Source organism: Microcaecilia unicolor, chromosome 6 (assembly GCF_901765095.1).
Source record: "Microcaecilia unicolor chromosome 6, aMicUni1.1, whole genome shotgun sequence".
NCBI classification, from domain to species: Eukaryota; Metazoa; Chordata; class Amphibia; order Gymnophiona; family Siphonopidae; genus Microcaecilia; species Microcaecilia unicolor.
This window is the reverse complement of record NC_044036.1, coordinates 247,751,579-248,039,936: the sequence shown is the minus strand read 5'-3', so window position 1 is coordinate 248,039,936 and position 288,358 is coordinate 247,751,579. Positions and strand designations below refer to the sequence as shown.

The 288,358-nt window shown below is 44.6% G+C and overlaps 2 protein-coding genes across 5 annotated transcripts in view; both read right to left on the bottom strand.

Annotated features, from left to right (window-relative positions):
- NELFB (negative elongation factor complex member B) overlaps nucleotides 1-15,340 on the bottom strand; it is a 200,497-nt gene extending 185,157 nt beyond the window's left edge. For both annotated transcript variants that reach the window (XR_003942541.1, XM_030207069.1), the window contains exon 1: nucleotides 15,161-15,340. Coding sequence is in view for 1 of the 2 variants with exons in the window: in XM_030207069.1 (XP_030062929.1) it covers nucleotides 15,161-15,262 (102 nt within the window). In the remaining variant the exon portion in view is untranslated. The remainder of the gene's footprint in view (nucleotides 1-15,160) is intronic.
- A 30,675-nt stretch (nucleotides 15,341-46,015) lies between these two features.
- LOC115472830 (dual specificity testis-specific protein kinase 1-like) lies at nucleotides 46,016-267,269 on the bottom strand. 3 transcript variants are annotated; one of them, XM_030207280.1, is made up of 10 exons: nucleotides 144,240-144,510; nucleotides 141,443-141,526; nucleotides 138,966-139,165; nucleotides 98,249-98,370; nucleotides 91,260-91,308; nucleotides 73,822-73,971; nucleotides 52,721-52,894; nucleotides 51,263-51,346; nucleotides 49,659-49,745; nucleotides 46,016-47,021 (listed from the first exon to the last, which is right to left on the bottom strand). In XM_030207280.1, exons 3-10 carry the CDS (start codon nucleotides 139,149-139,151, stop codon nucleotides 46,920-46,922), a joined length of 954 nt encoding a protein of 317 aa, XP_030063140.1. In that variant the 5' UTR covers nucleotides 139,152-139,165; nucleotides 141,443-141,526; nucleotides 144,240-144,510; the 3' UTR covers nucleotides 46,016-46,919. The 3 variants fall into 3 exon arrangements, with proteins under 3 accessions (XP_030063140.1, XP_030063138.1, XP_030063139.1); XM_030207278.1 differs by lacking the exons at nucleotides 141,443-141,526; nucleotides 144,240-144,510 and adding an exon at nucleotides 267,040-267,269; XM_030207279.1 differs by lacking the exon at nucleotides 141,443-141,526.
- Between the last annotated feature and the right edge of the window lie 21,089 nt (nucleotides 267,270-288,358).

The window sequence follows — 288,358 nt, the reverse complement described above, 5'->3', positions numbered from 1 at the left end:
TTGTTAACTACAGATCTGGCATTTATATAGCCCATTTGTATTAGTCGATGGGGTTCAATTGGAGTCAGGGATGTGATGATTTTTATTAGTTGTCTGTTTTCTTGGTCTTTGAGTTTGTTTTATCCCTTCTTTCCTTTCTGTTGGTTGTTTTTGTAGATGGTAGGTTGTCCATTCCATTTTTTAAACTTTTGGTTAGATATACTGTATTTGGGTTGTGTGCATGGTTTGTGTGCTGTGGGTAGATTATTGTCTGCGAGAGGGGTTGTCAATGCGTGGTGAATTAGGTAGAGACAATAGATGATTAGGAGTAGTTTGTTAGTGTTCTTGTTGACCTTCATGCATTTAGTGTTCAGCCGTGTAAAACAGAGGTGATTAGTTGGGTTTATAGTCTTGTCATTCAGCGAGTGTGTATACAGTCCATAGTGTTGTTCAGGGTAATTCAGGATGGAGCTAGGGAAGTATACTGTTGTGTGATGTATATAGATCAAAGCAATCCCTAGATAGGGTGGGAACAAGCCACACCACGCGCCAGCACTTGTGCTCCAAAATGCGCGTCTCTCCTGGCAGCCACACCCAGCCTGTAATGTCAGGCAAAAGAGAGCTTAGAAACCCATGTCGCTGCACTGCATATCTCTTGAAGAGAGAGTGCTCCAGTTTCAGCCCAAGAAGAGGAAATCGCTCTTCTGGAATGTGCTTTGAAGGCTCCATGCGGAGGCTGGCAAGACAGCAGATAGGCTGAAAAAATAGCTTCCTTGAGCCAACGGGCTATAGTGGCTTTAGACGCTGGAGACCCTCTGCGTGGACCTGATAACAGGACAAAAAGATGATCAGAGATCCTAAAGGCATTTGACATGCGCAGATACTGCAACAGAGCCCTTCGCACATCTAGGAGGTGTAATTGCCCAAATGCTTCCGGAAACTCCTCTCTGGAAAAGGAAGGCAGGAAAATAGGCTGGTTTAGGTGAAACGCTGAAACCACCTTAGGCAGGAAGGAAGGCACCGTAAGTACCATAACTACAGACTCTGAGAATTGCAGAAAAGGGTCTCGACAGGACAGCGTCTGGAGTTCAGACACCCGTCTCGCCAAAGTAATGGCCACCAAAAAGACCATCTTTAGGGTCACATCTTTCTCTGAAGCTCGCCTTAGCGGCTCGAAGGGCAAACACTGAAGGGCCTTTAAAACTAACCCCAGGTTCCAGGCCGGACACGGAGCCCGCACGGGAGGACGGAGCCGAAGCACCCCTGTAAGAAACTGTGCCACATCCGGATAAGCAGCCAGGGAGAGGCCAGCGACCTTCCCTCGAAAACATGCTAAGGCTGCCACTTGAACACGCAGGGAATTATAGGCAAGGCCTTTATGTAAACCATCGGCGAGACAGAAGCCCGCATAGGTGTAATCGCTTTAGCTGCACACCAAGCCTCAAACTGGCGCCAAATCCTGGCATAAGCCACTGAAGTGGAACGCTTGCGGGCCTGTAGGAGAGTGGAAATGACTTTACTGGAATAACCCTTGTCTCTCAATTGCGCCCTCTCAATAGCCATGCCGTAAGACCAAAGCGGCAGGCGTCCTCCATGGTCACCGGTCCCTGTGACAACAGATTCGGTACCAGAAGCAAAGGAAGGGGAGCCTCTACCAGCATCCGCCGGAAGTCCGCATACCACGGCCTCCTGGGCCAATCCGGGGCAATGAGAACTACCTCTCCTTGATGTAGCCGAATCCGCAGGAGAACTCGCCCTATCAAGGGCCACAGAGGGAACACATACAGGAGGCCCTGAGGCCAGGGTTGAGCCAAGGCATCCAACCCCGCCGAGTGAGGATCTCTCCGTCTGCTGTAAAAGCACGGGACTTTGGCATTTGAGCTTGACGCCATAAGATCTGCTACGGGCGTCCCCCACTTGGCACAGATCTGAAGAAACACTTCGTCTGCCAGTTCCCACTCTGCTGGGTCGATTTGATGCCTGCTTAATCGGCTTGCACGTTGCTCTGACCTGCAATGTGAGCTGCTGACAGAAACTGCAGATGAAGCTCGGCCCAGTGGAAAATCTGCGCAGCCTGCGCGGCCAGTGCTCTGCACTGAGTGCCGCCTTGTCGATTTATGTAGGCCACTGCTGTCGTGTTATCCAACAGAACTCTGAGAGCCAATCCTTCCAGGGTCGAATGAAAAGCCAAAAGAGCCTGGAAAATCACTTTCAACTCCAAGCGATTGATGGACCACTCCGACTCCTCAGGTGTCCAGAGACCCTGGGCATGCCTTCCCCGGCAATGTGCACCCCAGCCCTTCAGGCTGGCATCTGTTACCACCAGGCACCAATCGGGGAGCGCTAGCGGCATTCCTTGCCGCAGCATGCTGTCTGAGAGCCACCACTCCATACTGAGCTGAGCCGCAGGGAGCCACGCGAGTCTGCACTGGTAATCTTGAGAAATTGGAGACCATCGTTGAAGCAGGGAGCACTGCAGAGGTCTCAGGTGTGCTCTTGCCCAGGGCACCACTTCCAAGGTGGCCGTCATCGACCCTAACAGCTGGACAATGTCCCAAGCATGGGGGGCGAGGCATCCTCAGGAGCAGACGGGCCTGGTTCTGAAGCTTGCACCGCCTTTGCTCGGGAAGAAAAACAAACCCCGAAGCTGTGTCAAACTGGACCCCCAAATATTCTAGAGATTGAGAGGGGATCAGGTGACTTTTGGCTATATTTTATTTTCATTTTTGTTACATTTGTACCCCGCGCTTTCCCACTCAGGCAGGCTCAATGCGGCTTACATGGGGCAATGGAGGGTTAAGTGACTTGCCCAGAGTCACAAGGAGCTGCCTGTGCCTGAAGTGGGAATTGAACTCAGTTCCTCAGTTCCCCAGGACCAAAGTCCACCACCCTAACCACTAGGCCACTGACGACCCAGCCCAGAGATTGCTGTACTGAGACCACTCTGGCTGTTACATGACGACTCTCTTCTGCAGAGCCTGCTCTGATGAGCCAGTCATCTAGGTAAGGGTGAACCCGAAGACCCTCTCGCCTGAGAAAGGCAGCTACTACCACCATTACCTTGGAAAAGGTTCGGGGAGCTGTGGTGAGGCCAAAAGGCAAGGCCCGAAACTGGAAATGTTTTCCCATCACCGCAGAAACCTTTGGTGCGGGGGCCAAATAGGAATGTGCAAGTAAGCTTCTTTCAGGTCCAGAGACGTGAGAAACTCTCCTGGCTGTACCGCCGCAATGACGGAGCGCAGGGTTTCCATGTGGAAATGCTGCACTCTTAGAGACTTGTTGACTTCTTTTAAGTCGAGGATGGGCCGAAAAGAACCGCCTTTTTGCGGCACCACAAAGTAAATGGAGTAACGGCCGGAACCGTGTTCAGTGGGAGGCACCGGGGACACCACCCCTAGGTGAATCAAGCCTTGCAAGGTCTCCTCTACCGCCGCCTGTTTGACGGCAGAACTGCATCGGGACTCCACAAACACGTCTCTCACCGGGGCATTGAATTCTATTCTGTAGCTATCTCTGATCAGGTCCAAAACCCACTGATCTGAGGAAATCTTGACCCACTCCTCAAGAGGGAAAGCTGTCCTCCTATTGCAGGAATTGAGGAGAGGGCCGGCGCACCATCATTGAGAGGGTCGCCCTTGAACTTCAGGCCTTGAGCCGGTCGCTGTGGAACGCTTGTCCGAACAAAAGGAGTTCCTCTACTGAAAGCGGGCACGAGAAGTGAACCCAGCAGAACGCCCCGGGCGGTACCTTCTAGCTTCACGGAACCAAGGCCTGTAAGAGGAGTGAACCACCTGACCCTTGGAGAGAGGCCTCGGCCTATCCTCGGGTAAGCGCTGGGGTTTAGCATCCCCCAGGCCTTTAACAATTTTCTCCAACTCCTCACCAAATAGAAGGCCTTGGAAGAGCAACTTCACCAATCTTTGCTTAGAGGCCATGTCAGCCGCCCAATATCTTAGCCATAGAAGGCGGCGAGCCGCCAGCGCCATCTGTTTAGCCGAAGCTCTGACCAGATCATAAAGGGCGTCAGCCAAGAAAGACAAGGCTGACTCCATCCACAGTGCCACCTCAGAAAGGGACTCTGCTCCATCTCTGGGCTGTTCCACTGCCTGTTGCAACCAAGCAAGGCAGGCTCGGGCAGCATAGCAGCTGCATGCAGATGCCCGTAAGGATAGGCCTAAAATTTCAAAGGACCGTTTCATAGCTGATTCCAGGCGTCGGTCCTGCATGTCCTTCAGGGCAACTCCTCCTTCAACGGGGAGGGTCGTTCTCTTTGTCACAGCCGTGTCTAGGGCATCCACTTTAGGCACTGCTCCTCACTTAGAGGGTATAATTGCCCCATTGCCCTGGCAACTTTCAAAGGCCCCTCGGGGTCAGCCCATTGAGCCGAAATAAGCTCTTGGATGGAGTAATGCAAAGGAAAGGCTCGAGCAGGCTTCTTAGTACTTGCCATCCTCGGATTACCAGAGGAGGCTTCGCCACTCCCAGGATCTTCAATAGAGAGGACCTGCAAGGCATCAGAAATAAGCGCTGACAGCTCGTCGCGGTGGAAAATCCTCACCGCGGAAGGATCATCTGGATCCGGTGGCAATCCTGCACCTTCCTCTGGCTCTTCAGACCACGAGGGCCTGCCAGACCCCTCAGAATCCTGACATCCCGACCACGGGGGGAGGGGGGGAGAGAAGGGGGGTGCACCACTCTCTGAAGGGGAATTAACCCTTCTGCGCTTCTCTTGCGGCCAGCCGTCAGGGGAAAAAACGCCTGACGGCAATCTGAGGCCAGGCTCCACTGGAGGGCGAACAGTTAGCAGGGCCAAATGAGACCCCTGCGGGAGAGCTCTTTTTAACATGAATGCTTTATGCAGCAACAACACAAACTCAGGGGAGAAGGGCTCACCCTGACCTCCCGGTTCCAGTCCGGGGATAGAAGCTCCCCTGTTAGCCTCCACACGAGGCTCCCCTCCAGTTTCAAACCCCTCCGCTTCTGCGGGGGTCGTGCCATGCGGCGCGTCCAAAATGGCACCCGCTGCCAGCTCCACTGAGCGGGAAGAAACATCGCTCGCCATGCTGATGCCGGCCCTGACGTCTGAAGAGCACGATTTACAGAGCCCTGCTGCTGATCTGTGCTTGCCACAACGGGAACGGCGCTTAACAACCTCCACAGCCATCAGCGAAAAACAGCGGAAATTCAAAATAGCAGATTCACGCCAAAAACGTCCCGATCACAGGCCCTCCCCGGAGGAGCTACAAAATGCTCTTATCTCACCAGACCGAGTCCCAGAGCTCCTGTCACGCTGCACAATCAGATGAAAACCTCTTTTCTGGAATCGCAGCACCAAAGCGCAACACAACTTTTTTTTTTTTTTTTAACGCTGTGAGGAAAGTTAGAGGCAACAGCAATAGAGGCAAAATTTCCAACTCCGGAGGATCAGTAGAGTGGGAAAGGCAGGGAGAGGACGAATCAATGTGCCTGCATCCACAAAAGAGAGTGTGGGAAAAGACAGGGACAGGGCAAACCTATGTGCCTTTAAAGTGGGCACCAACAGCCACAACACCCAGGGCTGCTACAACTGGCCAAAGCACAGGAGCCACCCCAGGCAGATTTCTGAAGAAGCTGAATAAGCTGCATCCACCCTGCTGGGGAAATAGAGAATACTGGAGCTAGCTGGCCAAGAGGCACTATGGTTTTTCAGTGCTCTCTATCTCCCCCTGCTGGTTGATGGACACAACCCATTCGTAATGGATTCATCTGCTTGATGACAAGGAAGCATACCATAACGATCCATCCTAAATACTAAACAATTAGACTTTACATGAAGAAAAACCGAATTCTCTTACTTGACTGTTTAAACTCATTGCTACTAAAAGTTACGCAATACCACTTTATTTCTCATGTCGGAATTGAACTCTCTATAGTTGATTATCTAACTTATGTTATAATTTACTCTATCACTCAGGAACCTCTATGCAATACCATACTGTATTCTACTTTACCATGTATGTATGCATGCGCCTTAATGCAGTACCATTTGTAATTCTCTTCCCAGAAATGGCAATCATCATTACGGCATAATGTTAGCCACATTGAGCCTGCAAATTGGTGGGAAAATGTGGGATACAAATGCTACAAATAATAATAATAAGGATGGGGCCAGATACACTTCTATGGCCTATGTCCCAGAAACACCAAAGAAAGACCATAATCAAGTAGATATCACACTCGTTGACTTAATCGTGAATTGATAATGAGCGTGACTATTGGGCAGACTGGATAGATCGTTCAGGTCTTTACTTGCCATCACTTACTATGTTACTATTAATCTCTTTGCTCCCAGGCTGATGCGCAGACCTCGGCTCTGACACAGGCACAAGCATCAGATGTCACCTGACATACTGGCGCGTGCATGTGGTGAACTCTCAGCACAAAGTGAATCAGAGACATATCTTGCATGTGCACACTAGTGTTCCAAGTTCCAATGTCCGTTCCCTCCTTGCCTGCAGTGCTGTAGCTCACATCCAGAGAGAGCCAGAGAGCTGACCAGAATTTTCTTTTATGTACCATTAAATTCTTGCAGGGATGGGTTAAATTCTTGTGGGGATGGGTAAGATTTCTGTCCCCACGCAACTCTCTAGTCCACATCCCTATACTGCTCATCTGTAGCACCCCCTACCTTCTCAGGTCTAAAGTTTTATAATCTAAACAGTTGTACATATTAATACAATTGATGCCCAAACATTTAACTTCCTAGGATCCTGTAGCCTCCGATATTCCACTTTCACCAACCTGGTGAACATAAGCAGTGTGTACCTGTAACCTGTTTGACAGACCCAACTATATAAGTACCCGTCTTTCTGCTAAGACTGAGAAGGAAGAACAGTGGGAAGTAGACCATACACTCAAGAGACAAGGTCAACAATCTGATACTTCTCAAAGTTTTATTGGTTGAAACAACACAGTACTGGGTTTTGGTCACAGGTCAGCTTCAGGAGTCTTCTGAACCATATTCGATATGCAAAACTCTGGTGTACACTGTGCTGGAGTGACAATAAAAATGCTTGGTCTTTCTTGGATGCATGTATAAGCGACACCACTGTAAGTCGTACTGGTGCCTTAGAGTAGCATGAACACTGAGAATAGAACCAATAAAGACTTTCTGAGAAGTATCAGACTGTTGTCCTTGTCTCAAGTCCATGGTCTCTTTCTGCTAAGACTTCCAGTAATTACAATACTTACAATGTGAGAAAAAGCTATTTAATTCTATCATTCAAACAGACCCTATTGCAGACTTACCTACATTTTCCTTTGTGACTTTGGGCCAGATGCACTAAACTTAACGAGCCATTAACGAGCATGTAGTAAACCCTGGCATGCACTAAAGACTTTTTTCCGACAACGGTAGCAGCTAACGAAAACGGAATGCAGATGAGCAAATTGTGTAGAAACCCTATTGTAATGAGATGCACTAACCTTTTCCGATTGCCTTAACGCTGGAAAATCTAACGAGATTGGGGCTGCGCAGGATTGAAAAACTACTACAAAAGTAACAAAAAAAAAAAAATAGCGCTCCACTTTTAAAAAGAAAAAAAAAAGACTTCTATTTTGGACGTCACCCCCCCCCCCACACACACACACAGAACGCAGCGCCGCTCACCCCCTCCGATGCGGCTCAACAGTGCACTTGAGGATGCCCACTCAAAAAAAAAAAAGTCCATTTTAGCCGTCATTCCCCCCCCCCCCCCCCCCCCCCCCGCAAAATGAAGATACATACCTGTAGCAGGTATTCTCCGAGGACAGCAGGCTGATTGTTCTCACAAATGGGTGACATCCACAGCAGCCCCGAGACCGGAATTTACCTAGCAATAAAAGTTTGCTAGAACCTTCGATCACACGCAGGCACGCACACCGCGCATGCGCGGCCATCAGGTTCCCGCCCCTCGCGCGAGAGTCCAGTCAGTTTGATAACAAGCAAAGAAAAGGAAAGACAACTCCAAAGGGGAGGCGGGCGGGTATGTGAGAACAATCAGCCTGCTGTCCTCGGAGAATACCTGCTACATGTATGTATCTTCATTTTCTCCGAGGACAAGCAGGCTGCTGGTTTTCACGAATGGGGTATCCCTAGCCCCCAGGCTCACTCAAAACAACAAAGAGAGGTCAATTGGGCCTCGCAACGGCGAGGACATAACAAGGATTGACCTACGAAGAAAACAACTAACTGAGAGTGCAGCCTGGAACAGAACAAAAATGGGCCTAGGGGGGTGGAGTTGGATTCTAAACCCCAAACAGATTCTGCAGCATCGACTGCCCAAACTGACTGTCACATCAGGTATCCTGCTGGAGGCAGTAGTGAGATGTTAATGTGTGGACTGAAGACCACGTCGCAGCCTTGCAAATCTCTTCTATAGTGGCTGGCTTCAAGTTGGCCCCTGACGCTGCCATGGCTCTAACACTATGAGGCGTGACATGACCCTCCAGAGTCAGCCCAGCTTGGGCTTAAATGACGGATATGCAATCTGCTAGCCAATTAGAAATGGTGCATTTCCCGACAGCCACTCCCCTTCTGTTGGGGTCAAAAGAAACAAACATTTGGGCGGACTGTCTGAAGGGGCTTGACTGCTCCACACAGAAGGCCAATGCTCTCTTGTAATCCAATGTATGCAACTGACGTTCAGCAGGGCGGGTATGAGGACGGGGAAGGAATGTTGGCAAGACAATTGACTGGTTCAGATGGAACTCTGACACTACCTTTGGCAAGAACTTAGGGTGAGTGCAGAGGACTACTCTGATGAAATTCAGTAAAAGGAGCATGACCTTCCAGGAATTCAGTGGCTCAAAAGGAGGCTTCATCAGCTGGGTGACAACGACATTGAGATCCCATCACACTGGCGGAGGTTTCAGAAAACAACAAGGCAACCGATCTGCAAAATCCAACGTGGAAAACAAACTAGCAGATCAGTATAATATTAAAAAAAAAAACAACTTTATTGAAGATATCGTGTATGAGACAAATGCCCGACACAGGCCTCTGACAGCAGACTATTTATCGACTATCTGGGGTCACGCAGGATATGCTATTTTGAGCTGCTCATGCTGGTTTTTTATGAAGAAAATTTCTTATATCCTTATCCTGATAGATTATTTGATACCCCTCTAATTCAAGAAAGATACAGACTAGCCCCTGACGCAGCCCTATCGTTGGGCGAAACACGGCCTGTTTTGGGCATTTGTCTCATACACGGTATCTTCAATAAAGTTTTTTTTGGATCTGCTAGTTTGTTTTCCACACTGGCGGAGGTTTGACAGGGGGCTTTAACAAAAGCAAACCTCTCATGAAGCGAACAACTAAAGGCTGTCCTGAGATAGGCTTACCCTCTACACGTTGATGATAAGCACTAATTGCACTAAGGTGAACCCTTATGGACTTGGTCTTTAGACCAGACTCTGACAAATGTAGAAGGTATTCAAGCAGGGTCTGTGTAGGACAAGAACGAGGATCTAAGGCCTTGCTGTCACACCAGACAGCAAACCTCCTCCATTTGAAAGAATAACTCTTCTTAGTGGAATCTTTCCTGGAAGCAAGCAAGATTCAGGAGACTCCCTCAGAAAGACCCAAGGAAGAGAACTCTATGCCCTCAACATCCAGGCCATGACAGCCAGAGACTGGAGGTTGGGATGCAGAAGCGCCCCCTCGTTCTGAGTGATGAGGGTTGCAAAACACTCCAATCACCACGGTTCTTTGGAGGACAACTCCAGAAGAAGAGGGAACCAGATCTGACGCAGCCAGAAAGGAGCTATCAGAATCATGGTTTCGCAGTCTTGCTTGAGTTTCAGCATAGTCTTCCCCAACAGAGGTATGGGAGGATATGCATACAGGAGGTCTCTCCCCCAATGAAGGAGAAAAGCATCCGCTGCTAGCCTGCCGTGAGCCTGAAGTCTGGAACAGAACTGAGGGACCTTGTGATTGATCTGAGTGGCAAAAAGATCCACCGAGGGGGTACCCCATGCTCGGAAGATCTTATGTACCACGCCCGAGTTGAGCGACCACTCGTGAGGTTGCATTATCCTGCTCAACCTGTCGGCCAGACTGTTGTTTTCGCCTGCCAGATACGTGGCTTGGAGAAGCATACCGTGAACATGAGCCCAGAGCCACATCTGGACGGCTTCCGGACACAGGGGGCGAGATCCGGTGCCCCCCCTGCTTGTTGACGTAATACATGGCAACCTGATTGTCTGTCTGAATTTGAATAATTTGATTGGACAGCCGATCTCTGAAAGCCCTTAGAGCGTTCCAGATCGCTCGCAACTCCAGGAGAGACGCATCCGTGGTCAGTACTTTTTGCAGCTGAGGAATTTGGAAGGGACGTCCCAAAGTCAAATTGGATCGAACTGTCCACCACTGAAGGGAATTGGGAAATTCGGTGGGTAGCTGGATTACATCTTCTAGATCCCCTGCGGCCTAAAACCACTGGGAAGCTAGGGTCTATTGAGCTGATATTGCATGTGAAACCGGGCCATGGGAGTCACATGGACTGTGGAGGCCATATGGCCTAGGAGTCTCAACATCTGCCAAGCTGTGACCTGCTGAGACGCTCTGGCCAAGGAAACAAGAGACAGAAAATTGTCCGCTCTCACCTCTGGAAGATAGGCATGAGCCGTCTGTAAATCCAGCAGAGCTCTGATTAATTCTAGTTTCTGAACTGGAAGAAGATGGGACTTTGGGTAATTTATGACAAACCCCAGTAGCTCCAGGAGCTGAATAGTCAGTCATCTGCATGGACTGTAGAGCTCCTGCCTCTGAAGTGTTCTTCACCAGCCAATCGTCGAGATATGGGAACACATGCACTCCCAGTCTGTGTAGCGACGCTGCAACTACCGCCAGGCATTTGGTAAACACCCTGGGCGCAGACGCGAGCCCAAAAGGGCAGCACACAATACTGAAAATGCTGTGTTCCCAGACGGGATCGAAGATACTGCCTGTGAGCTGGCAGTATCGGGATGTGTGTATAAGCATCCTTTAAGTCCAGAGAGCATAGCCAGTCGTTTTTCTGAATCATGGGAAGAAGGGTGCCCACGGAAAGCATCCTGAACTTTTCTAGGACCAGGTATTTGTTCAGGCCCCTTAGGTCTAGGATGGGACGCATCCTCCCCCCTGTTTTCTTTTGCACAAGGAAGTATAGAATAGAATCCCAGCCCTTCTTGCCCTGGTGGAATGGGCTTGACCGCATTGGCGCTGAGAAGGGCGGAGAGTTCCTCTGCAAGTACCTGCCTGTGCTGGAAGCTGAAGGACTGAGCTTCTGGTGGGCAATTTGGAGGTCTGGAGATCAAATTGAGGGAGTATCCTAGCCGGACTATTTGAAGAACCCACCGATCGGAGGTTTTGAAAGGCCACCTATTGTGAAAAAATTTTAACCTCCTCCGACCAGCAGATCGTCCAGCACAAACACTTTGATAGTGGCTATGCTCAACTGGAGCCAGCCAAAAGCCTGTCCCTTGCTTTTGCTGGAGAGCTACAGGGGCCTGTTTGGGCGTAAGCTGTTGACAAGAACGAGCGCGCTGGGATTGAGCCTGAGAAGCATAGGGAGCATTCCGCCTTCCCCTGAAAAAAACGTCTACCTGATGAGGTGGATGCTGAAGGCGCCCGGTGGGAGAGATTGTCCATATAGCGGTTTACCGCTGGTTGAGCTGTTCAACCACTTGCTCGACTTTCTCACCAAAATATTATCCCCCCGGCAGGGGACATCCGCCAGCCGCTGCTGGACCCTATTGTCCAGGTCAGAGGCACGCAGCAATGAGAGTCTGCGCATCACTATACCTTGTGCAGTGGCCTTGGATGCAACATCAAAAGAGTCATAAGCACCCCTGGACAGGAATTTACGACACGCCTTCAGCTGCCTGACCACCTCCTGAAAAGGCCTGGGGTGCTCCGGAGGGAGCTTATCCACCAAGTCCGCCAGTTGCTTGACATTGTTCCATATGTGGATGCTTGTGTAGAGCTGGTATGACTGAATCTTGGACACGAGCATGGAGGACTGACAGGCCTTCCTCCCAAAAGAGTCCAGAGTTCTAGATTCTCGTCCCGGGGGCGCCGAGGCAAAATCCCTAGAACTCTTGGCCCTCTTGAGAGCAGAATCCACAACCATAGAGTCGTGAGGTAACTGCGACTTCATCAACTCAGGCTCCCTATGGATTCAATACTGGGATTCAGTTTTTTGGGAATGGTGGGATTAGATAGTGGTTTCGCCCAGTTCTTCTGTCTGCTTAAGGACATTATGCAGAGGAACAGTGGACGACTCCTTAGGTGGTGAAGGATAGTCAAGGACCTCGAACATCTCGGCCCTGGGCTCATCCTCAGAAACCACCGGGAAGGGAACAGCACAGACATTTCTCGCACAAAGGAGGAGAAAGAAAGGCTCTCCGGGGGGGGGGGGGGGGGGGGGGGGGGGAGTTTCCTTTCAGGCGAAGGAGTGGGATCAGAAGGAAGACCACGAGACTCCTCAGAAGAGAAATACCTGGGATCCTCCTCTTCTCCCCACGAGGCATCCTCCTCGGTGTCGGACAAGAGTTCACAAACTGCAGTCCGAAACCGGGCCCGTCTCGACTCGGAGGAACCATGTCCTTGATGGCGACATCGAGAAGTCGACTCCCGCGTCGGCGGCGATGTCGATGGGGAGTCGACCTGGGTGCCCACCGAAGCCGAAGGCGGCATTGACATCGGGGACCGCACCACAGGCACAGAGCTCGCTGCCGCTTCCATCAATGGTAATGAAGGCGCAAGCACCCCCGGTACCGGAACAGACTGACGCAGCAGCCTGGAAGAATGGCTCTGAGACGTTCGTCAAGAGTGTCTGCCGGGAAAGAGTGTGGGGCCGGTGCAGGAACCGGAGGCAGAACCTGTGCAGAGGAAGGAGGCGGTACCGGACTGTCCGAAGACCGACACACCGACACCTCTTGGATGGAGGGTGAGCGGTCCTCTCGGCGTCGACGCTTCTCAGGTGCTGAGTCCCTCGACGCCCTGGAGCTCCCGGTACCGTGTGTAGAAGGCGATCGATGCCGATGCTTCTTAGCCTTCGCTTGATGCACGGCATTGGTACTCCTCGGTACCGACGAGGAAGACGTGGAATCCACACGCCTCCTCGGGGTCGGGTCCAAAAGTGGTCGGTCCCGATGGGCCTTTGCAGCAGGAGCCTTCGAGACAGGTGGAGACCCACTCGATGGCTCACTGTTCCCAGCATGCGGTGGTCTCCGGACAGGTGTTACCTGCTCTCCCGATGTCGATGCCATCTCCGGTGCCGATGCCGCCGACCTCGGTACTGCTGTCGACATCGAAGTGCCAGGCAAGGCTCCAAACAGACGATCCCGCTGAGCCCGTCTCAACGCCTGTGTCCGCTTTTTAAGGCCAAGACACAACTTACACGCATCTGGGCGATGGTCGGGCTCAAGGCACTGGTTACACCACGAATGGGGATCAGTACCTGAGATTGCCCGGCTGCACCGACTGCACTTCTTGAACGCGCTGGGAATCCTCGATGTCATGGACGGAAAAATAGCGGCGGCAAAGTCAAAATTCACGATGGTGCCAAGAAAAAAGGGCACAAAAAGAGAAACGTGCTGGCCAAAAGGGCCGCGACGGCAGCGAAATAAAACTTAGGAGTGCCCAACTAAGAAGTAAGGGACTACTAGAATTTTTTTTTTAATGAACTGTCTCCAAAAGGAGACCGAAGAAAGAAAAAGGCGCGAACGCGCAATGAAAAAACGAAGGCTTTTCTTGGGCACAGAGAGAGACGGCTATTCTTACACAACCGCTCTCTACCGCGGAAAAGAAAAACCTGCTTGCCGTGCTCACGCGCAATCGAAGGCTCTAGCAAACTTTTATTGCTAGGTAAATTCCGGTCTCAGGGCTGCCATGGATGTCACCCATTCGTGAGAACAAGCAGTCTGCTTGTCTTCGGAGAATAATAAAAATGTCTTTTTTGGCAGTGCTTCACTCAGCTGAGAGACCTGGAAGTCCCTGAGCTAAACGCTGTGTGATTGGCTCAGGGGCTTCCAGGTCTCTCAGCTGAATGAAGCACTGCCAAAAAAGACGTTTTTATTATTGCGGGGGCAATGACGGCCAAAATGGACGTTTTTTTTTGGATGGGCATCCTCAACTGCACTGTCCTCTGGATCGAGCCGCATCGAAGGGGGTGAGCAGCGCAGCGTCTTCGGGCGGCGCAGGGAGGCGTATTTGGCATGCGAAGAGCAGCCAGCATAATGCTCAGCTGCTCTACGCATGCTCGACCGGCCCGATGGAATAGAGAATGCAAGGAGCTCCAACGAGCAGCTCATTTGCATTCCCTTTCCTTAATGCATGCCCGTTCCTTATCGATTCGCTAAGGGAATCGGTAAGGGAAGGGCTCTAACGATTGTTTAGTGCATCTGGCCCTTAATGCATACATCGCTCTGACCTGTTTGTCAGATAGGCAGTATAGCAAGTTAATAAACATTTTATATTACTCACTTTGGAATGTATTCAGAAGGCCTACGGCTTGTTAAAGCATTTGAAAAAAGTATTTCAAAATGCATGCCACCATTATTAACCCATGCCTTTTTGAAGTCTGCTACCAGTTTAGCCTTCTAGAGGCTGCTCCCAAGCCTATTTCCATTAAATCATGATTCTTGCTTTAAGTAGAAATAAAGTTCAACACCAGAACATTTCTTTAGCATCATTAATACCTGAAATGTATTTGAATACCTCTATAACGCCTCAGTCCTAGGACTGCTTTCGCCTCTGTTAACTGAACGAATTTTTTTTTACATATTTTAAAGCACATATATGTACTTTTATAATAGCCCACCACAAGTTTAAAAACTTGCACTTCCCAAGTACAATCCTCAGCCATTTGTAGTACATTCACCCTTTGTAACTAGACACCTGCATATCATATTCATAGCAGCGAGCACAGGATAGCTCATAACAGTCATCACGGTTAACTAAAAACAACGGTCATGTCTCCTCAGGAATTAACGAGAACGAAAAACAGAGAGCTTAGATTGTCTGTTAACTGCCTTAAGTTAAAAAACTTGCGGGACTTTGCAACTAAAGAGTTTAATCCTCCTTGCACTGGACAGTGAATCTTACAGCGGTGCGCTTATAGTTCTCAGATAAAAGGGAAACTCGGCGGCTCTTGGTCTTTCCCGACCGTAGTACCTGAAATTGTTCGATAGCTTTCAGTGGTTCCGTGCAGTTGGTCAAAGTCTCCTTCAGGTCTTCGCCGTTGGCGACGCCCAGCTCCGGTAGCCCTGCGAACATCCCCGCACTTCTACACCGTCTCTCTCCTTCCCGGTTCCCGCCGCCGCGGCCCGTCACGGCGTTCTACGCAGACGCACGCAACTGTCATCGGTCCGTTCTACTAAGTGCTCCCCCAGGCAAAGCTCTCCCTGGCCGAGAGGTTCCGAGGGATGGAGGAAGAATGGGATGTCAAACCGATTGTATAGCAACGGAAGTAGGAAATCTTGGGTTTAGAGCTCATCAAGAAATCCGGTTTTTTGCACGAGAATTAATAGGGGAAAGGGAAATGGGACTAGTTGATATACCACCTTTCTGAGGTTTTTGCAACTACATTCAAAGCATATTCAGGTACTCAGGGTCGGTCTTAGCAAGTGCGGGGCCCTGTGCAGACCAATTTGGTGGTGGGGCCCCATCCCATCCCATCCTAGCCCCGCCCCCACCCCAGCTCCACCCCATTGATGATAATATTCAATTTTTAGAAAACTTTTTATTTATGAAATTTCAAATAAAGACAAATGAAGCTAAAGTTGTACAGAAAAACTGATTGAAATAATAAGCACAATGCTATAATGAAACCCCCCTCCCCAGAAATTATTCTGTTCAAGTCCACTACAATTAGCAGGGTTGCCAGGTAGAAATTTTTTTTCCAGCCCAATCCGGGCCAGAAACCAGCCCAAAACCCGCCCAAACACAAACCCGCCCCTGACACCCCCACCCCCGCGTCACCGGCCCCGCCCCCGCCGTCACCGGCCCCGCCTCCCACGTCATCGGGCCCGCCTCCCCGTCATCAGCCCCGCCTCCCACGTCATCGGGCCCGCCTCCCCGTCATCAGCCCCGCCTCCCCGTCATCGGCCCCGCCTCCCACGTCATCGGCCCCGCCTCCCACGTCATCGGCCCCGCCTCCCACGTCACTAACCCCGCCCAAAAACGTCACTAACCCCGCCCCCCGCGGCCGAAAAAAATCAAAAAGCCGCCCAAAAAGCCGCCCGGAAGCCTAAAAAACCGCCCAAAAAACCGCAACCCGCCGCGGGCAAAAATTTCCCGCGGCGGGGCGCGGAAAACCGCCCAATTGGGCGGTAAAACCGCCCACCTGGCAACACTGACAATTAGTAGTTCCAATTCTCATAACCCCGGGTGGGGGGAGGCGGGGGGTCAGAGGTGCGGACACACAATCTCTCCGCTGCAAAACACTATACACAAACTTGTGCAAAAACACATTCATAACCTTACCAAACCATAACAGCACTAATTCCAAGGACAGGACGAGCTACAACCTTATGCGTGGAAAGGCAGAACTGTAATTACACCAGGCTCTAAGACACCAATACACTACCTCGTGAAAACAAAACAAAACAAAAAGGGCTGCAAATGCTACACGCTGGCAGGATACTGCACCTTGAGCACACATGACACAACAGATATGAAGGCAAAATACTGAACTGGAAAGTTACATCAAGAAGTCAGACTCAGCATGCAGCAATACTAGAAAAATTGAAACTTGCATGCAAAATATCACAGATGCACATTTCCAAAAGCTGACATATTCCAATTAATAAATTCTGAATAAAATACTTTTTTCTACCTTTGTTGTCTGATCATTTGGTTTTTCTATTCGCTTTGGTCTCAGTGTCTTCTGTTTTATGCAGTGTCTTCTTTCCATTTGATTTTTTTTCTCTCACCATGTCCACCATCCTCCTGTGTCCTTATGTGTCCTGTCTACCATCTGTAGCCCTGTCCCTATCGTTTCTCCAGTTTCAGCATCTGCCTTCAAAGTGTTCCGATCCAGCCCTTAAATTCAGCAATTTCCCCTCCATGCATATCCAGCATTTCTCCTCCCTCCCCTCCATGTCCAGCAATTCCCCTCTCTCCCTGAGCCCTGACCTCCCATCCATGCTCCTCTGTCCCCTGCCCCCTCCATTCTTCCCTATCCAGCAATTCCTCTCTCTCCCTGAGCCCTGCCCTGCAATCCATATCCATCCATGCCCATCTGTCCCCTGCCCCCTCCATTCATCCCTATCAGGCCTGTGCCAACACGGTAAGCGGGGTAAGCAGTGCACGGGGGCGCCTGCCTTCAAGGGCGCCACGCTTACCCTGCTTACCGTGTTGTACCAGACTCCCGACAAACAAGACCTACGCTGAACCTCTGCTGCCACCGGCGCCTCTTCTTTCCACAGCCAGCATAACAAGAAAAAGAAGCGCGGAGCCGCCCGCAGCAGCCTTCAGACATGCGCTGTCGGCTCTGCCGGTTCTCTGCCCCCTGACGTCAATTTCCCGTTCCGGGGGCAGAGGACCAACAGAGCCGACAGCGCATGTCTGAAGGCTGCTGCAGGTGGCCCCGCGCTTCTTTTTCTTCTTATGTCTGCGCCTTCCTCTGCCAGGTACTGCCACATGACTTCCTGTTTTTTGGGGGGGCAGAATCGGAGACCCCCCCCCCCCCCGGGTGAAGTGCTGCTACCGCCATTAATCTAAAGCAAGCTTTGAGTGGGGGAGGGAGTGAGATGACTGGATCAGTGCACAGCAGAGAGAGTGAGAGATTATTGGACTGGGGGGGCAATGATGCTGGGACCTGCAGGGGACATACGAGACCCACAGAAGAAGGGGAAGTGGGAACAGGAGAGAGAGAAGAGATATGGATATTTATTGGCTCCCAGGAGGAAGAGAGGAAAGACAAATAGTTGCTGAACTCCCAAAGAGAGGGATGGGAGCTGGGAGGGAAGGAAGAGAGAAGAAGACATGCTGGTCCCAGGGTTGGGATTGGGAAGACAGGGGAGAGCCAGAGAGAGATAGGGAGAGAAAGAGGGGACATGGAAAAGAGCAGGGGAGAGCCAGAAAGAGATGGGGAGAGAAAGAGGGGCCATGGGAAAGAACAGGGGAGAGCCAGGGACATGGAAAAGAGCAGGGGAGAGCTAGAGAGAGATGGTGAGAGAAAGGGGGGACATGGAAAAGAGCAGGGGAGAGCCAGAAAGAGATGGGGAGTGAAAGAGGGGCCATGGAAAAGAACAGGGTAGAGCCAGGGACATGGAAAAGAGCAGGGGACAGCTAGAGAGAGATGGTGAGAGAAAGAGGGGACATGGAAAAGAGCAGGGAAGAGCCAGAAAGAGATGGGGAGAGAAAGAGGGGCCATGGAAAAGAACAGGGGAGAGCTAGAGAGAGATGGTGAGAGAAAGAGGGTACATGGAAAAGAGCAGGTGAGAGCCAGAGAGAAGATGCTGGATGGAAGAGGGGTACAGAGAGAGATGAGTTTAAAGATGGAGAGAGAAAGAGGGGACATGGGCAGGACAGAGAGCGAAGCTGCTGGGGAGAAACTGGGGGAGAACCTAGCAGCCAGACTGAGAAATGCTGGATGAAAGAAGGAAGAAAGAGGAAAAATGCTGGAAGGAGGGGGCAGAATGAGGGAAGATGCTGGTAGGTAGGGAAAGAGGAAAGACACTGGAAGGATGGGGTGAGAGAGGACATGCTGAATGGAAAAGGGTCGAGATAGAGAGAGACAATGGATGGAAGGATTGGGAGAGGGTAATGGGTGGAAGGATGGAGAGAGAAAGAGGGATGACACTGGATGGAAGGATAGGAGAGAAAGAGGGATGGTGCTGGACATGGATGGAGGGGAGGGAAGTATATGCACATGGATGGAGGGGAGTGAGGAGAAATGCTGGATATGGATGGAGGAAAAATTGCTGAATTTAAGAGCTGGATCGGGACACTGAAGGATAGGGACAGGGCTACAGATGGTAGGCAGTACGCATAAGGACACAGGAGGATGATGGACATGGTGAGAGAAAAAATATCAAATGGAAAGAAGAGACTGCATAAAACAGAAGACACTGGGACCAAAGCGAATAGAAAAATTAAATGATCAGACAACAAAGGTAGAAAAAAGTATTTTATTCAGAATTTATTAACTGGAATATGTCAGCTTTTGGAAATGTGCATCTGTGATATTTTGCATGTAAGTTTCAATTTTTCTAGTATTGCTGCATGCTGAGTCTGACTTCTTGAGGTAACTAGTGTGTAGTATTTTCAGCCCTTTTTGGTGTTTTTTTTTTTCACTAGGTTGTGTACTGGTGTTTTAGAGCCCGGTGTAATTACAGTGCTGCCTTTCCATGCATAAGGTTGTACCTCATTCTGTCCATGGAATTAGTGCTGTTATGGTTTGGTGAGGTTATGAGTGTGTTTTTGCACAAGTTTGTGTATAGTGTTTTGCAGTTGAGCAATTGTGGTTAGTATATGCTTTGAGCAGCCACTTTATTCTTTGACATCCACACGCCTTGGAGCCTCACTAGGGGATGCGGAGCACATTGCCAGGCAGGTCCGGGGGGGGGGGGGCGCCAACTGATAGTCTGCAGGAGTGCGCCATAGACCCTAGGCACGGCCCTGATCCCTATCCAGCAATTCCCCTCTCTCCCTGAGCCCTGCCCTGCAATCCATATCCATCCATGCTCCTCTGTCCCCTGCCCCCTCCATTCATCCCTATCCAGCAATTCCCTTCTCTCTCTCTCTCTCTGAGCCCTGCCCTCCCATCCATGCTCCTCTGTCCCCTGCCCCCTCCATTCATCCCTATCCAGCAATTCCCCTCTTTCCCTGAGCCCTGCCCTGCAATCCATATCCATCCATGCTCCTCTGTCCCCTGCCCCCTCCATTCATCCCCATCCAGCAATTCCCCTCTCTCCCATCCATGTTCCTCTGTCCCCTGCCCCCTCCATTCATCCCCATCCAGCAATTCCCCTCTCTCCCTGAGCCCTGCCCTGCAATCCATATCCATCCATGCTCCTCTGTCCCCTGCCCCCTCCATTCATCCCCATCCAGCAATTCCCCTCTCTCCCTGAGCCCTGCCCTCCCATCCATGCTCCTCTGTCCCTTGCACCCTCCATTCATCCCTAACCAGCAATTCCCCTCTCTCCCTGAGCCCTGCCCTGCAATCCATATCCATCCATGCTCCTCAGTCCCCTGCCCCCTCCATTCATCCCCATCCAGCAATTCCCCTCTCCCCCTGAGCCCTGCCCTGCAATCCATATCCATCCATGCCCATCTATCCCCTGCCCCCTCCATTCATCCCTATCCAGCAATTCCCCTCTCTCCCTGAGCCCTGCCCTGCAATCCATATCCATCCATGCTCCTCTGTCCCCTGCCCCCTCCATTCATCCCTAACCAGCAATTCTCCTCTCTCCCTGAGCCCTGCCCTGCAATCCATATCCATCCATGCTCCTCTGTCTCCTGCCCCCTCCATTCATCCCTATCCAGCAATTCCCCTCTCTCTCTCTCTCTGAGCCCTGCCCTCCTATCCATGCTCCTCTGTCCCCTGCCCCCTCCATTCATCCCTATCCAGCAATTCCCCTCTCTCCCTGAGCCCTGCCCTGCAATCCATATCCATCCATGCTCCTCTGTCCCCTGCCCCCTCCATTCATCCCCATCCAGCAATTCCCCTCTCTCCCATCCATGCCCATCTGTCCCCTGCCCCCTCCATTCATCCCTATCCAGCAATTCCCCTCTCTCCCTGAGCCCTGCCCTCCCATCCATGCTCCTCTGTCCCCTGCCCCCTCCATTCATCCCTATCCAGCAATTCCCCTCTCTCCCTGAGCCCTGCCCTGCAATCCATATCCATCCATGCCCATCTGTCCCCTGCCCCCTCCATTCATCCCTATCCAGCAATTCCCCTCTCTCCCCGAGCCCTGCCCTCCCATCCATGCTCCTCTGTCCCCTGCTCCCTCCATTTATCCCTATCCAGCAATTCCCCTCTCTCCCTGAGCCCTGCCCTGCAATCCATATCCATCCATGCTCCTCTGTCCCCTGCCCCCTCCATTCATCCCCATCCAGCAATTCCCCTCTCTCCCTGAGCCCTGCCCTCCCATCTATGCTCCTCTGTCCCCTGCCCCCTCCATTCCCTATCCAGCAATTCCCCTCTCTCCCTGAGCCCTGTCCTGCAATCCATATCCATCCATGCTCCTCTGTCCCCTGCCCCCTCCATTCATCCCCATTCAGCAATTCCCCTCTCTCCCTTAGCCCTGCCCTCCCATCCATGCTCCTCTGTCCCCTGCCCCCTCCATTCATCCCTATCCAGCAATTTCCCTCTCTCCCTGAGCCCTGCCCTGCAATCCATATCCATCCATGCTCCTCTGTCCCCTGCCCCCTCCATTCATCCCCATTCAGCAATTCCCCTCTCTCCCTTAGCCCTGCCCTCCCATCCATGCTCCTCTGTCCCCTGCCCCTCCATTCTTCCCTATCCAGCAATTCCCCTCTCTCCCTGAGCCCTGCCCTGCAATCCATATCCATCCATGCTCCTCTGTCCCCTGCCCCCTCCATTCATCCCTATCCAGCAATTCCCCTCTCTCTCTGAGCCCTGCCCTCCCATCCATGCTCCTCTGTCCCCTGCCCCCTCCATTCATCCCTATCCAGCAATTCCCCTCTCTCCCTGAGCCCTGTCCTGCAATCCATATCCATCCATGCTCCTCTGTCCTCTGTCCGCTGCCCCCTCCATTCATCCCTATCCAGCAATTCCCCTCTCTCTCTGAGCCCTGCCCTCCCATCCATGCTCCTCTGTCCCCTGCCCCCTCCATTCATCCCTATCCAGCAATTCCCCTCTCTCCCTGAGCCCTGCCCTGCAATCCATATCCATCCATGCTCCTCTGTCCCCTGCCCCTTCCATTCATCCCCATTCAGCAATTCCCCTCTCTCCCTTAGCCCTGCCCTCCCATCCATGCTCCTCTGTCCCCTGCCCCTCCATTCTTCCCTATCCAGCAATTCCCCTCTCTCCCTGAGCCCTGCCCTGCAATCCATATCCATCCATGCTCCTCTGTCCCCTGCCCCCTCCATTCATCCTCATTCAGCAATTCCCCTCTCTCCCTTAGCCCTGCCCTCCCATCCATGCTCCTCTGTCCCCTGCCCCTCCACTCTTCCCTATCCAGCAATTCCCCTCTCTCTCTGAGCCCTGCCCTCCCATCCATGCTCCTGTCCCCTGCCCCCTCCATTCATCCCTATCCAGCAATTCCCCTCTCTCCCTGAGCCCTGCCCTGCAATCCATATCCATCCATGCTCCTCTGTCCCCTGCCCCCTCCATTCATCCCCATCCAGCAATTCCCCTCTCTCCCTTAGCCCTGCCCTGCAATCCATATCCATCCATGCCCATCTGTCCCCTGCCCCCTCCATTCATCCCTATCCAGCAATTCCCCTCTCTCCCTGAGCACTGCCATCCATGTCCAGGTCCTCTCTCCCTTGCCCTCCCACCCATGTCCAACTGCCTGCCCGTCCTGACGCCCTCTTCTCCCCCCAACCAAGGATCCTTTTTCTTTTAAATTTACCTGACCGCCGAGTCCGCATGGACAGCAGCGTCACTGAAAGCGCTCCTCCCCTCCCGAGCCCCGACGTCTCTAGCAGAAGCTTCCTGATTTGTTCGAGGGCGGGACACTGAGAATGAACGAATCAGGAAGCTTCTGCTAGAGACCTCGGGGGGACTCGGGAGGAGAGAAGCGCTTTCAGTGACGCTGCTGTCCATGCAGTCGGATTCTGGCGACGGAGGTTAGGTAAATTTAAAAAGAAAAAGGATCCTTGGTTGGGGGGAGAAGAGGGGCGCCAGGGCGGGCAGACAAGTGGCGGTAAGCATGGCGCGGCCCTGCCATGCTTACCTTGCTTGTTGCTTACCCGGCTCTGAGAGGAGGCTGACTGAGGTGCACCGTGCGGGGCTTCCCTAAGCACGGGGCCCAATGCGGCCGCCTCGGTTGCCTCGGCCTAAGACCGGCCCTGCAGGTACTTTATTTTGTACCAGGGGCAATGGAGGGTTTAGTGACTTGCCCAGAGTCACAATACCTTAATACATTTGCACTATTCTCTCTTCATTAATCGAAGGGTTTGCTAAAAAGAGCATTAGTCAAGAAATTAGAGATGCCATCTCTAACTCATTAAGAGAGGGTCACAGCCATTTGAAGGTTCTCTCACATTCTCTGAGCCCCTTACAAGGAGGTTTAATAAGACAGCAGACGACATGAGCCTATTTGGACCATTTTGTGGACGTAAGCCAGTGGGCGGAGCTTGCCATCATATTGAGTGACCTCAACATTCGCAGACGCTGTTGAAAATAATAGCAAACTTGTGAGGTTTACATGGGACCTTCCGGATCTAAGTACAACCTTAAGACTGGAGTGCGTCTTTGTTTTGACGGCTGCTGCTTACAATATGCAGTGATCACCAGCCATAACCAAGTGCTGCGATTTTCTATTTCCCTCTTTCCGTGGCGAATCTTCAAGGAGGTTAAACCAAGGTGGTGTAATAGACTGGAGTGGAAGTGAGCCTCAGGGCCGCCGAGAGTCTGGGTTGGGCCCAGGGCAAGGCCGCCCACGGGGCCCCCCCCCCCCGAGGTCATCACCGCCACAGTCCCCACCCCCTCTGTCCGCCACCGGGCCAGGCCCCCTACATTGAAATCATCACAGCGCCTCACCTGTCACCTCACTCCGTGACTGAAAGAGCAGCCAGCAGCGGCATATCGGATTAGCCTCCCTTCAGGCCTTCCCGCCCTTGCGGAAGTTACATCAGATGAGGGCGGGACACAGGAAGGGAAGGCCCGAAGGGAGGCGAATCTCAGTTGCTGCTCCTGGCTGCGCTTTCAGTCATGGAGCGAGGTGACAGGTGAGGTGCTGTGATGATTTCACTGTGGGGTCCTGGCCTGGTGACGAACGGTCGACGAAGCCGAGGGCGGGTGAGATTGGGGACTGCAGCGCCGGGCCACCCTTGGAGGCCCAGGCCCGGAGAATTTTGTCCCCCCTGCCCCCCCCCCCCCCCCCCCCCCCCCCCCCCCCCCCCCCGGCAGCCCTGGTGAGCCTATCTAGTCCACTGTAAGTAAGGAAGACATTTGATTAATTTCTGTTTCCACTCCCCGCGCAGCCGTCATTGCTGTTCACTCGAAACACAGCAAGCAAACCTGTGAGCTGCTGCATCCACGTTGTCGTTGTTTATTGTCGGTCCATCTGTAACAAGTACTGTCTAACAGTGTTTTTGTTGGATAGGCAGTGCCTTACAGGGTGAAGGAGAAAAGACATAATTGAATATCACTAAAATAACTTCAAAAATTATTGTAGCTAGTAGAAACAGCCATTATAAATTCTGTAGTTTGTAGTCATTTTTCTTCATTGTGCTTCTATACAATTCAGATGGCCAGATTTCAGTGAGAATATTCTGTTTCCTGATGGGTTCATCTTAACTGGTTGTAATCTGCCTTGGGAAGCCTGGTATTTATAAAGACGATGGAATATATTGAAATTAAATGGAAGTAGAATTAAACTCTCCTTTCATTGAGGCATATGAAATCACATTTTCATCTGTTTTGTAGACGTTTGCCTTTTAGATACACAAATGAATTATTCTGTTTTGGAACATGTTTCAGGGGCAAGTGGTTTTATAACTCCAAATAAAAATAAATATTTTGTTTCATGTAGATCTCTTTTGTTTAAACATAACTAAATGGGCTAATAGCCCCTAATGCAGTCCAGTGGTTTTCTTATATTTTGTTCTTGTGATGTCTTATACTGTGCCAAAACTGAAAACTCTTATCTCCTTGAGGTTAAATGAGGGGATATGGGATGAGCTTATCTGGTCCACAGGAGACAGTATGACTATAAAGTTGAAGCCGGTCCCCCTACAGCAGCCATCTCCGTTTGTCAAAAACAAAAGCAAAGTAGATTTGCATTCTCTCTTGTTAGGGGATGTGGGGAGGGAGAAGACTAGGAGGAGTTGTGGGGGCTTAGCTGGTGGAATTTTCAAGGGTCTGTGAAGGGGGAGAGGGTTATTTTCAAAATATATTTGTCATTACTGCAGAAGCTGCTTTGTTATTTCCAGTGCTGTATTGTGGTTTTCATTGGAGCGCTAGATGCCTACTTTTTTCTTCATGATGACAATAAAGATAGTCCTCTATAAAAATACTTGCAAACGTTTTAATGCCGCTGGGGCTCATTTTCAAAGCACTTAGCCTCCCAAAGTTCCATAGAAACCTATGGAACTTAGCCTCCCAAAGTGCTTTGAAAATATGCCTCTATGTGTGTCATTTATTTAAATGTCATTTATTTTAAAGCTTCCCCTATGAACTTATAACATAAAATTTTAAATCAGCAAAACAGCATTACAAATTACTGTTCCTGCTAGACACAGCAGAAACTCTCTTTGCATATGTCCAAAACTTTCTGGAAGGGCTGCTCACACCTAAATCCAGCTGTATTCATTGTCTGAGGGGCAGCATCCACCTAGATTCAGCTCTGTTTCTCATCAGAAGGGCCACATAGTAACATAGTAGATGACGGCAGAAAAAGACCTGCATGGTCCATCCAGTCTGCCCAACAAGATAAACTCATATGTGCTACTTTTTGTGTATACCTTACCTTGATTTGTACCCGTCCTTTTCAAGGCACAGACCGTGTAAGTCTGCCCAGCACTATCCCCGCCTCCCAACCACCAGCCCCGCCTCCCACCACCAGCTCTGACACTGACCGTATAAGTCTGGCCAGCACTGTCCCCGCCTCCCACCACCGGCTGTGCCACCCAATCTCGGCTAAGCTCCTTAGGATCTATTCCTTCTGAACAGGATTCCTTTATGTTTATCCCACGCGTGCTTGAATTCTGTTACCGTTTTCATTTCCACCACCTCCCGCGGGAGGGCATTCCAAGCATCCACTACTCTCTCCGTGAAAAAATACTTCCTGACATTTTTCTTGAGTCTGCCCCCCTTCAATCTCATTTCATGTCCTCTCGTTCTACCTCCTTCGCATCTCCGGAAAAAGTTTGTTTGTGGATTAATACTTTTCAAATATTTGAACATCTGTATCATATCACCCCTGTTTCTCCTTTCTTCCAGAGTATACATGTTCAGGTCATCAAGTCTCTCCTCATACGTCTTGTAACGCAAATCCCTTACCATTCTCGTAGCTTTTCTTTGCACCGCTTCAATTCTTTTGACATCGTTCGCAAGGTACGGCCTCCAAAACTGAACACAATACTCCAGGTGGGGCCTCACCAACGACTTATACAGGGGCATCAACACCCCCTTTCTTCTGCTTGTCACACCTCTCTCTATACAGCCTAACAACCTTCTAGCTACGGCCACTGCCTTGTCACACTGTTTCGTCACCTTCAGATCCTCAGATACTATCACCCCCAAGATCCCTCTCCCCGTCCGTTCCTATCAGACTCTCCCCGCCTAACACATACGTCTCCTGAGGATTTCTATTCCCTAAGTGCATCACTTTGCATTTCTTCGCGTTCAATTTTAATTGCCAAACCTTAGACCATTCTTCTAGCTTCCTCAGATCCTTTTTCATGTTTTCCACTCCCTCCCGGGTGTCCACTCTATTACAGATTTTAGTATCAACCGCAAATAGGCAAACTTTACCTTCTAACCCTTCGGCAATGTCACTCACAAATATATTGAACAGAATCGGTCCCAGCACCGATCCTTGAGGCACACCACTACTCACCTTTCCCTCCTCTGAGCGAATTCCATTCACCACCACCCTCTGGCTTCTGTCCGTCAACCAGTTCCTAATCCAGTTCACCACTTCGTGTCCTATCTTCAGCCCATCCAGTTTATTTAAGAGCCTCCTGTGGGGAACCGTGTCAAAAGCTTTGCTGAAATCTAAGTAGATTACGTCCATAGCTCGTCCCTGATTCAATTCTCCTGTCACCCAATCAAAGAATTCAATGAGATTCGTTTGGCACGATTTCCCTTTGGTACGATTTCCCTTTGGTAAAACCATGTTGTCTCGGATCTTGCAACTTATTGGCTTCCAGGAAATTCACTATCCTTTCCTTCAGCATTGCTTCCATTACTTTTCCAATAACTGAAGTGAGGCTTACCGGCCTGTAGTTTCCAGCTTCTTCCCTATCACCACTTTTGTGAAGAGGGACCACCTCCGCCGTTCTCCAATCCTTCGGAACCTCTCCCGTCTGCAAGGATATATTAAACAAATCTTTAAGAGGACTCGCCAGAACCTCTCTGAGCTCCCTCAATATCCTGGGGTGGATCCCATCCGGTCCCATGGCTTTGTCCACCTTTAGCTTTTCAAGTTGTTCATACACACTCTCTTCCGTGAACGGTGCTCTATCCACTTCAATCTCATTTGTACTTTTTGCACTCCATCGCGGTCCTTCTCCAGGATTTTCATCTGTGAAAACAGAACAAAAGTATCTATTTAGCAAATTTGCTTTTTCTTCATCGTTATCCACATACACCAGGATCGTGGTATATTTGGGATCAGAAGGGCCGCATACACCAGGATCCTGCTGTATTTTCGATCAGAAGGGCCGAATACACCAGAATCCTGGTGTATTTTCGATCAGAAGGGCCGAATACACCAGCATCCTGGTGTATTTAAGATCAGAAGGGCCGAATACACCAGGATCCTGGTGTATTTTCGATCAGAAGGGAAGAATACACCAGGATCCTGGTGTATTTTCAATCAGAAGGGCCGCATTCACCAGTATCCTGGTGTATTTTCGATCAGAAGGGATGAATACACCAGGATCCTGGTCTATTTTCAATCAGAAGGGATGAATGCGGCCCTTCTGATCCCAATTACACCAGGATCCTGGTGTATGCGGCCCTTCTGATTCGATATATACCAGGATCCTGGTGTATGCTGCCCTTCTGATGAGAAACAGAGCTGAATCTAGGTGTATGCTGCCCCTCAGACAATGAATATAGCTGGATCTAGATGTAAGCAGCCGTTCCGGAAAGATTTGGACATATGCAAAGAGAGTTTCTGCTGTCTAGCAGGTACAATAATTTTTAATGCTGTTTTGCTGATTTAAAATTTTATGTAATATGTTTATTTATTTGTTACATGTGTATCCCACATTTTCCCACCTATTTGCAGGCTCAATGTGGCTTACATAGTACCGTAAAGGAGATCGCCCATACCGGTATGAACAAATACAGAGTGATGTTGTGGAAGATTAAAGTCCATGTGTGACAGACACATTGGAGAATCGTAAGGAGGAAGAGTTATGTCCAGTATGAGCTTTGGTTTCATTGTGTTGCAGGGTTATGGCATTTAAGTTGGATCGTTAGAGTATGCCTTTTTGAACAGGTTAGTTTTTAGTAATTTCCGGAAGTTTAGGTGGTTGTATGTTGTTTTCACAGTTGTGTGCTTATATAGGAGAAGCTGGATGCATAGGTTGATTTGTATTTGAGTCCTTTACAGCTTGGGTGGTGGAGATTTAGGTATGTTCATATTGATCTTGATGTGTTTCTGGTTGGTATGTCTATGAGGTCTGTTATGTATCCTGGGGCTTCACCGTAGATGATTTTATGAACCAGGGTGCAGATTTTGAACGCAATACGTTCTTTGATTGGGAGCCAGTGCAGTTTTTCTCGTAGGGGTTTGGCGCTTTCGAATCTCGTTTTTCCAAATATAATCCCGACTGCTGTGTTTTGAGCAGTTTGGAGTTTATGAGTTGTTCTTGGCATCCCGCATAGATTCCATTGCAGTAGTCTAGATGGCTTAGTTCCATAGATTGTACCAAGTTACGAAATATTTCCCTGGGGGAATAAAGGTTTAATTCATTTGAGCTTCCACATTGAGTGGAACATTTTATTTGTTGTAGCTTTCACTTGGCTCTCTAGCGTGAGATTTCGGTCGATTGTAACTCCGAGAATTTTCAGGCTGTCTGAGATAGGGAGGGTGTAGTCTGGGGTGGTTATGTTTTATTTATTTATTTATTTGTTGCATTTGTATCCCACATTTTCCCACCTATTTGCGGGCTCAGTGTGGCTTACAATAAGACTTGAATAATAGAAATACATTTGTTACAACTAAGTTATGGATTACATTGAACAGAGTTGTGCGAGGCATTCGAATATCATTGGTAGTATAACAATGGGACAACAACATAGAAACATTAGAAAGAGACAATGGGAAAAAAGGGCATTATTAGGCGCCTAGACATATAGTGTACATAGTTCCGTGGACGAATGTATGGTTGACTGGATAAAGGAATGATGGATCAGAATTGGATGTGTATTGCATTGTGAACAGTGAGTGGTCTCTATGTGTTTTGGCTCTTTCCATAAGTTTGTTCGAACAGGTGTGTCTTCAGTAGTTTACGGAAGGAGGCTTGTTCGTTGATCATTCTTAAGTTACGTGGTAATGTATTCCAAGACTTCGTGCTCTTGTAGGAAAAGGTTGACGCGTGTATCGTCTTGTACTTCAAGCCCCTGCAGGTTGGTGGGTTTGTTCATGTTGTATTGGGATGAGAAGATGAGGCAGTGTGTTTTTTCTGTGTTAAGTTTTAGTTGAAATGCATTCGCCCATGAGTTCATGATATTCAAGCTGAGTTTGATTTCATTGGTGATTTCTGTTAGATCATGTTTGTATGAGATGTATATTGTGACATTGTCTGCGGAAAGGGTTAAGGCCTTGATTGGATAAGGACTTGGCTGGTGGGGTCATCATTAGGTTGAAAAGGAGCAGTGATAGTGGTGATCCTTGAGGTACTCCACAGTCTGCTTGATATGTTCTAGTAGTTCATAGGGGAAACTTTAAAATAAATGTCATTTTTGTAAAATGTTAAAAAATGACACACATAGGTATTAAAACTTTTGCAAGTATTTTTATAGAGGGCTATCGTTATTGTCATCATGAAGGAAAAAGCAGGCATCTAGCGCTCCATTGAAAACCACAATACAGCACTGGAAATAACAAAGCAGCGTTTGCAGTAATGACAAATATATTTTGAAAATAACCCTCTCCCCCTTCACAGACCCTTGAAAATTCCACCAGCCGAGCCCCCACAACTCCTCCTAGATCTTCTCCCTCCCCACATCCCCTAACAAGAGAGAATGCAAATCTACTTTGCTATTGTTTTTGACAAACGGAGATGGCTGCTGTAGGGGGACCGGCTTCAACTTTATAGTCATACTGTCTCCTGTGGACCAGATAAGCTCATCCCATATCCCCTCATTTAACCTCAAGGAGATAAGAATTTTCAGTTTTGGCACAGTATAAGACATCACAAGAACAAAATATAAGAAAACCACTGGACTGCATTAGGGGCTATTAGCCCATTTAGTTATGTTTAAACAAAAGAGATCTGCATGAAACAAAATATTTATTTTTATTTGGAATTATATAACCACTTGCCCCTGAAACATAATAATCCATTTGTTTATCTAAAAGTCAAACTTCTACAAAACAGATGAAAATGTGATTCCATGTGCCCCAATGAAAGGAGAGTTTAATTCTACTTCCATTTAATTTCAATATATCCCATCATCTTTAGAAACACCAGGCTTCCCAAGGCAGACTACAACAGTTAAGATGAACCCATTAGGAAAAAAGATATTCTCACTGAAATCTGGTCATCTATATTGCACAGAACAGTGAAGAAAAATGACTACAAACTACCATTTACAATAAAATTTGAAGCTTTATTTTAAATTATATTCATAGTAACATATAGTAAATGATGGCAGATAAAGACCTGAACGGTCCATCCAGTCTGGCCAAGAAGATAACTCATTTTACATGGTATGTAATACTTTATATGTATATCCGAGTTTGATTTGTCCCTGCCTTTCTCAGGGCACAGACCATAGAAGTCCGCCCTGCACCAGTTTTATTCTCCAAATGCCGGTGTTGCCACCCATGTCCGCTAAGATTCCATAGATCTATTCCTTCTAAACAGGATTCCTTTGTGTTTATCCCACGCATGTTTGAATTCCATTACCGTTTTCATCTCCACCACCTCCCGTGGAAGGGCATCCACGTATCCACCACCCTCTCCATGAAAAAATACTTCCTGACATTACTCCTGAGTCTGCCCCCCTGCAACCTCAATTCATGTCCTCTAGTTCTACCACCTTTCCGTCTCCGGAAAAGGTTTGAATGCGGATTAACACCTTTCAAATATTTGAATGTCTGTATCATGTCACCCCAATTATGTCTTTTATCCTCCACCTTGTAAGACTTGCCAATCCAACTGAAACAGCTTTAGGCTTGTAACAGATGGATCAACAATAAAGAACTACAACGCAGATGCAGCAGCTAATAGGTTTGCTTGCTTTGTTTTGAGTGAATGGCAATGACGGCTGCGCAGTGGGGGGGAAAGGAAATAGAGATTAACCAAATTGGCTTCCTTGCTTACAGTGGACTAGATAGGCTCACTTCCACTCCAGTCTATTGCACCTCTTTGTTTAACTTTCTAAAAGATTTGTCCAGCGCTGGGTTATGGCTGGTGATCGCTGCATACTGTAAGCAGTAGCGGCCGTGAAAGCAAAGAAGCGCTCCTTCTGTCTAAACCTTATTTTAAGCTTGAGAACGCCCGATCCGCTAAGTTACACTCCCTGTGACGTAATGTTACCGTCGCATGGAGGATCGCAACTTTTAAGGAGGACAAGATTGGTAAGGAAATAGCAGGATCCAGGGAGAATAATCCTCAGCGTTAAATACATCAGCTGTCTTCTTCTAAAAACATTTATTTTGGAGGATATATGTAAAATGTCCATATGTAAACGACTAGGCAAAGAAAAAAAATTAACTTTTAAAGGTTTTTAAATCGAATCCGGGAGGATCACGCTGTATCCATTTTTTACCTTTTGCCTCAGGTGAACGATCTTAATTTTTTTTTTAACCCTGTCACAGGATCATCAACAATTTACATGATTCTACCAGCATCATTATGATAACAGCCCTCTTTGTATACATTTAAAATCATTTGATAATCTCACAAGGAACTCCCAGGAATCTCTTCCGGCACAGCACTGTTAAGATTCAAGGGAAAGTATTTGTGCCTACAAAGGCAGAAAATACCCAAGTTTCACCAATTTTGTCTCTATAATTATTATTAATATTTAATATTAATGATCTTAATATTAATAATAACAATACATTTATTTTTGTTACATTTGTACCCTGCGCTTTCCCACTCATGGCAGGTTCAATGCGGCTTATCATCATCATCAAAAACCAAACACATGAACAGAGGGCACTAGAAATTTGGAAGCAAACAACATTTAAAATATTTTTAGGAATGTTTTATTTATTTTGAAAAATGTTAACATATCAGTGAGCTGCATCTGGTTTAAGAACCCTGGTAGAGACCCAGCAAACCAAATCTAGCTTTTTGGCTACACTAAGAGGCTCTTTTACTAATCCACAGTAGCGCTTTTAGCTCACAGTAGAAATCAGCTGGTGGTAAACTCCAAGATGCCCATTATATTCCTATGGGCATCTTGGCATTTACAGCCAGCTGATTTCTAACGTGAGCTACAAATGCTACTGTGGCTTAGTAAAAGACCCCCTAAACGTGTTGAAAAATAGAATTTTTTCTTAAAGAGTTCAGTGCTCAAAAGCTCTGTATAAAGGAACCAATGCTGAAATGTTTGCATTGACCTGTGAAAAAAAGCCTTAAAAATGCAGTTTGTTTATCTTTATGATTCATTGTTAAAAACAAGAACTTCTGTGTGCATAGACATTTTGTTTTGTTGTGTAAATGCTAATCTGCACAGAGGAGCTGAATGTTTCTCTGTTGGAATTGACAAAGCACAAAGCAAGGCAGCCAGGAAAAACACACCCTTCTCCAACTTTGAAAGCAAACAATTCACACTCACAGAACCAACGGACTAAACATTTGTGTTCAAAATGCATGGATAGTAAGAAAAACAGATTTATGTAACATGTTCCACACAAAGAAATTCAACAAATACAGATTAAATATGTAAACAATGATATGCATATATACACATGGTATACACAGTGGAGGGAGGTGCAGCTAGAGGGCAGATACAGAGCTTCTAAAAGAAAGATTAAGTGCAAAGAGGTTACAAAACACAATCAGGGGCATAGCTACAGTAGAGGAAACCTGGCAAAACGCCTAGGGCCACAATAGAACATACCTGGCAAAAAGCCCAGGGCCAATCACTGTCTCGCTTCCAGATATTGCTGCAATAATTGCTGCTGCAGTGTTGGCACTTGGTTAGGTGGTTGGGCGGGAGAATCTTTAGTCTCTGGCCGAGGCCCATCCATTCCTAGGTACATCTTCAATATGATCAATATAAATTCAGGGGATAAGTGTACCTCAGAGCTTGTAGCCAGCTCAAACTGCAGCCCCTTTTCTCCCTTCCCCAGTTCACTTAATTCCATGTACAATCTTAAGATCTCAGAGTACTAACCAGCTTCAGAAGCATATCAAAATGTACAGCTTTTGCTAACACTCCTCTGGCATGGCAGAGGTTGTTGCATGTCAGAGCAGAAGTTCAGAGCTTTTCTTATTTTGTAGCTTACTTTATTATTAAACATTGCTCATTTACCAGAAAGATTGTACAACCTGCTCTACAGGGCTGACCAAAGAAAGAATTCATGTAAATTTTCTACTATGGCCTTGTCCTTCTCACGAGCTCTATTTACCTCATAGTCATCTAGTGATTCAACTGACTTCCTCAAAGGATTCTTGCTTAAAATGTTCTTGAAAATAGTTTTTGCATCAGTGATAAGCTTCTTTTCACATTTTTTTCTTATAATGCTTTATATTAGATGCCAATTGAAACAATCTGTGGCTGAAGCCACCTGATAATTTTCAGCTGAAACTGAATCTGCGGCCAAAATGTGCTGCTTGGTTTTCACTAACGCCAGAAACTGAAACCACATGAGGTCTAATCTGTGCTCTGCTCTCTCTCCTTTCCTCCCCCTCCCCCCCCCCAGCCCCTCCATGTGCCTCCTTACCACCCACCCACAGGCCCTCCTAGGCCTACCTTACAATTCCTGGTGGTCTAAGGTTGTAGTCAGGGCAGGAGTGATCCCTAGTTACTCCTGCCCATGTAAGTTTTGCTCTCAAAATGGCTGCCATAACGTCTACTTTACAATTACAAAATGGCTGCCTTGACTTCTAGAGGCAGTCTCAAGAGATATTATGGCCGCCATTTTGAAAGCCGAGCCAGCATAGGCAAGAGTGACTAGGGATCGCTCCAACCCTGACTATACTCCTAGACCACCAGGAATTTAAGTTAGGCCTGGGGGGGGGGGGGGGGCTGTATCTACTTAGAGGATGAAGGGAGGGAGACTGAGGCTGGCTGGCTTCTCCTCTTCAGGGATAGGGAGAAAGAAAGGAGGCTTGCTACTTCTGTTCAGGAATGGTGTTTCAGCCATGCCTGAAAACAAGCAGCGGGTTTTAGCTGAAAATGAAAACAATTCAAAAGGCATTTTTCAGTGAGACTGATAACATGCCAAAAATGGGATTTGGGTAAGTTTCAGTACCAAAACTGAAATTTGGTCAACCTCTATTTTACATCTATCTTGCCAGTGCTTATTCTCCTTCATATTTTTCTTTATTTTGGATCTTTTTTTCCATCTTTTAAAGATGCTCTTCTGGCTTTAATTGCCTCATTCACTCCATTTAAGCACGCTGGCAATCATTTAACCTTCCTTTAGCATTAAAAAATATATATCACACATTTTATTTCTCAAGATTGCATATTTAGCAGTGTTGAAACCTCATGAAAACTTTTAACTTCTGGAAAGGTTTGATTCCAGGGTCAGATATTCTGCCATCCAGGCAGCACTTACAGCTCTGGAGAAGGGAGACCCAGCCATTGGGCAATGGTGACACATAGTTGATGGACTTATTGCCTGAAAGGAATCATGCTTAGTGATATGCAGTTGATGACAAGTTAGACTAAGTTATGTATGTATGTGTGGAGGGAGGAAGAATGATAGGGAGATAGTAAATAGGGAGAAAAGGCTGGGTAGATGCAAAGGAAATGCATTGTCCATTGCCCAACAGTGGCTGTTTTGGTGGAGCTAGAGGCCCAAGATGAGCAAGCAGAAACTGCTGGGCTAAAAAAGGCTTACATAAACACAACATTATAACACTTAGTAACATTGCAGCTGTTGGTATGCAGGGACCATTTTGCCCACACTATGTTCCTAGTTGAACATATATCACCGTTGACCATATTCAATCTCTGGTCAGTTCTTTCTCTTGCCCTTTCCAATATCCAATGTATCTGTCTCAAGTACTGGAATCATTTTTTTTTTCGTTTAGATGATGGACCCCTGATGAAGACAAAGCCAAAACTTGGCCAAGTTAGGTCCCTCCTCAATAAAACCTGTTTTGGTGAACTCTCATCTGTTCTTCATTCCCTGGATCACCTTTGCTGTCTGTGTTACTTCTGCAGAGGTTCTTTTGTTTTCTCCCAGGATCCCTAGACCTCCAGAGCTATTAAAGGTAGGCCTGGGGGGAGGGGGAAAGCGACTAAAAGGATTGGAGATAGGGGTAGGGTTCTTGTTGGGCCTATTTATACTCTTTGGTTAGTGGGAGCTGCCAGGTAGTGAATTTTAGCTGCAGTGCCTCTTACTGCATTATAACTGGATCTCCTGTATTTCCTTATACAGACCTTTTCCTTGAAACCTGACATTGCAAACAATGGCTCTCAGCTATAGTCTTCAGGAGTATATGAATCTAATAAACCAATCAACATGATATATCTGATTCATTATTTGTTCTTCTTTGTGCAATGTCCCATTATTTTTTTTCAGGACTACTTCAGCATAGTAGAGGAAAATCTTCAGATCCTGGAGTTGTCAGGGCAGCTCCATATCCATATCAATTTCTTAAAAAAAAAAACACAAATTCTATGAACAAGATACCATTCCATCGCCAATACAAAATGCATTCCTTCTGATTCTTTGGGGGAGTGGGAGGCAAAATTAAATGCTTTTAAACAGGTTAACATAGATTTACTTGCTAAAAATTGTTTTTGATTGTTGCTCCACGAACACAACTAATACTGTGTACAGTGGAATAATTAAACAAACATAGAGGCCCTTTCACTAATTAATTAATGTGTGGGTTACTGTATGGTAACTGCTAGTGCACAACCATGTGTAGAAGTTACCAAGCGGTAACAGTGCTTTTTATGTTATGAGGTATGGATTAGGTGTGGAGGTGTTAGGAGGCACTAAGGCCCAGATGCACAAAACCTAACGAGCCCACAACTTGCGTTTTAAACTGGTTCCAGCCAGTTTAAAACGCAAGTAGTTCACCCCGGGCATGCACTAAGGGCATTTTCCCTGACACGGTAGCAGGCAACGAAAACGGAATGCAAATGATTGGAAAGTTATTATAACGAGCTGCACTACCGTTGCAGCCCATTATAATGAGATGCACTACCGTTTTTCCGATTCCATTACCGTAGGAACCCTAACGAGATGTCTGACCTCTTGTTAGGGCTCCTGTGAGGGAATCGGAAAAGGGCCCCCAAAAAAGGTAAAAAAGAAAAAAAAAAAAGCAGGGAGCGCATGTGAGGGGTGTCCTTTAAGGACGTACTCTCCCTGCGCTTCTGAGAGACGTATTTTTTTTCGCATTTTTTTTTTTAGCTCTGCCGGCGCTGGTGTTTTTTCCCCCTTCTATTTTGTCTTCGCCGCCCCTCCACAGCAAAACTTTTATGTTTTCCTGGTTGCTGGAGAATCGGGATGTCCCTTTAGATTAGGCTCCACTTCCTGGTCTCTTCAGCCAATCAGAGCTCGTTTCGCTGACAACAGCCAGCTAAGCCCGCTTTGATTGGCTGAAGAGACCAGGAAGAGGAGCCTAATCTAAAGGGACGTCCCGATTCTCCGACTCAGGTACCGAAGGACTAGAGAATGCAAGTGAGCTACAACGAGTAGCTCATTTGCATTCCCTATCGTTGATGCATTCCCGTTCCCTACCGATTCGCTATGGAATCGGTAGGGAAAGCGAATGCTACATACCTGTAGAAGGTATTCTTCGAGGACAGCAGGCTGATTGTTCTCACTGATGGGTGACGTCCACGGCAGACCCTCCAATCGGAAACTTCACTAGCAAAGGCCTTTGCTAGTCCTCGCGCACCCATGCGCACCGCGCATGCGCGGCCATCTTCCCGCCCGAACCGGCTCGTGTTCGTCAGTCCCATATGTAGCAAGACAAAGACAAGGGAAGACACAACTCCAAAGGGGAGGCGGGCGTGTTTGTGAGAACAATCAGCCTGCTGTCCTCGGAGAATACCTTCTACAGGTATGTAGCATTCGCTTTCTCCGAGGACAAGCAGGCTGCTTGTTCTCACTGATGGGGTATCCCTAGCCCCCAGGCTCACTCAAAACAACAAACATGGTCAATTGGGCCTCGCAATGGTGAGGACATAACTGAGATTGACCTAACAACTTATCCAAGTAACTGAGAGTGTAGCCTGGAACAGAAAAAACATGGGCCTAGGGGGGTGGAGTTGGATCCTAAACCCCGAACAGATTCTGAAGCACTGACTGCCCGAACCGACTGTCGCGTCGGGTATCCTGCTGCAGGCAGTAATGAGATGTGAATGTGTGGACAGATGACCACGTCGCAGCTTTGCAGATCTCTTCAATAGTGGCTGACTTCAAGTGGGCCACTGACGCTGCCATGGCTCTAACATTATGAGCCGTGACATGACCCTCAAGAGCCAGCCCAGCCTGGGCGTAAGTGAAGGAAATGCAATCTGCTAGCCAATTGGATATGGTGCGTTTTCCCACAGCCACTCCCCTCCTGTTGGGATCAAAAGAAACAAACAATTAGGCGGACTGTCTGTTGGGCTGTGTCCGCTCCAGATAGAAGGCCAATGCTCTTTTGCAGTCCAATGTGTGCAGCTGACGTTCAGCAGGGCAGGAATGAGGACGGGGAAAGAATGTTGGCAAGACAATTGACTGGTTCAGATGGAACTCCGACACAACCTTTGGCAAGAACTTAGGGTGAGTGCGGAGGACTACTCTGTTATGATGAAATTTGGTGTAAGGGGCCTGGGCTACCAGGGCCTGAAGCTCACTAACTCTACGAGCTGAAGTAACTGCCACCAAGAAAATGACCTTCCAGGTCAAGTACTTCAGATGGCAGGAGTTCAGTGGCTCAAAAGGAGGTTTCATCAGCTGGGTGAGAACGACATTGAGATCCCATGACACTGTAGGAGGTTTGACGGGGGGCTTTGACAAAAGCAAACCTCTCATGAAGTGAACAACTAAAGGCTGTCCTGAGATCGGCTTACCTTCCACACGGTAACGGTATGCACTGATTGCGCTAAGGTGAACCCTTACAGAGTTGGTCTTGAGACCAGACTCAGACAAGTGCAGAAGGTATTCAAGCAGGGTCTGTGTAGGACAAGAGCGAGGATCTAGGGCCTTGCTGTCACACCAGACGGCAAACCTCCTCCATAGAAAGAAGTAACTCCTCTTAGTGGAATCTTTCCTGGAAGCAAGCAAGATGCGGGAGACACCCTCTGACAGACCCAAAGAGGCAAAGTCTACCCTCTCAACATCCAGGCCGTGAGAGCCAGAGACTGGAGGTTGGGATGCAGAAGCGCCCCTTCGTCCTGTGTGATGTGGGAGGGAAAACACTCCAATCTCCACGGTTCTTCGGAGGACAACTCCAGAAGAAGAGGAAACCAGATCTGACACGGCCAAAAAGGAGCAATCAGAATCATGGTGCCTCGGTCTTGCTTGAGTTTCAACAAAGTCTTCCCGACCAGAGGTATGGGAGGATAAGCATACAGCAGACCTTCCCCCCAGTCCAGGAGGAAGGCATCCGATGCCAGTCTGCCGTGGGCCTGCAGCCTGGAACAGAAATGAGGGACTTTGTGGTTGGCTCGAGATGCAAAGAGATCTACCAAGGGGGTGCCCCACACCTGGAAGATCTGGCGCACTACTCTGGAGTTGAGCGACCACTCGTGAGGTTGCATAATCCTGCTCAACCTGTCGGCCAGACTGTTGTTTACGCCTGCCAGTTATGTGGCTTGGAGCACCATGCCGTGACGGCGAGCCCAGAGCCACATGCTGATGGCTTCCTGACACAGGGGGCGAGATCCGGTGCCCCCCTGCTTGTTGATGTAATACATGGCAACCTGGTTGTCTGTCTGAATTTGGATAATTAGGTGGGACAGCCGATCTCTGAAAGCCTTCAGAGTGTTCCAGACCGCTCGTAACTCCAGAAGATTGATCTGCAGATCGCGTTCCTGGAGGGACCAGCTTCCCTGGGTGTGAAGCCCATCGACATGAGCTCCCCACCCCAGGAGAGACGCATCCATAGTCAGCACTTTTTGTGGCTGAGGAATTTGGAAAGGACGTCCCAGAGTCAAATTGGACCAAATCGTCTACCAATACAGGGATTTGAGAAAACTCGTGGACAGGTGGATCACGTCTTCTAGATCCCCAGCAGCCTGAAACCACTGGGAAGCTAGGGTCCATTGAGCAGATCTCATGTGAAGGCGGGCCATGGGAGTCACATGAACTGTGGAGGCCATGTGGCCCAGCAATCTCAACATCTGCCGAGCTGTGATCTGCTGGGACGCTCGCACCCGCGAGACGAGGGACAACAAGTTGTTGGCTCTCGTCTCTGGGAGATAGGCACGAGCCGTCCGAGAATCCAGCAGAGCTCCTATGAATTCGAGCCTCTGTACTGGGAGAAGATGGGACTTTGGATAATTTATCACAAACCCCAGTAGCTCCAGGAGGCGAATAGTCATCTGCATGGACTGTAGAGCTCCTGCCTCGGATGTGTTCTTCACCAGCCAATCGTCGAGATATGGGAACACGTGCACCCCCAGCCTGCGAAGCACCGCTGCTACTACAGCCAAGCACTTCGTGAACACTCTGGGCGCAGAGGCGAGCCCAAAGGGTAGCACACAGTACTGGAAGTGACGTGTGCCCAGCTGAAATCGCAGATACTGTCTGTGAGCTGGCAGTATCGGGATGTGCGTGTAGGCGTCCTTCAAGTCCAGAGAGCATAGCCAATCGTTTTCCTGAATCATGGGGAGACGGGGTGCCCAGGGAAAGCATCCTGAACTTTTCCTTGACCAGATATTTGTTCAGGGCCCTTAGGTCTAGGATGGGACGCATCCCCCCTGTTTTCTTTTCCACAAGGAAGTACCTGGAATAGAATCCCAGTCCTTCTTGCCCGGATGGCACGGGCTCGACCGCATTGGCGCTGAGAAGGGCGGAGAGTTCCTCTGCAAGTACCTGCTTGTGCTGGAAGCTGTAAGACTGAGCTCCCGGTGGACAATTTGGAGGTTTGGAGGCCAAATTGAGGGTGTATCCTTGCCGGACTATTTGAAGAACCCACTGATCGGAGGTTATGAGAGGCCACCTTTGGTGAAAAACTTCAACCTCCCTCCGACCGGCAGATCGCCCGGCACTGACACGTGGATGTCGGCTATGCTCTGCTGGAGCCAGTCAAAAGCTCGTCCCTTGCTTTTGCTGGGGAGCCGAGGGGCCTTGCTGAGGCGCACGCTGCTGACGAGAGCGCGCGCGCTGGGGTTTAGCCTGGGCCGCAGGCTGTCGAGAAGGAGGATTGTACCTACGCTTACCAGAAGAGTAGGGAACAGTCTTCCTTCCCCCATAAAAACGTCTACCTGTGGAGGTAGAAGCTGAAGGCTGCCGGCGGGAGAACTTGTCGAAAGCGGTATCCCGCTGGTGGAGCTGCTCTACCACCTGTTCGACCTTCTCTCCAAAAATATTGTCCGCACGGCAAGGCGAGTCTGCAATCCGCTGCTGGATCTTATTCTCCAGGTCGGAGGCACGCAGCCATGAGAGTCTGCGCATCACCACACCTTGAGCAGCGGCCCTGGACGCAACATCAAAAGTGTCATACACCCCTCTGGCCAGGAATTTTCTGCACGCCTTCAGCTGCCTGACCACCTCCTGAAATGGCTTGGCTTGCTCAGGAGGGAGCTTGTCCACCAAACCCGCCAACTGCCGCACATTGTTCCGCATGTGTATGCTCGTGTAGAGCTGGTAAGACTGAATTTTGGCCACGAGCATAGAGGAATGGTAGGCCTTCCTCCCAAAGGAGTCTAAGGTTCTAGAGTCTTTGCCCGGGGGCGCCGAAGCATGCTCTCTAGAACTCTTAGCCTTCTTTAGGGCCAAATCCACAACTCCAGAGTCGTGAGGCAACTGAGTGCGCACCAGCTCTGGGTCCCCATGGATCCGGTACTGGGACTCGATCTTCTTGGGAATGTGGGGATTACTTAAAGGCTTGGTCCAGTTCGCCAGCAATGTCTTTTTTAGGACATGATGCATGGGTACTGTGGACACTTCCTTAGGTGGAGAAGGATAGTCCAGGAGCTCAAACATTTCAGCCCTGGGCTTGTCCTCCACAACCACCGGGAAGGGGATGGCCGCAGACATCTCCCAGACAAAGGCCGCAAAAGACAGACTCTCGGGAGGAGAAAGCTGCCTTTCAGGGGAGGGAGTGGGATCAGAAGGAAGGCCATCAGACTCCTCGTCAGAGAAATAGCTGATGTCCTCCTCCTCCTCCCATGAGGCCTCACCATCGGTATCAGACACAAGTTCACGAACCTGTGTCTGAAGCTGTGCCCGGCTCGACTCCGTGGAACCACGGCCACGGTGGGAGCGTCGAGAGGTAGACTCCCTCGCCCGCACCGGCGAAGCTCCCTCCGCCAACGTCGTCGGGGAGCCTTCCTGGGAGGGGACCGCAGTCAGTACCGCAAGCGGCACCGATGTCGGAGACCTCACCCCGGGCAAGGGGCCAGCCGGCGCCTCACTCGACGGTACCGGAGACGCAAGCACCCCCGGTACCGGAGGGGAAGGGCGCAACAGCTCTCCCAGGATCTCTGGGAGAACGGCCCGGAGACTCTCGTGCAGGGCGGCTGTGGAGAAAGACATGGAAGCCGATGCAGGAGTCGAAGTCAGAGTCTGTTCCGGGCGTGGAGGCTGTTCCGGGCTGTCCAAGGTGGAGCACATCGACACCTCCTGAACAGAGGGTGAGTGGTCCTCCCGGTGCCGATGCCTACTGGGTGCTGACTCCCTCGGCGACCCAGAGCTCTCGGTAACGACGCGGGAAGGAGACCAGTGTCGATGCTTCTTTGACTTTTTCAAACGAAGCATGTCACCGGAGCTTCCCGGTACCGACGAGGAGGACGTAGAATCCAGCCGTCGCTTCCTCGGGGCCGAGGCCGAAGGAGGTCGGTCTCGGGGGGGGGGAGGGCTGTAACGCAGGAGCCCTCAGGGTAGGGGGAGACCCACCCGAAGGCTCACCGCCACCAGCAGGGGAATGGACAGCCCTCACCTGCACTCCAGATGAAGCACCACCGTCCTACGACATCAGCACTAGTGGAGGTCCCGGTACCACCGACGCCGACGCAGCCTTCCAATGTCTCGGCCCCGACGATGCAGAGGGTCGATGCCTCGATGCAATCGATACAGTCGTGGCCGAGGGCAGAGGTCTTGACCCTGTCGACGTCGACGCACTCGATACTCCCGGTGCCGATGCCGACAAAGAGCCCGAGAACAAAACGTTCCACTGGGCCAATCTCGCTACCTGAGTCTTTTTCTGTAAAAGGGCGCAAAGACTACAGGCCTGCGGGCGGTGCCCAGCCCCCAGACACTGAAGACACGACGCGTGCCTATCAGTGAGCGAGATTACCCGGGCGCACTGGGTGCACTTCTTGAAGCCGCTGGGAGACTTCAATGACATGGGCGGAAAAATCACGCTCGTAATTGTGGTAAGGCACCAAAAAGAGGGGGAGAAAAAAACTCGACCCGAGGCCTCAAAGGGGCCTACCCCGAAAACGAAATAAAACTTATCGGGGCCAAAAACTAGAAATACGGGGAAGGGAAAAAGACCGAAAGGCCCTTCTCCGAAATCCCTTTTTTTTTTTTTTTTTTTGAAAGCGAAAAAGTCAAAAGACGCGCGAGGGTCAACTTAAGGGGCGTGAACGGTGCAAACACGACCGTACCGAGCGCGGACAAAAGAAGACTGACGAACACGAGCCGATTCGGGCGGGAAGACGGCCACGCATGCGCGGTGCGCATGGGCGCGCGAGGACTAGCAAAGGCCTTTGCTAGTGAAGTTTCCGATTGGAGGGGCTGCCGTGGACGTCACCCATCAGTGAGAACAAGCAGCCTGCTTGTCCTCGGAGAACGGGAATTACCAATGTCTTTAATGCATCTGGGCCTCAGTGCTCCCAGATTAACTTCAGTCAAGTACTGTGTGGTAATTGGCACCTGCATGTGAAAATGCTGGTTCCACCCCCACTGGCTGTGTTGCCTCTAGGGGTCATCATAGTGCCTATTCTCTGGTCTCACCAGGCCATCCTGGCAGAGATGGCTTGCCTCAAGTGATTACAACCTAGTTAGGTGCCCTTATGGAGAGAATTCTACTTGCTGCACGCAGCCTACCAAATCTCTAAGTGAGGCCTCCTCAAGCAAACCTCCACTGCACAGTGTTCATAAAGGTTTATCTTTTATTAAGGTTCTGATAAATTCATAAGCGAACATAACTCCACCCCTTTTCATTCAAGGAAGCAAATATAACCAAAGAACATCAAACACAGTAACATACCCAGAGGTGTAGCCAGGCTTTCATATCAGAGGGCGCAGACTTTTGTAAAATAGGCACTGGTGCGAGGCTGAAGAACTGGGAGAGGGGGGAGGGTGACTCAGATTTTTGAGGAGGCTAAAGTGGGGCGGAACTGGGGTGGGGCTAGGGTTGGATGGGATGGAGTGTAGCAGGTCAAGTTTAAATCCTTAGGGTGGTGACACCTATGTCAGCTGTAAAAGAACAGTGAGTGGCACTTTTGAACACAGCATAGGGGTGGTAAAGCCTCATGCTGTTCCAGCGCTATTTTTAGAGCGCTGTTTGGAACAGTGCAGGGCTTTCGCTCATCTGGGCATTAGAGCACCTGGGATGTCAGGGCCGGTACTAGAGTCTGTGGCGCCCCCTTGCAAACTATCAGTCATCCCCCCTTCCCCCCCCCCCCCCCCCCCCCTGGCCAACATCTCCTTTTTCTCTTCCTCCTCCCTGCCCTCTTTTTCAGCCCAGTGCCTTAAAAGGTGGAGAAAAAAAGTTTTTTTACTAATATGACAGCTTCCCATATGTAGATATAAATATAATGAAATAAAAATGAATATCAATAAAACTGCTTAAAAAATTATTGTAGCTGGTAAAAACAGCACTAATGAAGTCTGTTTTTTTCTGCTAATTTTTTTACACTATTCTATACAATACAGTAATGCATGGCCAAATTTCAGTGAGGATATCCTGTTTACTGATGGGTTCATCTTAACTGTTGTAATCTGCCTTGGGAAGAAATATACTGTGAAATTAAATTCAATTAAAATTAAACTCTCCTTTCATTGGGGCACATGGAATCACATCTTTACCTCATCTCTTTTGTACAAATGCATTATTCTGTTTTGAACATGTTTCAGGAACAAGTGGTTTTCATAAGTCAAAATGATAAAAATAAATATTTTCTTTAATACAGATCTCTCATTTGTTTAAACATAACTAAATGGGCTATAAACCCCTAATGCAGGCCATTGGTTTTCTTATATTTTGCCCATGTGATGAGTGTGACTTCTACTGTGCCAAAACCTGCCCTCCGCAACCTCCCGCACACTACAATCCCCCACCACCACCGCAGTTGCTGCCGCTGACCCCTCCCAAATACTGCAACCCCCCCCCCCCCCCCCTCCACCACCACCACAGCAGCCATCCTCTCCCACATACTAAAGCCCTTCCCGGTCCTACCTTGAAGGGCCCTGGTGGTGTAGTGGCTTCTTTGGGGTCAGGAAAGACCCCCCACTCTTTTCTGCATGTTGTCGCTACTGCGCCCAGCGCCGCTCGTGTTTTCAAAATGGCTGCCAAGCCTGAAGCCTTGGCAGCCATTTTTAAAACATGGTGGCGGCGCAGAAGAGCAGAGCAGAGACATATTAGCAACAGAAGAAGGGGTCCTGTAAAGAATACCTTACCACAGGGCAGGCTCGGGCATCCCACAATAATTTTTACATGTATGTGCTACCCACATGCTAAAAAATATTTCCGCCAGCATGGGAAATGGTGCGCTGGGGTTGGAACTACCACCGGCACCCGCACTGGGTTTACCGCCATTTTGTAAAAGAGCCCCTAAGTCCTCATGGCTTCATAACTACATATTGGGAGTGATGTCTGCAAACAAAACCTCTGCCCTGTCTGAAGATAAAAGAAATACTAATCCTGCTACTAGTAAAATAATCACTGCATATTCACATCTGTATATTTCTTTAGACAAAGGCACTACAAAAGAGCAGCATTTTTATTATTTTAAACTGCTGCTCACCAGTGCAGAAACCTTTGCAAAGATCAGAACACCTTTAACAAAATGGGACTCCCAGGAAGGAGTGCTGCTCTTCCTAAAATGCTGGCCATTCATTTTTTGACAAAGAGCCTACGTAAAAAACCTAGACATATTTGGCCAGATTCTGTAAATTACGACTAAAAAATAGGTGCATCCAAAAATAGCGCTTAGTGCTATTCTATAAATCGTGCCTATAGTTAGGCACGGTTTATAGAATAGTGCATAGGGCCAGGGAACACACTACATTAGGTGTAGCCATTTACGCCACTGAAAACCTGGTGTAAATACCCGAGCCTAAATTAGACACAATTCCCCCGAATTTTATAACCATACACACAAATTTGAGGAATGCTTGCAACATGCCTATAATCCTTCCATGGCCATGGCCCCTTTTCAGCTACAAGCGATAGAATTTACATGCGCCTCTTTTTAAAATGTGTCTAAAAAGACGCATGTGCAAATTCCAATGATTTCTAATTAGTGCTGATTAGTTGCTTTTCCTCCACGTCTTTCCCAATTAATAGTCTTGAGGTTTGAGAATCTTCCCCTGGTGAGTACCCTCTTTCCTCTGCCTCATGTAGCTACAGGATAATCAGGATCATATTGTTGTGGGAAAAGAACGATATACCTTAATTCCAACTTGAAATGCATTGGACAACATGAACAATTTTGAGGGACAAATTAAATACCACATAACGTTTTAAAAAATTATATTTAACTCAAAATGAAGAAACTTCCTTACTAAACACAAAAGCATCTTCTAAATGTTATTTGCTAACACTCTGAATACAGCACACCAGAGGGTCTCACCCAAACCACCAAAGTGTTACAGCATCTGATCCTCCATCACCCCAAGGTTCCTCTTTTAGTCTATTTTGTGATATCTCTTTAAAAAAAAAAAGTCCTAATGTCCATAGGTGCCAACATGTCAGAACGATTTGGGGTACAAAATATAATACAAAATACCCCTTGCTGTACACAATGAAAAAGTTTGTTTAATATTGGGGGTGCACAGCACCCAAGGAGCTGGCTATGCCAGTATCCACAGGTTAAGTGTGCCAGGTTGATAGGCATGTAGTACGCAGTCATCAGAAGACTCCATTCAGAGGGACACCTCTGGTTTACCTTGATTCTCAATAGTTCTGCTTAAAGTTAGTGATAAACAGCCCCTTTAAGCCCAAACAAGTCCCTTGTAATCAGAAGTAGCCACATGGAAGGAGGAACTGGAAGGAAACCTTTTTCTGAAGGAATGCTTTGTAAGCAGCTGTTTCCATCTGTAAATGTTACATTCTTCTCTAGAATCAATTTTAGATAACAATAATTTGTTGTTGCCATTTGCATAATTATATTGGTCTGGAAACTTAAAACATTGCCCTTTACGGTCCAGGTTCATTCTGTATGAAGGCTCTGCTAAGAAAATTTTCCTTACAAATGTTTTCTTTGAAAATAATCTTCTGTACAATAAATTAATGTAGACAAATGAAACATGGTTCGATAAACACCAGTTAGGCTGCTGTGAGCTTTTCAGTGCAATTTGAGGTGTACAAATCATTTAAACCTGGAATGTAACTCTGATCCTTCAGGACTCTTTGAGATATTTTATCCAGATTTTTGATTGTCTTTTGGGGATTCAAGGGTTTCTGCTAAATCCTCCAGCTCGTCCAGCAACTCTGTGAAAGATGGCCTCTTAAATGCCTCTATCTGGAAAGTAAAGATTCATTTTAAGAACAATAATATGAAAGTTCATTTATTTATGTAACAACATTGATAGACCACCATTCCTACGAGAAGATCATGTTGGTTTACAAAATTAAGCAGCAACAAAACAGATCCGTTCCATGTAATGATCAAACAATGGTATAACTGAGAGGGCAATTTTCAAAGACATTTGCTCAGGTGAACCAGTACTGTACCCGAGGAAATGTGCTTGTACAGGACCACCTAGCCAATGTGTGGGTAAATGTATTCATGTCGTGTATGTACATACAAATGTTTGCCTACATTTTAAAGAAATATTTCCAGAAGTGGTGTTGGGGAGAAGTACTTCCCTGGGGTCAATTTCATAGTGAAAGTATGCACATACTGTGAAAATCTGATACTTTTCACTCATGAGGGGAATTATAGTCCTCTGAGTGAATAAATGGAGGCGTTCAGATTAAAGTGCTGGAAACTACACCTCTTGGCCAAGGCCCAGTGACAAGACTGCTATGCACAGGAGCTAAATGTCAGTACCCAATACTAACCAAAAAGAGAGATGCACACAGATCTATCTGCTTGATACACTATTAGACACAAAAAGATTTGTTCACCAGTAAACTGGAAACGTAATATACAAAAATGGAGGAAAAAGACCTCAGAAACCTTTTTAAATCAAACAGACCATTGTCTATTTTCTATTGGTTCAAGTTTCAATCACTGGTCTAAAAAAACCTCCAAGAAAAATTGCATTTTTTTTTTAAGTGAATGCTTGTGTTCATACTAATGTGATGATTTAAAATACTGCTCAAACCCGCTGCTCAAACCAAATTCTAATGAGAAAAATTGCAAAAATAATTCTGTGCCACCATGAAAGACATCAAACATTCTAAAACACTTGGTTCTCAGCTCTAAAGGCACTTAGCTTCAATATCCCAATGAAGCTTGTTTCACCATTAATTATGGCTTCCCGGGGGGGGGGGGGGGGGGGGGGTGTTAATAGCTTGCTGGGTCAGCTTCAATGAATTGGTTTCACTGGTTCTCTCCAAAGACCCTGTGTTTTCTGAGGTATTTTCCCTCCATTTTTGTATATTAAATTTTCCAGTTTACTGGTGAACACATCTTTTTGTGGCTGATATTAAATCTCAGTACATCAAAATACCCTTAGCACCAGCACCCAACTGGGGCAATTCTGTAAGATGGCTGTTCACATTTACACACATAAATGTTTACAATACTGGAATTTACATGTGTATGTGCTAGCATGGCACCTAAGTTAAGCTGCGGTAGCATTTTTAGCTTCCAGTAGAAATCAGCTGGTGGTAAACGCCAAGACGCCAATAAGGATATAATGGGTGTCTCAGTGTTTACCGGCAGCTAATTGCTACTGCAAGCTAAAATGCTACCACGGCTTAGTAAAAGACCCCCACAGCGCATATTTGTAAGGGGTCATATACAGGGGTAGAGCATGGGTAGGGCTCCCTCTTAAGCATGTAACTTACAGAATATGTACATCATTACCACACTTATGTGCCTGCACTTACGCCAGCTCTATGGCTGTTGTAAGTGTGAATGCCTAAATATTAGGTGAATTAATACCCGATTACACTAGTATTGTATGAAGGAAAGTAGGCTCCTTCCTCATGTGCTCCCCCCCCCCCCCCCACCCCACTGGATGCCTAATTGGAGGCACACAGTTATGGAATTACCCCTATCAGTATAAACATTAGCACTACATTGTCAGTCTTTGTAGTGATGCTGTATAAGTATGAACATCCACATGGATTGCCAGTAGTCTGTATTCAATAGGCACCATAATATCTATCTAACAGGGGCAGACTGGAAAGTCTTTCTAGCCCAACATTCTGTATCTGATGGTGCTAAGCAGTGAAGTGCACATCTCGAGATCTTCAACAACTATCATTGTCTTGCAGTTTTTCAGGGCGGGGGTGGGGTGGGAAACAATGACAGAGGACATTATTATCAAAGACATGGGGACCAATGACAACTCCAAGCTGTTAATATTTCTGTTATACTGTGGCTGCAGCATCATAATTATTAACAAAATCATAGCAACCTCAATGCCATTGTAATTTATGTGTTAACAGTGTGGACTCTTCATGTCAGGGCAGCTCTAGTGTGTATAAAAGAATATTCTTCCAAAATACGAGTGATATCTATCATACCCTTCCAGATACTAGCAGTTCTGGTACAAGGATGCACTGAATACGGGGGTGGGGTGGGGGTACCCTTTTGACTGGTCGATCAACCTTCCATATATTTGTCTAATCCTTTATAAAGTTAATTATACTACGTGCCTGCACAGTGCCTCATGGCAATGAATTCCACAGGTTAACCACATTGTGTGAAGAAGTGTTTCCTTTTCTCTTGATGCACTGTCATTTGGCACAACAGCATTGCAAAATCAACAAAGCCGCAGAAGTTCCCTTTCTAGAGATTACTTATTAAAGCTTGTTTTCAAATGCAGGCTTAGATGCCATGTCTCATCTTTGCTCAAAGAAATGCCAACGGTAGCTGTGAGAGTACTAGGACTAAACAAAACATTAATTTTTAAGGCTTTGGACAGGTACACGCAAGCTATCTCGACAGAGAGAGACTGGGAGAGATCAAAGCAAATCTTACCCGACAGCAGCTAGCAGTTAAATCCAAAACCCTCTTGGGGCACTCCCCAATAATTTCCTGGAAAGCGGTTATATCTAGGCCATAATCCTAGAAGATAAAAATGCACAATTATTTTACAGCCTAAAGGTAATACAAACCACCAAGATTAATCCAGTTCTGTTATAAAACAGGGTTGTACTGTATAGGAGAGGTCAAGATCACAACTGTCCCTCCATCAAAATAAAGAAGTGCAGAACTCACCTAGGGGCCCTTTTACTGAGGTGCATTGGCGCCTACGCATGTCCAATGTGTGTAAATTTGGAACTACCCCCTGGCTACCGTGTGCCTCGGGCAGTAATTCCATTTTTTATGCGCGTCCGAGAATATTTTTTATTTTCTACCGCGTGGCGCAAATCGGCAGTGTATGGACACTGATGATTACCGCCCGGTTAACCCACGAGACCTTACTGCTATGTCAATGGGTGGCGGTAAGGTCTCAGGCCCAAAATGGACACGCACTGATTTTTATTTTGCCGAACGTCCATTTTCGGCAAAAAAGGCCTTTTTTGCAAGTGTGCTGAAAAATGGACCTGCACGCATCCGATACAAGCATCTACACCAGCGTAGGCCATTTTTCAGCGCACCTTAGTAAAAGGACCCCTTAGTGGTTAGAACAGCAACTGAGAACCAGAGAGACCAGGGTTCAAATCCCACTACTGAGGCTTGTGATTTTGAACAAGCCAATTAATCCCCAGGTACAAATTATAAGCCCCATGGGAACAGGAAAATACCTACTGTACCTGAACATAGCTCACCTTGAACTACTATTGAAAAGGGATAAACTAAAAATTCTCTTCTCATTTCAGTTTTAAATTGTATTGTTACATCTAACTGGTAATACGGGAACATGTGGACCAAGGGAAATTAAGTTTGAAAGAAAAAGAATCTCAATATGGTACAACAAGGAGCAGTGTAATTCTCTGCACTGTTTATCAGATATAAGCAGGAACTGTCCATTTAACACACAAGTGGCATAAGAACATAAGAATAGCCATACTGGGGCAGACCAACAGTCCCTCTACCCAGTATACTGCTCCAACAGTGGGTAATCCAGGTCACAAAACCTGGCAGAATCCCAAATAGTAGCAAGATTCCATGCTACTGATCCCATGGTAAGTAGTGGCTTACCCCATGTCTATCTCAATAGCAGACTATGGACTTTTCCTCCAGGAACTTGTCCAAACCTTTTTTAAACCCAGTTATGTTAACCGCTGTAACCACATCCTCCAGCAAGGAGTTTCAGAGCTTAACTATTTGTTGAGTGAAAAAAGAAATATTCCTTCCTATTAATTTTAAAAGTATTACCATGTAACATTGAGTGTCCCCTAGTCTTTCTACTTTTTGAAAGAAAAAAAAGACAATTCACTTTTACTCATTCTTCACCATTTAGGAGTTTGTAGACCTATATCATATCCTCCCTGAGTTGTCTCTTTTCCAAGCTGAAGAGCATTAACCTCTTTAGCCTTTCCTCATATGAGAAAGCACATAAGGTCCAGCTTATGAAACAATTTCTCCTAAGGTGTAGTCAAGTCAGACTCACTCTTTTCCTTGACAATTAGAGTTACCTGAGTCCTAGGCAGAACTTCAGGGTCTGCAGTGATTCGGCCCAGTATTTCACACAGAACTATTCCAAAAGAAAACACATCAACCTATAGGAAAAAAAAGAAAGTAAATAAGGGAGAGACTAACAGCTCCAGGGACTTGAGAGAAGATGGGCCACATTGGTCTTAATCGGTTGTCATTTACTATGTTACTATGCTGAGAAGGTGAGCAAACTCTGGGCCAGAGAGAGAAAAGAAAGGAACAAAACCCAGCACCTTTCTGAGGGGCCAATTCTCAAAGCCAGGCACTAACCCCACAGCGCAACAACAATGTGGAAAAATAGCTAAGCTTTGCTCTAAAGAAAAGTTAAGCAAATGATAATTGGTGATAACAAACCAAAAGCAAAGGAAGGACCATGTCTGGCACATGCGCATAAAGCATTTGCGGTAAGCACAGCTCTTGTGCGTATGCCCAGAGAAACCCAAGAGTGCAAGTAGACATCAGCACTATTCTTCTGTGCTTTTAAATATGAACCTTTCAAAAATTGTTTGCACTTTCAATTTTTGACAGGCTCATATTTAAGCACAGAAAATAGGCACCAATGTGTGCTTTAAATTTTGGTTTTGCTCGGATTCGTGCATTTGTTTCTCATTATCAGTGCTTACAGTTGCATGGGCTTCCTTCCACTTGCAAAAGAAGACAGTTTATTGTGAGAAATTGACAAGAAATCTTCTCCTGAACACCTTCTAGGCTGTCCCTGATCTGGCAGTACATTTTCGGTGTTATGGGTCATCATTTTCTTTTGTGCACTGCAGTACTTTTGTTTGCGCATTGGGAATGAATACTTTTGACCCTGTTAACATGCATTTAAATATATTTAAATAGAATTTGTGGTCATCTTTAGCACACATGTTAACACTGGAACTCAAGCCCTCTGAGCACATGGTGCTGTATAATGTGTGTACAAACTTGGGGTTAACCGCATGTTAATGCTGGCGGTAGTTTTGACCATTAGCTCCTGAGTGCATTACAAAATGGCAAATAGATAGTAGCCTCTATCAGCCTTGCACTCCGCCCCCTCCCCAATTAACTGTCAGGTTCTTCAGGCCTCTTAATGATCATTATCACCCCAACACCACCCCTTCCTGCTGTTTGTTTTACTTTGTGCTATTGCCAGGATGTATTTTTTGCTTTGACTGCAGCTGCTTTTGGGTGCCCTCTCCAGCCCCCCCCCCCCTTTCCCCGAAGCTGCTACCCTAGGAGACTGTGCAGTCCTAATGGATGAGCTGACCCTGAAAGTGATTAGTCTCAGGTCCTGCTTGCCACAGTAGGCCACATGTGGATTTGTATTCCCTGATGTTATCAGGTTCCTTCAGTACATTTACAACCTTGTAACACATGTCATGGGCCAAAATGGCAATTCATCATCTATTTCTTTTGGTTACAAAGTACGTTACAAAGAAGGTTGATGTAAGGAATACCTTTCGATCATATGGTTCTCCTCGCAACATTTCTGGAGCCATCCAGAACGCTGAGCCCACAAGGGATAGCTTCCTATCAGAGTTCTTTGTTGGCATCTCCACCACTTCCCTGGCTAGGCCAAAATCCGTTACTAAGGCCTCTCGTCCTCGCTGCGTCACTCGAATGAGGCAGTTCTGAAACAAGGTCAGACAGTCACAAGGTAAGGTTACCAGTGCAGGAAAAGAATAATATCCTGGGGTGGACCAGCTAACATGTTCTGCAAGGTCATATGGAGGGATCTGTTGCCAATTCCCAGTTCAGGCTTTCAGCTCCACAGGGCAGCCAGGGCTTGGGATGCTACAAAGGTAGCATTTACAACCCCTGGGGAATGGAGTCAATAACTTCATTCAATGGTGACACTCAGTGGCTGGATTTAGGATACCTCACGGTAGAGTCATAGAAGGAGTCCAGGACTATATGGCACTTGGTCAAGGCAACAACTGTGATGATGGGATTATATAAATGGGAAGGACACAAAAAAATGGGGAAAAATATCTGGGCAGTTGCAAAGGAAAGCTTTGTTTCCCTATTACTGGTGTAGCTACCCAGTGGTGTAGGTACGTGGGGCCACAGGGGCTTTGGCCCCCCCAAAATTTGCTCTTGGCTCCTGGTTTGGCTGGCGGGGGCCCCAAGCCCCACTAGCTGAAGCCTTCATCTACTGCTGGTCTCCAGTGCCGCCGCATTGCCTGCCATGCTTTCTCTTCCCCTCACGTCCAGCACGCTCCTTTTAATGAAATTCTCAGTTTCACTAAAAGCAGTATGCTGGACGTGATGGGAAGAGAGAGCAGGACAGGCAATGTGGTGGCGCCGGACAAAGGCTTCAGCTGGCGGGGTCGGAATATCGGGCCCTAATAACTAAAACCTATCAACAGCTCCGGAGCTGTCAGTAGGATTTAGTTGTTAGAGCAGGGTGATTTTTACAGCCCTCTCTGCCCAGGATTTCTGCTGGAGCATGAAAGTGAGGACACAGAAAGGCAGAAGGCTGCACTGCTGCACCTGTCAGAGGCACCTTCAGTGACTGCTGGAGTGAAGGCGAGAGTTATAGCTGCTTCTTTTTTGCATCTTCCTAAAGATCAGGCCTGGCTTAGCATTCTGATGGGTCTGGTAGAGGAGGCTGCTGATTTTCTGCTTCTGGAGAGCAAAAAGTCCTGTTCTTAAGTGCATCAGGAGCCTCCTCTTCCCCGCACATGCACACAAAAGCTGTGCCTACTGCACAATTCTTGTGGGCATCCACCAGGAACGTTCCGACCCTTTCACCGACCAATGTTAAACACTAACAGAATGCCTATAATTTGAATGCTATTAGTGCTGAGCATTGGTCACTATTTGTTTCTCGTTGTGAGAACCTATATTTTCCAGTGATGCAATGTAAAGCTGCTCCAGCCCCCAAGGTGATTTCAGCTGGCAGGGGATGGGGCTTACCCAGTTGCACTTCCCCAGGAAGTCCCAGCTCTCAACTCCTGTGCCCAATCAGAGGGACTGCTGCTGATATCACTGTGGGAGCTGTCTCTGCTGTCTGCAATGCTTCCAGTGCTTGGGTGGGCTGGGCTGGGATCCCCCCCTTCCCTGTCATTGATTCTGCCAGACTTTTTTTTAAACAAAGAGGCTGGGTTGAACAGGTAATCCCCTTGGCTGTGGTTGAGCAGTTGAGTAGGAAGGAACTAAAAGGGTTTCGTGATGTGTGGCAGGAGGGACAGTATGCACAGTACAGCCCTAGATTATTTGTAATCAAATTTAAATCACTATTTGGCTGAATACGAACTGGGCCATAGCAAGCTATGTGTGGGCGGTGTGGTCACGCAGGACGCAAGGGATACTGGGGCATGAAAACTGCGCCCCTTCCATTGGCTTCCCTTGCAAAGTGGGTGGGGCAGGGGCGCATCAGCAGCATTTGGGGTCAGGTTGCATAGGGCATGCACCAGGCTTACTACACTGCTGAATATGAATAATGTATTTGGGGTCAGGGCCACCAAGAGGGGGGGCAGGGGGACAAAATTCTCCGGACCTGGGCCTCCAAGGGGGGCCCAGAGCCAGGGTCTCTCTCTCTTCCTCCTGCTCCTGACGGGACCTGGGTGATCGCATCCCGACAGGAGCAGAAGAGAGAAAATACCCGGAGAAGACACAGCAGGACCTGCTGCTGCTCTTCACTCTGCTGGATTGCCTGCCAAGCCGCTGCTTTTCCCCTCAGGCAGCGCATGCTTGGTTTTGAAACTGTCATTTGAGAAAAGAATCATGGCACGGCTTTCACACACGCAAAGAAGCTGCATGTAAGTCGGTGTACTTTTTTTTTGTGCTCCATCTTCCCTGCCTTGTTTCTCCTCTTCTCCTACTTGTGATAATGAAGAACCGGCAGGTCCAGAACTCCCGTTCAAATTTCCACAGTAAAGGTAGGGACTGCTTTTGTGCATGGGGTCGGAAACGGTAGTGCATCACATTGCATGCACATTATAATAGTAATTAGCTCATTATAATAGCTTTGCGTTCCGTTTTTGTTAGCTGCTACCATGATAGGAAAATGGCTCGGAGAACCCTTTTGTGCATGTCCCGGTTTACTACTTGCGCGCTAAACTGGTTAGAACCCAAAATCTGCTTCCAAAATCTGTTCACTGCCATACAAGTCCAAAAGTTATGCCCTAGAGTTGCAGGAATGGTCTGGCATCTAGGGCAAGCCCCCTCAGATACAAGATCAGCTCTCGCCCCCGATGAGGCGATACGCAACTGGAGAGCAAATTTGTACAATAGTTCACGGTGAGGCACTGATTCAACCTGTTTTTGAACTGCAAGAATAAACGTTTGTAATAATGAGGAAGAAATCTCCATCTGTAAATCTGCACTCCATACTCTGGCCAACATCACATAAACTACTTCCGCAGTGGTGTCCTGTAAAAATCGATGATGAAATGTAAGGGACCCCCTGATAAGTCCCTTTATTACTTTCTTACTGACTTTAACTCCTGGCTTTCCTTCTTTCATGAACCTTCACCTCCTTCCCTCATTCTTGGGGATTTTAACATTCATGCTAATGATCCCTCTGACTCTTATGCTTCTCAGTTTCTCGCTTTAACATCCTCTTTCAATCTTCAACTGTGCTCCACTACCCCTACACACCAGAATGGCCATTGTCTGGTCTTACCTTCTTCTCCAACTGCCCACTCTCCAGTTTCTGTACCTCAGCTCTTCCCCTCTCCGACCATCATACTTAAACACCCTCCCCTCCAGTCCCATCCAATCTCCACCAATAAATTTAGGAATCTTTAGGCTATTGACTCTTCTGCTCTGTCCTCCAGTGTTTCAAACCTCTTCTCAACCACTATGTTATCCAAGTCTGTCAATGAGGCTGTCTCTTCCTTGTTATTACCGATACCTTTATATCTCCAAATGTATTTCTGTATCCTGTAATGGTGATGCCATGACAGTTTTTTTTGTAAGCCACATTGAGCCTGCAAAGAGGTGAGAAAATGTGGGATACAAGAGCAATAAATAAATAAATACTATTCTCTGCTCTGCTCTGGATACTCTCACTCCTCCTATTCCTCCAAACCTCAGCCTTGGCTGACCTCTAGAACCTGCTAGCTATGTTCCTGTGCCCGATCTGTCAAACGCCTTTGGCTGAAATCCTGTGCCCAGGCTGACTTCATACATTTCAAATTCTTGCTGACCTCCTTCCAGTCTGCTCTTTCACTTGCCAAACAGGACTACTACATCCAGTCGACAAACTCTCTTGGCTCAAACCCTCAACACCTCTTTACCACACTGAACTTTCCCTTCAAAGTGCCTTCACCTCCAACTCCCCCTTCACTTTTTTCCCAGACTCTGGCTAAGTACTTTCATGATAAGGTTCACGAGATTAACCTTGAATTCTCAACCAAGTCACCTCCACCTCTCCTTCCCTCAGTCCATTCTCTCAACCCTCCTTCAACCCCTGCCTCCTTTTCTTCCTTTTCTGAAATAACTGAAGAGGAAACTGCACATTTTCTTTCCTTATCAAAACTACCTGTTCATCTGATCCTATTCCCACCCATCTACTTAGCACTATCTCTCCTACTGTCATCCCTTCTATCTGTCATATCTTCAATCTTTCACTTTCCACTGCGACTGTTCCTGATGCCTTCAAACTTGCTGTAGTTACACCACTCCTCAAAAAACCTTCATTGGACCCTACCTGTCCTTCCAACTATCACTCCATCTCCCTCCTCCCTTTCCTATTCAAGATACTTGAACGTGCTGTTCACTGCCATTGTCTTGACTTTCTTTCATTTCAAACTATTCTTGATCCACTTGAATCTGGCTTTTGTCCTCTTCATTTAACTGAAACAGTGCTTGCTAAAGTCTCCAATGAGCTGTTCCTGGCCAGATCCAAAGGCCTGTATCCTCATCTTTCTCGATCTATCTGCTGCTTTTGACACTGTTGATCACCGCCTACTCCTTGATATGCTGTCCTCACTTGGATTTCAGGGCTTTGTTTGTTCTTTCCTGGATTTCTTCTTATCTCTTCCATCACACTTTTAGTATATACTGTGGTGGATCCTCCTCCACTTCTATCCCACCATCAGTTGGTGTACCTCAGGGCTCTGTCTTGGGACCTCTTCTTTTCTCCATCTATACTTTTTCCCTTAGTGCTCTGATCTCATCCTATGGTTTTCAGTATCACCTTTATGCTGGACTCCCAGATCTACCTCTCCACTCCAGAAAGTTCAGCAGGAACTAGGCCCAAGTATCAGCCTGCCTGTCTGACATTGCTGCCTGGATGTCTCACCGCCATCTGGAACTAAACATGACCAAGACTGAGCTTCTTATCTATCCCCTAAACCAACCTTTCCTCTTCCCTCATTCTCTATCTCTGTGGATAACACTCTCATCCTTCCTGTCTCATCAGCTTGTAACCTTGGGGTCATGTTTGACTCCCTCTCTTTTTCTCTGCACATATTCAACAGACTGCTAAAACCTGTCATTTCTTTCTCTATAATATCACCAAAATTCATCCTTTCCTTTCTGAGCACTCTATCAAAACCCTTATCCACATCTTATCACCTCTTGCTTAGACTATTGTAACTTGCTTCTCACAGGTCTCCCGCTGAGCCATCTCTCTCCACTTTGATCTGTTCAAAATTCTACTGCATGACTTATATTCCGCCAGTGTCATTATGCTCATAATAGTCCTCTCCTCAAGTCACTTAATTAGCTCCCTATCTGTTTCCGCATACAGTTCAATCTCTTCTTATTGACTTACAAGTGCATTCACTCTGCAGCTTCTCAGTACCTCTCCACTCTTATCTCTCCCTACACTCTTCCCCAGGAACTCCGTTCACTAGGTAAATCTCTCTTATCTGTACGCTTCTCCTCCACTGCTAACTCCAGACTCTATTTCTTTTACCTTGTTGCACCATATGCCTGTAATACACTTCCTGAGCCAGTACGTCAAGCTCCATCTCTGGCCATCTTCAAATGTAGGCTAAAAGCCCACCTTTTTGATGCTGCTTTTAACTCCTAACCCCTATTCCCACCTTAGTAATTCCCTTATCCCTTATTTGTCCAGTTTGTCTGTCCTGATTAGATTGTAAGCTCTGTCAAGCAGGGACTGTCTCTTCATGTTCAAGTGTACAGTGCTGCATACGTCTAGCAGCGCTATAGAATGATAAGTAGTAGTAGTAGTAGTAAGGGGCACACGTTGGAACCTAGAGTATAAGCATCCAAGATGGTTTCTTGAACATCTGTCAGGTCCTCCCAGGGTAAAGAGTGAACATAATGTCTTAACTGTAAATATGCAAAAACGTCTCTACCAGGGAGGTGATATGTTTGTTGTACTTCAGCAAATGGGTGCATCTTTCCCTCCTCTGTCACCACCTGAAAAATACTTAACACCTCTCTGTGCCCATGTTAAAAAACTGTGGAACACCCACCTGGAGAAAAATCTGAATTATTACACATGGAAAGGAAGGGAGTAACATTGGGGGGGGGGGGGGGGGGGGGGGGAATAAATTATATTGTTTACATACCCAGTGTAAAATTGCTCTCCATGCTTTCAAAATAGGATATTTCTTAAAGATACCCAAAGGAGAGCTGTGCTTGGTGTGAAGCAGATAACTAAATGTACCTTAGGGATCAAGGCTGTTTCCAGCTCTGTAAATTAAAAATCTAGGATGCCTCAAATACCAATCATTAAGGTGCCTCATGCCACTGGCTATGGTCAATTGACAAAGGATGAGCAAGCCCATGAGCCTTAGGAATCTGCAACTTCTCTGTTCGTAATCGGGGCTTTTTGCTTTGCCAAAGAAAAATTTGCAGGGCTCTGTTCAAATGCTGCTCAAACTGGTGGTACAAAAACAGTGACAGTTTCTGAAACATATTCAATCACTTTGGGAGTATGAGCATGTTAAACAGCGCTATTTGGCCCCACAGCGAAAGAGGATAAGACCTCCAAACCTGAAGTTTCAGACGGGTTTCCTCCAATAATGGAGGCACATTAATAGAATAGAAATAGAATTAAATAAAACATAGGAAAAAAAATAAGATGTTACCTTTTTTATTGGACTAACAATACATTTTTGATTAGCTTTCGAAGGTAGCCCTTCTTCGTCTTCGAAAGCTAATCAAAAAATGTATTAAATTAGTCCAATAAAAACGGTATCATCTTATTTTCTTTTCTACATTTTATTTTATTTCTATTGATTACCTTTGGAAGTGGACTAAACATGGCTACCAAATCTCTCTACATTAATAGAATAAAAAGAACCAACATCACTAGGGTTGAGAACACCCAGATAACGAAGGGTGTGGTCCTCCCACTGGAGTGCTAATATATATTAATCTTTTGCATTAATTCATATATTTAAGGCACATTGATACATAGACTTCTAAGTGGCTGAATGTAGAAGGGCTCTCTTTGTGTCTCAATGTGGTTAAGCAGTGTGAGCAGCAATATTCCCACTAACCTGAAGGGGGACTTCCAACTCTCTCTACCAGGGTGGCATCATTTCTGTCATCTCAGAGTTGGAGCTGCCAAAGTCTGACAGGTCTCAGATACCACACTACCTCAGGTAGTTGACATTTAAGTGGCTGGAGCAGTGCCAGGTGAGTAAAAAGATCTACTGCACAGGTTAAGAACATTGCTGAGTAGGTCTTGCTCCTGAATCATCTGTATTAATAGTATTGCTCTGCCACTCATCATTCAGATGATATAACAGGGTCAGCTCAGTTTTTCCAAGTTCTTCATCTGGCAGGAGAAGAGAGTCAAAATGCGAACAGTTTTTAAAAGCGTTTCTTAGATTTTCTTTGCTTTTTAATTTTGCAGGTGAAAGAGGTCATTTAAAGTAGACAGATGCTTTAATTGCATTTCTGAAAGTGAGACAAATGGTTGAGGAAAGTAAACCATTTAATGACCCAGCACTGAGAATCTAGCTAATAGCAAAGCAGCTTTAACAATGACTAATGTCACCATAATGAATTCTAGCCCTATAGCTATTTCAACTAAGAGCATTATTAATATCATATAAGAGTGGTTACAAAGTGGGTATGATTTTCTTTGAAAAGCTAAACACCCATTTTTGATCCTCAGATATCTTCTAAGGGTAGCACTACAAGTACTTAAGGTTGTATATTTTCAAAGATCTGTGCTGTACTTGCAAACACTTCTGAGTTGTGAAGCAAGTATTGCGTTCAATTCTGGTTGCCATATCTCAAAGAAGATATAGCGGAATTAGAAAAGTTCAAGGAAGAGGGACCCTATGCTTGGAATAAACTTCCTGAGCCCTTACGCCAAGCCCCCTCCCTACCCATCTTCAAAACCTTACTCAAAGTCCACCTCTTCAATGTTGCTTTCGGCACCTAACCTTTATACCTTTTCAGGAAATCTTGACTGTCCCAATTTGACGACCCCTACTTGACTGACTGTACATTTGTCCTTTAGATTGTAAGCTCTTCGAGCAGGGACTGTCCTTCTATGTTAAATTGTACAGCGCTGCGTAACCCTAGTAGCGCTTTAGAAATGTTAAATAGTAGTAGTAGTAATGATTGAGGGGATGGAACTGCTCTCATTTGAGGAAAAGCTAAAGAGGTTAGGGCTCTTCAGTTTGGAAAATAGATGGCTGAGGGGAGATATGACTGAGGTCTACAAAATCCTGAATGGTGTAGAATGAGTAAAAGTTAATCGATTTTTTACTCTTTCAAAAAATACAAAGACTAGGGGATACACAATGAAGTTAAATGGAAATATTTTTATAACAAATAGGAAGAAATATTTTTTCACTTGAACAATAGTTAAGCTCTGGAACTCATCAGCTTCCTGTCCCAAAGTGCTTATCATCCAAGTGTGAAGAGAGAGAGATGCAGAGACATAAGGATAGAAACAGCTGCAGGGGTGCCAGGGTATTGAAGCCTACAGGAGATCCAGAGCTTTGTGATTAATGGGAGGTTTCTGACCTAGTAAGTCTTAAAGCATGACTGCAAGGTGTCTGGTATTACTGAAGAGTCAGAGTTTTCATCAAGAGAACCTCTGATGCTATTGATTGTTGCAGACAAAACTTGCCTATTTACCCAGACCTCTTCTTATGCCATCTAGATTTCTGTCCTGCTGTGATGCACTCTGAGGTGTTTTAATGGAAAAGTGTGCTGGTGGTTGGGAGGCGGGGCTAGTACTGGGCAGACTTCTACGGTCTATGCCATGAAAATGGCAGATACTAATCAAGGTCAGGTACACACAAAAAGTAACACATATGAGTTATCTTGTTGGGCAGACTGGATGGACCATGCAGGTCTTTCTCTGCTGTCATCTACTATGTTACTATGTAGATGGCAACACCAGTAATTGAGAAGCAAAGCCAGGGCAGGGCAGACTTCTGTGCCCTGATTGTGGCTGGACAGATTTGGATGGGCTGGAGTGGAACTTCAATAACAGCTTCAGAAGTTTTAGAACAAGGACAGTGCCAGGTAGACTTCTACAATATGCCCTGAAAATGGCAAGGACAAATTAAGATCAGGTATACATATGAAGTATTACATCATACCTTATGTATGAGATTATCTTGTTGGACAGACTGGATGGACCATACAGGTCTTTATCTGCTGTCATCTACTATGTTATTCCTGCGTGCTAAGGCCATTTTTACCACTAAGGTAAAATGGACGATTTTTGTATTTTCACTATTAATGGCTATGCGCTAAGGAGACCCTACTGTCACCCATTATGTAAGCAGTAAGGGCTCACATGCTAAACACATGCTAATCAGTTAGCATGCAGCAATGTAGCTGCATTAACTGATTTGCACAGGACGCGTTCACTCTCCACCCCCAGATCTGCTCCCAGTGCTAAAAAGTAAATTTTATTTTTTTAGTGCATGGATAGTGTGCGCACATCTAAAAATTACCATGCGATGCCTCAGCACACCCTGTGGTAAGCCTTTTTTGGGTGCAGTAAGCATGTGTTAATGCTTACTGCAGCTTAGGAAAAGGACCCCTTAGATGGGGTTAGAGAGCAGTCGAAAGAGGAGGTCTGTCCTCCAGAGATCAGAGAATATGACTCTATTGGGCCAGTTATTTGGTACCTCTCCAGTTTGATACCCTAGGCAGTAGTCTATGTCTCAATCCAGTCTAAGCCTATTCTTTGCATATTAATTGATTGATTGTTTTTATGTTTGAATCTGTTTATTGAAGTTTTACAAATAATGAACAGGTACAGAACAAAAGGCAACAACATGAGACATAGAGGCATGTTATACAAAACGGAGCACCACGGGCTTTGACTCTTATAGCCCTCAGCATACCTATCACACCTCTACCTTGTACTCATTTGAAACCAACAAAACGCCCCCCTTACCCCTCCCCCCCATCCCACATGCTCCATGATATACCCTTACAAATTCAAGATTCAAGTCTTTTGAATTGTGCATGATTGTGCTATGTTATGCTTTTATTGCAACCTGCTCTGGGCTTTCTTGAAAGAACATGTAATCAAATTGAAATTAATAAATAAAAGAAACCAGACAGCCACTTATTATGTCCCTAGATCCGCAGCATATGGAAAAACAATCCTAAGTAATGCACAGGAAATTCAGAAGACATCAGCAGCTCCATGGCAACCCACGGGATGCTGTTCAGTCTCAAGATATGTAGAAGATGAGCAAATTCTGTGCTGAAATATTTCCTCTCCTGCAAGGGCCGGCAGGAATCAATCGTCTGCTTCAAGCTTAATCTGTTAAAAATCTGATGGCACAGAAAATCTTCTTTTTGTAAGGCATCTCTTCTGTCTTTCCTATTATTCTCTCAATAGGGATCCATCATGCCTAGTTATCAATGTTTTCTCATTTTTATCCTACAGCTCTTCTCATATAGAGGTTAGATACTTAAGTAGCCTGGTAGAAAGGGGTTTTGGTTGCTGTTCTAAGTGTCGCTATAAGAATATTTAGCTGTCCACTTCCTCTCTACACCTACCCCTTAATTCTATAAACTCATGCACACAACTTTACCCTTAGCACGCAAAGTTACAGTGCACAAGTTATAGAATACTGTCAGTTAAATACATAAGTTAATTAATCGAGCTGCTAATTGATATTAACAACTAGTTATTGGCTACAACTGGTGCTAATTGGCACTGATTAGCAGTTACATGCATAACTGCCTTAAGTCAGGATTCCATAAACTGCTCGTGCAAAATTCAAAGTGTGTAAAGGCAAGGGGGCTTGGACCTGGGAGGGGCATGGGTGGGTCAAGGACATACTTGGAACTTGCACGCACTGTATTGTCTGCAAAGGCTCATGGAGTCTGTCCAAATCCTTTGCTTATTGACTTGAATGTAAGCTCTACAATTCTCAGTTTGTTCAAACAGACCAGACTCTCACTTAAATTCACACTGTAATGTTGCAAGTCATACAATTGGAGGTGATGGAGATGCAAACAGTAATGGAATTAAAAAATGTGTGGCATAAAAACAAAGGAATCCTGTTTAGAAGGAATAGGAATAGATCCAAAGAAGCTTAGCGGAGATTAGGTAGCAACACCTGTAGTTGGGAAACAAAACCAGTACTGGGAAGACTTCTATGGTCTGTGCCCTGATAGTGACTGAATAGACTTAGATGGGCTGGAGTGGAGCTTTTCAGGGGCTTCAATGACAACTTCAGAAATTGTACAACAAGGACAATACTGGGCAAACTTATATGGCCTATGTCCTGAAACAAATCAAGATCAGGTATACATATGAAGTATCATATGCCATATGTAATGAGTTTATCTTGTTGGGCAGAATGGTTGAACTGCACAGGTCTTTATCTGCCATCATCTACTATGTTACTATGTTCAGAAACAGTGTTTCCATGAGTGCACCAAAACTGCCTTCTATATAACTCTCCAGCAGCATTATCAGGTTTTTTTTTACTTTAACAGTCCAAACTTCCCCTCCAATTGACACCACAATGGAACTCTGTTACTTTGACAAACTTTTCACTTTTGTATTAAAGCTGAGACTTGCTTTATATTTAATTTCATATGCATCCTACACTGATACATTTGCGCGTTACCAAGAGCTGCATCAGAGGCTTTTCTTGAAGGAGTTGAGATAAACATTGCATGATTCTCTTTTCACTTGGTTTCCCACAGTAGAAGTTTTAAGGCAATGTATGTAACTTGGAATATATTCTATTATCCACACATGTGATACTTAGAGAATTTCCACTATAATCTTTATCAGTAAAATCCACTGAGTGACCAGGATTTTTCACTCCCCCTGAGATTTTTACTTTAGTGTCCAAGACTTGTCACTGTACTGTTCTAGGCAAAGTATAGAGTAGCTTCAACAGCCAGCTTAAACCATCCCCATGTAGAAGCTTTATCAGTAGACTCTTGATTCTTAAGCAAATCTTCTTTATTGTAGCACTTAGAACAAAGAAAATCCAACTTACAGTTCAGTTGCTTAGAAGAGAATTGTTGCCTTCTGCATATAGAGTCTGTATCTAGCCACCCCAGAGGCAAGGAGATAACAAGAACTTCAGCATAGCTAAGAGGAAAAGCTGTAACACTCAAAGGGGAATAAGGGGGAGAAACTGAGGGAAAATGAATGGGGGTGACTTGGGGAGATGGTAAAAAATCTTGATGGAATTACAGTAAATTAAGGAGGGATTAGCCTCCTACAACAGCAGCTGATCACCAAGACATGCCAGGAAGAGTGGACTCTATCACACTGCCCACAGATGCAGAGAGGGAGGGCTGGCCTTAGCTCAGAGCTTACAGCCAATAGGGAAAACTCACAATGAGTCAATCACAGGATACTGCAAACTATCAGAAAAGCAGTCCTAAAACACAGTGCTTATTATATACAACAATGCAACTGAATATAGATAATACTCATATTAAATATACATAACAATGCACCCTGCCGCCCTCCATGAATATGGGGACAGAACATATGTTCTTATGGTAACATTTAGGCATCTGAACTTACATCAGCCATAGAGCTGGCATATAAGTATATAAGCATCGCCATGCTGGGACAGACCAAGGGTCCATCGAGCCCAGCACCCTGTCACCGACAGCGGCCAAAAGAACAAGCAATTTGTCCCACCCATCCTAGAAATACTGTATTCCCTCGTCCATTCAATAACATTCTATGGCTTTTTCCTCCGGGAAGCCGTCCAACCCTTTTTTGAAGTCCACTAAGTTAACCGCCTTAACCACCTTTTCCGGCAGCGAATTCCAGAGTTTAACTATGCGTTGAATGAAGAAAAATTTTATCCGATTCGTTTTAAATTTACCACACTGCAGCTTCATCGCATGCCCCCTTGTCCTAGTATTTTTGGAAAGCGTAAACAGACGCTCCACATTGACCCGTTCCATTCCACTCATTATCTTATAGACCTCTATCATATCTCCCCTCAGCCGCCTTTTCTCCAAGCTGAAGAGCCCCAGCCTCTTCAGCCTATCCTGATACGGAAGCCGTCCCATCCCCTGTATCATCTTTGTTGCCCTTCTCTGCACCTTTTCCAATTCCACTATGGCTTTTTTGAGGGGGGGCGACCAGAATTGAACACAATACTCGAGGTGCGGTCGCACCATGGAGCGATACAACGGCAGAATAATATCCTTATTTTTGTTTTCCATCCCTTTCCTAATGATAACCAACATTCTATTTGCTTTCCTAGCTGCAGCAGCACATTGAGCAGAAGTTTTCAACATATCATCAATGATGACACCTAGATCCCTTTCTCAGTCCGTGACTCCCAATGCTGAACCTTGCATGATGTAGTTATAGTTTGGGTTACTCTTTCCCACATGCATCACTTTGCACTTGTTCACATTAAACTTCATCTGCCATTTAGACGCCCAGTCTCCCAGTCTCGTAAGGTCCTCTTGTAGTTTTTCACAATCTTCCCGCGATTTGACTACTTTGAATAACTTTGTGTCATCGGCAAATTTGATTACTTCACTAGTTACCCCCATCTCTAGGTCATTTATGAATGTGTTAAAAAGCAGAGGTCCCAGCACTGATCCTTGAGGGACCCCGCTAACTACCCTTCTCCATTGCGAATATTGACCTTTTAGTCCTACTCTCTGTTTCCTATCGTTCAACATTTATATGTGTTGTTATAGGATGAGGGGGGCGGGGGTATGTGCTTAATTTAGGTGCATACATTTGCACCATGTTTCAGTTAGTGCAAATGGCCATGCCTAAAATTAGGTGCAATTCCTGGGCATAAATGCTATTCTATAAACTGTGCCTAACTTTAAGCACGGCTTACAAAATAAGCGTTTTTTCAGCACCATATATAGAATTCACCCCTGTAAATATAGCTAGGTGGGACAGCCTTACTTTGCTCCAGCACCATCCGAATAGTACTGGAACATTAAGAGGGAACGTTTGGTTGCACTATCTGCAGTGTTTCTGAAAATTCACAGATAGGGGACTTACATATTTAGTGGCAGCTGCTAAAAGCATAAATCTCTCTGATTATTGGCTTGTGCAGATTTAATCAAAATGAAAAAGAGAAATTTTTTTTTTTTTTTGGGGGGGGGGGGCAGTTAGGGCTGTCACTGTGAAGACAGCTGGCACATTTTGCAGCCAGGACTGTCATCTTAAGCTCACAATGGCCAAGAATTTGCCCATCCAGGGGGGGATGCACTAAAGTCGTCGTTAGAGCCGTTCCGTACCAAATTCCATAGCGAATTGGTAGGGAACGGCTATGCATCAAGCCAATCACAGCATGTTTAGCTGAGCTAAACGCACTGTGATTGGCCGTGCTTCACTCAGCTGAGAGACCTGGAAGTCTCTGAGCCAATCACAGCTTGTTTAGCTCAGCTAAACACGCTGTGATTGCCTCAGAGACTTCCAGGTCTCTCAGCTGAGTGAAGCATGGCCAAAAAGGATGTTTTTATTATTGCGGGGTTGAATGTCGAAAAAGAGCCTGCAGCATCGGAGCCTGTTTGATTTTTTTTTAATAAAGCGTCGCTTAAAAAAAAAAAAACGTCCATTTTGTGCGGCCCCCCCATGCAATAATAAAAATGTCCTTTTTGGCCGTGCTTCACTCAGCTCAGAGACCTGGAAGTAAGGGAGGGACATCCAAGTAAGTACAGTTGTGGCCGAGTAGTTAGAGCAGCGGTCTTGTAATCCAGAGGTGGCAGGTTCAAATCCTAATAGTTTTGTTAAAAAAAAAAAAAGGACGAGCACTTGGATTTTTTTCCCCACTTTTTTAAGTTGTATGAAGTCTTTATTGAACATTTATCAATAAAGTGACGCGCACTTGGGCGGTTTTTCGGGTGTAGAACGGCCATAATGGCCGTCCATGACGAGCACTTGGCCGTTTTAGCCCCCCCAATTTTTTTTTTACATTTTAATAATTTTTCCAATCCCACGCAGCCCCAACAAGAGGTACAGACCTTTCGTTAGATTTTCCACCGTTTTCCAGCGTAAAGGCAATTGGAAAAGGTTAGTGTATCTCATTACAATAGGATTTCTACACGATTTGCTCATCTGCATTCCATTTTCGTTAGCTGCTACCATCGTCGGAAAAAAGTGTTTAGTGCATGCCAGGGTTTACTACTTGCTCGTTAATGGCTTGTTAAGTTTAGTGCATCTGGCCCTCAGTCCTGGAAGAAAGAGGAGTAGAGAGAAGTCACAGCTGGTCTGCAATCTTATTCCCAGGGCCCAGAGAAAAGGGGAAGTGATGGCATGTGCAACTCACCTGCAAAAACTTATAGGCTGCTACTTGAATTATACTTATAAAGGATTCTTCAAGCATTCTTAGAGTGGAATCTCCATCTCTGTGGGTGTTCTCTATGATAAAAAGCACTATCCTTACAAATATCTCTTCATGCCAAGAATAAAAGGTCAAACTGGCTTGGTCTCCCAGTCTGCTTATTGAGGTTGCAGATAGCCAAAAAGCTGTGGATCTTTTCTCAATCTATGGTCACCCACCAGTGACCTGAGGCAACTTGAAGCTCTACATGGAGCCACCCACAGACTGCCTGCAGATGTGCACAAAGTACTGTGGCTCTCTTTGTTTTCTGCTCTGTAAATCCTTGGCAAAGATAAGATAATTTTGTAAGTTGTGCTCATTGCAGAATGTTTTCATGAACATGGTACATTTCAGAACAAGAGAACACACACAGATGTCCTGCCTATTGATGTCACATAAAATCTCAATACACTGTAAAAAGCATTCTGAATATGTTTTTGGGAGCTCCTGTCCGTCCTTGTGATGTGAATTTTGAACATTTGTAGAAGGTGAAGAACAGAAATTATGTTTTTACTCCCAGCTCAGCCCAATCCATTCAGTTTTAGAACAATAAAAATTTCCATGTTTCTATTTAGAAATAGAGAGGTGTGGTAGCCATGTTAGTCCACTTTTAAAGGTAATCAATAGAAATAAAACAAAATAAAACATGGAAAAGAAAATAAGATGATACCTTTTTTATTGGACATAACTCAATACATTTCTTGATTAGCTTTCGAAGGTTGCCCTTCTTCATCAGATCAGAAATAAGCAAAAGTTGGTAGATGTTTCACTCATATATACTGTCATCTACCAACTTTTGCTTATTTCTGATCTGATGAAGAAGGGCAACCTTCGAAAGCTAATCAAGAAATGTATTATGTCCAATAAAAAAGGTATCATCTTATTTTCTTTTCCATGTTTTATTTTATTCTTATTTAGAAATAAAAATAGTAGCAATGGACAACATGTTATACCAATGTTTCCCAACCTGGTGCTAGAGGAACACCTACCCAGTACAGGTTTCAAGATAACCACAATGAAAATGCACAGATAGATTTACATATATTGGAGATCCAGTTTATGCAAATCTCTCTCATGCATATTTGATTACAGGTATCTTGAAAACAATATATAGAAACAAAGAAAATTACGTCAGATAAAGACTATATGGCAAAGATTCCCAATCTTTTTCAGTTTGTGGCACCCCCCCCCCCCCCCCCCGGTCACATGGGTCTCCACCCCCCCTCCCCCCCGGCCACATGGGTCTCTGCAACCCCCCTGGCCACATAGGTCTCCACACTCCCATGCCACATAGGTCTCCCTTTCCTTTTCCTTGCAGCCCCCTCCTCTCACACCAGCACACCTTCCCCAAATCCAGCATTACTCTTACCTTCCTTCCTGCAGGTTCAGAATCGCTGCTGCTTCCTTCTCCTTCCCCCGCTGCTGCTGCATTGCTTGCAGCTTACATTTTCGGGGCATCTGCAATTCACACAGGCACTCCGAGGCCTTCCCAGTCTGCCGTGTACAGCCCTCTATGATGCAACTTCCTCTTGCAAGGGCTGGACACGGCAGAAGTAAGTCCCCACAGTGCCTGTGTGAATCACTGACGGCCCGAAAATGTGAGCTGCAAGCATGCAGCAGGGGAAGAAGCAGGAAGCGGCAGATGCTGGACCTGCGGGAGGGGAAAGTAGGGAGCGATGCGCTGCGGCACCCCTGAGAGTTCGCTGCGGCGCATAGTTTGGGAACTGCTGCTATATGGCCTACCCAGTCTGCCTATCGATACCAACTACCAAGCAGTACAATCCCTTCCTCTCCCTTAGAGATCGTCTGTGCTTGTCCCATGCTTACTTAAATTCAGATACAGTCTTGTCTCTACCAGCTCAGTTAGGTGTGCCTCAAGAAGGGATGCACAACCATATCTAATAGCAAGTAGTTGTAAAATTTCTATAATCCTCCTGTGAGAGAGTGGGTGATACAAGAAAGGGTTTCCTTAGGAACACTCTCTCACTGGAGTGGAGCCACCTTAAGAATAGGTAAGTTAGCCTGTAAGGCCAGGAGGATGGGGCTCAAGCAGAGAGTTGGAAGTTAAAAGTCCGCTGGCAGAACAGGAGGCCCTGAGCAAGGATCTTCCCAGGGTGTTTCGGCTTAGCTGCAGTGCTTGAGGGAAGTTCCAGGGAAGAGGAGTGGCCCTAGCTCAGACGATTGCACCCTGTGTTGAAAGAAGCCTCAAGTCAATACTTCAGGAATTCCAGAGTATGTGAGGTAACTGAAGACTGCCAAGGTAGACCAATTATCCTTTGGCTGTTTGAACTATGTAGCCATGTCTGTGACAGGCTAATGAAGCTGTGATTATGTTAGAGAAGATTTTTGCATATTGAAGCCTGTAACCATGTTAGGGACAGGCTACTGAAACTGGGGCTGTGCTTGAAAAGACTTTATTAGAAGCACCAAGCCTGTGAGGAAATAGGGCTGATTATTTCCCTTGTGTACATACATAAAATGCTTTGACTTTTATCTGCAACCCGTGTGTGCCACATTTTATGAGATCCTGCAGCCAGCCACTAATTCACGTTACCACACCTCCTAGCTGACAAAATATCTGTGCACTTTCACATCCTGCAGAAACCACAAGAATTTTGCATCTTTGCTCCTTTTGGGGGCAGTTCTATAAAGTGGTGCCTAAATATAGGCACCATAAAGAGGTATGCTTAAGGCCAATTTTACAATGGGATTAGGGTGTGCCCATCCCGTTAAAGAATAGAACCACAAAGCTGCTTTGGTGTGCCAAAACCTAGGTGTAACCACTTACATTAGGTCAATGGCTGGCATAAGTTAGTGTGCCTAAGTGTGTCATGTAGCGTGAGCAACTGATAGTATTCTTTAAGTTGTACATGTCACATGGCGCCAAACTCATGATACGCTCATGCTCCTCACATGGTTACAGCCCACTTTCAGGTACGTGCCAATTCCACACACAAGTGCCTCTATACTGTAAAATTTGGTGCACAATTAGCACATTATAGACTTTCTCTTTTTGTCATTTCCTTTTTGTAGCAGTTGTGCCACAACTGTCATTCAGTTTGCATTTGGTGCACACACACAAGGATTGACTTGGGCTGCACATACTGCAGCGGGACATGTTTATCCACTCCTACCCTAGCTGAGATGATATCTAACCATCTCTCTGATCTCATGTGCAACTTTCTTCAAATCAGTCACCTTACTTTCTAATTCTTCCTACTTTCTTACTCATCTATATGTTACAACTTTGCCTTACCCTTCACTACCAATTATAATGTTCTATTATGTATTGTGTAGTCATTGCAAGTAGTATACCATGCCATACTTCATATTGTTACTTGAATATTTTTACTGCTGTAATTGCCTATTGCTCATGTTTGATCTATTCTTACTGTACACCGCCTTGAGTGAATTCCTTCAAAAAGGCAGTAAATAAATCCTAATAAATAAATAAATAGTTTACTCTTTGTATTGATCAGTACTATTTATCCTACCAATTATGTACCTCACCATAATGATACCTGAAAGTGTAGGCAATAAATTTTGCAAATTAATGAATATGTTACTATGTAAAGTGTATGCGGGTACCATAAGATGCATGTACACCTATGAAATTTCAATGCACCTGCATAGATTTGTCTTTTGACCAAATTACGCCCCTGAGAACATCCCCTTCATATGAGTACTCTGAGCCAACTGAAAATTCACTCTGGCAGAAATCAGCTGTATAGTTCCCAACTAGTCATTTGAAAATTTATCCCTTAACTACTTATCCAGCAGAGAAGGAAGATACCCAGGGCCGGTCTTAGGCCTAGGCGACTAAGGCGGCCGCATAGGGCCTCGCGCTTAAGGGGGCCCCGCGCGGCGTGCCTCAGTCAGCCTCCTTCGCTCCCGATTCCTGGCGCTCCGGCGGTATTTAAATTTACCTCCGTTGCAGGCAGCTTGGCAGTGTCAGTGAAAATGCTGTCTGACATCCCACCAGCCTTCCCTTCGCTCGTTCTTTCCCTCTCAGTGTCCCGCCCTCAAGGAAATGACGTCAGAAGAAGGCAGGGCACTGAGGGAACGAACGAGCGAAGGGAAGGCTGGTGGGACATTAGACAGCGTTTTCACTGACTCTGCCAAGCTGCCTGCAACGAAGGTAAATTTAAATACTTGAAGATCTGAAGAGAAGATGGTGGGCAGGTGGACATGGGAGCGGGAGGGATGGGGAGAGAGGAGAGCATTGATCGATGGACATGGATGGGAGGTCAGGGCCCAGGGAGAGAGGATTAATTGCTGTACATGGAGGGGAGGGAGGAAAATTGCTGGATTTGGATAGATGGAGGAGGGAAGGGGAGAGAGGAGCATCGATGGACATGGATGGGAGGGCAGGGCCCAGGGAGAGAAGAAAATTGCTGGATCTGGATAGATGGAGGAGGGAAGGGGAGAGAGGAGCATCGATGGACATGGATGGGATGGGAGGGCAGGGCCCAGGGAGAGGAGGGGAGGGCAGGGGAGGAGGGGAATTGCTGGATATGGAATGGAGGGAAGGAAAGACAAAGGAAGGAGATGCACATGGATGGAGGGGAAATTGCTGAATTTAAGGGCTGGATCGGAACACTTTGAAGGCAGATGCTGAAACTGGAGAAAGGATAGGGACAGGGCTACAGATGGTAGACAGGACACAGGAGGATGGTGGACATGGTGAGAGAAAAAAATATCAAATGGAAAGAAGACACTGCATAAAACAGAAGACACTGGGACCAAAGCGAATAGAAAAACTGAATGATCAGACAACAAAGGTAGAAAAAAGTATTTTATTCAGAATTTATTAATTGGAATATGTCAGCTTTTGGAAATGTGCATCTGTGATATTTTGCATGTAAGTTTCAATTTTTCTAGTATTGATGAATGCTGAGTCTGACTTCTTGAGGTAACTTTCCAGTTCAGTATTTTGCCTTCATATCTGTTGTGTCATATGTTTTTCATGTGTGATCAAGGTGCAGTATCCTGCTAGCGTGTAGTATTTGCAGCCCTTTTTGTTTTGTTTTTTTCATGAGGTAGTGTACTGGTGTTTTAGAGCCTGGTGTAATTACAGTGGTGCCTTTCCACGCATAAGGTTGTAGCTCATCCTGTCCTTGGAATTAGTGCTGTTATGGTTTGGTAAGGTTATGAGTGTGTTTTTGCACAAGTTTGTGTATAATGTTTTGCAGTGGAGAGATTGTGTGTCCGCACCTCTGACCCCCCGGGGTTATGAGAATTGGAACTACTAATTGTAGTGGACTTGAACTGAATAATTTCTGGGGAGGGGGGGTTTCATGATAGCATTGTGCTTATTATTTCAATCAGTTTTTCTGTACAAATTTAGCTTCATTTGTCTTTATTTGAAATTTCATAAATAAAAAATGTTCTAAAAATGTAATAATCAATGGGGTGGAGCGGGGGCAGGGCTAGGGCAGGCGGGGCTAGAATGGGGCCCCACCAAATTGGTCTGCACAGGGCCCCGCACTTGCTAAGACCGGCCCTGAAGATACCAAAATTTGCCTGAGATTTGCAAACTGGTCTATTCCTAGTGGATGCAGTGAGAGGTCAAATCACGGAGAAAATTTTGATTTGTATTCACGCACTCTTCTGCTTTGTTTTTATTGGTAATATACATGCGCTCTGAGAAAAAGACAAGTCATGACAACTCCTAAAACAAGGAAGATCCACTGCCATCCAGACCTCCAGAAATCTTGGCCTTGTGACTGACACCCTGCAGAAAAATCTATTCAACTGCTCAGGATTCACTACACTGAGATCTGAGATGGCATTAAGACTTACTGTACCAACTACCAGATCTTTAAGCATCTGCTTCTAAAACATACCTTGGAGTTGAGATCCCGATGGTAAATGTTCTTTGAGTGGAGGTATATCATTCCTCTTGTGATATCAGAAGCCAAGTCAATTTTCTCTTTCCAGCTGAGAGTAATGTCTTTGCTGGCTAGAAGCTCTTCCAGACACCCACCATTAACATACTGGAAAGTGTGACAAATTGGAGAGGTTAAAAAGAGTAACACATACAGACATTGCCCATTCAGTCACTTCATGTCTTGTGGAGACTTATGGACCTAAATATGTAGGGCAAACATAAGGTTTTCAGGCACCCTAGGCAAACCTTCAGTCTTGCATCTTCTTCCTCCCTCCAACTACCTTTTAGCCTCCTAGTCCCATTCCTCTCCAAAAGTCTGGTAATTAAGCTCAACAATTATGATAATCCCAGCACAATTTCTCCTACAACAATTCTGTTAAATATATAACTTTTAAATATTAAAATTTGTTTTGTGTATACAAGCATAATTAAAGTAACGTGGATGGGCATTTTCGATGGTGCATCTAAACCAAACTTTGGACATTTGCGTTAAATGTACCAAATCCGAATAGGAAATATAACCATTTTCAAAAAAAGAAAAATGTCAATCTTTTTTTTTTTTAAATACCATTTCGAACAAGGTTTTGTGCATTGATCTTTTTAGGCCATTAAAAAAACCGCACAAGTTAAAAACACACAAAATCAAACCATTGGGATGTAGGAGGGGTCAGCATTTTTAGCAGCCTGGTCACTCAGACATCCCAGGAGAGGAATGGGGCACCCTAGGGGCACTGCTGTGGACTTCATATAAATACTCCCAGGTACACATCTCACCATTGTTCCCTTATCTTGTCTGCTGAGCCCTCCAAAACCCACTACCCCTAACTGTATACCACTACAATAGCCCTTATGGGTGAAGGGGGCACCTATATGTGGGTACAGTGAGTTTCTGGTTAGTTCTGGAAGGCTCAAAGTTTCCAACACAAGTGTAATAGGTAGGAGGGGGTATGGGCCTAGGTCCACCTGTCTACAGTGCACTGCACCCACCACTACACTACTCCAGGAACCTGCATGCTGCTCTAATAGACCTGCCTATAACAGCTAAGGCTGTCATAGAGGCTGGTGAGTACTATCTTTATTCATTTTTTGGGGGGTGGAAGGGGATCAGTGTCTACTGGGGGAGTAAGGGGGGTCATCCCTGAATCCCTCCAGTGGTCATCTAGTCATTTAGGGCACCTTTTAATGTCTTATTTGTTAGAAAAACAGGTCTAGTCCAAAACATTTAAGATTTCACCCTAGACATTTTGGTTTTGTTCCATTATGGCTGTAAAACGTACAAGGCGGGGAGAGTCTGATAGGTACGGGCGGAGAAAGGGATCTTGGGGTGATAGTATCTGAGGATTTGAAGGCGATGAAACAGTGTGACAAGGCGGTGGCCGTAGCTAGAAGGTTGTTAGGCTGTATAGAGAGAGGTGTGACCAGCAGAAGAAAGGGGGTTTTGATGCCCCTGTATAAGTCGTTGGTGAGGCCCCACCTGGAGTATTGTGTTCAGTTTTGGAGGCCGTATCTTGTTAAGGATGTAAAAAGAATTGAAGCGGTGCAAAGAAAAGCTACGAGAATGGTATGGGATTTGCGTTACAAGACGTATGAGGAGAGACTTGCTGAACTAAACATGTATACTCTGGAGGAAAGGAGAAACAGGGGTGATATGATACAGACGTTCAAATATTTGAAAGGTATTAATCCGCAAACGAACCTTTTCCGGAGATGGGAAGGTGGTAGAACGAGAGGACATGAAATGAGATTGAAGGGGGGCAGACTCAAGAAAAATGTCAGGAAGTATTTTTTCACAGAGAAAGTAGTGGATGCTTGGAATGCCCTCCCGCGGGAGGTGGTGGAAATGAAAATGGTAACGGAATTCAAACATGCGTGGGATAAGCATAAAGGAATCCTGTGCCGAAGGAATGGATCCTCAGGAGCTTAGTCAGGATCGGGAGGCGGGGCTGGTGGTTGGGAGGCGGGGATAGTGCTGGACAGACTTGTACGGTCTGTGCCGGAGCCGGTGGTTGGGAGGAGGGGCGGGTGGTTGGGAGGCGGGGATAGTGCTGGGCAGACTTATACGGTCTGTGCCCTGAAGAGCACAGGTACAAATCAAAGTAGGGTATACACAAAAAGCAGCAAATATGAGTTATCTTGTTGGGCAGACTGGATGGACTGTGCAGGTCTTTTTCTGCCGTCATCTACTATGTTACTATGTTACTATGTAAGTGTTAGGTACACCATAATCCCACCTTCAGAATGCCCCCGACATGCCCCCTTGCGATTTGGACACACTGCAGATGAAACACACAGATAGATAGATGTCTGCAAAACAGATTTTGAAAATACCGATTTGGACGTTTTGAGAAAAAAATCTGTTCAAATAGTGCTTTATGACGTGTGAAAAGACTAAATAAATTCTAAATTTAGAATTTATTTAGTCTTTTCACAATTCATCAGGTATTTACATGTTTCTATAAGAACAGTTCAATTATCTTTTCTGAACGTGTCATCAGAGACAATTTTTCATCATCTCTTATGGTTTATAAAGCGCATTTTAATAATTTATATATAATTAGCCTCAATGGATGCAGTCTCGGTTTTCTTTTTCTAGTTTACCATCATTCTTTAGTGTTGACGTATCTCTAACGTGTCACTAATTCTAGTAGTGAAATCTGTTTATAGTATAAAATGGCTAGTTTTCATTCTTAACTCTTTTACCAGTTTGTACTCTAGAGAGTCCAAGTGTTCTATGAGGTGTTTAGAAGATGGATAGTAAGGTACTGTACTATGTTTCTTTTCCCTCCTCCTCTGGACCTGAGTGTTCTTTTCCATTTCCATACATTTTCCCACGTTTTTTTTTCTAGCACATATTTTTTTTCAGCTTTTATTCTCTTGTGTCCAGTTTTAGGTGCGATGTTCTTTACCCGCTTTCCTTTTTAGCTGCCGTGTCCTGCTCCCTGGTGCCGATTTAGTATTGTTTTATTTCCAAGTTTTTCTAGTGTATTTCCAACGTTTTTCACTGTGGTACATGTCTTTTTTGTTTTTTGTTTTCGTTAGCTATGTTTATTTAGATAGGAAGGATAAACCGTAAAAAATAATCTACTTTTGTTTTGAGTTAGTGGTGATATATGTCTCACAATCCTTGATGTACGTTCCCTTTTTTCCCCAGTCTCGTTTGGTTTCAACGCACAAGTTCCTTCATTTACACATTTTCACTGCATCTTAGGTTTCACTGTCATTTTTTGGTTATATCACCTCTATGTTGTTACACTAATAGTAGGTAGGTGCCATATACATCAATTGCCTCTCCATTTTCCCACTGACAGTAGATGATACATATATTGGCTGGCTTTAGTTTAAAAATATTTTTTGACCTGACAAACACTAAAACAAGATGATACTTTTATATACATTGTTTACATATGTTTTCTTTGCTTTATCTTTTACATAGTTGTCAGTAAATACTTATAGTAGGTTGTTATATATTCAATAGAAATATATTACATTTCTATGTATTTAGCTTTTTCAAAATACATGATTCCCCCTTGTTTCAGACATTGAATATTACCTGCATCATTTTGGGTTCACTCATTATCAGCATACATTCAATCATAGGTATGGTTTTGAACTATCATGTTCATCCTCTATATTAGGACCATTATATTCATTTTGTATGTTTACAATTTGCTGATACATTATTAGGTTATTTTTGTACCATGTTTTACACTTAAATTTGTTGTGATATTTCAAATCTAATTGGCATTTGTTTACATATGCTTTAATCATACTTACCAATCTTTATTGTCCAAAGACATATTTATATATATAATTATTATGTTTTTACTCTTATGTTGAAACATAGTTATTTTAAAATTTTGAAGGCATTTATTTCAGTTTACATTTAGATGTTTTCATATATTTATACTGTGTCAATGTAACATTGTTTCATTTAATCTTAATTCCTAATTCATATATGTTTTTAGAGACTCCCGAGGAAGGCCCCTGTGGGCCGAAACACGACTCGTGCTGAGCCCTGGATGTTTAATAAAGGTGCAAATTTGCACATCGTCTGCTGCCTCCTCCTTTTTTTAGTTGCTCTTGTTGTGACTGATTTGTCTGTGTGCCTACAAGGATTCCTGTTCTTCTGTTTTCTTGCTATACAAATACCAACCACCATCGATGCTACATAGGCTCAGAATATTTCAGCAGTATATGAGAAACTATCATCGCAAACTGGCTACATTCTCACAAACTAAAACTGAAGCCTGAATAAAGCTACAGATCTAAGTTTCAACTAGAAAGAAGATACTAAGATACCATGCGTATTGTGCACTTATTATGGCTGGTGTCAACAATCAAACAGTCAATTCACTGTGGAGTTATCACAGATAACAGACTAAGCTTCTAATCTCACATGTCCTTTCTTATGCGGAAATGTTAAAGCTGAAAATGATCTGCTCATTCTTCAATCAGATCCCCCCCCCCCCCCCTCCAGACCTGACTCCATGCCCTAATCTTAAATCACTTGGACTACTGTATTCTTTTATTTATTTAATTTCTTATATACCATCTGCAAGCCCGAGTGCTATTGAAGCAGTGTACATTCAGGCACAGTAGGTGTTTTTTTCCCTCTAGAGAGCCTACAATTTCAGTTTGTACCTGATGCAATGGAGGGTTCAGTGACTTGTCCAAGGTCGCAAAGAGATGCAATGGGATTTGAGCCAAGCTTCCCTGGTTTTCAGCCCACTGCTTTAGCCATTAAGCCACTCCTACTGTAAACCCCCTTTTCAGGCCCTGCATTTAAGCTGAAACAACTACAGTTTATCTAGAACACAATGTTTAAGCTAATCACAAGTGCTAAACATTGGGAATATGTGACCCTGCTCTTTAAAAATGTGCACTAGCTACAAATCTCATTCCATATCTCCTAGAAATTGCTAATACTGGTCCACCAGATACAAAACACAGGTCCCATTTTATACACGATCACGAGCCCTTCAATCCAAACAAAAATGAGTTCTGGCTATTTCCTGTTATAACTATAGAAGGATAGCTATAGGACCTGCCCTGACATGACCTCACCACCAGGGGGAGATTTTTCAGGGAGGCGCGAGGTAGTGGCATGGAAAAAGCCACTAGAGGGCAATTAGACATTGAAGTGACCTGAGCAGATGGGAAGAGGCCACTAGAGGGTGCTTGGGCATTGGAGGGGCCTGTATTGTCCTGTAGAAGCCACGGGAGGGAGCCCTACCTCACTGATAAGCCTGATCCCAGGATAGCTAGGAAGGGGGAGGGGTGAATGTTATCCTTTACTATGTAAGAAGGGGAGGGCATGTAGCAGTAGGAAGGAGCTATGTCCCTTTAGGAGGTCTGCCCCTGGAGAAGGTTCTGGACTTCTCCAGAACCTATGGGAAGAGCCCAGGAAGGGATTGGTAATGAGCCACCCTTTAAATAAAAGGCACTTCCACGGAGAGGAAGAAGGAGGGGAAAGGAACCATGCAGCAGAAAGGAAAGATACTGAGTGACTGGTGAGCAGACTCCTGGGAAATGGACCAAGGTGGGCTGAAAACCCCGAGGATCAGACCTCAAAGAAAAGGTCCATAAAGAATGAACAGATAAGGCACTTAACTGAATACCAGAATAATGTGAAAAATATAAAAGGTGGACTCTTTGTTATGGCTGACAATGTGAAGTGAACACTCTACCAGACTGAACTCGGTAATATATGAACTAACAGCTGGGGGTGGAGGACAGGACTGTCAGAGTGAAGTTAATTCTGTCTGAGGGGAGGTGGCTGTTCTAAACTGAGACCCAGGTCGCCAATAAAAAGGGCTCAGTTGAAGAGTGTTTTGATGAACTGTTTGGTGAAAGAAGAATTCCCTGACTGCATGATTAATAAATGTTAATGGGAATGTTTTTTGCATAAAAAGTGGCCAATTTGCATATTTGGTGAAGCCTGCTAGTCCAGTGTTGTATTCCCCAGAAATGGTACCCAGAGGGGATACACCACAAATGTATGAGAATTGCAACCTGTTCTCAAGGGAAACCTATAAAGAAGGGGATCTAGAATAGGATGGCTGATAATTGAGGAGAAGTTACCCTGAGTGGAAGAGGACCCCCCTATCCCTAAGACTGAAGGTAGGAGCAGCTATAGTTGTTAGCGGTTTCTGAGATCTCTCTTAGAAAAGAAGCTTTTCAGATGCTTTTTTTTTTTTTTACTATCCTGAGTGAGTCCTGAGGCTCTCAATAAGGGCTGGAGGCCCAAGTTGAATGGGGCCTCCTCAAAAGTTTGTTTTGAGAACTCTCCTGCTAACTTGCTGGAAAGGAGAGAGTTCCTGATCTACAGTGCCCCCTATCTAAAGGGAGGAAGCAGCAACAGTGTGCCTTCTTTTAGAGAAGAGGAACATCCAGTGGTGTACCAAGGGGGGGCGGTCCGCCCCGGGTGTCAGTGGGTGGGGGGTGCTCCGTTGCTGACTGCAGTCAGCCCTCGTCTCCTCTCCATCCTGTGCCTTTAAAAAAAATCTGAAAAGCAGCATGGCAGGCAGCGCTTCGTGTCTGCCCTGCTTGCTTGTAAAAGAAAGCGCCGGCAAACCTCCTCGTCGACGTCACGACGTCGCGTCGGGTCTTCCCTCACTGGGTCCCGCCCTTGCGGGGGGCGGGACCCAGTGAAGGAATACCCGATGCGACATCGACGAGGAGATTTGCTGCTTTCTTTTACAAGCAGGCAGGGCAGACACGAAGTGCTGCCTGCCATGCTGCTTTTCAGATTTTTTTTTAAAGCCCCGGATGGAGGCAGGAGATGAGGGCTGTCGTCGAAGGTGGTAGGTGGGTCGAGTTGGGGGGCAGCCTAGATGGGCGAGGAGGACTGGGGAGGAGGGTTTCAGATGGGAGAAGGGGACTGGAGAGGGGGGCCTCAGATGGGAGAAGGGGACGTGGGGAGGGGGGTCTCAGATGGGAGAAGGGGACGTGGGGAGGGGGGTCTCAGATGGGAGAAGAGGGGAGAAGGGGACTGGGCTGGGGAGAAGGGGTGTGGGGGTCTCAGATGGGAGAAGGGGATGTGGGGAGGGGGGTCTCAGATGGGAGAAGGGGACTGGGCTGGGGAGAAGGGGGTGGGGTCTCAGATGGGAGAAGGGGACGTGGGGAGGGGGGTCTCAGATGGGAGAAGGGGATGTGGGGATGGGGGTCTCGATGGGAGAAGGGGACTGGGGTGGGGAGGGGGTCTCAGATGAGAGAAGGGGACGGGTGGGGAGGGGGATCTCAGATGGGAGAAGAGGGGAGAAGGGGACGGGTGGGGAGAAGGGGGGTGGGGAAGGGGCCATGCGAGAAAATGGGAGCCATGCCTGGGGCTGGTGGGAAAATGGGTCTGGGGCTGAAAAGGGGTCACTAATGCAAGGCATGTGGATGAAGGGGGCTGGAACTGGGGGCTGAAAAGGAGGGTTGGTGGAATAAGGGGGCTAGTACTGGAACTGGGGGCCGAAAAGGGGACAGGGAGAAGTGGCTGGGGCTGAAGCTCGGGACTGGTGAGAGAAAAGGGCTGGGGCTGAAACTGCGGACTGGTGGAATAGTGGGGCTGAAAAGGGGAAGCAAGTGGGAGATGTGGGCTGGGGCTAGAACTAGGGGCAGGTGGGATAAGAGGGCTGGAACTGGGGACTGAAAAAAGGGGCAGAGAGAGAGAGAGAGGGGACAGACGATGGATGGATGAATGGATGGGGGGGGAGGGAGGGCAGACCCTGGATGGATAGGGGGAGAGGGGAGGGCAGACCCTTAATGGATGGGGGGGTGAGGGAGGGCAGACCTTGGATGGATGGGGGGGGGGAAAGAGGGAGGGCAGAAAGTGAATGGAAGGGGCAGGGAGAGAGGGCAGACATTGGATGGAGGGGACAGCAGAGAGGGCAGACACTGGATGGCAGAGAAAGAACGAAGACAGATGCTGGATGAAAGGAAGACAGTGAAAAGAAGATGAGGAAAGCAGAAACCAGAGACAACAAACTGTAAATAAAATATATATTTTTGTTTTTTTTTTGCTTTAGGATAAAGTAGTATTATAGCTGTGTTAATAAATGTTTATAATAGAACATGTAAATAAGGTAATCTTTTTATTGGACTAATTTTAATACATTTTGACTAACTTTCGGAGAACAAAACCCCCCTCCTCAGGTCAGGTTAGGACACTGTAACACACTATACTGTATTGACCTGAGGAAGAAGGTTTTGGCCTCTGACAATTAAATGTATTAGTCCAATAAAATGGTATTTTATTTTCTATATTTGTTTTATTTCTATTTGTTAATTTGTAAAGTGGTGATTGGTATTTGTTAGTTTTTTTCCAAATTTACATCTGCTGTCTTTATATTTTGCACAGTACTAGGGGACATTTTCTGTTTCTGTGGTGTTGCATTGTATGCAGAGTCTGGCATCGGGGGTTCAGTTTAATTTTTGTCTAAATAGAAAGTTTATGATTACTTATTCTATAGTGGATTAGGGTGTGAAAAAGACATGACTTTCAGTTGGCATTGACTGCAGGATTGACGATCTGTACTATCTGTCTGGTTTCGTTTTACAATAGGTGAATTGATGTTCTAGTGCTCACTGTAGTGTTTAAGATGCTTTCCTTTTCCTTGTGTGACTCGTAGAAATGACTGCTTATGGTATGGTAGAATTGCTCTATAGGTCCTGAGTGTTTTGTATTCTCGGTATGCCTAGTACTGGATTTTGGAGGGGGGTGTTAAAAAATGACCGGCCCCGGGTGTCAACTACCCTAGGTACGCCACTGGGAACATCACATTTCTCACTTAGATATATAAGGTTCAGGAAACCTATTGGGTATCTCTTTTGATTTTCTTTTTTTGAATTGCAACTTTCCTTTTATCTCTTCCCTTTAGCTTTTCTTTACACAATCTCAGTTTTCTATATGGATGACATCCTCAATAAACAGTATAATAAGAAATAAATAAACTTGAAACTTAGGCGCATAATGTTGCTCCTCCTCTGTGAACATCCTGTTTACATTTACATGCTAAGCAAGTTGTGCACATCATTTATAGAATAGTGCTGAGTGCTCAGCTAGCATTCACCTGTGTAAATGCTAGTATTCTACAAATTTACATGCATAATTGGCTTGTAATTTAGGTGCCATGTTATAGAATGAGGGAGCAGTGACGTAGCCGGGAATTTTTAACAGGGGGTGCATCTCCTGCACCTCCCTCCGGTATCTTAAAATTACCTCCGCTCCAGTATTCACCAGGGCAGTGGCAGAGGGACTCATAGGCTGCCTGCACCAGGACTTTCTCTCTGAACCATTCCGTCCTTTACAAAACAGGAAGTTGCATCAGAAGGGGTGGGACAGTTCAGATAGAAAGTCCCGGTGCAGGCCACAGGCAGCCTATGACTGTCGTTGCTGCTGCCCAGGCAAAGACTGGAGTGGAGATGATATTAAGGCATGGGCAGGGAACTGGGTCTGACAGGAGGTACACCACTGTGAGGGAGCTAATGCACAGAGCACTGTCTGGTGGGGATAAGTATGCAGGTACAATACATCTCTATTTCAAAGAGCTTACAATCTAAGTGGATACCTCACGTAAAAGGAGACTTGTCCAAGAACATCAGTGGGATCTGTCCTCCCTGTTCTAAGCCCAATGCTCCAGCCATTAGGCTATGATTTCTGAATCAAGATGAAACATGGGGGATTACTAAAGTCATCATGATAGAGCTCTTCAGAGTCTCTGAGGGGAGGGCTCTGAGTTGTGGGTGGACTGAGATCCAGCCCCAGAGGGTGTGTATAAGGGATATGTTGCAGAGAGAAATGTTGCTAGTTAATGATTGACAGTAGAGGTGGAGTTTGAAGATAATAAAAGTTCTTGCTTGTTTGTGCACATAGTCTTTGGTTGCTTTCACCCCTGCCAGGACCCTTGGAGTACAGGAGGTATCCTGGAAAGGTCAGATAACCTATAGCTGAGTTAAAGGGGGGGGGGGGGGGGGGGAGAGGAGGTTAGTGTCAGCAAAAGAAAGTAACTGTTTGAAAGGAATGCTCTGGGTGGGCAAGAGGAGCCCAGCTTGAGAGCAGGAACAGGGAAGAGCCTGTTCAAGGCCAGAAGGTGCAGCTCGTTAAGATGCAGCCCTGGAGGAGAGGACAGACAAAGTGATTGCTGGTGACTTCCAACGCTATCAGCACAGCCTTGGATTATATAGCCCAAAGGGATGGGTGATGAACTTGGATGGACAGAAAACCTCTAAACCAAATACTAACTGGTCATAAGGATTTATGGAGTTTGGGTTTACTGCCTGTTGCAGAAGGTAAGTAAAGTTTTGCATAAAAGATAATTCCTTGGCGTGGTGAGTATTCTTTGAGTGAAAGGGTGAACAGCCTGCTCAGGTACTGTTAAAGATAATCAAGATAAAGCCCAGCTTAACATCCTATGGTCTTCTGGCCCCAGTTTGTGCCCAAGTTCAAGTGAGAAAGACCGAATTGTGAGTGAAAAGTGAGGTGGTAAAAGGAAGGTCAATCTCTCTTTGGTGGCCTGGTCCATGAGACCTGGGTTAGACATTAATGACATAATTTGCTTCTTTTTTTTTCAATTGCCTGAAAGGTAAGACAATTGCAATTACAGTATGTCTAAAAGCATGGACAGAAAGTGACATAATGGATTATAATACATTACAAAATTGTTCTGAGAATAAATGGGAAAAAACCCATAGACATCTTATAATATAAATTTTACTGATTTAAAAGTGATTTAAAGAAGATTCCTGCAAGCTTGCTCTTTTTGTTGTCAAAATCATAAAAACAAAAAAATCTCTTTAGGTACAAGGTTTCCAGATTTTTGGTGGGTGAACCTGGGAAACTTTCAGGCTTATTTTCAAAAGAGAAGGGCGCCCATCTTTCGACACAAATAGGGAGATGGGCGTCCTTCTCTCAGGGTCGCCCAAATCGGCATAATCGAAAGCCAATTTTGGATGCCCTCAACTGCTTTCCGTTGCGGGGACAACCAAAGTTCACGGAGGCGTGTTGGCAGCATAGCGAAGGCGGGACTGGGGTGTGCTTAAGAGCTGGGTGTCTTCAGCCAATAATGGAAAAAGAAGGGCGTCCCTGACGAGCACTTGGCCGACTTTACTTGGTCCATTTTTTCTTGCGACCAAGCCTCAAAAAGGTGCCCGAACTGACCAGATGACCACCAGAGGGATACGGGAATGACCTCCCCTTACTCCCCCAGTGGTCACCAACCCCCTCCCACCCTAAAAAAAACTTTTAAAACATTTTTTGCAAACCTCTATGCCAGCCTCAAATGTCATACCCAGCTCCATGACAGCAGTATGCAAGTCCCTGGAGTAGTTTTAGTGGGTGCAGTGCACTTCAGGCAGGCAGACCCAGGCTCATCCCCCCCCCCCCCTACCTGTTACACTTGTGGTGGTAAATGTGAGCCCTTCAAAACCCACCACAAACCCACTGTACCCACATCTAGGTGCCCCCCTTCACCCCTTAGGGCTATTGTAGTGATGTACAGTTCTGGGGAGTGGGTTTTTGGTGGGGTTTGGGGGTCTCAGCACACAAGGTAAGGGAGCTTGCACCTGGGAGCAATTTCTGAAGTCCACTGCAGTGCCCCCTAGGGTGCTCGGTTGGTGTCCTGGCATGTGAGGGGGACCAGTGCACTATGAATGCTGGCTCCTCCCACGACCAAATGGCTTGGAGTTGGTCGTTTCTGAGATGGGCGTCCCTCGGTTTCCATTATCGCTGAAAACTGGAGATGACCATCTCTAAGGATGACTATCTCTAAGGTTGACCTAAATGTTGAGATTAGGGTCCTGACCGTATTATCGAAACGAAAGATGGGCGCCCATCTTGTTTCAATAATACAGGTTTCCCCGCCCCTTCACGGAGCTATCCTGCGAGGACGGCCCCAGGAAAACTTGTGTGCCCCGTTCGATTATGCCCCTCCACATCTCCTTGGTAACACTAGTGAATGGGAAGCTGATTTGTGGACTGTTTCTTGAAAAATTGCAGTAATGTTAGCCAAATCACCCCAAGTCTCAGTGCACTCCATAAGTTGGTACCTTTGCTTTAAATTTCTTGAACTGGTTTTGAAGGCTATGTGGTGCACTGTCCCTTCACAGTTTGTTGAAGTTCTGGTCTTTCCCCATACGATTGCTCTTCAATCTTCACATCATGCTTCTTGTTATGCCTACATTTAAATAGGCCCCCAGGGTTAATGTACACAGTCACCATTTTTCCCAAGGCTGGTCCCCAGGCTTGGAATGCTACTCCTTTGGGGTTGTGTTCTGAATCAGATTTGCTTAAATTTAGGAAATCTTTAAAGATGCTATTGCTCTTTGAGGATGTTGGTGTAGTTGGCTAATGGAGGATGCTACACAAACAGCAGAGGTGATCCAAGGAATGAAGAACACATAGAGCTTACCAAAATAAATGTTATTGAAGAGAGACCCAATTTGGCCATGTTTTGGCTTTGCCTTCATCAGGGGTCACCAGATTCCTCAAAACTGCATCATACAGTTAGCTGATGCAGTGAGAGGAGACACTTCTACATTTGGCTGATGATGAGTGTTTCTGCCAAAGCAAACCTTTTAACTTTTGTTTTGAAGAATCTAGTGCCTCCTGATGAAGCCACTGCTGCATCTTCTTCATCCCTTTGATCACCTCTGCTGTTCATGTTGCTTTGGGTGTTATTGCAGAGTTTTTCTCTTGGGTTTTTTTTTATAATGGAAATTGCTTACAAGAACATTTATGCATAATGTTTGTCTCAGGTTTTAGTATGTTGCATGTCTTTTGTGTTCTTTAATATTTTGTATAACATGTCATACTCTTAGAATTGGAAGACAGGCAGACCACAAGTCAAATAAATTAATATATACTCAAAAATATGTAACTTCCTAATAAAGTACATGCTTTGAGTTTTATCATCACTAAATATTCAGGCTGCAATAAAAAAATATCGAGGTCTACAAATATCTCCTGCATAACAGAGAATTAATTATTCACTATTGTGGCCTACTCAAGGGGGCGTATTATAGGGGAAACTCTGACATACAAATGACAGGATTATACACAGGTGGACAATGCAGCTTTGGGTCACTGTAAGTGTGAACATTGTCAATGGTGCAACTCTACTATAGAGGGTCCCAGTTGGGATCCCCCTGGATACTATTGAAAAGTACATTTGAGAACATCTACTACATGCAGTGTTGTGCTGGAGCCGGCTCACACGAGCCGGTTGTTAAATTTATTGGCATCTTGCGAGCCGGTTGTTTACCGAGTGCGAGCCGGCTTGCCTCTCCTCCCCCACCCCGTGAGCTGCAGGCTCCCCCGCTCCGCAGGTCGTCCATCATCTCCTGTCTGCCCTCAGCTCCCCGATAGCCCTCGTTTCCTTCCTGTCGCCGCCCTACCTTTAAATATTGTATTTTTCCTCGCGTCGCAGCACCGGCATTGAAAGCAGCAGGCTCGGCTTGGTTCCAGCCTTCCCTTGCATGGTTCTGCCCTCGCGGAAAGAGGAAATACATCAGAAGAGGGTGGAACCATGCAAGGGAAGGCTGGAGCCAAGGTTGCTGCTTTCAATGCTGGCGCCACGACTTGAGGAAAAATACAATATTTAAAGGCAGGGCGGTGGCAGGAAGGAAACGAGGGCTATCGGGGAGCTGAGGGCAGACAGGAGATGATGAACGACCTGGGGAGCAGGGGAGCGGGAATCGGGGGGGGGCTGGAAGAAGGCAGGAAATGTCTGGCGTTGAGTAGGGGAGGGGCTAGAAGGGAGATGGGTGACATGGGCTGCTGGGGGGAGGCTGGAAGGAGATGGTTAACATGGGTGGATGGTGGGGAGGGCAGGGGGGAGAAGAGGGTTGCTGAACATGGGTGGATGGAGGGGATGGCAGGGGGGAGAGAGGGTTGCTGGACATGGGTGGAAGGTGGGGAGGGGACAAGAGGGTTGCTGGACATGGGTGGGTGGATGGAGGGGAGGACAGGGCGGAGAAGAGGGTTGCTGGACATGGGTGGGTGGATGGAGGGGAGGGCAGGGGAGAGGAGGGTTGCTGGATATGGATGGAGGAGAGGGAAGGGAGAGAGAAGAAATGCTGGACATGGATGGAGGGGATGGCAGGGGAGAGGAGGGTTGCTGGACATGGATGGAGGAGAAGGAAGGGAGAGAGAAGAAATGCTGAACATGGATGGAGGGGAGGGAAGAGTGAGGAAGGAGATGAGGTGAGGGAAAAGGAAGAGAGGAGAAAAACTGCACATGGATGAAGAAAATAGGCAGAAGCTGAATCCACTGGACAGTCAAGTCTGCGGAGGACCCAGCTTTTAATTACGGATGTAGGGCAAGAAATGAAGAAGAAAGGCGGAAAGTAAAGAAATAAATGGAAAGGAAGCCCTGGAAACGGAGTTAAGAGGACAGATAGCAGCAGAATCGGATACTGGGCCAGCATGATCAGAAAAACAAAGTCACCAGACAACAAAGGTAGAAAAAAATCATTTTATTTTCATTATAGTGTTTGCAATATGTCCACTTTGAGAAGCAGGTGGAGGAGTGGCCTAGTGGTTAGGGTGGTGGACTTTGGTCCTGGGGAACTGAGGAACTGAGTTCGATTCCCACTTCAGGCACAGGCAGCTCCTTGTGACTCTGGGCAAATCACTTAACCCTCCATTGCCCCATGTAAGCCGCATTGAGCCTGCCATGAGTGGGAAAGCATGGGGTACAAATGTAACAAAAAAAAACATTAAAAGTTTATATTTATTTACTTATTTATGGCATTTTATCCCACTTTAAACATGAATTAGATTGGAACCTGGGATCATTTAATTTTTTTTTCCTGGAGTAATGCATTGCCCCCCCCCCCCAGGCTCACTCCCCGGCTATAGCCAGCTCTGCAATTTGGGGGGGGGGGGGTGCAGAGGTGGATGGGAGGGGTGCAGAGATGGACAAGGGGGGGCGCAGAGGTGGACCAGGGAGAGAGCCTGTTGTTAAACATTTACCAGCACACCACTGACTACATGTAATTCTTCCAACATAGTTTGTCATACAGTGTCCCTGTGATTTGCTGTATGTGGAGGGGCATAATTGAACGGGGACACCCATCTCTAAGGGCACCCATCTCTATGGATGTCCTGGCAAAGGGGCAGGGAAACGTGTATTATCGAAACAAGATGGGCGTCCATCTTTTTTTTCGATAATACGGTCGGGGATGTCCAAATCCCAACATTTAGGTCGACCTTAGAGATGGTCATCCTTAGGCCGTCCTTAGAGAGATGGTCGTCCCCGGTTTTCGGCGATAATGGAAACCGAGGACACCCATCTCAAAAACGACCAAATCCAAGCCCTTTGGTTATGGGAGGAGCCAGCATTTGTAGTGCATTGGACCCCCTGACATGCCAGGACACCAACCAGGCACCCTAGGCGGCACTGCACTAGACTTCAGAAATTGCTCCCAGGTACATAGCTCCCTTACCTTTGTGCTAAGCCCCCCAGAACCCACTCCCCACAACTGTACACCAGTACCATAGCCCTAAGGGGTGAAGGGTGGCACCTACATGTGGGCACAGTGGGTTTGTGGTGGGTTTTGAAGGGCTCACATTTACCACCACAAGTGTAACAGGTGGGGGGGGGGATGGGCCTGGGTCCGCCTGCCTGAAGTGCACTGCACCCACTAAAAACTGCTCCAGGGACCTGCATACTGCTGTCACAGAGCTGGGTATGACATTTGAGGCTGGCATAAAGGCTGGCAAAAAATGTTTTTACATTTGTTTGGGGGTGGGAGGGGGTTGGTGACCACTGGGGGAGTAAGGGGAGGTCATCTGGTCAGTTCGGGCACCTTTTCAAGGCTTAGTCTTGAAAAAAATGGACCAAGTAAAGTCGGCCAAATGCTCATCAGGGACGCCTTTCTTTTTTCCATTATCGGTCGAGGACGCCCATGTGTTAGGCATGCCCCAGTCCCGCCTTCGCTACACTTTTGACATGCCCCTGTGAACTTTGGTCATCCCTGTGACAGAAAGCAGTTGAGGACGCCCAAAATTGGCTTTCGATTATGCCGATTTGGGCGACCCTGAGAGAAGGACGCCCATCTCCCGATTTGTGTCGGAAGATGGGCACCCTTCTCTTTCAAAAATTCCCCTGATAGGGTGCACTTCAAAACCAGTTAAACTGAGATTATCTGAACATAAATCAAGAATTTTTGAACAAGTTCTGATAGCTCCTTTGGTGTTCCATTGGATTGAGAAAAGTCATCAAATTACTGATATGAGATGGAGAATTTTTGATAAGATTGTGTTGGGGTGGGAAGGTGGCAATTTTGAATGGCTGCTTAATTATAAAAAACAAAAGTGGATTTTTGAACTCAATACTATTTCCACCAGAGGACTTAATCTTGAGATTAATTGTACTTCCTTAATTTGAAGATTCTTGTGATTGGAGGGGGTTGGGTCAGTTGACGCATGATACAACTTTATAAGTAAGTCTCAAAAAGGAAAATATACACATACTTTTTGTTTAGAAAGTGCCCAAGAGAAAAAGAACTCACACAAATTTTGCACCTGCTTATTCAGTGGCTATTTTTCCATAAAAATACTGAAGGTGGATTTGAAAATGTGAATATATAAGCACATTATTTCTCAAGCATGCCCTGGAAATGTCTCTTGTATGGGCTTTGCGGAACAACAAGTGGAATTTTAGCTACATAGAGGGCAATTTTCAGACTGCTGTTCTGCACAAGTGAATGGGTATTTTACCCTGGTCAATGGCTTTTGAAAAATGCCTTCTAAAATAGTCTCATGTACAGGTGATGAACGCATGCAATTAAACACTTCAAGAAGAATCACAACAGAATAGCAGAACCATTTACCTCCAGCTCACAAGTTCAACTCCAGATTGGTGGTGGTGATTTTCTGCCACTGCATGGACTTGGAACTTTCTGTCACTAATCTGAAATGTTTTTGAACTTGTTTCCTTTCCCTGATTGCAGCTGGATTGGAAGGCATAAGCCAACATTGGCTCCAACCTTATACCTTCTTTAAAGAAAGTTACTGTGCAGGTTGGTAGGGACATATAAAAGTAGTTAATGAAATGAGATGGTGGTTCTCACACCATTTCAAAAGGACATAGTAGAATGTTCACTTTACAGCTCCTGTAAGATTTCTGGGGATCTGTGAATTCTACTGAACAACTTGTTGCTCATTCTTGAGAAGAAGGACAGAGAGAGAGCTGATACCTCACAGTTAATAATGCACTTTAACATAATGATTGGATAACTGAGCATGCATTCCCCCACTTAGTCCACCCCCAGCACCCCTTCCTCCCCATGTCAAACCACAACGCTTTGTAATCATGGAAATAGCCATCAATACTAGTGTGACCATGGCTTGTAAAGGACATAGGGCATTTCAGTATGCATGACGGTTTCACAGTAAAAGGTCTTTACCTCTAGGATTGGATAGAGTTTGTCATCTTTCACGCATATTCCAAGATACCTAAAATAAAAAATAATCAAGGTTGATTTTGTGGACTTTGTCGACTCTCTATAGGCTGTAACCATACGGAAGGGTGTCTGACTCTGCAAGTGTAAACACTAATTTTCAAAATGAAACTGCCATGCAGAAATCCTGTTGCATCACCAGTCCATGAGGTTGGAGATGCAGCGGGGCTTAAGGGTCATGCAGCATGTACTAAGCCTCATGGTGACCCAGATGCAGGGCATAAGGGCAGAGCTGAATGCCCTAACAGATGCTTTCAGGCCCCTTGGGGCATGCAGCTCTGTCTCTCCTGACCCCATGCCATAAGGACCACATTGTTTGGGTGGAAATGGATGTTGAACATCTCAATGTACCACCAGGATCATACTGTGTGGCAGTGGCATAGCCACGGGTGGGCCTGGGTGGGCCGGGGCCCACCCACTTAGGGCTCAGGCCCACCCAACATTAGCACACGTTTAGTGGTAGCCGGTGGGGATCCCAAGCTCCGCCAGCTGAAGACTTCCCCCTGATGGTAACAAAAACACTACTGTCCACAATACCAGCACCTGCGCATGCTCAGCTTTTAGCGCATGCCTGCTACAGACTGCCAAGGTGGAAAGGAGCATTTTTTTCACCAGCTGAGATCATTTTTTTTTTGGGGGGGGGTGAAGGGAACACTTGGTGCCCACCCACTTATTGCCTAGGCCCACCCAAAATCTGTTGTCTGGCTACGCCTCTGCTGTGTGGCCAAGGAAGGGTGGTAAATATTTTTTGGGGAGGGGGCAAAGTCTTTTGTTCTAGTTAATGGCATGGACAGAATACTTTTGTATAGTAAATAATTTTCATGCATATTTCTGACTCCACATACAATATTTCCTTACATTAATCACCTTTATTTTTATTACCTCCTGTTACTCAATCTTATCTGTGTATGTGTTCCATTTCTGCTTACAGCCTATACTGTTATTAAGGTGTTTTAAAGTGTATTGTGCTGACACTGTAAATAGCATATTTTGCTAAAATGTGTGCTGTTATTTGAATATATTTCCTGCTGCAATTGTTTATTGCCTATGTCCAGCTTATTTGTGCTGTACACTGCTTTGGGTGAATTTCTTCAAAAATGCGGTAAATAAATCCTAATAGCTAAATAACTAAGGGCTCCTTTTACAAAGCAGCGCTACCAATTAGCGGTGTGCTGAATGTGAAGAATTCTATTCTATTTCCATGGGCTTCTTCACACTCAGTGCGCTGAGGTAAAAGAAACCCTTAGTTATTTAGCTATTAGGATTTTATTTACTGCAGTGCTCCTGGGATTTTCTATTTCTTAACTTGGAGGCATTTCAAAGTGAAATAAAAGCCCACACTTGACCCGGCCCACCCCAGCCCCAACCTCATCCCTTTTCACTGCAAAGAAGGGAAGGTAATTTTCAGAAAGGGGGGTTTCCACAGAACTTGTGGTTAACATACATAAGAACATAAGAATAGCCATACTAGGTCAGACCAATAGTCCATCTAGCCCAGTATCCAGTTTCCAACAGTGGCCAGTCCAGGATACAAGTACCTGGCAGAAACTCATAGTAGCAACATTTCATGCTACCAATTCCAGGGCAATTACAGACTATAGCTTTTTCCTCCAGGAACTTGTCCAAACCTTTTTTAAACCCAGATATGCTAACCAATGTTATTATATCATCTGGCAGCAAGTTCCAGAGCTTAACTATTCTTTGAGTGAAAAAAATATTTCCTCCTATTTGTTTTAAAAGTATTTCCATGTAATTTAATTGAGTGTCCCCTGGTCTTTGTACTTTTTGAAAGAGTGAAAAATCGATTCACTTTACCTGTTCTACACCTCTCAGGATTTTGTAGACATCAATCATATCCCTACTCAGCCCTCTCTTTTCCAAGCTGAAGAGCCCTAATCTCTTTAGCCTTTCCTCATATGAGAGGCTAAAGAGGTAAAGAAATGTTTCTTCCTCATGCACAACCTTAGATGAATAAGAAAATACTTTACCCAAGACTACTCATGGTTCAGGCCCTAATACTAACCAGACTCGACTACTGTAACATCATCTACCTAGGCTGCACAAAGAACTTGCTATGTAAACTACAAACAGTTCAAAACACAGCCATAAAGACTCATTGGTGGCTTGAAATCGTTTGACAAGGTCTCCCATCTCTACGTCTTTTCCACTGGCTACCCATAGAGGATAACTGTCAGATACACCAACACTGCAATGCCCAACGATATGATCTGGGCCAGATTCTATGCCATTAAACAAGAAAACAGACTAACTAATTCAGAAATTCTCAAAATCCCACTCAGGATTGGATGCCTGCCCAACCAGTCCTATGAGGTGCATATCTACCAATTTCAAATCCATGATCCACACTTGGCTAACAAACACTCCATCTACTGGTCTCTTTCCACCTTCACTTGGGAGAATTATTCTCACTCCTTCACTAAAAAAATAAGCTAGAATCCTGAGCCAATGTAAACAACTATCACCCAGTAGCCTCCATACCATTCCTGACAGAGCTAATGGAAGGCCTAGTTACCATACAGCTGACTGAGCACCTGGAGAAGTTTGATATACTATACCACTCTCAGTCAGGATTTCAGGACAACTTTAGCTCATGAACCATTTTGTGCACCTTAATAAATTATATTAACACACTACTGGTGGAAGGAAAGAAGGCACACATCATGCAATTTGACCTATTGAGCGCCTTCGATGTAGTTGACCATGAGTTACTAATAATTCTGAACAACATTGGCCTTACAGGTCCAGTCCTAAAATGGTTTCTAGGTTTCCTTACACATAGATCTTATCTGGTAAAAATGAACAGATCACACTATGAGAGACGGAATGCAGACAGTGGATTCCCGCAGGACTCACCACTGTCACCCATTTTGGTCAATGTTCTCATGGCCTCGCTAGGGTATGTTCTGGAAGCTGTCAGATTCCATGTTTATACCTATACAGATGATATTACAGTCCTAATCCCAACACCTGACAATATCCATACAATAATACCCCATATAGAGATCTATATTTCTCAGATCACTGACTGGATGGCTAACAATCACTTCAAACTAACCTGTGAAAAAAATAAATTTCTCTTATCAGGTCATCATATTACTACCAGTCAGAATTGTGTGTTCACAAAACATGGCCTATCCTACACCTTAGAACCCTTTCTGAAAATTCTGGGAATTACAATATATCAGAATCTATCCTGGGAGGCACAGGAAAATGGGATGGTAAAGAAATGTATCTTCCTCATGCACAACCTTAGACAAATAAAAAAATTACCCGAGAACACTTTAGACTCATGGTTCAGACCCTAATACTAACCAGACTGGACTACTGTAACCTCATCTACCTAGGCTGCCCAAAGACCCTACTACATAAATTACAAACAATTCAAAGCACAGCTATAAGACTCATCGGTGACTTGAAAAAGTCTGACAGGGTCTCCCATCTCTATGTCCAGTTCCACTAGCTACCCATAGAACCTAGAATTGCTTTTATTTTCAAAATTATCCAGGGCTTTGCCCCATTATATATGTTTCCTCTTACGGCAACTTTAAACTTGGGATATGGCACAAGAAATGCCCTTAAACCGTCCTTCCCATCCTACAAGAGATTCTGTTTCTAGAGACTCTTCTCCAGCCTATTCCTGTACCAAGCTGCCAAAACCTGGAACAGTCTGCCAACATCAGTACTGCATATGACCTGCTATACATGGTTTTGCAAGGCTATAAAAACTGCGTTATTTAAGAAGCATGTCCTGGCACAAACTCCCTAATAATTGCTTACCCACTACTAGATCAACACCAGAGTGTTATGCTGAATGAAACCTAAACCTCTGTATTATCTCATTAGCCTTATGTAATAGTCTCTGTTTTATTATGTACATTATCCCAGTTGTAATTATTACTGGTTCTTTCTACTGTAATCTGCTCCAAACGTTCAGGCGTGAGCAGAATATAAGCCCCAAGTAAAGTAAATCATTTGGGTGCTCTTCTTTGAACTTTTTCTAATTCTGCTATATCTTTTTTGAGATACAGCAACCATGCAATACTCAAGGTGAGGTTGCACTAAGGCAGTGGTTCCCAAACTGTGAGCCGTGGCACCCTGGTGCGCCACAGCGAACTTTCTGGGGTGCTGTGGCAAATCCCGACCTCCTTCCCACCACCACCCAAACCGCTACTGCAGACAGCGGCTGCAAAACAACAACAACAAAAAAGCGAGGGCAGGGCTGCAGCAGCCTTCAAGCATGTGCTGACAGTTCTTCCTGTCCTCTGCCCCCGGAACTGGAAGTTGATGTGGGCAGGGGCAAAGGACCAGCAGAGCTGAAAGCGCATGTCTGAAGACTGCTGCAGCCCCGCGCTTGTTTTTTTGGATTTTTTGTACGACCACTGGGGACACAGAGCAGATGGCCTTCGGGACTGCTTTTGCTGCCAAAGAGATTGATGAAAACAGGAGACAGGATGAAGTCAAAAAGTTGAAGCCAATAGGTCGGTCTCTGTTTCCCCTTCCCATTCAAAACAAAGCAAGCAAACCTATGAGCTGTTGCATGCACGTTGTCATTCTTTATTGTTGGTAGCATTTTTTATTTAATCTCACTTATATTTTCAAACATGCTGGCTTGTGCAGCACACAGATGTACACAGAAGACGTATAATAACGGAATAACTTTTCATAGGTAGAGTAGTAATTTGTTATAAATCGTAATTAGTGTTTGATTTGGAGGAGCTGGTTATAGGGACACTCTAGCACTGTTATATTTGTGCAGAGAAAAAGATGGAGACCTATGTGGCTGGGGGGGAGGGGGTGGGGTTGGAAACCTGTGTGGCCAGGGGGCGGATGCACATCAAAAATGAAATTACCGCATGGGCCATGCGGTAGCCTGGCGGTAACTCTGAATTGGAGCCCGTTGGGTGCGCGTAGACGCCTACGGGGCTTAGTAAAAGGGCCTCTTAGTTTCTTACACCAGTAAACTATACTCATCATGTGAGCAGCAGGAATGCAACCCCTGTATCAATTCAGAGAGCAGCCATGTTTGAAACTCTGATTGGCACATATTGGCTAAGTTGTCATATACACTGCACCAACGCAGTGACATTATCCCACAATAGATATATCCAGTTGCAGCAACTGGACAGGACTGGGAATTAATGAATTTTTTTGTCTGCTTGGAGGTGAAACACTTAAATATGAATATCCAACTGAAGATAAGACAAAATAGTTTATAGTTTATTGAACTTGCTTAACCACCCTAGCTGCCTGGGCATAGCAGAGCAGTGTACAAAACCAAAAACATACAGAAAAGGAAAGGAACTACAAATAATGATAGAACAGATAAACAAGCACATAGAAAAGGGAAAAAAAAAAGAGGTACAGACACACAGAAGAAGGCAATAAAACATATAATAAAAGCAGGGGTAATTTGACCTGACCGAATGACTCAAATCCCTGGGTCACCCTAATCCCCAAAGGCTTGTCTGAAAAGCCAAGCTTTCAGGTTTGCCTTAAAAGTTTTTGAAAGACAGATCACTATGCAGAGAATGGGGCAGAAAACTCCAGATCTGGGGAGAGAGGAAGAAGAAAGCACGGGTGTCTAGTTGTTTCTAAATGGGCAAATTTGGGACTTGGTAGAACAAGGTGGTGGTAATTTAAGGAACGGAGGTCCCTTGCAGGAGAATAGGAGATAGTAAGGAGGGAGACATAATCAGGGGTACCTAAATTGAAAGCCTTAAATGTCAGAAGGGCAACTTTGTAAACTATTCAGTATTAAACGGGAAGCTAGTGATGCTGTTTTCGTAAGGGAGATGTGTGATCAAAGCGGTGGGCATGGCATAGTAGTCTGATGGCTGTGTTCTATAAAGTTTGTAGCTTCTTAAGAGCAGAACGAGGTAAGCTTGAATAAATAATATTACAGTAGTCAAGATGGGAAATAAAGAAAGAAGGAGAAGTACGTGGAAATTATCATGGCGGATAGTCCGCAATTGTCAAAACGTGAAAAAGCAAAGCTTGGACAGGAGTGAGATATGTGGCAAAAATGAGAGTGGAGAATCAAGAATTACCCACAGATAGTGAAAATGTGAGACTGGGGAAATTATTGTTCCAAAGAGGGAAATGGGAGGGGGGGGGGGTAACAACTAGAGAATCAACAAGCTACAGTCAGCACTGGGGACTAATTGGTGGTAGCAACGGAATCTAAACAGGTTTGGAGGAGGGAAATTGAGAAAGAAAGGGTGTCGGTTGGACAGATCATCAAGATATCATCTGCATAGAAATAAGTGGATATACCGGAGAACGATTGGATGATATATATTTCTTTACATCTCTGGATAAGTGGATGCAGACTACCAAATGAAGTGGTGAGAGCAAAAGTTAGTATTGGAATTCATAGACAGAGGAATGAGGTGGGCCATGACCTTACCAATATTTTGTCCAACAGCATCAGCAACTAGAGAGCTTGGGGAGGGGGCCAGAGATTGGCCTATTTAGCCCCTGCAGCCAAAAAGATATTCTTTTGCCCCTGCTGGAATTGAATAAAGCACAAGACAGGTACAATAGAGCTGCAGTGGTGGGAAAGTGAGGGTAAACCTGGAGATGAAATACGACAGGTTTATCACCTGTTTAGAAGAGAAACAGGGCAGACTGGATGAACCTCATGGCCTTTATCTCTCATTATAATCTCTGGGCCAAATATTCAAAAGCACTTACCTATCTGGCAGCAGCTGCTATGCAGATAAGTTCCCTATCTGCACTACCCTGATAATGCTGCTGAATATTCTTACAGTTTGCATTGATGGATAAAGTTAGGCCTCAGCTTGCAGTGGTCACTGCTGAATATATATATTCAATGGCTGGCCTTTAAAAAAAGCATGCTGACCATGTGTTCAAACATTTCTTTCATGTTTACTATCAGTCAATAAGTGACCTACCTGACTATGTTGGGGTGTGACAGCTTCTGCAAAAGACTAATCTCCCGTACAATCACCTCCTGGTCCTCGACATTCTTGTAGATTTTCACTACCATCATCTTGGAGGATGAACTGGAAGTTACCTAGGAAAGAAGGAGCTTACACTGTGAAAGTCTCCATGCAAAGCTTTAACCCAAAGAAGCTATTTCTGTAAAATACTCTACATTTTTAGGTCAATGAAGAGCTTTGTATACACGAAGGATTAACAAAGGAAAAGCCACAGATGAAAGAAAAGAATCATATGCCCTCCAAGTCAGATTTTCTTTTCTCAAAATTTGTTACTTAAAGAGGCGTGTACTTTCTTTTTGAGACAGATGTTTCTTTCTGCTCTTTTGAATTTCCATTTTACTCAGTTTCTGAGCTACTCCACCACAAGCCTTCTGCTGCAGCTTCTGAAGGAATTTTCCACAATTTTTGTTTTTCCACCATTTTAACTCAACCATTACAGTTATACTCCCAGACCTCAAACTAGAGTACAATATGCTTGCACCATGAATATAGCCACTATGAGGGGCAGGTGTATAAAGTATGCGCATACATGATTAACATAATGGCATAGACACAGGTATGAGTGCACATACACATGTAAATGCCAAAATATAGTTTAAGCACAATCCTATAAATACATGCATACTTAGTGCGCATTTTACAGGTAGGCATATGCAAAGCATAGGCAGAGTATGAGCAGGCCCCATACTTAAACACATAATAACATATAAGTTACGCACATATCACTGGCAGGGCCAGTGGTAAACATGATGGGGTCCAGGGCAGATGCTAGAGAGGGGGGTCCCAAAGCTTGCTTGCAGGCTGTTTCAACTTCAGGCAGGTTTGGGGCCCCCTTTAACATGGGGACCCAGAACAATTGCCTTGTTTGCCCACTCCTAACGCTGGTCCTGATCACTGGAACTTAGCTGCACATATTTACACCATTCTGGCATGTGTCATGCCTAAATTACAAGTACATATTTTGCTGGTATGCTAGTATTCTATAAAGGAAAGCAGGTGCCTATGTTCCTTATTAGAATAGGCTCGTACCAGGCAGGCACCCAGTTATAGAATCGCCTCCTAGGTGTTGCCATTGTGCAATGGTTGAGATCCCCTCCTCTCATCTCTTTTCCCCAAAGGACCACAGCAAAACATAGTGAACAGGTGCAGAGTTTGCAAGCAATATGCATACAGTCAAGAGCAGCATGTGGAAAAAATGCTAGGGCTTGATAATGCCAACCAGTTAAAACAAACTGTAGGACAGAGAGTAATCTTTTGGGTTTTGCTAACCCTGAGATGAATAGGGGCGGGAAGTTTGCAAGAAGGAAATAACAGAATTCATTCAGTTCTTTCTGCTGCACTTGATGGTGTCAGAAACTGGCAGGTAGAATTGGCACACTCAATAACTGTTTTTTCACATTGTCATATACGGCAGAAAACATTCATGCCATTTCTTCTCTCATCTAGATTATTTGTCCCCTTCTCCCTTTCTGATTTAGTCCTCATTTTCCTTTATCCTTTTAGCAGTGAATCCCATGTTGAACATCTCATGGATCTCCCTATTTTGGATCTGCCATATAATTCCAAGGGACTCAGCTTGGCCACTCTTAATGACAGGATGTGGAGCTCAATGGACCGCTGGTCTATCTCAGCAGCCAGTTTGGGTCTCTTGGAAGTACCTAACAGATTCAAAATAGGGAGTCATTCCCAGCTGCAATTTTTATATTTGTCTGGCTAATAATTGAATTTATCTCCCAGAAATTTGTCCAACCCTTTTTAAACTCAACTACACTATCAGCCATGACCACATTATCCAGAAACAAATTTCATGATTTAACTGGAAACTGACTGAAAAAAAGCACTCTGCTAAATTTCCTAGATTTAGCACAATCTAAAAGGGTAAATACCTGTTCTCCATCATTTAAGATTTTATAAAGCTATATTATATGCCTTGACTTTCCCTCGATGAGCTCCTATGCCAACTTCTGTGACTCTACTACTGTTACTGCTTATCATTTCTATAGCGCTATTAGACGTACACAGCGCTGTACACTTGAACATGAAGAGACAGTTCCTGCTCGACAGAGCTTACAATCTAATTAGGACAGACAGTACAGGACTCCTTGTACTGCTCTTTCATTTCCACCCACTCCTCTTCCCTCAGTGTCTGACTTTCCCTACTCTCCCCTCTGCAAATTGGTCATTTTTTTAACATATTGGGTCCAAGATGGCCACTGTGTGCTGGAGCAGTGCAGCATGTTAATTTTTACCTTTTTTTCTTCCTCTGACTTTTCGATAGCAATGGAGAAGCAAAAATGGGGCCAAAAGCATAAGATCTGCAGGCCCAATCGATTCTTTTGTTCGGAGAGCAGGGAATCATGTATCTCATTTGGAGCAAGGTCTGCTGGAAGCATCTGCCACAGAGAGAGAGAAAGGCAGGGGCTGCTCCCTTGGGCCAGAAGACACACTAAGCCTGGATGCCAGGACCCCGCCTATGCAGCTGAGAGTGGCAAGTTCCCCTGTGCTGGATGTTGGTGAACTGCTGAGGATTCAACAGGGGCCACTTTGTCAGCAGGGGACAAGTCTAGGGCAAGAAAGAGCTCCAGTGAATAATGCTGTGGGACATCAAATTGGCAGGATGGAGTTGAATGGAGGCTCAAGGGCCCTGGAACAAATGGAGGCCAAAAAGCATGTCCTGAAGTACATAACTTAACTATACTTGTGAGCTCCCTGAAACTTTGCTGCAAAAACTTTCTGTAATGTCATTAGAATCCATATGGTTGTTTATCTCAGATCTGGCCAAGACTATTCTTCCTGTTATAAGTTACTTGACTCCTCTTATAAAGACTTTGGAAAATAAGATACATCTTAATGAGGCTGATATTTTGAAGATTAATGCAGTGGAAGAAAAAGCTGATTCATTACATCAAGTAGTGCATCAAGTACAAACCACTCAAAATTCCTTTCTTAAGGATTTATCTGCAATTTGATTTAAAATGGAGTCAATTGAAGATAGCATTTGTAGTGCATACTTAAGATGGTGCATATTTCACCTATGGAACAAGTTAGAGAAGATATATACTGGAAGTGTTGCAGATAATGCAGGATCATCCTCCTCCAATAAAGCAAGCATATTTTCTGTTAAATGCTAAATATTCAGCTACTTTGGAGGAAGGAAATATGTTAGATTCATTAGAAAAAAAGAGAAGAGATTGAAGCTACAAGTATGGACCCTAGGACATTGGTAGTATCATTACTACATACTGTGCAAAGAGATTTTTTTGTTGAGCTTGTACTTTAAATCTAGAGATGTTCCCCCCCCCCCCCAATATTTAGTGCTATTTAACTGGTCAGAACGGATGCTGACCGGTTAAATAGTGCTTAACCAGCTATCCTTCGTTGAATATCTGCAGTTAGCAGCTGGCAGATAAGCAGTTATATCTCGCGATATTACTGGCTATTTGCTGATTTTTAAACCAGGTTTGGCGGTCATGATTTTCTACATCATATCCTGGTATATCTTTGCCTGGTTATCTTCAAACCAGCCAAAACCCCCCTGGATATTCAATGCCAGTCATCCGGGTTCAGCGTGGACTGCAGGAGACAGCCCGGCTATCTTCCGTGGTCTGAATATCAGGGTCGTTATGTTTATAGGAAATAAGATTTTGGTGTTTCCAGACATCTCAAGTGAAACCCAAAGGAACCTAAACCAATTTCTTGTACTCTGTCATAGAGTGCTCCAAATTAGAGGAACTTTTTTCCTTAAATATCCCTGTAAATGCATTGCATGCTACAACTCTCATAAACATATTTTTTGAGAACCTGCCCATTTGTCCTCCTTTTTAGCTGCCAAGCAGGTCTCAGTAGGGTCTTCACCATTAGGGGTCATGGGGATGGGAAATGTTTGATTGATCCCTTCACAGCTCACACTACTTTGGCCTTTTCCTTTTCTATTTTCTTTTCTTGAATATTTAAATATCTTTCACATTGTACTGGATCCCTTCAATTTGAGGACTTGAGCTAGGGTTGTAAATTAGTTACCTTATTTTTCCTTTTATTTTATATTGAGGGTAATTTTATTTTAACCTTTGCCTATTAGCTATCTGTACAAGTTGACTGTACATTTTGAAAACCTATAAATAAATGTTAACATATTGTACCCCTGTTTCCTCTGTTCTCTGCTGTTGGTCTGGCTTCCCTCCCCTATGTTCTTCTGTCCTTTTCACTGCCCCATAATCCCTCTCATCTTCACTATGCCATTCTGTTGTTCTTTCCTCTCTCCCTGTCCAACTCCTTCCCTTTCCATGTCCCCTTCCTTCCCTTTCCCTGCTCCCTCCCAGATCCCTATATTTGAATTGTTAGAATTTGTATCACAATGTTGTTTTCATGAGTACTCTGTCAGTCTTTCATAACAGATGTTGTTCTTGCCTTTGGGGTGGACTCTCTTATTCTTCTGCCTTTTTTGTGGTGGTGATTTGTAAACAGCTCAGCTTCTCTGCAGGTAAAAGTGCCTCTTTTTGTTTCTATAGTACATAAGTACATAAGTAATGCCACACTGGGAAAAGACCAAGGCCCATTGAGCCCAGCATCCTGTCCACGACAGCGGCCAATCCAGGCCAAGGGCACCTGGCAAGCTTTCCAAACGTACAAACATTCTGTACATAAGTTTATATTTGTTAGGATCTATTGTTTTGCTTTCACTATAGCCCCCAAGAAGCTGATGCCCAGTCCTGCCTAGACAGCAACTGAAACCATTTTTTTTTTTTTTAGACTGTTGCGAGGGGTCTCAGCAGCCATTTTGTCAAAGGAGCTGGCATGGGCAGGAGCAAGTGGGAATCACTCCTGCCTCCTGTAGACCACCAATGATACGGTAGGCCTGGTGGGGAGGCCTATGCGATTTGGGAAGGGGCTCAGGCCTATGTGTAGTTCCAGGAGAGGGGCTCTTTGTGTCAGTGGGGGAGGGGGGATAAGGAGGAGGAGGGAGTAGGGGCTGTGGTCTGCACAGCACAGCTTTGTTTTCAGCACTGGCATTTTCAAATGAAACTAAAACAAGACCGAATCCAAATTTTGGGCCAGTTTCAGCACTGAAGTCAAAACCTAAACTGAAATTCGGTTGGCCTCTAGTCCTGCCTAATAGTTGGCTAACTACTGCTACAGAGAGTAATTTTATCACAGGCTGCCTAGCCTTGCAGGAAGTATGTCAAAATTACTTAATTTTTCACAGAGAAAGTATGTGCATACTTTCTCTTTGAAATGAACCTACAGAAAGTACACACACAGTCATACTTGCTATTTAGCTTGCACAAATTTCCCAGCTTTTGGGAAATGCTAGGCAATATCTGTGTGTAAAACACTGCTTTACCTGCACCCAGAAATGTCTTTTAATTACACTATAAAGGTTTAATAATGATGCTTGAAGAGTTGAAAATTAACTGGTATTGTCCAGGTCACTTGGCCTACATCAATGCTTTTGTGTCAGGGTAAATCTTGGGTTACTATTCATAGGTCTTATCTCCCTCCACGTTATTGTTTGTAAGAACAAAGCAGATGAAATATAATCTCCTGCAGACACAACAGCTCTATTGAACTGATTAAACACACCACAAAATGGGTTGCAATGGTCTTTATATGCAAGGTTGCTACTAGTCAACAAAAAGTGCAACCAGTCTGAGATACCAGTGTGAAACCTGAGAAAATGAAATAGCAAGAACACCATTATATTAATTCAGATGATCCCTAACAAAAATGTAAACAGACATGGCTACTTTTACCAATGGATAAAGGGGCAGCTACCCCAAGCCCAGCTTAACAGGAGTTAAAAGCAGCCATGAGCACAGGGCCCACGCCAATCCAGCATCTTCCTTCCCTCTCTTCCTCTCCTCCGGTGCAGCTGCTTCTTGGAATAAAAAGTGGCATAAAGGCATCGAGCCACTGTTAGTCTCAAGGAGATTTGATTGAGAACAGGAGATGGCATGACATTAAAAAGTTGAAGCCACTTAGGTTAGTCTGTGTTTCCCCTTCCCACGCAGCTGTCGTTCTGCATACACTCACACCAAAGCAAACCTATGAGCCGCTGCATCCACATTGTCATTCTTTATTGTAATCTTTATTGTTGGTAGCATTTTTATTTAATCTCACTTTACATGCTAGCTTGTGCAGCATACGGATGTACACAGAGGAAGTATAATAATGGAATAACTTTTCATAGGTACAGTAGTAATTTGTTATAAATCATAATCAGTGTGTCATTTGGAGGGACTGGTTATAGCACGAATTTAACCTTAGCATGTGTTATATTCGTGCAGAGATTTTTTTCTTCTGGTAAAGGACCACTAAAACAGACATTATGATATGAGAATGAGGTGCTCAGCATTCTGAGTTTCTATTTATTTATGACATTTATATCCTACATTAAACATGCATTAGGTTGAAACCTGGGAGCATTTAAAATCATTTTTTCCTGTAACTAGATCAAAAGAGAAGATGGTTTGCGGGAACTTGCTCCTTTTGTTTTGGGAATGCAGTAATATATTATAAAAATGCACTTAATATTTTTATTACTATTATTTAACAGAGAGATATTCAATAATGAGGGCAGAGCTACCTTCATGCAAAAGTCCAGAGTCAATCTAAATGTGCCAATATTTTCCAGTTCTGTGATATTTATATTTATTTCTTCTTCAAGTCATTTTTCAACAGCATTTTCTCAGTTATTACCCAAATGCGAACATAATTATAATGTTAATTAATATGTTTTGGATGTTACTGAATTCTATTATTTTGTCTCACTGTATTTCCAATTTTGACACAGTATAAGTCATCACAAGGACTAAATATAAGAAAACCAATGGACTGTATTAGGGGCTTATAGAACAAATAGAGAGGGTAATACAGCATTCACAGCAAGCATACAGACAAAAAAGCAACACTGGGCCTTCAAGACTGAGACAATTGTAATTCTTTATTTAGCAACTGACCCAGAAATCCGCCAACAATAAATTTTAATAGTGCCCAGCTAGCTTAATTTTAAAAAATTACACAATGTTAAAAATTATGCTAAAAAACAAAATAAGTATTTAAAATTTTATTACCTGCAGTGCTGGCAGCTGCTTGCAGTAAAGCATGTTTGTTTCAAAGAAGAACCTTTCCTCGTTGCACTAGCTCAATGCAGCTCAACCCCTGTGGCCTGGCAGTAAGCATGCGTGCGCGATGAGTGGAGCGAGAACGAGGCTGAGGCTGAGCTCGCTGCCACGCACAGCCGCAGCATACCACGTAGGATGGAACATCATCGTCAGCAGCAGCACGCAGCAGCCTCCCAGTGCAGAAGAGGACGTCACAGGTCAAGAGCACTGCGACCTGCTGCACTGAAATTCAGTCACAGTGCCGACTGTGACTGCGTGCCGCCGAGTCAGTCTGCGCTGTGCCTCAAGCCGGAAAGCCAGTAAGTGGTGGGATGGGAGGAGTAGATCAGCTGAGCGGGCGCCGGGCAGTACGCGATAGAAACGCATGTTGCAGTCAGTGTGCGCTTTTCAACCGCGCTTGGGTGGGCGGGCCTGGGCCCATCCAGGCCCACCCATAGCTACGCCCCTGTTTTAAGGCACTGCTTATCCAACTGGAACAGCTTTTGACTTTTTACAGATGGGCCATGCATAGACTGTCCATTATTTCTAATCTTTTACTATTGTTTTCAATAGCAGTTGCTATTGTTTTGGGTGAACCAGTGTGGTGGCAATCTCCGCTTTCTGGCTTCAACCCTTATAATGAGCTAGATAGCCTTGTACTATCATCTCCTGTTCTCAATCTAACTTTCTTGGTTAGTCTGCACCACTGATGACTTTGTGGACCTGTCCCTTCTGACATCACTTTCTTCCTATTTCAGAGCCTTTATGTTTATTTATTTATTTTTCTATTTCTGCATTTATACCCCACATTTTCCAACTAGTGTTGGTTCAATAAGGCTTACATATATTTTAGGTCATGGGAGAGACTAACATTATGCTGCTTTTTATCCCTGAGAAGCAAGGTAAGCTGCACTGCAGGAACAGGGGAGGTGAGGAAGGGCACGGTTGGCCTAGGAGGGGAGCTCTGGGCCATGGGGGGGGGGGGGGGGGGGGGAGCCCATCCACATAAATTTGCCCAGGACTTCATGGATTGAAAAGAAAGAATCACTGGGACATCTGGACTTCGTCCAATCAGGTACTGTGCTTCCTCCAATTAACTCTCTGGATCAGGATGCAAGATGTGTAGTTGGTGCACTTAGTTCTAGCAGAGAAAACGTGGAAGGGAGGTTGCTGCTACCGTGGCAGTCCCTGTCAACTGAGGGTATACTTCCGATAAGCTACCTCTCCAGCCCTCCTGCTCAGAAAGGGTCCTACAGCTGGCCAGTCATGCTATCTGGGGTGGTAGTGGAAAGAGATATAAAGTAAAGAGAAATTAGATTAAAGGAGAGAAAACGTTTTAAAATCCTATTAATTTTAAAAGATTCTCTCAGATGGTAAAAGTACAACCTTGAATTGTCCACGAGGCCACATTCTCTGCATGTTAGAAATGGAGTCCAAAGCTCAGGCTGCACACTAGATGGTTGTTGCCACATAAAAACAAGACCTTCTCTTCTCTTCCATCACTAACTGCCATTATTTTAACCAAACTTGGTAGACTGTAGGGCGACAACTAAACATTAGCTTAATAATCAAAAACATATATATATATAAATGAGTGAAGTCTTCTGATTTGAACAGACACAGTTAAAAAACAATTAAAGGAGTTGTGACATAATCAAGTTAAACAATATCTTTTAGCTGTGTAAATGAAAATAAGATACAGTGATATAACAGGAATAACCATTCCCATAGTGTGGACATTTTGGGAAAAGGGTTTATATTGGTCTTATTGTTTAGACCACAAAAGCTATATTACCAAAATGGGTCTATCTGCTGAATAAAGTGTGAATAGTTGGTAACCTGCATTGTTACAACTCACCAATTATGATTAAATGTAATGTGAATGGAGTAATTGCCATTATAACAACTCACCAATTTTGCTCTAACAGGAAACAAATGTTTTGTGTAGCAATCAATAGGAAGAAATTTTGATTGCTACACAAAACATCAGATAGGAAGATGTCCTGAAAAATAATAATCAAAACTTAAACAGATATACATAATTGTTTGTCCAATAATATACTGGTTAAGTTAATAAGGAAACATATCCAACATCGGGTGAAGATGAGTGAATATGAATGATTTGTGGCTGACATTTTTATTTACACTTGATTTACATTGCCATTTAAGTTTTATATTTATTATGTTCAACTAATTTTTATTCTTCTCTTACTTGTACTGTTATTTATATTTATTGCAGACCCCTGACATAGGCGTTGCGCGCCAAACCATGGCCCCTGTCGGGACCATATTGGAATTTTTAAATAAATAGAATTGTGTCCCGTTTCTGGAGGCTCCTGGTGCTTTTTTTCTGTACTCATCAGTTTATCTCAGCGCATATTTTCCACCATATTATTTCAAGTACCATATCAAATGTGAATTTATTGTACTCTGTTCTACGCCTAATCATCCCTACTCCCTGTCACCGAGAGTGGAGGAGAGGGGAGTGGAGCTGATGCCTCAGGTTCATTCCATCATGGTAGTTAGTGTTCTCCCCTTTGGTTTTGCCTATCACCTTTTTATCACATGGCATGACAAACCATAGATTCCACCTGAAAACCAATAAGAGTGTTCCCTTTGGTTAGCCTGGAAGTGTAACTGATGAAGTATGATGAACATGATTTTCTCCTCTGCACCTGCATGCCCAGCCCAAGCCAGCCAGGTCATTTTATTTTCAACAATTTCAGCACTTTAAATACCTGGCATAAAATTTACCAGCCTAATGTGAGCCATTTGATCACTGGACTCCCTGGTGTTTAGCTCTGAGGACTCTAGCCTCCAACTTCTGCTGCCATTTCAATAAGATTAATTTTTAATTCCCTCTCCCATGTGAAGCCGAGAGCATGCTGGCACCATAATGAATGGCAAAAAAGCAGTCCGATGGTTTTATTAGCTGGGCTGTAGTGGCTTGTATATGAAACTTTCTATTGCTGAATATCCTCTATTGGTTACTTATCTTCAAGCAAAAGCTCAACATAGCCAATGAAAAAGAAAAACATGCAGGAGTATGCCTTTAGAAATACTTTCCAAGACATATTTCTAAAAAGTGTGGCTGGTGGGAGGGGCGGAGAGACTTGTAACGGAAAAGTGTTTTAAGGAACAGAGGTTGTGGATGTACTTAGAAGATATAGTTGAAGTGGATAGGGTGTGTGGTGGAGAGTTTGTATGTATGGGTGTGTCAGGGTGTATACATAAATGAGGAGGTGTATATAGTTGTGTGTTTTTAGTATTGTGTAAGTATGTTTGTGGGTAACAGATTTGTAGGGGTTTGTAGAGTCATAGGACACTCACACCTGTTGTTTTTAGCATATTCATAAATGATCTGGGGATAGGAGTAACAAATAGTGATCAGATTTACAGATAATGTAAAATTATTCAAAGTTATTAAAAAGGCAGAGGATTGTGAGGATTTGTAAAGGGGATCGTGTGAGATGAGAAGACTGGGAATTTAAATGGAAAATGAAACTTAAAAGGCAATTCTATAAACTAGGGGCTAATATTTAGCATGCGTTATGCACTTAGATGTTCAGAATGTTAGTTTATTCATGTATATGCACAAACGCAGGTATATGCCAATATTCCACCTAAGTGCTATTCTGTAAATACGTGCCTATCTTGGGCAGGTGTATACTTGCAAGGGAGGCATACACATGGCTGGAGTATGGTCAGGACTCCCATACTCTAAGTTATGCATGTTGTTGCCACATTTAGGTGCTCACTCTTACACTAGTTCTACTGGTGGCCTAACTGCGAACTGTGCCTAGATGTTAGGTATGCTGATACCAGGTTACGCTAGTATTTCTAAAACAGAACCTAGGCACTTTGGTTCTATTTCCGAATAGGCTTCTATTGCACACCTTTGGGCTACCTAAATGGTGGAGCCCAGTTATAATTACCTCCAATATGGACAAATGCAAAGCGATACAAATATGGAACAATAATCCCAATTACAGGCACAAAGTACTGGGTTCTGAGTTAGGAGAACTAAGAATATCATTATTCCATCCTCTATAGGTCCAGGGTGCAACTGCAACGAGTGTATAATGTGCTGTTCTGGTCACCCTATCTCAAAAAGGAAACAGTGGAAATAAAAAAAGGTTCAGAGAAGGTTGACAAAATGATAAAGGGATAGAACACCTTATGAACAGAGGTTAAAGAGTTTAGGGCTTTAACCACTGGATTTGGCACCAATTTATCTCTGCTACCCAATTCCCACACCCTCCTTCTCCCTCAGTTCCCACAATCCCCTAAGTTGAACAACTTGCACACAAAAATGACTGTGACATTATACCAAGTTAGAATTAACAAATTAATATATTTGTATATTAATAACGTTGTCATAACTTGTGGCAACAAAACCAGTTCAGCAACCCAAGCTACAAACTACGAATTATTACATAACCCTCCCAGCCACTTGCCTTGGCAGCTGAGCAGCCAACTCCGCCAATTAACTTAATCGCATGCATAATCTTCATTCCCTCCTCCTATTTGTTTTAAAAGTATTTCCACGTAACTTCCTTGAGTGTCTCCTAGTCTTGTACTTTTGGAACGAGTAAAAAATCGATTTACTTCTACTCGTTCTACACCACTCAGGATTTTGTAGACCTCAATCATATCTCCCCTCATTCATCTCTTTTCCAAGCTGAAGAGCCCTAACCTCTTTAGCCTTAGTGTAGTTGGGTTTAAAAAGATTTGGACAAATTCCTGGAGGAAAAAAAAGCCATAAATCATTATTAAAGAAGGCTTGGGGAAAGCCATTCCTTATACCTTGGGAGTTAAGGAAACAATCTGTTTTTGGGATCCTGCCGGTACTTGTGGCTTTGATCTGACCCAGTATGGCAACTCCTATGATCGTATGTGAGAACTATAGGGCTATATTTGAAGGATGGATTTGCGTGAGGTGATTTTTTTTGTATGGCTAGGAGGTTTATAGGTGGGAGGGATTTGTATAGCAGTCGAGATTAAGTTGGATGTGGATTGTGTGTTATTTAGGGATATGGCTCTAACAGGTAGGGGGGTGTATGGGGCTGGGTCCGCCTGCCTGAAGTGCACTACACCCACTAAAATTGCTCCAGGTACCTGCATACTGCTGTGATGGACCTGAGTATGACATCTGAGGCTGGCATACAGGCTGGCAATCAATATCTTTAAAGATATTTTTTGAGGCTGAAAGGAGGTTAGTGACCACTATGGGAGTAAGGGGAGGTCATCCCTGATTCTCTCCGGTGGTCATCTGGTCAGTTCAGGCACCTTTTTGTGCTTTGGTGGTAAGAAAAACACAACCAGGTAAAGCTGTCCAAGTGTTTGTCAGGGACGTCCTTGTTTCTTTCGATTATGGGTTGAGACTGTCCTAGTGTTAGGCACGCCCAAGTCCAACCTTCGCTACGCCTCTGATACACCCCCTTGAACCAGGGGCGTATCTAGACCTGACATTTTGAGGGGGCCAGAGTTAAAATGGGGGGGGGGGCACTGCATACAGGTTGAGTAGTGCTTGGTATACTGCTAAATAATGCTTTACAGTGTTGTTGATGATGGGTTACTAAGTACACAGTCAGTCCTGCATCAATATAAACTACATACATATTTATATAAACCTTGGAAACACTGACATTTTTAAAAGTTGCATTATCCCATTATAGTAGACTTCAGTCTGGTCAACCTCTAAGCACACATCATAGTGTCCTGCAAAATAATTACTGCAGTGGCATATCCTTCAACTTTGTTTAACAAATATAAATGACTTATAAAGTTGATTTAATAAAATAAATAATAAAATAAATAACCTTTGAAGAGGCTCCTTTTCCATTCCTCTGCCCTTCATACCCCAACCCCTTCATATAAAGCCCAGCTTCTCTCCTGACCTTCCATACCCCCCCCCCCCCCCACAGCCCCCTCATATAAATCCTGGAATATCCCCTGCCCTTCTAGACCCCACCCCCATAGACCTGCATCACCCCTGCTGTTCTCTATATACTTCACCCTCTCATAGCTCCCCCCTGCCCATCTCTACTCCACCATCCCCACAGTTCAACATCAATTCTGCTTTTCTAACTCCAACTCACCCAGTATGGAGTTAACTCTGCCCAGTTCCCACACTACCACCACAGTCCAACCCAACCCAGCATCACCTACTGTCCCCCAAAAGTTGTGTTTTTTTTTTTTTACCTGGAGTCTCTGGATTGGACAGCAGACAGTTACAGTGGTGGAGGTAGAGCCTGGACAACTGGTCTGGTGGAGCCGACACCCAAGTTCAGTACAGCAGCAGTTAGGCAGGCTGCAGAACAGGGCACAGGCAAGGCAGAGGCTTCAGCAGCAGCTGTGCTGCTGCACTGACTGACACTCAAGCGGCAGATGGTGGCTCCTGGTGGGCTCTTCTTCGCAGCTCCGGCTCTCAGTCAGATGATGATCTAGGAGTCTGATTTGGCGCGAAGTGTGAGGCCGAGGCGGGAAGAGTGAGGCACGAGGCGTGAGGCGGACGGGCAGCAGTGGAATTGTGGACGGGGATGAGGCTGCTGACGCTGACTATTGGAGACGGGAGTAGATCTGTGAGATGAGATCTTCAGGGTGACGGGGTCCCACTCCCTTCAGACAACACAGCAGCACGCACCGGAAGTCAGTCCTGCTTCTTCAGATCATCAGATTTTTTAAAATTATTATTTAAGTTACATTTGTACCCCGCGCTTTCCCACTCATGGCAGGCTCTCTCTCTCATTGCCGTGCTGACTGAAAAAACGATGATATGAATGCCTGCACCGCACGGGAGAGGCTTGCTTGGCTAGCAGCTGGCTGCTGCTGCTGCACAGCAGTGTGCGGTGTGCGCTAATGTGGCTGTGTTGGCTCAACAAGTTCAATTCTGATCAGAATTAATGCCGGATGGCGGGCTCACTGCTCATTCAGCCTCTGCAGCTCCAGCACCTGAGTCGTGAGCGATACTCTCTGCTCTTCGTGCCGTCCGTCGATCATGCTGTGGGCGGGGCTCCGCTCCTCGCGGCTCAATCAAGGAGCTTGGAAATTTAGGGCTCACCACAGCAGTGCCTGTGATGCTCTGTGTCACATGGGCAGGAGCCAGTGGGGGGGGGGGGGGGGGGGGGGGGGAGGGCACAAAGGTAGGTGCCAGTGCTGCTGGGAAGCTGGAACAGAAAAATTACTCATGTCGTTTAAAACTGCAGCAAACTGTGTTTGCTTGAAGTGGTGCCTAAAATCAGGCACCTGACTGGCCACTAGTGTAGAGGGGGCCTGAGAGAGGAATGCGGGGGCCTGGGCCCCCGAGGCCCCACGCAGCTACGCCCCTGCCTTGAACGTTGCCCATCCCTGTGACGGAAAGCAGTTGAGGACATCCAAAATCGACTTTCGATTATACCGATTTGGACTACCCTGTGAGAAGGATGCCCATCTTCCGATTTATGTCGAAAGATGGGGGTCCTTCTCTTTCGAAAATGAGCCCAACAGGCTCCTTCAGAACCACAACAGCATGGGCTGTTGTGGGAGTTTGGCGATGTGGTTGGGGTGGGTCTAATAATTGGTCTGTGTGCATGAGATGTTTGGGGGGGGAGTGAATTGAGAAGCTGTTTCAATTATTTTCCCAATCTCTGGATTTTGTTGGGGGAGGTATAGCTGTGAGTTTGCTAGGGACAAATGTGTATGTATTTAGGCATGTAGGAATGTGTACAGTATTGGGGGGGTGCCTGGGAGGAGTATGTGTGTCAGTGTGTGGAGGTGTACAGGGTATACATGTCAGGTTTTGGGGGTACGTAGTGGAGATGATAGGGAGTGTGAGGATTTTGAATTCGATATTTTGTACCATCCTTCACTAGTTGCACCCCTGTTTTGTTTTGTTTTCATTTTTCTGTCTACTTCTGTTGCTGGGGAAGGCTTTTGGAATAGAGTAGTCAGCATTCTACAGCTTTAATCAGTTCCCCATAAAAAGCAATGAGCATTTTTTCCAGGAGGGCCAGTTCTCTGAAAATACTCATCTGATGTTTCAGATTTTCAAACCTGTCTGAAATCTTCATATCCTCTTCTTGTATAACAAATATGGTGAATTTGCATCTTTTTATGGAGAATTATTGTACCTATAGATGGACAGACTTCCATCCTGTCACATACCTCTGATACTGAAAATCTCTGTGGTTTGTGTTGCTTTAAAATGATGACTGCAGCAATGCTGTACCCAGATATTCATTGTTGGGCTATAACTATACAGAGGCAGGAAGTTGTACTAGAGAGATGGCTCTGGTGTGAAATGCTGCCATCAACCTTCAGAAGTGAAGACAAGATCTAAGGTGCACCAGGGAGAGAAGGGCTAAGAGACTGGGAAAATACTGGATTGAAAGTGGGGTGGGGAGGGGAGAGAAGGAGAGATGATGGACAATCGGACGGGGAGGGAGGCTGAGAATAGAGAGGGAGAGATGTTGGACCATGGGAGGGGGGAAGCAGGGAAGAGAGAGTGAGAAAAGATGGGGAGAGAGGAGAACAGCAGGGAAGAGAGAGGGGGGTATGCTGGATGGACCATGGAAGGGGGAGAACAACAGGGAGGAGAGAGGAAGAGCTGTTGGATGGACCATGGGGGGGTGCAGCAGGGAAGAGAGAGGGAGAAATGCTGGACATGAGTGATAGGGGAAGATGAAGATAAGGGAAGGGAAGAGACTGAGGGATTCTGGACATGAAGTTGGACAGAGAGGGGAAATTCTGACTATAGGGGAAGGGGAGGAGAAGCAGGGAAAAAAGAGAGGAAGATGCTGACTCTAGGGGAGAAAGGTGACCATGGCAGGGAATGAGAAGGACTGGAAAGAGAGGGGGAGATCAAGGCCGTGCCGACACGGTAACGGACCTCTAGAGGGCGCCACTCACTTGCAAAATCTTTTACCTGAAGTTGTGATTCTCCTCTCTCCCCTGCCCTTCCCACATCAGGAAGTGAAGGTAGCCCAGCAGTGCTGAGACAGACACCCTGCTTTGCTAAAGCTGCTTCAAAGAGTACAACCAGCAGCTATTTATGGCTTTGGTGTGGGAACAACTTTCATTCAGGGTGAGCTGGAACAACATTCAAATTAAAGAGAACAGGTTTGGAGGCAGGTGTGCAAGTGAGACTGGGGAGAAATAAAAAATAAATAGTGTAATTGTTATCTGTAAGTGGTTCAAAGTTTTTGTTTTTTGAGCATGTACACTGAGAGGAGGGCATGACTGCAATGATGTGTACATAATTATCATAGCTACACCTAAAATCCATTTAATTGGCTGAGGTTCAAAGAGGAAGTTTAGCTGACGTATAGTGTAGAATAGCTGGTAAGTAAAAATCTGATTGCTTTTTTTGTGTGTTTGTTTTTATATAAAACATTCTGCTTGGATGCTAAAGTTTAGCAATTTCATTAAAGCAAAATGTATTTTCAAATATCACAGAGTCAGAGACTTATCAATGAGGGATACATATAGTGGAAAGGAAGTCCTGGAAACAGAGTTAAGAGGACAGATACCAGCAACAGAATCAGATACTGGGCCAGCATGATCAGAAAAAGAAAGTCACCAGCCAACAAAGGTAGAAAAAAACGTTTTATTTTCATTTTAGTGTTTGGAATATGTCCACTTTGAGAATTTACATCTGCTATCTTATTTTGCAATGTATAGCAGTCTCCAAGAGACTGGGCTCCCAGTGAGCCAGGGAGGTCAGACTGTGTAAAATGAGATGAAGAGACCCCCCCCCCCCCACACTGTAACAAAGACAGGAACATGCATAATCAAAGCTTAGGTCTCTGCAGTTACAAGGGCTGGTCATTCCTAATTATGCTAATAGTTTTTAATAGGCTAAGTCCCACTGAAAAGCCTCTTTATAAAGGCAGTGCTTTCTCTGGAGAGCAGTGTTAAGAAACAGCAGGAATTGTGTTTATTTTTTTAAACTGCTTTCCTGTGTAAGCTAATTTACAGTTTTCTAGTATATGCTTGACATTGAAGGGTGTGGTAGACCCTTTTGTCAGGTCTGGCTGGGCCTGTAGTTTTCAGTCTAAAGGAAAGACAGGTAGCAATGGAGAAACATCTAATGAAGAAGCGAGACGGGGGGGGGGGGGGGGCACCAACTGATAGTCTGCAGGGGGGCACCAGAGACCCTTGGCAGGGCCCTGGGGGAGATGCTGACTACAGGGGGCATGAAAAGGAGTGGAAAGAGAGGGGGAGATGCTGACCATAATGGGAATGAGAAGGAGTGGAGAGAGAGAGAGGAAGATGCGATTACATAAGTACATAAGTACCGCCATACTGGAAAAAGACCAAGGGCCCATCAAGCCCAGCATCCTGTCTCTGACAGCAGCCAATCCAGGCTTCAAGAACCCAGCAACCCCCCCCCCCCCCCCCCCCAAAAAAAAAAAAAAAAAATTAATAATGTTCAATGGACTTTTCCCTCAGGAATCTGTCCAAACCCCCTTTAAATTCCGTAAGGCCAGCTGCTGTCACTACATTCTCCGGCAACGAGTTCCAGAGTCTAACTACATGCTGAGTAAAGAAAAACTCTCTCTTATTTGTTTTAAATCTACCATATTCTAACTTCATCTTGTGTCCCCTGGTTTTGTTGTTGTGTGAAAGTGTAAACAAACGCTTCACATCTGTCTGCTCTAATCCGCTCATTATCTTGTAGCCTTCTATCATATCACCCCTCAGCCGCCTTTTCTCCAAGCTAAAGAGCCCTAACCTTCTCAGCCTTTCCTCATAGGGAAGTCATTCCATTTCCTTTATCATTTTCGTCGCCCTTCTCTGCACCTTCTCTAATTCCTTTATATCTTTTTTGAGATGCGGCGACCAGAATTGGACACAATACTCGAGGTGCGGTCGCACCATGGAGCGATACAACAGCATTATAACATCATTGTGTTTGTTTTCCATCCCTTTCCTAATAATACTCAACATTCTGTGCGCTTTCTTAGCCGCCGCAGCACACTGAGCAGAAGTTTTTAACGTCTTATCCACGATGACTCCCAGATCCCTTTCTAGGTCCGTGACTCCTAACATGGAACCTTGCATGACATAGCTGTAATTAGGGTTCCTCTTACCCACATGCATCACTTTGCATTTGTCAACACTGAACTTCATCTGCCACTTGGATGCCCAATCTCCCAGTCTCGTGAGGTCCTCCTGTAATCTTTCACACTCCTCCTGCGACTTGGTGACCCTGAATAACTTTGTGTCATCTGCGAATTTAATTACCTCACTAGTTACTCCCATCTCTAGGTCATTTATAAATATGTTAAAAAGCAGCGGTCCCAGCACAGACCCCTGCGGGACCCCACTAACTACCCTTCTCCAATGAGAATACTGACTATTCAACCCTACTCTTTGCTTCCTATCTTTCAACCAGTTCTTAATCCATAGTAATACCCTACCTCCGATCCCATGACTCTCCAGTTTCCTCAGGAATCTTTCATGAGGCACTTTGTCAAACGCCTTTTGAAAATCCAGATACACAATATCCACCAGCTCCCCATTGTCCACATGTTTGTTCACCCCCTCAAAAAAATGCAGTAGATTGGTGTGGAAAGACTTCCCTTCACTAAATCCGTGCTGACTTTTTTTTTTTGTTACATTTGTACCCCGCGCTTTCCCACTCATGGCAGGCTCAATGCGGCTTACATGGGGCAATGGAGGGTTAAGTGACTTGCCCAGAGTCACAAGGAGCTGCTTGTGCCTGAAGTGGGAATCGAACTCAGGCCCAGATGCATCAACCAAACGTAAAAAAAAGCAAAAATGTAAAAGCCATTACCGAATTTTAAAAAAACGAACAATGCTCCACAAAAACAAGTCGCACATGTTCGGTGAGGTATTGTAAAGAACAATGCATCAATCCCCGTCGGTAATTGGCTCCTAAAGCATGCGCAGAGCAGCCAAGCGTTATGCTGGCTGCTCTGTGCATGCCAGAAACGTCAAAAGACAAAAAAAACACACCCCAAAACACAAACACGTGGATCGGGAGGGGGCAAAGGCGCTCGTCAGAAGCGTCCTGTATGGACGGCCTTGCCACCCCCCCCCCCCTCGGTCCCCGCTGCTGCTCCCCGCTTCCTCCGCCAGCTTTAAATAAAAGAAAACAAAAATCAAAGCTTCGGCCCCACTCCCTTCCTGTCTCTCAACGCTTTCTTTCCCCACACAGCTCTGCCTTCCGCCATCCTCCGCCCCTGTGCCCTGCCCCCGCCGGCCCCCCTGACATCGTCGCCGCCGCTCCCCCCTCCTCCGGGCCCCCCCCCCCGCATTACCGGGCCCGTGCAGCGCCTCTCACCTCTTATGAAGGCGCTGCACGGGCAAGAAGACCAGATCGCTGCAGTCTTCAGGACGTCACTCTCCTTCGTCTTCCCTGACCTGGCCCCGCCCCCGTCTGATGTCAGACGGGGGCGGGGCCAGGTCAGGGAAGACGAAGGAGAGAGACGTCCTGAAGACTGCAGCGATCTGGTCTTCTTGCCCGTGCAGCGCCTTCATACAGAGGTGAGAGGCGCTGCAGGGGCCCGGTAATGCGGGGGGGGGGCCAAGAGGAGGGGGAGTGGTGGCAACGATCTCAGGGGGGGGCCGGCGGGGGCGGGGCACGGGGGCGGAGGATAGCAGGAGGCGGAGCTGTGTGGGGAAAGAAAGCGTTGAGAGACAGGAAGGGAGTGGGGCCGAAGCTTTGATTTTTGTTTTCTTTTATTTAAAGCTGGCGGAGGAAGCGGGGAGCAGCAGCGGGGACCGAGGGGGGGGGGGGTGGCAAGGCCGTCCATACAGGAGGCTTCTGACGAGCGCCTTTGCCCCCTCCTGATCCACGTGTTTGTGTTTTTGGGGTGTTTTTTTTTTTTGTCTTTTGACGTTTCTGGCATGCGCAGAGCAGCCAGCATAACGCTTGGCTGCTCTGCGCATGCTTTAGGAGCCAATTACCGACGGGGATTGATGCATTGTTCTGTTTCACAGAGATATAAAACTTCCTTCTCCTCCCACTTGAAGGACTGGTGACGGGGGCATGACTGGGGTGGGTACCTGAAGGCTCACCAACATCAAAACAATTGCAGACAGAGGGTCTGGGAAGGTTAACTCTAGCTATTGACAACAAAGGACATTTGCCTGTCATCAGAGGTATACCTGCCCCCTTCCATCAGCTATCAGACATGAAGATGCCAAGACATGTGCAGAAAGGAAAGACTTATAATGTGATCATGTGAACAAACTAAAATAACCATAATGCCTTGCAAAATATCCAGTGCAAACCAGGAAGCAAATGATCCAGGACATGCACCCACCATGCTTCTCTGCTAACTATAAAAAGCCTGGAAATAGCCCACCCACTTTCTTGGGACCTGACCTGCAGCTCACCTGCCTGCTATGAGGACCTCTCCTAACCATGTGCTTACCTCAAGCTGCTCATACTTTGTAACCAGGACTTGTAAGTAACATAACTTTTGATCTAGACCTACTACCTGGCTTTAAGTGCAGATTCTCTGTAAGACCCTTACCTCTTGCTGCCACATTAATCGCTGCAATTGTATTATAATTGTATCTTTAAATAAACCTTTTGAATCTAAATATATAGTGCTCTTGTTCTTTAAACCTGGTAATGCAGGTTAATGTAATCCAATATATATTTAATTTGTGGCAATTGTGACTATTGTTGCTTTAATCGGCAACTGGTGGAGAATTATTCAATATAAATATATATTTTAAAAATTATAAACAAAGCATTGGCGGCATCTTGGAGTGAGGAGCTGGCAGTGTCAGTGTCAAGGCCAACTCTTCAAGATTTTGTTCTCAGTATCAAGAATTCCTCAAAGTTGGTGTTGCATGAAGAGATGGATTATAAGTTTGCAATGAGGATACATATGTCGCCTCGAAGGGCATTCTATGCAGGAGTGTCTCCGGACGGTGCGTGTCCTAAGTGTCTAGCCCAGGGCGCCATTTTGAGCCATATGTTTTGGTCCTGTCCCAAGATAACAGCCTTTTGGACTAATCTATTACAGTATACTTCGACATTGTGGCACACTACATGGAAGCGCACTCCCCTTTTATTGTTTGGAAAACCATTATTGATCACCCCTATACCAGCAGGATACAAAGGATTTGTACGCAGAGCAACAACAGCAGCTAAAGCAGTCATCTTGAAAGAATGGATCTCCTCCAAAAGTCCTACAATCCAACAAAGTGGCGCAGCAAAATGATTGACTACATGAAGTTTGAGTGGAGAGTGGCTAGGTCTGATTTGAGGTTTTCAGAATCTGCCTTCTTTCGTGTTTGGACACCTTTTTGGCAAACGCTCACTCCAGCCGGGAAAGGACACCTTATGAACATGTGAACCCCTGTGAGAGACTTATATGTTTGCTACCATGTATCTTACCAATAAGGGAGGGAGGGGGGAGTTAGGGAGGGAGAAAAGTGTGAGCATAATTTTCTTTACATTTGGTAGAGTTGGTAGACATGTGAGAGTTTAAAGTATTCCCAGCGTAAGTTGCATTAGTTGTTGAAGTAAGTTCAAATTTTGTATACTATTTTGATTTCTATCTTATGTTTACTATGCTGTGATTGACTACACGACTCACAATAAACAGAAATTGAAAAAAAATTATAAACAATAATGAGTGCTCTAGCTATCCCCAAGTATAAATTAATTTCTTGTAACATCTACACAATTTGTTCATCTGCATTCCGTTTTCGTTTTCTGCTACCGTGGTCGGAAAATGGCCTTTAATGCATGCCACGGTTCGAAAATTCTTCGTTAGAGGGTCGTTAAAGGGTCATTAAAGTTTAGTGCATCTGGGCCTCAGCTCCTCAGTTCCCCAGGACCAAAGTCCACCACCCTAACCACTAGGCCACTCCTTTGTCTCATCAGCCCATGTTTTTGTATGTGCTCTGTAATTTTATTCTTAATAATAGCCTCTACCATTTTGCTCGGTACCAACGTCAGACTCACAGGTCTATAATTTCCCGGATCTCCTCTGGAACCTTTTTAAAAAAATCGGCGTAACATTGGCTACCCTCCAGTCTTCCGGTACCACACTCGATTTTAGGGATAGATTGTATATTACTAACAGTAGCTCTACAAATTCATTTTTCATTTCTATTAATACTCTGGGATGAATACCATCAGGTCCTGGTGATTTACTACTCTTCAGTTTGCAGAACTGACCCATTAAACATCCTCCAAGTTTACAGAGAATTCGTTTAGTTTCTCCGACTCGCCTGCTTCAAATACGCTTTCCGGCACCGGTGTCCCTCCCAAATTCTCCTTGGTGAAGACCAAAGCAAAGAATTCATTTAATTTCTCTGCTACGGCTTGGTCTTCCCTGATCGCCCCTTTAACACCATTTTCGTCCAGTGGCCCAACCGATTCTTTAGCCAGCTTCCTGCTTTTAATGTATCTAAAAAATATTTTACTATGTATTTTTGCTTCTAATGCTAACTTTTTTTCAAAGTCCTTTTTTGCTCTCCTTATCTCCGTTTTGCATTTGGCTTGGCATTCCTTATGCTTCATCTTGTTACTTTCAGTCGGTTCTCTTCTCCACTTTCTGAAGGATTGCTTTTTGGTTCTAATGACTTCCTTTACCTTACTGTTTAGCCACGCTGGCTGACGTTTGGTCTTTTTTTCCCCTTTTTCTAATACGCGGAATATATTTGTCCTGTACCTCCAGGATGGTGTTTTTAAACAGCATCAACGCCTGATGCAAGTTTTTTACCCTGCAAGCTGCTCTTTTCAGTCTTTTTTTTCACCGTTTTTCTCATTTTGTCGTAATCACCTTTTCTAAAGTTAAACGCTAGTGTATTTGATTTCCTAAGTTCACTTACTTCAATGCCAATATCAAAACTGATCATATTATGATCACTGTTATCAAGCGGCCCTCGCACCGTTACCCCCCGCACCAGATCATGAGCTCCAGTAATGACTAAGTCTAGTATTTTTCCTTTTCTTGTGGGCTCCTGAACCAGCTGTTCCATGAAGCTGTCCTTGATTTCAAGAAATTTCACCTCCCTAGCGTGTACCGATGTTACATTAACCCAGTCTATATGTGGATAATTGAAATCACCCATTAATATTACATTGCCCAATTTATGGGAAAAGAAACCAAAAAAGGAAATATTGAACAGACTGGACAGACTTACAGAGCACAAATATTGTCATACACCCCTTCCATTGTCCAGGCTTCAAGAGAATCATTGTCTTATTGCACAATGTTTCTTGATTGTGACATTTTGTGAATGAGCAGATCACATGGGCCAAACTGTAATCCAACAATATCTAAATTCTAATAGTCCTGCAAGGGAAAGAGCCTGCAGGCTTTCCCACAGCTGGCAGCAGTTCTGTCAGTGTACGTCAGTTGCAGAGCTGAGTTACGTTGTTTCTAATGCAACTTGGGTTTTCATAAACACTTTCTGCGGAAAATGACCAACCCTAGAGAAACTGTTCAAAATGTCATCCATTAAAGGGACTGGAACAGGAGGTAATGGTGCATCATTCTCCAGAAATTCATAGGTTTATATCAAAGATAGGATAAAAACATAGAAACATGATGCAGATAAGGGCCAAGTGTCCCATCCAATCTGCCCATCCTCCGTAACCACTAACTCCTCTTTTTCTTAAGAGATCCCACATGCCTGTCCCATGCTTTCTTAAATTCTGACACAGTCCTCGTCTCCACAACCTCCACTGGGAGGCCATTCCATGCATCAACCACCCTTTCCATGAAAGAGTATTTTCTCAGATTCCTCCTAAGCTTATTTCCTTTTAACTTCATCCTATGACCTCTCATTCCAGAATTTTCCTTCATTTGAAAACGGCTCATCTCCTGTACATTAATGCCACTGAGGTATTTAAACATCTTTATCATATACCCTCTCTCCCGCCTCTCTTCCAGTGTATACATGTTGAGGTTCATAAGCCTGTCCTTATATGTTTTATAAAACAACAAGGCAGACCTTGCAAGAAAGTCTTTATTAATAGATTAAAAGCTCCCAGAATTTCAACATAAAATGCCCGACATGGCCATGTTTCACAAGTACAAATGACTGCGTCAGGAGCAGTACGTCACTGTAAATGAAAATAAACTAATTCAGTATCTAATAAAAGAATCCTTCCAAAAGAATAATTATAAACAAATAAACTTTAAAAACAAAAGAGGAACTTTCACAAGAACTCTTAACAATAGCACCATACTAAAAAACCTAATGTCTGGGTGCTAAAACAATGTACAAGGGTAAAATAAAAAGAACCAGAGAGGCTTACCCAGCTGATATATAAAATTCCAAAATCAACCTGGCTGCTGCAGCTGTTAAAACTTAGCAAGCTCTAAAAAGGAAACAAAAGCACCACAGATGATAAAAACAGCTTCACTAGGCTAAAATGACGATAAATCCATTAAAAGTGCTCAATATACTTACAGATTCTGGGATCAGTCTCTCATGGTGGAACACATGAGCTTAATTATCAATGCGTTCCAACAAAGGAAGAAATCTCAGTGTCAGAGAGTCTTTAAAACACATGAAGAACATCTTAAAAGCCTCTTAAAGAGTGTTTTGAAGACTGTCTGACACACAGATTTCTTTTGTAGTTGGAATGCATTGATGATGTCACTGAAATGCGTTGACATAATTGAAATACATAATTAAGCTCTCTATATTTATTTTTTATTTATTTATTTGTGGCATTTATACCCCGCTCTTTCCCACTCAATAGCAGGTTCAGTGTGGCTTACAAAGTATGGTACATAGTCTCACAGAGATAATACAAAGTATGGTACAAAGTATCATGGAGATAACACAGTTATAAAGAGTGGGAGTAAAGTATGCGATGTGGGGAAAGGATTGGAGTGTGGGTATTGTTTGTGGTGTGGGTTAGGTTCGAGACTTTGTAGGGTCATTTGGGTAGGCTTGTTTGAATAGGTAAGTCTTCAGCACCTTTCGGAAGGGTAGGTGTTCGTTGGTTTTTCGGATATGTTGAGGTATGACATTCCAGAGTTGGCTGCCTATAACAGAGAAGTTGGATGCGTAGCAGGTTTTGTATTTGAGGCCTTTACAGTTGGGAAGTCGTGTACACACAATTAGTGCATCTTGCTGTGGTTTTTTTACATCATTTTTTTTTGTTTAACGGACTTTTTAAGAAATTTTTTGCAGCGATCTTAGTTGTTATGGATCCTAGAACATCTCAGGATGTTCATTTTAATGATTTTCCACGCATATAAACACTGCCATTTTTTGGGTTTAATGACACTCTCACACTGCTCTTAGTGGTTCAGCATTTCAGGCACATATTTTTACTAGTTTCTGAACCAAGTGTTGCTTGTTTTGAACTGGTTTTTAAGGTTATTTTTTGCACTGTGTGTACATGACTTAAGCATACATATATGCTTGGTTGATACAGGAAGTTTGCTTTCACTGCAATCACAGCGTCTTTATGAGAGACTGATCCCAGAATCTGTAAGTATATTGAGCACTTTTAATGGATTTATCTTCTTTTTAGCCTAGTGAGGCTGTTTTTATAATCTGTGGTGTTTTTGTTTCCTTTTTAGAGCTTGCTATGTTTTAACAACTGCACCAGCCAGACTGATTTTGGAGTTTTATACCAGCTGAGTAAGCCTCACTGGTTGTTTTTACTGTTTAACTCTTGCACATTGTTTTAGCACTCGGACATTAGGTTTTTATTTAGTATGGTGCTATTGTTGAGTTCTTTTGAGAGTTCCTCTTGTGGTTTTAAAGTTTATTATTTATGTATAATTATTCTTTTAGATTTTATTTTCATTTATAGTGACCTACTGCCCCTGACACAGCCATCTGTAATGGCAAAACATGGTCATGTTGAGCATTTTATGTTGGAATTCTGGGAGCTTTAAATCTATTAATAAAGACTGTGTTTCTTACAGGGTCTGCCTTGTTGTTTTATCTTCCATATTGGATTTGGCAGACCACCTGCCTTGGCTTTTTGACTTATATGTTTTATGACTCTCAATAGACTCTACATTATATTGCCTCAAAGGACCATTTTATTCCTTATTATTTTGTACCTTATTTTACACATGTACCCCTCCCTTACCTGACCCTATTTCTTATTGACTTGTAAGCCACATTGAGCCTGCTTGTGTGGGGGAAAATGTGGGATACAAATGCTGCAAATAAATAAATAAATAAATGGCTTACCAATTTTGTAGCTGCCCTCTGGACTGACTCCATCCTGTTTATATCTTTCTGTAGGTGCAGTCTTCAGAATTGTACACAGTACTCTAAATGGGGCATCACCAGAGACTTATACAAGGGCACTATCACCTCTTTTTTTCTGGCTGCTCATCCTTCTTCTTATGCACCCGAGCATCTTTCTGGCTTTGACTGTCACCTTTTCTACCTGTTTGTCCTCCTTAAGGTCATCAGACACAATCACCCCCAAGTCCCGCTCTTCTTTCGTATACAGAAGCACCTCTATTGTACCGTTCTCTTGGATTTTAGTAACCCAAGTGCATGACCCTGCATTTCTTATCATTAAATCTTAGTTGCCAATTATTGGACCTTCAAGCTTCACTAGATCCTTCCTCATGCCATGCACATCCTCCTGGGTGTCCACCCTATTACAGAGTTTTGTAAACCTTACCAGACGGTCCTTTCACTCACAAAGATGTTAAAAAGAGCTGGCCCAAGGACCGATCCCTGCAGTGCACCACTGATAACATCCCTTTCCTTAGAGCAAGCTCCATTTACCATTACCCTCTGTATGTGTTTTGAACTGTAGCAAGGTTCTCATATGGATTCTGGAGCAATTCAGTCATGACCTACAATACCTCATGGCTCTTCCTTTTTTTTTTTTTTTTAACCTGGCAATGTCCTCCTGCTTCTTTGGGCTTCCAGTTTGGTTAGATTCAAGACTGAGATCCAGTGCCAAGTGCTTTCATTCACAACCCCCAGTTATTTTTCCCATTTCACTTTGCAGCATTGACAGTCCTCAGCTCGAAGCCATGGAACAGGTCTCCGTTAGGAACCTGGCAGTTCTGGGACCCAAATCCAGACACTGCCATTACTACTGAAATTACTGTTAACTCCCTGCCCTGATCGGACTGTGAACACTACCTCTGCAGCATTCCTGCGAAAATCCTCCATATAGAAGCAATGGAAGAAAGGTGGGAGAGGGGAGATGATAGAGACACTTAAATACCTCTGGGGTATAAATGCACAGAAGAGAAGTCTTTCAATTGAAACTACACTCTGGAATGAGGGGGCATAGGATGAAGATGAAAGAAGATAAAGTCAGGAGTAATCTAAAGAAATATGTGTACTTCTTTAAAGAAAGGGTGGCAGATGCATGGAACAGTCTCCCAGTGGAGGTGGTGGAGTCAAGGTTGTATCTGAATTCAGGAAAGTGTGGGACAAGCAAAAAAGATCTCTAAGGGAGAGGAAGGGATAGTAGATATTAGTAGTTGGCAATCCTGCCTTACAACACTCCCCTCTTAGTTCAGTACTAAGACCCACATATTATAGCTCTGTTGGTGCATTTCAGTCTGGTCCTGCAACTCTGCCTGATATTCTACCACAGAGGTTAAGGAGGTTTAACGACCTCCTCACTTAAGGAGGTTTAACGACATGAGATGGCATGAGCTGGCTCATTATCTGGGCTGAAGCCAGTGGGAAGCTTGCCACCTTATTGGTTCGTCCAAAACAATAAGAAACGCTATTGAAAATAATAGCAACCTTGTGAGGTTTATATTGTTTTTATTAAACCTCCTAGGTTTGCATTCTCTCTGTTAGGAGGGAATCAGGGGAGGGGGATGTAAGGAGAGTTGGGGGGAGGGTTGAGGAGGTTTTGAGGTGTCTGTGAAGGGGTGGGTGAGGGAGGGAGGGTTAATGTTTTTGTCAGTTCTCTAGAGCAGCAAAAGGTAAATGAAGGATACTGCAGGATCCTTGGGCTTCTCCCAGATCCTCTTAGTAAACCTTTAAAAGTTTAATTTTTTGTTCCACAATTGTTGATATGAGACATTTTACATATATTCCCCTTTTGGGTTAAAAAAAAAAAAACCTTTAGATGTTTATAACACGGTGGACTATTCTCCTGGACTCTCCTGCTATACTATAGCGTTCTTGTACTCCTTAAAAGTTGACTGTGGTGCGCCCCCTTTCTTATTTGCAGTGCTGTATTTGGATTTCAGTGCTGCTCTATATGCCTTTTTTTTTCATCTCAAAAAGACAGCGACAGCAGCACAACTGTATTCTCTTCATTCATATCTTATTGTAAGCCACACTGAGCCCGCAAAGAGGTGGGGAAATGTGGGATACAAATGCAAACAATAAATAAATAAATAAAACCCATGGCCCGGGTGCCTCCTACTCAGTTAAATAGCTTGTGGTGCGGGCTGAATATTGACCGGCAAGTTTCTGTCTTCCTCTCTCTCTTTCAGTACTCCATGTGCTTCCTGACAGCTTTTTTATTTATTTGAAAGCTTCCCATATGTAGTTCCCCTGTGTACACCCCTATGCTGCACAAGCTCACTGCTTCTAAATATAATGACAATGTGGATGCAGCAGTTACTAGTTTGTTTTGGATATACCAAGATGGTGGCTGCTGGGGGAATAGGCTTCAGTTTTTTAACATCATGTCATTTCCTATCACTAAACTTCCTTATGCTACTTACATCTTTTGTTATTTCATCCTAATTATGAGCTATAGATCTTCTTGCGTATAAATACAATTAAAAAAAAATACAATATAGCAGGACAAAAATGAAAGCAGACACATCCATGAGAGAAAGCAACACAGTCAAAGAGCAGCCAAGCTGATATTCTGAATAAGCTGGATAATACTGTCATGATTAATTTTCATTTGAACTTGAGCCTCCATAGCTAGAGCTCACAAAAGGCTCCAGTGTTGAGCTAGAAGACCCTGACATCTTTTGTATGCTTGCTTTCAAACCAATGAACCTCACTGTTCCCTTTTTTTTTTTTTTTGTTCTTTGTTGGGCAGCGTTATTTCCATAATCCATTCATCTACTGCAGCCCTGCCTACTGCTGGAATCCAATTCACTAGAGACAAAATGAAAATGTCAAGCTGAATGTAGCAACTGTTACTAGCGCAGTGCATAAAAAAAGAAAAAGAAAAAAATATTGAAAAGAAGAAGGTAGCAGTCAAGATGCGTAGGAGTGCTGGGGAGGAGAGGAGCAGTGAAAAGCCTTAGAAGGCAATAACTATCTGTCAAGCTTCAAATTTTCAAAGCATCCCTGTGCATATTTTTCTGTCTCAGTGCATGTGTGGGCTTCTTCCTGTGTCAAGTCATAACTACAATGTGCATGCATCACCCTGGTCCCTGGACAGAGTGACATGGATAGTCAAGCTCTGTGATTTAGTACAGCTGATCTGTGTTTACTTTGAAATGTGAATGGGTTTGGGAGAAAGAGTGTGAGTGGGAGACTGCATATACACACATAGAGGAAAGGTGTTCACACAGTGGCTGATATTCAGATCGTGGGAGGGAGCCCGGCTAACTCGTGTGGTCAGCAGTCAGCCCGATAATCATGGGCTGGGTTTCCTCCCACCCAGGGCCTCTTTTAATAATTCCCAATCTAACATGCAAAGTTAAAGTGAGGTGGCAGGAAGGGGCAAATCTAGGAGAAAAGCCCCGGGACACTGGGGGCAGGTACTGGCAGAAATAAACCAATGTTTGGGGTAGTAAGTCATATTTTTAGGGTGGCACTTGCTCCCCCCCCAGTAGCGATACCTATGCTTAGCCTTCTCCCCCCTTTGTTAATTATGCTCGTTATGGAAACCAGGAAAAAGTTGCAGGTTTTATATACTCATAGTAGAGAGAAAAACCACGCATGAAATACTAACTCTGACCACAGAAGACCAAGCTAAATTTTTACTCCTCAGATTTTGCATTAAAGTCCCAGTACTTTGCTCAGCCTTTTGGTGTTCTGCACACTTCTCAGCATCTGTGCTGAATAGCTAATAGCTTCATTAGCATGGACTTAAATGTACCCTGTGCTAAGGCCAACATAAGGTGTTCAGTCCTTTCACTGGCTGTGATAGACTGCAGCTTAAACCAGAGTATAGAACATCACTGTGAAGACTCAGAGCTCTTGAACCAAAATCTATTTAATGCAAAATGAAACTAAGGAAATGACTTACAAGAGGAACTGAGAGATCTCAGCACCAAGTTGAGGGGCCCTTTTACTAAGGTCCGTTGAAAAATGGCTTGCGGTAGTGTAGGGGCGGGTTTTGGGTGTGCGCCGATCCATTGGCGTTCCTACGGGGGCTGACACCTGGGGCGGATCGCCAATGCGCCCCGCCCCCCGGGTGCAGCGCCCCCCCCCGGCAAAAATCCCCCCGATCCACCGGCGAACCCCCCCCGGGTGCACGCCACAGGGGGGGGTGCCGCGCGCCTGCCGGCTCTTCGTTTTCATGCTCCCTCTGCCCCGGAACAGGAAGTAACCTGTTCCGGGGCAGAGGGAGCATGAAATCGAAGAGCCGACAGGCGCGCGGCACCCCCCCCCCCCCCAGCGGCATGCACCCGGGGCGGACCGCCCCACCCCCCCCTTGGTATGCCACTGCGCCGATCCATTTTTCAGTCCGCCTGTAAAAAAGGCCTTTAAAATTTTTTTGCTGCAAATGGATGTGTGGCAAAATCAAAATTGCGCATTCATTTTGGGTCTGCAACCTTACCACCAGCCATTGACCTAGTGGTAAAGTGTCATGTGGTAACAGGGTGGTAATGACCTAAGCGCATCAAATGCCACTTGGTGTGCGTCCGAAAATAAAAATTATTTTTCGGCCGCGCATATCAGAAGCACGCCAAAAATGAAATTACCACAAGAGCCACATGGTAACCAAGTGGTAACTCCATTTTGACACACGTTGGGCGCACATAGATGCTTATGCGGCTTAGTAAAAAGGCCCCTGAGAAAGTAGATGCTGTATATACTTTTAAACTGGAAAAAACTTGGTGAAATTACAGTAGCTTGACAGAGTGGGGGGGGGGGGGGGGCAACAAGGTACAGCAAGTCAGCTTAAAGTTGTTAGAAAAGCATGCATGCAGACAGATTCCCTCCATCTCACTGGAGAGCGAAGAGGGCCAGCCCCAGCATACACAGGGACAATGGAGACAGCTGGGGCTGAAAAGGGGGGCAGATGAGAGAATGGGGCTGGGGTTGAAAAGGAGGGGGTCGTAATGCAAGGCAGGTGAATGAAGGGGACTGGAACTGGGGGGCTGAAAAGGGACAGGGGCTGAAACTGTGGGGACTGAGGGCTGAAAAAGGGACAGTGAGAAATCTCGGGACTGGTGGTAGGAGAAAAGGGCTGGGGCTGAAACTAGGGACTGGTGGGATAATGGGGCTGGAACTTGGGCTGAAAAGAGGGGGCAGAGAGAGAGAAAGGGTGGGGGGGACAGATCCTGGATGGAAGGGAGAGAGAGGGAGGGTAATGGTGGATGGAAGGAGCAGAGAGAGAGGGTAAACATCTTCAAATCCTTGCTCAAAGCCCACCTCTTCAATGTTGCCTTGGGCACCTAACCACTACACCTCTATTCAGGAAATCTTGACTGCCCCAACTTGACATTTCGTCCTTTAGATTGTAAGCTCCTTTGAGCAGGGACTGTCCTTCTCTGTTAAACTGTACAGTGCTGCGTAACCCTAGTAGCGCTTTAGAAATGTTAAGTAGTAGTAGTAAGGTTGTCAGGACAGTTCATTTCTAAGTGAAAAGTTAAGAATTTGCAGATCTTTTTAATTAAATATGTATGCATATATACAAACCTTCAGCTTATGGCCCCCTCCTCTCAATTTAGGCCCCTAATCTAACTCCCAAGACATCAAGCTTTTAAATATTAAACTTTACTGCATGAGTGTATTTATTTATTTTTTTATTTACGTCAATTTATGTACCATATCTTATTGCTACTGCAAGACAGAACGGTTTACAATTTATAAAATAAAAGAAACAATACAATATGTACAAGTTGGACAAACATTAGAACTCCAGTCATTACACACATAAAAACAATGAAGGCAATTTGCAAAAGTCATTTATCCAGTTAAGGGGGGAAGTTATCACCATGAGCTACTGTTATGACAGGTTATTTTACCACAAGTTGTGCTATTTTAACACAAGGTCTCATTGCATAAAATGGGACCCTGTGCTAAAACAGCACAACTTGTGGTAAAATAACCCGTCTTAACAGCAGCCCATATTGATAACTTCCCCTCTATAGCCTAGATTCTATATATCATGCCTAAAAAATGGTCACCAAAATTAAATATGCCTAGGTTTATTTATAAAGTACACCTAAATTTAGGTGTAGATGCTGTATATATGCTGTATACCTAAATTTAGGTGTACTTTATAGAATAAGTCTAAATTTCTGCATGGTTTATAGAATACGCCGAGCACCCATCCATGTGACTAAATTTAGTCGCGGGCAGTTATGCCAAGTAAAAGTTGGTGTAAATGCTGACGCCTAAATTACACATGGACCAGGTATATTCTATAATGAGCACAGATTGTAGAAATGCCCTTTCCATGCCCCCTTTTCAACTATGTGACTTAGAATTAACGCACATCACGTTATAGAGTACACTTATACAGTTCTGCGTGAAAATTCTACTTAATGCCAATTAGTCAATAATTGCTTAAGTGCCAATTATCAGTGCTAATTGGCTTAAGTAATTAAGTTGCATGCACAAATCCAGAATACGGCTGGATTTGCACGCACAACTTAGGTTGTGCTATATAGAATCCAGGGGTATATGGGCTATTTGAAAACTGCCTAACGTTTTTGCATGTAAAAGCACACACTGATGGTTCTTTGAGTTTGTGTAGTTGCCAGCATAGGCGCCCCGTATAAGAGGCTTGGGGAGGCTAAGCCTCCCCAGCCCAATCGTGGACTTCCCTTGGCTGCTCTTTAAAAGAGATGGCGCCTAAGCGCCAAAATGCTGCAGTGACCGGCGGTGTCTGCCTCCTCCCCCCTCCCGCGCGAGTCTTGCACCTCCACACACCCCCTCCCGCTCTCACTCACCCATCCATTCGCCTGGCGTGGTCACTCCATCTCCGGTCGGCCTGAGGCGTTCTCCCTCTGATGCCGGCGATGCACATAGCCAGCCTGATTCTGCTGCCTGCGTCGGAGCCTCTCTTTCTCAGACGCGTCCCGCCTCCTCGAATTCAACTTCCTGTCGTACGCAGAGGCGGGACGCGTCTGAGAGAGAGAGGCTCCGACGCAGGCAGAATCAGGCTGGCTATGTGCATCGCCACATCGGAGGAGAACGCCTCAGCCTCAGGCTTTAATAACAAGGGGCGGATGGGGGGGGGGGGGGAGCGAAAGCCACGGATGGCAGGGGAGAGAAGAGTCACTGCAAGCTCAGAGCTGGAGGACAGTAGAAGCGAGATCGAGGGACATGCTGTGCTGCCATGGAGAAAGGTGGAAAGGGAGATTAACTGGGCATGTGGGCAAGGAGGAAAGTGGAAATGGGAGATCAGAGTGAGATTCTGGATACAGAGGAAGGTGGGAGGAAAGATTGGGAAAAAGGAAGAAGGAAATGGAGATTGTGGGACATGCTGGGCATGAAGAAATGTGAGAAAGGAAATGGGGGGTTCATGCTGGGCATGGAGGAGGGTAGAAAAAGGGTGATTAGGGTGACATGCTGGGCACAGAGGAGTGAAGGTGGGAGGAAAGATCAGGGGGTGGTGCTGGAGCGGAGGGAAGGTGGAAAGAGAAATCAGGGAGATGCTGGCATTGCTGGTTAGGAAGGAAGGTGGAAGAGAAAAGCAGGAAGAGATGCTGGGCAAGAAGGAAGGAGGAAGAGAAAACCAGGAAAAGATGCTGGGCAAGAAGGAAGGGAAGAAAGGAGAGATGCTTGGCATCAATGGAAAAGAAAGAGGAGAGAGGGGAGATGTTAGAAATGGGTGGGGAAAGAGATGCAGAGCTAGATAGAAGCAGTAAAAAGAGGGAGCTGGAAGACTGGAGGATGAGAAAGAGGGATAAAGTTTGAGAGGCAAAAAATGTATTGGGGGAAGATGAGCATGAAAAAAAAAAATCAATGTCTGAGTGGAAGACATTGAGAAAATATAACATGGCAAATGAACAGGAGGCCCTGGACAGTGATCTAAGGGATACAGAGAGAGAATGAGACTACTATGCTTAGAAAAATAGCATTACTAGGCATAAAGGTAGAAAAATAATTTTATTTTCCATTTATAGATTGAAATTTGTCAGATTTGGGAATTAAAATCTGCTATCTGTATATTTTGCACTGTACATAAGGAAGGTTGTTGGACATGGGTGGATGGAGGGGAGAGGAGGGTTGCTGGACATGGATGGAGGGAAGGGAAGAGTGAGGAAGGAGATGAGATGAGGGAAAAGGAAGAGAGAAAAACTGCACATGGAGGAAGAAAATAGGCAGAAGTTGGATCCACTGGACAGTCAAGTCTGCGCAGAACCCAGCTTTTACTTACGGATGTAGGGCAAGAAATGAAGAAGAAAGGCGGAAAGTGAAGAAATAAATGGAAAGGAAGCCCTGGAAACGGAGTTAAGAGGACAGATAGCAGCAGAATTGGATACTGGGCCAGCATGATCAGAAAAACAAAGTCACCAGACAACAAAGGTAGAAAAGATAATTTTATTTTCATTATAGTGTTTGGAATATGTCCACTTTCAGAATTAGGTGCTCAACATTAAAAGTTTATATTTACTTATTTATGGCATTTTATCCCACATTAAACATGAATTAGGGTGTTTTGTGGCTCTACACGTATCATGATATTATGATCCCTTGTTTCATATTGTTGACGGTCTGCATTTTCCATATGGGTGGTATATTGGTGTATTAGGTTCTGCCCAGTGTAATATTTATGGTACAGTAAGGTTCTGAGTGTGTTTTTGCACAAAGTTGTGCATAGTGTTTTGCAGTTGAGCGATTGTGCTTAGAATATGCTTTGAGCAACCACTTTATTCTTTGACATATGATACATAGCTAATATCTAAATTTAATAAAAGGTATTAATTGTGACTTTTATTTTTATTTATTTTTTTTCTGTGTGTTATCAGACAATTATGGATTTAAGCTCCACCCCTGGCCCCACCCCTAACCCCGCCCCCTTTAGCCTCCCCAAACAGTTTGGCCACCGACCGCCTATGGTTGCCAGGATCTATTTTATTTGTTTTGCTTTGACTGCAGCTGCTCTTTACTGTACCCTCAGAAGCTGCCACCCTAGGGCAACTACCTAGTTTTGCCTGATGATTGGGCTGGCCATGTAGAAGACATAAAAAGTTAGAAGAGAAATCAACACAGCCATAAAAACCAGACAAGTTAATATTTTGAACAATCTACCTAGTACTCTTGAGTGTCAAGAGGTGACTAAGAGGTAAAAGTGCAGGCATCCTCTGAATGTCAACTGAGCAGGAAGGGTCACTTGCGTCTAGGGCCAGCTTAACCAGTAGGCAGGCTAGGTATCTGCTTAGGATGGCGGATTCCAAGGGGGTGTCAAAAGACCCTCTATTGCTCCAAGTATTAAAACTTAGGGCTTATTTTACAAAGCCACGCTAGTGAGTCCCGTGCGGCAAATGAGAGGAAGCTCAGAGGAATTGAGTGGACTTCCTCTCGTTTGCCTCACAGGAATCACTAGCTCGGCTTTTTAAAAGAAGCCCTTAGGTTGTGAGCCCACAAGGGGCAGAGATAGTACCTGTATGTAATATGTAAACCACTTTGGTTGTATCACAAGGGCGGTTTATTAAAAATCTAATGAACATATAAAAACATAAAAGACAGCTACAGCCACAAAAACTGAAAGAACTATCAGTGTGTACTTTACCTGTAGGGAGGGTGGGAAAATGGCCCCAGAAAAGTAAGACTACAAGTTTCTATATGCTCTGGGGTTAAACCGACTGGACTAGCCTGACCTGAAAATCTGGAGCCAGTTAGCAATCTGGAGCCAGGGGTGCCTCATTGTATATCACCTGCACATTTCAAGTCATTTGAAAATAACAAAAACTACAGAGAAATGAGAGCGGTAATTTTCCCTGAGATTTACATTCTCCATTGCAACTTTATTTCACCAGGCATCTAATTTGTATAAATAAATTGCAACAATCTCTTTACAGAGTCAAGGACTGTGCTAATGAACTTCAGTAATAGAGAGGGGAGAAGTGGGCCTTGAGGAGGCTCTGGACAAGTCACTTAACCCTCCATTGCACCAGGTACAAAATAACTGTAAACTGCTTTGACTGTAACCACAGAAAGGAGGTATATCAAGTTCAATCCCCTTTACCCCTTTACCTTTTACCAGGAAGCTGTTGGAGAAGGTGAATATAGTGGTTCCTCTACTGGAAAAATATTTTGCTATGTAAGAAATCTGAAATCATCCTCTGTTTAAAAAAAGCAAAAGTCTTCCACAGTTATTAATCTGCACTAGAGCTGTTAACATACATTACAAAAACTTAGATTGTGAGCCTTCTAGGGACAGAGGAAGTACCTGCATATAATGTGTACAGTATGTCCAGTAGTGCTATAGAAATGATTAGTAGTAGTAGTAGTAGTATTGTGCCACAGGTCTCTTTTAAAGCAATGGGACCTACTTAGTAATAATGCACATTAACAGTTTTATTTATTTTCAAAATTTCTATTCAGCACTACCTTTACAATTCTAGGTGGATTACAAATCAACATACACAGTTTAAAACATACGAAGCAAGACATACAAACTTTAATAATAATAATAATAATAATAATAATAAATGTTCAGGTATCACTTTAATTTAAAACATTATGCAGTCTCTTAATCAAACTCATATATTCAGATTGAAGGCTTGACCAAACAAAAAGGTCTTTAGTGCAAATTTAAATTCTTTCAAAGTCCCTCAGCGACCGGATCTTTGCTGGTAAGTCAACCCACATTTTAGGTCCTGCAACATAAGATATAAATGCTCTATTCTCCTCAAGATATACCATGTGAAAAGATGGCACATCCAGCAACTTGGAAACTGCCGATCGTAAAGACTGTGAAGGCTGGTGTAAAAGCAACATAGACGATACTAATAATGACATTTTGTTAATCAAAACTTTAAACACCAATAATAAAACCTTATAACACATTCAATAATCTATCGGCAACCATTGCAATGCAATCAAAACAGGAGTAATATGCTCTCTTCTCAAATGTCTGGCAATTAACCGTGCAGTAACATTCTGTGCAGTTTGCAAAGATTTCAAGAAGCATTTAGAAATGCCTATTAATAAACTATTACAGTAATTAAAATTGGGTCTAACAACTCTCTAATCTAACATTCTAAAGATGTGGTCAAAAGATGCTTAAGACGTCTGATCATTCTTAATTTGAAAAATCTTTCTGATAGTGTTACATATCTGTTCTTGCATTGATAATGTTGAATCAATAATCACACCTAATGATTTAATTTTCTAGAAAAAATGTATTTCCATTCCATCAATCATGCAAGTCTTAGGGAAAGATGAAATTGAATAAGTAGATAACATAATCTGAATCTTACTCATATTAAGTTTAAGATGATGACTCATCATCCATTGTTTGATCATGCTTAAAGACAACTTGAACAAATCCGAAGTCTTAGAAAATGGCTCTCCTATGCTTAAAAGAAACTGAATGCCATCAGCGTAGTGAGCACCAACACAGTATTGAATGTTAGTAAATCTAGTTGCATGATATGCATTTTGCAGTTAGCTCAACCATCGGAAACCTATCAATGGCCAAACTATTCAATTCAATTCTTGTATACCGCTAATATCCCCTTTCCAGGGTTCAGTACGGTTTACATTCTAGGTGAGACAAAAGCAGATAGTGAGTGTGAGGTATGAGAAACATTAGAAACAATTGGTGTAATGCATGAGACTAAAAACATTAAAGGAAGGGATAATGGATCATACTAGGAAGTTGAAGTCACAATGGATTATTATGAAGCAGTCTTTGGGAAGAGAAAGGTTTTTAGCCTCTTCCTGAAGTTGAGGTAGCAGTTTTCTGTTCTGATGGGAATAGGTAGAGAGTTCCATATTTTGACTCCAAGTATGGGGAACAGAGAGCAGAAAATTTTCTGATTTCAAATTGTCTTTTGAAATGGTGATGCTAGCATTAGTTGTTGTTTCAGTCTGTTAGACTGGACCATGGTCCAGCGAAGCGGTCTTATTCAGCAGTTCAGAGATGAAGCCCTGTAAGATTTGAAAAACTAAACAAGCAGCTTTGAGCCTGAGTTTTTCTGCTATGGGAAGCCAGTGCAGTTTGCTTATATGAGTTGAAACACTAGTGTATCTATTCAATCTGTATATTAGTCTTGCCGCTGTATTCTGTATTATTTGCAGTTTTTTCTGATATTGACACTTAATACCAAGAAATAGAATGTTACAGTAATCCAAGTGAGATAGGACTAACATTTGGTCTAGTAGTGCAAAGGCTTTTTGGTCGAAGAATGGTATGACTAGACGTAGCTGTCTCATTTTGAATAGTGTTTTCTTCCATAGCCGATTAATATGGGAAGAGGTGGTGAGTGAAGAATCAAGCAAGACTCCTAATATTCTGGTTTCATATTTGACAGTAAAGCTTTGACCATTGGACAAAGATATTGATGACTAGTAAAAAAGGCCCGTTTCTGTAGGCAAGGAAACGGGTCTTAGGCAGGCAATTCCCCCCCCCCCCCCTCCGTGCTACGGCCCCCTTGAACCCTCCCTTCCGTGAATCTGTCGTTCCCCCCCCCCGTTCCGGTGAAAACCGCCCCCCGCCGTCGCTGCTGCCGTTGTTGTGCTACCTGTTCTTACAGCCGAAGTGTTGTTCTTTCCTTCCCATTGGTTCTTCAATCATCTTGTCGGGACGTTCCTCTGCATGCGTCTGACGTCAGACGCACGCATGTGTCTGATGTCAGACGCACGGAGTTAAACTTTCTGAGAAGATAATTGAGGAACCCACCCGAAGGGCAGAACAACACTTCGGCTGTCAGCACAGGTAGTGCACAACAGCGGCGGGGGGTGCGGTTTTCGGCGTTTCAGTGGGGGGGATCGACAGGTTCAGGAAGGGGGTGGGTTTCGAGGGGGCCGTAGCGCGGGGGGTGACAGCTGATTCCGAGGCAGTAGGAGGAGTAGGGAAACACACTGCGCGTGTTTCCCTACTCCTCTCCTTGCCTTGGAATCAGCTGTTTTGACATCATTGACGTCCTTGCGTGTCTGCCTCGCAGTCCACCTGCAGCCAGGGAGCCACGGTCCCAAGCATAGAACGTTGGAGGTGAGAATTATTATATAGGATGGGACCTCAACTCTCTGATTTCAGAACCACAGCACCTTGTTTTTTTTTGCATTCAGTTTCAGTTTATTGGTCAGGGCCCAGGTGCTAACAGCAGTCATTCCATTCGCTTCAGACTATGTTGGATCTTTCTTTGATGTTGTTACTAGTAAGAGAAGCAGGATGTCATCCATGTAGGATAATAGTAGTTCATTAAGCCCCAGATGTATTGAGGCAAGGGATGACATTAAGAGGTTGAACAGAATTGGTGAGAGGAGAGATCCTTGCGGGACCTTGCAGTTAGTAGACCAGTAGTTGGAAAGTTGGTTGTTTTGCTTGACATAATAGCTTCAATTTGAAAGGAATATGATATTGAGGAAAATGTACCCCCATTGGGGGAGGGGGGGGTAAAAAAAACCCCAACCCTGAATCAAAACAGTGGGATGATAGATGGGCAGGGCTAGGAAAGGATGTCACCAGGGGAAGCCTAAAAACTTGGTTTGCAGACAGGCTGGGAAGATAGGAGGGAATTTATTTTGAAAGTCTTGGAGCACCTGGGCATTCATCTATGGAAAAAAGGGTGGGGAGAGGGTGGTAAGGAAGCAGGGGCACAGATGGATGAAGATTTACTACACTAAAAGGAAAATGAGATGGAGTTTATACACCTGGACTGAGATATCTTGTCATATCAACACAGTAGATGATGGCCAGATAGAGACTGAAATGGGCCACCCAGTCTTCCCAGTGAAGTGGTTAGAGTTGTAGGTGCCACTCTGTAGAGATTACTCTGCCTCCACCCCACAGGTGTTTGTTTAGAGTTGCAGCTCTAAGTTATTGCATGTTAACCCCCCCCCCTCACCCCACACTGCCTTAATCTATGGTTGTAGCTGCTGCTGTAAACAAGTTAATCCCCTTCCTACCTGCACAACTGCTCTGGACTGAGGGGAAAGGGAATAGGACTTGATATACCATCTTTCTGTGGTTACAATCAAAGTAGTTTGTATATTATGTACAGGTACTTATTTTGTCCCTGGGGCAATGGAGGGTTAAGTGACTTGCCCAGAGTCACAAGGACCTGCAGTGGGAATTGAACCCAGTTCACCAGGATCAAAGACCATTGCACTAACCACTAGGCTACTCCAGATGCTCGATGCCTGGTTTCTATCCTCTTGCAATTAACATATTAAAATAGTAAATGACCCCACACTTTTTTAACATCCATCACCATTTTGCAATAAGAGGTGGCAGCAAAAAGCATTTGACTTGCAAGGAACATCTCTAAAGCCGGAGGTGCTCTAAACAATCATTTCTCAGCTAAATTTGGCAAGCAGGAGCATGACAGGAAGCCTTAGAGCTGCCTTACCTTGTAAACTTTGGAGAAGAAGCCAGTGCCGATCAGCTCTGCATTGAAGTTTTCCCAAAATTCCAGCTTCCTGACTGTAGTCCGCAACCTCTGCCAGCGGTCCACATTGTAGTAAGTGTCTGAGGATTCTCCATAGTATTGGGTGGGGCTAGAGGGCTCTGGGCTGATCAGTGCAGCCTCACACATGGCAGAAGCAGCAACTGAAAGAAGCAAAATATAGAATCACAGCAATCAATGAACAGCTGTAAAAACTGAACACTAAAGCACTGGAAGCTCCTACAAAATAAGTATTACTGATACATACATGCATCACCCTGGTCCTTGCACAGAATGACAAGCATAGCCAAGCTCTTTTACAGAGTTCAGCTGACCTCTGTTCTAGGTATGTGTGTGTGTGGGGGGGGGGGGGGGGGAGGCATACACATGTAGTTGGTGGCATGTATAGCATGAATGGCCATTTTACAAAGATACATATTCACTAAAGCACAGTGGAGACCAAAAATAAATGAAGACCCATTTTATATAGAACGTAGAGATCAGAGCTGAGATGTCCAGGTCAGAATGTGTTTCGTTCCAGCACTGTTAAAGGAATGTCTCTGCCAACAAGGATTTTTTTTTCTAAAATATCTGTAGGAGTGCATGTATGTTTGGTAGCATGTACAGCAGGATCAGCTAGTTTAGAAATATATACATGGATAAAATCAATATAATGGACCTGGCAGCTTCCATATGGAAGTGGTGCTTTTGCAGCCTTCACATGTAGCTGCCCAAACCTACACAAAAGTGCCACCAATTAAGTAGTGGGGCCACAATTTTAATGTGGTTTCATTTCCAAGGCTGAAATAAACAGGAGAGTAAGGATAATGACTCCCCTAATCTCTCCAGTAAAGCCTTCACTGAAATAATCACGTTCTAGAAATCAGTGCGTGGCTCTGAGATGATGTAAAACCCAACAAGCAAATCTTTCCCTATTGACATGCATTCCTTTTGTAACACGAGGAAAATACATGCAGATTTTTGCCCCACTCAAGATCCACCCAAACGAGGACCCACCCTGCCCCTTTGAAATCTGTACATGCTATGGATCTTCATGTTATCCAAAAAGAAAGAACAAACCTCCACGATACTGAGTACAAAGAAACAGTGGAGATGATCAGTAGTGGATAATGTATAACCAATTTTATTAACTTCAAAGATGACTCAACACAAGCTGTGTTTCGGCTATATGGCCTGTATCAGGAGTTTTATATCATTCAGAACTATAATATATAACAACTGTTGTACACTGGTAGATTCAGCCACACATTGTAGATATTTGATATGTCCAAGGCTAATGGTATCAAGATATAAACGCCTTCTAAATCTGCGTAGCCACCAGTAATATTTATGGCAATTGTCCAGTAATTCTGAATCTACCAGTTGTTATATATTACAGTTCTGGATGATATAAGACTCCTGATGCAGGTCATATAGCTGAAACACGACTCGTGTCGAGTCATCTTTGAAGTTAATAAAAATTGGTTGTACATTATTCATTACTGGTCATCGCCACTGTTTGTTTGTAGATCTTCATATGTCAATAGTAGCTTTCTAAAATTACTATTTACATGGGTATACGATTTACATGTATAAATGCTGCTATTTAAACATGGAGGTGCTTTTAAAATAGAGACCATATTGGACCATTTTGAGCCACAATGCTGTAACAGTGCACCTATATTTGTTTATTTTTATATTTATATCCTGCTTTAAAAAAAGCGGGTTACAAAATTAACATACATAAAACCATAAAAAAATTACAATAAGCATAATAAAATTCATAAAGCCCAAATGGCAGTGACTAATGCCCACCACCATAGGCACCTTTTCTATAAAAAGTAAAGTAAGTGCTTACTTTCCTTTTATAGAATATTAGCATAACATGCAAAATAATGCCTAAACTATAGGCCTGAGCACTTATGCCAATCACAGAGCTGGTGAAAATGCTCACACCTAAATTGCTAAAACACACACATAAATGATAATATAAGGTGTAAGGACTGGGTGGATACATGAATGGGTACAGGGATACGAAGCCTTCCAGCTGTGGAAGAAAATAAGATCTGCGGAAATATGAGGAAATCCTTCTATACTGACAGGGTAGTAGGAGAGGTGGCACAAACCAAAATTGACAGATACTAAGCACACTTCAGGCAGGTACAGACTACAGAGCACAATTGTAAGAAGAGGGGAAGAGTATCAAAGACGAGAAATAATAAACATGACTAGATAAGTTATGATACTGACCAGTGAAATATCTACACGGCTAGAACAGCATATACAGAGATCACTGGGTGGACTAATTGGAACCTGTTTTTAACAACCTGATTTTTCTCATAGGTTCCTGCAGGTGATTTTTCACGTTATCGTTTTTCAAAACCACAATAAAAATGGTTTCCTGACAATTGGCTCTTATCTCATAACAGATATTCAATTACCTTTAGGTTGCCAGTTAAGTTCTGGCTCAGATTGGTAGTGACTGAAAGTTCTTATTTCATTCAATATTTGCCTTATTAAAGAATCTGAAAGTGATATATAACTTCAAGTTAATAAATAATGTAAAGCTTAACCAACATAAATACAAAAATCAAAATCAAAAATTGTTTATTACAGATTTGCTATATTGCCTAATCTAGGGGATAGGTCTAGGCAGTCTACATACTAATTATAAAATAAGAAAGGAACTCCAGATTCCAATAGAACAGAGGCAGTCTACATACTAATTATAAAATAAGAAAGGAACTCCAGATTCCAATAGAACAGAGGCAGTCACACAGGGCATATACAACCAGGCAGTCACACAGGGCATATACAACCAGCACATGGTAAGAGTCTAAAAGAGATAGTCAATGGGCTGATCTTAACACCTGAGTCCCTGTCACCAAATGCTTGTGTAAAATGTGTCTTTAATAACATTTTAAATATCTTAAAGGACATCTCAGCTTGCAGCATAGGAGGAAGCTATCAAATAAAAAGCCATATGTCTTGTGGATTCCAGATGGGCATTCCTGGGAGATGGTAGCATCATGTGGTTGAAAACTCCAGAGAACTTAGGGATCTGGAGGGAGTGTAAGGGGTAGTGGTGGAGGCTACGTAAAGCAGGGAACCTAAATCAGTGGCGTAGCCAGACCTGACATTTTGGGTGGGCCCAAAGCTAATATGGGTCGGCACTATGGGCCTGATATTCAAAATTATTTAACCAGCCAGGAACGGCTCTTGGCCAGTTAAATAGCATTTTAGCACATAACCATGGCTATTCAGCAGGAGATAACCTGTCATCTCCTGCTGAACATCCACGTTTAGCAGCTAGCCACTAACTGGCTATATCGTGCAACACAGGTATTCAGTGCCAAACCAAGTATGTTTAGCGGTTAAATTAGGCCGCATAAATAGCAGGCCTATCTTTAATCGCTAAGCACTTAATGGGTTAGCACTGAATATTGACTTAACCAGTTAATTTGCCACAGTCAAAAATGAAACTGGATATTCTACGCCAGACGCCGGAAATGGCTGGAAGTGAATATCTGGGTTTAACACTGAATATCAGGGTGTCTGTATATAGGTATGTTTCTTGGGATAGTACTAAATAATGCCTTAGAGTACACTTGATGACGGATTTCTAAATAAATAATCTGCCCAACTGTCCTGCATCAACATAAACCACATACATACTTAATGGAAACACTGACATTTTAATATATAGTTACAGTATCCCATAACTTAAACTTGACCAGTCTATTATAATGAAAATACCCTGCAAAATAATTATAGCAATAGCACATATCCTTCAAACTTTGCTTTATAGCAAATGTTCATGTTGATGGCACACTGAAATTTGCAGTCTGTGGCAGAACTAAAAAAAGCCAAAATATAATTTATTTACATTTTTTTAAAAGGGAAGCAAGGGAAATATAAACTGCTCTTGACAGAATTTACTTTCATTTCAATATCAATTCATTTACACACGTTAATAAATTTACATTTTTCACAAATGTTAACCTTTGTCTACACCAACACATCAAAAACTGCATGAAGCAAAGCCCAGATTTCTCACTGATGAAATAAGCAAAATTACACTGTCAACATCAAGATTTTTTTCCCCACCTATTGTGGAATCTGTAGCATACAAAACGTTTCCTCTTACAGCTTTCCATAGGAAAAATATATTCAAATTCTGGGAACACCTCAATAATAGCAACACAAAATTCCTTCACTGCCAGATACTTAGTGAAGTAACACTAAATCCTGCGAAAAAGCTTCTCAGAGCCTATGCTGCAAACCTAAACAACAACAATTCTGAACTCACAAATACCAATGACAGTTATCTTTTAAAAGGAAGCAGTGAATATACACAACAGCGCCAGACAAGTCAGACTGAGATATAGATCCTGACACTAACCACATGCCAGCAGAATCTCTCACCTCAGTCACATGCAGAACACAGATCAATCCTGATCAATTACAAAATAAAGGACTCCCCCCCCCCATCCATCCCATAGCCCAGCATCAGCCCTACACTACCCTTCCTATCCCCCCAATCTATTCCTGAAGCCCAAAATCAGCCTTACCCTTCCTTACTCCCCCATCCCTCCCTATAACTCAGCATCAGTACTACCCTTCCCTTCTTTACTCCTCCATCCATATAACCCAGCATCAGCCCTAACCTTTCCTACCCCCACCCTTCCCTGTAACTAGTGCCAGCCCTACCCTATCCCTTTATTATTATTTTTATTTATTTATTGCATCCCACGTTTTCCCACCTATTTGCAGGCTCAATGTGGCTTTATCCCCTACCCCCTTACCCTGGCATCAGCCCTGACCTCTCCCCTACCCCCATCCCATATTCTGGCATCAGCCCTGCCCTTCCCTCCCCCCTCCCCCACACAGAAGCACACTAGCATTAAACACTTTTTTTTAAACATCTCCACCCAAAAACCCACCATGAATGCAATACAAAACTTTACTTTTTAACCTGGGAAATGTAGACAGAGCCCACCCCCACTCAGAAGCCCATCAGCATTACACAAAACAACTTTTTGAGCTTCCCTGCAGAAGTCTACCCCCCCCCCCCCCCAATGAGTCCCAAGATCACCTGGTACAAAGTGCTGCCTGGAAAGGAGGCCCAAGATCACCAACTGATTACAGTGAGTGAACCCGATTTCTCCAGCACTGCTCAACAGCTCAACTCTCCTATTTTGCCCCTTGTTGAGTCCTGGAGCTCAATGCTGTACTTACCTACGGCTAACACGGCTTGGAGGGAGACCGGCTGCAGGGTCAGTAGGCAGGCATCACCATCATCGCAGCACTGCAGAATTGACGCGACCGCGACGCGAGCTGGGGATGGCTTGGCAGATCCTGAGGTACGCGGCGCTGCAACCACGTCATCCGCCGAAGCTGGTCCCCGCCGACCCGCCCCAATGCCTGACTCCCAACGCGACACACTCCCAGTAAAGATCGGCGCTGCGGGAGAGCTGCTGCTGTTTCCTGGACTGACTCCTGGAGGCTTCCTTGCACGTCCGTACGTGATGTGATTGATTGCAGCTGTGATTGGCGGTCACAGAAACTGGGTGGGCCTTAGCTGAGTTTGGGTGGGCCCGGGCCCACCCGGGCCCACCCGTAGCTACGCCCTAAATAACAAGCTTTATGGGCTAGGCAAAGAATCTTGAAGAGTACAGGAAAGGAAATGGAAGCCAAAGAAGATGGAGGAATAATGGTTAACATGATTGAACCGTTAGAGATTGAACGTGATCAGTAGAGAAACCTTACCTGGCAGTGGAATTATGAAGAGTTTGAAGACATTTGACCTGAGCAGATGAAATACTTGCATAAACAAAATTACAATAGTCGAGTCTAGATATCAGAAGAGCATAAATGAGAGTGTGCATCTGGGAGAAGTCTAAATAGGAGTGAACAACACAAAGTCTACATAAGATATAGAATCCCTGTATAAGAACTTTGGAGATCTGCTGGTGAAATGAGAGTCGACAATTAGAGGCAAACTGAATTTCGATTTTGATTTTGGCACCGAATCCATCCCAAAATCTGAGTTTGGATTTTGGTCAAAAAGCATGTTCATTTTCAGCTGAAACTGAACCTCCCCCCCCCCCCCCCCCCCACACACACACACACACACACACACACGATCGAGTGCTCTGGGCCCCTCCAGAGAGAGCGGGTCTCTCTGGGTCGCTGCTGCCACTACCCCCCTCCCCTGCAGAGATCAGAGAGAATGGAAGGCCTTTCTTTTGCAGTAGGTGGGCTCTCTCCCACACGGGTGCACTCAATGACACCGAGAACCAGTGGCAGAGCCAGATGGCTAATTTTGGATAGGCCTGAGCCCAAGGTGGGTGTGCATGAAATTTTCACCTCCCCTGCTCAACCTCCCCCCTCACTTAGATGTATTGGATAAGTGGTATATAAATTTGATAAATAAAGGCAAAATATAAATACCTGAGTTGGTAGAGATCCCCAAGCCCCATCAGCTGACCTCCTTCAACAGCAGCCAAAATGTCTTCCCACCTCACAAAAACTGAACAAGCATGGGGGAGGGGCACAGGGCTGGCAGCAGCAGCAGTTTGTGGTTTTGGAGAAGGTCTTCAGCTGGCAAAGCTTGGGGATCCCATCCAGCCACTGGAAGGGTGATTCAATTTTGGGTGGGCCTGAGCCAAAAGTGGATGATCCCCTTCCCATCCAGGCTCACCTGTGTCTACACCACTGCCAAAGACAGAGGTGAAATGGGCAACCTCATAGAAGTGCCCTTCCTTCTCAGGTGTAACAGAATATACCAGACCAGACCCCCACATGCTGTTTTTGGCAAACCCGGTGGAACCCATTTCCTCTACTAAGGTCACCAGGCTGCCCAAAGTCACCAGTCACCAGGGCAGGAGAGCACACTAACAAAAGTTGGCATCCACCAGAGCTTAAAGGGACAGTGTCACCAAGGATGTTGGATTCAGGAACACAGGAATCTGGGCCTCAAATCCCATTGTACATTATACAGCTAGGAATTCTACAGAACCATCTGTTCACAGAAATGCCAAGGTTTCCAGTTCCAGGCTGGATATTTTGGAATGGTTCTGGTTTTAAACTTACATCCCAAAGCAGTGTGGGATTTGTAGTGCCCAGTCCTGCCCATTGAAATCGGTGCTGCAAATCCCAGGATGCAGTGTTCAGAAATTCAGCACTGTCCCAAAATCTCCAACCTGGAACTGGGCAACTTGGCATCTCTATGTTCATTACCTTAACATCATGTTTTCAACCTTACATGTTTGAGACTACAGCTCTTAATGGGAAGGGAAGAATTTATATCCTACATAAATGTAATCAAACGACAATAAATGGAATTTAGGTCAGGGTGGATTCTTGCTGTGTGAATCAGAATAATGTGTGCCTCCTTGCTCTCTGGAATGGAATGTGCTGGAGATGGTTGTGTGAGATAAACTGAATGTGCTGAGGACACGTGGGTTTATATGAGTGCATGGGAGTCGACTGTTGATGTCCTGGTTTATGAGTTTAGCCAAAACCCTAAACTGAACAGCCTCAAAGCTTTGTATTTCTTTTATTATACAGCATAGCCCAAGAAAACCTGATTTTTGAAGTCTTTTATAGTCTGCCAGGTCATCTTAAACCTGTGCTAGAGACCCCCATAGCCAGTCATTTTGTCAGGATATCCACAATGAATATGCATGAGATAAATTTGCATACATTGCCAATCCAATATATGCAAATTTACTTCATGTATAATCTTTGTGGATATCTTGGATACTGGCTGTGGGGTCCACTGGACAGGATTGGGAAGTCCTGCTCTATGAAACCAGCAGTGCACAATAAAACATGGCAGTACAACTACTTGTCAATAGCATGCCCCTTGCTAGGAAGGTTTCTTACCAGATGCATAAGTTCTTTAAGCTGTGCACAGTGTGATTCAGCAGGCATGGTCTTAGGGGGGTAGCAAAAAGGGTGACCATCCTTGACATCATGCACACAAAGGTGTTCCACACTTGCCACTTGATCTGTGCATATACATGGGGGACACATATGTGGCAACCAGCCATGTTGTTACCACTGTCACCCCTACCCCCAGCACACAATGACCTGGGCAAAGTCACTTTGCCCAGGTCATCAGCTAATTCTGGTAATTGAACTGACTTGCTTCTGGTCCCACTGTCCATTTCCCCTTCCCCCACCAAAAGGGCAATTCTATAACTGGGCACCCTCATTTATGTGCCACTTGCGTATTGAGATGTACAGAATACCGGTACTTTCATGGGTAAGTGCACATTTTTGCGTTAAGTGTCAGCAAAGCAGCTAAGTGCTATTTATTTATTTATTAGGATTTATTTACCGCCCTTTTGAAGGAATTCACTCAAGATGGTGTATAGTAAGAATAATTCAAACATAAGCAATAGGCACTTACAGCAGTAAAAATATTCAAATAACAATATAAAGTATGGTATAGTAAATTTATTTATTTGTTACATTTGTATCCCACATTTTCCCACCTATTTGTAGGCTCAATGTGGCTTACATAGTACCGGAGAGGCGTTTGCAAGGGGTGCGCATAAGGGGCATAACATTTAAATAGAAGGGGTGTTTACATGGGGTGTTCACATGGGCAGGACATAGGCAGGGTTTCCCACTTATGTGTATAACTTACAGAATACTCTAAATTATGCATGTACTTGCTGTATTTAGGTGTTCACAGTTACACCAGGCTGATGCATAGGTTTTAGACATGCTGATGATGGGTTACACTCACTGTTCTCTCTAAGGTAAGCGAGAGTCATCCAAATGCATTGCTGCCAGTGAGGGGTGGAGTTTCAGTAGTGGAGTTTTCAGTCACTAGGGATGGGCAGGCTCTGCAGAACTTGCCTGTTTCTCACTACTGAAAATGTGATAGTGAAACAGCAACCTCCTCCCCCCCCCCCCCCCCCCCCCCCCCACAGGTGGAGCACTGCCACTCAGTTTAGAAGGAACAGTGGTGCTTGCATTTTATAATGGAATCTGGGTGTCCAGATGCTGTTATAAAACAGTCTCTCACCGCACAGCATCAGGGCACATTAGAGGAGGCACCCACATAGAATTGCCCTGCCCCCCCCCCCCCCCCCACGTGCCTATTCCACCACAAGGGCATGTGTTCTGCATAGCATACAAAAGAAGTCCATGTATCCCAAAACCTGTGCCCACAGTGATTCTGACAAGCCTCAAGAAGTTTTGGGATTTCAGGGATCAATTAGTAGAAAAATGAGGCAGATTTCTGTGCACCGGCTGATCCACAAAGAATTAAAGGGTCTTTAAATTAACCTCTCATCAAAAGAAATAAACAGGTTCTAGGATCAACTTTCTCTTAATGCCAACAGATAGCATACGAACAAGTGACACTGTGACTAGAAGGTCTCCAAAAGAACCTGAGTTCTTCTCTACTACGATGTGTCCAATATGCCCTTTGCCTGTTGTAGGATCACCATATCATCATATCTATGAAGTTTGCTAGCTATTTAGTTTAGAACTCCCCCCCCCCCAAACACACACCATCACACACCTTTTCCTGCAGAATGAAAACAGAAGCCAGTGCTCATGAAGTGTCCTTGTCAGAAGAGGTGTCCGAAAATTACAGTGCTTCCTATCATCTGACACTAACTGATTCTTGTGAAACTGGATGGTGAGCCCTAGGACCGTAGTTGGACTCCAAGCCACAGTAGACAGGTCACTTCTGGAGTAGAAGTAGAGGAGGCAAGATAAGAAATTGGCACAGCAGGAAGCTAGGAGACAAGCTGAACTTGGCAAGCAGAAACCAAGAGACAAGCAGAACTTGGTAAAGCAGGAACCAGGAGATAAGCGGAACTTGGCAAATCAGGAACCAGGAGGCAAGCTGGACTTGGAAAGCAGGAACCAGAAGATACCAGGAAGAACCAGTTGTGAAGGCACATGAGGCGGGATTGAGCTCCCTTAAAAGTGCTCAGCCCCTTGATGATGCCCTCATGTGCACCCTGGCATCCCACCGCTAGCCCTATATCTAGCAGGCTGTGGCACACATGCATGCCCTAGGAGGCTGTGTGCGGGCACAGGACACCAGGAGGACACCGTCACACAAGCCGTCTCGGTAAGTCTGTTAGGATTGGGGCTGGAGCCATGGAGGAGCTGTGATAGTACCCTCTTCTCAACAGCCCCCCCCCCCCTTCTCCTGGGCTTGGGTTTGTGAGGGAACAAGCGGTGAAACCGTTGGATGAGGACCGGGGCATGGACTTGAGCCACCGGTTCCTGGTTCCCAGGTCAAAGCCCTTCCAAGCAATGAGATATTGTAATCTGCCCCATACCCTTCATGAGTCCAGTATACCCTGCACCTTGTACTCCTTGTCCATATCGATCGATAGTGGGTAGGGGAAGCTTTAGTCATTCTTCTCAAGAACAGTGGTTTCAGTAAGGACATGTGAAAGATACTGTGGATCTGGAGGATAGCTGTTAGTTTTAGTTGGTACGTGACAGGGCCAATCTGATGGGTCACTGGATATGGCCCAATGAACCAAGGGGCAAACTGGGCTGATGGCGTTTTAAGGCATAGATTCCGTGTGGAAAGCCATACCAGGTCCCGTATCTGGAATCAGGGCACGGGGCATCTCTTTTTGTCAGCCTGTTGCTTGAATCTTTGAGTCATTTGAAGTAGGAGGTCCCAGGTAGTCTTCCAGATCTGAGAAAGTGAGATGACAGTCTTTGCAACTGAAGGAACTTTTAGGGCTAGGGGTATAGAGGCATAGGCATCCGGGGATGTTAGCCAAAGACAATCCATAAAGGAGAGACCCTGGTGGATGCATTACATAGGTACATAAGTATTGCCATACTGGGAAAGACCAAAGGTCCATCAAGCCCAGCATCCTGTTTCCAACAGTGGCTAATCCAGGTCACAATATACCTGGCAAGATCCCAAAAAAGTACAAAATATTTTATACTGCTTATCCCAGAAATAAGATAAGGTGATTCACATGATTATAATGACAGAACTCTGCCCAAGGTAACAGCCGAGACCAGTTGTCCTGTAAGACCGACACATAGGCTCGCAGGAAGGCCTTCAGACTCTGATTTGTTCCCTCCGTTTGACCATTAGTCTGTGGATGGTATCCAAAAGGAAAATTCTAGTTTCACCTGCAGGGAGTGATTGAGGCTTCACCAGAATTTGGAGGTGAATTGGACACCCCGGTCAGAAACGGGTAAGCCATGCAATCGGAAGATGTTCTTGAGAAAGTGCTGGGCCAAAGTGGATGTGGTTGGTAATCCAGCAAGGGACATGAAATGGTCCATTTTCAAAGAAATGGTCCACCATCACTCATTTGGTAGTGTAACCATTAGAGTGGGGAAGATCCATAATGAAATCCATGCAATGTGTGTCCATGGCTTCTTAGGTACGGAAAGCGGTAGCAGAAGACCCAAAGGAAGGGCATGGGAGGGTTTCTGGTGAGCATACACAGGGCAGGCCAAAACAAACTCCCTTACATCTTTCTTGAGAGTGGGCCACCAATTAGAGTGGGAGATGAGCTCCATAGTACCTTGAATTCCAGAATAACCAGCGATACTAAAATTGTGCCCCCACTTGATCCTACCAAAGTCATCTGGGGACAGTAGTTTTGCCCAGTGGCACTGATGTGACAGTAGCAGTCAAGATCCGGGCTGGGTTGATGACATGATGGAGGTCAGGTGTCTCTTCACCCTCTTCCATAGATCGTGACAGGGCATCCATCTTCTTCTTCTCTGCTGGTCAAAAGTGGAGTTGTAAGCTGAAACGGAGAAAAACAAGGACCATCTGGCTTGTCGTGGATTAAGCCGATGTGCCTCTTGAAGATTTAATAAATTCTTATGGTCGGTCAGTACAATTAAGGTGAATTTGGTCCCCTCAATTAAGTGACACCACTCTTCCAGTATCAATTTTATAGCCAAAAATTCCTGGTCTCCTATCATATAGTTCCTCTCGGCTGGAGAAAATTTTCGTGAGAAGAAAGCACAGGGAAGCAGTTTCCCACAGGTATGGGTCTAGGATAGGATGGCACCTGCTCCAATTGCTGAGGTATCTACTTTGAGAAAGAACCTTTTCCCAGGATCCAGGTGTCAAAGGATCAGTCAAAAAGGCCTGCTACGGATGGTCAAAAGCAGCTATGGCTTCGGGTGGCCAGTCCTGGAGATTCGCCTCCTTCCAGGTGAGAGTTTTCAGCAGTGCTGCGATAGCAGAATAATTCAGGATGACCTGCCAGTAATAGTTGACGAAGCCTAGAAATCTCTGGAGAGCTTAGCGGTCCAGAGGCGGAGGCCAGTCAAGAATGGCAGACAGCTCGGCTGGGTCAATTCGTAGCTGTTGATCGGAGTTGATATACCCCAAAAAGGGTAATTCAGAGCGTTCAAAGACACATTTTTCCAATTTAGCAAATAGGCGGTTCTGACACAAGTGGTAGAGCACCATCTTGATGTGCTGTCTAAGTTGTTCCAACAAACGGGAGAAGATCAAAATGTCGTTGAGATAGACAACAACACATTTGTACAACAGATTTCGGAAAATATCATTAATGAAGTTCTGGAAAACAGCAGGAGCATTAACTAGACCAAAGGGAATAACAAGTTATTTATAGTGTCTGTCTCTGGTGTTGAAGGCTATTTTCCACTCATCCCCTTTCTGGATCTGGAAGATGTTATAAGCTCCTCATAGATCTAGTTTGGTGAAGACACAGGTGCCTTGGAGTTGTTCAAACAGTTCACAGATGAGTAGTAGGGGGTATGTATTCTTCTTGGTAATCATATTCAAGCCCCTATAGTTGATGCACGGCCACAGTCCCCCATCCTTCTTGCATAAGAAAAAGAATCCTGCCCTGACTGGGGATGTAGAGGGATGGATGAACCCTTGCTGCAGATTGTCCTTGATATAGATGGACATGGCTTTGGTCTCAGGGTGCAAAAGCAGGTAGACTCTACCCCTGGGGGTGGGGGGCATCTTCCCAGGCAACAGCTCAATGGGGCAGTCATAGGACTGGTGAGGTGGAAGGGTCTTAGTCCATTGTTTAGAAAAAGCATCCAAAAACTCCTGGTAGGCCCGAGGTAGGGTTTTCCTGACTTCCAGCTTATTAACGGCCATCGACATGGGGAGCATAATGGAGCTCAAGCACCATCCTCAACAGGGCCAACCCCAAGCTGCTATCTGACCCTTATCACAATCAATTTGGGACTTGTGCTGTTGTAACCAAAGGAGGGGAGGCCAATTATGATGGGGTTCTTGGCCGTTTGTAGAACTTAACAGCATTATAGCCTCCCTATGCAACACTGATGACCTCTTGAATGTGCCCATAGATAGAGGACATGGGGATGGGTTGAGGCAAGTTTTGTGTGGATATTTGATAAAGACGGACCAGGGCCTCATCAATGAAGTTGTCTGCTGCCCTGGAATCTATGAACGCTTCCATGAAGAACTTAGGTTCCAGATCAATTATGGCTGGAACCAAAAACTGGACGTGGGGAGTTCATCAAGAAGGTTCTAGACCTGCCTCCTTGGCCAGAACTAGACTTGCAGGTTTCCTGTCTTCTTAAGGCAGCAGAGGGCATAGTGCTCTTTCTCACCGCAGTACAAGCACAATGCCTGTGCCTGTCCCTGCTTCTTCTCTTGGTCTGATCGCCCCAGCCAATCCACCTGCATAGGTTCCCCATTGCTGGCAGGTGAAGCAGACTGTGAAGGGTGAGGCGCAGGTTTACTCTGGAATGTGGGAGCCAATCAAAATGGCCTACAACTGGCATGGCACTCTAGGGCTCTCTCATGGAAGTGGATATACACTTGTGTGCATAGTAGAATTAGATCATTGAGATTCATGGGGAGTTCACACCTGGCCAATTCGTCCTTAATATAAGAGGAAACATCTTGGCATAACACAGTGGCTAGGCTCTCATTATTCCATACCAGCTCAGTTGCTAGGGTCCAGAACCAAATGTCATAGTCTACTAGGATCATAAGGTCAGTAGCTCCCTGGCTGCTGAGGTAGCTTTGCCAGGTTCCTTGAAAAGTCTACAAAACTGGACAAGAAACTCAGCCACATTGTTTAGTACAGGCTCATTTCTCTCCCAAATAGGGGAGGCCCAGGCGAGAGCAGGACCAGTAAAGAGGGAAATGATATAGGCCACTTTGGTCCTATAAAAAATGAAGTCTCCTGCTTGTAATTCAAATATGAATTGACATTGGTTCAAGAACCCTTCAGGTCTTTGGATTCCCATCAAAGCAAGGAGGTGGGGCGACATAGATCCCCATGCCAATGGGGACAACAGCTGGTCCCGGATCTGTGACAAAAGGCGAGGCTGCCACTAGAACTACATCCGGCCCTTGGATATTGTCCATCCGATGGGCCAACGTTTGCACGGATCCAGACAGTTGTTGCAACTACAGCACAAGCTGCTGCAGCAGCTGCAGAGCAGGTGACTGTTAAGTTCATGGCCTTCATAAGATGTGATCCTGGATGGAGAGCCCTAGGACTGTAGCTGGATTCCCGGGCATGGCAGACAGGTCATTCCAGAATAGAAGGAGAGGAGACAGGACAAAAGCTTAGCACAACAGGATCTAGGAGACAAGGCTGAAGCTTGGCAATGGAGGAACCAGGAGACAAGCTGGACTTGACAAGCAGGAACCAGCAGACAAGAAGAACTTGACAAAGCAGGAACCAGGAGACAAGCTGGACTTGGTAAGTAGGAACCAGCAGACAAGTAGAACTTGGCAAAGCAGGAAACAGGAGACACCAGGAGGAACCAGTTGTGAAGGCACATGAGGTGGGACTAATGTTCCTTAAAAGCCCTCAGTCCCATGACGATACCCAGATGTGCCCTCCTCCCATATATAGTGGGCTGCAGCAGGCATGGGACACTGGGAGGACGCTGTCGCACAGGCCACCCTGGTAAGTCCATTGGGGTTGGGGTTGGAGCCATGACAACAGTGGCATAGCAAGGGCGGGGCAGTGGGGGCAGTCCACCCCGGGTGCCAGTGGGTGGGGGGGTGCTCCATCGAGAGCCAACAGCTCTCATCTTCTGCCACCACCCTGCCTTTTTTTAAAAAAATCTATGCAGCCAGCAACACAGGCAGCGCTTCCCGTCTGCCCTGCGTGCTGTGAAGGCAGAAAATCATCTCGCTGGTGTCGGGCCTTCCCTCGCTGTGTCCCGCCCTTGAGGAAATAGGAAGTTACCTCAGAAGGGGGCGGGACACAGCGAGGGAAGGCCCGATGCAGGTGAGACGATTTTCTGCCTTCAAAGCACGCAGGGCAGACGGGACGCGCTGCCTGCATCGTTGGCTGCATGGATTAAAAAAAAGGCAGGGTGATGGCAAAAGATGAGAGCTGTTGGCTCTCGACAGAGGGGGGGGGGCTCAGATGGGAGAGGGGGAGCTCAGAGGGGAGAAGGGGATTGGGGTGCTCAGAGGGGAGAAGGGGATTGGGGAGGGTGGGGGAGCTCAGAGGGGAGAAGGGGATTGGGCAGCTTAGAGGGGAGAATGGGACTGGGGAGGCGAGTGCTCAGATGGGAGAAGGGGTCCGAAGCTGGAACTGGGGTCTGACAAGGGGACAGGATGGAAAATGGGTACATGCCTGGAGCAGGAGGGAGAATGGGTCTGGGGCTGAAAAGGGGGGATGCAAGGCTGTGGTGGATGAAGGGGGCTGGAACTGGGGGCAGGGGCAGGGGCTGAAACTGTGGGGACTGGGGGCTTTAAAGGGGACAGGGAGAACTGGCTGGGGCTGAAGCTCGGGACTGGTGAGAGAAAAGGGAGAACTGGCTGGGGTCTGAAAAGAGGGGGCAGAGACAGAGAGGGGACAGACCTTGGATGGATGAGAGAGGGAGGGCAGACGGATTTAAGGAGCAGAGAGAAAGGGCAGATGTTGATGGAAGGGGGAGAGAGAGATGGCGGGCAGATGGTGGATGGAAGGGGCAGAAATAGAGGGCAGATGTGGATGGAAGGGAGAGACAGTGGATGGAAGGAACATTAGAGAGGGCAGACACTGGATGGTAGAAAGAGAGAGCGAAGACAGATGCTGGATGGAAGGAAGACAGTGAAAAGAAGATGAGGAAAGTAAATAAAATATATATTTTTATTTTTTTTGCTTTAGGATATAGTATTGTACTGTAGCTGTGTTAATAAATGTTTATAAATAGAACATGTAAATAAGGTAATCTTTTTATTGGACTAATTTTAATACATTTTGACTTAACTTTCAAAAGAACAAAACCCCCTTCCTCAGCTCAGGCTAGGATACTGTAACAGCACTATACTGTATTGACCTGAGGAAGGAGATTTTGGCCTCTGGAAGCTAAATGTATTAGTCCAATAAAATGGTATTATTTTATTTTCTGTATTTGCTTTATTTCTATTTGTTAATTTGTAAAGTGGTGATTGGTATTTGTTAGTTTTTTCAAATTTACATCTGCTGTCTTTATATTTTGCATAGTACTAGGGGACATTTTCTGTTTCTGTGGTGTTGCATTGTATGCAGAGTCTGGCATCGGGGGTTCAGTTTAATTTTTGTCTAAATAGAAAGTTTATGATTACTTATTCTATAGTGGATTAGGGTGTATCTGTGTTTGTGAAAAAGACATGGCTTTCGGTTGGCATTGACTGTGCAGGATCGACGATCTGTACTAATCTGTTTGTTTTCGTTTTACAATAGGTGAATTGATGTTCTAGTGCTCACTGTAGTGTTTAAGATGCTTTCCTTTTCCTTGTGTGACTTGTACAAATTACTGCTTATGGTATGGTAGAATTGCTCTATAGGTCCTGAGTGTTTTGTATTCTCGGTATGCCTAGTACTGGATTTGGGGGGGGGGTGTTAAAAAATTACCAGCCCCGGGTGTCAACTACCCTAGCTACGCCACTGCATGACAATGATACCCATATACACTATTCTTAATCATTTAGAGACACAGACACACACATTCTCAAAACTTTTACTATTATATGATTTATGGCTGTTAAACCACAGCAGGTTCTCCTTTCCTTACATATCTTTCACCTTTCAATGGTGCTTACATGGTTTATCTTATTTATGTTTTGTTTGCTTTTCTCCACTTTGAAATGTTAGAAGAAAAGCAGGTAACAAAATAGAAATGGTTTAATTTGACCTTTCCAGGCACTAAACACTTACTTAACTGAGAGAACTGCCAGGTTTCCAATGTTTTTGATTATTTTGGACTTCACAAAATGCCTTTTGATTAGCTGCATAATGTCTTGTCCTTTACCAGGAATTCAGCAAGTTTCATGGACTGTGCTCCCTTACAGATGCACATGCTGGTATTTCCCGTACTTGGTGATGCTATTGATCTGGTATTGTTCACTAAAGGATTTGTTCACTCCTGTTCTTGGCCAGAAGAGGATTTCCTGCCCAAAGACCCTTGTTCCTGGCACAGCCTGTTCTTGGCAGGTCTCATTCTTTCCCACTGGTTGCATGGAACAGCCTCAGGATGCTGTATCAGGGAGCAGGCTGCTCTTTGAAAACTCCCCTTATGCTTCCATTCAGAGACAGAAAATCAAGGGCAATTATGAACAATTTGTCCTTTGTGTTCATGTCTTTAACAATTTGTTTAATTGGATTGTATTAATACAATTCAGCTTATAAGTTTGTACTACAGCAGGGGATGCATAATGAAGGATCTGGGAAGGCCTCCATTCTGTCTCTCACCTAGGCTTGCCAAAGTTCAGTACAGGAACCAAGTAATAGCTGCAAATGTTTCTACACACCAGTAAAAGCAGAGGATGGGATAAGTTTTGGCATGTGATAATAGCAGACTGTTTCATGACTACGGCTGTTAAATATATCGAGTGCAGATAGTCTGAGTCATTTTATATTTTTAATTCCTAATTTTTTTTTCCTATTGTTGATTCCCCCAGTAGTCTGACACAGTAGCAGCAGGAGGAAATTGCTCTATTCTCTCTTTGAATCTCCCAGAAATAAGAGAAGAAGCTGTATTAAGCGCTTAAGAGTAATCCAGGATGTCCCCTTAAAACAGGACACTGAGCCATAAGAACATAAGTGTTGCCAACCGAAGGTCCATCAAGCCCAGTACCATGTTTCTAACAGTGGCAAGTACCTAGCAAGATTCCAACACACAGTAAAACAGATTTTATGCGGTTTATCCTAGAAATAAGCAGTGGATTTTCCCAAATCCATCTTCATAATGGCTTAAGAACTTTTCCTTTAGAAAATTATCCAAACCTTTTGTAAACCCTGTTGAGCTAACTGCTTTGACCACATTCTCTGGCAACAAATTCCAGAGTTTAATTACACATTGAGTGAAGAAATATTTTCTCCAATTTGTTTTAAATTTACTGCTTAGTAGCTTCATTGCATGCCCCCTAGTCCTGGTTCTGCTGGGTTTGTGGACTATCTTCCTGTTCTCTGCTGTGGTTTCTGTTCCGGTGGGTGTTCCTCCTGCCGCTGCCGTTCTCGGCAGTAGCCCAAGGGCTCACTATCCAGTGTTTCGTGTGAAGCGTGACAATCACTTTGTACTTGCTCACATTAAATGTCATCTGCCATTTGGATGCCCAGTCTCCCAGTCTTGTAAGGTCCTCTTGCAATTTTTCACAATCCTCTTGTGATTTAACAATTTTGAATAACTTTGTGTCATCAGCAAATTTAATTACCTCACTAGTTATTCCCATATCTAGATCATTTATAAATATGGTAAAAATCAGCGGTCCCAGCACAGACCCTGAGAATACTGACTATTTTTTATCTTTTTAACCAGCTCTTAGGACATTACCTCGTATCCCATGACTTTCTAATTTCCTCAGGAGTCTTTCATGAGGTACTTTACATTACATTACATTAAAACACTTATATTCCACAGTTACTTGCTTGGTTCACAGCAGATCACAATCAATCATTAGGCATCCCTAGTAAAAATTACAATAACTTCAATACAAACTTTAAAAAATCATCTTCACCATCATGAGCATAATACAATCCTAATATCCAATCAAAACTTGTCTAACAAACCAAAAAAGTACAAGGAACCTTCAAGAATGGGGGTGTGAACTCAGTATTTTATACATCAGACCTGACAGTCCCCTACAGTCTCTGTAAAATTTGTCTAACAAAAACTTTTTTTGAATAGCTAAATCTTTAGTACTTTTCTAAACGTCATGTGGAGGGGCATTTTCAATATGACATCCTAGTCAGTCTTTGGACATTTTGCGCTAAACGTCTCAAATCTGAATAGAAAACATGACCATTTTCAAAACTGCAAAATGTCTTTCTTTTTTTTTTTAATACTATTTGTAACAAGTTTTTGTACTCTTTGAATTTATTTTTTCAGGTCATTTTTGTACACATGAAAAATGTAGAAAATCAAGTCACTTGGATGTAGGAGGGACCACCATTTTTAGCAGCCTGGTCCCTCAGACATCCCAGGAGAGCAATGGGACACCCTAGGGGGCACTGCTGTGAACTTCATATGAATTCTTCCAGGTACACATCTCACCACTGTTCCCTTATCTTATCTGCTGAGCCCTCCAAAACCCACCCAAAACCTACTACCCCCAACTGTACACCACTACATTAGACCTTATGGGTGAGGGGAGCACCTATATCTGGGTACAGTTAGTTTCTGGTGAGTTTTGGAGGGCTCACAGTTTCCACCACAAAGGTAACAGGTAGGGTGAGGTATGGACCTGGGTCCACCTGTCTACAGTGTATTGCACCCACCACTACACTACTCCAGGGACCTGAGTGCTGCTCTAATATTTTTATTTATTTATTTATTTATTAATTTATTAGGATGTATTTACTACCTTTTTGAAGGAATTCACTCAAGGTGGTGTATAGTAAGAATAAATCAAACATGAGCAATAGACAATTACAGCAGTAAAAATATTCAAATAACAATACAAAGTATGGCATAGTATACTACCTACAATGTCAACACAATACGTAATAGAACATTTTAATAACATGGCTATAACATCTGAAGCTGTCATACAGGCTAGAAAATACTATTTTCATTCACATTTTTGGGGGGTGGCAGGAGGGGGTTAGTGACCACTGGGGGTGTAAGTGGGGGTCATCTGGTCACTTAGGGCACCTTTTGAGCTTTAGTCATTCTAAAAATGGGTCTAGAACCAAGCATTTAGATTTTTGCCCTGTACATTTTCGTTTTGTTCTTTTTTTAAAAAATGTATTCAATTTTCAAATACATATCTCAGAAATATCAGAGATAATAAGAAAATATAGAAAAAGAAATAAAAAAACACTCAAATATTATAGGGAAATAGACACTGATCTTTTGTCTACAAGTCAAGAAAATAAAGATCCAAGATATAAGAAATATATTATTTCCAGAAAAAAATATTATTCCTAATACAGGTAGAAGCTCCCTCTGACTACTGTCTCTAGCCTGCCTCTAATAGAATGGATTCAGGATTTAGTTATGACATTCAATTCCTCTTTAGCTTCTAGAAAATCAATTAGCTGTTTTGGGTCAAAAATTGAAATTGTTTACCCTCATAAAATAGAAAACATAAACAAGGAAATCATAACACAAAATTGGCTCCTAAAGCTAATATTCTAGGCTGAAGGGCCAAGAAAGCCTAATGCCTCATCTGTGTCTCTCTTGAAAGATCTGGAAATATATGAACTTTTGATCCCAAAAAAAGCATCTCCAAATGACTAAAGGAAAGTTTCAAAACTGCATTTCGATCTGGTTCCAAGGCAAAAGTAACCAGCATAGTAGTTCTCTGTGTAATTACATCCAAAGAGGTTTCCAAAAAGGAGGTAAGATTCAGATTGTCCACCTCTCGCCTTTGAGAGGAATCTGCCACAGATCTTCCTGAGCTCCAAATATATTGAGATCATGTAATGGGAGGCAATGAATCACCAGCCATCCCCAGGACCTCAATTAAATATTTCTTAACCATATCCAAAGGAGAAATCAAAGGTGATCTGGGGAAGTTGAGGAATCTCAAGTTATGTCTTCTAACCTGGTTTTCCAGGTATTCCATTCGTCGATGTAGGAAATTCTTATCCTTAATTGAGACAACCCCCAAATTCTCCAAAGTCTGTATTTTTGATTCCAAGCATTCAGCCTTCGAGGACTGCTGGGCAGTTGCCTGCGCCTGAATCAAGACCACCTCAGAAATAACTTTAATATCTTTAGAGTTTCCAATTATCAAGGATTGTAAAGAAGAATGTGTGTCATAAACAATGTCTCAAAGTGGCTCCAAAGTCACTAAGGCCAGTTTAATAATCACCCGAGATGGCATAACAGAGGGAGGTAGACTTTCCACCTGAGAGAGAAAGAGTACTCACAGTTTCTGGAGGCAATATCTTTAAAGCTGACTGAATAAGAATCTCTCGCCCAGGTTCCACAGTCTTCTTTGCTGTTGTTGCCTTCCCTCTCTGTAAACCTTGTTCTTGGGGGGTCACACGCTCGACGGGACTCAAAAACGCCCCATCCACACTACTGTGACACCAAAATGTCAGTACGGGCAGAAGGAGATGAAGTTTTCGGGCGGGGGGGGGGGGGCGCAGGCATTCCAAAAGAATCCAGCGTCATCTGCTTCATCACTGGAACTGCACCGGGAGCCAAGGGAAACGCCCTGACCTTCCCTCTCCGTTTGCTCATCACCCACAGGCTGGGAGGAAATGATCTGGAGAGCAGCTGCAGATGTGTCTACTTCCTATATCGCCATCCTGGATCCCCCCGTTTTGTTCTATTATGGCTGTAAAACATCCAAGTGTTAGGTATGCCCTAATCCCGCCTTTGAAATGCCTCTGACACGCTCCCTTGTGATTTGGACACACTGCAAATGAATTGCACAGATACATGTTTACAAAACAGGTTTCAAAAATACTGATTTGGACGTTTTGAGAACAAATTCATCCAAATGCTGCTTTATGATACTTTTTGAACGTTTTTCTCTTTCGAAAATGAGCTCCACAGTGTCTAATGAATCTCATAGCTTGAGGTAATGCATTCCAAATTAGAGGTACTTGATAGGCTAATGACGATATCAACTTTAAAAAGTGTCACATTTTTAACACTCAGAAATTGTAACACAAATATCTTATGCAAAGTCAAATGCCTTTTGAAAATCCAGATACACAGTATCAACCGGCTCACCTTTATCCACATGTCTTGCCTGACCAATTTATTTCAATTCTTTGAAGGAGTAAACAAACATGTGGACAAAGGGGAGCCGGTTGATATTGTGTATCTGGATTTTCAAAAGGCGTTTGACAAGGTACCTCATGAAAGGCTACAGAGGAAATTGGAGGGTCATGGGATAGGAGGAAATGTCCTATTGTGGATTAAAAACTGGTTGAAGGATAGGAAACAGAGAGTGGGGTTAAATGGGCAGTATTCACAATGGAGAAGGGTAGTTAGTGGGGTTCCTCAGGGGTCTGTGCTAGGACCGCTGCTTTTTAATATATTTATAAATGATTTAGAGATGGGAGTAACTAGCGAGGTAATTAAATTTGCTGATGACACAAAGTTATTCAAAGTCGTTAACTCGCGACAGGATTGTGAAAAATTACAAGAGGACCTTACGAGACTGGGAGACTGGGCGGCTAAATGGCAGATGACGTTTAATGTGAGCAAGTGCAAGGTGATGCATGTGGGAAAAAAGAACCCGAATTATAGCTACGTCATGCAAGGTTCCACGTTAGGAGTTATGGACCAAGAAAGGGATTTGGGTGTCGTCGTCGATAACACACTGAAACCTTCTGCTCAGTGTGCTGCTGTGGCTAGGAAAGCGAATAGAATCTTGGGTATTATTAGGAAAGGTATGGAAAACAGGTGTGAGGATGTTATAATGCCGTTGTATCGCTCCATGGTGCGACCGCACCTTGAGTATTGTGTTCAATTCTGGTCCCCGCATCTCAAGAAAGATATAGTAGAATTGGAAAAGGTGCAGCGAAGGGCGACTAAAATGATAGGGGGGTTGGGACGACTTCCCTATGAAGAAAGACTAAGGAGGCTAGGGCTATTCAGCTTGGAGAAGAGACGGCTGAGGGGAGACATGATAATAATGAGTGGAGTGGAACAGGTGGATGTGAAGCGTCTGTTCACGCTTTCCAAAAATACTAGGACTAGGGGGCATGCGATTAAACTACAGTGTAGTAAATTTAAAACAAATACGAGAAAATATTTCTTCACCCAACGTGTAATTAAACTCTGGAATTCATTGCCGGAAAATGTGGTGAAGGCTGTTAGCTTAGCAGAGTTTAAAAAGGGGTTGGACGGTTTCCTAAAGGACAAGTCCATAAACCGCTACTAAACGGACTTGGAAAAATCCAAAATCCCAGGAATAACATGTATAGAATGTTTGTACGTTTGGGAAGCTTGCCAGGTGCCCTTGGCCTGGATTGGCCGCTGTCATGGACAGGATGCTGGGCTCGATGGACCCTTGGTCTTTTCCCAGTACGGCATTACTTATGTACTTATGTTTATTCACCCCTTCAAAGAAATGTAGTAGATTTGTTATGTATTTGCTCTGTAATTTTGTTCTTTATAATAGTCTACACCAGCAGTTCCCAAAGTGCACGCCACAGTGAATTGTTAGGGGTGGTGTGGCAAATCCTGACCTCCCTCCTGCCGCCACCCAAACCACTTCCTCTCTGCTGAAAACATGCCTCACCTGCTCCTCTGGCTAGTGTCTCTCATCCCCTAAGTGTCTCCCTCCCTTTGCCCCAGGTCTGGCAAACCCCCATCTCTTAACACTCCTTCCCCCACCCGTGTCTGCTTCCAAACGTGTCTCCCTCCAGAGGTCCCCAGCAGCAGTAGCATTTCTCACACCGCTTCTGGTGCCAGTCCCAAAGTTTTCCTTCTGCTACGTTCATCCCCTGTGGCGACAGGAAGTTACATTAAAGGGAACTGAACATGGCAGATGGAAGGTTTCAGGACTGTCGGCTTCGGCATTGTGTAAAATTCTGCCAATGCCGGGGACCTCTGGAGGGAGATACATTTGCAAGTAGACATGGAGTAGGGGATGTTGAGATAGGAGGAATATCAATTTGGGGATAGAGAGGAAGGAGAGAAACATGCTTGGAAGAAGCAGCAGCAGAATGGCATAGAGCCTGAAGTGGAGCTGAAGACTGCAAAGGAGCCCTTCTCCGGCTGCTCCAGGTGAAGGTGAGCAGTGGAAAAAGATGTGTGGCAGGGGAGGGGGCATTAGAGAATTGTGTGGCTGGGGGAGGTGGAGACCTGTGTGACCAGGGGGGGGAGGGGTGCGGTGGAGACCTGTATGGGAACCACTGGTCCATACCATTTTGCCTGGCACCGATGTCAGGCTCACCAAGTCTTCTCACAAATGTTTTCCCTACCATGGGCAAATAAATAAATATGGGTTCTTCTGTCCCAGTGTGAGGTATTAAACTACTGCAGCACTCATGGCAGGCTCAATGCGCTTACATGGGGCAATGGAGGGTTAAGTGACTTGCCCAGAATCACAAGGAGCTGCCTGTGCCTGAAGTGGGAATTGAACTCAGTTCCCCAGGACCAAAGTCCACCACCCTAACCACTATGCCACTCCTTTTGCATGCAAAATCTGAGACTTTATGGGGTTTTCCAGTTTAGTTGTGCCTGCACATTTCTATTTCTAATTTGTGGTTCCTTAGTTTGGATTTGGTGGTGTGTGTAACAAGGGACAAGTTTCTATAAAAAATAAAGTTGGGGTGGACAACTTGTTACCTGCCCATTGAATTTTATGTAGCCCGCAAGACCATGAAAAGTATACCCAGAAAATATCATTAACCAGAATTTGGGCGATTTTAAATACTGTATTGCACAAATATTTTCAGAACAGCCACTCTAGCAGTTTGTTTCCATCGTTAGAGTTACATTTTTAATTATTTATCACAGAGGGTCTATGGAGCTCTGTGCACTTCTGTTTCTGACATCATGTAATGTTGCAGTCTGCTAAGGGCGGTACTGACATTCATGCAGCTCTCTATGTACAAAGGTTGCCCACCCCTGTTCTAGAGCAAAGAATTGTGGTTGCTGGTTAAATCCAATTGTGGTTGCTGGTTTGACCCCTTATTTATGGAAATAAGGGGTCAAACAAGTTGACCCTAATTTCCACATACAAAGAGCAAAGAATTTTTTTTAGAGACCAAAGCTGAACTAGAAAATTTAAGAGCCAAGTTGAATCTTATGCACTGAAAGACAATAAAAGTCAGTCGTAAAAGCTATGCTGAAAAAATTCCTAGCCAGTATCTAGGAGATGAATAGATAGAAGGAAACTACACATATTGGGGGGGGGGGGGGGAGATAATTCTATAACTGTGTGTCTATATAGGTGCCCTTAAAGGAAATGGCCCTGAGTACCTGAAGAATAGGATGATCCTATACACACCTCCAAGGACACTAAGATCCTCCTAAGGAGTATCCCTAATCACATCCTCTCCAAAAGACATTACTTGATGTGATACCTGCAAGCAAGCCTTCTCCAGAGTAGCCCCCACACTCTGGGATGCACTCCCTGAAAGGCTCCACTTAACAAAAGACTATCTCTACTTCAGGAAGCAGGTGAAAGCTTGGCTCTTCAATCAGGCCTTTAATGGGAGAAGTAACTAACTTGTTAGTCTCACTCACACACAAGGAGAGACACAGGCTGCACATACTGCAGCAGGACATGTTTATCCACACTTACCCTAGCTGAGATAATATTTAACCACCCCTCTGACCTCATGAGCACCTTTCTTTAAATTAGTCATCTTATTTTCTAACTCCTTTTACTCTCTTACCTATCTATATGTTCCATCTTTGCTTATACCCTACAGTGTCAATTAAAATGTTCTATTACATATTGTGTTGGCATTGTAAGTAGTAAACTATGCCATACTTTGTATTATTATTCGAATGTTTTTACTGCTGTAATTGTCCATTGCTCATGTTTGAGTGAATTCCTTCAAAAAGGCAGTAAATACATCCTAATAGAGAAAAGTAGATATGAGCATAGTTACAGAATAGCACTTAGGTAGCCTATTGGCATTTACATGACATGCATATGTGTGCAAATACAAACATATATGGCAGTATTCTAATTACACATGTAACTGGCACATAATTATAAGCACCTTCTTTATGGAATTACCTCATATTCCCCAAGTCCTATTATAATTGGTATCTGTTGTACTTGGCCACTTGTTGCCACTCAAAGTGACGCTTATCTACTACTCCTCATTCTCCCAATGTTAAAACATGTTCACTTCCCAGAACATAAAGCCTCATTCTGAAGCATAACCACCACAGCACACTGTCAGAAGTTATTCATTCAAGAGAATTATTTCTAGAGGCAATGGATTTTCACTGGCAAACATTGGGCACAATTTACAAAACCGCATTGCTGTTTAGCCCCATTTTAGAAAGGATGTAGAAGTCAGAATGGAGACGTCCAGGTCAGGATGTCTCAAGTTTCACCAGTATTTCAAAACAGAATCTGCTGACGCTAAGTCTGTTCTAAAATACAAGAGAAATGGACATTTATGCACTGGGTACATGCAGCATACATTTTCATTTTAGAAAAATAAATATTGAAAATTTTAACAAGTTGAGAACCAGCGCATAAACCTGTATGTGCCGGCACACACACAGTTATGTTGTAAAATAGCAACACACCCCTGCATTTGCTGTCACATACTCATTCGTCTTTGCCAGTTTAGAAAAATAAATGTGCATTTTCCTGACACTGTCATACAGACCAGTATCCCTTGTCAACTACTGAAGGGTCTAAGGGGTAACCTCTCCTAGGCTCCTACCACTTCAAGACAGCAGCTTTCACAGATGACCTTTTGGTACATTTAACATATCCTGAGAGTTCTCTACAGACTCCGATGGAAAGTTTCAGGAGTTTGAGACTTCTTGGGATTTAAACTAAATCTTGAGAAAACTGAAGCTCTGACATTTGATGAAGTGCTGTAGAATGCTGGCAAGGGGATTTTCAATTATAATGAGCTGAGGGATCATTTACTTATCTTGGGGTTTATGATAGCATGATTGAAGGTTGAGGGCCTTCGGGTTCTACAGCCAGACAAGGTTACAAAGGTTAAAAAAAAACTCTACGAGTGGAGGAGTAGTCTAGTAGTTAGTGCAGTAGACTTTGATCCTGTGGAAGTGGGTTCAATTCCCACTACAGCTCCTTGTGATTCTGGGCAAGTCACTTAACCCTCCATTGCCCCAGGTACAAATAAGTACCTATAAATACCATGCAAACCAAAAGGTGGATATCACGTCCCATTCCTTTCCCTTTATTAACACATTTATTAACCTGTTACTTCACAGGTACAGAAAACAAGGAATAAAGTCTCTTGAGATTCAGAGACAATCTTTATATAGTCCTGTGGCTGATAGGTCAAAAGGCATAGTATATACTGTCTCTCTGCAAAGATGTACAAACACTGGTCTGGCTCCAGTCAAGCCTCAAGAACAGGATCGTCACAACTATTCAAGTTAAAGTTTGGCCTGCCTGAGCCAGGTTCTGGTAGCTACACATAAGTAGCGAAGGCATATGCTATAGGGCAGCTTCTCCCTTCCCTGGGTCTCCTTAGCTCAACTCTGGCCCTGCTTTTTATACTTCCTGGCAGTTGTCTTTCTGGCTCTACCCCTCCTGGGTCACTTCCTCTTTGGGCAGGATTATGGGGCTTAAGGTGGTTCTGACTCTGTGAGGAGTAATTTTAAGGGAAAGGGACAGCATCTTATAAATTCCCTCACAGGGTTCAATTGGCTATGTACAAAAGGTAGCTTTAGAAGTTAAATGTTTTGATTGGCAATTGGAGAATGAAGGGGCTTGGATTGCCAGGTTTTAAGCTGTATAATTGGGCCTGTCTTTTATGCCATATGAGGGATTAATTTTTGATCTTATAATACTCCCTGCAAGTACGAGAGAACTTTTTTTCTTGCTGTGGATTCCTAATTTTTTTGTTGCAGGCTACTTAGGAGAGTTTGCCATTGGAATGTAGACGTGGAGGGGCATAATTGAACGGGGCACCCAAGTTTTCCTGAGGGCGTCCCTGTAGGACATCCCCGCGAAGGGGCGGGGAAACCTGTATTATCGAAACAAGATGGGCGGCCATCTTTCGTTTCAATAATACGGTCGGGGATGCCCAAATCTCCACATTTAGGTCGACCTTAGAGATGGTTGTGCCTAGAGATGGTCATCCCCGATTTTCGGCGATAATGGAAACCGAGGACACCCATCTCAGAAACGACCAAATCCAAGCCTTTTGGTCGTGGGAGGACCCAGCATTCATAGTGCACTGGTCCCCCTGACATGCCAGGACACCAACCGGGCACCCTAGGGGGCACTGCAGTGGACTTCAGAAAAAGCTCTCAGGTGCATAGCTCCCTTACCTTGTGTGCTGAGCCCCCAACCCCCCACCCCAAACCCACTACCCACAACTTTACACCACTACCATAGCACTTATGAGTGAAGGGGGGCACCTTGATGTGGGTACAGTGGGTTTCTGGTGGGTTTTGGAGGGCTCACATTTACCACCACAAGTTTAACAGGTAGGAGGGGGATGGGCCTGGGTCCGCCTGCCTGAAGTGCACTGCAGTACCCACTAAAACTGCTCCAGGGACCTGCATACTGCTGTCATGGAGCTGGGTATGATATTTGAGGCTGGCATAGAGACTGGAAAATATTTTTAAAGTTTTCTTTAGGGTGGGAGGGGGTTAGTGAGCACTGGGGAAGTAGGGGGAGGTCATCCTCCATTCCCTCTGGTGGTCATCTGGTCATTTAGAGCACATTTTTGTGGCTTCGTCGTAAAAAAAAAAGGACCAAGTAAAGTTGGCCAAGTGTTCGTCAGGGACGCTCTTCTTTTTTCCATTATTGGCCGAGGATGCCCATGTGTTAAACACACCCCAGTCCCGCCTTCACTATGCTTCTGACATGCCCCCGGGAACTTTGGTTGTCCCCGCGACGGAAAGTAGTTGAGGGTACCCAAAATCGGCTTTCGATTATGCCGATTTGGGCGACCCTGGGAGAAGGACGCCCATCTCCCGATGTGTCGAAAAATGTACGCCCTTCTCTTTCGAAAATGAGCCCACAAGTATACTTTAGTTCATGTGTCTTCAACTGCTTGGAAATGCAGATTTTTGCCTAGGACTTGAAAATGTGGTACTCGATAAATGGAAGGCTAAGGGTTTTTTTGTTTTGTTTTGAAACATTTTGTTTAGGATAGCAGTAAGCTATTGTCTCTAATGGACTTGAAAAAAAAAAGTGGGTTAATACCCTGGGGATTATTGTGGACTATTATCAATTAGCACACCATGTAAATTTGCTAGGCATTAATATATTAACATTTGATTTTGTGAGCCAGCTTCATGATCTTTTAGGTCTTGACAGTCTGAATCCACCCTCAGTGTCCTTACTCCACAGGGCCTTATCAGTTTTGGCTTCATCAAAAATCTATACAGAATTAATTGATTTGATTTGCTTACTTTATTTATTTTTTGTCTATTAGATTGTAAGCTCTTTGAGCAGGGACTGTCTTTCTTCTATGTTTGTGCAGCGCTGCGTATGCCTTGTAGCGCTATAGAAATGCTAAATAGTAGTAGTAGTAGTAGTAGTATACAGAAAATGAAGTATAAATGGAAGGAGGAATTGGGAGATCCAGTAGGGATATTTGAGTTGATAGAATCTTCAGGCAAATCCCTCAAACTTTATACAGTACTAAATATAGGGAGTGTTGGTTTCGAGTCCTCCTTAGATCTTATTTTTCTCTGAATAGGGCACGTAAAGCGGGCTGTGTGTTGTCCCCTATTTGTCATAAATGCAATCTGGTTAAGGGAGATTTGGGGCATATGCTCTGGCAGTACCCCCAAATACGCAGGTTTAGGGGGCAGCTGATGGCTATTTAAATGGAGTTATTGGGCAGAGTATTAAATATTGGCCTTGGGGCTTGGTATTGGGGAGGGGTAAAGATTTGGAGGTAGTAGGTAGGGGAGTACCGATGTTTGTGCAGAAGGCTAGAGCGATGGCACTGAAATGTATTCTTAGGACATGGGCTCAATCCATACCACCCTCCTGCTGGGTTTTGCATAACTTGGTACTGATGGAATGCCAAGGAGCTAAAGGGTCACATATGTGACAGAAAAGGGTTTGCAGATCTGGGCTGATTATATTCAAGTGTTATCTTCCAGAGCTCAGAGCTTCATTTCACTCCTTGAGAGGAGATTCTAAGGTGCTATAAGGAAGGTGGTACAAGTTCCTAGGGAACACTTGGGGGTAAGGGGTTAGGTAGAGGGTGGATTCTGTCAGGGGGGGGCAGCAGTGTAAGGGGGGTAAGGGAGATTTAGGGGTACTGATCAGTCACATTTTGAGTTCCTTTGGTGTTGGGGTGGACTATAAGAGTCCAAGTCCGCTGTGATACTCCTTTGGATTGGAAAGGGATGGAAAGTTATTTTGGGTTGGGAGTTGAATGGGATATACTTGAGGGGGATTTTCAATTATTGTTCATGTTATTATATAAAATTGAGTTCTGTTGTTGGTATCAGTGGATTTATGATTGTTACCTCAAAAAAAAGTTAAATGTAAAAAAAGGTAACCTCCCCTAATTCCTTCAGTGTACTGCTGCTCAATTGGACATTTTGAGGCACAGGAATATCTAAGGACTGTTATTAAGAAAGCTTATTTCAGGGCCCTGTATGCCAATAGACAATTTTGGGAATAACATGTATAGAATGTTTGTACGTTTGGGAAGCTGCCAGGTGCCCTTGACCTGGATTGGCCACTGTCGGGGACAGGATGCTGGGCTTGATGGGCCTTTGGTCTTTTCCCAGTATGGCATTCCTTATGTACTATCACAACCCACTCCTAATCAGGATATTGATAAAGTGGTGTGCATATCGAACCACTCGATAATGTTTTTCCGGGTGGCTAACATCATACATAGACATTGGCATGTTTTGAAGCTTCATCCTATCTTTAAATCTGGTCCCTATGTTGCCTACAAACAAAGTCCTAATATTAGAAATCATGTAGTACGTACTACTACAATACAATCAACTGTTTTCCGGCTCAATACTAATTGTGGACATAAACCCTGTGGCAAATGCTCTTTTTGTGACAGCACCATGGAAGTCTCAGAATGGATTCATCCATGTACTCATCACATTTTTAAACTAAGAAGTCAAACTACCTATGACTCCACTTTTGTGGTTTATAATATGGCATATTTTCAAAGCACTTAGCCTTCCAAAGTTCCATAAAAACCTATGGAACTTTGGAAGGTCAAGTGCTTTGAAAATATGCGTGGGACCTGCCAAAGATTTTATGTAGGACACATGAAGAGAAAAATTAAGACTCAATTGATTGAGCACCGCAGTAGGCTTCACAATCAGACTGTGCTTGCTCTTATGGTACAGCATTTTTTGCAGTTTCATCATGAATTTTCTCAGATTAAATGGATTATTGATCCAATGCAGGATTTGCCCACTGGGGGTGATAGAGTGCAATGTCTGTTAGATAGGGAACAATGGTGGATCTTCCATTTGGGAGCTATCACTGAATGGGATCTAAATGACATCATTGAACGGAATGCTATATTCTAACTTTTTGTTGATTTTGTTTTGAAAAGATAATTCTGTTCTTGGTTTATAGTAATTTAGAATATTATTAGAATAACTTTGATGTCATCATGTTTTTTTATGTGTTCTGAAGTTAGCGTTTCAGTGTGCAGGGAATATTCGAGAAGGCGTTCTCTTTGAGTGGCTGGTAAGCCTGAACATGCAGTATTGCTAACTGCATTATGAAGATCACAGTGGTGGAGTTTAGCAGAGTGGAAAGTTGGTAAACTTCTGAGGAAGAAGCAAAACGGGCATCTCGTTGGGCCATTACAACAATTTGCTGAGCCACTGAACTACAATTTGTGGACTTTTGAGATGTTTTAATTTTTGAAACTATTTTTCATTTATCAGTGAATATATAAGTTGGGCACTTTTGAGCACATTCATATTTATATGGTACACTATGGTAGTCCTTAATAATATCAGAAATGGAGAAGGCTGGGGATGTTGAGACATAAGAGTTTCAAATGCTTTAGCGGGTGAGACTTGTGTGAGTCTTATAATCACTGTGTATTAGCATAAATTAGCACAATATTTGTTATAAAAAAATTTTAGGACTGCCTCCTTAGTGTTAAATAGTATGTAAGGAGAGTACTATTGAAACCCATTCTAAAATATGCATTTATAAGCTCTACCCCATCCAAAATACCAACAATCTTTTCCACTGATGGCATGCCTGGAACCCATGGGTGGTAAAAGAAAAGAAGTTATCCTCTGTCCCTCCCCCCTTCTCCTGCTGCCAGTATCTGTACTTCAGGAAGCAGGTGAAAGCTTGGCTCTTCAAAAAAGCCTTTAATGGAAGAAGTAACGGCTGCACATACTGCAGCGGGACATGTTTATCCACTCCTCCATTCTTCCTACTTTCTTACCCATCTATATGTTACAATTTTGCCTTACCCCTCACTACCAATTATAATGTTCTATTACGTATTGTGTTGACATTGCTAGTATACCACGCCATACTTTGTATTGTTTTCAAACATTTTTACTGCTGTAATTGCCTATTGCTCATGTTTGATCTATTCTTACTGTACACCGACTTGAGTGAACTCCATCAAAAAGGCGGTAAATAAATCCTAATAAATAAATAAATAGGTATGCGAAGTGCCACTGGAAGGCTCTGGAGAAGAAAGGAGACTTAGGAAGAGGCAGCAAGCAGGGGATGAGGTTTTGCCATTTGAAGCAGGGATGGGATTCAGAAAAAATATATATATTTTTGGGGGCGTGGAGGGCTTTTTTTATGAGAGGCATTTGATGCAAAGGGTTTGTGATTCTGGGCCAAGGCAGTTTAAAGTAGAAACTTTGGGCCCCTTTATCCATTAGAGGTGGGGAAGGGTCCAGGATCACATATTACCATAGATGGTAATTCACAGATATTTCTACCACTGCAAGTGTTAGTGTTCCAGTCCCCAGGAATACCCCTATCACAATTCGGTGAATACTGCATGAACTAATTCAACACACTAATTTAACAGACTTCACCAACTTAATAATTGAGTGTCATAATACATGCTAATGAGCATTTTCAATAAGAAGAAAAACTCTTTGTCAGCAAGCATTACATGCTACCTAATAGTACTATACATTCTCTTTGAAAATCTCTCTCTCTATCTATCTATATATATATATATATATATATATATATATATAGGTAGATAGATATAGATATATAATTTATATTTTTGCATGCTTTTTGTCCTCCTCAAAGTAATGATAGCTTTCATTATGTGTTCTCAGAGAGGTTGGTTTTCAACCTACTGAGCCAGAAGGAGACAATAACCAAAAGGCTTTCTTGTTGTGAGCATGGGGAATGCTTTAGAAAGGGGTTCCTTTTTCTAAGGAGAAAGCCTTTTGAATGATTTGATGCTTTTCCCACGTACTGTTCCTGTAGGCTTGACCCAATGCTATAATCATGTCTTTGTGCTTGAAAGGATTCCAGTCTGTCGAGCCTCAGAATGCTTTCTCGCTTCTATCCCTTGTCTGGCATTGTATGTGTTGATATTTATAAATGTAGCTATTTGTCCCCAGATTTACTGCTTATGACATAGTCTGGCAACCAGCCTTTCCAAAGTTCACTCAGTTGTATCCTACAAACAAGTTCTTTTCCATTCAAGAAACATGCCACATTTCAAAGAGAAAAACCACACAACTGCTTCATTGAAAAGATGCACACACACATTCTCACGTAGGGAACAAAGTTATGCTTCCTATGAGATGTTCAAAATCCAAGGTGTTGACAAGGTGCATTAGTGGCTACATCACCATGAAAATATCAGCCACAGTCCTGTAGCTTCTTACATGAAAGTCATGGTGCATACCTTCTTCATTACCAAACATAACACAGTGGTTACTAGACTGACCATCACAAATTCTGTCTTCTTGAGGAACTGCTTCTGAATATTACCAGAACTGGCACATTTTCTGTAGACAGCCCCTCAGAGTGGAACAAGCTGCCCTTACCACTGAAGGTACAACAGAATGTAGCATCTTTCAAATCGATGCTAAATTGTCACCTGTTAAGCCAAACTTTTGACCTACCATGATTTGTCTGTGCCTCACTGACTCTGCTCCTTTGCTGCATTTGTGCTTGTTAGTTGTCTGTTGATTATATTTTTATTGTGTATGTTGTTTTGTTACCCACCTTGGATAAGGGTGGGCTATAAATAATAAAACAAACTAGCTCTGAGAAACAATTTGACTGTGTGCAGAGCCAGCAGGAAAGAACATATGAATTGCCATACTGGGTCAGTCAGACCAAAGGTTCACCTAGCCCTGTATCCTCTTCCTAACAATAGCCAAGCCAGATCACAAGAGCTGAAACTGGCAGAATCTCAAGTAGTAAGATTCCATGCTACCCCCCCCCCCCCCCCCAGGGATAGGCAAAGGTTTTCATGGGGTGTACCTTCATAATAGTTTATGGATGAAACCTCCAGTAACTTATCCAATCCTTTTTTAAACCCAGCTACACTAACTGCTTTTACCATATCCTCTGGTGATGAGTTATAGAACTTAGCTAAGCATTGAATGAAAAATGTTTTTTTTTTTTTAAGTATTACTGTGTAACTTCATGGCATTTTCCCTAGTCTGTTGAGAGAGTAAGCAATTGATTTGTTTACCTATTCTACTCCATTCAAGATTTTGTAGACCTTTAGCCATCTCTTCTCTAAGCTGAAGAACTCTAACCTCTTAAGCCTTTCATATGAGAAGAGTTGCAGCCACTTAATAATTTTGGTTGCCATTCCTTGTACCTTCTCTAACTCAGCTATATATCTTTTTTGAGATGAAGCAACCAGAATTGCACATAATACTCAAGGTGAGGTTGTACCCTGAAGCGATACATAAGCATTACAATACTCTTCGTTTTATTTTCTATTTTATTCCTATTAAATCCTAACATTCTGTTTGCTTTTTGGCCACCACTGCACACTGAGCAGAAGACTTCAACATATTGCTCACAAAGATACCTAGATCTTTTTCTTGTGTGGTGACTTCTAGCAGGGCTGGTCTTAGCAATTGCAAAGCCATGTGCAGACCAGTTTGGTGGGGCCCCTTGCCCCTACTTAACTGTGCCCTGTCTATCCCCATCCCTGCCTAGCCCCTTCTTATGCTCCCCATCCCAGAAGGTCTGGAACAAATCCATCTCCCTCTCCTTCTAACCACCTCCCCCCCTCCCCCGTCCAACACATCTCCATCTCCCTTCAACGCCCCCTTCCTGCCCAACACATCTCCATCTCACTCCTATGACCCCCCTCCTGGCCCTACACATCTCCTTCTCCCTCTAGCCCCCCGGCCCAGCACATGTCCATCTCCCGCCAGCCCCTCTCCCTGATCCAGTATATGTCCATCTCCCTCCATCCTTCCCCTCCCCAGCCCAGCTCATGTCCATCTCTCTCTAGTTCACCCCCTTAGGTATAACCCCCCCCCCCAATAGTCTGGCTTATGCCCATCTCCCTCTTCCTTCCTCCCTGACAGGTCCAACATATTATTCCCTTCTCCCCACCTCAACATATTTCTCCCTTCTCCCCACCTCAAATCAAGTGTCTCTCCCTTCCTCCTGGATTCTCTAAAGATATTTCACCCCTGCGCCAGCTGCAATTGAGGCACACTGCTGCAGGGCTGGTACCCCCTGCAACCTATAAATTGGTGCTCACCTTCCAGTAGTGCAGCATTTCCTCCCTCAATGCCAGCACCTACCCCTCTCTCCTTGCTCCACAAACCTAGCACCTCTACCCCTCTTTCCTTGCCCCCCCCCCCCAAATCTTTCTCTGTTTCTCCCTTCTCTTTTCTCCCACTGGTGGTCAAAGTTTCCTCTGCATTGTGACAAGGGCAAGGGCAGCAATGTAAGCAGGCTGCTTTCAGCAGCCCTGGAGGCCTTCCTTCAGCCACGTCCTGCTCTCGAGGGGTTTCAAAGAGGGTGAGATGTGGCTGAGGGAAGTACTCCGGGCTGCCAAAGCAGCTTGCTTGCATTGTTGCCCTTGCCTTGTCATGATGCAGAGAAAGCTTTGCCCACTGACAGAAGAGAAGGGAGAGACAGAGAAAGGTGCCTGGGGTGAGGGGGGCAAGGAGAGAGAGATACTGCACACAGGAGGATACAGAGGACAAGAACACGGTAGTTTAGGCCGTCGGGTCCTGCAGTGCTGTTGCTGATGTTGAGGCATTTCCTCTGCTTATCCCGCCTTCTGCAGGAGCAGGACTGGCAGAGAGAAAGTCCCAACACTGGCCTGCCACAGCAGTGTGCCTTAATCACAGGCAGCTGCCAGCAGGCACCAGGGGTGAAGTAAGTTTAGACACTAGAGGATGTGGGAAGGAGAGATGCTAGATTCAATGTGGGAAGATCATGGGCGTAGTTTGTTCATTTAATTTGGGGGAAGGGTGTGGCTTGACTTATTAACATATTCATTTGCATACAAACATATTCATTATGGTTCTTCAAAACACACACACACCCACCCCCAGACTAAAACACTGAATATTAAGCCAGTATATCAAAGCAATGAACTGGGGGTTTTTTTGTTTGTTTTTAACTGAAATGAGCCAGCACCAAGGGAAATTTCTCTTATTATGCCCCTCAAATTCACACAAATTAGCAAGGGGAGAGTGCACCATCTCTGTTCGCTTTCTCCAAATCCCATCTCATCTTCCTTATCAGCAACTGTCCACACCATGCCACATAGATAGAAAAAATACCCCCCCCCCCCCCCCCCCCCACCAATATACTTGCTACTGGGAAACTGGAACAATCTGGACTGTTACACATTCCTGTACAAACACTACATGCTAGCAGAATCCTTCACCTAAGTTGCACATACAGAACATGGACAGACCCCTCACATGATACAAAAGAGGGAGAATAGTGGAAGGATCTTCCAACATAGGACATTATCATGCAGGTAATTGCCAATAAAGCCTCTTGAACAATTACCTGTGTGTTAGTGTCCTACGTTGGAAGACCCTTCCACTACTCTCCCTCTTTTCCCTTCTAGACTAGTCATGGTGGTTATCTGTTCCCCCATGTCAGTGTTTTTTATGACTATACAAAACAGGGAACCACAGAAAAACTGAAATAGAGATCTCCCTCAAGAAATCCAGACTCTGTAAGCAGTGTAAACATTGGTAAAAGAGAAACGTATTTTCTCCTGCACTCTGCAAAATACAAAAATAGAAAAGATATAGATTTCACAAAGCAGGCACATCTCAGTCCTTAAAAAGTATTAAATAAAAATATCTCTTTTCTACCTTTGTTGTCTGAACACTTTATTTTTCTAATTGGACTGGTTCCAGTCTCTTTTCCACTTTCCACATGTCAGTCTTCTCTAAATTCTTTTCCACGTTGGCGTTTCCATTTCTTCTCTCTCCTCTTGGCTTCTGCCTTTCCTTCTCTACATCTGTCTGGCAGTGACCTTTCATTTCATGTCCCCCCCCCCTTATTTGTGTTTATCCCCCTCTCACCTTAAGTCTCTGTTTCACTTCTCATCTACCTACTAGATTTTACCATTGCTCCCTTTGTCTCTCACTTATCCAGTCTTCTAAACCCCTATTTTTCCCCATCTTTCACCCACTTCCTTAGCCCCCATTCCCATCCTCTTAGACCTCATCTACCCTCCACTGGATCTCATCACCCTATCAGTCCCCAGCTCCATCCCTGTCTCTCTTTCATTCCCTTGCTTCCAAGGCCATTCTTATATCTCTTACCCTTTACCCCAGGCCCTTCCTTCCTCTCCCCCCTTGCAAGATCCAGTGTCGCTCCCCCTCCCTCCCTCCAAGGTCCAGTGTCGCTTTCCCTCCTTCTCCCCCTCAACAAAGTCTGGGGTTGCTTTCCATCCCTACCCCCGGCCCTCCCACAAGATCCGGAGTCACTTTCCCTGCCTCCTCCCTCCCCACAAAGTCCTGTGTTGCTTTCCCTCCCTCCTCCTCCCAAGTTCGGTGTCGCTCTCCCAATCTTCTGGGACAGTGTAAAAACCAGATCCAAGGATCCTGCTGCATCCATCTTTTACCTTTTGCCCAATCATCCTCTCTCCCCCCCCCCCCCCCCCCCGGGTCAATGTCAATTTCCCTCCCTCTCCCTTCTTTCCCACAAGGTCCAGTGTCACCCGCCCTTCCTCTCTCCCTCCTTCCCAACGTCCAGTGTTGCTCGCTCTCCCTCCCCCCCATTGCTGCTGCTGCCACTGGGTCCTGTGTTACGCACTCTCCCTCCCCCTGCAAGCTCCAGTATCACTCTTCCACTTCTCCATTCTGATCCCGCTGCAGCCTTTCCATCTTCCGGGCTGCCAGCAGCATTAGCAATGTAAGTGTGCTACCTTTGCTCGTCCCGGAAGCCTTCTCTCTGCAACGAATGACCTGCCTACGTGGAAACAGGAAGTCACAATAGAGAGAAGGCTTCTGGGCCATGCAAAGGCGGCGTGCTTCTCCATGAACAGTGATCATCTAGCTACACAGTTGAAGTGTTGCCCCAGTGACGTCACTGACCCGGCCCTTCCAAAGCACAGAAAAACTCAAACAGAGCTCTCTGCACATGTACCTGCCTTCCTGCCACTATATATACTGTATGCTCAGTCATCCCACCTTAGTTTATTTTTGTCCGCAGTGTGAAACGACCCAAACCGTTTTTGTTTATCACGTCAATTCATCATTTATTTTTACAGAACTATTTCATCAGCTTTTAGTTATAATATTGATGATTAGAGAGTTTTAATCCTAATTATCAATTATTTTTCAACATTTACTTTAGTTTTTATTTTCAGTCTCAAATAAGATTTTCCGTTCAAATATTTCAGCTACATATATATATATATATCGCTCCATTCCAGCATCAACTTTATATTTTTCGAAGGACCAAATGATACCTGCTCTCCCCCTTGCCTCAGTGCCTGGGGATCAGGTTTCTCCAGTGCCTGCTCTCCCTCTTGCATCAGTGCCCAGGGACCAGATGTCTGCTTTTGAAGCAGCACAGACTTTACAGGAGATGGAGCCATTCACAGATGACATAATAGCAACTTAGCAAGTTTGCGTTGCTATCCACCGAATATTACATCTATTTCTTCACCATGAAGAACTTCAATATTCATCTTCAATGCCGACCATCTCTCGAATCATGTCGGCACCAAAGATTTTGATGTCAAATAGCACGACTCCATTCAGGATGTGCAATGATGTCTATATGCGCTTAAAACTTCAGTATTCCTCCTTGATGCCGTGCACCTCATGTGTTGGCACCGTAGTTCTTGATGTCAAATAACAGAACTCTGATCAGGATATGCAATGATGTTTATAAGCTATTATAACTTCAGGAGTCCTCCTTGATGCCGACCACCTCTTAAAATATGTTGGCACCAAAGTTCTCGAGGTCAAATAGCATGACTCCATTCAGGACGTGCAATGATCTGTATCTGCTATTATAACTTTAGGATTCCTCCTCGAGGCTGAGCACCTCTTAATTCATGTCTGTACCGAAGTACTCAATCTCAAATTTTGCGACTCCATTCTGAAGATACAATAATACACAAGGCCAAAACATGTAGTGTTATTCATCTATTAGTCTCTCATACAGTGTAGTGTACACTAGTACATCCACACCAGTGTTGTTGAAGCTACCGGAACCATACAAAATTTGAGGCATGCTTTGGACAATACTGCTGCACTGTCTACTAACAGTATAGCTGATGTGTACTCAACATACCAAACATACTCGGCACTTAACATGAGCTGAGTGGAAATTTCCTACATCCCTCCTGCAATATCGTCCTGGAGTTCAAAGTATACACTCTAATCTGGCACATTGTACATCTGGTTTAGTGCATAAAGTTCATGTCAAAGCTGTTACAGCCATGCAAGAGGTGCAGCAGGTTAAAAATTTTTTAAAAAGCCACTGCTCTGCCTTAAACGTTACAACTGGATACTACTGATATTAAATTTGCAATTTTAGTCTCAAATTTCAGCACAGTGTGGTTTCTTTTTGATATTTCAATATACAATTCGCAGTTCACAGCCAGGAACTGATCACTTTGTGAAATCTACACCACAATGTATTTAATATCTAACTCGCTTATATTTTCAATTTCCACATGAGCAATCATAATGGATATTGCGAGACTACTCAATTTCGTACAAAACATGACTCTGGTGCAAGACTCTGCTTTCACTCTGCTGTATATCAAAGTAACATGAGAGTACCTTTTCGATGTAATACCATTACTGTCAATGTGCAGCACTTTGTTATGACTGTGCAGGAATATAAGCAGAACTTTATAAAATTGGGATTAATATATGAACCCGATAACCATACTGCACTATGAAATTAATATAAACCTAATGCAGATTTTTATTTTAATAATGTTCTTCAAGTTCTCATTGTCCCAGTCTTGAGGTTTTCTCTTATTGTTGTAATAATTTAGCTACTTTGTTAAATCATTCATCAACAGCACACATAGCAGCTGGCTCAGTGGGTAATTCAGTAACCCTATTGAACAAACTCCTTGACTGTGTCAGGGGAGACATAATTTTTGTTGGGTTTAGCACCCCAATAATTTTGAAAAGTTGGCTCCTATTACAACAGTAGCAATTTAGTTATATGACCTGGTACTTTAATGCTTGATAAATTTACAGCACTCTGAAGACTGGCACATCAGATACTACATTTTTCACCCCCAATTTCATACTCTCATAGATGTGTGTTTTTATATTTTAAAACACTTCTTCAACCAGAGCCTCTATTCTTTACAGTCTGAGGCTCTCTCCAAGTATATTTCAGATTCATTACTTCTATAATAGTTATTTCCCTATTAACAGAAGCATCTTTTTTAATATATGGAGTTTGACAATGTCTGCCTATGCTTCTATAGCTTCTACAGTCTCAGTCATATTCCTCTGTTTTGAATTCAGCAAGGCTAAGAACTGTACAGTATCACGCCTTTTATATTTTACTGCTTGTATTACGTTTTCACACTTGTAATTCAGTATCATTCCTCTACAGCCATAGATAACCTGTATCAATTAAAAAAAAAAGCGTTGCCACATCTCTACCCATCTTTTTTGACTCAGTTCTAACCAACTTTCATGATTACTTGACCATCTATTTCGGTCAGTTGCAGATAGCATTATGCTACAATTTCAAAACCTATAGTGGCCTGTCTTCACTATGTTTTTGTATGTTATGAAGAAAAAGTCTGGTCTAGCACCCATCTTATTGATGTTATACTACAAAGCTAGTCTTTTTGACATCTTCCAGTGAGAACCTATCTTCACTATGTCTTTAATATTTGGATAGTAAGTAGTGCTACTATCTCAGTTCTAACAACAATGCTGTTGCTTTTGTTCAATGTCATTCTATTTTTCTTTGCATGTCCACTAGTGTGCACACTGACTGAACTCTCATTACACAACCACCTTATCCAGAGTGGACTACTTGTACTTTCGGGTTTTCAACTGTTGGAGAATTTTACAACAAACCTTCCACATGATTATGCTTCTTTTGCATCATAAGTTTTTTTCTCAAATTCATTGACAGATCCCATTTATTGCCAGTATACAAGTGATCATAAGTGTTACTTATTGTACTACTAGTTTTTATGCAATAATTTATCATCTTTTTTTTTTAAATTTATTATTTATTCATTTAACAATATATTACAAGAAAACTTCTTGAGTAGGATAGAGTCAATAGTAATAGTTTTACACCAGTAAATAAAAGGAAAAGAAAAAACAAAAAGGAAAAGAAAATGTGACTAAATCTTCACTTTTCTAAATCTATTGACTCTCAAGTCCATAAACGGAGATCCAAGATTAAATAATCTAAGGGAGAAATATAACATAGGAATTAATTTAAACAACAATTATACTCTGCTAGAAAGTTGTACATCATCTTCTTCTACTGCTTCTCAATTTTAACTGAGGCTATCAATGTTGAGACATGAACAGGTTCAGTAAACATATATTTTTTACCCCCAAGCCTTATTATGCACTTGCAGGGGTACCTTAAAAAGAAGGTACCCCCCCAAGTGCAATACCTCCGGCTTAGTGAGCAAAAATTGTTTCCTCCATCGTCTTGTCTCCTTAGAGACATCAGGAAATAACATTATTCTAAAACCCAAAAAGGGTTTCTCTTTATTTTGAAAGAAAAGACGGAAAATCCAATTCTTATCGGGCATTAAGGCGACAGTCGCCACCAAAGTAGAGGCCATCGCCAAGTCAGAGTCAGAGGTCTCAAGCAAAAGAGAGACGTCAATCGGTTGTTCAATTTCTTGATTCAAATTCTTCCCCGGGACATAGTATACTTGTGAAAAGGGTGGAAAGTCCTTTTCCATAATATTCAAAACTTCAGAAAAATAACGCTTCAACATATCCAAAGGAAGAACATTTGATAATCTGGGAAAGTTGACAAATCTCAGGTTATGATTTTTAGTATAATTATCAAATGTTTCCATTTTTTGCCTAATATTCGTCAAATCTTTTAACATCGTAGTTTGTACTGTTTCCAGTTTCACAATCCTTTGATCAATTTTTTCTACTTTTTCATTCAAAGCATTAGTCTCGTCTTCCTTTTTTTTAAATTCAGTTTCAATATGCTTTACTTTTGGTAAAACCTCGTTAACTTGTTTAAGGAAAAGCTGTCCCAAGTTAGACATTAAGTCTCACAAAACATCTAGAGTCACTTCTTTTGGTTTTACCGCTAACTCTTTAGGCAATTCAAACCTTACTGGAAGCTGCTCACGAACCTCACTTCGGCTCTCAGTTTCTCTCCCTTCATTCCCCGCCGGCTCCATGGGCAAACTGCCCTCCATTCCCTCCTCAGATAGATTCGTCGCTTCTCCCCGGCGTTCTCCTGGGTCCGTACCTACTTCCAAGGGGGACCCTGTTGGGTCAGAGAGGAAGGAACTTGCACAGAGGGGTTGGGGAGGCGGAGTTCGCGCTGCAGGGCTCAACGTTGTTTCTAGACCGGAGGAAGCCGAAATCTCCCTTTCGCCGACATTCCTAACCGGTAGCGTTCCGCATTCCAGTACAGCTGCTCGTGGCCTCAGAAATTGGTCAATTGGACCAGGTAAAGGAGGTTGCAGCGGGGAAGCTCTGCCCGCTATTCTCCCCTACGCTTCGGCATCTTCAGAGAGAGGTTCAGAGCGTCCTAGCAGAGCGGCGCCATCTTGGATCTCGAATTTATCATCTTTTTATAAATATATACAATCAGTTTCGGTCGGAACATCATAGTACTTCAACTATTGTTCGTCCATTTAGCATATTACTTCTGTTCTCCCTTAGCATGGCTTCACATCATACTTCTAATAGTTACCCATGTATCTTTAAAACCTTTTTCAGCATCTCTTGCTAGTTCAATTAACACTTAATTTTTGCCTTTGATATTCACAGGGGTTGTAATTTCTCTAGAGCAAACTACTAATGTCAGATACCTCTACAGAAGACTGTAAATTGATTTGTACTGTCATATGGCCAGACTAATTGGATGATATGCAGTATATGCAAAACTTCAGGTTCTTAACACTGAGGGCTATTTCTTTAGCTGCATGTGCTTTCACAACATTACACAGCTTGTTTACCATGTATTATGCCAATAAGCGGATGATCACACACACTCTTGTTTACTCAGCAAACAAGCTATTCAACTTCTCAACATTTATCACTCTGCTACTTTCTGTGAGCAGAAAATCACACTATTATGAATAATTTTAATTGCCCCTATTACATTTCTGATCACCTGCGCTCAGAACTTTATACCTATAATACAATTTATTTATTATTTATTTTAGATTTTGCTCACACCTTTTTCAGTAGCTCAATGTGAGTTACATACATGTACACTGGGTAGTTCCCTGTCCCTGGAGGGTGCAAGGTCTGTTTATGTACCTGAGGCAATTGAATGTTGTGATTTGCTGGGGTCACAGGGAGCAACAATGGGATTGGAAGCGGCCACCGCTGGATGTCAGGGCCGGTGCTCTAGCTGCTAGGCTACTCCTCCACTCCACATTAAATGCATGTATGTAATGGAATCTCAACATTACATTGTAAATAGATGCTGAGTTTTCATACCTCAGTATTAGCCCTTTTTCTTTGCAATGGTACTGATTTTCATGCCACAGACTCTTCTCTACTCAAGATCTTCTAATCTCACCCTTCCAATACAGAACATCACTCAATTGCCTTAACTGATTTTCTTTTTTCTTCAATCTACTCTTTTGGTTACATGTCAGTGCTTCATCAATTCAATGCCTTCTTCAGATGCTTCTGATTATCTTTTCAGTCCAATTCTAAAGACCTCAAACAGTAACTTGTGTGAGGACTTTATATATATAATTTTAACTCCAGTGTCCCAAACACTTGTTTTAAACCTTCCTCATCAAGCACATACCATAAATAGTTGCAGCACTGCAATCAACATTTAGCATAGCAAAACTGATTTTTAGTATTAATTTAAGCATACAGTCATTTTTTTAGGGATCCTCAGAATATCCTGCAGCACACACCATTTGAAATATTCATTTCTTTGTATTCATGGTGTGGCGCAAATCATCATTGATCCACTGTTTTTTTCCCATTTTTTTCAAAATGCTATCATCCTCAAAAAGGGTTTCTTTGTAACAAGTCAACAGTTACTTAAAATGAAGCTGTAATTCTATGTATATTGCATCACTTAACTGGCAGCGATTATTGACCAGAAGAGAACCTCCACCAAAGTGGCCAGGTTTCGATTTCTTCTTCAGGGAAGAGGTTTACACCCTCCAGCCTGCGCTAGAGCCCAGATAGGTGTTGTCATTTAGGTATTTGATATAAGAGAATACCATTGTTAAATATAGACCTAGTTAGCGGAGGTGTTGACTAATGAGGAACCTGTATCATGATCTCTAAAGTGAAATATGCTTGAGATTGATGACAGTCTGTAATTCACGGTTACATGTAGTGAATACAGAGTTCTGAAGTCTTTCCTCCTTAAAACAATTGCACTCTGTATACCCTTTCTTGCCTTTATTTTATAGTATCGCCATAGAAACCTACAACCCAGCTAAACCAACTAGGTGTAATAAAAAGGCCACTGCCAACACATCAAGGGGTAAATTCTATTAATGGTGCTCACATTTAGATGCCAGGAAAAACCTTCACTAGGTGTTAATCTATAAAGGGTGCTCTGGACTAAGCACCCTTTGTAGAATAGAGATTAGAACAGATTCCTGCACCCAACTTTGGGCACGAGAACTTATGCCTGCTGAAACCTGGTATAAATCCTGGCACATAAATTGAGTGCATAACCCTGGTGTTCTATAACCCTGTGCCTAAATGTTTGCCTAAATGTTTGGAATGTCCCTGACTAGCCCATAAGTATTTCCCTTCTCATGGCAACATCCCCTTTCAGGTTACATATGAGACACTTTGGGCACGTAGCATATTAAAAATAGTGTGTAGGCAGATGCATGCATAAATCCAAGATTAGACCATAACCCCAAAAGATAACATAATCATATACTAGTTATACATTGCTTATCTATTATGCAAATAATGTTCAGATAGGTAAGATTTCACACATTTCCTAAATATACAGCAACTTTTAATATCCTTTAACCTGCAGGATAGGTTGTTCCACAGATCGGGTTCACTGCCTACAATAGATCTTTTCCTAGTATAAGATTTATGGCACATAGAATTTGCAGGTATAGCTAGTCTTATCTCTTGAAAGGTGCCATGAACTGAAATTAATACCAATAATTGGTTGTTAGCATCCAATTGACTAATTAGTTTATGCACACGTGTACTCTGCACTCAAATTTGGATGCCCAACTTTGGCAACCTATATAGAATATGTGGCAAGTGCACTACCTATCATTTTATTCTCCATAAAATAGACCTTTTCAGATTTTCTAGCTTACATTTATAATATAACTAGTAAACAAGGCCCTAGCGGGCACGGGACTCCCTTCCCCTCCCCTTACGCTAGTATCCCTGGTGGTGTAGAGGTACCTGTTTGCTAGGGGCAGGAAAGAAAGAGCCCCCTCTTTCCTGGCCGTAGCGCTGCTGCTAGCTGCCCTGCTGCATCCTGTGCGAGTCCAGCTTTCGGCATTTCAAAATGGCCGCCGAGAGTTGAAGTCTCGCGAGGCTGCTTTAACTCTCAGCGGCCATTTTGAAACGCCAAGAGCCTGACTCACAGAGGATGCATCAGGGCAGCTAGCAGCAGCACTCCGGGCAGGAAAGTGGGGGCTCTTTCTTTCCTGCCCCGAGCAAACAGGTACCTCTAGACCACCAGGGATAGTAGCATAAGGGAAGGGGAGGTGACAGGGGAGAGGGAAGGTGATGGAGGGGAAGAGGGGGCGACCAGGGGTGGGGTGCAAGCGTTAAAAGGGCGGGGCGATGGCGCAAAAGGGGGTGGGGTGATGGGCACGTCCTCGGCGGCTGCGATTCGTTGGAAGGGGAGGAGTAGCTCCTCCCCGTTCATTTGCGTGGTTGTGTACATGTTCCGCCCTCGACATCATCACGTGTGATGCGAGGGCGGGGCATGGAGACATGGTGAGTGTTCTGGCTTCACCACCATGAACTTACGAACCGGTGTCTGAGTGCCTGCAGTGACGTCAGTGTCCTCAGAACGTTGAGGGTGTGTTTTATTATAGTAGATAGGGAGAGAGGGAAAGGGAGGGTCTCAAAGTGTCCGAAATGTGTGCCGTGTGGCCCTGAAACATGTTCCATATGAATATCCTCTGCGATCTAGAATAACAGACCAGCTTAGTTCCAGTATTTCCCTGAGGCATTCTCCTGAGAAAATGTCATGCCTTGGCTCTTGTCTCCCAGACTGACATATTGCCTTTAGTGATGCCTAAAAAGAGCCAGCTCTGGTATGGTTGGCACCCTCCCCAGTTTCCAAGGGAATGCCAGTGTCCCCACTTCCACTAGTCCCTGCTCCCAGTGGTAAGGGGCCTTCTTGCCATCTTACTTACCTCTTTTTGTATTTATATTTCTTGGTTTTCTGCAAAGCCTGTATCAGCATACTGGAAGGCTGAGGAACAGAAACAGCAAGGCAGTGGAGGCTGTGAGCTACATTAAGGCAAGCACTATCCTAATGCCTAGGGCAGGCCTAAGACAGGGCTGGACTTATTCTTCTGGTTCATGCATGTTCTTGCTCTCTATCAATTCTATAATTGGTGCCAGACCCAGCTCAGGGATCTTGGCTAATTAACTTTAGATTATGAATGAGTTAATTAGGACAATTAATAGCTGTAATTATTAATATAAGAGGTATTTCATAACAGCTTTTCTACATGTAATACATATTTTAATGCAAAAAAGGCCTTTTATAATATTATGGATATGTATGTACTTAAAAATTATGTGTGCTGACAAATCACATGTACTTTTGTGTGATATTACATGTAGGTATTTTCAGATGCATAGTTTGGGTGGAGCAGAGGTGGTCTTGCAATTTATGCATATATTTTAAAGAATGCACAGAGTACATGAAGCATTTACAGCTTCTTTGGAGCACATGTGAGTCACTACATATGAACTTTGTACAATATTAGGGCTCATTCTGGGTGCATATTTTGTAAAGATACCTAGGGGGGATTAATCAAGATGCAGATTCAGTAACCTGTGTGAACCCGGTATCGCAGGATGCTGAATCCCGCCTTACAAGAATAGCACTGCTTGTGAGCCACCTCGCAAGCAACATTATTCCTACAGCCCCCCCCCCCCCAGTCCTGCCTGCACTCCCCCTATATACTTAAAATCCCTCCCCCAAGCACATCCTGGCCTCCCTCCCCTGCATGTCCTGACCTGTGAAACAGCATTTGTGGTCTGGGGATAGGTGGGTCTGAGGGTCTTTGGGCAGAACGAGGCCCAGTCACTCCTGCCCAGTCTGGCTCCTTCCTGCAAATGGAGACTCTACTGTGGTTTTTGGGCTCTAACTGCAAGTTACATTAGGGTATTTGTATAGTAATGATATGTAAACCATGCATTTGCATACGCAGCGACTTAAATATCTCGGTGGTATGTTAAGTCAAGCAGCATTAGGGCTCTTTAGGTCATGTTAAGGGGTGGGAAAACTATTCTTGATTCGCTGGCTCTGGGATAATATGCAAATTAGGCTCTACTCCATCCTCAGCCTTATGCAAATTCCCCCAACGATCAGTCTCTTCTGTGTTCAACTGCGGAGTTTACCGCTGCTCTCACACAGTTCTCATTTGACCTGTGGTATGGGACTGAGCCCTTTTGGTAGAGTATTGGGTTCCCAGTCCAACAGCCACTTCCCCTCAGAAAGGACTTTCACACACCATAACCTTACGGTCCTGTCCTCCACCCCACAACTGTTAAAATCACAGTCTTATACAAAGTGAATATCCTGTACACCGCTCCCAGCATTACACAAGCAATTCAAGTTTCCGCATTCCTGGCACTATAGGTAAGTACCTGGTTTCTGGTCCAACTTCCTAGACCTTTCCTGGTAGGGTCTTGGCACCTGGGTTCTCAGCCTGTCTGCCCCAGCTTTCTCTGACTCTCCTTATGGGTTCATGCCTCGGGTTTCTAAGCCCATACTGGTCCTCCAGTCAGGATATTGGTGGTCTTTGCCTGTCTTCACCAGCTTCCTGTCCAGCTTCCTCTGGCTCTCCTTAGGGGTCCATGCCCTGGGAATTCTCAGCCCTTACTGGTCCTCTGATCAGGCTACTGGGAGTCTCATCCTTCTCCTCCAATCAGGCCCCCCCTTCCCTTCTGCCTGCTCTCTTCCAGAGAGTGCTTTTTAAAAGGGCTGCTTATTGCCAACCCCACCCCTTCTGGACTCCTCCTCCAGGTTCTAGAAAGGTCCAAAACTCTCTCCACTGTACCTGTATCGTAAAGGGAACTACTTCCTTCCCTCTACCATGGGCCCTCCCCTTCTCAACTTAACAAGGGTGATATCCACCCCTCTCCCCAATACGTTTGTATCAAGGTTGTCAATGAGGCAGGGCTATCTCTCTAGTGGTCTCTACAGGATAGCCCAAGCCCCTTCATTATTAGAGCATCTTCTAATGCGTCTTCCTTGCTGGACAGGTCCCTTCAGCCTCCAAGCACCCTCTAGCAGCCTCATTATGACAATACACTGTCTATATTCACCACACAAGCCATCAGCAAACTTACAGGGAATCCCAGCTCTGCCCTTCCAAGAAGTGTGGACATAATCAGTAACCGTAAGGCAGAAATACTTTTCCTCCCTGCTTTTTCAAGAGGTTGTAACAGAGTTGTTTTCGCTTTTTAAGACCACAAGCCTCTAGAACTGGTGTGAACGATACGGCCTGTTCCTCCTTGCTTTTCAGAGATGGGGGAAAAAGTTATACATAAGCAAACCTTTCAGCCCCTCCCTGCACAACAGGCAGAGAAAAAAAAAACTCCAGACCTACACATTTTACACTGTTTGCAACTCTGGCTGTTATAAAAAGGTGGTTTCAATCTCTGCCCCCTCTTAGCTTTTCAGCAAGCATACTATTCTCGGTCTATGTGAGATCAATAGGTCTGCAGCCTCCACCACGACTCTCCCTCCCATTCTTCCTAGGCATAAGCAAACTTACAGGAAATCCTGGCTCTGTCCCTTCCAAGAAGTGTGGACATAATCAGTAACCATAAGGCAGATGTACTTTTCTTCTGTTCTTTGGGGTAAAAAGTTACAGATAAGCAAACCTCTCTCTCTGCATCCTCCCCCTGGCCCCCACCTCCATCTAACTCATTTAGCAAAACCATCAGCCCAACCAGCTGCAGTCAGGCTGCTGTACATAAAGAGATGCAACATGCAGCTACTCCTATGCCCCCCTCCCCACTCCCCTTATATGGATCCCCACCCAACCTACAGCTCTAATGTTGAAACACACACTGCACTATAAAGCAGAATTTTCTACGATCTAGAAGTCAGGTGTTTACATTCTCGCTATGGGTACTGACTAGTTTGCATACTTGTGCCATCCCTTCTTGTGCATCATAGGGAGGGCCCTCCAATAGTGGTAAAAGTTTCTTTGTTAAAAAAATTGTTAGAACACACCGATCTTACGTTCAGCATGAAACCAGATCAAATGGTTTGGTATTACACCTGTTGGCAACCTATGTATGAAGAATTGTCAAATTATTACTCATTTATACATTTTTATGGATTCGCTACTGGTGACATTTAATGATCGTTTCTACCCTATAAAGTAAATCTGGTCATCATCGATGATTTTATGGAGACTGGTTGTGAAAATGATGAGATAGAAAAAGCCTTTATTAAATATACACACACCTCAATAATTTAAGTATTATATATATCGTCCAAAACATTTTTTGTCAAGGCAGAACAAGTCGAACCATCATCTTAAATACAAAATATATGGTGTTCTTTAAGAATCTGAGGGATGAACAGCAGATAGATGTTCTCGCCAGACAAACGTATCCAGGCAAGATGTGTTTCTTTCTCAAGGCCTCCAAAGGCGCTACCAGAAGACCATATGGCTATCTTGTGATAGATTTGAATGCGTTGATGCCCAAGGCTTACAGATTGAGGACAGACATCTTTCCCCCCACTTTGATGGTCGTACACGATGAGAAAACAGCAGGCGCCTATAAAAAAAATGACAAGCCCTTGCTTTTTCCACACACTGTAATTCCGCTCTCACAGGCAACAACATGTCTAGCCATTTGAAGAGAAATATGCAACTTTTAAAACTTTAGTCCAGGTTTCGCCCAGCCAAAGAAAGGCCATCCTTGGTATTGCTTTGAATGACTTAATAGCGGCTATAGCAGAGATAGCCCTAAACATTCTGAAAGGTAACATACTGTTATCACAGCACCAGATTAGCGTCCTGAAAAAGACAAAAGCATGCATTAAAGAGTCTAGGGGACAAAAAGATACCACCTTAAAACAAAGAAGAAGCTAGGGACATAGTTTGGGGGTTTTATCAGATCCATGTTAAGCTTTGACTTACCGCTGATTATGAGCCTTATTGGCAATGCAGTGCACTGAAAAGATGTACTTGGTCCCTAGTTGGCAGCTCGATTTAAGAGTTCCTCCGGCACCCCATTAAAATATTAGAAAGGATGCTGTTCAAAGGTTTGATGAAGAAATGAGCGGTATTCTTCAAAGTCCCAGACTAAATAACTATGAAAAGGTCAAACGTTATTCAGCCAAATTACAGTGCTACCTGTCATTTGCCAGACATGGAGAAAGGTAAAGAGAAAAAATAAACCTGTATTTCCCTGAACAAAGTCCTAAACAGACGGAGGCATTGCTAGATAACAATGGCCCACCTGACTCTGTTCATCAGGATGTTTTAAAAGGAATTGGTGCGCGTTATAAGAAAAACACAGAAGTGTTGCTTGATAAGCTATCCAGGAGGAAAGATGTGGTGACCTAGGTTGCCGATGGGACTTTTGTATATATGGGGTACCCCATCAGCAGGTCTAATTTATTTATTTATTGCATTTGTATTCCACATTATCCCACCTATTTGCAGACTCAATGTGGCTTACAATGTATCGTTCTTGGTGGTAAAAGATTAGAACGTAATCACTTATTGTTACATAGAGATATTGAATAACATATTAGAGTTTAGAGCAAGCAGATATTATAAAAGTAGTTACTTATTGTTAAATAGAGATTATGAGTGATATAGTAAAAGTATAAGCAAGCAGATATTATAAAATAGTTCTGAGTAAAGGTGTGGGAGATGTATACATTTATATTTGTTATTCTATGTGGTATGCCTTTTTAAAAAAAATCTTACTAATCATGGAGGAGAATAAGGAGAAAGACAAAGGCAAAACTGTACTTCTTACATTTAAAACAACCAGGACTTAGAGGAACCTATTAACTAAGGATTTACAGTTAATGTGTCAAAATTTATGCACAGACACAACACTCAATACTGACTGGCTTGCAGACCAATATATGTATTAACAACAACAACCAAATCTAATCAAGCCTGCTGTCAATTTGCACCAATTTAAAATTGGAAAATGGAGTAAGAGCAAGGAAATATCTGAGACGCCAATCTGATGCTGGCAGCTCATGAAGAAATGATATGTGGTGAAACGGAGGGGCTCTGTAGAGCTTATGACTGGGCTGAGTTTAGCATCTTCGTCAAAGTTAAGTCAATGGTCTGCACTTTCAAGTTGGAGTTTAAGAAAAGTGAATATATATATATATATATATATATATATATATATATATATATATATATATATATATATATATATATATATATATATATGATTATATGATTAAAATGATTTAAAAACAAAAAATAGGAAAGGGGAGGTTTTTGACTTGTGATATGCCATACAGTAGCTAATCTGTTCGACCTAGTTCATGAAGCTGTGCAGAAACAAGCTCTTTCCCAACATAGAAAACCCAGAGGCTGGGAAGAATTCATGCAATCCCTGACTGAACTCAATATGCCCTCAACAGTAGTCAGCAACATAAGCAACAGGCATTTTCTTCTTAAAGAAAAGCCCACAGAGGTTTCTGTGAAATTCACCACCCCTGTAAAGACTGTAGAAACTCTACACCTTAAAAAAAAGAAACCTGTGAAATACATCAGCCTCCCCTATAAAAAACAATATGCATTGAACAGATGAGTGGTTTAATATGTAATTTTAATAAAAACGCTTTGTACACAGACACATGACGCTAGACCCTTGATTCCTTTTCAGAGTTTTATTTAGATTCCATGTGGCACTCTTTGTAGGAAACACATCTCTGTAGTTTACAAAACAGACCTCGAAAAGATCACAAACTGTAACATCATTTCATCATTTTTTAGTGTCTTCAGAATATAATTGCTAGGAAACAAACTATCATGGGGATGTCTGTAAGAATCAAAAAACTTGCCAATGCCTTTCTGACACAGATAGATGGCTAACCAGTGTTTGTTGGGTAGATCGTATGGATGGATATTTACAACTAACGCTAATGGTCTCTACTACTACTACTACTACTTAACATTTCTAGAGCGCTACTAGGGTTACGCAGCGCTGTACAATTTAACAAAGAGAGACAGTCCCTGCTCAAAGAGCTTACAATCTAATAGACAAGTGAACGGTCGGTCTCCCCCGGAGAGTCTTTCTTTGTTGAGGTCTCTGTGACAAGAGCGACCCAAGTAACCAATCACTGGGTAAAACGTCTAAAAATGATTCTGTGGTGTACAGGTCTTCCTTCAACAAACGATAAATCTGTACGTTGTTCATTGCTTTACATGTAGTCAAACAGGATGCTCTTTCGCTGGTTAACTTCTATTACATTGTCAAAAACTCCATAGACGATCATGTTTACAGTACAGGGCAAAACATCTGTAAAGCAAATTTTTGTGCACAGATTACTGGTTTTGATCAAGGATTAGTGATCTGCACATTCCTGGTCAGGTGACAGATCAAAAGCCAGCAAAGTGTAAAACTCCGTACTATCGATCATCAATGGGCTATCTTTCATGTTTATCGGTCGCTTGTACCAACTGCATCTATTCTCTCATGCAGTGGCCGTGTTCAAAGTCTGGTTGAAGAGGTTTTCCCGGCACTTGCTTACCATCCATGTACACAGCGGCAAAGTTGATATTGTAATATTGAAAATTAAAGGGATTTTTACTGTAGGACCCGCTGTAAGCGTCTTTGTCCACAAACCCCAGGATGGAGTTTGGGCAACTGCCCAAGAAAGAGGTTTTCCTGGTTGGTAACGCAAGCTCCAGTGGGTATGCTAAACACCTTTAGCCCCATGTGATCAATGGCATACTTGATGTTGGACTTCAACAGCGCTTCAGCATGACCCAATCATGCCCACAGTGACTCTCTTTATGAACAACAATAAGGATAGGATCTGTACTTTGTAGTGTTTGTCTGCATCCACATTCATTAAACAGAAGGCATCTACTTCTCATTAGTTTTATCTTAACATCTACCCCATTGATCAGAAGTTAAAACAGATCCCTGTGTAAATAGCCCAATAATTTTACCTTCTGGCTACTGGCTGTAAAGTGTGCCCTTTCATTGAAACCAGCATTGTGACTGCCAGGTTCTGTCAACTCGTGGCTCCTGGCTGAGTCTTTATAAAACAGACCGTTCATAAACTGCGTTCTGAGGGGTCCTTCACTGTAACTGAGAGGCAGTTCTATGAGGGCTCTATAAAGGTAGCAGTTGTTGCTCTGACTGATGAGTCTGTCTCCGATCGTGATGTCCAGCTGGCTGAAGAGGATGGCTATCGGATAGTGCCACTTTGGCCGCCCCCTGCGATGTCCGTTCCACTTTCTTTCACAATCTTAGAGGTCAGGTACAACAACATATTGTTCAAATCCAAATAATCTTCACTGTGGACCAGCTATGTAAAAATCAAGCGGCACAGTTCCCAATAAGACCGATAGAGGCGGTATTTCCACAGAAAATGATTTTTTCGATACTGGCTTGTATGGGTGACTACTGAAAGAGACCCAATTCAGATTTAATGCATTTTTCCGAGCCACTGTGCACAATAGCCATGATTTTGTCTCAAAATATATCTTCCGTCTCTGTAGCACCAACTGTCTTCTTAGCCACGTGCTTAGACTTCCGAGACACTACACAGTTTGGTTTCTTTCTTTTAAGGGGTTTGGGCGGTCCTTCTAAAAGTGTCTGCCCTCCTCTCTTTCTTTTAAGGATTTTTCAGATTGGCTGATAGTCCTGATCCAGTCTGCTCAGTGCTGTTGTTCGTTTTATTCAGAATGGCTGTGGGACGTGACCCATCATATATTTGATTATGTTTTTAGCCATGCTTTTTACATGCAATTTAACAATCTCAATGACTCTTCTCAGCAATGGTAGTGCTTTTTCTAAAGAGACTACGAAACCCACCACAAATCCCTGTTCCATACATAATGGGTCATCCGTAAAACCCCGGGAGCCCGTGACCAGCCTGATTTACATAATAATCTCTGTATGACTCCAGGTGGCTGTAAGTTTTCATTCCCACTTGCATATTAAAATACTTTTGCTTTCCAAGGTCGCAAGTGGAGCTTAAGGATCACCTTCCCATAGTGAAGTGAGATGTGCCTGTTCTGATCCGTCTTTATTTCAAAGGAAATAGTATTGATGTGGTTCTTGTTCACAGGGATATAATGGGGTTTATTATATGCGAAGGTGACAGCAGTGATGTCAGTGGGCAAGATCACACTACTAGTAAAACTGTTAAGTTCTAACCCTAAAATGTGCTAATTCGTCATCTGCTTGGATGAGCGCCGGTGAGCCCGTATTTCTCATTACGGTTCTACGCCTGACGGGGTCATAAGAGATTAACAGGGGATGCTTATCATAGTGGATTGCTATGTCATTCTTCATACTTTCCGTTAAAGTTTACAAGCTCGAATAATAACCTCTCCATACTACAAATGTTTCATCCGATATACCATCAAGACGTAAAATTGGTCTTTTGTAACATTGTCCCATGTTTGTGAGTATTGTACTCCATCAAGCCCACTTCTCAAGGGCCTTGTAGATCCGGAGGTCTTGCTAAACGTACTGTAAAAATAGAACTGGTGTTTTGCGGGAATATGTCCACAGAGGCATTGCTAGGTACTGTAATGTAGAACCTCTCATCATCCATGTTGGTTCTCGTGTGCAGCCTTAGATGTCATGTACCTCGCTGGCTGGCACCCAACTGTTTTTCAGGCCAGCCTCTCCATTTCACTAGACATTTCTTGCTCCGACCCCTTCCTTTTATTGCTAAAACTTTTTCAATATGGTCAGGGCCGCCGAAAGACTGAGCCAGGCCCGGGGCAAGGCCGCCCCTGCCGCCCCCCAGAGCCGCCGCCACCCTCCCCCCAATCACTACCACTGTTGCCGCCCTCTCCTGCTCTCAGGCCGCAGTCCCCAGTCCCGTCGACAGCCCCCCTCTGCCACTGGGCCCCCTGCATTCAAATCAGCAGCACCTCACCGCCGTGTGAAAGCACAGATTGTCTCCCTTCGGGCTCTCCCTCAATGTGTCCTGCCCTCGCGGAAACAGTAAGTTAGATCAGACAAGGGCGGGACACAGTGAGGGAAGGCCCGAGGCAATTTGCCGCTCTCAAACAGACATGAGGCACTGCACTGCCAACTAGAGACTCTCCCTTTTCCAAATACAGGGGGCCCGATGGCAGACAGAAGGGGGCTGCCGACGGAGCTGAGGGCAGGCAGGTGAGACCAGGGACTGCAGCACCGGTGGCCTGGGAACAGGAGAAGGAGGGAGACCCCGGCGCTGGGCCCCCCTTGGAGGCCCAGGGAATTTTGTCTCCCCTACCCCCTCTCAGCATCCCTGAATACGGTAGACCCTATCAGTGTCAGAGTTGAACTCATAGACCCTGACTCTGATGCAGAGATCCATCCAGAGATAACAATTCTTGCCACCAATATTGCATTTTAAGCTCATCAACCAGTGGATGAAAAACCATACACCTATCACCAAAATGTCATTAGAGATACAGAACTACCAATCATCAATGACAACTTGGCACTACCTGGGAACTTTGACAAAAGTCTTCCATAGAAGACAAGGAACTTCTTTAGCAGAGCCATCATTGAGCCAGTGATCCACACCACAAAGAGATGAGGACACTGTGGACCACCCGTCCACTCCAGAGACACAGAGAACTTTTCTTTCTCTTTTATGTTGTTTGTTGTATGTGTTGCCCATCTCTCATTTCAGCTCCTGCGAGACTGCAAGAGAGAGGTTACCTGAATGGCGGAGAACCAGAGACAAGAAAGAAGTCACCAAGCTTCAAGATCCCATTTATTTATGGACTTTGCATGGACTTGGTACCAGGTGGGGAGTGTTTTGCCCCACTTGTATGGAGGGAGGTTGCCTGTTGTATATATGTATATGTCATGCAGTGTTTATATCAAATTGCATTTCCTATACCAGTTTACACTGCTTGTGCCCTTAAGAAAGGCAGGAAGTGCCTTTGGACTACAAACCTTAGTCTTCCTGCAGTGTTCTGTGATAGGCTCTTCCTGAGCACATGTCCCTGTTCCCTAAGCCATATGGGACTTTTCCTATTGGCTGGCCTTTGTCCCTGTGTGTGTTGGGTTGTAGCTGGCCTGCTTCTCTCTTCAGTGGGGTGGAGGAAATCATGCCTTTTCTAAGAACTGTAAGCTGACTTGCTGTACCTTGAGGGGCATAATCGAATGGAAACGCCTATCTCCATGGGCGTTTATCTCCGATAACGGGTTCGTGAAGGGGTGGGCCGAACCGAATTTTCAAAAAAATGGACGTTTTTGAGCTGGGCGTTTTTTTTTTTTTTACGATAATGGAAACTAAAAACGCCCAGCTCAAAAACATCCTAATCCGAGCCATTTGGTCATGGGAGGGGCCACGATTCGTACTACACTCGCCCCCCTGATATGCCAGGACATCAACTAGGCACCCTAGGTCAGTGCGGTGGACTTCAAAAAAAGCTCCCACATGCATAGCTCCCTTACCACGGGTGCTGAGCTCCCAACCCCCTCCCCCAAAACCCACTACCCACAAATGTACACTACCATAGCTCTTAGGGGTGAAGGGGGCACCTACATGTGGGTACAGTGGAGGCCTCCCATTTACCAGCACAAGTGTTACAGGTGGGGGGGGGGGGGGATGGGCTTGGGGTCACCTGGCTGAAGTGCACTGCGGTACCCACTAAAAGTGCTCCAGGGATCTGCATACACGCAGGCCTCTAGGACTAGTTGCTGCTATATAACATTGGCACACCAGTTGACACCTGAAGACTAATCTCTCCGAAAACGTCCTTTATTAGAATAACCGCCTTTACTCACAGTTAACTGCAGAGCAGAAGTTGTGCCCCACTGGCAACGAGTCTCCCTAGTACTGAGATTAGCAGTAGGTCAGAGCTGTCAGAATGCTGTACAATGCCCTCTTTCAGCCACATTCAAGGTAAGAACTAAGTTGTCTAACGTGGCTACCTCAGGAAAGGGAACTAAAACTGGCTTACAAAAATGGCCACTACCACATGGACTACAACAGGAAACACAACAGGGCACACTCTGACCCAGTAGGCAGGGGGAAAAGCACCATAGGAGAAGAGCCTACCAACTACCAACATCGTGAGACTGTAACACAAGCTAATGAAATCACGAAGCCCAATACCCTACACCCACCACAATGCAATGCTGATGTGACCCTGTACTGCACCCGAGAGCCACATCTGACCCAGGGAAAGGCTGTGAGAGGATCGAACACATTCTGTTGTCATGGAGGTGGGTACGGCATTTGAGGCTGGCATACAGGCTGGAAAAAAAGTTTTTAAAGTGGGGGGGGGGGGGAGTTTGGTGGGAGGGGGTTAGTGACCACTGGGGGAGTCCGGGGAGGTCATCCCAGATTCCCTCCAGTGGTCATCTGGGCAGTTGGAGCACTTTTTTGGGGCTTGTTTGTGAAAAAAAAGGGTCCAAAAAAAGTGACCCAAAATCTTTTTTTTTCCCCCGATTATCAGCTAAAGACGCCCATCTCTCTTCGGCTGATAACCATGCCCCAGTTCCGCCTCCACCATGCCCCCGACACGCCCCTGTCAACTTTATTCGTTTCCGCGACGGAGTGCAGTTGGAAACGCCCAAAATCGGCTTTCAATTATACCGATTTGGGCGCCTTTGCGAGACAAACGTCTATCTCCCGATTTAGGTCACACTATAGGCGTTTTTCTCTTTTGAAAATAAGCTGGCTTGTTGCATACTCCTCCCTTCAAATTACTGTAATATCACCAAATTTTTACCAGTTTAAAAGTATTTACTCTCTCTCATCTTGGTGTAGAGATCTCCCAGTTCCTCTTGTATACAGAGTGAGCTGGTAGAGAACAGATTCCCAGTTCTGCAAGGCAGGGACTCTTGTCCAGCACATCTAACTGTAAGTCATTTTCTTTTGTTTGAATTTGCATTAAAGAAGATTTTGGTTCAAGAATTCTGAGTCTTCACAGTGATGTTCTATACTCTGATTTAAGCTGCAGTCTATCACAGCTATTGAAAGGGCTGAACAACTGTGTCAGGTACTAAACCTTCGGTTAGACAATAGGCCATAAAATGATGTAGTATAAGTAACAATTCCAAATCTGACAATTTAAACTATCGAGAAGAAATGGGGTCGAGTTTACAGGTTGTGATATTTGTGTTCGACAGAGATTTAAGTAGTGAGTCAGCAGAGGGAATATTGAAAGTATCCCAAACAAGATTAGAAGATAAGGAGACCATCTCAGTGGGAAGATAGTTTGCTGGGAATCCAGACTTCATGGTACTTACCTTAGTAATAAAATACGGAGCCAGTGAGCCAGCTGATGACGAGGAGGATATATAAGTGGTGCTGATGGATTAATTAAATTTGAAAGAAATGCAATCAAGTTGCTTACTAGATCGTGCAGCTTTTTGAATTTGTTTAGAAAAATATGTTCACTTGGCCTTTTTTAACAGAGGAAGGTAGAAACATCATTGTTGTTTATACTTTTGAAGGAGAACAAAAGTCTTACGCTTGCTCCAAAGACGTTCTGCATGTCTAATGTGGCACTTGAGAAGGAGTAAGTTACAAAAAGTGTTGGGGGAGAGGGGGATATAGCATCTACTTTTGATTTCAGCAGGGAATTCCACAGATCCACCTGGTCTCCTAAGGTCAAGGTGGCGAAGTCAGAGGGGAGGACATCTGAAAAAAGAGAAGGAATCTCAGGATCCATTAGTGGCCACTTTCTAATCCAATGACTGGGGACTGGATGCACAAGACCGACAGAAGGATCAGTAAATGAGAAACACAGTAAAAAATTATATGACCATGAGATAGGAGTCGCATAAAAAAGTATAAAAAGTAAATGTTTGAGGAGAAATTAGAAATAACTATATCTAAAGTATAGCCTGCGGTAAGTGTGGGAAAATGAATATGTTGTTCAAGACCAAAAGCGGAAAGTGTAGAAAGAAAAGAGCTGGATGAGGATGGGATGGAGTGTCCCCAGGTATATTGAAATCACCTATTATAATAAGATTGGTAACAGTGTCAGCTAAAGACTGATAAACTAGATCCCAATTTGATGATGGGAGGGAAGGTGGACAGTAAAAAAGAAGTAATAGAGGCACAGGCTAACAGACACTTCCACCAAACGAGTTTCAGAGTAGAAAAACTGATGTAGGGATTTCCTTCAACGTCCAAGAAACTAGAAAAGCAATAGCGCAGCTGCTACATCGCCTGCTTTGCCTAGTAGCAATAAAGGTAACATTCATCTCCAGGAAGAAGCCATGTTTCCACCAGCCCAGTGGTGTGCTGGAGCCGGCTCGCACCGGCTCGCAAGAGCCGCTTGTTAAAGTTTGACAGCTCTTGCGAGCCGGTTGTTGTAAGGAGCGAGCTGGTTCCATTGCACGAGGTAAGCATGACAGGAGGGCGCCATGCTTACCTCCCCTCCCGCTCCCATCCATTTGTAGCCATGTCCTTCGTCCCCCTATCCTCCCCTGCCGCTCCCATCCGTCAGTTTCAAATACCTGCCTGGAAGCGCCGCCTTATTTAAAGCCCTGCTGCCCGTCTCCAGCTGCCTTTCCTGATTGCTTCTCAGGAGTTCGGTTCGCGCCCTTAGTCCCGCCTTCTGATGTCATTCTGACGTCATTTCCTTTTCCCGCGGCGGGACTAACAGCGCGAAGAACCGAACTCCTGAGAAGCAATCAGGAAAGGCAGCTGGAGACGGGCAGCAGGGCTTTAAATAAGGCGGCGCTTTGAGGCAGGTATTTGAAACTAACGGATGGGAGCGGCAGGGGAGGATGGGGGGGCGAAGGACATTGCTACACATGGATGGGAGTGGGAGGGCAGGGGAGGGAGGAGAACTGCTGGGCATGGATGGGCAGAGGGGGGCAGGGGAGAGAATTGCTGGGCATGGATGGGCAGGGGAGAGAATTGCTGGGCATGGATGGGCAGAGGGGGCAGGGGAGAGAAGAGAATTGCTGGGTATGGATGGATAGAGAGGGGCAGGGGAGAGAGGAGAGTTTCAGGACATGGATGGCGGGGAGAGCAAGAGAAATTCTGGACATGGATGGAGGGGAGGGAAGGGAGAGAGAAGAAATGCTGGACATGGAGGGAAGATAGAGGAAGGAGATTAGATGAGGGAAAAGGAAGTTAGCGAGAGAAACTGCACATGGATGGAGAAAATAGGCAGAAGCTGGATCCACTGTACAGTCAAGTATGCAGAGGACCAGAAATGAAGAAGAAAGGAGGAAAGAAAAGAAATAAATGGAAAGGAAGCCCTGGAAACGGAGTCAAGGGAACAGATAGAGAGCAGCAGAATCAGATACTGGACCAGCATGATCAGAGAAACAAAGTCACCAGACAACAAAGGTAGAAAAAAAATTATTTTATTTTCATTATAGTGTTTGGAATATGTCCACTTTGAGAATCAGGTGCTGATCGTTAAAAGTTTATGTTTATTTACTTCTTTATGGCATTTTATTCCATATCAAACATGAATTAGATTGGAACCTGGGATCATTTAATTTTTTTTCCTGGAGAGAGTAATGTGTTGGCGGCCCCCCCCCCCCCCCCCCCCCCCGGGCATAGCCAGCTCTGCAAATTTTGGGGGGGGGGGTGCAGAGGTGGGGGGGGGGGGCGCAGTGGTGGATGGGGGGGCGCTGAGGTGGACCGGGGAGAGAGCCTGTTAAAAATTTACCAGCACACCACTGCACCAGCCCAATAAGATCAAAGTGATATAGGTCAATTAGGTCATACAGAAGATGAGATTTTTGATAGATCAGCAGTTCAATAAACCACAGGAAAGGGACACCGATGGGGCCAAGGAAGGAGTTGCCAATGGGCAGTAAATAAGATTACCACCTCTCTATTGCACAAGGCTTCCAATGAGAGGAAAGGGCATCACCCATAAAAGGCTGGAATGACTTTAGCAGAGTGCTTTTAATGTGTTACATATGTGTTTACCCTTTTATGTATCTTTAATTTGATATAATTTTTTTTACAATTTCAATGTATATGTTTTTATTTGTATATATTACTAGATCTGTGTATGTCTGATGCAGCCCTTGCATGGATGAAATACGGCCACATCGGGCTACTTGGTAATAGAGTTGTGGTGGTGAATAAATAGCTTTGTGGACTTTTCTTTGTTTGATCTGCTTTTATGTGTACACCATAGGAGCCGACTCTGTGGGTGCTGGAGCACCCCCAATATTGAGAAAATTCCTTGTATGTATCCAGGGATACATTTATAGCTTCTTTGGAGCACATGTAAGCCGCTACATACATATTTATTTATTTATTTATTTATGGGCTATTAGGGCTCATTCTGGATGAATATTTTGTAAAGACACCTAGACACTTATATTGCCTTTGAGGCACAAATGTTCTTGCACGAATTTGCACCTGTTCTGTAAATCTGTATGTATACTCTATGTGTTCTATAAAATAAGCACATACATTTCAACTCTTATCTCTGTCCAAAATATGCTCCCAGGAACACTTACACACAGATCACAAAAAGGAGGCACAGTCTTTCTGTGTACCTACTTTTAACGCATATATACATCTGCATCATTTTATAAGCACCATTTTCTCCATGCGTTACATTTTACATGCGTCACACATGTAAAATGCTTTGTAGAATTACTCCATTAAAAGCATTTATGTATTTTGCTGCCAGCTGTTTCTGCAGGTGAGCAAAACAGAACCCATACATTTAGAAATCAAAGACATATGCATGTTGCTGTTCTCCTCAGATAAGGAACACCTTATGGAACCCATGTGTGTACTTCTAGGCATACCTGAAGAGGAGAATTGTTTGGAAACTTTATATGGGTAAATGCATATTTACCCTGTAATAGCTTTTCTGAAATTTGCATTTTTCACAAGATACAATTAATAGCAAAGTCCATTTTGCCGGCTTTCTTTTCTTTTGTAAATCAATCATTTGAGTTGAATTTTCAGAAAATCTTCACCTCAATAAGGAGCAATCAATAAAAGTTATTGTAATGACTTTTCTGTGCACACATCTAGGCAATGAATGGAATAATAGCAGAGAAAGAATCACGATGAATGGAACAATAGAGGAAGAATCACGACAATCACCAGAAAACCATAAGAAATTAGTTTTCACACGTTTGAATTGTTTGCAAAGAAAGATATTTTTGCCTCAGTTTTTTTCACTTCAGACTCATATAAACCTGTTGCATCAGTAATGGTTCATTCATTCTTCATTATTTTCTGATAAGAGCTTTCCATTTTTCTGAAGAATTCAACATTCTACTTTTTTATCCTCCCACATAAAGTTTTGCCAGATGTGAACTGTTTACTTTAGTATGAAATCTTTTAGTGAAATTTTCAGGACAAAGCAACAATTATTTAATGACGGTAATCATAAAGTGAGAAGAAAACAATACTTTTGGAACATCCATAATCATTTCATGGTGAAGATGCTTCTTTCATGGGGAAACAATGGCTAGATGTGATATTTATTTATTTATTTATTTATTTATTTATTTATTGCATTTGTATCCCACATTTTCCCACCTATTTGCAGGCTCAATGTGGCTTACAGAGTCCTTTTATGGCATTGTCATTCCAGGATATCAGATACAATTGGCGATGTAAAAAGATTAAGTAAGGGAAAAAAGAAAAGATTTAGGCGGGTAAGTATGGAAGGTAGACTTTCATAACTGGGGTGGGTTGGCTAAGTGATTTAGCAAGGCTATGGGTTCTATTTGTAGGCCTTGTTGAAGAGATATGTCTTCAGAGATTTACGAGAGTTGGTTATTTCATCAATAGTTGTCAAGGCAATAGGTAATGCATTCCACAACTGCGTGCTCATGTACGAGAAGGTAGTTGCATGTATCATCTTGTATTTTAGTTCTTTACAGCTGGGGAAGTGTAGATTGAGAAATTTGCGGGATGATCGTTTGGCGTTTCTGGGAGGCAGATCCACGAGGTTTAGCATGTAGTTTGGGGCGTCTGCATGGATGATTTATTTATTTATTTATTTATTGCAATGTATTAACTGCCTTTAGAAGAGATTCACCTATGATGGTGTACAACAGGTACAGCTTGACCTAACTTACATTGTGTTAACAGCATAATAATAAAATGACCAAAATATAAGCATAAATAGAATCAATGAGGTAAATTTGGAATGGGCAAACTAAATCCTAGTAATAGGAACAACATGATACAGTACCAGAAATATACACACTGAAGCAGCAGAGTAAAACAAACATACGTCAATATGATAACTGTCAGCAGAATACAAATGCTACATGTGGAGGGGTATTTTTGATATGATGTCGTCTAAATCCAATTTTGGATGTTTTGCTGAAAACATCCAAAAATCAAAGTAGCAAAAATGACCGTTTTCAAAACCAGAAAAAAAGATTTTTTTCTTTGAAAATGGCCATCCTACATGTTGTTGTGCTTAGTATGTATGGATCAATTCCCCCCCCCCCCCCACCCACCCAAAAAAATCCAAGTGAAAAACACACAAAATCAAGCCATTGGGACATAGGTGGGGCCAGCTTTCCTAGTAGACTGGCCACACAGGCATCTCAGCAGAGCAGCTGGGCACTCTAGGGGGCACTGAAGGACTTTACATAAAAATTCCTAGGTACACATCTCACCATTACCTATTATATTTTATGGTGAGACTTTCAAAACCCACAAAAAAACTACTGTACCCAACTATTTACCACTACAATAGCCCTTATGACTGCAGGTGTCATCTATATGTGGGTACAGTAGGTTGGGGGGGGGGGGGTTGGGGGGGTCTGACACTTTCCACTACAAGTGTAATAGAGTATATTATGGGCCTGGGTCACCTTCAGGCTCATTTTCAAAAGAGAAGGACGCCCATCGTTTGACACAAATCAGAAGATGGGCGTCCTTCTCACAGGGTCGTCCAAATCGGTATAATTGAAAGCTGATTTTGGACGTTCCCAACTGCTTTCCGTCGCAGAGACGACCAAAGTTCACGGGGGAGTATCAGAGGCATAGCGAAGGTGGGACTTGGGCGTGCCTAACACAAGGACGTCCTCGACCCATAATGGAAAAAAAGGGCGTCCCTGATGAGCACTTGGACGACTTTACCTGGTCATGTTTTTCTTACGACCAAGACCCAAAAAGTTGCCCAAACTGACCAGATGACCACCAGAGAGAATTGGAAATGACCTCCCATTACTCCCCCAGTGGTCCCCCCTCCCACCCTCAAAACAAAATCTGTAAAAATATGCCGTGCCAGCCTCTATGCCAGCCTCAAATATCATACTCAGGTCCATCACAGCAATATGCATGTCCCTGGAGCAGTTTTAGTGGGTGCAGTGCACTTCAGGCAAGTGGACCCAGCCCCATCCCTCCCCCTACCTGTTACACTTGTGGTGGTAAATGTGAGCCCTCCAAAACCCACCAGAAACCCACTGTACCCACATCTAGGTGCCCCCTTCACCCGTAAGGGCTATGGTAGTGGTGTACAGTTGTAGGTCGTGGGTTTTGGGGGCTCAGCACACAAGGTAAAGGAGCTATGTACTTGGGAGCAATTTATGAAGTCCACTGCAGTGCCCCCTAGGGTGCCCGGTTGGTGTCCTGGCATGTCAGGGGGACCAGTGCACTATGAATGCTGGCTCCTCCCATGACCAAAAGGCTTGCATTTGGTCATTTCTGAGATGGGCGTCCTTGATTTCTATTATCACCGAAAATCAGAAACAACCAAGTCTAGGGATGACCATCTCTAAGGACAACCTAAAATTTTAAGATTTGGGCATCCCCGACCATATTATCGAAACAAAAGATGGACGTCCATCTTGTTTCGATAATACGGGTTTCTCCACCCCTTCATCGGGATGTTTTGCAAGGACGTCCTCAGGAAAACTTGGGCATCCCTTTCAGTTATGCCCCTCCTTATCTACAGTGCACTGCACCAACCACTAGGCTATTCCAGGAACCTGCTTGTTGCTCTAATAGGACTGGCTATACCATCTGAAGCTGTCATAGAGGCTGGTATGTACTGTTTCCTTTACATCTTTACGGGGTGGGAGGGGGGTCATTGACCATTGAAGGAATAAGGGGGTGTCATTCCTTTCTTCATGCAGTGGTCATCTGGGTATTTAGGGCACTTTTTTGTGGCTTATTCATTAATAATACAGATCTAGACCAAAACGTCCAACTTATAGCCCTAGATGTTTTTGTTTTGTTCCATTATGGCAGAGAAATGTCCAAGTGTTAAGAATGCCAAGACCATGCCCTTAGCACGCCCTTGACATGCCCCCTTGTGATTTGAAAGCACTTCTGATGGACTATATAGAAAAACGTCTAAAAATTGTTTTTGAAAATACCAATTTGGACGTTTTTGTGAGAAAAATGTCCAAATGCTGATTTATGTATTTTTTGGATGTTTTTCTCTTTTGAAAATAAGCCCTATAATAGGCAGCACAATAAAACATTCATACAGTGGTGGAAATAAGTATTTGATCCCTTGCTGATTTTGTAAGTTTGCCCACTGACAAAGACATGAGCAGCCCATAATTGAAGGGTAGGTTATTGGTAACAGTGAGAGATAGCACATCACAAATTAAATCCGGAAAATCACATTGTGGAAAGTATATGAATTTATTTGCATTCTGCAGAGGGAAATAAGTATTTAATCCCTCTGGCAAACAAGACCTAATACTTGGTGGCAAAACCCTTGTTGGCAAGCACAGCGGTCAGACGTCTTCTGTAGTTGATGATGAGGTTTGCACACATGTCAGGAGGAATTTTGGTCCACTCCTCTTTGCAGATCATCTCTAAATCATTAAGAGTTCTGGGCTGTCGCTTGGCAACTCGCAGCTTCAGCTCCCTCCATAAGTTTTCAATGGGATTAAGGTCTGGTGACTGGCTAGGCCACTCCATGACCCTAATGTGCTTCTTCCTGAGCCACTCCTTTGTTGCCTTGGCTGTATGTTTTGGGTCATTGTCGTGCTGGAAGACCCAGCCACGACCCATTTTTAAGGCCCTGGCGGAGGGAAGGAGGTTGTCACTCAGAATTGTACGGTACATGGCCCCATCTATTCTCCCATTGATGCGGTGAAGTAGTCCTGTGCCCTTAGCAGAGAAACACCCCCAAAACATAACATTTCCACCTCCATGCTTGACAGTGGGGACGGTGTTCTTTGGGTCATAGGCAGCATTTCTCTTCCTCCAAACACGGCGAGTTGAGTTCATGCCAAAGAGCTCAATTTTTGTCTCATCTGACCACAGCACCTTCTCCCAATCACTCTCGGCATCATCCAGGTGTTCACTGGCAAACTTCAGACGGGCCGTCACATGTGCCTTCCGGAGCAGGGGGACCTTGCGGGCACTGCAGGATTGCAATCCGTTATGTCGTAATGTGTTACCAATGGTTTTCGTGGTGACAGTGGTCCCAGCTGCCTTGAGATCATTGACAAGTTCCCCCCTTGTAGTTGTAGGCTGATTTCTAACCTTCCTCATGATCAAGGATACCCCACGAGGTGAGATTTTGCGTGGAGCCCCAGATCTTTGTCGATTGACAGTCATTTTGTACTTCTTCCATTTTCTTACTATGGCACCAACAGTTGTCTCCTTCTCGCCCAGCGTCTTACTGATGGTTTTGTAGCCCATTCCAGCCTTGTGCAGGTGTATGATCTTGTCCCTGACATCCTTAGACAGCTCCTTGCTCTTGGCCATTTTGTAGAGGTTAGAGTCTGACTGATTCACTGAGTCTGTGGACAGGTGTCTTTCATACAGGTGACCATTGCCGACAGCTGTCTGTCATGCAGGTAACGAGTTGATTTGGAGCATCTACCTGGTCTGTAGGGGCCAGATCTCTTACTGGTTGGTGGGGGATCAAATACTTATTTCCCTCTGCAGAATGCAAATAAATTCATATACTTTCCACAATGTGATTTTCCGGATTTAATTTGTGATGTGCTATCTCTCACTGTTACCAATAACCTACCCTTCAATTATGGGCTGCTCATGTCTTTGTCAGTGGGCAAACTTACAAAATCAGCAAGGGATCAAATACTTATTTCCACCACTGTATAAGATACGATACTCATGATGTTACCACAATGCAAATGAAATACTTTAATAGATACATATGAGAACATTCAAACAACATACATGACGTCAAAAAATCGATGCTGAAAAAAGCACTGTTCTATAAGTTGTGTTTAAAGTTAGGCATGGTTTATAGAATAATGCTTATGATCAGGAATTGCGCTTAATTTTAGGCACAGCCATTTGCTCCAACTGAAACGTGGTGCAAAACTTCATGCCTAAATTAGGCGTATATCCCCTTTAGTCTATAACTACCCGCATAAATTTTAGGAATGCCCCCGTTCCATCCATGACACTCCCATTTCTGCACCCCCTTTTTGAACTCTCATGTAAAATTTAGGTGTGGATCCTGCACATAAATTTACACACATATATTTTAATCTACTTAGTACCAACATTTGCTTGTTAACAAGAATTATTGGCACCAATTAGCTCATTATTCAATTAAATTTCATGTGCAAATTGGGCGCATGCCCAAATTTGCATGTGCAATTTTTAACGACTTTTATAGAATTTGGGGAATGATGCTCACAATGTCAGTATGGCTTGGGGGAGGGGAGGGAACAACAGCAACTGCAGTTTACACACATAGAAAGACCAGATGGGTAGGACAAAAGCATTGGGAGAAACAAATGAGTGGCTTAAATCAAATATGTATTAAAGACATGAGGGCAAGGTGCTCTACATTGGCAGGGAGAGAACCAGAGAGAAAGAAAACAAGAAATGATTTGGATAAGGAGCAATATGATTAGCAGTGCAAACATATTGAAACTGGGCAGACTGGGCAGGCCAATTGGCTTTATTCTGCCATCATCTATGTTACTATCGTAGATAGTATGATAGTCGTATCACTTCTTTTCTTTAGATGATTTCCCATAGGCTATACCAATTACCTCTAACATGTGGAGGAGTAACCTAGTGGTTAGTGTAGTGGACTTTGATCATAGGGAACTGGGTTCAATTCCCACTACAGTTACTTTTGACTCTGGGTAAGTCACTTAACCCTCCATTGCCCCAGATACAAATATGTACCTGTATATACTATTTAACCACAGAAAAGCAGTATATCAAGTCCCTTTCCCTATCCTTAGCCAGGCCCAGAGCAGACCTATAGCCCCCGTTTTCCTACAGACTTTTCCATTAAAGGAATAATTTTCTATCTGCACACACTGGAAACAAGTGTATGCATACTTTTTTCTTGTGTGGAGCCTGCTGGATTTTCTAAGCACAACTTCCACTTTAAAAATTACCCCAGAAAAACTGTGCACTTACAACATACCTTTTGGGTTAAATTTATTTATGTCTATATGCTTAAATTTCCCAAAGTAATGTCCAGCAATGTCTTTTCAATGGATAACCTCAAGCATACATAGGCTGCACAGTGCAAATGAATTAGAAAATTGCACACCCAGTGGAGGAGTAGCCTAGTGATTAGAGCACCAGGCTTGCTATCCACAGGTGGCTGGTTCAAATCCCACTTCTGCCCTTTGTGATCTTGGGCAAGTCACTTACCCTTCCATTGCCTCAGGTACAAAATTAGATTGTAAGCCCTCCAGGGACAGGGAAAACCCCAGTGTACCTGAATGTGACTCACTTTGAGCTACTACTGAAAAAGGTGTGAGCAAATCCAAGTAAATAAACTAAAAGGCCACTTTTGCACTGAAAATAGTTTTAAAAATGGGTATTTCCACAGGATAAAACAGCACTTTCCATTGAGAAATGGCCATTTCTAAAACTTCCTCAGGCACATATAAAGTTACGCACATATATCCAATATCCTTGAAGTCTATAAAAGTCACTATAAATTGTGCATGCAAATTTGGGTGTGCAATTTAATTGAATAATGAGCTAATAAGCATCATTAATTGGCATGTTAATAATAGCACTAATTTGATTTCATTAAAATATATGCATGTGAATTTAGACATGGAATCTGCACCTAAAATTTACACACAAGTTCAAAAAGGGGATGCAGAAATGGGAGGGTCATGGGTGTAACAGGGGCATTCCTAAAATTTATGCAAGTAGTTATAGAATAATGAGGATAGGTGCCTGATTTAGGCATGAACATTTGCATTACGTTTCAGTTGGTGCAAATGGCCATGCCTAAAGTTAGGCTCCATTCCTGGGCATAAGTATTATTCTATAAACTGCACCTAACTTTAAGCAAGGTTTATAGAATATATTTTGGTAGAGAAATACCCCTGTTTCTTTTGTATGGACACATCAAGAAAGGTGATGTTATCACCGTCGGAGTGAGGTACAATCACTGTCAGAGATGGTAAGATATTTGAATGATTGTCATCCCAAAATAAAGTTCATAGCTCACTCCGATAGTGATAACATCACCTTTCTTGATGTGTCCATACAAAAGAAACAGGGGTATTTCTCTACCAAAATACATAGGAAAGAAACTGACACAAATACTTTCCTACATTACACTAGCTGTCATCCACGGAATCTTCGGGATAGCCTTCCATTTTCACAGTTTCTAAGATATAGACGGGTCTGCTCGGAAGAACGGGATTTTCGCTGTCAAGCCAAACAGATGCAGACCCGTCTACTGGAAAGAAGCTATCCAGAAAGAATTGTACGCTTGGCTTATAGGAAAGCTAAATACAACAATAGAAGACTCCTACTACAGGCCAGCTTGAGGGAAGAAGAAAACACAAATATACACACTTGTGTCCTGCGACACACACAACGATCCAGTAAAGTGCTACAGATTTTAAGAACACACTGTACTATTGTTCAAACTCTCCCGATTTTTGCAGACTCAGGGATTCAGTTTGCTTTCAGTAGAGGACAAAATTTAAAAGAATTACTATGTTCCTCCACCCCATTAAGTGAAGACTGGCTTACAGCGGACTCTGTGGGACACAAAAAAATGTAATGCTTGCTCCATGTGTGATTCAATGATTGAAACCAGTGTTTCTACACACCCGTTGACTAAAGACACATACAAATTGAGGATCAACATGGCCTGCAAGTCAGAATTTGTAATTTATTGCATAATTTGTCCTTGCAATAAAATTTACGTCAGTCAGACATCAAGAACTTTGTTCGTCAGACTAATAGAACACAAAAGTGAGATCAACACTATTAAGCGTACTTCATCCTTAGCCTTACATTGTGAGGAATTTCAACATCAATTCCGCAATTTACGTTGTCTGGTATTGCAACAGATTTCTGGACACAACATTGACTTGAAAACGACAAGCCTTACTTCATAATGAACAAAAATGGATTTTTAAGTTAAAAGCTTCAATGCCCAATGGGTTAAATTCCAGGCTTGAATGGATCCATTTTTTGTGTCATAAGGAGCAGTTTTAATTTCCCCGGTCTGTAGCATTTTACGGCAACGTCAGTAGGAGGGGCTCGGATTAATGACGTATGAGTGAAGAGCTTTTTAAACCGGCCATTTTCTAGGACAAGCGTCTTACTTGCAACTGCCGGCAAGATTGAGTGGAGATAGGCACTGTGTTTTGGCCGTAAGTTAAACCATTGCCACTCATTGACATGTTATCACTTTTGATTTTCAGAAAACTTGGTCTGTGATCCTGATGCAGAAAGGATTCGAAACACTGGCCTCCGTAGATCACAGCCAACGTTCGCAGTCAACGTCCCAGTAAGACGTGAAGACCAAGAATATCAAAGGACATTAAAGCTAAGTTTAAAAGCATATCTACTATAATAAAACTCACCCTCAACGTTCTGAGGACACTGACGTCAGTGAAGCCAAGCCACTGACTTCAGTTCCTTCAGGTTCGAAGGTTTGTGGTGGTGAAGCCACCGGGCCCCGCCCTCGCGTCAAACATCATGACATCGAGGGCGGAGCAAACGTTGAGGGTGAGTTTTATTACTGTACCTGTGCTCCGCCCTCGTGTCAAAACGTGATGATGTCAAGGGCAGCCCAGGAAAATCGCCACCCACACAGAGCTACGGCAACGCTAACAGCGGTGGCGCACGAACCAGCTACAATCGCATCTAGCAATGGGGCGGCCCAGGAAAATCGCCACTGTTCTCCATATGTGATGTGAGTCACCCCCCCCCCCCCCCAAAAAAAAAAAAGCTAGCGCCCGTTTTATTGCTCTGAGAAACGGGCCTTCTTTCCTAGTTGTGTAATATTTAATATCTGGAGGGTTTTTTTTAGCTGATGATGAGGAAGTCCAACTCCGACTAAAGCATCAGTTTGTATACAAGAGGAGTTTTTTTCGAGGCTTTTTCCTCCACACACACACTTGTGCCATATTGAATGCAAACCCTGTTGTTACTTTTTAATCATTAGAATTGGTACAGTGGTAGAACCCCGAGTATAATTTTGAATCTTTTTTCTGTGCCAATATTTTTGGCATCATATATAGAATCCACCCCTATATGCATAAGTTTATCCAACATGTACAATCAAAACAAAATGGGAAATTTATGCATGCCAAAGAACAGGGGTGTGTGCGCTTTGTGTGGGGAAATTTTTTAAAGGGGCAAGTATGTACTTGTCCACCAAGTGTGGGCATACTTTCCCTTTTAAAACTGGTGTACCTTCTGTGCATACCTGCCACACAGGTTAGGCAGTCTGTTAAATTTAAGTACTTTCACTCTGTCCATAGATGCAAAGGGGCAAATTCAGGACTGATCCAGCCTGTCCACAATAATATGAAGTCATTTGGTAGCCTCAGTAGAGCTAGTTAAAAACCAGCCAGGTGAAAACCTAATTGTTCTCCCTTCTTATTTCATTGCTCTTGGCTACTCTACAAGGGACTGTAATGTCATGGGACAATTTGACAATATCTTTCAATGCCAGAATGTCCCAGGGTTCCCCCTTCAGAGGTTATGTCTCAAAGCGAGCTAAAATCACTACATACCCTGCCAGGTGACACAGCTAGAGCCTAATTAAAAGTACAAAGAGTCCTGTAGTTGCAGTCAAGAAATAATTAAGTCTTTGCACATCCTGTTAGTAAGGCAGATGGCCACAAGTGGCTGCCAATGCCTACAGACAAATATTGAATTAAATACAATTAGATGAACCACTGACTTACGCTATCATAGTGATAGTAGCGCAAGCTCTATCTCACACAGTAGATGTACATAGTTCTAAATTGTTGTTTATATTGTTGCACAGTGCAATAAAATTGATACTACAGCATTGGAAAGACTCCTCTAAATTAGACTATACCCAATGATGAAACTCTGTATGTTTAATTGCTAAATTTGAAAGAGTTGCAGCAGAAAAAAATAAAAGTATGTTGGTTTATGAAAAAATCTGAATACCTGTAATAAAATATACTAGTACATAATAAGTTCAATATTGTAATTTTCAGTAAAGAAACACATTTTACAATATTATTTGACTTTCACTAGAAACTCATGTGTTGTTTGTATATTGTAATTGTTTTGTTATATTACTGATATGTATTAGTAAGTTTGTACTTAAAAGATTACAATTTCAACAACATTTCCAAACTTTTGTATTGTAATTTACAAAATGTAATAAAAATTTTGAACTGAAAAAAACCCCCTGCAATTGAACTAGGTCAATCCATGGAGCAATTAATCATTTGCCAGTATCCACCTGCATCTTTTTTGCTTTTCGGGGCCTGTTTTTACCTATTTCTAATTTACAATTTATGCATGCCTGCAACCATGTTTCACTGATTTTCTTGCAGAGTTTTTACCACTTGTCTTTGGTGACTGATTGCTGTTTGAGATAAAGCCACTACTTGCCGAAGGTCCTTAGCAACCGCAGCTCTGCTAAGTCTGATTTCTGAGACCATAGGAGTCTGTTGAGACAGAATCGGAATTCTGGGTTTGCACCAAACTCCGCCTCTCTGAGTGGAACTGCCAGGGCAAGATTTACAGCAGCAGATGAGTGTCTGAAGCAAAAAAATTATATGACTAATACTTTAAAATGAGAGCACATTTAATTTGTACTGTTTAGCAAAACAAAATAAAGAGTACTTAAAATAATATTCTAGTAAATTTCTTGATATGCTGAATCAATTCAAGAGAGGCCTGGAGTAAGAAACTCATCATTACTAGCTAATAGGAAGCAGGAATCATGGCACTGCCTCAAGACCCCATAAGGACACTCATAAGAGAACCTGTACTGCACAAATTAAATATCAGTTCAGTTCATTTTTTCAATGTATCTCACTGGAGCACACACCCTACTACCGTGAAAGCCCTTCCTCCCCTATTTTATAGGTAACAACTTTTTTTTACCTAAAAGATTTAGGGTTGAATTTTCACCTGGCAGGGTTGACTATCCTTAATTAAGTGCCATCACCTAATTTAACAGTGCTAAATATACATGATATTAGTAGCAGTGTGAACAGGGGCGGCACAAGGCAATCTGCTGCCCGAGAAAAGAATGAGATGCTGTTCCTGCCCCTACCCTTGGCCGGCCTGCTGGCCAGCCATGGTCTGGCATCTCCCCCTCTTCCCTCCTCAACCACCTTCTCCACGTTTACCTTATTTTTTCCTTTCTAAAAGGCGGCTGGGTCAGCGATTCCCATAGCTGCCCTGCTGCCAGCACCAGCATCTTTGCTCTACTGCCTCCCGCCTCTAAGGAAACAGGAAGTTACGTCAAGAGGCGTGCCACAGTAGGGAGAAGAGGCCGGTGCTGGCGGCACAGCAGTATGGAATCGCTGCCGCTGCCAGTGCTACCTTTTGGAAAAGATAAAAATAAGATGAATGTGGGGAAGAGGGAAGGGGAGAGTGCCTCAAGAGGCCCCCTCCTCAATTGGCCTAATGGTAGGGCCGCCACTGAGTGTTAATAAACCCATAGTGCGGTCACTGCAGCTCCTTGTGACCCTGAGTAAGTCACTTAACCTTCCATTGCCCCAGGTACAAAACTTAGATTGTGAGACCACTAGGGATAGAGAAAGTACCCGCATCTGTAAATTGATTCGGTTATACCCACAGAAAGGTGCTATATTAAATCCATGACCCTTTACCCTTTACTTTCCTTTAGCAGAATTAGAAACGGTTCAAAGAAGAGCGACCAAAATGATAAAGGGGATAGACCTCCTCTTATATGAGGAAAGGCTAAAAAGGTTAGGGCTCTTCAGCTTGGAAAAGAGATGGCTGAGGAAGAATATGATTGAGGACTACAAAATCATGAGTGGTGTAGAATGGGTGAAAGTGAATCAGTTTTTTACTCTTTCAAAAAGTACAAATACTAGGGGGACACTCAATGATCTCTGTTTGCCATTTTCAGGACACAATGTAGGTCCACCTGGTACTGCCCTTATGTCCCAACTACTGTAGGTAACAATTACTTAAACCACAATCTTTTAAGATATCCAATAACACCCCACATACTCCAATATATAATAAGGACACACTGCATGCTTAATGTATTTCACTTCTATTTATATGCATGTTTACATTAGCATTATTCATTCTCACCAGGTCTCACAAAAGGTTCCATTATGAATATCTATTATTTTTCTAAAACTTTTTGTCCTTTATTACTTTTCCTGTTTGATTTGGATTGTCATTTATGTTCTATACAGACCTCTGACGCAGGTGCTGTGCGCTGAAACACGGCCCGTGTCGGATCATTTAGGAAGGAATTGATGTTCAAGGTGTATGAATAAAGCAATCTTGTTCCGAATTTGAAGGCTCCTGGTGCTTCTTTTTGATATTCCAACTACTAGAGTTGCCATCAAAGTCTTCTCCAGTTTGTCCTGATCTGTATTGCCTTATTCAGGCACACGCCATAGAAGTCTGCCTGGCATTGTCTTTACATTCCAACTACTGGAGTTGCCATTGAAGCCCTCTCCAGCACATCCTGGTCTTGCCATACAGGGGACAAAGACCACAGAAGTCTGCCCAGCACTAGTCTTAGTTCCTCACAGCCAGAATTGCTGTGTAAGTACCACTCAACACATTAACATTCATGCAGTCATTTAATTTTCATTTCATACCATCTTCTTTCTAATTAGAGATCTTCTGTGCTCATCCCATACATTTTTAAAATTCTGTCACTGATTTTGTCTCTACCGTCTCCCTCAGGAGGGCATTCCAGGCATAGACAACCCTCTCCATACAAAAGTATTTCCCAACTTTATTCTTAAGTCTATCATTCCATAACATCAATTCATATGCTCTACCTTTACTATTTCCCTGTATCTGGAAAAGACTTGTTGGTATACCTTTCAAGTGTTTAAATGTCTATATCATATCTCACCTATCCATCCTCTCCTCTACGGTATACACATCCATTTCTTCCAGTCTCTTCTCATATGTCTTTTGGCGCAAACCTCATATCATTTTTGTTACTTCCTCTGAACCATTTCAAGTCTTTTTACATCCTTAGCAAGATACAGCCTACAAAACTAAACACAATACTCTAAGTGGAGCCTCACCAATGACTGTACAGCAGTATTAACATCTCCTTTCTTCTGCAGGTTGTGCCTCTCTTTGTGCAGCCTAGCATCCTTCTGGCTACAGCCACTGCCTTGTCACATTGCTTCATTGCCTTGAGATCCTCAGACACTATCAACTCAAGGTCCCTCCCATGGGCGTAGTTTGACTGTTTCATTTGGGGGGGGGGGGCAAAGGATGGGGCGGGGAATATTAGCATATTCATTTGTATATATATATATATATACATATATATATATATACACACACACATAGTGCACTCCAGTTAAGTGCACGTCAGATAAGTGCTATGGGGGCAAACTTCAGTTTAGCGCACCACAGTACTATACATATGTTTATCAGATGTCAAGCTTCTTTGGGTCACAACAGTTAATTGCACACTCTGGTTAACTGCATACATTTCTTTGGTCCCAGACCCTTGCACTTAAGCGGACTGCACTGTGGGTATATACATACATACATACATATATACATACATATACATACAAATGAATATGCTAATATGGAGGAAGGAAGGAAGGGAGAAAGAGCTGGCTTTTTTGGGAATAACCATAATGAATATGTATGAGATCATACATATTCATTATGGTTATTCCCAAAAAAGCCAGCTCTTTCTCCCTTCTTTCCTCCTTACCCAGCACTCCCTCTTCCTCTCCAGTATTATTTCCCCACCCCCTTCCCATACCATGCCAGTATAGACCTTAGAAATGCATAAGCTCTATATGTAGATCCTTCAAGAGGTAGTGTGTCATGATTTAGGCTCTAAAACCCTTTCTGATGTTTTGGTGCCACCTCAGTAAGGCCAACACACAATCTCTCCACTGCAAAACACTATACATAAACTTGTGCAAAAACACACTCATAACCTTCCCAAACCATAACAGCACTAATTCCAAGGACAGGACAAGCTACAATCTTAGGCATGGAAAGGCAGCACTGTAATTACACCGGGCTCTAAAACACCAGTACACTACCTAGTGAAAAAAACAAAAAGGGCTGCAAATACTACACGCTAGCAGAATACTGTACCTTGATCACACGTGAAAAACACATGACACAACAGATATGACACAAGGAACTAGAAATAAAAAAAATATGAAGGCAAAATACTGAACTGGAAAGTTACCTCAAGAAGTCAGATTCAGCATGCAGCAATACCAGAAAAATGTAAACTTACATGCAAAATATCATACACGCACATTTCCAAAAGCTGACATAGTCCAATTAATAAATTCTGAATAAAATACTTTTTTCTACCTTTGTTGTCTGATCATTTAGTTTTTCTATTCGCTTTGGTCCCAGTGTCTTCTGTTTTATGCAGTGTCTTCCCATTTGATATTTTTTCACTCACCATGCCCACCATCCTCCTGTGTCCTTATGCGTCCTGTCTACCATCTGTAGCCCTATCCCAATTCTTCCTCCAGTTTCAGTATCTGCCCTCAGTGTTCTGATCCAGGCCTTAAATTCAGCAGTTTACCCTCCATCCATATCCAGCATTTCTCCTCACTCCCGTCCATCCATGTGCATCTACTTCCTCTGTCATTCCTCCCCTCCATCTATGTCCAGCATTTCTCCTCTCTCCCTTCCACTCCATCCATGTGCATCTCCTTCCTTTGTCTTTCCTTCCCTCCATCCTTGTCCAACATTTCTCCTCTCTTCCCTGCTCTCCACTCCATCCATGTCCAGCATTTCTCCTCTCTTCCCTCCCCACCATCCATCCATCCATGTCCAGCAGCTCTCCATTCTCCCCTGCTCTCTACTCCATGCATCCATATCCAGCAAATTTGCTCTCTCCCCTGCCCCCTCCCCTCCATCCATCCATGTCCAGCAGCTCTCCATTCTACCCTGCCCTCTCCTCCATGCATCTATATCCAGCAAATTTGCTCTCTCCCCTGCCCCCTCCATTCACCCATCCATGTCCAGCAATTATCCTCTCTCTCCTGCCCTCTTCTCCATCCATCCATGTCCAGCAACTCTCCATTCTCCCCTGCCCTCTCCACCATCCATCCATCCATATCCAGCAAATCTGCTCTCTCCCCTGCCCCCTCCATTCATCCATGTCCAGCAATTGTCCTCTCTCCCCTGCCCTCCCCTCCATCCATCCATGTCCAGCAATTGTCCTCTCTCCCCTGCCCTCCCCTCCATCCATCCATGTCCAGCAACTCTCCATTCTCCCCTGCCCTCTACTCCATCCATATCCATCAAATTTCCTCTCTCCCCTGCCCCCTCCATGTCCAGCAATTCTCCTCTCTCCCCTGCCCTCCCCTCCAGATCCAGCAATTCTCCTCTCCCCTGCCCTTCACATACAGAAATCTCTTCTCTCCCCTGCTCTCACCTCCACGTCTAGCGATCTCTTCTCTCCCCCTCCCCTCCCATCCATGTCCAGAGATTCTCCCTGTCCTCCCTTAGCTCCCCGACAGCCTTCCTCTCCATTCCGTCCTGCCCCCCCCCCCGCGCATGTTTAAACCTTTTATTTTCCTTGCAGCGATGGCAGTGAAGCACACAACACAGCGGGCTCGCCTCCACCCTTTCCCTTCCCTCACACAGTATGTGTCCCACCCTCGAGGAAACAAGAAGTACATCATCGCAAGAAGGCGGGACACTGAGTGAGGGAAGGGAAAGGCTGGAGGCGAGCCCACTGTGTTGTGTGCTTCACTGCTGTCGCTGCGAGGAAAATAAAAGGTTTAAATGCGCATGAGTGGGGGGGGGGGGACAGGAAGGAACGAAGAGGAAGCCTGTCCAGGAGCTGAGGGTGGGAAGAGCTGCCTGCAGCGTTGCACCAGCCCTGCGTTTGGGGGGCAATGCCCCCCCCCATGCCCCTCCCAAACTACGCCCATGGTCCCTCCCCTTGTCTGTGCATATCAGCCCCTCGCTTCATACAGCTAGGATTTTTATTCCCCAAGTGCATCACTCTGCACATTTTTTACATTAAACTACCAAACATTAGATCATTTTTCTAATTTTTGCAGATCACTTTGTAATCCAGTTTACTACTTTGGATCCTAACTTCGGCCCGTCAAGTTTATTCAAGAGCCTCCTATGAGGAACTGTGTCAGAGGTTTTGTGAAATCTAGCGTGTGTCCTTGATCCAATTCTCTGGTCACCCATTCAAAGAAATCAATCAGACTTGTTTGGCCTGATTTATCTTTGATAAAACTATGTTACCTCAGATCTTGTAACCCATTGGATTCCAGGAAATTCACTAGCCTTTCTTTCAGCAGTGCTTCCATTACTTTTCCAATACTAAAGTGAGGCTTACTAGCCTGTAGTTTCCCACTTCTTCTCTATCGTGATTTTTGTGAAGAGAGACCACATCCATTCTTCTGCAATCCCCTGGAATCTCTCCCATGTCCAAAGATTTATTAAACAAATCTTTAAGAGGATCTGCCAGAACCTCCCTCAATATCCTGAGATGGATTACCTCTGGTCCCATAGCTTTGTCTACCTTCCATTTTCAAGTTTTTCAATATGTATTTTGTTCTTATTTCTTACAGTTGTTGAAAATGAACATCTAATCAGACTACTGCTTATATGTTAAGCACATATAAGCAGATTTTTTTTGTAAATGGACATGAGGAAGGTACTAACGAAGCTTGAGGAATAGTCTAATATTTGGAAACTAAGATTTAATGCTAAAAAATGCAGGGTCATGCACTTGGGTCACAAGAATCCAAGTGAACGGTACAGTATAGAAGGTGAATTGCTTCCGTGTACAAAGGAAGAGCGGGATTTGGGGGTTATTGTGTCTGATGACCTTAAAGTTTCCAAACAGGTAGAAAAAGTGACAGTCATAGCCAGAAGGATGCTTGGGCACATAAGAAAAGGGATGACCAGCAGGAACAAAGAGGTGATAGTGCCCTTGTAAGTCTCTGGTAAGGCCCCATTTAGAATACTGTGTGAAATTCTGGAGACCGCACCTATGGAAGGTTATAAACAGGATGGAGTCAGTGCAGAGGGCAGCTACAAAATTGGTAAGTGGTCTTGGACATAAAACATATAGGGACAGGCTTATGAACCTCAAGATGTATATGCTGGAAAAGAGGAAGGACAGAGGAGATATGATAGAGACGTTTAAATATCTCAGGGGCATTAATGTACAAGAAATGAGCCTTTTTCAAATGAAGGAAAACTCTGGAATGAGGGAGCATATGATGAAGCTAAGAGGAAATAGGCTTAGGAGGAATCTAAGAAAGTATTTGTTCATGGAAAGGGTGGTGGAAGCGTGGAATTGCCTTCTGGTGGAGGCTGTGGAGACTAGGACTTTGTCAGAATTTAAGAAAGCATGGGACAGACACGTGGAATCCCTTAGGAAAAGGAAGAATTAGTGGTTAGGGAGAATGGGAAGACTGGATAGGTCATTTGGCCTTTATCTGCCATCATGTTTCTATGTTGTTTATGGCCAATATTCTGAACAAGAGCCCAAGCAATGAAAAAAAATACCATGAAAATTTGAATCTAAATTGTTGAGTCAAGATGGCATCCTGAAGGGAAGAGCAGGAAGCTGTGCTGCTCCTCTGGCCAAATCTCCAACAATGGGGAAGAGACGTGGGAAGACCCACACTTACCCTTTGGTGCGGGCTTCCACGCCCCGTTTGTTGCAGTTGAGACTGGAAGATTGCAGCCTTCGTACTTCTGATACAGCTTCAGGAACTGTGGGCAGTTCTGCTGTATCAGTGGAGTGCAGTTTGGAACAGGTCTCGTTGAGTCCCATTTTACGGCTGCCACCCTCGAGACCCGGAAGTGTTCTTGCAAGAGGAAATGAGTTGGTGGACGAAGGAGTCTGAAGGGGTGTTTTACCCTCCCTGGGTTTACCCGGGACATCGGTACCTTCTGGAGAGCTTTGTGGGATAGTTCAACCTGCGGCAATCATTATGACTTCAATATGGGAAGCTCCTCAGGGTCTAAATAGTTCCCTATAGGTACTTTCATCTCCATTTTGAAAATATAATGATGATTTTTCCTTTCAGTTTGTGTGTCAGACTCAGACACAAAACTTGCATTCTGTCAGACTAGATCAGAGAGCCAGGTATCTGCTTTAAATAACTGTGATACAGCTTTGGTAAAAAAAGAATAGTCTGATACAACATCATTTGGAATATTTGGACAATCAAGTAAGGAAGAATAACTTAAGATTTTTAAATTTTCCCAGATTGCCTATGTTGTCAGCAGTGGAGTTAGTTAAGTGTTATATGAGGAAGGTTTTGGGCTTGCCTGCAGATAATCTTCCCCCTATTTCAAGAGCTGTATACTTAACTACTCCCACTGGGTAGAAATCTGGGCAAGGAAACATTCAACCTGGAAACTAGCTGATATGAATTTAATGGAATTCATTGAGTTATCTTTGGAATTAGTCACCAATTGGTCTTCTCTGGTGATTAGCTTTGTGTTGGAACCTGACTGTAACTTGATCTTAAAACAATACTTCAGACATTTGAATGAACTGTTTATTTGGCTCTGATATTAGATTATTTCCTGACCTTTCTCATATGACCTAAGTTAGAAGAAAGAACTTTTTGGCTTTAAAGCCGAGGGTTCTGGCTCTGCCAGGGACATTTATATTAAAATTTCCTTGTTGTTTTGTTACTTTTGGTACTAATACTTTTTTATTTCTTGAGCCAAAGCAGCTTATGGACTTTCTGGTTTCAAGGGAAAAATCGAAGTTCCTGAATAATTGACTATATCGAATAACCATTACCAAGCTGTTCCATGTTCACTGTGTAATTTCTCTTTTGAATATTTGAGACTGTCTTTATTTTTCTTATTTTTTCTTTTTATATCCTGAGTACCAATTTTATGGGCTAAAGCGACGTTAATCTCTGTTACCTTTGTAATATTAGTATTTCTTTATATTTAATCCTTATTTCTTCATTCATGTTATTGATGGATGTAATATCTTGAAAGGCATAAATAAAAAAAATTGAATCTAAATTAAGGGGCCTGTTTCCTAAACATTACTGTGCCCATAAAAATAACATGGGCATGGCAGCACATAGCACAAAGCTTAAGGAGCATTAACGTGCGTGAACATCAGTAAACAGGCTCCTAAATGCTTTATTCAAGATACTATTAGAAATTAGTTCCCAATAACAAAACTAGACTAAAATTAACAATCCAAGTGACAATTTAAGCTCTACATTTTCTTTATAAGTTGTCTAATCAACCTAAAAATATCATTTAGGTTGCTGATCAGGTTTAACTTGGAGTAATAAGCCTAATGACAAAGAAATTATAGGGCTTAAATTGCAGCTTATCCAAGATATTTGCAGCATAACCATGGGCGTACTGGGACCTCAAGACCCCCCATGGCTGTGTCACTGTGTGAGCCAGTAAAACACTGTTCTACATGTTCAAACCCTTTATACCAGTGATTCCCAAACCTGATCCTGGAGGCACCCCAGCCAGTCAGGTTTTCAGGCTATCCATAATGAATATTCATACAATCCTCATATTGGGCTTTCAAACTCTTCAATTATCAACAAAAATACATAACATTAATAAATTATCTTTTTATGAATATTCATAAGAAATATTATGGCTTAGCGGAGTTTTAAAAAAGGATAGGTGGCTTCGTAGAGGGAAAGGACATAGAATGTTATTGAATGGACGCAGGAATAATCCATTATTTCTGGGATGGGCGGGACGAAATGCTTGTTCTTTTGGCCACTGTCGGAGACAGGGTGCTGGGCTCGATGGACCCTTGGTCTGTCCCAGCATGGCGATGCTTATGTCTTATGTCTTATATTTGCATGCACTGCCTCCACTGCAAACAAACCTCTCTCATGAGTATTCATTGTGGATATCCTGAAAACCTAACTAGCTGGGGTACCTCCAGGACTAGGTTTGGGAACCAATGCTTTATACACATTTCTCCACTGTCTACACACCAGCAACATGCATGATAACAGTGGAACAACCACACAGAAACAAAATCCGCAGCCACTGTCCCTTTAAACTGAACTTCTCTATTTATTGACCAGTTTAGTAATGGAAGAATTCTAATACCATGTTTCTGCCAGATGGCAGGCTGAGGAAGTATGTAACCACCTATCCTGTGTGTCAGGCAGAAGCAGATGTCTGCTGCTTAATTAAATGGTCAAAAAGGAAATGAGCAAATAGAATAATTTCCTGCTAGGACAGACCAAATTAGACAACCTTATCACACAGCTGAAGGAAGGGATAAGCAGGGGCAGTTGAGGAATGTTTTAAGCAGAAGCAAAAATTGAATTTGATTGGGTTTTCAATTGTGTTTATTCAGTGCTGGATGCCAACTACTTAAAAAGTAGTTTAACTTTAACTATAGTTACTTTACCGGGTAACTACATTTTTCTTGTAGTTAACTACATGAGACAACTAGTGCAAAAGTAGTTAACTACTTCAATGGCATTTTAATTTGCCTTAAAATCAATTACACAACTATTGCACTTAGGAAGAAATGTGTTTAATGTTTAAAAACAGAGTTAATAAATTCTCAGCAAATCACTAATGCTAAATACTTTATGATTACTCTGCTTTATGTTTAAAGTCTCAGAATTCTCAATATGTCACGTCAGTCTATGTCACAGAAGAACCAGTTTCTCAAAGTTATCTCCACTAAGAGAGCATCGCCATGGCACTAAAATTTGTCCTGAATAACTTAATTACCTGTTCTATTGCTGCACTGCTAGGAAGTGCAGCATTGAACTTGATGAAAGTGTTTACCACTTTTAGAAATGCAAGCAAGCTGTTTGAGTAAGTGTCTGAACATTACAGGTAATGCGCAATCTCTTCCTTTTTTGCAGATTCAGCTGCTGGAAGGTTGTTCTTTGCAGTGGACAGAAAATCAAAGAAGTCTTCACCTCCAGTAGCAGTCTTTTCCTTGGAGGCTAACTAACTCCTGTGTAAATGAAAGTGAGACTATGCCACTAGCTCTGACTTTAGTCTCTGTTGTGGCCACAGTACAAATGAGCTGCTGTGTCTTCATACCATTTTTGTTCTGGTAGATATCTGAACTTAAACTTCAGATCAAGCAATATTGCAATATGGTAGTCTTCACCTTCAAATACCGGACCAAACTTTGAAGCAATTCCATTTGTCAGAGCTGTAATTAGTGGCTGCATTGTCTTATCCAAGTTGACAGAGTGGCAACAAAGAGGGTAAAACAGTACACAAACACACCAAGTCAAAGAAAAAAAAGCACAACTGGGCCTTCAAGACAGACAACAGGAGTCCTTTATTTCTGCAAGACCCGACACGGGTAATGTTTCAGTGTAAGACACACCTGCCTCAGGGGTCCAAGTTGGGTGTCAAATACACAACAGGGGAACACTATGAAAACAAGTTCCTAAGTTTATATATGACTCCCAGAGTTGTCAATCAAACTTTTGTTGAAACGCCGTTGGTAAGAAAACCGCCAAAATCGGTCCAATATAGCAATCAGTTTCAGCTTGCAGAATATCATTTGCAGCTGACAATGGCTTCATGACGCTGACGTAGTTTCTCAGGAACACCATCTCAGCTTCAGTCATCAGTTCTAGTTCTATTTTTTGTTGACATTCTCATGTCTTCTTCACTTCAATTGTAACCAGTTGACAGATGGCTAAGTAATCTGAAATCCACCTTGTGCAGGTTGGATTGAGGAATGTAAGAACAGCCACCTCTTCAACAACATCTGCATGTTTGGACTATGATTGACTGCACTTTCCCCATGGCCTTGTCAAACATTTCCTTGTAGCATAAATCTTTTTTGTGCTTCACGGCTGTCAACAGCTGCTACAAGATTGAGTGTGTGATTCACATATCTCTTGTGCTTGTGAAACCAGTTGGAGTCAATGTCATCAGTGTATGATTCATCTTTGACTGCATCAAACAGAGATCTGACATCAGCAGCTTCAACCACCTTTGACTTGGAAAGTGATTGGCTGTTGGACTCTATTGACCATGAACTGCCATTCTCTTCATTGCCACCATGGCAAATGTTGTTCAGAAGATGCAAGGCTTTTGTAATATTTGCTGCATTGTCTGTAACACAGCAGATGATCTTAGTTATGTGGAATTCCGCAAATAGTTCAGCCTTCATTTGAGCAATCTTCTCCCCAATGTACTATGTTTAAACCTTCGAACAGCCAAAGCTTGGGAATGGCGCAATAGTGTCTCCTTGTTTATGTAATGAACAGTCATTCCAAGAAAACTGTGCTTGTGGCTGCTCCAAAGATCTGCTATTACAGAAACATATTTAACCTGTTGTAATTCAGTAATAAGCAAGTTCTTGTGAATATCATACAGTTCCGTTTAAGCTTTGTGTCAGTTGGGTCTATTTGGAAGTTGGACAGAAGGCATACATCACTGGCAAAACTTCCTCAAGCCACTTCGTTCAACTGTTGCAAGTGGCATCATATTTTCTACAATCATCAACAAGATTTCATGATCAAACTGTTTCTAATAGTTCCTTGTCTGGGCAGAGAGCTGTTGAGTGGAACAAGGATAAATTTTTTCCCTGGTGGCTCGGATTAATCACCTTCAGCATTCTGCTTTTTGCAGTTCTTTGTTGCCATTGTTGACTGCATGGCCCTGAACCTTGCATGATGCTCCTGTTTTAATGCAATGTTTTGCACATAAGTTAATTTATGGACGTTAGACTTAAACATCTTTAGTCTCATTGAAGAGAATATAAATCATAAACAAAAGAATGCAATTAAGGGAGAGATTCACATGATTTTAAAATTTATTTTTATTTTAATTTTTACATTACAATTGAATTCCAACAGGATTAGACTTAGATTTTTAAATCATTTGTCAGATAGTTATAAATCACAACATTTTAACAAATTGCAACAATTGGTGAAATATGTGCTGTCACCACATTTTAACCTGCTAAATCAGTGCCAAATGAAAATCATATGAAAATAAAACACTAATAAATAGACAATCAGTACATCAGTAGCCTACAATACTCACCTTGAGATGTTTGATAAAGTTGGTGCCTGAAGTGATATTGCCATTGATCTCAATTCGTACACAGAATTTACAGTTTCACTACAAACTTTTTCTCATCTGGTTTATCACTTTTCAATCTCAGTTTCTAATAAAGTTCCCTCACTACTAAACTATTCATTCTAGTTTAAACAGTAACAGATTTCTAAATCAACAACAAACATGCCACAAAAAAAGAAATTTCCCCACTGCAGTTTCTCATTTTATCCAATCACAGTCTCAAACTAGTAATCACTTCCTATCCATCCAATCATAGTACAGTTTCTCATTTTATGCAATTACAATGTAGTTTCTCTTTTATTCAATCTCTTGGTCCAGAACCAAAGATATTGTATCACAAGAGAACTGCACTAGCTGGATTGTTAGTGAGTCAGTAAGCAAGCAAGCACTGCAGAAGAACTTTAAAAACACAACAGAGATTTATTTTTTGTTGTTAACTACTTAAAATGTAGTTAGACTACTTAGTAATTAACTACTGGGCAACTACCAACTATTTTTGGGTAGTTAACTACTGCCCAGCATTATTACTTAAAGTAAGATATGATTCATTGTACAGTACGGTGCATTGTTATGTTTCCTGTTCCCAGTATAAACAGCTTTTAGTTATAAAGAAGCAAAATTCATGTCATGAAGGACCCTAGAACATTTGGCATCTGATGATTCAATCTCAATTCATACATACATACATTTTACACTCAGCACTTGATCACAAGGATCCCCTCCATTCTTCCTCCCTGCATCTTGATCACAAGGTTCCCCTCCATTCTTCCTCCCTGCATCTCTCCAAGGTGCCCTGGTACCAAGGTGACTTTTGGATGATCAAAAAGCAATCATGCTGATCTGAAAGTGTCTGGTAAAGATCCTCATCTCCCTGTGATCTATGTCACTACCATGATCTCCATTATTATCGCTCTCACCTAAAGACTCTCTGTTGTGACAATTACATGGATCTAATTGACAAGTCATCCAACCACCCAAAGCAATTATTTAATATTGTATCCCGATTTCTGTACTAACTCCTAGGTTGTCCATCCCTTGTACTTTGACAGCAAATAGCTTTGCTCATTACTTCTCCACCAAGGTTGAATCTCCCTCCAAAACAACCATTACCATCAAACTCTTGCACTTTACCTCCCCTATCAGCTAGCCCGACTAATATATTACCTCCACCTTTCTTATCCTCCACCTGGTCTAAGTTCAATTTACCCACCCTGACTTCCTTTACAAAGATGTTTGCCACCTCTAGCAACTTGCTTTCTCAATCCTGTCTCTTCCAAGTAGTTTGGTATTCCTTCCTATGATCTTCTCCCTTTGGCGACTGCAGTGGTCAACAGCAGCCTCTCTTCTGGTCTGGTTCCCACTACTTGGAAAACTGAGATCATACATCCTATTCTGAAAAAATCTTCTCTTGGTGCCTCTGCATCTTGTAACTACAGACCTATTTCCAACCTCCCTTTTCTTGCTTTTATTTATTTAAAAAGAAGATGTCTATTCTGCACAATCCTACAACTCTTGGTGGATCACAATGAGGCTCATTTTCAAAGCACTTAGCCTCCCAAAGTTCCATAGAAACCTATGGAACTTAGCCTCCCAAAGTGCTTTGAAAATATGCCTCTATGTAACATACATGAGAAGAATAAGACAAATAAGCTCTTACTCAAAACATATATACATCCAGTATAACAAATGGACTCTTGTTCAATACAGAGAAGTCAATCAGTAGCTTTCAAAATATTAAAGCAGTCATTACTAACCATCAGCGAATGGATGAATAAAAAGGAATGCTTTCAAATGTTTATTACAAGTGGCATCATATGTTCTACAATCACCCTCAATATAAAAAATAGATGACCTGTATTCAATCTAATTTAATGAAATTAGGGAACATCAAGTAAAAGTTTATCAGAAGAACGCAAGATTCAAGTAGGTTGATAAATTCTCAAAGAACTAGCAACAGAGATCAGAACATCATTTCTCAAAGCCTTTAAGATCAACATCAGGACTTTAAATTTAACCCTCCATTGGATGGGCAGCCAGTGCAACTCTTCAAGTACTGGTGTAACATGAGCAAAATGAGCCAAGTCTGAGTAAATGAGCGGCAGTGGTTTGAGCTATCTGAAAAGAACAAATTCTACAAAGCAGACAAACCAAGATACAAAGCATTGCAATAATCAAGCAAAGAAGCTATAACACGTCGAGGTGTATTTTCAAAGCACTTAGACTTACAAAGTTCCATAGTAACCAAAGGAAATTTGTAAGTCTAAATGCTTTGAAAATGAGCCCCACCATTGTATCTCATTCCTAAAATTGGCAAATGATAGCAACTGCTTCAACCTTCTTAATTGCAGTTTACAAGCTTATAGAGAGAGTAGTCTATCTCCAGCTCTTGCAACACATTGAGACATCAAATATCCTACACCCCTCTCAGTTGGGCTTCCGGTTGAGCCATTCTTCTGATACTATAGTAGCCTCTCTTCTGAATGACATCCACTCTGATGAAGAAATAGGAACTAACTGTCTTACCTGTGGATAGAATAACTGCAAAAATCTTGGGAGGGGACGACATCCCTAATGAACAGGAATAAAGTGTGGTGGGCACATAAAAAAAGAAAAGAAGCACTGCTAAATGCTTGAATCTATATAAGAAAGACATAATGAGTTGAAAAGTTTGGGAATTAATCTCATCACGGCCTCGTCGTGTCCGAAGAAGTGTACAAAGGAGTAGGACCTGTTCCTTATGCACGCTCCTTTGGTGTGCACCGCTAAAGAGTGAGTCTAAATATCAGACACTAATGAGGACGTATCGGGCGTCACTTCTGGTGCTAGATTAGTGCAGGGCAGAGAAAACTACTACTACTACAAATCATTTCTATACTGCTACCAGTCGTACACAGTGCTTCACAACTGAACATAAAGAAAAGACAGTCCCTGCTCAAAAGAGCTTACATTCTAAATCAGGACAGACAGACAGGACAAATAAGGGATAAGGGTAGGACAGACACATAGGACACAAAACTGCTGCAATTGTGGCGAGACACCATTGGAATCTGCTGGACTCTGAAAAACAAAGCAAAGCAGGACATGCAGACAGCAAATAATACTGACAGCAGTAAATGAGTAAGTGCACCGCTAAGGAGTGAGTCTAAATATCAGATATTAATGAGGACATGTCGGGTGTCAATTCCAGTACTAGATGAGTGCAGGGCAGGGCAGAGAAAACTGCCACAATAGCAGCAAGACACCAATGAAATCAGCTGGACTGAGGACGTATCGGACGTCACTTCCAGTGCTAGATGAGTGCAGAGCAGGGCAGAGAAAACTGCCATAATATCGGCAAGACACCAATGGAATCAGCTGAACTCGGAAAAACAAAGAAAAGCAGGACATGCAAATAACACTGACAGCAGTAAGTTTGTATCATATCTCCCCTGTCCTTTCTTTCCTCTAGGCTATATATAATCAGATCTTCCAGTCTCTTCTCATACATCTTATGACACAAGCCCCAAATCATTTTTGTCGTCTTCCTCAGGACCACTTCTAGTCTTTTTACACCCTTAGCAAGATACGGCCTCCAAAACTGAACACAGTACTCCAGGTGGGGTCTCACCAGTGACTTGTGCAGGAGCATCAACACCTCCTTTCTTCTTCTTGTTTCTCCTCTCTCAATGCAGCCTAGCATCCTTCTGGCTACAGCCCCCACTTTGTCACACTGTTTTTATTGCTTTAAGATCCTCGGACACTTTCATCCTAAGGTCCCTCTCCCCATCTGTGCATATCAGCCTCTCACCTCCTAGGACATACAGCTCCCTTGGGTTTCTACTCCTCAAATGCATCACTTTGCACTTTTTTGCATTAAATTTTAATTGCCAAACATTAGACCATTCTTCTAACTTTTGCAGATCCCTTGTCATGTTTTCCACTCCCTCTGGGGTGTCCACTCTGTTACAAATCTTGGTATCATCCACAAAAAGGCATACCTTACCTTTTAATTCTTTGGCAATTCCATTGACCACCATCCTTTGGTGTCTGGCATTCTGCAGTGTCCTGTGTGAATAGCATGGCCAGCATTCAGTGATGTGGTCTTACCCCTCCCCTCTGCACTTTCCTGTCATAGTATTATACGGAGGAGTAGCCTAGTGGTTAGTACAGTGGACCAGTGGCGTAGCCAGACAGCCAATTTTGGGTGAGCCTGAGCCCAAAGTGGGTGGGCATAAAATTTTGTCTCTATCCCTGCCCCCTTCCTCCTCGCACTCTCCACATCTCCCCCGGCACCTCCCAATTCGAAATATACTTTAGCTCATAAAAATCCCCAAGCTCTGCCAGCTGAAAACTTCCTCCGAAGACAGCCAGAAATCCCTTTTACCAAGCTTGGCAGGCAGCAGTAGCAACAATGCCTTGAGTCACTGATGCTGGCACCCCATGCATGCTTAGTTATCGGTGGCTCAAGGATGTTGCCGCCATCTGCCAAGCTTAGTAGAAGGGAGTTCTGACTGCTTTTAGAAGAGGTCCTCAACTGATGTAGGTTAGGGATCCCCACCAGCTACATCAAGGGTCAGGACTAGTGTTAGATATGCTAGGGCCCAGACTCTCACCAAATACAGAACAAGGGATCACAAATTAGAAATAAAAATATGTAGACAAAAATTGAACTCGGAACCTCGGCATGTTACAGTGGAGAAATAAAATCAGAAATGTATTTCTTTTTTCTACTGAACACAATAAAATGATATCCGCTATGCACATTTCTCAAGCTAACAAATTTCAGTTAATAAATTCAAAATACAATGTCTTTTCTACCTTTGTTGTCTGGTCATTTTATTTTTCCATTATGTTGGTTCAAGTTTCTCTTTTTCACTTTCCTGTCTTTCTGTTAATTCTCCTTCAAGCAGCTGCTATTCATTTGTCTTTTCTCCACTCTCATTCCATTCCTTCACTACACTGACATATTGATGTTTGTTTCATTTTAGCTCTTTCCTATCTTTTTTTTCTTTCCTGTTTTCTGTCTGTCCACTCAAATTTCATCTTCTAATCCTTTTCCTTTTCTGATACCTATCTGATTTTCATCTCCTTCTTTCACCCACTAGCTCTCCTATTCCCCATCTCACTCCTTCTCCAGCCTTCCATCTTCAATCTACTCCCCATAATCACTTTCATCCTCTCGTTCATTTCCTTACCACCCCCTTGGCCTTCCACATGGTTCCACCATCCCAGTGTCTGCCTCCTTCCAACCCTTCTAGCCCAGCATCTGCTCCCTCTTTCTCCTCTCTCCACCCTCTATCTCCTTCTAGCATCTTCCTGTCCTTTCTCTATTTCCTCTTGCCCCTTCCCCCAGGGGCCAGCATTTCTCCCCCTCTTCCCTCCCACCCACATTCCAGCATTTCTCCCTCACTGTCTTCTACCCCTGGATCCCACATCTCCCTCCTTCTTCCCCCTCCTCCGCCCTCATGTTCAGCATTGTTCCCTCTTTCCCTCCTCCGTCCTCATGTTCAACATTGTTCCCTCTTTTCCTCTTCTCTCTCACCCTTGCATCCCAAGTCTAACATCTGTTTCCCCCCTTGCAGCATCTCTTCCACCACCATGTAACATTTCTCCTTCATCCCTCTCTCTCCTGTGCAGTACCTTTTCCTCCCCTCCCAGGTTCAACATTTCTCCTTCTTTTGTCATTCACCCCTCCTTCCCTCCCTACCCTACATCCAGCAATTATCCCTCTCTCTCCCCCCATATCCCAATAATGATCCCCTTTCTTCTACTCTCCCATGCATGTCTCCCTCTCCTACACCCCCCTGCATCTCTCTCTCCCCTCCCTAACAATTTCCCTCACTCCTACACCCCCTGTGTAGCATCTCTTTTCTTTCGCTCCCCTCCACTCCCATGCCCAAGCAGCCCAACAATTTTATCTTCTCTCCAACACCCCCCCCTCCATGCAGCATCAGGAGCATCACGGCACCGCAGCACGTTTCAAAGGGTTGCTGGCAGCATGTAAGAGAGAATTGCTGCACTGCTGCTGACTGACCCAGAAGCCTTGCCTCTGCTGCGCGTTCCTCCCAGGAAATTACATCATAGTTGGGGGGAAGACATGGGTGGCAGAGGGAAGGATTTCAGGTCAGACTCAGCCAGCAGCAGTGATTCTTACACGCTGCCAGCAACCCTTTGAATCGGCGCAGCAGAAGAGAGAAGGCAGCTTCGGTCCCTGCATTTTTTTCTTCGATCGTCGCCGGCAGCGCTGCCATTCACACAAGCAGCTTTGCTCCCCTCTGCCGCGTCCATCCGGCCCACTCTGATGCACTTCCTGTTTACGTAGGGCCAGATGGACCCGGCAAAGGGGCGGAGATGCCTGTGTGAATGGCAGCGCTGCCGCCGGCGACGATCGAAGAAAAGAATGCAGCGCTGGCGGGGAGGACAACGAATTTGTGTGAGCGAGCGGGCCTGGAGGGAAAGTGGGTGGGCCTGGGCCCATCCAGGCCCACCCGTGGCTACACCCCTGCAGTGGACCTTGATCCTGTGGAACTGGGTTTGATTCCCAATGCAGCTCCTTGTGACTCTGAGCAAGTCACTTAACTCTCCATTACCCCAGGTACAAATAAGTACCTGTATATACTATGTAAACCACTTTGAATGTAATTGCAAAAAAAAACACAGAAAGGTGGTATATCAAGTCCCCTTCCTTTTATATTAATTTTGTTTTGTTATTTTGTAAACCATTTTGATTCATGCTCTCAAAGGCAATATATCAATTACCCAATGAACATAAATAAAGAGAGCGAAAGAGGTCTTTTATAAAATTGCACAGCTGCATACGAATGTAAAACGTATATCCACTGAAAGATTATCTGGCTTATTTTCGAAAGAGAAGGGCACCCATCTTTTGACACAAATCGGGAGATGGGCGTCCTTCTCCCAGGGTTACCCAAATCGGCATAATCAAAAGCCGATTTTGGGCGTCCTCAATTGCTTTCTATTGCAGGGATGACCAAAGTTCATGGGGGAGTGTAGGAAGCATAACGAAGGCGGGACTGGGGCGTGCTTAACACATGGGCATCCTCAGCCGATAATGGAAAAAAGAAGGGTGTCCCTGATGAACACTTGGCCGACTTTACTTGGTCCTTTTTTTTTTAATGACCAAGCCATAAAAATGTGCCCTAAATGACCAGATGACTACCGGAGGGAATCGGGGATGACCTCCCCTTAATCCCCCAGTGGTCACTAACCCCCTACCACCCTAAAAAATGTTTTTTTTAATATTTTTTCTAGCCTCTATGCCAGCCTCAAATATCATACCCAGCTCCATGACAGCAGTATGCAGGTCCCTGGAGCAGTTTTAGTGGGTACTGCAGTGCACTTCAGGCAGGCGGACCCAGGCCCATCCCCCCCCCCTACCTGTTATACTTGTGGTGGTAAATGTGACCCTCCAAAACCCACCACAAACCCACTGTACCCACATCTAGGTGGCCCCCTTCATCCCTAAGGGCTATGGTAGTGGTGTACAGTTGTGGGTAGTGGGTTTTGGGGGGGGTTTAGGGGGGCTCAGCACACAAGGTAAGGGAGCTATGCACCCTGGGCGCTTTTTCTGAAGTCCACTGCAGTGCCCCCTAGGGTGCCCGGTTGGTGTCCTGGCATGTCAGGGGGACCAGTGCACTACAAATGCTGGCTCCTCCCACGACCAAATGGCTTGGATTTGGTCATTTCTGAGATGGGCGTCCTCGGTTTCCATTATCGCCGAAAATCGGGGATGACCATCTCAAAGGACAATCATCTCTAAGGTCAACCTAAATGTTGAGATTTGGGCGTCCCCAACTGTATTATCGAAACGAAAGATGGCCGCCCATCTTGTTTCAATAATACGGGTTTCCCGCCCCTTCAAAGGGAAGTCCTGCGAGGACGTCCTCAGGAAAACCTGGGCGCCCCGTTCGATTATGCCCCTCCACGAGTACTTGAAGGCGTTCCTAGTAGCATTGATTAGGTGGAATTGAGGCAAGTGTACAGGTATATTTTATAAAATACATGGATCCATGTATAGATTAACCCCTGATATTCAGTGCTATTTAACCGGCCAGGAATGGCTCCTGGCCAATTAAATAGCACTTATCCGGCTACCAGCTTAGTGGCTAACCAGTTATATTGTGCAATATAACCGGCTATCTCCTAATATACAGCACATTGCCAGCTAATTTTGGTGGCCATATCAGGCCGCCAAAATAGCAGGTCTATCTTTGGCCAGTTTAAGCTTAACCAGTCAGCACTGAATATTAGCTTGGTCAGTTAAGTTTAAACCGGCCAAAAATAAATCAGATATTCAATGCAAATCACTGAAAACAGCCTAGCATTGAATATCCGGTCTCGCCACCAACCGCAGGAGTTAGCCGGGCTGCCTCCCGCAGTCTGAATATTGGCCCCTAAATGCACAAATGTACCCCATATTTGGAACACGTAGAAATTTATGCATTTGAATTTTCACACTGTTGGGACTAGCTCTGGAAACCTATCTTATAAAGGTATATAGGCATCTACCTTTTGGGACTTTGAGACAGACAGACAGAAATACTGTGCTTAAAAGAGCTGATGAGCAAAAAGGAATGAACAAAGCCATATAGTTTACAAAATCAAAGGGAGGAGATTTGCCATACTGAAATAGAGCGACTCCATTAAAAATACTGACCTCCAACTAGCAATGGAAATATCCTAGTGTAAGAGTGATTCCTGTTCCCTGCTTTTTCCCCTAACTTCTTAATGGTGCAGGATTTTCATGAACAAGGTGAGAACTGGAGATATTAGTCAACGTGTTAAATGGATCCACTATACAGTCCTGGGTTTACATCATGTAGGGTTCTGATTTCAGTACCAGACAGCATTACATTTTCAATAAATGCTATTCCACTTATGAGATAAATCTGCATATTGTGGAGGCAGTGTGTGCAAGTCTCTCTCATGCATATTCATTCTGGTCGATATTCAAAGTGATTTCAGCAGGCAGGAAAGAGAAGATCCGGAGGAAGAGGCAGAGTCAGGGAGGAGTCAGCAGTATTCAGTACCAATGCCTACATAGCTAAGCGACTAAATAGGACCACATAAATAGCAATCCTAACTTTGGTTGCTTAGCAATGCGGGTGCCAGCACTGAATGCCAGTTGGCACCGGCATAGCTTCTGGGTAGTTGCCAAAGATGTACTCCTTGCTCACCCCCAACATGGTCTGAGCTTCCTTCTGACCCTCACAGCAACATCAGCCTCCTCCTGAACCCCCCTCCCCCGCCAACATCAGCCCTATCTCGGCCCTCTTCTGCTGCCATCAGACCCCCTCCAGAATCCCCTACACCCACCCACCTGTAGTTTTCCCCTGCCCAGAGCCTACTGTATCATCCCTAGTGGACCAGTGGGGTAGCCCCAGCTGGAGCAATCCCCACTCGCTCCTGCCCCTGGTGTCCCATCTAGAAAATGACTGCTGTGAGCTCTAGCGGTAGTCTCACAATACTACCACTAGAGGTTAGGTTTCCAGCTGCCAGCTGAATATTGAATGTATTGTAGATATCCTGAGACAAATGAGTTTTATTTATTTACTACAATTAATATACTATCATTTTGAAGAAATTCACCCAAGCCAGTATGATTAAGAAATGGAGAAAAAGAGCCAAGAACCAAGCGTCAAACAAGCTGAAAATGCTCAATATAGCAATCTATCATTTCTACATACTCACAATCAATAGATACTCAGTCATTCTTCACAATTATAAGACTACTAGCAAGTTAAAATAAAAGAATGAATCAGCTACATGCAGACAGGCTAATACTAATATTTTTGACAGCTGATCAACAGTATCTAAACATCACCACATAAGAACTATGGAGATTGTGTTCATCCACTACTGTAATTTATTTGTTGGCCTTTATTTCTAGGTACATGTTATTGGCAAAAAAAGCATGAGAACTGAAGGCGTTGGAGTGTCTTAAGTTAAGGATTAGTAACTGAGATAGTGGCTGCTGGTGATAGTGAGTAATGAATTGCTCACATCCATGATTGAGGGATAAATGTCAAAAAGACTAGGAAGGAAGATTATACATCTTGCATGTCAGATTGCCTCCTTCTCTCTCCACTGATCCACCATTCAGGGATTAAAGGCTTCACTCACCTTGGTGTCTTCATACAGGACAACTGAGTCATTTTGAGACCCACAGAAAATAGAAGCAAATGCCCTAGAATCTCTTGTGTGTTTACAACTTGAAAAGGGCAGGGCAACAGGTTCTGGCTAGCCTTTACTTAGACCTACACAACATCATCTGCTGACATTACAGGCATTCTTACCAAGTTTACTGTTTGCTAAATAACACTTCTCCATCGTATCTGGGTTCAGTGTGGTGTGATATTATTTGGCAACACCCTACCAAAGCTGAGTTCTTGTTTGAAATCCAAACCAAAAGTTTCTGTTTTGTTAGGCAGTTTGTGGCTTTTTTACATCATGCACATAGAAGGCCACTAACATAACAAAAGAAAGGTGGCAGCTATATAGGCTTGGGCAGCAGGAAGTGTTTCTCACCATCACAGTGGTCAGTGTTGCTTTATAAAGCAGAACACAACTTTTATTTTTACACCTGAATATTCAATGCTGGGCTGTATCCACATACTGGCGCTATTAGCTGGAAGTTATCTGTGTATCACCAATATTCAGCTCCGGTACCCGGATAACTATTTGGACTGGTTATGGCAGCAATGGCAAAATAGCTAATTTGCCTAGATAGTTATCTGGGTACCAGCGAGGAATATTGGTAGCTCCTGAATAATTTCAGACTTCATCCCAAGACCACCCTGGCACTATCCAGATAGTAACCAACTATTCAACTATTAGGGAATTTATTCAAAACCGGAGTCAGTTTTAACACATGGCTACATAAGACTCCAGAACATATGAAAAACCTTTTTTTTATTTTATTGACAATAAATGTCAATTACCCATACATAACCACATACAATACAATATTACCTCACTCAAACATTTGCATGCTCCAGCCATCCATCAATATTCATAATAGTAGTGCACCACTATATATACATCTCACAAGATGTTACAACTCATTTTCAATAAAAACATTGTAAACATAGCAATTTAGAACTTGTCAGCTTAATCAAAAAGTTCACCATTAACGCGTCGCATGTCCCCAGCCAACCCAATTTTGGGGTTTGGATATTCTCAGTGATACTTTTCATCAATTGGGTGCAACATTGTATCAAGCTCGCTTTAGTCAAATACAGGACAATTGATACAGAACACACGCAGGTTCTAATTTATAGAACCAGCGTTAATGGTGAACTTTTTGATTAAGCTGACAAGTTCTAAATTGCTATGTTTACAATGTATTTATTGAAAATGAGTTGTAACATCTTGTGAGATGTATATATAGTGGTGCACTACTATTATGAATATTGATGGGTGGCTGGAGCATGCAAATGTTTGAGTGAGGTAAGATTGTATTGTATGTGGTTATGTATGGGTAATTGACATTTATTGTCAATAAAAAAAAAAAGGTTTTTCATATGTTCTGGAGTCTTATGTAGCCAACTATCCAGATAGTGCCAGAGTGGTCGAAGATTTTCAGCAGGTTATCTGAATAATGCTGCTGAATATCAGAGGCTAGCCTCAGTAAGCAGCCTTAATCTGGATAGGAGCTACTCCTACATGGATAAATGCTGTCAAATAGTGGGCCCCGTGTGTTTGTTAAGGGTATTATTCTGTGGAAAGTTAGATGCTGCTACTGAGATCTGAGCAAGATGTGTTAACATTTCACATTTTTCTGGACTAGTCAGGCATTTTCCAATTTAGGAATTGTTACATGACTGAAACAAATTGTCTGTGGTACAGTAGAGACAGATTTGAATCATCTTCCAGGGCTTGTTTCATGTACAGTTTATTGTGACCATTTAATATGCATTGTATTATGTTGTATGTTATTACTTTAGCTTTTTGTGGAGGTAATTTTAGAAGGCTGGCGTGGCATTTGCACATGTAAATATCAACATGTGTAAACAGTCATATCAGTAAACTGCTATTTATACCTGTAAAAGCCATGGGATGCATAGTTTGAAAGGGGACAGATTGTGGACATGTCATGGGTGTGGGTTTGGTGGGTTTGGTGGCGCATAAATTATGTTTATTTGCAATTTTACAATGGGAATGCATATACATTTTAAAAGGCTGGATATCAACAATTACACCTGCTCCATGCAAGTGTAAAAGTAAGGTTAATTCTCTTTTGGACTGGGATCTGCAAATTAATTGAGGGGCTAACTGTGCATAATTGTTTTCAACACCATCTTAATTGGCTACACCTGCACGTGCAGCTTTGTTAACTATTGCACTTATAAGTGTAAGCACCAACATCTACCCTCTGATTTTCAGCCCGTAGACGTCAATGGGTTTAGAAGTCTATTTTTTGAGGAGCCAGGGGTGGACTGAAGAAGCCATACATTTCCTTTCAGCTTTCCTGCCCCCTCCCCCCCCTGCCCCCACTGTGGTGTTCTCATACCTTTGCTGCCTGGGTTCTCTATGCTGCCTGAACAGTGAGGAAGTTGCAGCGTGCTTCTGTCAGGGATGGCTTAACCATTGGACCAGGTGAGGCTCTGGCCAAGGGCACTGATGATTAAGGGTGCCAAAATACCCAGCCTCTCACCTCACCTGGTCTACAGGTTAGGCCTCCCCCCTCCAAGTCCAGTATCTCCCTCTTCCCTGCAGGTCCAGCACCTATAAAGCCCCAGGAGTAATGTTTGCCAACTGCTCAAAAACGCTGAAGTTGAATCCAATAAACAGGAGACATTAAGGCCATATAACTCTGAAGGACACACAGAAAGATGAATCCCAAGATAGCAAAATGAATGAGTCACCCAACGCAAAGGAAACATGCTCGCCCAGTCCCGTCGCACACTGTCTGATGACGCAAGAGCCAAAGATTTTTGAAGGTTAAGATGAAAACCTGAAAAATCCCCGTATTCCTAAAATAACTCAAATAATGCTTCTAGCGAGTGTATTGAGGGTCTGTTAGATGGAATAATACATTGTCTGCAAAAGCCGAAATTTTAAAGGTTAAAGTTTTGAAAGTCACCCTGAATCTCTGGATGAGCTGAAATGTCCCAAATAAGTGGATCCAACACTAAGACAAAAAGAAGATGGGAGAGCAGGCAACCCTGGCGTGTGCCCTGATGAATCTGGAACAGTGTGGAAAAAATCCCATTAACCCACATGATTGCTGACAGATTCGAATAAAGAACCCGCAAAGCATCCATAAAGAACCCTTTAATATCATAAGCCTATAGCACCTTAAATAAGAAGGACCAGTAGACCCGATCAAAGGACTTCTCTGTATCGAAATTGACAAGAAGAGAAGGGATTTTGTGAATATGTGTTAACTCCAAGGATAGACAACCAAACAGCAGCAGCGATCCAAGGAAGGACAAACGTTGTAAGAGTTTATCCAACTGTCAGCTTTAATGGAAACAGGGCCCAACCTGGCCAAGTTTCAGAAAAATATATAAGATATCTACAGTTGACGATGTAATAGAGTTTACTAAGGAGGAAAAGCCTCAAATAAACGTTGGGATACTCCGTTGTTAATATAGTTAACTTGAAGGAGGCTAACACATTCATCGCCGGCTGAAAAACAGCCAGGTCAAAGCGAAACAGGGTTCCCCTGTTGGGATACATGTGGACATTTACTTGTGGATATTTATTTGAGGAATATGAAGAGTCATCCAAGATAAGTACTGTGTGCTTATAAATGGCACTTTATTGTCTCCAGTCAAATTGGTATCTTTAAAAAGGTTATCTTGTTTTTGGTATATGAATATTACTGAGACTAGTGGAGTTTTTTTCCTGACCAATGATTAACAGGAGCCCTCTGTGTTTATGAAAGTTTTAGCGTTCAAACTGAGGTGTTCTCCAAAGATACTGAGGTCTTTTTTCTCCACTATTTTTCATTACATAACATAAGATATACCTTGAGATACTTAGGACAATTGTAGAAGCAATTTTTTACAATTTGATTTCAACTACCTCAATATTGAATTGATAAATGTTACATCAGGGAGTGCCAGGGAGATAACATTTCTAGATGCAATAAACGACTGCTACTTGGAGCAACTGGTCCAGGAATGGACAAGAGGGGGAGCCATTTTGGATCTGGTCCTTGGTGGCATGTAGGGCATAGTGCAAGAGGTGGCAGTGTTGGGTATCCTGGGAAACAGTGATCATAACATTTGAGCTACTATCTGGAATGAACCCACAAAGGAAACCTACTGTAGCTGCATTTAATTTTTGAAATGGCGACTATAATAAAATGGGAAAATGGTTAAAAAGAAGCTAAAAGGATCAGCTGCAAAGGTTAGGACACTAAATCAGGCATGGATGGTATTCAAAAATACCATTTTGGAAGCCCAGACCAGATGAATTCCACGTATTTGCAAAGGTGGAAAGAAGAGAAAATGACTGCCAGTATGGTTAAAAGGTGAAATGAAAAGGGCTATTACAGCCAAAAGATTGTCTTTCAAAGAATGGAAAAAGGACTCAAATGAAGAAAATAAGGAGCAATATAAGCACTGATGCAAAGCATTAATAAAGAAGGCTAAAAAAGAATATGAAGAGAAACTTGCTGCAGGGGGTAAAATTCACTGTAACAACTTTTTCAGGTACATCAGAAGCAGAAAGCTTGCAAGGGAATCCGTGGGACTGTTAGATCATGAAGGAGCAAAAGGGGGCAATCAGGGAGGACAAGGCCTTAGTGGAGAAACTTTGCTTTGGTCTTTACAGAAGAAGATATAAGAGATCTGCTTGTACCAGAAATGGTTTTCAAGGGTGATGATGCAGAGGAACTGAAAGAAATCTCGGTGAACCTAGAAGATGTACTGAGCCAAATCAACAAATTAAAGAGTAGTAAATCACCTGGACCAGATGGCATACATCCAAGGGTACTCAAGAACTCAAGCATGAAATTGCTGATCTGCTGTTAGTAATATGTAACCTGTCATTAAAATCGGCCATAGTACCTGAAGATTGGAGGCTGGTGAGATGTCAAATTTTAAAAAGGGTTCCAGGGGTGATCTGGGAAATTACATACCAGTAAGCGTGACGTCAGTGCTGGGCAAAATAGTGGAAACTATTATAAATAAAATTATGGAATACATAGACAGACATGGTTTAATGGGACAGAGTCAGCTTGGGTTCAGCCAAGGGACGTCTTGCCTCACCAATTTGCTTCATTTCTTTGAAGGTGTGAATAAACATGTGGATAAAGATGAGTCAGCTGATGTAGTGTATCTAGATTTTCAGAAAGCTTTTGATAAAGTTCCTCATGAAAGACTCCTGAGAAAATTAAAGAGTCATGGGTTAGGAGGCAATAATCTGGCGTGGATTAGAAATTGGTTATTGGACAGAAAACAGAGGCTAGGGTTAAATGGTCATTTCTCTCAATGGAGGAGGATGAACAATGGAGTGCTGCATGGATCAGTACTGGGACCAGTGCTATTTAACATATTTATAAATTATCTGTAAATCAGAGTGACTAGTGAGGTGCTTTTCAGGTGACACAAAACTATACAATGTTGTTAAAACACATGCAGACTATGAAAATTTGAAGGAAGACTGGGCATCCAAGTGGCAGATGAAATTTAATGTGGACAAATGCAAGGTGATGCACACTGGAAAGAATAGTCCGATGATCAGAGCTAATAGCATGCCTATATTTGCATGCTATTAGCTGTGATCATAGGTGCAATATAACCCCGCACTGTTCCGGCGCTATTTTTACAGTGGAACAGCGCAGGGCTTCTGATCATCTGGCTATCAGTGACTGTTTATTCTGCAAATTAATGCAGCAACTGGGATGAACTGGGGTGAACTCTTTTTGAATTTAATTTACAGGCAGATACGTTTCAAAGCATTTTAAGGATGTTACAAACTAACTCTGACAACTTCCTGGCTCTGAGTCTAATGAAGCTACTAGCAGTCCTAATGAATTCTGTTTAATGCAGTAATGATTAGAGAGTACTTAGTAGAATTGCCTCCTACACTTAGTTTTCAGTCCAAAAACCTCAGGTTATATGTCTGATATATTTAAGTGAACATCTTGCCTCTAGTTGTGTCTGCAAAACAAGAGCAACTGCCAGCACTGCAAATTATAATATGCCAGGGACAATGATGGATGCAGCAAATTAACATAGCAAAGAATGTTTAAAGCTTCAAGGAGGGGCAACATTTATTCATAAGAAAAACCCATGGACTAGTCCCATAGCTTGGGAGGAGGGTACTGTGCCCAGGGTTGCCAACTCATTAAAATGTTTTTATTCATATGCTGCCAGATATCACTGGCATGTTTTGTCTATGCCAGCTGGATTTACCCTTATAAGTTATAGAGATACAGTCCCTGACTACCAGGCACTGCAGTTTCACAGAACCTGGATCTATTAAGTTTTTAATGGCATGAAATTAAATTTACTAGGTTTGATATCCAATGGGGTTTAAGTGAGCAGGAGAAGCGCTTGCTTGCTTAAATCCCACTAAGTAGGCTACCCTGGATAGTCAATGGCTTACTCACATAGTGCCACTGAATATCCCCTCTGATTACCGCAGCACTATGTGGATAGTGCCAGAGTGGTCTGTGAGTGGAGTCAGCGAGAAGCCACCAGTTGTGCGGAAACTGTTATAGTCAGTGTCAATGTCTACATACCTAGGTGGGCAGAGAGGGCCTATCTTTGCCAGCTTAGCTATGCAGATTCTAGCACTGAATATCAGCTGGTGCCCACATGGCTTCCAGGTCAGCAGCTACCCAGATATTCAGTGCTAGTGCCTGGACTTGGCCTGGCACTGAATACCCAGACTTAATTCTGCCCATGGTTGTCAACAGCTTAAAAAACACTGACTGCTGTGGGGAAATATCAGCTCCATTGCTGGCAATCCTATGGATGTTATCAACACAAAAACTACTGTACTGGTCTATGGTTGCCATATATCCGGATTTTCCAGGACATGTCCTCCTTTTCAGAGGAGTGTCGGGGGGTCCGGATGTTTTTTTTTCCAACCAGTCTGTTTGTCCGGGTTTCTGGGCTGGTAAACTGGTGGGCAGATGGGTTTGTCTCCCCCCCCCCCCCCCGCTAGCCTACTATAGTGCACCCTGATAGTCTGGTGGCCTCTTTGGGGCAGGAAAGAACCCCACTCTTTCCTGCCCACCCCACTACTGCCGCTTTTCGAAAATGGCTGCTGAGACTTCAAATGGAGGTCTCAAGAAGTCTTGCAAGGTCACCACTTGAAGTCTTGGTAGCCATTTTCAAGAAGTGGTGGCAGCAGGCAGGAAAGAGTGGGATTCTTTCCTGCCCTGAAGAGGCCACTAGGCCACCAGGGCTGCAAGGTAGGCTCAGGAAGGGAGGTAGAGAAGGGGATGGGAGGGAGAAAAGGGGGCAGCTGCTCGTGGACGGGAGGGAGGGAAGAAAGAAAGGGGGACATGCTGTACATGGAGGGGAGGGAAGTGAAAAGGGGGAAATGCAGCACATGGATAGAAGGGGATGGAGAGGAGAGGGGGACATGCTGCTCATGAAGGTTTGCTTTTTTGGAAATGAACATCTTTTCTAATTTTGTATTTAGTCTATGGAAGAAAATGCATTTCTGTTACTTTTACCAGTATTTTTTACTGCTTGTAGAATCTGGCTTTCTTGGGGTATCAAGGTGACTGTGTGGCTGGGGCGGGGCCAGGAGCAAGCTGGTGCAGGGTGGGGCAAGATGAGGGGCGGGCTAGAGTGGGGCGGCATTTTATTTTTGTGTGTCTTCTATTTTGTCTCTGCAAATATGGTAACCCTATTCTGGTCCATTAGAAATGATAGGGTAGGGACCCATACAGTATAGCAGTGACCCCTGTTGGTTCTTGTCCAGAAAGGAGGAAGGACCAGGGAAAAAGGTGGGGGGGTGTTCTTAGCAATCATCCCAAGTCAGTGGGAAAAAACATGGATAATATGGAAAAATTCAGCGAATAAAGAATATCCTCAAAAATTAATTTGACGAATATTCACTGTCGGGTGCTGCGGATGCCCCAGGATTGAATATCCTGGGTTGGGTCAGCCCACAGCTGGAAGCAGCTTATATGTCCCTTAATGCCATGGGCTGAATATTACCCCCATTGTGTCACTGAACATGTACAAAGAAATGGTGCTATGCACAACAATAATGGCCATTTTACAAATGTACACATTAAAAAAAAAAAGTTGCCGCACAATACAAACATACATATAGATGGTAACATGTAAACATGTATGTGGTTATTTTACTGCACACATGTACATAAGTACATAAGTACATAAGTAATGCCATACTGGGAAAAGACCAAGGGTCCATCGAGCCCAGCATCCTGTCCACGACAGCGGCCAATCCAGGCCAAGGGCACCTGGCAAGCTTCCCAAACGTACAAACATTCTATACATGTTATTCCTGTAGCCAATAGAGTAGTTGCTGTTATTTGCTCTGTGTCTGACATTTCAAGCAAAGCTGAAACGTCAAAAGGTTGATTATTAGCAATAGCTTTTCATTGTTGAGTTTCCACTCCTCTCACTGGAATATAAAAGACCTGCGAGAAAGGTGGAATATCTTTTTCATCAACCTCTAAAACTTAATTCTTTAACATTTCTCTAGGAGAAATTAGTGGTTGCTGAGGGAAGTTGATAAAGCGTAAATTATTAGATCTCGAAGTATTCTCTAACATTTCTGATTTTCTCCGCAAATTAAGCAAATCTTTAAGCATAGTCGTTTGAAGTGTCTGCATCTGTAGATGTTCTTTTTCTTGTTTAACAACTACAGCTTTAAGTGATTGCGTCTCAATCTCAATCTCCCTCATTTTTCCACCTAAAACCACAACTTCTTCATTTATTTTCTTCATCTGGGGGCATAAAGTTCTCCCCAACTCTGCAATTAACAGCCACAAACTGTCCAGAGTCACTTCTTTAGGTTTTTGAGAAAATTTTCCAAGTGCTATATCCTCCGCAATACCAAATGAAACATGCATCTCACCTTCAGTTTTCTTCCGTTCCTCTTCATTTAGATTTTCTGCTGTGTGGGCAGGCAGGGAAAGAGGTAAACCACTTCCCTGTATCCCCGCCATAGCCATGGCTGCCTCCCATCCAAAACTCACCCCTCACCGCTTCGGTTTCTGGGGTGGTGGGCGCTGCTAGCGGGGAACTGCTCCGCACAGGCTGAGGAGGAGGCACCCTTCCATCGGGGCTCAGAGAGACTTCCAGTTCAAAGGGCAACCCTCGTTCTCCAGCTCTGGGGAGCCCTAGCGAACCGCTCTCCAACGGCAACATCGAAGCTTGAACCCTCTGCAGGTATGCTTCTATCGAACCGGAGAGGTTAGAGGTTCTTTGCTGCTGGGCTGCAGCAGCTCTGCCTCACCTCTTCGGCATTTCCAAAAAGAGAAAAGTTTTTAGGTAAACCGCAGGAGCTCAGAAACACGTCTGGTTCAGTCGGCGGCCATCTTGGACTCCACCACAATTTATTCTTAACATTAAAATTCCTAACAAAGACAATTTAATGGAACAGAACCAACAGATTTAGCCAAGAGAAGTCTTCCCTCACCATTTACTACATTTTTTTGAAGAAGCTAATAAAGAAGTAAGGTGAACCAGCTGATACAATATCTGGATTTTGAGGTGTTTGACAAAGACCCTCACGAGAAAATTAAAAATTCATAGGATAGGAGGCAATGTCCATTGTGGATTGGGAACAGGTTAAAAAGACAGAAACTAGAGTAGGGCTAAATGGTCAATTTTGTCAATGTAAAAACATGAATTGAGTGTACTGGGACTGGTGCTTTTATTTATTTTCTTAGGTTTATATACCAAAGATTTAGCAATTGCTGATGAATTCGGTTTACAAAGGTTACATCCATAACACAAAACACAGGCAGGCAACTAGCAAAACCTACTATAAATCTAAGAAGCATTGTCTCTAAGCTCCCCAAATGCATGTTCAAACAAGCTGTAGAATCTTGGGTAATCATTTTTCCGCTTAAATGCAAAGGAAATAAATTCCACATAATTGGTTCTGCCACCAAAAAGACTGGGGAAGGCAACAACAAACCACCATGCTAATAGTCTACCAAGAAACTGTCATACAAGTGTCAGCCCCTCCATTAAGTGACCCTGGCAAAAAGCTCAGGGCCAATTGGTGGTAGGGACTACCTCTTGCAGAGGAGGCAGGACCTGGTAGAGGGAAGGCAGCAGGTTTGGCTGGAGGAGGCCTGATGTGGTGCTTCTACTGCAGGCACCTCAATGTAAGTTTGGAAGGCTGGAGGGGGGAGGGCGCAGCGAGAGATGCCAGACATGGGGGGGGGGGGAGGAGAGAAATACTGGATCTTGAGGGAGAAAAGAAGGGAACCAGGTGCTATGAATGGGAATAAGTCCTAAAGTCACCCAACTTAGCTATGCGGGACCCAGCACTGAATATTGCTGGCACCCGCATAGCCCCTGTACCATACCTGACCACTTTTTTGTTGGATGGTCTGTGAAGATATTCGGTGGCATTGTCCAGTTAAGTGCCACTAAATATAGCGAAGATACTTACCTATAGCATGTATTCTCCGAAGATAGCAGGCCTTATATTCTCACAAGTGGGTAATGCAGGCTGCGTTGCCCGGTTTGGGTCTTATGACAAGCATAAGAAGAACGTTGTGGAGTGCAAGACACACTCCACTGCACATGCACAAGTGCCTTCTCGCCCGCCACGCAAAGGCGGTCACCTCAGTTGAGTATAACAGCAAAAAAAGGAAAAATAATAAAGGAGACAACTCCAAGGGGAGGTGGGAGGGATTGTGAGAATATAAGGTCTGCTGTCCTCAGAGAATACCAAGGTTGCCAGGTGGGTGGTTTTCCCGCCCAATTGGGCGGTTTTCCGCGACCCGTTGTGGGAAATTTTTGCCCGCTGCGGGTCGCGATTTTTTGGGCTGGTTTTTTGTTTTTTTCGGTGGTTTTTGTGCGGTTTTTCGGGCCGTTGGGGGCGGGGCTAGTGATATTTGGGCGGGGTTAGATGACGTTTTGGGCGGGGCTAGTGATGTTTTGGGCAGGGCCGATGACAAAGGAGGCGGGCCGATGACAGAAGAGGCGGGGTCGATTACGGCGGGGGTGGGGGTGTGAAATTTCTGGCCGGGTTTCGGGACCGTCTACTTGGCAACACTGGAGAATACCTGCTACAGGTAAGTATTTTCACTTTCTCCAAGGACAAGTGGACAAAGGGAGGAATCCCTAGTATCCAGGCTCACTAAAAACAACAAACATTGTCCTCGCAACGGCAAGGACATAACGCAAATTAATCTAAAACTATATATAATCTGAATGAGAGTGCAGCCTGGGTCAGAATAAAACAGGCATAGGAGGATGGAGTTGGATTATAGACCACAAACAGATTCTGCAACACTGTCTGCCCGAACTAAAGGTCATGTCGGGTATCCTGCACAAGGCAGTAGTGTGATGTGAATGCATGGACTGAAGACCAAATCGCAGCCTTGCAAATTTCTTCAATGGAGGCTGACTTCAAGTGGGCTACTGACACAGCCATGGCTCTGACATTGTGAACCTTGACATGACCTTCTAGGGCCAGCCCAGCCTGGGCATAAGTGAAGGAAATGCAATCTGCCAGTCAATTAGAAATGGTGCATTTTCTGATGGCGACCTCCATCCTGTTGTGATCAAAAGAAATAAACGTTTGGGCGGACTGTCTGTGGGGCCTGGTCCGCTCCATGTAGTAGGGCACTGTTCTCTTGCAATTCAAGGTGTGCAAAGTGCTTTCTCCAGGATGGGCATGAGGTCGGGAAAAGAATGTTGGAAAGACAATCGACTGGTTCAGATGGAACTCTGACACTACTTTCGGCAGGAACTTAGGGTGCATGCGGAGGAGTACTCTGTTATGATGAAACTTAGTATAAGATGCATCTAACACTAAGGCCTGAAGCTCCACATTGATGATAAGCATTAATTGCACTAAGGTGATCCCTTACAGAGTTGGTCTTGAGGCCAAACTCTGATAGGTGTAGAAGGTATTCAAGCAGGGTCTGTGTAGGGCAAGCAAGGGGATCTATGGCCTTGACCTCACTCCAGATGGCAAACCTCCTCCATTTGAAAGAATAGTACCTCTTACTGGAGTCTTTCCTGGAAGCCAGCAAGACCCAGGAGACACCCTACGAAAGACGCAAGGAAGCAAATTCTAGGCTCTCAACATCCAAGCTGTGAGAGCCAGAGACTGGAGGATGTAGTAGAAACCCCTTGTTCTGCTTGATGAGGGTCGGAAAGCACTCCAATTGCCATGGTTCTTCGGAGGATAACTCCAGAGGTAGAGGGAACCATATCTGCTGTGGCCAGTAGGGCGCAATCAGAATCATGGTTCCGCGGTCTTGCTTGAGTTTCAACAAAGTTTTCCCCACTAGAGTTATGGGAGGATACGCATGTAGAAGACCTGTCCCCCAATTGAGGAGGAAGGCATCTGACGCGAGTTTGTAGTGGGCATGGAGCCTGGAACAGAACTGACGGACTTTTTGATTGATTTGAGTGACAAAGAGATCCACCAAGGGGGTGCCCCATGCTCGGAAGATCTTGTGGGCAATGCCCATATTGAGAGACCCCTCATGTGGTTGAATTATCCTTCTCAGTCTGTCAGTAGAGTGTTGTTTTTGCCTGCCAAATAAGTGGCTCAAAGGAACATGCCATGCTGGCAAGCCCAATGCCACATACGGACAGCCTTCTGACAGAGAAGGCGTGATCCAGTACCCTCCTGCTTGTTGGTGTATTGCATGGCAACCTGATTGTATGAGCAAAATTTCATGAGATAACCAATCTCTGAAAGCCTTTAGAGCATTCCAGATTGCCCAGAGCTCCAGGAGATTGATCTGAAGATTCGTTTCCTGAGTGGACCAAACACCTTGAGTGTGAAGCCCATCTACATGAGCCCCCTCAGCCCAGGAGAGATGCATCTGTCATCAGCACCTTTTGTGGCCAAGGAATTTGGAACGGAAGTCCCAGAGGCCAAATGGATTGAATGGTCCACCACTGAAGGGTGCGTACAAGCTCTGGGGACACTTGGATGACATCTTCTAGGCTCCCCATGGCTTGACACTACAGAGAAGCCAGGGTTCATTGAGCTGATCTTATGTGAAGACATACCATAGGTGTAACATACACTATGGAAGCCATGTAGCTGAACAATATCAACATCTGCTGAGCTATGACCTGCTGAGAGGCTCGAACCCTGAAAGTGAGTGCAACAAGAGTGTCTGCTCTCATCTCCGGAAGGTAGGCTAGAACCTTCTATGTACTGAGCAGGGCTCTTATGAACTCCACTCGCTGGACAGGGTGAAGATGGGACTAGTAGCTCGACACCCGAATAGTCCTCCACATGGACTCCTGAGCACCATCCGGAGAGGTGCTCTTCACCAGCCAATCATCGAGATATGGGAACATATGGACTCCCAGTCTGTGTAGCGACGCTGCAACTACTGCTAGACATATGGTGAAGACCCTGGGAGCTGACGCGAGGCCAAAAGCAAAGTGTGGTGCTCCCAGCCGAAACCGAAGATATTTCTGCTGGGCTGGAAGTATCAGGATGTGAGTATATGCGTTCTTTAAGTCCAGAGAGCATAGCAAATCATTTCCTTGAATCATTGGGAGAAGGGTGCCCAGGGAAACCATTCTGAACTTTTCTCAGACTACGAATTTGTTCAGGGCCCGTAGTGCCAGGATGGGACATCCCCCCCCCCCCCCCCCCCATTTTCTTTTCCACAAGTAAGTACCTGGAATAGAATCTCCGCCCTTCCTCCCTTGGTGGAATGGGCTCAACCGTGTGGGCCTTCAGAAGGACTGAGTTTCTCTGTAAGTACCTGCCTGTGCTGAGAGCTGAACAAATGAACTCTCGGTGGGCAATTTGGGGGTTTCAGATACTAATTGAGGGCGTATCCAAGATGGACTATTTGAAGACCCCACCAGTTGGAGGTGATAAGGGGTGAAAACATTTCAGCCTCCCCTCGAAAGGCAAGTCATCCGGAACGGACACTTTTACTACGGCTATGCTCTGCTGGAGCCAGTCAAAAGCTCATCCCTTGCTTTGCCCGGAGAGCAGCAGGGACCTTAGGCGCACGCTGTTGACATGAACGAGCGGGCTGGGGTTGAGCCTGAACAGGCTGGCGAGCCAGGAGTTGTACCTACACCTCTGATAGTATTAGGGACTCCTCCTTGGCTTGCCAAAAGTCCTAGCTGAGGAGGTAGATGCAGAAGGCACCCAGCGGGAGAGAGAAGAGATGGTATTAGTATGTTTTTTGATTTGGTCTGTGACCTTCTCAATCTTCTCTCTAAAAAGGTTATCCCCCCGGCATGGGGCATCCGCCAACCTCTGCTGAACAGAATGTTCCAATTCAGAAACACACAGCCATGAGAGTCTGTGCGCAGAGATCCTGGATGCCATGTCAAAAGTGTCATAAGTGCCCCTGGCCAAGTACTTTCAACACATCTTCTGCTGCTTTACCAACTTGCGAAGTGACTCGGCCTGCTCTGGAGGAAGCATCTCAGCCAGGTCTGGCAACTTGTGCACCGTGTTTTGCAAGTACATGCTCATAAAGAACTGATAGGATTGTATTCAGGAAATGAGCATTGAGGCCTGGAACATCTTTCTCCCAAAAGAATCCAGGTTCTAGCTTCTGTACCTGGGGGCACCAAGACATAGTCCCTGGAACTCCTGGCTCTTTTGAGAGCCGATTCCACCACCATGGAATTGTGAGGCAACTGAGGCTTATCAAATCCAGGTGTGCTATGGATCTAGTACATGGAATCAATCTTCTTAGGCAGTACCAGGACTGACAGAGGAGACTCCCAATTCCTAACGAGGACTTCCTGGAGTACCTCTTGGAGAGGGACAGTCACAAGAGGAGACGTGTAGTCCAGGACCTTGAGCATCTTGGCCCTAGGCTCATCCTTCACTTCTAAAGAAAATGGAATGGCATCAGCCATTTCCTTTACAAAAGATGGAAGTGAAAGGCTCTCCGTGGGAGAATTTCTCCTTTCAGGTGGAGGGGAGGGCTCAGAGGGTATCCTATAGGACTCATCTGAAGAAAAGTACCTGGGATCTTCCTCTGATTCCCATGAGCGTTCTCCATTGGTATCAAGCACCTCTCGATGGGAGGGTTGAGACCAAGTCTGCCTCGATACAGAGGAACCACATACTCAAGAATGGCGCTGAGAAGTCAGTTCTCATCTAGACTCCAGCAAAGTTTCCTCCACCAACCTCGAGGGAGTCCCGGCTTGGGTGGCAGTCGACACTGAGGCCGCATGCGGTACCGGAAGCCACACTGCAGTCTGAGGGTCATGCGAGGCTGCATTGGGAGGCAGGGTAGGAGCAAACACCCCTGGTACCGATGCACACCATTGCATAAGGCCATCAAGCAGCTCAGGAAGCAAGGCCCAGATGCGCTCATCGAGGGCCAACATCAGAAAAGGCTGGGGCTCTGGTTGAGAGACAGGTTGCAGGACTGTCAAGGTCGATACCAGAGCTGACTAGTGGCTACTGGTAGAAAAGCACATCAGTACCTTCTGTATGGAGGGAGAGTGGTCCTCCCAGCACTGATGCTTCTCGGGTGCTAAATCCCTCAACGTCCTAGAACTCCCAGCACCATGCGTCGAGGGGGATCAATGATGATGCTTCTTGGCCTTTGCATGAAGCTTGTCACGAGGCTCCTCGGTGCTGATGAGGACGACGTTGAATCCTCATGTTGCCTCGGGGTCGAGTCTGACAATGGCAAGTCCCGGGGGTTTGCACATCAGTAGGCCAAGACAGGTGGAGACCCACTCGATGCACCACTGCTCCCATTAGCAGCAGTCATGCTTACTGATGGTCTGGACACTGGTGCGATGCCAATGTCGACGCCAAGGAATCAAACTTGGCTCCAGAAAGTTTCTTGTGTTGAGCCTCTCTGGAAAGTTGGGTCCTTTTCTTCATATGAAGACACAGGTTGCAGTTTTCAGGGCTATGGTCGGGTCCTAAACACTGGAGACACCAAGAATGGCTGTCTGTTCTGAGATCGTCCAATTGCACCGGGCACAGCGCTTGAAGCCACTGGGAACTTTGGTGGACATGGACATGAAAACTTTATTGGATAAATTAAAAAATGTGATGGTGAAGGAAAAAATAGACGAGGCACCTGAGAAAAATTAGGGAGTAAACCCAGCTGAGGCCAAGGCTCAAAAGTAGCTTTGTGAAGACAAAAAATTAAGGAAATTTAAAAATTTGGCAAAAAATTAAGAAAATAAAGGAAGGGGTAAAACAAAGTTCCGCGAATGGAAGAACTGCAAAAAAAGATAAGAAAAACACGTCGGAGGCACAAAAGAAGCTCTTGGACCAAGCAAGAGTGGAGATGGTGAAAAAAGTACATCCTCTCCTCACCACGGTAAAAAAGTAACTGGAGTGACTACATTGGCACAGAGGGCGGGAAGGCACGAGCGCATGCGCAGTGGACATGCCTTTTGCTCTACAAAGTTCTTCTTATGCTTGTCATAAAACCTGAACCAGGCAACTTGGCCTGCATTACCCACTTGTGAGAAAAGATAGACCTGCTTGTCCTTGGAGAACATCAGTTAGGCAGTGATAAACAATTGAAATCGGGCAGAAGAGGCTCCTGCTTGCTTAAACTGATTTGAATATTGGCTAGAATGGGCCTAAGAGGGTGCAGTTGGAACTGTCTGACCAAACCAACTATTGTATCAGGTATTCTGCTCGAGACAATAGTGACATGTGAATGTATGAACTGAAGACCGTGTTGGAGCTCTGAAAATCTCTTCAGTGGAGGCCACCATGGCTCTGACATTATGAACTGTGACATGACCCTCCAGAGTCAGCCCAGCCTGGGAATAAGTGAAGGAGATGCAGTCTGCTAGCCAATTGGATAAAGTGCATTTACCAATGGCTGTCCCATCCTGTTTGGGTCAAATGAAACAAAACGTTGGGTGGACTCTCTATGGGCTTTAATCTGCTCCAGATAGAAAGCTAAGGATCGCCTGCAGTCCAGGGTGTGCAGTGCACTTTCTCCAGGATGAGAACAATTGACTGATTAAGATGGAACTCCAGCACTATCTTAGGAAAGAACTTAGGGTGTGTGAGGAGAACTACACTGTTATGGTGAAACTTTGTGCAAGGTGGATCAGCTACTACGGCATGCAACTCACTGACTCTGTGAACTGAAGTGATCGTCACCAAAAATATGACATTCCAGGTCAGTTACTTCAGATGACAAGAACCAAGTGGTTCAAAAGGAGCTTTCATCAGCTGGGTGAGAACGACGTTGAGGTCCCATGACACAATGAGAGGTTTGATGGAGGGCTTCGTCAGAAGCAAACTTCACATAAAATGAACTAGAGGCTGTACAGAGATCAGCTTACCTTTTATATAGCAATGGTAATCGCTAACTGCACTGAGGTGAATCCTTACAGAACTGGTTTTTAAACCAGATTCAGAGAGGTGTAGGAAGAACTCAAGTAGTTTTTGTATAGAGCAAGAAGAAGGATCTAGGGCCTTGCCCTCAAACTAGACAACAAACCTCTTCCATTTGAAAGTATAACCCCTCCTAATGGAATCTTTCCTGAAAACTAGCAAGACCTTGGAAACACTCTCAGGTAGTTGAAGGGATGCAAATCCTATGCTCTCAACACAAACCATGAGGACCAGCGACTGGAGGCTGGGATGCAGAAGAGATCCCTCATTCTGGGTAATGAGGGTCAGAAAACAGTCCAATTTCTAAAGGTTCTTCGGAGGACAACTCCAGAAGAAAAGAGAACCAAATCTGTCTCGGCCAATAAGGCACAATGAGGATCCTGGTTCACCGGTTCTGCTTGAGTTTCAGCAGAGTCTTTTCTACTAGAAAAAGTGAAGTATACACATACAGGAGGCCTTTCCCCCAATCTAAGGGAAAAGCATCTGATGCTAGTCTGCCATATGACCCGAGTCTGGGGCAGTACTGAGGGGCTTTTTTGTTGATATGAGTAGAAAAGAGAACCATTGAGGGGAAGCCCCACTCCTGGAAGATCTTGCAGGCAATGCCCATACTGAGAGACCACTATGTGGTTTCATCATCCTGCTCTGTCTGTCCACCAGACTGTTGACTTTGCACTCCAGGTATGTGGCTTTGAGTATCATGCCATGGCTGGTGGCTCACTGCCACATCCCGACCATTCCCTGACACAAGGGGTATGATCCTGTACTCCCCTTCTTGTTGACATAATACATGGCAATCTGGATAATGTGAATGTGGGTCTCCTGAATGGACCAGTGACCCTGAGTGTGAGCCAATCTACATGAGCACCCCATTCCAAGTAGGATGCATCTGTGGTCAGAATTTTCTGCAGAGAAGGAATTTGGAATGAAAGTCCCAGTCAAATTGGTACAAACTGTCTACCAGAAATGGGATTGTTGCAACTCTCGGGTGGCTGAGATGACATTCATCATATTCCTCATCACCCGACACCATTGGGAAGCCAGAGTTCATTGGGCACCTCACAAATGGAGGCATGCTATGGATGTGACATACACTATGGAGGCCATTGGGCTCATTTTCGAAAGAGAAGGATGCCCATCTTTCGACATAAATTGGAAGATGGACGTCCTTCTCACAGAAACGTCCAAATCGGTATAATTGAAAGCCGATTATGGACGTCCCCAACTGCACTCCGTCGCAGGGGCGGCCAAAGTTCAAGGGGGCATGTCGGAGGCGTAGCGAAAGCGGGACTTGGACGTGCCTAACACTTGGACGTCCTTGACCCATAATCAAAAAAAAAAAAGAACGTCCCTGACGAGCACGTGGACGTTTTCACCCAGACCTGTTTTTCTTACGACTAAGGCACAAAAAGGTGCCTGAAATTACCAGATGGCCTTCTGGACTCTATACATAGAGTCCACCTTCTTTGGAACAACCTGCATAATGAGTGAGGTCTCCCAATTCCGCATCTGTGCATTCTTAAGGATGTTGTGCATGGGTATTGTCACAGTTTCCTTAATAAGGGAATTATACGAGGATGTCCAACATCTCGGCCCTGGGCTCATCATTGTTTTCCAACTTAAATGAAATGGCTTCAGCCATCTCCCTCAGATAGTTGACAAAAAAAGAGCTCTTTGGTGGAGACTTTCTCCTTTTCTGTGGTGGAGAGGGGTCTGAAGGTAGACCAAAGGATCCCTCCTCCAAGAGGTCCTCTCGCTCAAAATCAGACCCCAGGAGCGGTCGGTATCTGACTTAGCAAACTACGCCTGATTGGATGTCTGACTCTGCATTTGCCTCAGACCATATTACCAGGCTCTGAGTGAGAATGCCGAGGTACAGTCCTTTCTGGACTCTGGGTCACCTCCTCAATGGGCTGGAAAGGAGCACTGTATTAGTCAGTGCCAGCTCCAATGCTCAACAAGGCACTGGCATCAACGAATGCCTGACAGACAGGGCGTGGGTCTCCAAGATGGGCTGGAGTGGCACCATAGTTAGTACAACACCCTCGATGCCTCAGCATCACACCAACCAAGGATGCACCCCAGCTTCTACTATAACATGACCCAGTGCTGCTCCTCAAGGGCAGGCATCAGTAAAGGCAGGGCCAGGGCCAGTGCTGGTACCACTGCAGGAACAGTCTGCGAAGAAGTAGGAGCCGAACTAGAGGTGGGGTTCTGGCTGTGGGGAGACTGGCACATCTGCACCACTTCCACAGAGGAGAGCAGTCCTCATGGTGCTGACACTTCTCAAATATTGTGATGCCAGTGCCCTAGCACTCCTGGCACCATGCTTCGAGGGGGAGCTATGTACATGCTTCTTTGCCTTTGCTTGATGCAGGACATCGGTATCCCTTGGTGCCAATGAGGGAGATGCAGAATCCTCAAGGGTCCTCAGTGTCGGGTCTGTTGATGCTCGTCCCAAGTGGGCATTACTAACGCCTGATGTTGAGGCAGGTGGAAACTTCCTCAATGCCAGTGCATCTCCAGCATTCAATGCAGCTCCTGATACCATTGGGGTCGATGTATCCAATGCTGATGTTGATGGATCAGACTTCAGCATGCCAAAACGTTTCTTGTGCTGAGCCTCTTGACTCTTCTGTGTTCTTTTCTGAATTTTAGAACTGAGTTTACAGTGAGAGGACTGATGATCAGTACTAAGGCACAATAGGCATCAGTTGTGAGTGTCTGTCATAGACATGGTCCTTCTGCACCTCAAACCACTTCTTAAAATCACTGGAAGGTTTTTGGGACATCTCCAGAAAAACAGCTGAAATGAAAATGGCTCAATTGTCTTAATAAAACATTTTTTTGAAGGCCACGACTGGGAGTTTAGGCCTAAGAAGGCTGCAAGCTGTAGAAAAGCAAAAGGAAACTTTAAAAATGCTGTTGAAAAACTCTAAGAACAAATAAGGGAACAAAAGAAACTAAAAATAAAATTGGTCCCACATTACTCACAGTGAATAGCAACAGGAAGGCTAGGAAAAAATGAAGCAATGAAACCATGCGTCAGAGACGAGGAGAAACACGTCTACACAGCTCTGCAGAAGAAACAAAACTGTGGGTCCCTCATAAGTTGGGTGGGTGAGAAGGCTTCTAGAAAATGAAAGAATGCTGGGCAGTGTCTGGGCTGGGCAGTGTCTGTACCAGGCTCAATGGATGACATCACCCACATGTGAGAACAGCATGTCCTGCTTATCCTTGGAGAAAGTAATTTATTTTGAATTTAGCTTTGGGAAATCAATCTGTATCTCTGATATTTTGCATTTCAGTTTCTATTTTTCTAGTTCTGCTGTATATGCATTCTGACTTCTTGAGGTTTCCAGTTCATTTTTGCCATCATATTTTATATGCTTCTCTCTGTCCGCAATCAAGAAAGATGTTGTTATAAGGGCCCATTCAATCCTAGCTATGCCACTGTGGCCCCCATAAGTCATTCACATCTTGGCACTTGTGTACAGGGGACTACTTTGACCACCAAAAAAACCCCAGCCTGGCCTCCTTCACAGATAGAACAATCAATCACTCCTCAGCAGACCAATGAGGCCTGAGGGAACATAAGGCACTGAAGGTCTTTAAGAAAGTACAGGCCAATACCATGCAAGGCCTTAAAAATCAAACAACATGTCTTAAGATAGATCATCTGTAAAACAGGCAACCAGTGCAGAGAAGCCAGGACAGAAATGATCCTATCCCTTAAATAACACCCAGAAACCAAAAATGCAGTGGCATTCTGTGCCAACTATAACATACAAAATTGGTGTGCAGGCAATCACAAATATAGTTTACTAAAGGGTATGAAGCCCTAATGAGCACTTAACATGTGAGAAAATGCTCACCACAACATGCATTAAAGCATTTTGTGATGTTTTCCTTATCAGCATGGTAACTATGTGTTATTTATCTAATTTTCAAAAATATATTTTTGGAGGAGGCATGTCATGGGCGGGGAATGGGTATGGAAGCAATATCCAGCTAATGCATTCTGATTAGTGCACATTAAATGGATAATGCAGACTTAACATGGGAGGACTTAGTATCTCCTAAACAGGATGTGGTAAGTGCTCATACGTTAATTATTTGCAGTTGCCAAGTGCTGACAACATTAGTGCATGAGCTGCAAACAAACAAACAAAAAATAAATAAATAAAAAGACTGATTCTACTGCTGTGTTAAATCAGCTTAGGACACAGGAAAGTTTCATATTAAAATGCTCTAAGCCCATTTTTTGATGCAACTACTACTACTACTTAACATTTCTAAAGTGCTACTAGGGTTACGCTGTACAATTTAACAAAGAGGGACGGTCACTGCTCAAAGAGCTTACAATCTAAGAGACAAGTGAACGGTCAGTCCGCTAGGGGCGGTCAAATTGGGGCAGTCTGGATTTACTGAACGGTAAGAGTTAGGTGCCGAATGCAGCATTGAAGAGGTGGGTTTTAAGCAAAGACTTGAAGATGGGCAGGGAGGGGGCTTGGCGTAAGGGCTCAGGAAGGTTGTTCCAAGCATAGGGTGAGGCGAGGCAGAATGAGCGGAGCCTGGAGTTGGCGGTGGTGGAGAAGGGTACAGAGAGGAGGGATTTGTCCTGTGAACGGAGGTTACGGGCGGGAACGTAAGGGGAGATGAGGGTAGAAAGGTAGTGAGGGGCAGCAGACTGAGTGCATTTGTAGGTAAGAAGGAGAAGCTTGAATTGAATGCGGTATCTGATTGGAAGCCAGTGAAGTGACCTGAGGAGAGGGGTGATATGAGTATATCAGTTCTGGCGGAATATGAGACGTGCAGCAGAGTTCTGAACAGATTGAAGGGGGGATAGATGGCTAAGTGGGAGGCCGGTGAGGAGTAAGTTGCAGTAGTCAAGAGTCCATAATATGTGTTACAATAATCTGTAATGTTTAGCACTGAAGCCTGAAGCACTAACCAAAAAATATGCAGCTGAAAGTTTTACAAATGATATGGAAATGGGAACAAGGAGTAAGGTGATCAAATTTGCTGAAGGCACATAATTATTCAAAGTTGTTAAATCACAAGCAGATTCCAAAAGCTATTTTATTATTAGTGTTTATAGAATACTTCTTGGTTTACTGTCTTTATTTTCTGGGAGTACTCCATCAGTATTTGGAGAAGTTCCCAGGAAACCAAGATACCAAAGCAACACCCCTAACACAATATTGGTAGTATATCTGACCCCATGGGGCAAATTTCAAAACTATGTAGGTGGGTGCTTTTTGCCACTGACTTTGCACCAGTTTTCCAAGGGAAACCACACACACTCTCTCTCTTTGAAAATTTAACTAGGGAATAAGGATAAATTAGGTCCTACCTGCTAATTGGCTTTCCTTTAGTCCCTCAGGACTGGCCCAGAATAACAGATGGGTTATGCACGCCTACCAGTAGGTGGTGACTGAGAAGACCAATTTTGAGCCAGCCAATAAGGGCCCTGCTCAGTCCCCTGGAAGTCTCAGTATTCATGTGTCAAAGCAACAGAAAAGACAGAACCCAGACATCTGTGCGCAAGTCAGTTCACACAGCCATCTACAAACAAAGACATTGCTGGCACTACACCAAACTGAGTCAGCAACATCAGTAAGGAATTTATGTGCAACCGCGTAGTATCAGTTGTGTATTTGGTCTTTTTGTGTTTTTAAAAAAAATCAAATAGCTCCCCACAGAGACAAGAGCAAACAGAACTAACATAACCACAAAACCGCTGAACCGAACAGAACCACATAGCGGCCGAAACAAACAAATCAGACACTGTATAGGGAGGGATCTGGGCCAAAACAACTACTGCAAGATCCTGCTGACCAAAAACCAAGTCTCGGCGCACCTGGACATATATTCAACAATTCCAAATAACAAAAGATGACTGGAATACCTGAGTGCTGTAGTGCCAACCCGCACCAGAAGCACCAGAGAACGCTCTAAGAGGAGGTCTGCCTTCTCACAAAATGAGTAGAAAGAAAAAAAAAAACCCGAAAGAAGACAGAACCAAGGGACCTTTCAAGTCCCTGAACAAGGGTCAGCTGAGACACATCTGGGCCTCATCACTCACCACCTATCATGCAGAGACAGCTACCACAGCTAAGTTACTTGAGGAGCAGTGGTCCTGGGAACCCCAGGCACAGCCTAGAGAAATAAGGACCATAGACTGGAAATATGACAGGATGACCAGACCTTTTGATGAAAGAAAGGAACTGGTCCACATTAAATCCACATGGACCCACTACACAGCAAGGAGGAGAACCCTGAGAGAGAGAGAGAGGCTCCAGCTGGGGCCCCCAAGTTGCCAAGAAATGGGCCTGAAACAAAAAATACCATCTGCAGAGGAAGGTCCACTAGAAAAAGAGAAGGGAGAGAACAAGGTAAAAAGGAGGGTGAAGCAGAACGAAAATCTAAGACTGAAATCTAAGACTGAAGGAGAAAGAAAGGACCACTTGGACGACATAAGAGACCAACACCATTCAGGGACTTCACAATAGCTTAAAGACTCGCAAAGGGGTATCCTGAAAGAAGCCAGCATCACCACCTGACCAAAAGGGAAACAAAGGCTATCCCCAGTTCAAACCACTCTGCAACAAAAAATAAATCAAGTATCTGTGGCACCACAGAACGGCACCATACAACCCCGTGGGCTTCAAAATGATCTCCTGAATGTCCCAATCTATGACAGAAGGCAAAGAAATAGAGTGATGCCAGAAAGTAAGTCCCTTAACCATCACTTCTGGAGAAAAACACCACTGTCTTAACAGCTGCCTCACCAAAGCCAAGCCAGAAGACATAAATGAGCCAGACAGGGCACAGTCGTTGGACCCAAAGAAAAGAATTATCGACTCAAGAAGAGTAAGGAAAGACTCCACTACTAGACCCCATAGAACCACAGAACAAGTAGTACAAAACCAAACCTGAAAACAATATAAGATTCAGGAACCATGCCTCTCCATCCACTAAAAGACCCGGTCTAACCAAGGCAAGGGACAACAAACATACAGGAGGCTCAAGGCCCCTGGAGACAATCGCCTGCCTAACCTATGAGGAGAAGGATCCATGCCATCGGCAGGCAACTGATCTTGTTGCTTTGACAGATGAGAACAATAACACAGCTGTCTCATTGACTGACACTGCCGAGTCACTGAAGAGAAGCTGAAACTAGTCACAGTCAACTCACTCTGGTCCTGGAACCTGAACCCCTTGCCCCAGCTAAAGTCAAGAGTAGGTCCCCCAGGCCACAAGACTGTCATCAGAGAGATTTTTGTCCACAGATCGAGCTCTGGAAGTCCTCACTGGAAACTGCGAAGCAGAGCAGCCATGATCAGCAGCATAGCCTTCTAAATAAGATGACCGAGTCAACCACTCTGACAGGAGAGACTGCATCTGGGCTAGTAGGAACCCCTCAGTCCAGTCAACCCCTATGTAGTGATGACTTGTGGAAAGAAACCAGCCAAGTTCTCAGGATCAAAAAGTAATTCCTTGACTCAACACTTGAGAAACAAATGAAAAAAAAAGATGTAGCTAGTTAACCAGACTCCAGATACCAAGAAAATAAGAGCAAACATCTGAATCCAATATAAGGAAATCCACAAAAATCCCAAACACTTTATGCTGGAAAAGTCCCAAGTATTCAGGAAGCCACAAGGAACCTTGTAGTATTCAGAGAAGAAGTTCAAAATGGTAGTAAAAATTTGGCTGACCAAGGGAATGAGAGACCTAATGGTTTCTCCTGCTCTGCCCTCCTCGATCTGTAGGCTCTCACCTAGAATGGCTTAGACAGATTAGGGGAAGGCATTAAGAGAAATGATGGTGATATCATTGCTTCATGAGGCATAGCCATGCGAGATGCATTAACTGTCTCAGGAGACTTCAGGGCAGTGGCGTAGCCAAGGGTGGGCTCGGGTGGGCACAGGCCCACCCATTTTGGGCTCAGGCCTACCCATTAGCAGCACATCTATGATGTGGCTAGCAGGGATTCCCCAAGCCCTACCAGCCGAAAACTCCCAACAACTGTCCCTCCTGCATACCTTGTAAATAGCAGATCTTCGCCTGCAGTGAGCAGCAACTGATACATACTGCTCGCACCAGCCCCACAGCCTTCCCTCTGTTCTATTCTCGGCTATGCGGAAACAGGCTGGGGGGCCAACATGAGCGGTGTGTATTACTTGCTGCTTGCTGTCGGTGAAAATCTGATATTTAAAAGGTATGCAGTGGAGGGGGTGATGTTTGAGAGACCATATGGCATGCAAGTGATAGAGGGAGAGACCAAATCACTTGCGGAGTACTTCTGCCCACCCATCTTGGGCCCAGGCCCACCCAAAATTGGGTGTCTGGCTACGCCCCTGCTTCAGGGACTCACAACAGCATGCTGAAGGGAACACTGTCAAGCCTTTGTATAATTTGACATACAGGATCCCAAAGAAAAAGATCAACAAGAAGGCAGCAGGCTTCTCTAAATACTGAAAGGTCACAAATGGGGAAAGAGATCCTGAAAAGATGAGAAACAGACAAGGAGAAATAAAGTGACTCGATGTCCGATAGGCCACTATCTGCAAAGGAATTGCCTGCTGAAATAAATTAGCTTTGGAGAGAAACAAAATTGTACGACCATGTTCTCCAGATAAATTTTCTGGTTCAAAACCTTAAATTCAGAATACATAGAACAGCATATAAAAGCCCATGCAGAATATTCCACAAGTATGGATGACAGAAGAACTTAGACTTGCCTCAAGGATCCAGTACTACAAACTCCTTAAGAACAAATGATGTGCACTCGGGCTTCGAGCACAAGGGAAGGCCTAACTGTGAATTTCACTCTCAGATAAGGGAATCAAGAGAAACCATTGGTTTCACAATCTCCTGCGGACATATGATTTCCTCCTACAGATGTATCTGTAAAAGAGTACCATCCCTAGACTGCCCACTGGGCTAAAGGGATTCTAACATCACATCAGAAAATCCTTTCCTAACCACATCACTAAAGAGAGGAGATGAAAACTACTGTACATTGATGCAAGATAAACCCAGTACCGTATGCAGCAAACCAAATAACTTAAGGATCTTCCTGGGATTTTTTTTTCAATCAAATCATTCAGACAATCCTCTAGAATAAAACAGCCCTAGCAAAGCTGGAAGTATGTGCTGAACCGTCATGCAGTACCAGTGCCATCACTGGACCCAAATGTGAAATTTGGATGCAAATTGTCAGAAACGATGGGCAAATGCTAACACAGCCCCAGAGCTTTCTGGGCTGGCACATGGCATGTTCTCTAAGAAGACTAGAGAGAACCTACTGCAGCAACTAGAAAGCTAAAACAGACCCTTAATGAGCAATTAAGACAGTTGGAGCCATCATTAAAAGGCTGTAAATTTCAGTTCTCATTCAAAAGGGACACAAACATTAACCATCTAGAGAATGCATGGATTTTACCCTTGCATCATTCAGATTCTGGCATTCCTAAGAGACACAGGGAGGAAGTAATCATTGCCAGAATTTGTTTTGTATTTGGCATAAGGACCGAAAGAGCCAAATCCCAGCGACTCCCACCAAGGGCTTAATGACCTTCCGATTCTGAGCCGCACCAAGTGAAGACCAATGCTGGAGCTAGAGAACTATAATGTCCTCCTGGAGATGCACACAAATCTAGATGGCACGATGAAAGGGAAAGGCCTACCCGACTTGCAAAGTCCCCTAATGCAGGGAACCATAGCACAGAAGCTTTCTGCTCCTGCCCCAAACAAAGAACGTGGAAGATTTCACCCTGCAATACCCCCACCACCAAGGATTCTGCATCCGGAGACAGAAAACGAAAAAGAATCTGCCCCAGCACACTCAAAACCCTTATCCTCCAAAGGCTGTTCCTCCAGATCCCCCTAAAAGGGCCCCCCTACACCTTCACGCACACTATCCAAGAGAGAGAAGCACCCAAGGAAGCCCCCTGCCCCTAGAAGGCCCCAGATCCACCTCCGATCGGAATGGGAAGGCTGGAGAACAAAAACCTCCTACCCTAGCTGAGATAATATTTAACCATCTCTCTGACCTCACGTGCAATTTTCTTCAAATCAATCACCTTACTTTCTAATTCTTCCTACTTTCTTACTCATCTATATGTTACAACTTTGCCTTACCCTTCACTACCAATTATAATGTTCTAGTACATAGTGTGTTGTCATTGCAAGTAGTATACCATGCCATACTTTGTATTGTTGTTCGAATATTTTTACTGCTCTAATTGCCTATTGCTCATGTTTGATCTATTCTTACTGTACACCGCCTTGAGTGAATTCCTTCAAAAAGGCGGTAAATAAATCCTAATAAATAAATAAATAAAATAAAATATTAGTAGCGCGAAATGCACAGGAAATTCCCCCTGGGGAGTCCTCTCAGCCCTACTGAAGAGTCCGACGGAAAAATAGAGGATTGCTGCGAGAGACACCTAGTCCGCTCTGTCACCGCAATGAACGCAAACAAAATGGTGGAGTTCCCGCCAAAAACCAACATCCACAAAGCGTCTAATGCCCAACACAAGGCCATACTGCTGCAACAGCCCCAAACTGAGAAGTCCTTTTTATTTTTTTGCAAACGCAACTCTGCAGTTCCAGGCTGTTTCGAAACCATGCCAAGACAACAAACCCACTATCTGACCAAAGGAAAAGGTACCCAAATACAAACCCCAAGCCCCTAAAAGGAGACAGCCACAGCAGCAAGCTAAAACCACTGCATTGCCCTGCTGAAGAAACAGCGCTTTACCATTTTTTCCTTTTTTAAAACAGAGCGGCTGTTTCTCATGGCTCTGCAAACTCCCTTCCCTTGAAGGGGTTGAGGCCAGCAAACCAGTCTACCCTGAGCCCACATGCATTCAGGGAAAGCTCAGGGATAGGAGAGGAAGGGACTCGGTCACCTGGGTTTAACATCCCCAACGGATCAGAGAACTCCCACGGGCTTCAGTCTCTGTCAACAAACTAAAAAAAAATGGTGCACAGATGAAGGAGAGAAAAGTACACAGAAAAACCTTAATCTTCCTTTTTTTTTTTTTTTTTTTTTTAAAGAAGACAGAAATTAGAAAAAAATTCAGAAGAGAAACTTTGAGACTAAGGAGCTCACCTACCAGCAGGTAGAGACTGAGAATACTGAGGCTTCCAGGGGGCTGAACAGGGCTCTTACTGGCTGGCTCAAAATCAGTCTTCTCAGTGCATAACCCATCAGCCATTTTGGGCCGGTCCAGAGGGACCCTAAGGAAGTACTTGTAGACACATTTTACCCTGAAACAACTATGCATATTGTTGTCTGCCTCTGAGTGCACTATTGGTTCCTTGTGCATAGTTTCCCCCGTGTTTACTAAGCTGCACGGCAATGCTGACACAGCCCATACTAAGCCACGCTAGCAGCTGCCATGCGCTAATGCTGACACAGTCCATTCACTCTCCCCCCCCCATTTACTAAGCCAGCTAGCGGCCATGGTGCGCTACTGCCAACACAGCCCATTCACTTTGAATGGGCTGTGTCAGCATTGCCGCGTGGCTTAGTAAACAGGGGGGAGAGTGAATGGGCTGTGTCAGCATTAGCGCATGGCAGCTGCTAGCGTGGCTTAGTAAACAGGGGGGAAATTTGTTTCCTTATTTATTACAAGTGCTTGATATATCACCATTCACATCATGACACAACACAGCAGTCAACAATAATGTAGACAAAAACCATTTTAAATGGGTGCAGGTAAGGAAAACAAGGGGCCCCTGAAATGCATTACCGCAATATCACCCAAAGGCTACATCAAAGGCAATAATTCCTCAGCCCCTTGATCCACAGACTTCACTGGTGAATGTGCCCTAACTCAGCAGTAGAGAACCGTAATACAAATCAGCAGTACTCAACATGCAAAATTTATGGCTTAGATTAAATGCTGAATTGATAGTTTGTCTTATGAAAGATCTTTTCCCTTGCATTAGAGGGTGACAAAGGTCACTGCGATTCATGCTTTATGAAATTTATTTATTTGGATTTAGCTTATGCCTTTTCAATAGTAGCTCGAGGTGAGTTACATTCAGGTATACTAGGTATTTCCCTGTCCCCAGAGGGTTTACAATCGAAGGAGATGTTTTGTGGTATTTTGCCTGTTAGCATGTGCTAATTTGCTAGCCAGCTATGTTTTGGGGGGGGGGGGGGGGGGGGGAGTGTGCCATGGGCAGAGAATGGGCTTGGAAGCATTAACCAGCTAGCCCAGATTTAATATGACATGATTTAAGACTTTTTAAAATAATTTTTTCAGGTCGTGCACTAATGTTCGCATTAGCACACTGTAACTAGCTAATGCAGAGTTAAAGAAGGAGCACATACCACCTCGTAAATATGAGGTGCTAAGAGCTCCTGAGTTAACATTTTACAAGTATCATCCACTATAAGATTAGTGCACAGCCGGAAAAAAATATTAAATTTTTTAAAAATTGTGTCATGTTAAATCTGAATTTAGCGTGTGGCAAAGTCCCATGTTAGGGCGCGTTAAGCCCAGATTTCAGTGCACTTTAGTATAAGGGCCCCTAAGTTTGTACCTAAGGCAATGGAGGATTAAGTGACTTGGCCAGAGTCACAAGGTGCAGCAGTGAGGTTCTCAGCTCACTACTCTAACAATTAGAATACTCCTCCAACAGATATGTTGTTAAGGCTTGCAAATATATAAAAGACTTCTCGACTGTAGTATATAGAGCCAGTTCAGTTTTTCCCTTGAGCTTAATGAAGCACACTCGAGTTATTTACTTAAGACAGGGTTAAGGGCTGTAAGGACACTGGGCTAGATGGACCATTAGTCTGACCCAGTATGGCTATTCTTATGTGTGACTAAATTCCCTGAAAAAAGCTGAAAAGATTCAATCTGCTCCTCCATAGTTTGGCATAGCACACTTCACTTTCTACCTTTCAATTATGTGGTCAACAGTTTCTAGGAGAGATGGCCATCCCTCCTCCTGTTACACTATGTTGATGTACCAGACAATTTTAGGATGCACTGCCAGCGCTTTCTACTCAGAGTACTAGCTGCTGTTTCCCTGCTGTTATTAAAGCTTGTGAGCAGCAGATCTTGCCTGTACCTGCCCTTCCAGAAAAGAAAGAGGCACTTACGTCTGCCGCTCTGTTTATATGAACGCTTATGCCAATGGTACTCAGCATTAAGAACCAGCAGTGACTTCTAGATCTACAAGCTCAAAAGCTAAATTGCAAGCTCCCTTCTCTGCAGCACTGCCATTCAATTCAGCAAGTGTGAAAGCCGCAGCTAGGGGGATGTACACATTTCTATACCTCAGGATCCCTGGGTGGAATCAGCCCCCGAAAAGCTTTTCTATGTGCATTTTATTTCATGATAATGGAAAGCTTGCATTTTCAAAATGACAGAAGGAAATTAAATCCTGCAAGTTTCAGCGCTCTGTGGTAGAAGTGAAAGAATTAGCTTGTAATTAGAGCGCAGTTAAAAACTGGATATATTGTACTTTAAACCAATAACATCTGCATATACCTGGGTTTCACAAACCGAACATTTTATTCCCAGAAACTTATAGTGAGCACCACTGAGCCCCAACTGGTCTGAAAGGGAATAGAAGCAAACCACTGGGACTTGGAAAACGGTTAAAGCAGAATTAAGAGTAACAGATGGGGAACAAGAACTTTGCTAAGATCGCTGAACCCCCTGAAGGGAATTATAAACTTATATTGTGTCTATAAGTACTTTGAGACAAAGGCAGTACTGAATTACAAAGATGAACAGAACATTTGCATTCTTTTTCAGTATGTATTTCCCTTACTGAAGCAGGAAGCAGCTTCTCTCTTGTAAACAGCCCCTTTCTCCACCAAGAACTTTAATGAAACAGGAAAGCGTGAAAGCAACCTTTTCTGTAGGCTTGCCCTAAAAAGTTACATCAATTCTCTTCGTATAAATAGGCGCCCCTAGTTTAATTACATCTTTAACAGAGGACGAAGAGCGTCTCAATTCAGTCATACCTCTGCGAACCCAGATCCTCGTCTTATCAAAATCTGAAATCATGCATTACAAAGAAGGGGAAACCCCCCCCCCATATGTTCTAAACTGAATGCTACCAAGGATTTACAGTAAAACCCAACAAAATTATAAAAAGCTTCCCTGATTTATAAAGAAGAAAAAAAATAATGCAAAGCACCTATTTGCGCCTTTGCTCGGAGAGATGCTGCTGGTCCTCAACGATCGGCGGTAGACGAATGGATTTCGGGGCTCTGATGAAAGCAGGTAGAAGATGGATTACATTTTCCTGCAAATTTAGTACATTAGGATGTTGCAGAAAGCATCGCGGCGTTTCTCGACCTTGCTCTTTCACGTTTTCTACTGACTGCTGCCTGATAGTGTTGCGATCACTGCACTTCTTCCTGTTTCCTGAGAGGGGTTGTCCTTACTTTGAAGGAGCCCCCCTCCCCCGCTCATGTTGCTCGTTCTGTTCTGGGGAAGAAACATTTGATGACGAATGTCAGGCAGGACCAGTGTAAGGGCATTAGGAAACTTCAGCTTTACAACCTCCTCAGTTATCTTTGAGCCTCTTATGCGCTCCCTCACAATGTTGATTATGAAGTTCAATTATCCAGCCCAACACCTCTCCCTCAAGAACATCCCTATAAAATAAATATTTTGACACTAAACTTTTAAATATGTTTCTAGTCATGAAAGCTTGGGGCAAGTATGTAGGATCTCTAAAAGAGAGGAAAGGCTAGTAAATGGCATGAATGGGCACACTAGATAGGCCATATTTGGGGGGGGGGGGGGGTAGGATTCTTTATAAGGTTGCTCAAAGTAAAGCGCTCAGTTTTGCATGCGAATCAAAGCTCTGCACACCAAGTAATTGGCTAAATTGGTGATAATAATTGGCGATTAACAAGCAATTGATAGTCATTAGGCGTTAGATGCAGATCTGCCCTATGCTCTGTTCTATATGCACTCCTAATTTTCATAGCGCACAAGTACCAAATGAGAAGTGGCCATGGAAGGGGAATGGGTGGATGTTCCAAGAATTTAGATATAGTGTAACAACACCGGCATTTCTACATCTAACTGCCATTAGTTGGGTGCAAAAAATTGAAAACGTCCCAAAAATAGAAAAACTTAATGCAGGGGCAATAATCACAGATACATATAAATTAAGCCCTGCAGTAACAAAAAAAAAAAAAATCTAGTATAGGTAAGCAAAGTTAAACTGTGAAACAGGAGACTTCGCAGTGACTGCCTGACAACTCACTATTTTGAGATATAAGTTTCTGTGACACCTGAGACCAATGATGATATTAGTGAGTTGTTGGGCAGTGATGCTTGAAACAAGTCACTGCTGAGATCTGTTTCACAGTTTAACTTTGCTTATCTATATTAGTTGGGTGCAACAAGCATTTACAACAGCCTTTGGCAAGCATAAACGCTCGTACCCATAGCTTAGCATGAAATGCATGCTAAGCTGGCATTCCATAAAGGGAATTACAGCCTTTATAGAATTTGGACTTAGGGTGGATCAATCTGACACCTGGGCATCCTACACAAAATTCCACCCATGGTCTTTATCTGCTTTCTTTTTTTCTATATTATAATTTTTTCTCTATATTTATTATTTATTTGTTTGTTTGTATTTTGCTCACACCCTTTTCAGTAGTAGCTCGAGGTAGTACACTGGGTATTTCTCTATCCTTGGAGGGGCTCACAATCTAATTTTGTACCTGAGGCAATGGAGGATTAAGTGACTTACCCAAGATCACAAGGAGTAGCAGCAGGATTTGAAACAGCCACCTCTGGATATCAAGACTGGTGCTCTAACCACTAGGGTAATTTTATAAAGGTTTTGCCACCAATAAAGCCTTACACACAGAAAAAAGCCTTTTAGGAAATATGCATGGCTGTCTAGCCATACATAAACTCAGCAATGACAAGATGATGTGTACTTATCCATGCACTCACTATGTGTAAGTGTAGCTTTAGGGTTAGGGTGGACCTGGAATGGCATTGCAAGGCACATGTATAAAATACATGTCTGTGTGCACAGAGTTCATGCACACATTTACACGTTTGAAGTAGCTATAAATTTGTGAGAGCATTTGTACTCTACTGTGGGACATTGTAGAGCATATTTTATAAAAACACACAGGTGCCTATTTGCCTATAAACAGGCACCCTTTAAGACTTTTCAAATAGGCACATCTTTATAAGATTAGCCCAAAGGAGGACAATTTCTAAAACCATTTACCTGGGTAAATGGGCTATTTAAAATGTATCCACCTTCCCTGTAGGTAAAAGCAGGACTGGGGCAAGTATATTATGCACCCTAGACAAACCTTCATTCTTATCTTCACCCCTACTCCTGCCAGTACACACTTACACTGACCCTGCCTTGATCCTGCTCCCACTCCTACCCTTACCATCACCACTGCTGCCATAGCTCTCCAGGACTCCCAGGTGATGCCAGCAATAGTAATAAAACAAAACAAAGCAAAAGGATGTGTAGGTCTTTGAACCCCAGCACACTGTGCTTTGAAAATCCATCTGGTTGCAACCTGATGCAAATAGGAAGAATGTGCTAGACTTTAAGAGCACAGCAGGAGTTCAGAGACTCACACTGTTCTTTTTTTGTTTTATTACCATTGCTGTCACTGCTGGAGGTCTCAGGGAGATATGGCAGCAGCAGCATGACAGCAGTTATGGCCAGATTGGGAAATGAAGGTTGCCACTTCAAGGGCTTCTTTTGGGCACATTCAGCCACCACCCAAAGCTTGGCGACCTAGGCGACTGCCTAGTTTACCTAAAGGTAGCACTAGTTGACTGGTTGACGGACAGACGACAGAGGGTGGTGGTAAATGGAGTTCGCTCGGAGGAGGGAAAGGTGAGTAGTGGAGTGCCTCAGGGATCGGTGCTGGGGCTGATTCTGTTCAATATATTTGTGAGTGACATTGCCGAAGTGTTAGAAGGTAAAGTTTGCCTATTTGCGGATGATACTAAGATTTTTCAACAGAGTGGATACCCGGGAGGGAGTGGAAAGTATGAAAAAGGATCTGAGGAAGCTAGAAAAATGGTCTAAGGTGTCCTGTCTCGATTGATGAGCCCTTAGGTACCCTAAGGCTCGGCAAGGCCCAGAGGGCAGCCGAGCACCCCGATCTTCACCTGCGGCGACCGCCGTTCACCGAGGGTTGAGCCCTCAGCTGCAGGCGGCCAGCAGGACTGCTGGAACCGCGGGGTGACGGCTGACCTGGCTGGTAGTCAGAACGCAGTCTATAAGGGAGGACTAGCAGGGCCGGCTAGCCACAAAGGCACAATCTCTGAAGGAGAGGTTAGCAGGACGGCTAACCAAAGTACAGTCTCTGTAGGAAGGCTAGCAGGATGGCTAGCTGAAGTCACAATCTTAGGAGGAGGGCTAGCAGGACGGCTAGCAAGATTACAGTCTCTGAGAAAGGGCTAGCAGGACGGCTAGCAAGAAGGCACAGTCTCTGCAGGAGGGCTAGCAGGACGGCTAGCAAGAAGGCACTGTCTCCGTAGGAGGGCTAGCAGGACGGCTAGCAAGAAGGCACAGTCTCCGCAGGTGGGCTAGCAGGACGGCTAGCAAGAAGGCACAGTCTCCGCTGGAGGGCTAGCAGGACAACTAGCAAGAAAGCACAGTCTCCGCAGGAGGGCTAGCAGGACGGCTAGCAAGAAGGCACAGTCTCCGCAGGAGGGCTAGCAGGACGGCTAGCAAGAAGGCACAGTCTCCGCAGGAGGGCTAGCAGGACGGCTAGCAAGAATGCACTGTCTCCGCAGGAGGGCTAGCAGGACGGCTAGCAAGAAGGCACTGTCTCTGAGGGAGAGGTTAGCAGGATAGCACAGGGAAACCCACTGTGACGGCTTTAGTAACCAACGAACCGGAAGCAGTGAGTTTCCCTGCATCCTGGTTTAAATGTCGCGCCGTTCCGCCCCCTCCCCGGGAGAGGAACCAACCAACCCGACCCCAGGAGACAATGGGCCTTGGGATTGGTCGGCCCGCTCTCCAGGCGGGGCCTCCGGACCGGCGCACCAATCTCGGGAGCGATGGGCGGAGCCTGAGCGCTGGTCCGCCCTTTGGAGGCGTCGATGCTGGCGCCGCCATCTTGGTTGGCGCGATGCCCCGTTCTCCGCGGCCGGAGCTCGCCCGGGCGGCTCGCCGGTCCCTGCGACCACATTGGTCTTCCCGGCGGCTCCCCTTCGCCACTCCGGGCGTCGCGGGGCTCGCGGATCCGCGCCCCCTCCATCGGAGGCACAGGTAGGACCGGGGAACGGGCATAAGGTTTGACAATTAAAATTCAATGCGAAGAAATGCAAAGTGATGCATTTAGGGAGTAGAAACCCACGAGAGACTTATGTGTTAGGTGGTGAGAGTCTGATAGGTACTGAGGGGGAGAGGGATCTTGGGGTGATACTATCCGAGGATCTGAAGGCGACGAAACAGTGTGACAAGGCGGTGGCTGTAGCGAGAAGGTTGCTAGGCTGTATAGAGAGAGGTGTGATCAGCAGAAGAAAGGAAGTGTTGATGCCCCTGTACAAGTCGTTGGTGAGGCCCCACCTGGAGTATTGTGTTCAGTTTTGGAGGCCGTACCTTGCGAAGGATGTTAAAAAAATGGAAGCGGTGCAAAGAAAAGCTACGAGAATGGTATGGGATTTGCGTTCCAAGACGTATGAGGAGAGACTTGCTGACCTGAACATGTATACCCTGGAGGAAAGGAGGAACAGGGGTGATATGATACAGACGTTCAAATACTTGAAAGGTATTAATCCGCAAACAAATCTTTTCCGGAGATGGGAAGGCAGTAGAACGAGAGGACATGAAATGAGATTGAAGGGGGGCAGACTCAGGAAAGATGTCAGGAAGTATTTTTTCACGGAGAGGGTGGTGGATGCTTGGAGAACTCTTTTTATTAGAAAAAACTAAAAGCAGAATACAAACATAAAACCTCACCCCGTCCCCCATTCCCCACAAACATCATCCAACAGAAATATCCCCCCTTTACACACATGCAAACAGCAAAGTCCCCAACTAATACAGAAAACAAACCTACTCCAAACAGTAACTTTTCTCTAGGATTTCATGGGGGTTTTCGCCTAACCTGCTTCCACCACCGCAAGGCTGTCCCCTTACCCCTCTCCACCCCCTCCCACTTCGCCACCTCCTGCACGGCTCTCACCACATCCCAACTAACACGTTCTACTGACCGGAACTCTTGGTGCAGCGAAACCCTACATCGCGCCATCCAGAGGCAGTAGCGCAGAACCAGTGAAATAATGAAACGAGTTACCGGATCCAAGCCCCTTATTTTGTGCATGGGACCATATACCCAATCCGCATAACTATAAGTACTGAACCCAGGGATCTTCAACAGCGAGGAGACCCGATTCCCAACCTGCACCGTGAATGGGCACCTCTGTAAGAAGTGTTCCATTGTCTCCTCTGCCCCAGCACATTCCCCTCTCGGGCATCCCCTGTCCTGCACGTTGCGATACTTCAAGTTGCCTCGCACGTACAACTTACCGTGCAGGGACAGCCACGCCATGTCCTGATACTTAACCGGGATCCTGTCTGATGTTATAAGCCGTAAACCCTGCCTCAGCACTACCTCAGGAGCATCCCGCAACACCAAGGGTGCAGTGAAAACCTGCGACCTTACCCTTTCCATCCATACCTCCCTTCTTCCTTCCTGGATCTCACCAACCGTCAGCCCCCATACCCGCACTAGCTTTACCAGGGATTTGTAATACCCCACCCCCTCCGGGCCACCCTTCCTCAAAGCTACAACTCTTCCTCCTTGCTGCCATATTGTCCAATACCGTGACCACCACCCAAGGACACTCCGCGCCCACCCTGGGGGCTCCTGCCCTACCGCCCTACCCAAGTTAAACTGCAAAAATAACGAACTGAAAAACAAAACCGGGTTTATCATACCTACCCCTCCCTCCCTCCTTGGTAAATATGTAATATTGCGCTTAACAGGGTTCATTCTGTTTCCCCACAATAGCTGAAAAAAAGTACTATAAAGTAACGTGTAACGTCTTTCGGGCAACAAACAAATATAACTGACAAACAACAACAAAGGAACCAAATGAACTTTAATTAGCCGAACCTGCTCTCCCATAGACATTTTCCACCCCTTCCACCTGTCTACCTTTACTTTGGCTAACTGCAAACACCTATCCCAATTCTCCAACCCATAATCCCCTAATCCAAAGTGAATGCCCAAGACCCTCAGCCTCTCCCCTGGTGACGGAAACCTACCCCCTAACCCAAACTTCCCACCCTGATCCCCTACCCACAAACTATTGGACTTCTGAAAGTTGATCCGTGATGCCGTCGCCTGTGAATACTCTTCGATCATCTCCTGCAATTTCCCCCCTTCCTGCTGGTCTGCTACCCAGACCGTCACATCATCCGCGTACGCCATGACCCTCAGCTGATGACCTTCCCCCACCTCCACCCCTTTCAAACCTCCCCCACCTCCCTGCTCCACCCTTCGCACAAATGGGTCAATGGCATACGCATACAGCAACGGACTAAGTGGACACCCCTGCCTCACCCCTGCACCTACCCCAAACCTCTTCCCCCTCCACCCGTTTACCAACGGAAAGCATTCCGCCTGGTTATACACTAACTTCAGCTGTTCTACCCATCCCTTTGGAAACCCATAATGCTCCAACACCCGCCACAAAAACCCCCATTGAACCCTATCAAATGCCTTATCCTGATCTAAAGCTATCATTAATCTACCCGTGGGTCCTGCCCTACTATGCTCAAACCCCTCCCTAACCCACGCCGCTGCCTCTAACACCCCCCTCCCCTTAACCCCACATGCTTGTGAGGCTGCTAACAATGTCCCCGACATCTGCCTCATCCTCTGGAACAACATCCTCGCAAAAATTTTCCGGTCCGTATTAAGTAATGCAATAGGCCGCCAATTGGCTAGCTCTGACGCATCTTTCCCCTTGCTGAGCAACACAATGGCCGCCTCCTTCAGTGATTTTGGGAGGGATCCCTCCACTCGGGCCGCCTCCCACACCTTCAACAATATCGGACCCAACTGCACCTTAAAGACCTTATAAAACTCGGCCGGCAGCCCATCCGGCCCTGGCGAAGACTTTTTGTGGAGTGCCTCAATCGCCTCCTCCACTTCCCGCAAGGTCCATGGTTGCGACAAGGTCTGGAGCTGGGGTCCCCAATTCCCTATCCCAGGCGTACCCTGCACATACCGGTCCATCAAATCTTCATCTACCCCCTGGGTGGAAAAGAATGCCGAAAAATGATCCTCTACAACCCGTAGGATCCCCTCCTTGGAGTCCTGAAGAGTCCCACGGGCATCCCGCACACTCTCCAACACCTTGTGCTCCCTCCTTTCCCTACAACAAACAAAGGGGTCCGGACTAAACAATTTACCAAAATCACGTTCATAGACCAAGGAGGAATAGCGGTTATACTGCACCTTTTCCAAAAGGACTTGTAATTCCTGAATTTCCCCCGCACTCCCCCCCTGAGAAATCAATTTATCCCTCTTCATCTTAACCGCCATGCCCAACTTCGTCCTTTCCCTCCCTTCCCACCTTGCCTGCCGCACAAAAAACTCCCGTGTGCGCTTCTTCACCACCTCCCACCACCCTCCCAGTGATGAAAAGGCTCCCTGCACCGTGACCTGGTCTTCCAAAAATCTCAGAAAATCCTCCCTCACCCTCCCACTGCCTAACCATCTCAAATTTAGCCTCCATAACCCCCTCCCTGGCCTCTGAGCTGCTGCCCCCCCCCACCTCTATGATAACCATACGGTGGTCTGAAAAGTCTACTGCCTCTACTTTAGGTCCCTGAAAACAAACCCCTTTCCTCACCAAAAAACGATCTATTCTACTTTTACATTGCCCTCTGAAAAACGTAAACCCATCCTGCTCCCCAAAAAACTCCATATGTACATCAACCAACCCCGCCTCACGCATTATCCCTGCCAATCGCACCCCATCGTATCTCACCTGCACCGACTTCCCCCCACTGTCCTTTCTCCGCAAAATTGTATTAAAGTCTCCTCCCCAAATTACCTGCCGTGATGTGCACAAATAGGGTCTGATTTTCCCAAACAAAAGCACCCTCTCCCTCTTGCTCTGGGGCCCATACACGTTTACCACCCGAAGTGCCTTACCCGCCCAAACCACATCCACTACCAACCCTCTCCCCACCCCCAATTCCACCACCCGTTGGATACAAACCTCATGCCTCTTAAACAAAATCCCAACCCCCCCATATCTGTCCCCCGCCAACCCCTACACTGAAGCTCCAGGCCCGTTGCGCACGCCTGACCTCCTCGAGGGATTGCAACCGGGTCTCCTGTATCAGGAAACAATCTGCCCTGACCCGTGCAAACCAATCATACGCCATACCCTGTGCCTTTGCTGACATAATACTAGCCACATTAAGCGTGGCAAATGTGAGTAGAAGCCCTGCCATCTTCTTCTGACCCAGTCACCGACCCAGTCACCCCCTCCTCCTTCCCCTGCTCCCCGACCTCCTGAAGCACTCCTCTCCCGCCCCGAATCAAAATCTCTGCTGTTCGGTCACCTTCAGCCTCAATCCGCTCCCTCTCCTCCCCTCCTTCTTCCCCTCCTACAGTCTCCCTTCCTCCCTCCCCTTTCAACCTCCCTTTCTTCCTCTTGGTTTCCACCGGCCCTACTTCTTCATCCCTACTCACCCTTTCACTCCCCCTCCCCTCCCCCTCCCCCTCCCCTAATCCCCCCTCTACCTCCTCCTCTAATTCCATCCTATCCCCCCACTGAAGCTCCTGGGCCTGCACCCCCTTCCCGACCCTCTCTACCTTCCTCTTACTCCCCTTCCCCCCTTCCTCACCTCTGTCCCCTCCCCCCTCTTCCCCCTCCTCCATCCCCCCTCCCCCCTCCCCACCCTCCTGAGCCTGACTTCCCTTCTTCCTACCCCCGTCACCCCTCCCCTGGACCCCTTCAAATTTCCGTTTACCATCTACCATCCCCCCTACCTCTTCCCCTTCCTCCATCCTTTCTACCTCATCGCCCCCCACCTCCTCATCCTCTTCCAGCACCTGAAACCTATTTCCCCCCCTCTTCCCTTTCGGGACCTCCCTACCTGCCTCCCCGTTCCCCACCTTCCCCTTCTTCCGAGGAACCAGCACCCAATCCCCCTCTCCCTGCCCCTCTCCTGGCACTCCCTCCTGCCTTCCCCCCTCCCTATCTAGCATCCCCTGCCCTCCTTCTTCCTCCTCTTCCCCTGACACCCCCCCACCTCCCTTCCTTCGCATGCCTTCATCCCTCTCTTCCCCCTCATTATGGGACGCCCTAGGGCAGTCCCTAAATGCATGCCCTAATGTACCACACAAATTACACCTAATCAGTGTACAGTCCTCTGTGGGGTGCTGCGTATCCCCACATTTCCCGCATTTCACAACTGGACACGACATACTAAAATGTCTGAATGAGCCACATTTAAAACACTGACGTGGCTGTCCCTTGTAAAAACAGAGGACACGATCACGGCCAATGAACGCAGACGAAGGGATGTGCTGCACTACCTGGCCTATCTGTTTCAACCGTACCCGTGCTCCCCACCCTCCTGCCCACACCCTGCTTGGATCCGGCAATTTCGTCAGCGGGGATCTTAACTCCGCGTACCGCTGCAGCCAATATGCCAAATCCGCCCCTGAAAGAGACTCATTCCTCACGAGTAGGGTCACCTGCACCAAGTCCGGCGTGCTGATCGGGATGGCCCTGAAATCTTTCCATTCCCCTTTTCCCCGCAACCCCTCATATCTTCCCCAAAACATCTCTAGCCCCCTCTGTGTCATGAAGCTAATATCATACTCAGGAATATTGTAGGGATGTATACATGCATAAAAATCTTCGGGTATAAACCCCATCCCCATTACCTGCTGCAAGACCCGGTCCCTTGATGGCATTGCCCCTTCCCCCATCCATTTTAATTGTACTACATTACGTTGCTTAGGAAGCTGCCCACTCCCCTTCCCCTTCCCATACCCCCAAAAGCCCTACCCGCACCCCCTCCTCCACTAGGTTCACCCCCCTCTGTCTTCCCCCTCCCCTGGACTACTGCAGCAAAGGACCGGGCCCCCGCCCCCCACCGCCCCCCTGTCCCCTTCCCTGAACTAACCCCAGCCCGCCCTATACAAGCATCTTCCCCCTGTTTCCCATCATCCTTCATTCCAACCTCCCCCTCCCCCTCCCCAATCGCCAACTTATTATGAACCCCTTCAATGTCTTGTTGCTTCTTCGTAGCAGCAATGTCCAACACCAATTCCCTAGACCCCCGCCCTCCCCCTATATGCACAGAGTCACTTATACCAGTCCCCTCCTGTCCCAACAGATCTGCCGGCTGCTGCAGGGATTGCACCGACTGATGCTCCTCAACTGGCAGCTCCCCAACATCCCGCGCTGCCCCAACACTCTCTGCCACAGGCGCCATTCTGAACCCACTATCCATCAGGCTGCCACGTCCCGCTTCTGCGTCCTGGTTGGGCAAAGGCTCCTGAAACTCTGGCCCGCGGGGGCGTGGCTTCACCGGGCCCGGAAGCCCCGCCTCCTGTCCCGCTAAACCCAGCGAATCCTTCTCGTCCAGCAGCGATCTGCCCTCTGCCGTTTGCTGCTCAGAAGCCTGCTGGCTGCCTGAAAGTCCTCCTGCAACTGTTCTCCCTCCTGATGCCTTTTGCAAGGGAACGCCAGCTTTTCCCCGCATCTCTACAGTCTCCGGCTTGCCCTGGATCTCCCCATCCTGCGCTGATTCAGGCTGCCGCTGCGGACCTCCACCCTTCTTATCCTCCGTCTGGCAGGTATGTTCTTGCATCTGCCGCTGCTCCTGCGGATCTTTTGCCAGCGGCTCCCCAGGGAAACCGCCAGCCACACTAGTCATGTCCACCAGTACTTCTGCACCGAAAACCCCCCCCCTTGAGTCCTCCGGCTCCAACACCTGGCATTTTTGCATGGTATTATGTTTGTTTTCTGCTATCTCCCCTCCAGGCTGCTCCAGACGTGACCCCTCCATATTGGATCCTCCTCCAGCCTTCCTTCCCACTGGAGCTTCACCTTTGGTAAGTGCACTGGACTGACTTGCTAGTTGCTTCATGAATTGCAAAGTAGATTGTGTACTGGTCCCTGGTAATTCTCCCTGGGCAGACGGCTCCTGCCGCCCCAACCCTGCATCAACATGCTTCTCCACTCTGTTTTCTCTATGCCCCTTCAAAGCTTGCTCTGACCCAGTCTTTATAGGGCCCTTGGAACATGAGCCTGCCATCCTTTCTAAATTAACATACAGTTCTTTCAAAGGATTTTCTGGGCCCTTTTTCAATCTGTTCAATAAAAGTTCTTTAGACTGCAACATCTTTGTTAATCTGCCTTCCTCTTTCTCATACATCTTCCTGTGCTGTCCTGGGGCAAACTTACACAACGTTTTTGCCATCTTCAAACGTTTCCCCAGTTCCCCCACTTCCCTCTCCACCAGCTTAATACGCTTCACCATGTTCACCACCCTGCTGGCTGGATCATCTGGATCATAACTAATATCAAGCAAATCCTCCTCCTCCTCTTCTGAGGAGTCACTATCCTCGCTGCCTTCCTCTTCGGACTCTGACAGCATTTCTTGACTAACTTCCATAGCCTTCTTGCTCTTTGTTTCTGCAGACTTCTCTTCCCGGGCCTTCACCAGCTCTCCCCCCCCCCCCCTCACCTTCTAGACATTGCCAGGGCATGGGGGGGGGGGGGGGGGTACCGGACTGGCTACCTCCCTTGGATGTCCGCTCCCGTCTGTCCAGAGGACTTCTTTCCCTCTTCTCCAGCGCTCGACCAGACCGGGAACTGCTCCTACAGGCCTTCTGGTCCCTCTGGGCCTCAGCCGGCCCGATGGCCTGGGCCTTGCCTGAGGCCCTCTCCCCAGGGCCCTTCCTCATCCTTGGGGAAGGAGCTAGGCCGCACTCCCTTCCCCCTGGAAACCTGCAGAGCTTCTAGCAGCACTTCCTCCTCCTGCCAAATCTGAACAGCAACTGACTTGGAATGCCCTCCCGTGGGAGGTGGTGATGAAAACAGTAACGGAATTCAAACATGCGTGGGATATGCATAAAGGAATCCTGTGCAGTAGGAATGGATCCTCAGAAGCTTAGACGAAATTGGGTGGCGGAGCAGGTGGGGGAAGAGGGGTTGGTGGTTGGGAGGCGAGGATAGTGGAGGGCAGACTTATACGGTCTGTGCCAGAGCCAGTGATGGGAGGCGGGAAATACTGCTGGGCAGACTTATACGGTCTGTGCCCTGAAAAAGGCAGGTACAAATCAAGGTAAGGTATACACATATGAGTTTATCTTGTTGGGCAGACTGGATGGACCATGCAAGTCTTTTTCTGCTGTCATCTACTATGTTACTATGTAGTCTTTGTTACATGCTGGTGGATTTTTTTGTGCTTTATGCTTGTATGACTGTCAGGATCTGTTTGTTTGCTCTGATTGCAGTTCCTCTTTGTTGCTACCTAGGAACTGCTGCCCTAACTGATCAGCCTGAAGTCAGCCTCTTAGAATAGGGCAGTGCTTCTCAACCCTCTCCTGGATGCACACATAGCCAGTCAGGTTTTCAGGATTACAACAATGAATGTGCATGATCATAGAAGCCAACTTTTTAAAAGGATTGGGGGGTGGTAAAGCCAACAGAAATGACCTCTTCCTATGCACAGGCAAAGAGCTTGCAAGCAACCACAGAGCTGGATCCTATATTCATGATTTAAATTTGCTAAAAGCAGAAACCCATTACATGCAAATTTGCCTCATGCATATTCCTTGTGGTAACCCTGAAAAAACCTGATTTGTTTGGTGTGTCTGCAGGAGAGAGTTGAGAAGCACTTGTATAGGGGTTTCCCACAGACCTGCTGTCCAGGATAGACACCATAATCATCAAATCAGCATCTATAGTTTATTTGTTGAGATTTATTAACTGCCTTTATAAAGAGATTCACCCAAGGTGGTGTACAGCAGATACAGTTTACCATAAACCACCTGATATTTAAAGCAATTTAAGCGGGCACAAGAGACTCCTGCCCACTTAAATCGTTTGGAGCCACCAAGTCACTGATATTCAGCAGCACTTAACTGGGCAGTGCCGATGAATATCAGTTCTGACCAATCATGTCCAGCGCAGGTCAAGGGCAGTACAGGGGCAGAGTTATGGAGGAGCCAGAAATTCAGTGCTGTAACCTGCAAAGCTAACTGGGCGAATTTAGGATAGCTCAAAAGCCCCTCCACTCCCCCTCCTTCCAATCCCCCCTCACCCAGCCCACAACATCAATACCCCCTCCACCAACTCCTTCCAATCCCCCCCAGCCCATGACCTGTGGTCCAGTGGGGACGATGGGGGCAGGAGCGAACCTAGACTCTAGTGGCTGCATCATCAAAATGGCTACCACAATCATGAGGCTCTTGTGAGAGGTCACAGTAGCCATTTTGATGATGCAGCCGCTAGGGGCAGGAGTGAGAGGGGTTTGCTCTTGCCCACATCACCCCTCTGGATCACCAGGGATCTGAGATAGGCCCATGGGTGGCTATCATGATCGGGAGGTTGGGAGCGGTATAGGAAGTGGTCTTGATGTTGTGGGCTAGGGGGGAGGGGGATTGGAAGGGGGACATTTCGGAGAGTGGAAGGAGTGGAACATGGGTGTAGTTCTGACTGTTTAATTTGGAGGGCAAAGGGTGGGGCTTTGAACATTAGCATATTAATTTGCATACATACATACATCTCATACATATTATGGTTATTCAAAAACACACCAGACTAAACACTGAATATGCAGCCAGCATATCAAAACAGTGAACATATATATATTTTTTAACTGAAATGAGCCAGCACCATGGTAAATTTCTCTCATTATGCCCCTTCTCATATTCACATGAATTGGCAAGAGAAGAGTGTCCTTTACCTTTCCTTCTTTCCTAGGCTTGACACCAGCACCCACCCATTTTTTTCCTTCTCCAAATCCCAGCTCTTTCTCCCTTCCTCCCTCCTTATCAGCACTTCCTCATACCATGCTACTGGATAGAAAACAATAACTCCCCCCCGCCCCCCCACCCTAGACAGGCAGCACTTTTTTCCTGGGGCCATCCACAGGCAGCACCCCTCCCCCCCAGAAACACTTTTTTTTTCTAGCCCTCCTCCCCCAAAGGTAGCACTTACATCCCAGGCATAACATTTTTTTCTCTTGGCTCCCTCCACTGACAGGTCTTACCCCCAGAAGCGACTCACATAATCTGCTGCCTGAGGCGACAGATGAGATGGGTATCCCCCAAGGCACCCAAAAGAGAGGACACTCTGAAAACTCTGATCAGGAAGGAGGGCAAGAAGGTCCCCTCACTCTAAACACTTGTCAGGCAGTTGCCCCAAAAAAGATAGGAATTTATATTCCCAAGCTATACAAAAAACCCCAAAAAACCCAAACTGCCAACATTGGTTATACCCAACAAAACTAATTTGAGTTAAATTATGTTGCCTGGAACTCTAGTATAAAAAAAAATACAGACCCCTGACTCTACATTGTCACACTGTTAAGTGCAAGCATATATTCTGCATCCACAGGAGCCTTCCTCGTGCAACAATGGGTGCATAGTTAAACCGGAGCATTTCTGCCTGCTTTATTCCTGGATATTCAATGCTGGGCCACATCCAGGCACTGGGATTGAATATCCAGGAATATGCAGCAGGATAAAACACAGCTGGTTAAGTGCAATATTCAGCACTTAACTGGCTAGGATGAACTGCATATAGATATTGTCACAACTGTGAAGAATGATCCGGAGTAGTGAGCCCTTGGGTTGGCTTGGCTGGAAGCGGATGCACGAACGGACTTGGCTTGGCTGGAACAGGATTCAGGATACTGGAATAGGATTCAGGATACTGGAACAGGCTAGGCTGGAATGAAAGCTGAAAGCAAACAGGGCAGACACAAGCAGGATGGAAACTGAAGACAAACAGGGCAGGCACAAGCAGGAAGGGAACTGAAGCTGAAGACAAACAGGGCAGGCACAAGAAGGAAGGGAACTGAAGCTGAAGACAAACAGGGCAAGAACTAGCAGGGCAGGAACTGCAACAAGCACACACAGACGAAAACTCATCTGAAGACCTCTGTTGCAAAGGCAAGCCTGAAAGTTCCCAGGTGCTTAATAAAGGCAATTACAGATGAGGTCACAGGTAAGAGTGAAGCTTGATAGTAGAAACACCTGAGCACAGCTTGGCTGGAAGAACACCACAGTGAGGCTTGGCAGCAGAAACACCAGGGTGAGGCTTGATTGCAAGAGCACCAAAGTGAGGCTTGGCTGCAGGAACCCCAAAGCAAGTCTGGAATGCTGGAAGATCAGAATAGGACTGGAATGAACTCTGGAACATGTTTGGGAAACAGGAAGAAGACAGTCCACAGCAGCCATAGGGCCTGGTCACCCGGAGGTGAGGTGAGTGTAGGCATAGAATACAGTCACAATCGTGGCAGATATGACTTTGATTTATATGGTTCTATTTATGCATTTATCCTAGCCAATTAAAGGGATCTTTTACTAAGATGTGCTAGTGTTTTTAGCTAAAAATCAGTTGGCGCTAAACGCTGAGAAGCCCATAGGAATGAGAAGCTTTGAGAGAAGAGGACTCTGTGCTTTGGTGATTTAAAGGTTGGTGTTTAAAAGAAGTAAGGTAGGTCAATCATTTTTATTAACAACATTGCCAAAATGATACAGTTCACTCTGCATAACAGCACATTACACTGAAAAAGAACTAGCAATGACGGTTTAACAAACAGATGCCCCTAAAGACTTCACTCTACCCTACCCCCCCCACCCTCTCTCCCACCCTAACCCCACCCATGGTATGAAACCCACTCTCCCTCTCACCCTCCTTCCCTCCCTTCCTCTCACGAGCTGCTCAAATATTTAAAATATAACTTCGCCCTCTCGGGGGCAGGGTTAACCATAAAGGTTCCCACTGCGCTCGAAATTTATCTCCCAATGTTGTGTCCATGGCTTGTATACCACATCTCTCCAATTTAATTTGCTGTATCAGTTGAGCTCTCCAAATCAGCAGTGAAGGGCTCAGGTCTGATAGCCAACCTCGCAAAATGGTTGAGATTCCAAATAATATAGCCCTTTGTACGAACCGCTTGAAACCCCCAGTTGGTGTCCCAGTGCAGCTATATTTAAAAAAGAGCAGTAAAGGGTCTAGTGTCAGGGAGTACCCCCGCATATTGTCTCTATTCTGGAGAACACCCTTCCAAAACTGCAAAATCGAAGGACACACCCTGAACATGTGTCCCAAGGATGCAGATCCACTTCCACACGTAGGGCATGTGCCGTCACAGGACTCGACCATGTGAGCCGCTCTCTTCGGCGGCACATGTGTTCGCAAGAAAAAGCGATATAACCTCTCACATTGTGGAACTGACAACCCCATCTTATATATAGTGAAAGTTTTGCATATGTCAGGGGAAATTTTACAGCCTAAGTCATTTGTCCAATCATGGGCCAAGCGCATATAGTCCAACTCTGCTGATGAAACTTAAAGACAGAATTTTAAAAAGTAAGCTTTATTAACTAGTCTCCCTGCCCCTTTCCCCATTATTTTTAAAACTTGAACCACAGCATACAGCACTAACAGATGGCCTCCAGAAGGCACAGCAGAGCCTAGTTCAGTCTTCATTTAAAAAAAGAAGCAAGCTTTATTAAATAATTTCCATATTGTACAACCCTTTTTCTCATAGTTTTAAACTGAAACATTCTCCTAGAGGCAGAAACTTAACTGTAACATTTAAGAGCACTAAAAAGGATAGTAGCAGGGCATAAACTTTCTCTTAAAAGAAAGTTACTTTCTGTTCTTTGCCTTGGAAGAGAGGTAGCAGTGCTACTGACCTGAATCAGGTGTTAAGGTGTGAGGAAGGTAGAATAGCTGCAAAGGTTACTAGGGCAACCTGATTATTGTATTAGCTTTAAAGGGTTTGTTTGAAGCAGTCCCCTTAGAATCAAAACTATATAGAGATGAAAGGTTCCAGGAAACGTTCTTTCTGAGAAGCTCTGAGAGAAGTGGACATTAATCAGAGTAAGTGAACATTGTACTCTATGTTTTGGTGATTTAAAGGTTGTGGTTTAAAAGAGGTAAGCTAAGTTTATTGATAAAGACAGAATTTTAAAAAGCAAACTTTATTAACTAGTCTCCATACCCTTTTCCCCATAATGTTAAAATTTGAACTTTCTGCCACAGCCTACAGCATTAACAGATAGCTTCTAGAAGGCACAGCAAGGCCTAGTTCAGCAATTTACTTGTATGGGAAATGGTTTTCAAGGATGACAATGCTGAGAAACTGTTCTGACCTGGTTTTACAGCCTGCCTCACTGACACACCACTAACACAGACTACTCAGTAATTACTGTGGATTCTTTTGGATTCGTATTAGGTAAATGAGACTTTTATTAGAGGTTCATTATTGGCTAATATACACAATGATTACGCTATATACACAATGATTAAGCTATATAACTGAAAAGAAATAATGCCTATAAACAATCATTACATCACTTGTCCCTACATCCAAGCAATGCTAGGAGTTTCTAGACCAGGAAAAGCAATATACATACACTATACATACATTACTGGTCCTTACATCATCCAGGATTTTTTACATCAGCTGAGAGAAGCCCCTTTTTCAGTGAAGCTGGAGTCTCATGACCAGGATTCTGGTTCTATGCAATGCGACCATCCGTATGTGAGCTTCTGGTTTAACTGTAAGAGGCCCCCCTTTTTTATTAGGCTTAGAACTCATGTTCAGAGCTAAAGAAAATTACAGAATACTGTGGGAATGTGGTCACATGTTTCTCAGTCCAGGTGGCCAGTCTGAACTCAAAACAGGCTCCATCTCTCCCTTCACATACCAAATTAATTAGGGCTGTGTCTTATCTTTCACACAAACAGAATTCAAAAATACAAACCCAGAGTGCAATGTCGGTCAAGGCAGAGTTGAAAAACAATCTTTAAAATTCATTTCTATTACAGGAACAGAAAGAAATCTCAGTGAACCTGGAAGATGTACTGAGCCAAACTGAGAAGAGTGATAAATCACCTGGACCGGATGGCATACATCCCAGGGTACTGAAAGAACTCAAACATGAAATTGCTGATCTGTTGTTAGTGATCTGTAATCTGTTGTTAAAATCATCTGTAGTACCTGAAGATTGGAGGGTGGCCAATGTAAAGCTGATTTTTTAAAAAGCATTCCAGGAAATTACATATTGGTAAGCCTGACTTCAGTGCTAGGGAAAATAGTGGAAACTATTATAAAGAATAACATTATAAAACACATAGACAGGTTTAATGGGACAGAGTCAGCATGGGTTCAGCCAAGGGAAGTCTTGCCTTGTGGTTCTCTATTCTATATCACATAAGGATCTGTCCATGTTCTGCATGTGCAACTGAGGTGAAGGATTCTGCTCATGTGTAGTCTATAAGAATGTATAACAGTCCAGCTTGTTCCAGTTTCCCAGTAGCAGGTATATTGGTGCTCTAGGGCCCAGTGTAATATTTATTGCACTGTTTTTTCATAGGTGTTAAGTTTTCTGTTTAGGTTTTACATGTCTTTTGGCAGGGTTTTGTGTTATTTCATAAAGTGTCTGGCTCTATTTGAAAGCAGGCTCTGGGGCCTGTATAGTCATCTTGTATAGTCATCACACAAACAAAAACCCATCTGTTTTTTAAAAAAAAGTGTCTGGCAGTGGAAGGAACATATGCTGTTCCTGAGGTGATGATCACAATTTGAGTATTTTTGTATGGTGAGCTGTAAGGGGGGATAAAGTGCTTAGGGGGTCTTTTACTAAGAACATAAGAATAGCCATACTGGGTCAGATCCAGTGGTGTGCTGGAGCCGGCTTGCACCGGCTTGCAAGAGCCGGTTGTTAAATTTTCTTCCGGCTTGCGAGCCGGTTGTTGAAAATAGCGAGCCGGCTCTGGCTGTCCTCCCTCCCTCTGGATCCGCCTCACCGCCCGCTTGTTTTTTGAATTCTTTGGGCAGGCAGTCTTGCCTGCCCGCTTCCAGCGCTGACTGTCCTCCCTTGCCGATTTGCGCTTTAAAAATGGCCGCCTAGACTTCCAGAGGCGGCTGAAGTCTCAGTGGCCATTTTGAAGCGTGAATCGGCAAGGGAGGACAGTCGGCGCTGGAAGCGGGCAGGCAAGACTGCCTGCCCCAAAGAATTCAAAAAACAAGCAGGCAGTGAGGGACCGGATCGGGAGGGAGGGAGGAGAAGAATTCACGAAACAACTCGGGAGGGGGTGGCAGGGGAGAAAAGGGAGTCACTGCTGGGCATGGGTGGATGGAGGGGGTTGCTGGGTATGGGTGCATGCAGGGCAGGGAAGAGGAGGGTACACTGCTGGACATGGGTGCATGCAGGGCAGGGGAAAGGAGGGTCACTGCTGGACATGGGTGCATGCAGGGGTGAGGAGGGTCACTGCTGGACATCTGGGTGCATGCAGGGCAGGGCAGAGGAGGGTCGCTGGGTATGGGTGCATGCAGGGCAGGGGAGAGGAGGGTCACTGCTGGACATGGGTGCCTGCAGGGCAGGGGAGAGGAGGGTCACTGCTGGACATGGGTGCATGCAGGGCAGGGGAGAGGAGGGTACACTGCTGGACATGGGTTCATGCAGGGCAGGGGAAAGGAGGGTCACTGCTGGACATGGGTGCATGCAGGGGAGAGGAGGGTAACTGCTGGACATCTGGGTGCATGCAGGGCAGGGGAGAGGAGGGTCACTGCTGGACATGACTGCATGCAGGGCAGGGGAGAGGAGGGTACACTTCTAGACATGGGTGCATGCAGGGCAGGGGAAAGGAGGGTCACTGCTGGACATCTGGGTGCATGCAGGGCAGGGCAGAGGAGGGTCACTGGGTATGAGTGCATGCAGGGCAGGGGAGAGGAGGGTACACTGCTGGACATTGGTGCATGCAGGGCAGGGGAAAGGAGGGTCACTGCTGGACATGGGTGCATGCAGGGGAGAGAAGGGTCACTGCTGGACATCTGGGTGCATGCAGGACAGGAGAGAGGAGGGTCACTGCTGGATATGGGTGCATGCAGGGCAGGGGAGAGGAGGGGAGAGAGAAGAAATGCTGGACATGGATGGAGGGGAGAGAAGAGTGTGGAAGGAGATGAGATGAGGGAAAAGGAAGAGAGGAGAAAAACTGCACATGGATGAAGAAAATAGGCAGAAGCTGAGGACCAGAAATGAAGAAGAAAGAAGGAAAGAAATAAATGGAAAGGATGCCCTGGAGTTAAGAGGACAGATAGCAGCAGAATCGGATACTGGGCCAGCATGATCAGAAAAACAGTCACCAGACAACAAAGGTAGAAAAAAAATCATTTTATTTTCATTATAGTGTTTGGAATATGTTCATTTTGAGAATCAGGTGCTCAACATTAAAAGTTTATATTTATTTACTTATTTATAGCATTTTATCCCACATTAAACATGAATTAGATTGAAACCTGGGATCATTTAATTTTTTTTCCTGGAGAGAGTAATGCATTCCCCCCCCCCCCCCCCCGGGCTATAGCCAACTCTGCAATTTTGGGGGGGGGGGGGTGCAGAGGTGGATGGGGGCGCAGTGGTGGACAGGGGGGGGGGGCACTGAGGTGGATCGGGGAGAGAGCCTGTTGTTAAAAATTTACCAGCACACCACTGGTCAGATCAATGATCTATCTAGCTCAGTATCCTGTTTCCAACAGTGACCAAGCCAGGTCACAAGTACCTGGCAGAAAACCAAATAGTAGCAACATTACATGTTACCAATTCCAGGGAAAGCTGTGGCTTCCCCATGTCTGTCTCAATAGCAGACTATGGACTTTTCCTCTAGGAACTTGTCCAAACCTTTTTTAAACCCAGATACATAAACTGCTGTTACTACATCCTCCAGCAAACAGTTCCAGAGCTTAACTATTCATTGAGTGAAAAAATATTTCCTCCTATTTATTTTAAGAGTATTTCCATGTAACTTCCTTGAGTGTCCCCCAGTCTTTGTATTTTTTGAAAGAGTAAAAATCACTTCTACTCATTCTATACCACTCAGGATTTTGTAGTCCTCAATCATATCTTCCCTCAGTCATCTCTTTTCCAAGCTGAAGAGCCCTAACCTCTTTAGCCTTTCCTCATATGAGAGGAGTTCCATCCCCTTTATCATTTTGGTCGCTCTTCTTTGAATCTTTTCTAATTCCACTATCCTGCTTATTTTTGAAAGAGAAAAACGCCTATATTTTGACCCAAATCGGGAGATGGGCGTTTTTCTCGCAAAGGCGCCCAAATCGGTATAATCGAAAGCTGATTTTGGGCGTTTCCAACTGCACTCCGTCGTGGAAACGAATAAAGTTGACGGGGCATGTTGGAGGCGTGGTTATCAGCCGAGGAGAGATGGACGTCTTTAGCTGATAATTGAAAAAAAAAAGGCATTTT

Bases quoted from the DNA above. Each gene is read 5' to 3' on its own strand.
- LOC115472830 (XM_030207278.1), bottom strand. From the start codon at position 139,151: ATGTGTGAGGCTGCACTGATCAGCCCAGAGCCCTCTAGCCCCACCCAA. The intron at 51,347-52,720 runs GTATTCCTTACA...TTTTTCCTATAG, and splicing joins GAGAACCATATGATCGAAAG to GTTGATGTGTTTTCTTTTGG. The intron at 49,746-51,262 runs GTAACTCTAATT...TTTATCTTCTAG, and splicing joins AAGTTCTGCCTAGGACTCAG to GATTATGGCCTAGATATAAC.